This window comes from Eubalaena glacialis, chromosome 4 (genome assembly GCF_028564815.1).
Source record: "Eubalaena glacialis isolate mEubGla1 chromosome 4, mEubGla1.1.hap2.+ XY, whole genome shotgun sequence".
Taxonomy (NCBI): Eukaryota; Metazoa; Chordata; class Mammalia; order Artiodactyla; family Balaenidae; genus Eubalaena; species Eubalaena glacialis.
The window spans coordinates 8,602,798-8,891,155 of NC_083719.1; the positions used below are offsets into that span (position 1 = coordinate 8,602,798).

A 288,358-nucleotide genomic window follows, 5' to 3' on the forward strand; every position below is an offset into this window, starting at 1 on the left:
TAAATCCTTTAGAAAATTAATTTTGCCCTAAGTACAGAAAAAAAAAGAGATAAATCTCAAGTGTGAATAAAGTTACAGGAAATGGCAAACATTTACAAACGCATTCCCTCTTTTTAAATTGCTTCTTCTCATCTGTGGCATTAAAGCATGCTCTTTATAATGTGAAGAGTTGTTGACATCTCTCCCACCCATCAACATGACCACAGCTCATCCATATCTTCACACACCTGAGTGCATGAAAAGCAGTAAGCACATTTGTTTTGAACCCACCATGAAAGGGGCTTGAAATCTACCTGCTGTTCTCAACTTGTTTATTTTCTCCAAAAGTTAAGGAAAGCAATCATAATTTCTCATTCCATAACAAGGAAAAATATACTCTTTGCTGAAGACACAGTCTTAAGTCTCTATAAAATCAAAGACCCCCAACACTTCAGAAAACTCTCTGGATAAAGTTTATATTTGAATGACCAACTGGAAATGCACGGATCTTCAGGGCCTTTTCTTACTCCTCCTGAAAGAACTGGCATCGTAGGCCCACACGGTGTCTATCCCCTCCCCCGTGACCTGGGCCGGGGTCCAGTGTGGGAAGGGGAACCGGCAAGCAATGACTCTAGCCTCGTCCTCAAGTTCAAGCTCAAGCTTCTTCTCCAACTGCGGCATCTGTGGAGAACGACAGCCACCATTTCAGTGAGCGGGTAGTCGGAGGAAATGATTTCTCAATGTCCTTTTGTATCTGCATCCCTGAAAAAAACCTGTGCAAAATTACTGACTGTAAAAAGATCACTCCTGGGCATAAATACATCATCAAATAATCCATTAAAATACAGAAGTCACATGAACAACAGTTACAAGAATATTCTGGTATCAATTATAAAATTTGCCATTTATAGCAGATGTGTATCACAGAGTTCCACTTTCCTGACTAAAATCATGATGTGGCAGTAATTAATGTGAGAAGCAGCCTTAAATTATTTACCTACCTAAACATTTCAATCTACCCTGTCTCAATTACTTATCTTTTTCCACATTTTTAACATGTCTGAAATCAGGATACATCTTACAATTGACATTGTCTTAGAATTATAATTGGCAACATTTTTTTTTCTTTCCCAACAGCAATGGTACATCTTAAAATCAACAGCACCTAAAATCAACAAAAAATGGTATAATTAGACCATGAAAAAATATACACGTTCTACCAACTTGAAATATGATGAAATATTTCATAGTTTTTAAAAATGCATCCATAATACACTGATAATTAATTTCTTGATAGTCAACATAACTTATAAAAAATAAAATCCTCTTCTTTATCACTTCTGTGTAATTTTCTTACTAATCTACCTGTGAAGGAGGAGTTTTACTGCTTGCTAAGGGTACTGACACTGCAATTACGTCAGCAAATCAACAGCTGCTTACAATTTTATCTTCCGGTCCGAAAATTATATTACCACCTTCACCTCCTAAAAACATCTTTTCTACTTTATTCCTTTAATTTGTTATTTCGGAATAATTTCAAATTTATAGAAAAGTTGCAAGAATAGGGCAAAGAACTCCTGTATTCCTTTACCCAGGTTCACCAATTTTTAACAGTTTGTCTTATTGCTCTCTTCCCCTCTCTCTGAACATTTTTTCTAAACCACTTGAGAACAGGTCGCATACAACATGGCCCTTTACTCCTTGGTACTTTGGTGTTTTCTAAGAAAGAGCCCCAGCACAGTTATCAAATTCAGGAAATTTAACATAGTATTCCAGTAATAATAATTCCAATAGCATCCCAATTTTGTCAAATGTCCCAGTAATGTCCTTCACATTGTCCCACAGCCGGGCTCCCACACTGCATGGAGCTGTAATGGTTCCTCAGCCTCCTTTAGTCTCTCACGACAATAACCTCCTTTAAGAACACAGGCCAGTTATTTACCGGGGGTCCCTCTGACACGCGCTCATGATGACTTGGCGCGTGCGTCCTTGGCAACGCCCCACGAGCGGGGCTGTGAACTTCGCAGGGCTCCACGGTCCCAAGCCCACGGGGTCCTCCTGCTTTGAGGGTGACTTACCACTCGGTCAAGGAGCTTTCTGGTGTCTGCACAGTGTGGTTACTACTGCTCCTTTACAATGGGTAAGCAAGTGCAGGGAGACGCCTTGAGAAGATGCAAATGTCCTGTTACTCATCCAGCTGCCCCCACTCGACGCAGCATTCCTGATGATTCTGCCTGAGTCAAGCTTTACTGTAAGGATTGAAAGTGGCAATTTGCTAATTCCATCCTTCCTCCCAGAACGTCGAGGAATAGCTTTCCCCTTTGTCTCTCCATCACTGTAAGTGTGAACTCCTGGATTCTCACTTCATTCAATGGATTACAACCCACCATCGTCCTTGTTTATTCTAGCACACAAATTGTCCCAGCTTGGCCACTGGGAGCTCCCTCAAGCTGGCTTCTCTCTCCTGTGGATGTGCCCCATCAAACATTCTGAGCACCTCCTGCTATTCGGGCTCAACAAAATGTTCCAGGCTTTTCTATCTTCCCTTCCTCAGCCCTGGGATCAGCCATTTCTCAAACATTCCTGGTTCCTCTGAGTGAGAAATGATATTTAGAAACCAAAATCTGAGCAAAACCTACTCCCTTTAAAAGTAATCAATTAAATCAAGATGAACAAATCAATAGGGCTTCTAGGAAGATTTTATTCCTCACCTATATATCTTTAAAGAAAGGTTTGGAAAAACTCCTCTACATGACCTATGGCTGCAGTGAGCCAGAATTCTGATTCTTCATTAGAATCAATACCAAGATAACAAAGAATAAATTCCATTAAGGATGGAATATTTCCATTCTTTTAACAGCTAGTAAAAGACTGCTTTTGCTTTTTTAAAAAATAAAAAAAAAAGGAAAAGTTTTGTTCCTTGAAGGAAAAAATTAAATAAGCAAAGAATAAGACAATATGTGTTTTTCCAAAATATCAGACGTTTCTTATGGTAATTTTGTTCACAGAAAGGACAATTATAAATTTATTCACATTACCATTCTTCTTTTCTCTTTTACAGATCTTTTATTTCAAAATGACTGTCATATGCTAAGTCAAGATAAACCTACAAATGAAAGGCACTATTTCAATCTTAAGAAATTAACTGACTAAATTACACAAAAATATGCAACAAACCTGGGTCTTGATATCATACACAAAGAGAAGCCGTGATGTGCCCTGTCCGCCTAATGAAATTCAAAATTATTCATACAATTACACGTTTCAAAGTGACACGAACTCATCGTATTCTTATTACATATTCAAAACTTTAAACGTAAGTTGAAACCAGCTCAAAGGCGTTAAGACACGTTAGCCAAGTGCACCCGCAGCTCCGAGCCGCTTGGTCACGCCTCCCTGGAACGGGCTTCTCTCGGCTTCTGGAGTAACCCACGCGCATACCCGCTTTCCTCCTCCTCCCCCCCCTCCTCCTCCTCCCCCTCCTCCTCCTCCTCCTCCTCTCAAGTCCTTTGCTGGGGGCCAGGGCTCAGGCCTTACACGGCTCCGGCCCCTCCCCAGGTGACCTCAGCCACTCGTCGGCTTCGACTCCTGGCACTAATGCCCCACGAGGCCTCCCTCCCGCGCCCCAGACTCCTGGCGTCCACCGCCGCCCACCTGACGTACCCACACGCGTCCCAGACTGCACGTGCCACGTGGAATTCCTGACCTCCCCTCCCACCCCTGCGCACTCTGCCTGCACCTTTCCGGCTCAGCAAACTCCAGCAGCTCAGGCCAAACACCTCGGGGCGTCCTGGGCTTCTCCTTCCCTCACGCCCCCGACTGGATCTGCCTGCTCACCCTGTTGGTTCTCTCCTCACGACGCATGCAGAATTGGACCACCTCTCCCCAGCTGCTCCATCGACGGCCCGGAGGCCTGCCAGAGCTCAGACCCCGTGCCCTGGCTCCTCCCCATCTGCTCTCCATGGCAGCCTGTGTCCTTCCCGCCCAACCCCCATCTCCTCTCGGACCTCACCTCCCCCCACCCCCCGCTCCCCTCGCTCCCCTCCTCCCTTCCTCGCGCCCACCTCCCTGCCGCTCCTGGGACCTGCAGGCACACACCCCTCAGCGCCTTTGCCTTCGCAGTGGCTGTTCCTCTGCCTGGGCCGCTCTTCCCGACCAGCCGGCCACACGGCTCCCCCCTCGCCTCCACGGGTCCCCTTTTCAGGACAGTCTCTGCCCCGTCCCTCTCTCGCTTCAGTTAGCCCCACGGCACTGACCCCCTTTTATCGTACGACATATTCCGTCAGTGCACAGACATCTCACTGAATATCTGCTCTCCCCACTAGCATATAAACACCTTGGGGTGGGGATGTTTTTCTTTTTCATCCACTAAAGTGTTCCAAGTGAGCAGAACAGGGTCTGGTGCTTAGTGGGCCCTGAATAAACACTTCTTGAATGAATGAATGAATGATAAATGATTCGGTCGTGAATCATGTTTCTTGATCAGAACATGATGATAGTATTTTCATTCATCAAGTCATAACAAGATTCGTAACTAAAATTAAAGGAGTCATCCTTTGAAGTTACGAAACTTAACAGGCCACTGGAAAAGTGTACTTAATGGGTATGTTTACACGATATTCATCCATTCGTTTGACACACGTTTCCGGGGCCATCACGGGGCCGGGTGCTGCTGAGCTGGAGGTCTGGCAGCGAGGACGACAGGCCCGCCCTGCTCCTGAGCTCAGTGCGCGGCGCCTATGGCCGACAGCACCAAAGCCATCGCACACGGAAACGTGCGGCCATGTGTCCTCAGAGAGAGCAAAGGGCTCTGGAAGTCGGGGGCATTGGGGCTTGTCTCACAGGGCGATCAGCGACGGCTCCTCGAAGGAAAAGACATCCGACCTGCGAGTGCTGAGCAGACGCTCCCTAGCCAGGCCCAGAGCTGGGGGCACTGAAGTCAGAGGGAAGGACACAGCCCCACACAGTGCGGTTTAAGGGCCAAGAGAAGGATGGAGCTGGTGTGCGGAGGGCTGGCGGAAGCAGGGCCACTCGGGCCACGTGGCGGGCTGGGCCGAATCCTCACTGCTTTCAAGCAGCAAGAAGTCACAGAAGGGTTTTCAACAAGGACACAACCGATTTGCCCCACGTTCCGAAAAGACACTCTCGGGGCATGAGCTTGTGTTAAGTGCGGCTGTTTACCATCCTAGCAGTGGCCTGCCAGGTCCACCGGCACCCTCACTCCTGCTACGCCAGACACACACCCAGGACGAAAGGTCAGGGCCGCTCTCACTGCACAGCGCTGCTAGGAAGCACCAGCCCGGTACCAGGAGCACAGCGAGGAGGAGTAACACCAGGGCCCCTCCCTCTGAAGCTCCCGAAGCGTCCCCCGGCTTCTCACGGCCTACGTGTGCTTCAGTTGCCAGTGGAAACCTTTCCTGCCATGCTGGCTTTGTCCAGCCACCGAGCCACTGCCAGGAAACTGGCCAGGGAAATGCATTCTATTGACAGAAGATGGCATGATGGGGCCCAGACAGGTTCAAGAACTTTCCAGCGCTCACACGACCCGCCGAGGGCCGACCGGCCCCCTGAGTCCCCCGGGAGCACTCCCCTCCCCTCACTGCCTCCACGTAGGCAAAGCTTGACAAGGGGGAAAGCAGGGCCCTCCACTCGGAAACCGGGGCCCCCAGACCCACAGAAGCCATCTGGGCCCTGCACCCCGATCGATCCCCCTGCATGGAAGACTCCAAGTTGGCTGAATCCCTCTTATCCCAGGGAACGTGGGTGCTTCGTGTATTTCACCTGCTCCCTTTTTCTGGGAACAGTGAAATGCTGCAAGTTCCTTATTTAAGATTTCTCCGTGTACAGAAGAATGGACGATAATCGTAACAGTATTCATCAAAATAACAGACTCTTATTTCCCTTGAGTGAACAGTTCCCGAAACTGACTGCAAACGTGGTGAGAAGTACAAGGAGCTGGAGGCCAGCAAAGGCCACTGCTGCCCCCTAGTGGGACACAGCTGCTGCAGCCGCCACGGGGCCTCTCGAGACAGCGAGGAATAAATACCAACTTTCTGTTTTTAGAAAGTACAGATTTCAAATTAAAGTTATTTGCCCCAAAATGCTAATTATTCCAAAAGAATGCCCAAACTTCACAATAAGTAGGAAATAACCATCAAATTCCATAGCAGTTCTATGATCCTAAATAGTTTTTTTTCTTTTTTTTAATAACCAGGGATCATGCCTTTCTACCTCTTTTCATTTCTATAACAGAAGTGTAGATGCGGAGGTTTCATCTTAATTTTAGGCTTGCTAAGAATTACGAACATATAAACCCCTGCCACTTTCAAGAATATCTAACAAAAGCACTTCTAAATAGACTTTTTAAAGAAAATGGCATTGCACTGAAAGTCCTAATAGTAAGACAAAACTTCTCCAGTGTTGAGACATCTTAAACAAAAATTAAGGTACGAATAAGAAGGCATAACAACAAAAAAAGTAAATTTCTTTTTTTTTTAAATTAAAAACCGTATCAGTCATACAGTGGCATTTCAGCAAACATCCAATTTTACCAAGATTATTATGGCTACAATTATATATTTTGAAAAGTGAAGGGGGATTTCTTTCTATGGTCTGTAAACCAACAATTGCAATGAAAGCACCCCATTCTGGTCACCTTTCCAAAGGCTAAATTTAGGATCATTTTCAGTCTGATGCTGCAGCATTTTCACTTGTGAAAGTACAGAGTCAGAGTTCAATACAAATCAGTCAACTGAGGTCAACTGAAACTAGTCAACGCTCATCCACCCTGAAAATCATCTCACTGCAAAATCCATGGAATGATCAACTCAAAGGGAACATCCCCTCAACTTTCCCAAGTGATTTCAGCAGAATACAAGTCAGCGAACGTGAAAATCTTCACCCATATTAGACAGGAGCTCATAAAGCAGTTTTCAGGAGCTCATAAAGCAGTTTTCAGACTGGAATTTTTAGGGCTTAGGTAGATCATTGAGACCTTTATCTGAAGCAAAAGTTTTAAACTACAAGACTGGATCTTTTATGATTCATCTTCTAGGGCCCTGAAGTACTTTGTTAAACCAATGATCTAAAATCCAATGTTCCCTCAGAATCTCGGGAGGCTGTCATTTTGCACATGGGGGAGCAGGTCAGAGAGAGGTGGTCTGTTCCGGCTGGAAGCCCCCTCATAACCTAGAACCAAACACGCAGGGGGCAGGAGAGTGCGTACTCACCATCTGGGGCACACCAAAGATAACAACATTTGAGTACTGCGAAAAAGTGACCTAAAGGGGAGGGAGAAAACAATTCACAGATTAATTTTTGAAAGCCAAACGTTAGCTTAAGTTTTATTTCAAAATGAGTAGCAATTTCCCATTTCACCCAACAGTGGGTTTTTCGCAAAGAGTGGCCCTTTTTAAGATTTCCCACGTTCACACTTTCACCCGTGTTAGTTCATCTGTTACAGTTTTCCAAAAGTTTCCCGTAAGTTATCTCATCTCACCTTCACAGCCACTCCATGCAGGGCCGCCTGGGGTCAACTGTCAGGAAGGCAGTGACTCATCCAGTGACCACTGGTGCTCATCCAGGTAGCCCGGGCCGTCCGCACCCCTGGCCCACTTTCTACTCCACCCTCTACCAAACGAGCTTAGCAAGAGCTCAAGGGGTTTCAGAACCACCTGTGTTTCCTGTTGCGCCATCCTTAGAATTCTAGCCCCCCTCCTCTTCTCTAAATACTAAGTAAAAAATGCAATAAAATGGTCTTTAGTTGGAAAACTGGGAGGAAAAGTGCTTCGCCAGTCAAAATTCTTAGTGCCCAATAAAAGTTTTATTTACTCTATGGAGAGATCATTTACGTATATACAGAATAAAAACAATGCAAGCAAAACTCGAGTGAATTTTTATAAGCAACTGATGACAATATTACAATGGGAAATTCTTATTTAAGAAAAAGCATTTTATGGAGCATTCCTAAAGCAAAATTATAGGGCACTTTTTAGAGAATAAGTAAACTTGGAAATATCTTGTGCTTTATGAAGACATGAAGGAACCATGACAGCATGGTTGGTGGGTCCCTTCTTTTCTCCTGCACCATCTCTGTCTCTCTCTAGGTATGTATACACATACACACACACACTCACACACATACACACACATAAACACACATACACACATTCACACACACATACATACGCATATACACACACATAAACACACTCACACACATACACACACAAACACACACACACCCCTATTTACCAAGAATGACATTAACAAGTTAATGCCTATATTACGATGTATAAGACTTCCAAAAGAGATCAAAATCTTATCACTGCATAATAAATAGAAATGAGAACTTTCTTAATTGAGTAAATAAAATGTTAGTATTCACATGACCTATAAGTTATAAACCTGAAGTTTCTACTCCAAAGTAGGGTTGATCTGTAAAATGTATCAATTTAAAAGCTGTTCACATTTCATTATGCTGAAATATACACTTATATTTCTTCTTCTTTTAATACATCTTCAGTTTTCAGTCATACTAATCATGAATTATAAAGTTTGGGGGTGGAGTTTCCTAGCACCATCCTCTGCCTTACTTACCTTCCACAAGTCTGAGACGTAAAACTTGGCCGATGCCTGCACCCCTTCCCGCCGAGCGCAGTATCTGGAGTACCAGACGAGCCAGGGGTTTAATTCATAACCCACAGCTGTGAATCCTTCCTTTGCAGCTGCTATTACCTGTGGAGAGAGGCCATATTCAAAATAAGAAAAACATCAACTCACATGGTCAAATGATACGAAAACTTCCTATTTATGGTCTATAATCATAAAACATCCAATCAAAAGGTGTTTGTTCAAGACACCATTTAAAGGTGGAGCTCTGAAGTTACAATAGCTTTGTGGACAACGTAATGCCCGTCCATTTAAACTCAGTTTTCTTATTTTTCTGTCCAAGATTTCGCCTTGAGCATCAGAACAGGCAGGCTTGCTCTGGACAGCTGCCTAATTCATTCTGGACTGGCCCCGCCCAGGAAGGGCTGACAAAAAGTTTGTGAAAACCTGCCTCTCCTTCCATCACTGACGGACAGCAGCAGGCGAACTGAGCGAGCCTGGAGCCCGCCCTGTGAACTGGCTGTAACGCGCAACGAGAGCAACCGGTCAGTGAGGAACCTGCCATTAATTACACATTTCCTTGGTATTTAAAGATGGTTCGCTCAAAATCGACAACAGGTAAAAGCAAAATGGAACGAGTCAGAATAAAGTCAAGTGCCGAATGCCACCGGCCTCCAAAGGTGAGAGGGACGGTGGGCTGGGCTGGGGTCTCTGCTCACCCTGTTTTGCCACCACTGTTCAAGGGAGCAGCCCTGAAGGAACTGTCCCATCTACGGCAATTTCCCAAGTAACTACAGTGTCACCCCTTTGCCATTTTCTTAGAAACCAGAAAGAGACCATCCAGAGATGTAAAGCGTTCATATCTGGATTTTAAAATGTCCTCCTAGTTAATATATACATCTCCTGATTTCTTCAAAACAAGTCACTCTTGCTGATTATTCCAGGTCACTACCATGGAACTGCAGGGTCCACGTCTGCAGGGGCAGTGAAAGGTGCTGTACCCTGCTGGTTTCCACACTAAATGTTTCCAGAACACGAGCCTATACTTCTGCTATCCTCACTTTCTGCTCATCTTCTGGGTGGGGGCCTAAAGATGGTGCCACCTTGCCCAGCGAGGGACACCGTTGGCCAGTCAGTGGCTTTGAGTCTTTACTTATAGGTTCCCAGCTGGGGTCACAGTGAGCTGAAGTCACTGAAAGTCTGATTTTTGGAGAAGTGGGGCTCAACACATTGGCTCTTCCCTATTTAACTCAATATTACCACACAGGAATTATGATACTTGTATAAATACAGGTAAATGTAGAAGCATTTGTGATGCAAAAAATGTAAAACAAACTACATGACTTAACATGTTTCTTCTGGTTATGCTACCTCTACTGCCTAAGTTTTTTAATGGACAATTTCATAATTACAAATTAATTGTTCCTTTTTACCTGGCAGATCTACAGTGCACTTTCGCCTTTAAGAAAAATTAAATCTGAGAAAAATAAATTCCAAAATCCCGCTGGAGGGCTTAGAAGTTCAGCCAAACAAACACAAAATTAAATGACTTCTTTATTAAGCTGTCAATTTAGCAAGTCTTTGCATAAGCCTCACAAGAACTGTGAAACAGAAATTTTAAACCTTAAAACCTAAAAAAACATAAACCTTAAAACATCTTCGCATAACTCACGATACGCCCGTCGCCGCTACCGATGTCTACCAGGGGTCCTCTCCTGCATCGCAACATTTTCACAACATTTTCAATCTGCTTTGCAGTTGCAGGTACAAAAGGCAAACAGATTCTTCGGAGGGCTGGTGTTATAAACGGTGTGGCCACGGCGTACACGGCCACCAGCGTCCCCCCAACAATGCCAGTAAATAAGAACCCCCAATTGCTTTTCTTCAAACTGTTGCCCTCAAGACTTGTAGGTGGAACACATCCTGACTGCCTTTCTTCTTTAAGTGTTTCTGGGGGTGTCCCTGGATTGAGAGCAAGCAGAAAAGATAAATGTAGCACCAAATCGGAAATCCAAGGTAGTGGTTTTTTTTTTACAATTCTTATTGACAAATAAACTCATGCTTTTTAAAGGATAATTTTGCTCAATGCAATTTAAATTACAAATGTAGAATTCCACAATGAGTTCTAGAGTCCAGCAACTAAAGTGTTTTACAGAAAATTATTCAATACTCATGGAAGACTAAAACCTTTTCTTTCCAACATATTGATTTTTTTTCTAGGCATCAACCTTAGAAAACAATGTGTTCCAATCTATTTGGTATTTTATGAATCAGTATCCATTAATTCAAATATTAACTATGTACTCTATATTTTTATGGTTGAGAACAAAGCCCCATAAAGAAATAAGCATGAAAATGTCTGATTATTACCCTATTTCAAATAGGAAGAAAGTATTCTACATCAAAATTGGTCAGGCGTCAATAATCCAGCTGTACAAATTCTGAAGTAACAGAGGAGACAAAATTCAGGTTTTACTAAATATGGTAATAAGGAGATTTTTAAAGCAGATCCACAGAGAACAAAAAATAAAATAAGCATTTCAATGCTATCACAAGTACAGAATAAAGCAAACTCTAGTCACTGATTACAGAGGAAACAAATGGTAACTTACATAACCTCCTGTTGAGTTTTATCCTTTAGAACCTATTCCTAATAGGATCTCAAGTTTTTTAAGTTGAAATTGACTTGAAATTAATTTCTAAATGGATTAATGATGAGCACAGCACAGAGCAAAGGGCAGGGCTGCAGAGGCTGCCAAGGTCAGGACCCTGGCTCCGCCCCTCACTGAGAGCTGCGACCCTTCACCTCTCCGAACCCCAGTCTCCTCCTCTGTAAGGTGAGGATCATGGGATCCTTGTGAGGATGAAACAAGGGGATACAGGAAGACCACTCAGAACAGCGCCCAGCACTTGAACCCCACAGGGAACAAGACCATTGTTGCCCTGAACCAGCTCTCGATCTCGCTGGGGCGCTAAGACCAAAACCACAGGAATCTGTAGGAAAAAGGAGAGTGAGAGGAGGGGCGACAACAGAGTCTTATCATTCGAAGACATTAGTGTCCATAGTTTTGGCGTCAGTAAGCCGTACAAAAGGCCCACTGGGTTAGTCTCCTGCTGCTGCTGTAAGAAATTACCACAAAGTTGGTGGGTTAAAACAACACACATTTATTAACGTACAGTTCTGGAGGTCAGATGTCTGAAATAGGCTGGCTGTGCTGTGTTCCTTCTGGAAGCTCTAGGGTAGGATGGGCCACCCGCATTCCTCGGCCACTGGTCCCACATCGCTCAACCTCTGCACCATCGCGACACCTCCTCTGACAGCCCTGCCCCCCTTTCCTTTATAGGAAAGGAATCCTCTCCTTGTGAGCACACTGGCCCACCCAGACAAGCCAGAATAATTCCCCCACGTCAAGGTCCTTAACTTAACCACATCTGCCAACTCGCTCCCCAGGTAGCGTCCTCACAGGGTCCGGGGATTCAAACATGGACCTATTTCCTACCATACCCATGAGATGTGGTAATCTGTCACAACTGTGGTGAGGTCCAAATGTGAACACAGGACACACCAGAAGCTGGCCCACGGCTGTGAGTCACTGCTTGGGGGGGGGGGGGAGGCGCTGACCCACCTCAGCATCTCCCACTGGGTGCAGCTTTGTTGTTGATGCCCGAGGTCCCCTAAAGTGAGTTTTACAACTAGTGTCGGGGAGGAAAGCCAGTTCAGACACAACAACAAAAGTCTATTGCTGATGCAGGCGATGGAGGTAAAGTAAAAGTAAAGTTTAGGAAAGTGATTGTGTTTGATAGAAAGCAAGAGTTTTAAATACATTCTCATTTATACTTTTCAGCATTGTATGGAGGAACTTACATGCTAACAGAAGTGCATTTGATTTTTTTTTTTTTAAAGTCAAGGCACATCTGTCATGCCTTGTGTAAAATCCTCCTGCAGGCATTGCAATTGTAGAGGACAGTGGTTAGGAAGATTCCAGCCACACAACTCTGGAGCCTCAGAACTGAACAGGTTGTGTGGCACTAGTTAAGTTGTTGCTAAGGCTGTTTCCTTGCCTGTAAGATTCTAAAATAATACTATCCTTACAGAGTTATTGGGTCAGTTAAATAAACAATGCATATAAAGCCCTTAGCACAGCCCGAGAGAGAAAGTGATGACTACTAGCCACTATTATTATTACTCTCAATACTATCACGGGGGGGCTCAATAATTGTTAACAGCTTTATTGAGATGTAATTCATATATCATACAATTTTCCCATTTGATGTGTACAATTCAAAGGTTCTTAGTAGATTCAGATATGTGCAACCATCACCATAGTTAAATTCAGAACTTTTTCATTACTTCCAGAAGGAACCCCTTATGCTTTAGCCATCACCCCCCATCCTCCCCCTCACCCTCTGGCCCTAAGCAGCCACAAATCTGCCTTCTGTCTCTAAAGAAAGCAGACTTTCATGAATGAAATCATACAGTATGTGGTTTTTGTGATTGACTTTTCACCTAGCATAATGTTCTCAAGATTCATCCATGCTGTACCATGTATCAGCAGCACTTTATTCCTTCTTATGGCCAAATACGTAATATTCCACTGTATGGATAGCCCACATTTTGTTTATCCATTTGTCTGTTGATGGACTGTTTCTCTAGTCAGCATAAGCCAATAGGGAGTTGATTAGACCAACACGAGTCAGATGACCCAAACTCTGTTTCACCTGTGTACACACGGGCCCTTCAACTTAATCAGCAAAAGATGCGATGAAGACCTCCTGGTCTTCAGGGCCCCCATTAGCCTGAGTGAGTGGTGGGGGCCCAGCGGACACAGTTACAAGGCAGGTTGTGAGAGATGCTCTAACGTGTACCAAACGCCATGGGAATACGAGAGGAGGTGGAGGAAAGACTGATCCCAATGACGGAACCAGGAAGGTGTTGGCAGAAACAGAATCTGAGCGGGGCGTGAGGGTACAGGTTTCCCCGCTGTCCAAAAGCAGAGCGTTTCCACGAAATCTTTCGTAAGCCAAACGGCTTAAAGCAAAAGAAATCGAGGTGAAGCACGGATGCTCCCAGACACAGTTCAGGGCTGCGGCGGCTGGATGCTGAGTGCGCTTCCTGGGGAAGGAGCCCGGCGGGGCTGCTCCCGCTGCAGGGGTGCACACTGCCTCCGGGACAGCTCCCTGCAAAACTAACTCAGCACGCTGCGTTCCCTTTCCCCCTTTTGTCATGAAAGCAAAAACCTTCTTTGGACTCCTTTCAGTTTGGGAAAACAGGGGCTAATGTAGGTTTTTCACAAAAGCAAAGTGGTGTAAAGTTCATTTTCAAAAAGCAGAGGATGCCTGCATTAGAAAAGGGACATTCTCAAAAGAAGGACGGACGCCTTGGAACCAAGGCATGGAAGGCGGGAGAGCAGTTTGATGAGCACAGGGCGGGAGATAAAACAGGAAGGAGGGGGGAGCCCTTGAACGCCAGGTTAAACATGTACTTTATTCTTATGCACTGGGATGAAACTTTTTGAGCAAAAGCACTACAGTATTTGTGTTTTTAAGAAAGTCAACACTGGCAGCAGTGTATCCCTTGATGAAATCACTCAATCTTCTGTGTCAAGTTTTTAGACCTGCAGAAGTCTTTCAACGTCACAAAAATTTGCATGAGCTTTTGAAGAAGTTGCTATGTAAATCCAATATATATATCCAAAATATTGCTATGTCCGTTCAGTAAAAAATGTATTGATTTTTATCAGTGAAAACCAATGTTTAAAGATTCAAAACTAAAATCAAGACTGCTTCTACAAATGTCTAATCCTCTGGATGGAACATGTTAGATTCAGTCTACTTACTGTCATATAAATGACACAAGATTTCTGTCACATGTGCTCTTTTGAACATGGCAGCATTCCTTTCTATGAGAGCTGTGGGGACCACTGGCTATTTTTGAGCACTTGGAGGGAGCCAGTTGTTGAAAGTAAATGACCCAAAAAAGTGAACTTCTGTTGTCTCCAGGCTTGCCTAGTTACTGACGTCTGGTAATGGTTGAAAATCTCAATTTTCAGTGACAGATTTGGGTCAGCCAAAGCTAGAGGCAGTGACAGAGGCACAAAAAGGTACAGGGTTCTTATCCAAGTTCAAGCCAAAGGAAAAAGGCCAGGAAGAAAGGACAGGCCTTTTGGGGATTGGGACCTGCCGTTTGTTTAAAGTGGGGTTTATATTTGAACGTCACAATATTTTAGGGCTGTTCATTGTGTACTTGCATATACATACAGGCTGGAAAACTACAGCATATATTTTATGTCCCTTTAACGTATATTATTTTGTCCCTTAAGAAGCCTTTCTTGTACTGGTCTAACGTCATTTGTGTCTTTTTGAAATACAGAATGTACTGACATTAGAAAAAAACTTTTTTTCCATGTTTTGACAGGAAATAAACTGCATAGGGGACATCATTAGACATTTCCTATACTTCAGGACAATCTAATGAACCAAATGGATTGCAGGATTCATCACTGTGAATGAGGAAACACTGAATTGGCCAAGCCAAAGTGAATTGAGACCAAAAGCCAAAATGTCCTCGGAGCATCACTGAAGTGGGCCAAGCATCAGGAGAGGTTAAATGATCACCACCAACCATCCGGTGACAAAGCCAGTTCTTAACTTTCAGGCCACGGTTAAATGTTATAACCCACGCATTCATTTCAACATCTGAGCAGCCGATAAAGGCTAGGAATAATACATCAGGGTTAGTCCCAATTCTACAGCAGCTGGAGTGCAGGGAGACCGGAAACCCATGACAAATAAGTCTAAGCCTAGAAAGTATTACGTCGTGATCAGCACTCCGAAGAAAAAGCAGCAGAGGGTATTCAGAGGACCTGGCATTACTTAGATAGGGTTGCCAGGAAAAGATCTTTCAGAGGCAGCACAACGCAGGGCTTCAGAGTGGGACTCTGAGCGCAAGGCCAGGCCATTTTGCTTCTTACTAGCTGGGTAACTCTGGGCAAGTTACTGCAGTAGTCGTGCAAAACGGTGATCTCTTTAACAAACACAAATACAAACAAATCTCTTTAACAAACACATAATACAAACAAACAGAGTTTGCTAGGGACCAGGCACTGTTCTCCCTGAATCCGTAAAGCCGCCGTAAACAGAGATGCTACTGTTATTACTGCCATTTTTGCAGACAAGTCACTTCCCCAAAGACACAGCTAGTAAGTGGCAGAGCTGTGATCCCCACCCGGGCAGTGTGACTCCAGTGCCCACATCTCAGAAGATCGTTCCGGATTAAGTGAGTTATTCGCCCTGAAGCGCTGAGAACAGTTCCTGGTGGCCAGATACCAGGACCCGCACAGGCACGCGCCGCAGGCACAAGCACTGAGCACGGAACCCCAGACCTCGAGCCCGAGCAGCGGCCCCGCAGCTCCCCGTCCCGCCGCGCCGACACGGACCTGCGGCATCGCTGACATCCCGCCTGACTGACCACCGGGCCCAGGAGGCCCACACCGCGCCGGCGCCCGGCCGCACTCACCTCCGCCCTCCATCGCGAGATCTCCGGTAGTTTTGAAAAAAGGAAGTGGACTCTACCATCTTCTCGGAGCCGGGGTGGGAAGGAGGGAGAAAATAATGCTCTAAGTAAGTGAGCTCCTCGTTGGGAACCACTGTCAAGAAATAGTCAATTTTATAGCTTTAATAAATGTTGAACTTCTATCTACTCCTGGCTTGTGGGTTCTCAAGTTCCCGTCCGTGTCTTCCAACTTCCCCCCACAGCTTCCTGGATGATAGAAGTTTCCGAAGGCCGCTGATTCCAGAAGGTACTGTCCGGCGTTAAACTAGTCTCTAGTGAGAAATAAGTCTCAGGCGTCCTGTACTGCGCATGCGCGAGCTTTTGCGCCCGCCCGCGAGAGCAGAGTGTGTTCTTGCTTCCGCGGTAGCTTCCGCCGGTTGCGGGAGAGTAACTGCTGTGGCTGCATCATGGCGTCCGTGGGGACCCTCGCCTTCGATGAATATGGCCGCCCTTTCCTCATCATCAAGGATCAGGACCGCAAGTCTCGTCTTATGGGACTTGAGGCCCTCAAGGTAACGGGACAGGGACGCACTGGCGGTGGGATGAGGGGACGCGGCCGAAGCCAGTGGCTCTGCGCCTGCGCCACTTCACAGTGGTTCTGCCACGTGCTCCTGGGGAAGGTTCGAGGGAGCCCCTCTGGTCTCCAGACCTGCACCTCACGCCTCGGGCCCGGGAAAAGCCAGCGTATAAGCCCTTAGTCCCATTTGGGGGTTAAAGTGGCCCGCAGGCGCCCTTCAGAGTTGGGTGGGGCGGCCTGAATTCACAGGCGTTGAAGGCGCGTCCCCGCTGGTTTCTCCAGCCTGCAGTCCTTCCGAACAGCGTTTTCAGCAGTAAGATGCAGCGGTGGTATTCTCAGGTCACCTGGCCGGTTAGGACTCTGATTCTTAACCCTCAGGCGGTGTCCCTACAACAGCCTCAAAGGAAATGAGGTTCATTTTCTTTGTCGCTTCCTAAAGGCTTAGGCATTTACAGCGTATTTCATTTTTGAGTCCCTTTATGCATGGCGTATTTCTGGACGTGGGGTCGTAAAAATTTAAAAACGTACCCCTTTAAGGAAGAAAATACTACTGCAGGAGTGAAAAGTTGTCACCAGTAACCATAATACAAGATTGTGTGCGACCAGAATCACCAGTTATGGCAGGGGGTGCAGGTAAAAGTTGGAGGGTGTCCTTCAGGCGTTGGAGAGAGGATTGATTGGCTTTTGATCAGGGATGGAGTTATGTTTTGAACGGGAGAGAGCTAGCTCCTAGGAAGAGGAAACAGCGAACGCAAGGACCGGGGCAGGAGAACGCATGGCATGTTGTAGAAGACAGCACTTTGGTTTTAACAGCACAGTCTACTTTAAGTTACAGTGGCTCCCAAAACGTGGAAGTTCTTGCATGTCGCGCAATCGAGATGTTATCCTCAGGGATGGGAGGGGAGCCATGGAAGGGGATTTGAATAGAATCACAATTTAAGTAGAACTAAACTTGGGGAGGTAGCATCTGGGATGGAATCCATGACGTTGCTGTGTATGGACCGTGTCACCAGGTCTGAGGCGTCTCTGTTTGCTTAGTTTCTTGGGGTTTTACTTAAATTAAGAAGCAGTACAGTTCTACTCCAGGCTGTTTGTTTGACTTAGGACAAGTTACACAACCCAGTGGGGGCAATACACCCCCATCGAGCTGAGGACCAGAGTTAAACGGGGTAACGTAAGGAGTGGCCCCCCAGTCTTTGATCCGTGGTAGATGCTCACATCACTTGTGTTACGTATTCGATTCCATTTTTCACTTCAGAGAAAGTAACAGCCAGTACCTGCACCCAAAATACCAGTATAACAGAAGGTCCAGGTTATTTTGCACCTGCCACATCTGATGTAGTCCTCGCACTCTGAGACAGGTACTATTTTATGGAATAGGGAACTTGACCCCAGAGCAGTTAAGGGATTGCTTGAGGTCCCAGAGCTAGTACAGAACAGGACCACGGTTCAAGCCCACCTCTGTCTGACTCCGCAGCCAGTGGTCTAAAGCCCACTTCTCAGCCTCGGCGCTGTTGATATTTGGGGCTGAATCCTTCTCCGTTGTGGGGTCTGTCCCGTTCAGAATGTTTAGCAGCATCTCTGGCCTCTACCCACTGTGGTCCCCTCCCTGACTGTGGCAACCAGAGGTGTCTCCAGGCATTGCCAAATATCTCCTGGGGGGCAGTATCACCCCTGGTTAAGAATATATATACCACCTCCCTGTGGTTTTTATCCTATAAAAATTCCATTGTGCAGACCTATCAGTCAAGGTGTATTTTGAGGATTACCAGTATTTTCACAAACCTGGTGAACTTTGTGTGTTTTGTTACCTGTTAGATGGGGTGACAAGGGTAGGCTTCACAGCACATGTGCGTTTGAACTGCTTGGAGACTTGGTCAGGATTTTGATGGGCGGAGGTGCTTCAGGGATCAGAGGGCCTGCTGGGGCGCAGGCGCAGGCTGTCCTCGCTGGAAGGGAGCAGGTCTCAGACTGTGGAGGGCCTTGAAGAACAGCTGGAGCTTTCGGACGTGAGGGTGGAGGTACTGGGGAGTCATTGAAGGGCTGGGGACTGGAAAGTAACATGTTTGAGAGAAGTGGATGGCTTAGCTGGATGGAGGAGGAACGCGAAGCATCGGTGAGGTAAGAGACCAGGAACTCTGTAAGGTGCGATGGGTCAGGGTTAGGTTGGTGACGGCAGGAATAGGAAGACGGAACCAGACAAATGAGTGTAGTCATGCGTGGAGGGAGGAGAGGATGCATTCAGGCTTCTGTTGTTTTCAGCATTGGCCGCCTTGTGGGCTGTGTACTGGCTGGACCACCTGAGAGAGGAGCGTGCAGTAACCATAGTGTGACAGTTCAGGGTGCTGTGTGTTGACAGCCAGACTCTTCCCATGACGTTAGCATTGCACAGTGGTCTTGCAAGCCCTGTCAGGTCAGACCGTCTATGCTCTGGGCTGTAAAATGGGCCCGTAGAACCTGCCTCATAGATGTGTTGAGGATTAAAGAGAGAACACAGAGCACTTGGTTCTGTTCTTTTACATAAGAATTGTCTTCTAACACTAGCAGTTGGGAAGTGGTCACAGTTAGATATGGACCTGTCTGCTGCTACTTCTAGAGAATGGAAAATATGTCATAAGTGATTTTTATAACCATCAGCTGTATGTTCTTAACTCTTAAAATTATATGTAACTTGAATATTGGCTTTTTCTGTTTCATTTAGTCTCATATAATGGCAGCAAAGGCTGTAGCAAATACAATGAAAACATCACTTGGACCAAATGGTAAGAGACTAACATTCTCTGTTTTTTAACAAAAGTCATAAATCATAAATAGTCAATACGTTATCTTTGCCGAAAGTTAGGAAATGAAGGGAGGCATCCTCCCCCCTAATATGGCCAAACGTTTTTGGTGTATTCCAGACCTTAAACACGGTTGCAGTCATAATGCGCATACAATTTTAGATTAGATGTTTTATCCACTTAACATAATTACCATTAGCATTTTCTAAATCATAGCTGTTGTCTTTTGTGACATTATATTTTGTGATGACTGTTACATTTTGTGATGCTCCATAATTTTTTTACCATTTCTCTAGTTTTAGCCATTTTAACTTGTTTCCAGTGTTTTGCGTTAGATTAGCCAATCTAAAAAGGTCTTCATGGAGATATCCCTTTATGTATGTTGAATTATTTATTTATAATAAATTCTTAGATAGGAACTGGGTCAAGAGGTCAAAGCCATTTTAAACATTGGTGTCTTTTAGGGCTCGATAAGATGATGGTGGATAAGGATGGCGACGTGACCGTAACTAACGACGGTGCCACCATCTTAAGCATGATGGATGTCGATCATCAGATCGCCAAGCTGATGGTCGAACTGTCCAAATCACAGGATGATGAAATTGGAGATGGAACAACAGGAGTGGTTGGTAAGAAAAGGCAAAATATCCTTTCTCATTTAAGAGGTGTTATTTAATATTACAGGCCTAACACGCCTGCTGAGAATGTTTATTCTGAATTAAATCATGAGGAGACAGTCGGACAAATCCAAATGGACATGATACAAGACAAGTGGCCCAGACTCTTCAAAACTGTCTCTGTCATAAAAGAACAAGAAGGGGGTGGGGAGTTGAGTTAGGCAATTATTCTAGATTAAAGGAGCTAAAGAGAAATGACAACCAGCTGTAATGTGTAAAACTTGGTTGGATGCCTGATTTTTTTTTTCCCCTAGCTGTGAAGAATGTTTGGGACGTATGGGGTCATTTGTGAGTCATGTATTAGAGTAGTATCTTATCGATGTTAAGGTTCCTGAGTATGACAGTTGTGTTACAGTGATGCAGGAGAATGACCTTTTCCTTAGGAGCTGTGTTGAAGTATTTAGGGGTGACATGTCTGATTTCTGCAACTAATTTCACATAGTTGAAAAGAAAAGGCATACATCTGTAGAGAAAACAAATGCGACAAAATGTTATTAATGAGTAAACTAGCGTTCGTTTACTGTCTTGAAATTTTTTCTGAAGGTTTGAATTTTTTAAAAGTGTGGGAGGATTGATGAGATGAATATCTTTAATGTTACTTTTTCTGTATTTGAAATTTGAATTAATTTATTCCGCAAGTATTTCAAATATTCATTGGGTACTGAGCACTGTTCTGGATGTGCTTGAAATGCAGCAGCATTAAAACAAACTCCTCATCTTTGTGATGCTGAAATGAGAGGGGAAGGCAAGGTTGGGGGAGGATAATAAACAAATTCTGTAATCCTTTTATCGCCAACATAAATGTCCCTGAACAGAAATCCCTGGTCCAGGACACATAAGAAGTTTTTTTCCCTTTATAAAAGTATTTGCGATTTATGTTCTTTACATTCTTTCTGTATATCACCAAGAATTGAACATTCATCTGTAAGAGATACCTGTTAGGACTTTGTTAGAACCGAAGCAGAATTAGATTAGATGACGTCAGCCTCTAAGACGCTTCCAGCTTAATTCTGGAACCTTCATATTTCCAGCAGCAGCATCTAATTTGTTTTGAGTTTTAGCGATTTCCTGAGCCAGGTGTGTGCTGTCTCGTCCGCAGTCCTGGCTGGTGCCCTGTTGGAAGAGGCCGAGCAGCTGCTGGACCGCGGCATTCACCCCATCAGGATCGCCGATGGCTACGAGCAGGCCGCCCGCATCGCTATCGAGTACCTGGACAAGATCAGCGATAGTGTCCTCGTCGACATGAAGGACACCGAGCCCCTGATCCAGACCGCGAAGACCACGCTGGGCTCCAAAGTGTGCGTGTACAGTACAGCGTCGCCGGGCGCGTTCACAGAGTGGGCACAGTTTGTGTGCTTGTTCAGAAAGGCAACTGAGAATTATCATTGATGGTTTCCTGTTGATTTAATGAGCTGCTTTCTATTTGTGTTGTTATTTTGGTTTACTTTGTCTTTACTGCAAATGTAGACGGGCATTTTGTGTTTTAGTTGGAAGCTGAATTTCCAGGTTTGGTTATTAAGGCCTCTTGACAGTATTTGGAAACTATAGAGTTCTTTAATTTGGCAGGATAAGATGGGTTAGAAAAAGGTCCTACTAGTGGGATGTATTAATTTTTCATTAACACTTCTTTCTACCATTTCTTTGCTAGGAAGCCTTTTAGTGGGGAGGTTCTGCTTTTTATTCATTCAACAAGCAAGTTAATGATCCAGAATTTTGATTTAGTATGAAGGGGCAGTCTTGAAGTTTGACTTAAGCTGGAAGTGACTTACGTTTGTAACATTTACATAGTACTGACTGTTTGCCAGTCCTGCTGCCAAGTCTTGGGGACTCAAGACACAGTCATTGCCCCAGAGACTCAAAGCAGCGTCAGCCCCAGGACACACTTACTTTGAACAACGGTAGAGACTCGTGGGCTCTTGTAAAAATGTAGCATAAAAATCCAGTGTAAGGTGCCTTATTATGCTGTTTTTCTTATCCATATCAATTTGAGAAATTTTTTAATTTGTGCCAAGAAGGAAGACATGGTCTCAACTTAGAGGTCAGGGGAAGTACTACAAAAATGTCTGCTGCCTTCTGCCTTGGGGGAAAGGCATCCACTGCAGCACTGTGTTAAAGCAGAGGAATCTTCGGTGATGCCAGCTGTCCCCTTGTTGCAGGTCTGAGCTGAGACAGCTCCAGGGCAAGGGTGACTACCCAGGGCGGCCTCTGTCACAAGTACAGCATTGTTTTTCTCCTGGAAAGCAGGCATTACCCTTTCTTGAAATGCACAAATCGTGTGTTATTATTGCTTTCTAAGTTGACCCTGCTTTATTTGCAAGTCTTTATAAAACCCCAGTATGTGTAGGTCTTTACTATAGAAAATGTTCAAATGGATTAACGAGGGCCAGATATCCTCAACATAAAGCAAAACGTTGTATATCAGTTACTTAGGTTACACGGTATTTTTAGTTTCATGGTTATCTGTTCTAGGTGACCTAAGATTTCAGGCACTGTATTTCAAGTACTAGAGTTCCCTTGTGGTTTCTCCAGAATCAAATTAAAATTACTGAGCAGTCTTTTCAGATGTTTCAAAACTTTCAGAAAAGATAACGTCCCCCTTCTGTAACTGATGTGGTCAGGCCTTTCTCATTAAGAGCTGCACCTCCTGTGGATGAGATTGGCTTCTCCTTGGTGGTTTCATAGCTTTCCCATTCTGTTTTGGACTTCAGAATGTTAATAGTATTAAAAAGTGGCAGTCTTCGTAAATTTTTGGTTCTTGCCGTACTTCAGTGGTCTCTTATGTATATTCATAATGGAAGGAAATAGTAAATTTCAGTTATTGTTAGTGAAAATAAAGATGGAATGTTTTTCCCATCCCAGTTTATGATTCCCATTGGGATCCCTGCATCCCAGGTTATGAATCCCTGCTCCAGATGGTTGAAAGTGAAGGTCGTGGTGGCATTCTTTTCGTACAGTATCTGTGGGTCGCAGTATGCTGTGTCGTATGAGTTACCACATCACATGTTGTGCTCTGGCTGCAGTCAGTGTTCAGTGAACGTGAAAGGTTTGTTCCATGTGTTTCAGGGTTAACAGCTGTCACCGACAAATGGCCGAGATTGCCGTGAACGCCGTCCTCACTGTGGCCGACATGCAGCGCAGAGACGTTGACTTTGAGCTCATCAAAGTAGAAGGCAAAGTGGGCGGGAGGCTGGAGGACACCAAGCTGATCAAGGGCGTGATCGTGGACAAGGATTTCAGTCACCCGCAGATGCCCAAAGTGAGTCAGCGCCTGCTGCAGCCTCAGCCTTTTCCCTCCTTAGCCCCCTGGTTGGTTCATACGTTTCTGTCTCTCGCTGTAGCAAGTGGAAGATGCTAAGATTGCCATCCTCACGTGTCCATTTGAACCGCCGAAACCAAAGACGAAGCATAAGCTGGATGTGACGTCTGTAGAAGATTTTAAAGCCCTTCAGAAATATGAAAAGGAGAAGTTTGAGGAGATGATTCGGCAGGTAAGTCTTACCGTGGCTCTTGGTGAAATTTAAAACTTTGAAAGGATGCAGTTAGCTCCAGGTAGTAAATACATGTGATGCTAATCTGTATTAATCTTGATACTTTATGTGGCTACAAATAAGGTATTAAAGTATAGGCTTTTTTCCTTTATTTTTTTTTTTTTGAATCTTATTTTTTGTATATATAAACTTATTTATCTTTGGCTGCGTTGGGTCTTCGTTGCTCTGCGCATGGGCTTTCTCTAGTTGCGGCGAGCGGGGGCTACTCTTCGTCGCGGTGCGCGGGCTTCTCATTGCGGTGGCTTCTCTTGTTGCGGAGCGTGGGCTCTAGGTGCGTGGGCTTCAGTAGTTGTAGCACACAGGCTGTAGCGCGCAGGCTCAGCAGTTGTGGTGCACGGGCTTAGTTGCTCCGCAGCATGTGGGATCCTCCCAGACCGGGGCTCGAACCCGTGTCCCCTGCATTGGCAGGCGGATTCTTAACCACTGCGCCACCAGGGAAGCCCCTCCTTTACTTTTAAATTATCAAATGGATAAACATTCACAGTGAGAAAAAAATCAAATGGCACAGAATGGCGTAAGGGGGCAAGTCTTAAAATGGTAACGTGTCTGGGGCGCATGAACGACTCGGCCTGGGTACGTGGAGCTGCACTTGTGATTTTACGTGCTTGTTCTCCTGGACACACCTGAGCTAGTGTGTGCCAGGTTTGAACAATTGTAGTGTGGCTTACCACATGTTTGAGACTTCCGAGTAAAACTTTTAGACAGAAGAGTTACTGAGTAACCGAAATCAAACCAGAGTGCAGTCGTAGTCATCCCAGTTCATTGCTTAAGTGAGTCAAGAGTATTATTTTATAAATACTTTCTCTCTGTCTGTTAACGTTTTACACGTGCCTGCCCTCCGACGAAACGGTTCCTCTCTTGGGGACTCTGTCCTTGGGAGTTTAAAACACCAGCACTCAGGGATGCATGAACATGGGTCTCTATTGAAACGTTATCATAGCAAACAAACTAGAAGCTGTTCCAGTGTTTTTGAGGGGAGGGGGGAATAGTTGAGTTCATTTATGCTTTCATGGTATATTTCTCTGCTTAGTATATACCAGACACTGTTGTGGCACTGGATGTACGGCAGTAAACAAAGCAGAGCGCTTGCTCTTGGGGTGCAGAATAAGGGGAAAGCGGGTCGGGGGACTGTTACAGACACTGGTCAGAGGGCCTCTAAGGGCGTGGCATGTGGGCAGAGACCTCAGAGAAGTGAGAGCAGCATGTCTGGGTGAGGAGCATTCCAGGCTGCGGCGAGGTGGGAGTGGGCAGCATGTACAAAGGCCCTGAGGCTGGGAACAGCAGGCTGAGGGGTTGGGTATGCTGGCAGAGGGTTGTAAATGAGAGCCTGTTATCTGGGCTCTATCTAGGGTAGCCTTGGGAGTGCTGGCCGAGGTGCCCTGCAGGAGAAGAGGACAGGAAGCGAGATGCCGAGGGGGTCAGGTGGACCGTGTTGATAGGTGTGCAGGTTGCCAGGAATGCTAACAGGAGTGGTGATGGGGCTGGGTGCCAACACTGTCAGGAGTGAGAGTGTGACCCAAAGAGGGACACTGTGGGTGGCCGGGAGAGGCAAGGGCCCCTCCTGTTTGGAGCATGTGGGAGGGAAAATAGCCATTTGAGGAGGAGGCATGGGCACGTTGGTTTTTCAGGGGACAACCAGCGTGCGTTCACAGCAAGAATGGAAAGGAAACATTGCCAAGGAGTTTGGCGATGGGCTGAATTCCAGAGGGCCACTGGAAGGTTCCAGAGGGTCGGGGAAGTGGGGGAGGAGGTGGAGAGCCAGGTGGGTGGAGACAGGAGTGAAATGGCAGCTGTGGGACACGGCATAGTCGTCACCGCCCGGGGAGGGATTGACAGTACCGATCACTGCCGCTGTCCCGGGACGAGCCACTCAGCTGTTTGTGGGATTGGGGGCGGGGAAGGTCGTACTAGAATCAGGGTCACCTCTGTCGGCCTGTAAATTAGCCTGTATCTTGTCCCACGGAGGCTAGCCCACTCAAGTGCGAAAAGCAAGCTACAGAAAATTATATCGCAAGATTCAATTTTTGTTAAACACACACACGAATTAACTGCTTCATAGGTGTCTGTGGCAACACAGAGCTGTGGACCTTGGTTTCCCGGGGGCGGGGTTTTGGCCTTGTTGACGTGCCTCGTGTTGCTTCACTTGTTACAGTGGCGTTCACGTGAATTGCTAACGTTTAAAGCTTTGTTTAAAAATAAGGTGATTCCCGTTGATATGTGTTCAGTATTTAGAGTTTAGAGCTGACAGAAGGTAGACATTTGGATATTTCTTTTCTTCTCTTTTCTGTGCATTATTTTAATGCACCCACCTACCCACCTAGCGATGTTTCTCACCTTGTTTCAAACAGAAGAGCTCAAGGAGTACTTAACTTTTTATTAACATGATCGCGGCATTTCTTTCCCCAGATTAAAGAAACTGGCGCTAACCTAGCCATTTGCCAGTGGGGCTTTGACGACGAAGCAAATCATTTACTCCTTCAAAATAACCTGCCTGCGGTTCGTTGGGTCGGAGGCCCTGAAATCGAGGTAGGAGGCTCGCTGTGAAGAGATTGTGAACACGGGTTGAGCTTATGGTGCGTTTCTGTACGTGCGGCTGCAGTGACCTCGCTCCCCTGCGGTCAGCACACTGTGCCGGGGCTCCACAGATAAGAGGAGGGTGAGCTGGGAGAGAGGAGAACGCTAGACTCTTTGTCATCATTTTTATACGTGTTTCTGATGTTTCATGGCATTTGGAAACGCTTTCCCCTCTCTCCCTGGCTGTCTCGTAGGCGCTCTGAGGCAGGAGGACGGGCTGCCCACTTCGGTGTCAGCCACATCGGTACTGAGAGCCATTGCAGGCGTGGTCCGTAGCCTGGCACACGTGGCCTCGTGGCTGCTCGTGATGGGGACGGGTGGAGAGCTGAGGGCTGTGCACGGGGTCATGGCGCCGGGCCGCCCTGCAGCCTGACCAGGTCGCCCAGCTCTTCGGAAGCTTGTTCAGTGAGCTAGGCTTTCGGGGCGGACTTAGAAACCTTGGCCAGGCTGGGGCAGAGGTTCTACTGAACACGGTGCTCATGGGTCAAGTCTGGCTCCTCTGTGGTCCGATTTTGAGAGTCCCCGCTCACCAACCTGGTCTTCCTTCCTCCCGGCCCGCCGGTCAGCTGATCGCCATCGCCACGGGCGGCCGCATCGTCCCGAGGTTCTCAGAGCTCACGGCCGAGAAGCTGGGCTTTGCGGGTCTTGTGAAGGAGATTTCATTCGGGACCACTAAAGACAAGATGCTGGTCATCGAGCAGTGCAAGAACTCCAGAGCCGTCACCATTTTCATCAGAGGAGGAAATAAGATGGTGAGAACGCAGTTGTTGGTCCTCCATTTTTTCAGAATTTGGAACGTGATTTGGCTTTTCTCATAATGTATTTGACTGAGACACAGTTACCTTAAGAAAGATGACGGCATCTTTCTTAGAGAAGCAAGGACATGTCAGGAATTCCCTGGCGGTCCAGTGGTTAGGACTCGGTGCGTTCCCTGCCAGGGCCTGGGTTCAGTCCCTGGTCAGGGAACTAAGATCCTGCAAGCCATGCGGTGCGGCCAGGGAAAAAAAGGATATGTCACAACGTAAGATACTGAAGACCGTGTTCCACCGTTGGGTCTACGAGGCACACTTGCCTTTCCTCCGTCTCATAGGTACAAATGGGGAACCTGAGCGGTAACCATTGGCATGCTCTCCATTCACCAGGAATGGGTTTTTTGTGCATCGAGATGAGTAAGACTCATCGTAAGGGTATTTCTTTGTCGTTTTTGTCTGACCCCCTTCACTTGGGCATAGGTCCTGGAACGAGTCCCTGGCTACTGTGTATTTTGGTTTTTTTAAACTACATTATAGGGAAGGAAAGTAGAATAGATAGAAACCATCTGGCAAAGAACCTTCTGGCACCAGTCTTTTTAACCAAGGATTTTTACTGGGGATGAGGTAGGAATATTTCCAGTACCCGGCAAGCACTTAGATTAAACCCCAGGTGCACGGTATTCGGCTCTAAAGTGATTAGATTGTGATCACGTTAACTTAGGCAAAATTGTTTTCCCCAGATCATCGAGGAAGCCAAACGATCCCTTCACGATGCTCTGTGTGTCATCCGGAACCTCATCCGTGACAACCGCGTGGTGTACGGCGGAGGCGCTGCCGAGGTTGCCTGTGCTCTGGCCGTCAGCCAGGAGGCCGACAAGGTGAGTGAGCCCCGTCACAGACCGTCCAGCCTGTGCAGCAGGGGTGCTAGACCCCGGGCGTCCGACCTGTGTCGCTTCTCGCGCCCATGCACACGAGTGCGAGTTACCACAAACCAGCGTGTCTCAGCCTCTTTCAGACCTTGCAGCCTCAACAGCAAAATTTTGCACTCTTAATGTTACTTGAAATTCAGAATTAATCAGACGTCGTACCTGCAGGCACAGCAGGAAGGGCTGACTTGTTCCGACTTCTCATACATGTAGCTTCTCCCTCCTTATCCTGTAGTGACGTTTTCTAGGACGACCTGTCCTTAGAATTCTTTATGAGTTAGCTTTTCAAAGTACGCGGTTTAGTTATGTTTCCAAATAGCTGCTGGGTGGGCATTGGCCAAGTACGCTGACCGTAACCCTGTGCCCTTCCAGTGCCCGACCTTGGAGCAGTACGCCATGCGAGCCTTCGCCGACGCCCTGGAGGTCATCCCCATGGCCCTCGCCGAAAACAGCGGCATGAATCCCATCCAGACTATGACCGAAGTCCGAGCCAAACAAGTGAAGGAGATGAACCCTGCCCTCGGGATTGACTGCATGCACAGGGGGACAAACGGTGAGGCGCTGTCACCTCTCCGGGGCTGCGGCGCCACTTAACTCGAAGCATCGCGTGCTGCGTGTTGTCCTGTCTTTTTAAATACTTGAACACACTTCAGGGATCAGGTCCTGAATTTTAGAACATTTGACTTAATTACCTTGGGAATTGTTGGACTGCTGGTCTTAGCAACCTACAACTAATTTTAATAACAAAAAGCTGCAGTGCGGTGTTTATTCCAAAGGTGACTTCCGTTTTAGAAAATAATTTCCATCTTACCTTTTTTTACACAAATGTCTGTCGGCGTGGGTTCTGTATGACCTATAGGACAGCTCTGAAATTGACTTTCGGTTTACAGCTGATTCTGTGGTCGTGTCCCATAAATTCCCCGGTGTTTTATAAATGGGATGTACTGTAACTTCTGTAGCACTCGTGTAGTTGATCTGCTGAAAAGGTAGCGCGGCTTTAGCGTGCTGGCACGGTGGTCCTGGTGGTTCCCAGTGACTCCTGTGCTGATGGGGCCGTCTCGGGGGTGCTGAGTCAGTGCCGACCACAGAGTCTCCAGCAGTTGGCGTTCTGTTCTGTGCTATTTTTACTTAGCACTGGAGGTGTCTTCCGGTGTCTTCCCGCTGCTTCCAACAGCGCAGGGACTTGAGTAACAGCAGCAGCCCCTTGTCAGACACACGTTTCAGTTCCTTTCACTTGAATGCCCAGGTCTTCGCTGGAGTCACTTTACATTTCAGGCACGGTCGCGTCGGGCTTACTGTCAGTAAGTGGCGGCACTGGGTGCGTTGTGGGCTGAGGTGTCGCTGAGCGATCCCCCCTTCGGCAGGTCACTGAGAAACTCAGCCTGCGCTTGAGGTGGCTCTGTCCCCACAGCTCTCCGGTAATCAGGCTCGCATTCCAGAATGTCCTGGGAAGCAGTGGAATTACATTCTTCTGAAAGTATAACCGGGACTGGTGGCTTCCAAATTTGTGTTTCTTAAGTTTTACTCTGATTCCATAAATTGGAGCAAGGTATTAGTAATAAATATGTATGCTGTTTTATAGTAATTTATCTGTGTTTTTCAGATATGAAGCAACAACACGTCATAGAAACCTTGATTGGCAAAAAGCAACAGATCTCTCTTGCAACACAAGTGGTTAGAATGATTTTGAAGATTGATGACATCCGTAAGCCTGGAGAATCTGAAGAATAAAAAAAGAATTTAGAATAAAATGTAGAAGTAAGATCCACTACCATGATTAAATAAATGGGTGTCTTGTGATGCATCTACAGTTATTTATTACTATGTCCTTTATTAGACACTGTAGGTGCTATAACAACAGTAGCTGTTTGGTAGCAATAGTTTCACTTGTTCAGAGACATGAAACTGTAGAGATGTGATCTCACAGGGTTTTGTATTTGTTATTAAAGGGAACTCTTTAAACAGCCTTTATGTTCTGCTCTTCACATTAAGAAACGTTCACTGTAACATTCATCAAATGCCTTAATTGAAGGGGTTTGAGTTGATTTTTTTTTTCTTTTTTTTTCTTTTTTTTTTTAATAAGCTGTAGGACCTGTATTTAACAGCTTTAAATGTTCAGTTTGTTCTCAAGGTTTATTTTAACATTGAGGAATCATGGGCTTGGTCCTATTATTTAAATGCTGCATCTGTGTAAATGGGTGGATCTTTGACTGTAGAGACCCATCAGAGGAGAGTATCCACCAAACGATTGTGGGATGTCTTAACGTGCTTTTAGGTTACACCGACGTGTGCTAGGGAGTTATTACCGTGCTACTGAGACCACGTTAACAGCATAACCTTCACGTAGTCCCCTTGGCGTTATCCTGCCCTGGCTCCACCCTAAGCACAGGCCAGCATGTGTACAGAGAAGGCCAGAGTGGGCACAGACTCCTGTACCACCTGGAGGTGCTTAGAAGGGCGATTCAGAACCCTGTTGGGGTTTTCTTATCAGAAGAACAGAACGAGTGGAGGTTAGAGTGAAATGTGGAAAAATGGGTTAAGTGGGAGGAAATACCTTGCAATGACCATGTATGAGTAGATTGGTATTGAATTAATTCTGCTTACTGAAATAATACTGGCTAACAGTGACACAGCCCTTACCATAGGCCAAGCTGTGTTCTGAGAACTTTATCTGTTCTCACCACCTTGTAAAGGAGACAGGTTTCTTGTTGTTCACATCCTACAGGTGAGTTTTGATCATCTGCCAGCCTCTTCTGGCCAGTATGTGGTAGAGCCTAGTCAAACCCTGGCAATCTAACTCGAGAGTTCCCCTCTCCCCTGTGCTATTTTGCCCCCATTGGCTTGTGTTTGGTTCTCTAAAAGGATGTTCTTAGAGAATCATGATGATAAAGTTCACTCTTGTGCCACCAGGGGGAGAGGATTTGGACCAGTCAGGTTCCATAGAATTAGGAAACGATTCAGGGTTCCTTTTTCTGGGGACCTGGGTGCTGACCAGTCCTAACTATTGGGTTGTTGTGTTTTCTCTACGTTAATGCATTGGTGGTTTCGCTAGGAAACGTAGTAGTAAGAGCCAGTATCATTCATCCTAATGAACATACAACCTGGTACATATTTCATCATGAAATGGATTGTGAAGTGGCACTATTATTACTTACACTACTACTTTCTGGGTGCAGCGTCAGAATGCATCAAGTTTGGGATCAAGTCAGACTTAGACCCACTTAGATAAATATCTTGACCTAGTAGTTCAGATGAGTTGATTTACAAGGGTGGATTCTAGCCTATAAAGAACATACAGCAACTTGCTTTGGACCAGTCTTACATGAAGGGGTTTGTGGTTGAATGAAAAGAGCTGCTAAACCACTCCTCCGAAAAGTGGACCTCACAGATATTTCTGCTGGTTTCGGTCGAGAGAAACTATGTGGCTTATGAACAAACTCGTGGACATGTTGTTTCACAAGCTTTTGATTTTTTCCGGTAAAAGCGCCTCTTCAGGGTACCATGTTACCTTTTATCTTCCAGTTCCAAATGGCTTGTCGAGTTTATATCCCTTGTATTGTAGCCGACCCCGTGTGTATCAGGAGCAGTGAAGGCACTTGACCCTGAAGCCGGATTCCCACGCAGGGCCCAACATTGTCCTGTTGGTTCCCAATTCCTGCACTTGCGGCTTTTATTCAGTGTTTTTGTTTGTTTTTTCGTTTGTTTTTTGGCTGCACCGCGCAGCTTACGGGATCTTAGTTCCCTACCGGGGATCGAGCCCGGGCCCGAGCAGTGAAGGCGCCAAGTCCTAGCACTGCGCCACCAGGGAATTCCCTATTCCACGTTTGTTAGGTGGCCTGGTCTTTAATTATAAACAACCACTCAAAAATACAAATGCTTCTGCAGGGGCTGAGAGGCTAGTGGGTTGTATGTGACCAAATGTCTTTAATCCTTTCTTTCTCTGTTCCTGGTGAAACAGCCCCACTAAAGGGGGGGGAATGGGAGTAACGAAGTAACAAATAATTGAACTACTACTAGGCGTGGAGAAGTGTTTCTGCATTTCAGGTGCTTCTTGGGGGTAGCCGGGCAGACGGGGGTCATCTGAAGTGCCAGGAAAGAGGGCACCAAAGACAGGTGGCTCCTTGGGGAGCGTTGAAGGCCAGGGAGAGGGGGAACGCAGTGGCAGCAGCGAGGGCACCTTCAACGTGCTGGGTCCTGAGTGCTGTTGTAACGTCTTACGTAGGTGATAACAGCGGTTTTCAAGGGGCCGTGAGGTCAACAGTAGTTTCTCACTAAGAGCTGATTTGCCTTTTTCACCGTGTTGACAGTTGCACTGATGGTGCAAAAGCAGTGACGGGTAAAACTCATGTGAGCGGGGATCAGGTGGTGGTGCTGGAAGCTGTATTCCTCACCACCACCCGCTTAGGAAGCCGCTCGCACTGACGGGTGACCTCGAAGCAGTGCCGGCCACTGAGTCATTAGACTTCGGCCCCTGAGTACACGGCGTCTCGGTGCTCTCGACACAGCAAGTGTGTGAAGCACCTCACGTACCAGGCATGGCGGCCGCCTCAGCTGGAATGGCCCCTCCCCATGGACACCGTCTTTACTTAAACGTGACTGACAGCCGGTTACTCACACATACGCGTGACAGACAGCTGCTCAGAAATGAATTGTGACCCTGTCACTTCAGTGGAACTCCTACAACAAAAGTACCATAGTCTGGGTGGCTTAGACAACACAGTTCTGGAGGCTGGCAGTCCAAGATCAAGGTGCCGACGGGGCGGTGTCTGGTGAGAGCGCTTGTAGGCGGCAGCCCCCTGCTCTCTGTGTCCTCAGCGGCTCCGGGAGGGTCTCTGGAGTCTCCCTCTTCCCCCCCCTTCCCCCAGCCCCCGCCAGCAACGACTGATGGTATTTGTGTGTGGCTCAGTAAGCTAGTATTTTCCAATCTTCAGTATATTATGGTCTCGTTCTTGGGTAGGTGGACCAACATAACAGAATGAAAAGTTGATTGAAACTACCACTTGTTCTGTTTTGGCAGAGACTAAAACAGAATATGCACTGTTTTCCAACTACTGAACATATTGATGTGGCCAGACTCTACATTGCACTGAATTGAATGTGTTGTTAGAAGCAGATGTGAGAACCCACTGTCCTCTGTTAAGAGAGACATTGAGGAGATTTGCAGTAGTGGAAAACAATGCCACTCTTCTTTTTTTGTTTTGGAAAATACAAAAAGTGTACATTAACGTTGTGTGTTCATTATTATTTTAAAATAAATATTTGCCTTAAGTTTTTAGTTTTATTTTCTAACACACTAAATGCCAACAGGTGTAACTGACAAAAACATAAGCTCTTGGGAGGAGGGGGAGGGTCCTCAATAAGTTTTTTTTTTAATTATTAGCACCTTTAATTATTATTTATTTATTTATTTATTTATTTAGGCTGTGTTGGGTCTTTGTTTCTGTGCGAGGGCTTCCTCTAGTTGCGGCAAGCGGGGACCACTCTTCATCGCGGTGCGCGGGCCTCTCACTATCGCGGCCCCTCTTGCTGCGGAGCACAGGCTACAGATGCGCAGGCTCAGCAGTTGTGGCTCACGGGCCCAGCTGCTCCGCGGCATGTGGGATCTTCCCAGACCAGGGCTCGAACCCGTGTCCCCTGCATTGGCAGGCAGACTCTCAACCACTGCGCCACCAGGGAAGCCCTCAATAAGTTTTTCAGCGTATACAGGGATCTTGAGATGAAAACGTTTGAGAATTACTACATTAGCACCTTAAATCCTCGTGATAATGCCGGTCATTGCCAAGAGACGCTGCATAGTTTGCACCATTCACTCACTGAAATAAACTCAAGTTTATACAGTGCTGAAAATCTGCACTTACCAAGACCTATCGTATGATCTTGACCCGTTTCAAGGACGGTTGAAGCTGATAGTGTGGACTACCAGCTTCTGTGCTCCCACCTATGGTCACCTTGGCAGCCCATCCATCCCCCTCCCTGTGGCAGGCAGGATTCCAAACCAGGGTTCAGTCTGGTTATGCAGTCATCCAATCAGATGCTGATCTAGGTGCTGCTGTGAAGGGACTTTGCAGACGGCATGAAGTACTAGTCAGCTGACCTTAAGAGAGGGAGGTGATGCAGGTGAGCCCCGTGTCATCACAGGAGCCCTTCATGGTCACAGAAGGGAGGTGCAGGTGAGAAGGACTGGATACCCCCCTGCTGGCCCTGAGATGCAGGGACCGTGTGCAGTCCCTGAAGACAGGCCTGAAGGGGCCGAGGAAGGAAACAGGGCCTCGGTCCCGAACTGCAAGGGACAGCTGTGGCAAAAACGGGGGTGCACACTTGGTCCTTGAACAACACGGGTTAGGGGCGCCGCCCACCTGCGCAGGTGAAGACCGCTGAGTGACTTACAGCCGGCCCTTTGGCCCTCCATACACTCAGTTCCACACCCGAGGATTCAACCAGCCGTGAATCGTGTAGCGCTGCAGTGTTTACTGTTGGAAAATATCCACCTGCAAGTGGAGGCACGCCGTCCAGGCCTGTTCAAGGGTCAGCTGTATTTGGAAGTGGATCCTTCCCAGACCTCCTGAAGGGAGCCTAACGAGCCAACAGCTGGACTTTGGCCTTGTGAGACCCAGAGCAGAAAAAACAGCTGAGCCGACCTGGCTTCCAATCTACAGAACTGTGGAATAATACATTTGTCTTTAAGCCACAAAGTTTGTGATCATCTGTCACAGCAGCAGTAGGAAACTCATACACTTCTGTCGTGTGTGTGTGTGTGTGTGTGTGTGTGTGTGTGTGTGTGTGTGTGTGTGTGTGTGTGTGTGTGTGTGTGTGTGTGTGTGTGTGGCGTTACCCTTGATTCCATCTTCTCTCAAGCTTGCTTCCTCAGTTCCCCATCTCGGGTAGTCTTGAGTGAGCCTCGCCAACACGTGGCCCTTTCTGGGCACCCGACAGGATCGCGCTTCCAGGTTCCTGTGAGCAGCGGGGCCGTGTGAGCAGCTCAGGCCCGTGAGGGGAGAGAAGCATCACTTCCAGGCCAGAGCGTTGACTAGCCGTGCAGGGCCCTCCGGGGTGCTCTCCTCTCAGCACAGCCAGGTGCATTATTCCAGGGCGGCCGCTCCAGCCTGGCCCCCTGCAGTGACAGTGATGGGAGCCCCCTCCAGCAGCCGTGGGCTTGGAGCAGGATTGAGTCAGGGCCCTTGGACAGGTTCACCCCGAGAGCTGAGGTCCCCCTGCCTGACAGAACCTCTCCACTGCACCTTCAACCCCCTCGCACCTGCCACCAAGTAGCTCCCCTTAAAAAGCAGAACAAATCAAGCCCCTCTGGGCCCTGAGGCCTGGGCTCTTCCCTCGTGCCTCTCATTTTCTCTGCAGCCAGCCTAGTTCACCGCGCCCTCTCACCTCCTCTCCACTCCTCACCCACCGCTGCCCGGCCTCTGGCCCAGCCCTTCCTTCACAGGGAGCTCTGGCCCCTGCTGACTCCCAGGGACGACTTGTCTTGTTCCACACACACCGTGGACTTCTCCCTTCTTTTATTTTTAATTTTTTTTAATTTTTCCCTCCTTTTTGGAACTCTTCCTGACTTTCCTGAACATTCTTTTTTCTCGTTGTCCTCTCGCCCCCCCAGCTCCTCACCCCTGCCCTCCCTAGCTCCCTGCTAAGGTTGACACGGACATCCAGAAACAACTGCAGTTCGCGCCCCACCCTTACCTGATGACACGCCCGCATGAGACCGGGCTTATTTCGCCCAACTGCAAACTGATGTCATTTCTCCATCTGGTAGATTTCACACTGAGGAAGACCGAGGGTCAGAGCACTGGGGTGAGCTGCCCAAAGCCGCACACCTGTCTCGACTTGCTGGGGCCTGGGCGCTGGGCCCCTTCCCCGCTTCCCGCCTCCCAAGCTCTCTCCTTGTCCCCCTCTTGCTCCACAGCCCCTCTGCCCACGCCGGCAAGGCCACGTGGCAGTTGGCTCCCGAATCTCTAGGTCCACGTGGGGCTCCTCTAGTGCCCACCCGCCAGGCCTCCACGCCCCTCCTTCACTGGGCCGGCACCGGGCTGAGTTGGGGGCCGATCAGTCCCGGCCATGGAGCCCCTCGGCTGAGGCTCACTCAGCCTCCTTCGCGGCACACGCAGGGAAGCCGGTTGGGGGGTTCTGGGAGAGTTCCCTCCCCAACAGAGATCGAGAGGAATGGGAAGAGCGCCCTTCCCTCCCTTCCTGCGTGGCTGGTGCGTTGTGAGGCCAAGACCTAGAGGAGAGGGCCCGGGATGGCAGGCACCTACCACGTCCTCACACAGTGAGGCCCTGAGCCCCTCCTGATCCATTGAAGGGTGTTCGGGAGAGACTTCAACGTTATTCCCTTAGCTCCTGTTCGTCGGGGTTTCAGTTACTTGTGGCCCAAGAAAACCTAACTGATCTTCCAGGCTGGACCCAAACCAAACTCTGTTCCCCACAGCCGCACTTCTCTTGCAGTATTCCCGCTCTGGACCATTCACCGTGTCCTCCCAGCTCTCCTCCAGGTGCTCTGGGGCCCTCCTCTCCCCCCTGTCCCCGCCCGGGTCAGGCCCGCATCCCTGCGCCCTGGGCCCCCTGCTCCCTCCCTCTCCAGGGGGGCATCTTGTCCCTCGTGGGCTCTCACAGGAAAAACGACAATCAGCCCGCACCCCTTCCCGGGGCCTCTGCAGGCCCAGCGACCACGGAAGATGAGGGGCGGCTCCCTGAGGCTGCCGGGATCTCCTTGCTCCCCGGCTTCCAGAAGAGAAATTTCCCCGATTTCCCTCCCGGAGCCCCAGCCCTGACAAGAAACGGCCCCCAGTCAGCCATGCACATTGGGCTGAAAGGCCACCCTCCAGCCAGGACCCAAGCCGGCCCCCTCCCCTCAGCCCCACCTGGTGAGGAGCCTCCTGCAGGGCCGGCCCGGTGGGGAAAAAGGTAGCCCTTCAGCGTCTGCAGAGCCTGCGGGCCAGCGGGAGGGACGGCTACCTGCTCTAGTCGTGAGCACTTGGCCAGGTAGAGAGATCCTCTGGGCCGGGACTGAGAAGGACGACCGCTGGGCCGTCACGTGGGGGATGACGGGGTTAGCTGAGCATCAGCAGGGTGCAGCTACAGCACGTGAAGTGGCTTGACCAGTGCAGACAAGCACGCCCCATGCGGTTCCCACCCGCCACCCATGGTTACTGAGGGCTTGACTTGTGAGGGCTACCGAGGAGCTGGGGCTTTGATTTGATTTGATTTTAATTAATTTAAATGTAAAAACTGAAACTTTACCCTTGACACCACCCTTCTGGTTGAACACAGGAGAGATCTGTGATGCCACCCCAGCCCCAGGGACCCGAAAATGTCAGTGTCTGAAACACCACTGCCTAGGAGACAGCTGGATGGCAACTCTCATCCATCGTTTTTTATTAGCTTTTAGAAAAAGCCACAAATTCAAAAACTCAAAAATTAAGTCTTTAGCTTGATATGATTAGGTCAGTCATTAAAACCCTATTTTAATCTCAAAATTTCTCATAGTGCAATATATGAACATGACAAATTCATCTGTATTAAGACAGAGATAAAAGTCCAATTGGGCTTCCCTGGTGGTACAGTGGTTGGGAATCTGCCTGCCAATGCAGGGGACACGGGTTCGAGCCCTGGTCCGGGAAGATCCCACATGCTGCAGAGCAACTAAGCCCGTGCGCCACAACTATTGAGCCTGCGCTCTAGAGCCCGCGAGCCACAACTTCTAAGCCCGCGTGCTACAACTACTGAAGCCCGTGCGCCTAGAGCCCGTGCTCCACAACAAGAGAAGCCACCGCAACGAGAAGCCTGCGCACCGCAACAAAGTGTAGCTCCCACTCGCCGCAACTAGAGAAAGCCCACGCGCAGCAACAAAGACCCAATGCAGCCAATAATTAATTAATTAATTAATTAATTTTTTTAAAAAAAGTCCAATTAAGGTGGGCTTTACCTGAGTTTACATTTCATGCTCTTCACGGTTTTGCCAAATTATTCGTTTTAGAGGATGTGCTCAATTCAAGGCTGGGAAGGCCATACCCGAGCTGTGAGCTGGTGCCTGGATAGCTCTAGGTTTTCACTCATAGTTAGGACATTACTCTACCATCCAAATTCTTCAGGTCCTGACCTGTTGTTAAAATTTTTATTTATGCACATGATAAAGGTTAAAGTATTTCATACATTAACTTTTCCTACTGAATTTGTGTTTCAGATGAATTTCAGGATTCCTTGATTCATCTTCTGTAAAGTGAACATGAAATCAAATGATCTAAGCATTTCAAAGCAAATTTCTGGATGCGAGCTATTTTAAGAAAGTTTGCCCTTGGCCTTGGCTACACGTACTTGTTCAGCCACTCGAGCAAGCTCCTTCTCGCCTCATCAATATAGGGCTTGTCTTCAGGCGAACAATCTTCTCTCTTGCGATGCACGAACCCGTGCGTTTGCCCAGAAAACGTTTTAATTTGATATTCCACTTTGCAGTTTTCTTTCAACTTCTGAGTCAGCAAAGAGACCTGGTTGGCAAAAGATTTCATGATGATAGGACTTTAACCCTCTAGCAATATTTTCCATTCTCCAAATCTTCCCTGAATGCTCATCAAAGAGCTTTAACATCTGTGCTTTAAATTAAGTTCCATAGCTATCATGAATTTTTCACTCTTAATTTTACAACCGGCACAGTCCTCACCTCTGGCAAAGGAGAGAATTCAGAGCGATATAAAAATGATACATCAGGGGACTTCCCTGGTGGTGCAGTGGTTAAGACTCCGCGTTCCCAATGCAGGGGGCCCAGGTTCAATCCCTGGTCAGGGAACTAGATCCCACATGCGTGCTGCAACTAAGGAGCCCACGTGCCGCAACGAAGACCCGGCGCAACCAAATAAGTAAAAATAAAATAAATATTTTTTTAAAAGATACATCATCAATTATTTGAAATTGTATTAATATATTTATATATTATTCAATATATACTTCAATCTATTTGCATATACCATATTCAATGTATTCAATATGTAATTCAATAGATTCAAATATAAGTTGTTTAAAACTTATATCAATAAAATGTATCAGTTATGAATAACAACAGTAATTTCTAAACAACTGCTTTTGAACCACAGTTTCCGTCTGCTTTTTCCTTATCAACATACTGGATTTAACACAGCTGTGTCTTCACTACTATATATAAAATAGATAACCAACAAGGACCTACTGTATAGCACAGGGAACTATACTCCATATTTTGTAATAACCTATATGGGAAAAGAATCTGAAAAAGAATAGATACGTACATATACATATATATGTATATATATATTTTTTATGTATAACCGAATCACTGTGCCGTACACCTGAAACTAACACGACATGGTAAATCAACTATACTTCAATAAAAAAATTTTTTAATTAAAAAAACAAACAAACAGAGCTGTGTCTTTAAGGACAGAGATCTTATGATAACTCATGGGTTCCACGCGGAGGGGGCACGGGCAGGGAAGTAACCAGCCATCCAGCCATGGCAGGAGCACTTAGGGGGTTACAGTACCCCTCAAAGTCCCCGATAAAACACACCTTTAAAACTTTAATGTTGAAACATATTTGGAGCAACAAATGAATCCTTCGGATGTTTTCCCCAAAATGTCAAGTCGTGCTATTAAACACAGAGACGAGAAGAGTCAAGGTGCCAACTTACCTGCTCAAGAGGAATCACAGCATCGTTTTCAGCAAAAATGAACAATGTGGGGTTCTTTAAACTGTACACGTCTTCAGAGTCTTTGATGATGCCTGGAGAATGGGGGGGGACAGGGACACAGGGTATGACTCCCGTACATGTGCCACAGAAAATGACGTGAGTTAGATTTTTCAAAGAAAAACATGTGCTTTGGGGGTTTTGTGTCTCTTCTTTTTAGCAATTCCACAAAAGTGGGCTGGTCTATAAAACTGGCTCAAAGAGAAAGTTACTGAGCCTGAGCTCCCTTCTCTCCGCCTCACTCACCAGGAATCAGGCCATTAAATGATGGCTGTAGACCTGGCCGGCTGCTTGGCAGGTAAAGATACGGAGCAGCCTGAAAAATGCTCCCTTTGGGACGCGCCTTCATTTACCAAGAGGTGATAACTTTCTAATCTGGACCATCTGGCCACCGCTGTTCTGGAAGTTTCTCACGGTTTACTCAAGCCCCAAGGTTCTGACGTCAGTGTTTGATGCGGTATTTGTGCTCAGAGGAGACCACATGTGTGAAGTCCCTGGGCACGGCAGCGGGTCCCAGCAGGTCATTCATAATAATTAGTTTTCATCCTTCTAAAGTGCCTTCAGAATTTTAGAGATCATTTAGTCAAAAGCATGTTGGACTTTGGGGATTCAGACAACTTTGAGTGTGCCCGCTCCTATAGGAAAATAAGTAAAAGTTTCAAACTCCATTGTCATTCTGAGATGAGAGGAGTTCTAAAGAAAAGATTATTCTGGGCTTCCCTGGTGGGGCAGTGGTTAAGAATCCGCCTGCCAATGCAGGGGACACGGGTTCAAGCCCTGGTCCGGGAAGATCACACATGCTGCGGAGCAGCTAAGCCCGTGCACCACAACTACTGAGCCTGCGCTCTAGAGCGTGTGAGCCACAACTACTGAGCCCGCGTGCCACAACTACTGAGCCCGCATGCCACAACTACTGAGCCCACACGCCACAACTACTGAAGCTGGCGTGCCTAGAGCCTGTGCTGCGCAGCAAGAGCAGCCACCACAATGAGAAGCCCGTGCACCGCAAGGAAGAGTAACCCCCGCTCGCCGCAACTAGAGAAAGCCTGCGCTCAGCAGCAAAGACCCAATGCAGCCAAAAATAAGTAAATAAATTTATAAAAAAAAAAAGAAAAGATTATTCTGACACTTGTCAAAGACGGTAAGGAAGGGAGGGAGATGCAAGAGGGAAGAGATATGGGAACATACGTATATGTATAGCTGATTCACTTTGTTATAAAGCAGAAACTAACACACCATTGTAAAGCAATTATACTTCAATAAAGATGTTTAAAAAAAAAAAAAAAGACGGTAAGCAAGATTTTATTCGAGGAGACCACGGCAATGAGGGTTTGCAGTCAGGGAGGGACACCAGACTCAACCCCAAATGCGAGGACAAGTGGGATTTACCGCCAAGGAGCAGGATGGGGGCCGGTGGATGGAAAATTACTAAGGAATCATCGGGGTATGGGGATTCTGGCCAGACAATATTTGACAAAGCCTTTGCTGAAGGCAGGCCAGGGTGACAAGGCATCGAGGGGAGAGACATGAGGACTTTGATCACATATCAAGGGTGGGGAGTTCTCGCTAAACTGACCCAGTGGGCCAAGGAGAGAGCCCAAGGTCGGGACCTTCTCAGAAGGAGGACTCACAGCGGAGCCTGACTCAAGGGTGGTCATAGAGAATCCCAGTCAGTACGGAGGAGAAAAAATTGTTTTCCACTTCCTGTTGGCAGTATAGCAAAGCCAAGTAACCCGGAGAGCCTCCCCTTAGCTGTAACTCCTCTCTAGAATGCAGGGAGCCACGGGCAAGAGGGCCACGCTTTCCGCCCTATTCTGTGATGGCCACGTTAGGTGGCTGCACAGCGCTTTGAGGCCCCTGGGCTCCAAGTCCCGCCCGGCTCTGCAGTCGCGCACTGCGCAGCGGCGGCCACGAGGGGGCGCCGGCGAGCAGTCCACTCCGGAGCGCCTTGTGCTAGCTAATTCACACAAAGGCGCCGCGAGGGCTTGTGCACAGCGGCAACTGGCAGCTTGCTACTGCCTTTGAGTGAGTAAACAGGTAAAGGTTTTTTTAATGCTAAAAGTAAGCGAAAATACCACAGTGAGGAACCATTAAGCCAAATAAGAATCATTAGTATAACTGTTGGATATACTACCATGAAAGCAAGCCGAGGTCGGATGCTCCCATATCCTCACTTAGTAACCATTTCTATACACAGATATAACGTTCTTATGTCATTGGTGTGATACATTTGGTTTGTTTGGATGAAATGTTTATGTTGCTATTTACATTTTAGAGTGGGTTTTCCCTTTCCCTCTTTTCATATATATACACATATATGCATGTGTATATATATATAGTGTGTGTATGTGTGTGTGTGTGCAGGACTGCACGCATGCATGAGTAGTTGAGAATTAGTCATATCTTGGAAAAATCTTTTCATAGCCGTTGTTCATAAAAATATTGCTTGATATTAACCATTATCACGGAAAGAAAGTTATCCCCTTCATCCTAGGTAAAGAAATTGAGACCTCGGATTAGGGGATTCTCCCAAAGGCACACCGTCAGGACCCGGGTTCCCTCTGGTTAGATATTACATACTTCCGCCTCTACCTTCAGATTTTTAAAACCAATTCTTTAAGATAGGCCGTCTCTGCTCCACTGGAGTTTGTGTTACACCAGGACCCTCAGTTTGGGAAGAGGCTCGTGGCCTTTGTCACTCAACCCCTCCTCCAGTTCTCATTGTGTAAAAATGCACAAGGCAGATTTACCGTAGACGGACACCCCTGCCCTGAATTCTGGGTATTTCATCATCACGTGATGGACAGCAACTCCACCCCAGCAGAATCCCACGACGCCAATTTTCTTGGCATGACAACGTTGTTTCAGATACTTCAAGACCGCGTCGACTTCTCTAGAATGAAAGAAAAGTTATTCAAGGGAATTCCCTGGTGGTCCAGTGGTTAGGACACCGCACTTTCACTGCCGGAGCCCGGGTTCAATCCCTGGTGGGGGAACTAAGATCCAGCAAGCTTCGTGGCACAGCCAAAAAAAAAAAAAAGAGGTATTTTGTGGCCCCTTGAAAGTGCACTGGGCAGCAAGCACCAGTGGTAACAGGACTTTCTCAGCAGCTGTTCCTTGAGGTTCTGAGATTCCTACTTTCAGAGCTCCGTCCTCACCACCTCCTGCCCGGGTGACGAGTAACAAGTGACATCTCTCCCCGGCAAGTCTCCCTGCCAAGCCCAGCCTCTTCCAACCACCTGACAGGGCGGCACAAGTCAGACCATCTTGAGCAACAGCCTTCCACAGCCTCAGGATAGATCAAGGCCCAAGGCCACAGCACGGATCTAGGGCTTCATCCCAAGATCCGGCCCCAGGGAGCTCCTCCATCTCCTCTCTCTCAACAGGGACCAGCCTCAACCAGGAGGTAGCTCCTCAGCTCTGTCTGACTCAGCACATTCCATCCCCCTGCCCGACACCCTAACTCTGCATCGCCTGTTTCCTCCCATGCCCAAAGAGCACAACAGTATTTGGAAAGCCACCAGGAAGAGGCAAGCCCGAGGAGACGGGGAACAGTGGCTCTGGCCTTGCAAATGGTTCATTTGCAAATTGGTTGTCTGGAACGCATACAGCTTCTGCAACTAGAAGCACGATGCCAAAATGGAGGTAGTGCTGCAAGGCCGGCCCGGAAAGTTCTGCTGGATCTGATGAGGAAGAAACGCTGTCTGTTTGCAATTAAGGAAAAAAAAAAAAAAGGAGAAAGCAATTCTATTGCACGTTCTTTTTCTTTTAATCGTTAAGATATCTTTGAACACATTTAAACATATGTATCATACCATTCTGTGTGCAAGTAGTTATTTTCATAGTGTTAGAAGAGCTGTAATTAAGTAATTCTGCAAAATAAAATGGAGTAAGGAATAGTTTTTGTCATTCTGGTTTTTCAGTTTTTCTCGAATGCTTTGATCTTAAGAATAACTAACTGCCTTAATTGGAGGGGACAAGAAGGAAGAGGGCATTTCTATAAACGTTCTTTAACTGACTCGAGTGAACCTATCTTGGCTTTTGTTGCTGAGTATATTCCCCACTTTCCTGGGAACACCAGAACTTGGCTTTGGATGAACCTCCCTTCCCCATGCTCGGTCCATATACTTTGGGGGGCTCAGTTCCAGGAGGGGAGTATGTGGCTCTGGCCTGGCCAATCACAGCATAGCAATCTCTAGCCACAACGATTGGTTCAAGGATGGACTTGTGACCCAGTCATAACCATCAGGACAAAACGAGAATTTTGCTGGGTTGCTGGGAAAGGAGCCAATGGGAGGCTGGAGCTGCCGCAGCCATCTTGCCACCCAGAGGCAAACGCTGCCTGACAATGGAGCCAGCATCAGACAAGGGTGCTGCGGGATGTTGGGAGGTCGAATCCTGGGGATACCTTCTGAGCTATAGACCAACCTCAGCTTGAAGCCAGAAATTACCTCTTTTCAGTACTATAAGCCAATAAATTCCATGACTGCTTAAGCAGTAAGCATTCAAGATGGGTTTTCTTTCAAACAAAAGATACTTGACTAGACACAAGGACTTCAGTCTAATTTCCAAGTTAGTGTCTCCATTTTATGTCTCATTTTGATTTAAAATGTGTGGCTCTCCTTATCCCCTGTGGAGAGGTACCTCTGGGCTGCTCTAATGCCCGCCAGAAAGGATCACCCTGATTTGTGCTCACAAATAGAAAGCAGCCCCACAAGGCTTTTCCTCAAAATGTCCTAACTATTCCCCTCCACGCAAAGCTGAATTTCATATTCACATCACAGGCTCTCTGGTTCTCTTTGTGTTTCTACTTGTATTTTACTCGTAACTTCTTGCTTCATTTTGTTTTTCCAGGGCTTGCAGTTTGGGAGGGAGGCCTGGAAATGGATCAAGGTGTGGGCAGTTGGGTCCCCAGTAATCTCAGAGCCCACCCTGGGGAAGGGAAGGTAGAAAGCAGGGCAGAGAGAGAAGCTGGGCTGTGGTGCAGTCTCCACAAAAGCCTCAACCGGGGAACTTGGAGCTGGGGTGGCCCCCGACTGGGGGTGAAGGAGCCGGGCCTCCACACGCCTGCAGTGAGACTCCCCAGGGTGGGACTTAAGACAAGGCGCTTCGCACCCTAGAGGCCACTCCAAAGAGGGCCGCTGCCCTCGTCTCCCGCCGCCGGCAAGACCCCGAGGTTCCTACTTGCTGACTGCCCGGCAAGCTGGGAGCCCCCAGGGCAGCCTGCAGCGTCTCCCGGGTCTGAGGGACTGTGCAGAGACCCGAGGGAGACCCCGGCCTGCGCCGCGGAGCACTGGTGCTCCGCACAGGTCCGCAGAGAGAGGGTGGCCAGAGCGCAGGAGAGTCTGCCCCGGGGCGCACGCGGACGGAGGTGAGGCCGAGGAGCCGGGAGCCGCGCTCGGCGGCAGAGGCCCCTGCGGGCCGTGGACAGAGGTCTGCCCGGGGTCCGCCAGCTCAGGAGCAGGAGGGGCCAGCAGCCCTGGCGTCAGCTCTGGAGGAGCAGAGAGTTCCGGGGACCAAGGGGCCACAGGCAGAGGGCCGTGTTAGCAGCAGCGGCCCGAACCTGGGCTCGGGGGACAGCTTATCAAACACGAGGCTCACGTGTGTGACGGGAGGACGTCCGACGATGGGAGAGGACAGCGTCCGGGAGGGTGCCTGGTCAAGGTGAGCCGGGGGCTAGGGCTGGGGGACCCCTTTGCCCTGGGCTCAGGTTTTCTTGTTCAGGAGGAGCTTGGCACTGGAGAATATCCCTGCCTCTTTCCCCGCTCCATCCTTATTCCTCCATACAAAGAAGAGGGGATCTGAGTGGCACTGAGCCCTCTGGTCCTTGCTTCTGGCCTGGGTGGAGCCACTTTAATAAAAGGCTGCAATCCTGGGGGATCCGCCCCTTTTCTTCCCATAGTTCCCTGGACCCTGGCAAGACCGCAGTCCTGGTCTGGTGGGTCTGGTCTAAAGACCCGGTTTCCCCGAGGCGGGGGGTGGGAGGGTGGGTTTTGGGGGGAGGGGATGGCACTTGGGGCCTCAGTTTCCAATCAGCAGAGTGGAAGTGGGGCTGACGTGTTCTCTAGTCTCTCTTCTCTGCCTGTTGTTTCAACTGGTTTTGCAACCAGAGGGGAAGGAGGGAGTGTTGATCTATGGACCCCTATAGCCCAACTGTCAAGGAAAATGGGACCCCCAGGTACTTCAAGGAAGCTCTCAGCATCGGTGCCACGAAGCATTTCCCAGAGAGGAAAGCAAGTGAACTTACTGGCCAGCAGGGTACTTGCTGGTTTCTAACCAACCCTCCGCTGCAAAGACTGTGCTAAACGAAATCGGTTTCCTTTACGCCTCAGGAAGGACTCTGCGAGCCGTGGCCTCTGAGGTCATACACGGCGGGAGGGCGGGCAGGTGGGTGACCGAGGAAGCTGGACCCTCCTCTCCCTCCTGCCTCTTGCTCCCGGGGCCCTGGGGCGCCACCAAGACAGCCACGCCGGCTGGTAACATCCTTGGAACTTACTTATCGATCCTTCTGGCATCTCTTGTCTTCAACCACTCCGGGAAGGTGGACCAGTCCCCTGAGGGGTGCCACGGCTCCTGCCCTACAAAGAAGTCTGGAACAATGGTTCTGTAAAATAGGGACATTCATCCTTCTTAGTTTCGGAGCTGTTGGGACTCCATATTTGCTTATGTTCATTAAGAACTTGTCACGTTGGCGGTTCTGGACCACAGGAGAAGAAAGATAGTGGTCACAAGGGCCAGCTGTGATCGCAGCAAAGATGCCAACTGGCTCCAGGCCAGAGCATCTCGGATTTCACAACCGAAGGTGCAGGGCCTCTGGCAGCCGGCCGAGAGCCCAGCCCATCTGAAATGCCGAGGCCTCGGTTGTGCACACTCCCCGCTAGCTGTGACGCCCAGGACAAGGGTTCCCGGGCAGCGAGGGCCTGGGTGGGCGGACACAGGCTCCCCTCCTGCCCCTGAGGAGTCGCACCTCTCAGCTGGCCTTTCGCATTAGCCTCAGGCCAGAGGGCACACCTGGTGAGTGGCCCAGTCACCATGACCAAGCGATTTCCCAACCTCCGCCCAGGATGCCAACAGGGCACAATGTCCTGCCCGGAGGGTTTGGTCTCACGCAGGCTCTAAAAGGGGCCGCGGAGCAGACAAGGCAGCTTGCGGGGTCCATGTCAACCTTCCTTCCGCATCAACCCTGGGGTGGGGCAACGCGGCCCCGGCCAGAGACCCGGTTCCTAAAGTAAAGGTCACGGCCATGGATGGAGGAACACAGCCTCTACTGCAGTGGGGGGAAGAACACTGAAACCTGGGTCAGAAGAATCTAAGTTCAGGGCCCAGTACTGCCCCGTCCTGCCCTGAAACCTTAACAAGTCACTTAATCACTTTTAGCCTCTTTTTCTTGATGATCTAACAGAGCCATGCAACCTCAGAGGATTATTCTGAAGGCAAAATACTTAGATAAGGGTAAGAGGCTTTGTAAGTCACAGGCATCTTTACTCATTTTTATGTTCTGTCTCCAGCTAATGGACCCACCCAAGACAACAGAAGCCACCGTCCCATCCAGTCTCCTCGCTGCAGCGGGTGACCTGGGGCAACTGAGACCTCTGCCTTCATGCCCCGGTTTCCTAACCATCAAAATGGGAACAGTGACAGCTGCGCCTTGTCGGGGTGGTTGGAAGGATGAAGGGCAATAACCCCGGGAACGCCCTAGTGCCGGGTCTGGCGGAGCCACAAAGCAATCAGGGCTGGCTATTGTTTTATTACTGGTATTGCCCCTGGAAAGTTAAGTTGCCGCATCTACAAGAAGAAACGTGAGGGCATGAAAAAGGGAAAAATCAAGTGGACTTCCTCTTTCCAGTCAACAGGAAATTGCATCACACGGCAGTGGGTGTGCTTCCTTTAAATGGGTTTCTCTTTGTAGGAAAACGAGATAGGTGCACCCTTTGGTTTTCAGCTCCTCTTTTCAAGAAGACAAAGGGAATTGGGGTGCACCACACTCGGGGCTCGCTGAGTGTTACGCTTAGTGAAGCTGGAGTGGAAGGAATGGTCCCTCCTCTCTCTCCTCCCTGCTTTACTGAAGCTGCTACCAACACCACAGCGGTGAGGAGCAAACAGGTGACAGCATTCACCAGAGGTGGCCATGGTCACACAATGTGACAAAGAGATAGACTTTGGGAGCTGAGTGAGGTTTCACTCTGCCAGTTCTGGAAGCCAGTCTAATTCAGATCAGGCCACGTAACCGCGTGTGCCCTGTGTGTGAAAGCTGACCCCAGGCAGAGATGCTTCAAGGGCCAAGTAATGGATCCATTTCAGAGCTGGCGAGTTCTGCCCCAGGTGTCCTGTACCAGTGTCTGTGCAGGGCCTCACATCGGGAAATAACTCTCTCAACGTCCAACACGTCTACAGGGCTAGCCATCCTAGGAGGACCTGAAGCCCAGACATTGGGTTGGGAGCAGTTGGCTTCCACTGGCCACTGACCGTCGTATATGACACTCTCCATTCACCTGCACCCCAGTGAGATAAGAAAATAGATAATGTACAGCAGAATATACTCAGGGTCTTTTGGTTTCATTTCCTTTGAAGGGAACAAAATACAGAAATTTACATGAATTTAAGCAAAAAACAAAAAAAAGAAGAATTTTATACGTACGTGTATCCATTTCCTGCAATCATGTCCGCCATATACCTGGTATTGGGCAATTGCCAGCCGAATATATCTTGAATGACGATCACAGCTTTGCCAGCGTCAACGGGGGATTTGGTGAGATAAGCCTTGATGTGCTCAACTTGAACTTCATGCCCCAACCCTCCGTACTCTATTCTATGGCCAATGTCACATGGACAAGGACAAGCTTCGTTAGCCATTGGAGATGTTTAAGTTGGGCTACAGAGAGAAACACGTGCATTATACTCTGAGTGGTGCACGGCCAAAGATTATAAACAGTGAGCAAACTAAAATCAGGAGTACAGGAAAAAATTAATTTTAACTACACTTATAGTGTATTCATGCAAGAAATCAATGATAACTTCTGGTTCTGGGTAATAAGATTAAGCTAATAAGAATCCATTCCCATTACAAACAGTAGAAATACCAGAGTGAATGCAACCAACAAATAAAAATTAAAATGGTGGAGCTCAGAGGGAAAAGGAAGCAACCCCCATCCCCGGGTGAGAGAGGAAACTGGAGGTCAGGGTCAGGGTGGCAGGAGCAGATGTGAGGGAGCCAGGATGCTGGGGACAGGGCCAGACCCAGAGACAGGCCCTCACCTAACCAGTGCTTAGGACTCCAGTGAGGCCCTGGGACCCCTTGAGACAGGGGTTTGTAACTGAGACTTTCCCACACAAGGTCTGAGCCCTCAAAGGTTCATATTTAGTGGAGAAAATTAAAAACAAACAACACAAGAAAAAAGGAAAAAGAAAAACTCTGCCAACCAGGTCTAGGAATATGGTAAGGAAGCCCAGGAAAGGAAAAAAGAAACCATAAAAAATAAAATAATAAAATAAAACTGGAAAATAAATGAATGTAAAGTCTTCAGCGACAACAACAAAAAAACCAATCCCCCAAATTCGCACCATCCTTTTGAAGTAGGAATACCTAGGCTGAGAAATTGACGGAACAGTGGACCCTGGGCAGTGAAATCCCTGGGCACCTGGCAGAAACAAATGCAAGACTTTCACAATCCAGGCCGAAAAATGCTTCCCACTGAAGAGATGCTTACTACAAATAGCTTCACAGGAGGAAGTGCTCCAAATAAACACTCATCAGGAAGACTGATGGTGGGAATGGGGTAGAAATGAGGAAGAGACCCAAACACACTTGACCAAACAAACAGCAGGAAAGGAGAAGAAAAAGAACAGTAAACCTATCAACCATAAAGCAAAAAATAATGTGGGCTGAAATAAATCCAAACAAATGTAAATATATTAAATTCACTGTTTGAGACAGATTCTCTAATTAAATTTTTGTTTTTAATTCAAAGAGGTTTCCTTGGAAAGGAAAAACTAGGAAGGCTGAACCCAAAGATAGAGATCTCTTCATTAGCAATTAGAGAATATACAGTCTTTTCAAGCAGATGTGAACAGCTACCAAACTGCCCACATATTAACCCACAACACAAGTCAGCAAAAATTTTATATAAAACGTGCTATATTAGCACAATGAAGAAATTATAATAAACATTCAAAAGGTTTAGAACCGAATTACAATGAAAACACTCTGTAGCAAAAAGTTGAAACAATACACTGGTACTTAGAGAAATATTGACACCCTAGATTGCAGTCAGAGAGAAAAACACTTTCCCCTACCCTCTTAGGTTCAGCAACTGAGGGCCTGTGAATTTAACCGACAAAAGTCAGATTAACAGGAGAAAAAGCATACACGTTATTAATATTTTTAATGTTTAGCACACAGGGGTTTTGCAGAAAAGAAGTGAAAACCCAAGAAGCAGTTAGACACATGGTTTATACAGCATTTTAACAAAGGGTGATAAATTGTGGCGACATGACTGGGAAATATATGGGGAATCTGGTGATAAGAGTTGCTCCCCTCATGGGGGAGAGGGAATTTATGCCCTAATTTTAGGCAGAAAGGGGGAGGGAGAAAAACTGTTTTTGCATCTGCTTTTTCCTAATTGCCTTCAGCTCAAAATAATCAATATGCCAAAGTGCCACATTTGAGATGGCATCCTTTGATCCTCTTCAACTGCATGTATTAGACAAAAGGGAAGAATGGAAATAAGTTAAGCATTCAATTCAAGAAGTGAGGGGAAAATTTAGAATAAACCCAAAAGGAGAAAATAATGAGATGAAAATAAACAATGGAGAAACAGAAAGTGATTAAAATCTGATTTTCGAAGTTATAAAATAGGTGTATCTCCAGCAAACCCGATCAATAAAAAGGAAAGAATGATAAAGACACATAACAACAACAACAACAGCATAACAATATGTGGAATGAAAAAGGTGACGTAAGTACAGATTTTTCCCTTTAAAAAAATCACAAAAAAATTAGTATAAACAACTTTATGCTAATAAATTTAGAAACAGAAAAAACTGACAAATATGAAGAATGAAAGAGAGGAAAAAATTCCTAACTTCATAAATCAATATAAAAGAAAAAAAAAGGTGATGAGACAGCTCGAGATTAAAAGAGATTAAAGAGAAATAAAAGCAAATGCACCATGTGAATCTTGACTACATCCTGGTTCCAAGTTAAGAACCGCTATAAGAGACACTTGGGGAACAAGTGAGGAAGTGAATATGGATGATAGTTGATATTACGAATTAATATTAATATTCTACGGTGTGGTAATAGAAGTTATGTAGGAGAATGTTCTTATTTTTAAAATATGTGTGGTCAAGTAAGGGATGAAGTATCAACATCTGCAATTTACCCTCAAATCATTATCAAACACACATGCACAGACATACATAAACATAAAGCAATTATGGCAAATTGCAAACAACTGTTGAATCTAGGTGATCACAAGTGTTCACTTTCTTCCGGTTTTTGAGGAACAACAAGGAACAGTGTAGTTGGAACAGAAGTATCAGGGAGAGAGAGTGGTGGGGAACACTGCTTTTCCCAGAATCCTCCAGCGGCTTCCATCTCACACCGAAAAAGCCAAATTCTTGCCACGAGAATGGTAATGGTGAAAAGAGCGAGAAAGGTCAGGGTCTAGATAGATTTTTCAGGTGCAGCCAATTGGTTCTGCTGACAGATGGCGTGCATAGGATATTTAACACAAAGGAGTCAGTGGTGACTAGGTCTTTTGCTTGAGCAACTGGAAAAGGATGGAATGTCTAAATGAAAAGGGGAGAGTGCCGAAAGAGCAGGTTTGAGGAGACCAGGACTTCAGGCTGTGGCATAAGCAGTTTGAAATATCTCTGAGACATTCATATTCATGTCCAGCGGCCAGCTGGATAACAACACACAAGTTCAGGGCAGGGGTCCAAGCTGAGGATATGCATTTGAGAGTGATCAGCATACACTGTCAAACCTCACTATTTGCAGATTCTGTATTCATGAATTTGCCTACTTGCTAAATTTATTCGTAACTCCAAAATCAATTCTTGCCGGGCTTTTGCATCATCCACAAATCTGTGTAGAGCCACAAAAAATCTGAGTCACTGAGATGCACGTTCCCAGTCAAGGTCGAACAAGGCTGTGCTCTGTCTTCCTGTTTCAGCTCTCATGCTGTAAACAAGTGTCCTTCTCATGGTCTATTTAGTGCCACACCTTTGGTAATTTTGTGCTTTTCGTTGGTGATTTCATGGGCAGCGCTAAAGTGCCATCTAGTGATCTAAGTGCAAGAAGGCTGTGATGTGCCTTATGGAGAAAATACGTGTTAGACAAGCTTTGTTCAGGTGTGAGTCACACTGCTGTTGGCCATGAGTCAATGTTAATGAATCAACAATATATAGTAAATATACATTGTGTTTCTTCATACAGAAACACAAACAAAACAAGGTTAAGTATTGATGAGTTGATGGAAACGTGACCAGAAGCTCGCAGGAACTGACTGCATTTCCCTGTGGTCCACTAGCAGTTAGTTCAGCGTTCACAGCAACTTTACCGAACATAACTTCTGTGAATAATGAGAATCAGCTGAACACAGTATTTACAACCTTGAGAGTGAATCACATCATTCAGGGAATAACAATAAAGAAGAATGCAGAAGATGGAGCCCTGGGGTCCTTCAGTACTTAAGACTTCCTTTGGGGAGGTAAAAAGGGACTAGTGACTGTGTCTGAGAAGGATGGGCCAGTGAGAGAGGAGGAAACCCCAGGTGTGGTGTCCAGGAGCCAAGCCAAGGAAGGGCTTCAAGAATGGGAGAGTGTAAGCATAACGGAATCACTTTGCTGTACACCTGAAACTAACACAACATTGTAAATCCACTATACTTTTAAAAAAAAGAAAAAAGAAAAAACGTGTATGCACCAAAAATAATTAATTAATTTTTATAAAAAAGAAAGAAAGGGAGAGTGTAGACCGTGCAACATTCTGCAGGAAGACCCGAGGGTGCAGACAGGGTTGCCCACCAGGCTCTGCACGGTGGAAGTCAGGCTGAGGGAGTCCAGAACAGGTTTGCAGGATCGGGGAGGGCAGGACTGCCGGGGGCTGAGACAGAAGAGAGACGGGGAGACAGGAAATACAGAAAGCTCTCTCTAGACTGTTGCCAGCCCTAAAAAAGAGAGTGAGCAAAAGATGGAGGGAAGATGTGGAAACAAGTCTTTTTTTCTTTTTCTTCATGGAAGAAATGTCAGCATATTGGCTTGTGGATGAGAATGTACCATGGAGAGGGAACCAATGGTCTCTGGAGAGAGGGGTGAGGCCAGCACAGCAGAGGAGGCACTGGGCAGGTCCTCCCACAGCCCTGGGAGGGAAGGCAGAGGGTGAGGACACAGACACAGGTGGGTGGGTGATGCCAGAAGGGAGGTTGTGGATGCTCCCACTTGCATCTGTTTGCTCAGAGAACTAAGAAGCAGAGTCAACAGATCAGGGTAGAAGAAGGAGGAGGTTGGAGGGGAGAAGAGAAGTGGAAAATGGGGGCCCGGGACATAGGCAGGGTCAGTGAGGCCGTGTCCCCCAGCCAGGTCCAGCTGCAGGGCGCAGGCAGGGAGAGGCCGGCAGAACAGACGGGGCTCTGCCGGGTCATGACAGGGGCAGGAGGGCTCTGTGGCTCCTCGGGAGGTGGGATGGACACCAAGCAATCCAGGTGAGAAAACAAATCCCTGTGAGTCACTGCCTATCACACACAGCGATCCTGTCAGCCTCCTTTAAAGGCATGAATCCCATTATGGGGGCCCCACCCTCAGGACCTCATCTAAACCTAATTGCCTCCCAAAGGCCCCACCTCCCAATACCATCTTCAACATGTAAATTTAGGGGACACAATTCAGTCCATAGCAGTAGCCAACTGTAAAAAACACTTATAAGAAAATTGGGGAAAATTGAACTGACTGGATATTTGATGATATTGAGAATCATTTTAATGGGGGGGACAGGGAAGGAGGAATAATGTTATAACAGTGATGGTTTTTTTTAACAAGTCCTTATCTTTTATAGCTACATGCTGATGTATGTACTGGGACTTTCCCAGTAGGCTGTGGAGATTGTGGGAGAGTGTCTAAGTACTGACAGTGCTGGAATTGGGTGGTTCAGGAGTGTCCATTGTACTAGTCTCTCGACTTTCTTTTTCTTTTTTTTTTAATTTATTTATTTATTTTTGGCTGTGTTGGGTCTTCATTGCTGCACGTGGGCTTTCTCCAGTTGCGGCGAGCGGGGGCTACTCTTCGTTGCAGTGCATGGTTTCTTACTGTGGTGGCTTCTCTTGCTGTGGAGTATGGGCTCTAGGCGCACGGGCTTCAGTAGTTGCAGCATGCAGGCTCAGTAGTTGTGGCACACGGGCTTAGCTGCTCCGCGGCATGTGGGATCTTCCCGGACCAGGGATTGAACCCGTGTCCCCTGCGTTGGCAGGTGGATTCTCAACTACTGTGCCACCAGGGAAGCCCCTCTTGACTTTCATACATGCTTGAGATTTCCCACAACAAAAAGCTTTCAAACTTTTATTAAATTTTAAACACTGTAAGATAAAAGTCTCCGTAAAGAAATTGAGAAAACAAGATACAGACTAAAAGAAGAAATTATTTTCAAAGCAGAGGCCGTAGTATCCAGACAAAATATATGAAGAATTCTTAGAAATTAACAAAAAAAAGACAGCCCCAATAGAAAATGCTCCAAAGATATGAGGCAATTCACAAAAGGATACACCTGAATGGCCCGTAAACATATGAAAAGATACTCAACCTCACTGGTATTTAAGGAAATTATAACAAGAACAACAACAAGATACCATTTTACCTCTTGCAGATTGGCAATAAGTCTATTAACGACAAGAGATGGTGCCCAAGTAGGGAAACGGAAGGGAGTGTAAACTGATACACACTCTGGGAAGCAGTTCAGCAAAGGCAATGATGAACACACCCTGCAACCCAGAAATCCCCCCACTGGTGTATTCCCTAGAGAATTTCACACTCATGTGTGTGTGTGTGTGTGTGTGTGTGTGTGTACACACAGACACATGCAGTGGGTATGCAAGGCTGTTCTTGCCACCAAAATGTGGCAACAATTGCAAGCAATATTACGACCATCAGGAGAATGAGATACGTTGCCATTTATTCATTGTCATGGGTTGAACTGTGTCCCCAAAAAAAGATGCTGTTCAAGTCCTAACCCACAGAACCTGTGAATGTGGCCTTATTTGGAAATAGGGACTTTGCAGAGGAATCAGGTTAAGACAAGGCCATCCTGATGAAGGTAGGTGCTAATCTAATTAATGGCTGGTGTCCTTAGAAGAAGAGAGAGAAATTTGGATACAGACACAGACACACATGGAGAGATAGCCATGGAAGACACAGGCAGAGTTTGGAGGGGATGCATCTACAAACCAAGGAATGCCAAGGATTGCCAGCAACCACCAGAAGCCAGGAGAGAGACAAGGAAAAACTCTCCTCTACAGGTTTCAGGAAGAGCATGGCCCTGCCAACACCTTCATTTCGGATTTCTGGCCTCCAGACAGTGAGAGAATAAATTTCTATTGTCTTAAGTCACTCAGTTTGCGGTAATTTGTTACAGCTAATACATTCCTAAAAAGAACATTACATAGCAGTTCAATGAGCAAATTCCATATATATTTATCAATATGGTAAATCTCAAAAACATAATGCTATATAAAGAGACAATGAAAGAAATGAGATTGAGTTATTTGTAGTGAGGTGAATGGACCTAGAGTCTGTCATACAGAGTGAAGTAAGTCAGAAAGAGAAAAACAAATACCGTATGCTAACACATATATATATATGGAATCTTAAATAGTGGTTCTGATGAACCTAGGGGCAGGACAGGAATAAAGACGCAGATGTAAAGAACGGACTTGAGGACATGGGGCGGGGGAAGGGTAAGCTGGGACAAAGTGAGAGAGTGGCATGGACATATATACACTACCAAATGTAAAATAGATAGCTAGTGGGAAGCAGCCACATAGCACAGGGAGATCGGCTCGGTGCTTTGTGTCCACCTAGAGGGGTGGGATAGGGAGGGTGGGAGGGAGACGCAAGAGGGAGGAGATATGGGGATATATGTATATGTATAGCTGATTCACTTTGTTATACAGCAGAAACTAACACAACAATGTAAAGCAATTATACTCCAATAAAGATGTTAAAAAAAAAAGAGAGACAATGGTTTTTTGATGCTAAGTAAATACTAAAACCCCCGAATAATACATATTTTTTAATTTATTTATTTATTTATTTTATTTATTTTTGGCTGTGTTGGGTCTTTGTTGCTGCGTGCCAGCTTTCTCTAGTTGCGGCGAGCAGGGGCTGCTCTTCGTTGTGGTGCATGGGCTTCTCATTGTGGTGGCTTCTCTTGTTGCGGAGCAGGGGCTCTAGGAGCATGGGCTTCATTAGTTGTGGCACGCGGGCTCAGCAGTTGTGGCTCACGGACTCTAGAGCACAGGCTCAGTAGTTGTGGCGCACAGGCTTAGTTGCTCCGCGGCATGTGGGATCTTCCCGGATCAGGGCTCGAACCCATGTCCCCTGCATTGGCAGGCGGATTCTTAACCACTGCGCCACCAGGGAAGCCCAGGACAAAATGTTAATATCTTTTTTTAAAAATAAATCTGCATCATGTGACTATAGGTGGCTATTACATTATATCCTGTACTTTCCAGAATGTTCTAAATGTTCATAACTAGAAATAACTAAATTTTAAGGAAAGAGAAATTAAGAGCTAGTCATTTGATCAAAGAAAAATTTGACAGTATTTTTCATAGTTTTGTTTCCATAAACTACATTATAGAACTATTATAAAAGAAGTCAGAACAATCCAGTATCAACAGCAGTAAACTTTAGGTCCCACTGCATATTACTTGTTGAGAACCTATTCCTCAGGCTGATTTCTTACCTGGGCTGTCCTATGAGGATGCGAGACCACAGAAAATAAGCAGCCTTGAATCCGAATCTTTTTACTTACCTTCGATTGCTATCCACTTTCCAAAAGGAATGTTTACAGCCAAGACAGCCACTCTCTGAACTGATCCTGAAAGGCTTTTCTCCCTCAGAAAGGAGGTGCTGGCTGGGGAGGCCTGGATGTGCCACACAGGAAGGCTGGACTCCTGCCAGACACTTCACGGGGCACAGCAGCCAAGCCCAGCCAGTGTGTCCCGGGCCAAGGCCGCAGTGGGCAGGGCAGACAGTCTCTCTGTGGGCAAGAGCCTTGGGAAACATACCCTTGACACTCTACTGATTGTACTATACGTAAACTTTCTGTGTATATATTTCAAGATTTGGGCTCTTTTCCCTCCCAAATGACACATTTGTTAAAACACAATTTTCAGAAAAAAAAGTAAAACTATGACTCCTATACAGTTACCAAAATGAATTCACATTAAGGATTGTATTTTACTCATATGACAGGAGGAAATAAGGCAGATGTTACAACTGGTTCTAAGGAAAAAAGAAAAGAGCACTAATTTATATGGAGTAGAGGGATGTTGAGATGAATTGTAAATGGAGACAAAACCAATTTTTCCACAGTAGGGGAGGAAGCCAATTAATTCTCCACCAGACAGGACAGAATTTACAAACCTATCAGTTACCCCCAACTTTCACAGAGCTGCAAAACAGCTCAAATACAATGAACACGGCTAGAATCAGACAGCCCGGAAGGGTGGGCTATAGTGTATGGGTACTTTTCCATTGAAACACAGAGTTTCTTCTATGACATTATAAGGTCACAGTGAGGGATAAGATTTCCTCCTGTAAGGGGATGGGACTGTGGGTCTGACATGTATGGTGGGGTCCTCATAAAATGTACCAAGAAGGGCTTTTCTGTATCACGTCAGGTGGACTTGGCAACACGCTCCAGCCACCCTGAGATCAGATCTGTGGTTTCCACCAGTAACGCCACCAGAAGTCAGGGTTCTCTTTATGACACGAGGGATGGCCAGGACATGCTCCAGCAGAGGAGACCCTGATGGGCACATTCTTTGTCAATGCCACCCAGGATGCAGCACTAAAGTACATGATTCCCCCATAACACCCATGCAAGATCCCACATAATTGTGAATGATTGCGAGACCCATCCCCTACAGACTGACTTTTCTGGTCCCTTGACAAAGATTCTCTCCTTGACCGAACTCTAGTCAGGATCCTCTGAACTCTCTTCTCAACTAGGCCCTGACTTTTGGGCTTTGTCCAGTTTTAGTAAGAATCCTGCTAAGTCGGTTTAGCAGAACCCCCCAGCCTCCTACCTGATTCGCTTCCTCATCCTCCATCATCCCCCAGGTGATGTCCGATCACCCTGGCTTGTCTTCTGCAAGAATCCTGTTAAGTCAGCTTAGCTGGAATCCCTTTATTTCCATCCACGGACCCCCTACTCTGCCCCTTGGCTGGAAACTCCCACTTTTCCTTATATTCAGAGTTGAGCCCAGTGTCTCTCTCCTACTGCAAGATCCCCCTGGAGTGGTCCCTACCCCTATCACGATGGTCCTGAATAAGGTCTGCCTTACCGTTTTTTAACAAGTGTCGCGAATGAATAATTTTTTCTTTGACACCCTCCAGTTCTCCTTCACACAGCAAATGCCTCCACAAAATTGTAAGTCAAGACCTATGGGGATCACTGGTGCATGTTTGATCTGCAAATTCCAAGGGGCTGCTGTGCCCTCCCCCCTTTCCTAAGATGTACCATCCAGAGGCATTCTTTTACTCCAAACAAATTTGTGCTTCTTGACTTCTTTTTCTGAACCAGTTATAAGATCTGCCTGGTCCCCTCTTTAATGAATAAAATAGAATCTTTAACACATGCTTGTTTTTCTATCTGTATTAGTCATGATTTTGCCTTTCGCTGAAAATTATCTTTTAACTGTGTAATTGAACATTCCCCTTTTCTCACTGGAGGGCAGAAGGCGAGAAATGGGTGGTAAAGTATGGTTGAGCTAGTGTGGTTTCCTGCTTTCATACCCCCAAGGATTTAAATAACTAAGAAGTCACACTTCCCAAAGCAATGAAGATCTCCAAAAGAAATAGGGAAGCAGATTTTGATAAGTGAAGGGGATTGGTGTTGATGGGAATGCAACAAGCAAAGAAGTCTAGGAATAAAATGCTGGCAGCCTCAGAGATTTAGAAATGGAAACACCTGAAAGGGCATCGAAAACAACACTAAGAAATAATAATACAGGACCTCGAAGGTGGCTGCAGGGGAAGGCTGGGGGTTTCCTTTACTGAGTAAACACGGTAACTTGCATGGCAATTGATCTTCAATCTTGCAGCAGGGAAGGCAGGGCCCCTCCTTATCCTTAGATGGTTCTGTGAACATCAACTCCTGCAATTATTTTTATTTTTCAGTAATCATGGTTGTGTTTTCCAAAGGGTACACGGTCTTGACAGCATTAATTAGAAAACTACGTGGGATGAAGCTAGATTGGCCTGTGAACTGCCAATCATGCGGCTGCCTCTGGCCTTTTCTTGGACTGTTGTCAGGCCTGGATGGCATTCCCCCAGATACCCACAGGGCTCACTTCTGACCACCTTACTTTAAATGGGCTTTGAAAACAACAGGTGGCATTTCCATCAGCAAGTAGCCCTAAATCACAGTGCCCAGTGTCAGCAAGGCCTGGGAGAGGCCACCGCTTCACCTCCTGACCCACATGGCTGAGTGGGAACGGTACAGTCTCTCCTGGCAACACGGACCCAGCATCCAGGACGCTACACGCCTAGACCGGACCCTCCTCTCTTAACACCCATCCTTAATAAATGCTGCAAAATGTGGAGAATGAGCTGGACGCAGATACGCTCATTTTTCCCCCATACTTTTATATCAGTAGTAAGAACTATACGGCCAAAATGTTCAACTGTAGGAAAACGGTTACAAAGAGTATTTAATGGCACGGAGGAAAGGATCATGACATAGTGTTAAATGGAAAAAAAGGAATACAAGTTTATATACAGTATGATTTCAACTATCTATTCAAAATGTATGGCTAAACAATACAGGAAAATATGCCAAGTAGGATGGAGGGGTTGCTTTTCTGCAGTGACAATGTACTGCTTTGATAAAAGCAGGTGTTGAAAATGGACTTTAATAGGTTCATTACCTGTGCACACGGCAAAGACCTCCTTTGCCTCAAGCAAACGCACGCGCAAGTTAGAGCAGAGCGGACCTGCAGCGCGTTCCCGGGCTCGCGAAGCGCACGTACCTCGTCCAACTGCCTGAAGGACGCTGTCCTTACGCGCGGAGGAGGCCGGACCGGAGCGGGCAACGCCGCAGCCCCGCGGGACACAGGGGAGACGGTCAGGGGCAAGCCGAGGGGGAGGCGCCTCCTTCGGGGACGGAAGTGGACGCGGTGACGGAGGGCGGTGGGATCCCGGCGGACCAGTGGCTGTCCTGGATTCCCAGCCTCCGGGGAAGGCTGGAGCCGGAGGGAGGGGCAGGGAGGGGAGGTCGGGAGGAAGAGGGAAGGAGGGTAGGAGGGAGAGAGGGAGGGGGGAGGAGAGGGGAGGGAGACGAGGACGGGGGGAGGGAGACCGGGAGGAGGAAGACAGGCCGCCTATGAAATTTACATGTGCGCCTGGCTCCTGAGACCTGTGACTTCTTTACTGTAAATCAAAATTAGGCTATTTTAAACGGTAGATGACTACATACTCATACTTGACCTCCCTCCCTCCTCCGCCACTCCATATTTTGTCTGGTCACCTAAGATTGTGATAACCAATTCAATTGGCTACAGAGGAGGGTTAAGAAAGAAAACCGGAAGAAATGTTGATTAGGAAAATAAGTGACAGAGGGAAAAGTAGCAGCAGCTTCTTGACGCCACAAGAATTTCACCAAAGATCTCCTGACCCGTGAGATAGAGCCTTACTAATTAAGACGCTTCCAGTTGGAAAAGGTGTGAATTCTGATGGAGGGTGACTTTTTCTGAAGAGATCTTTTCTGCAGAGGGATGGCAAATCAATAATATAAAAAGCCTCGAGGGGTAAGGTTTGTGAGACTTAATCTGATTGTTAAAGGGCAATTTTCAGAAACAGGTAAAATCATGATGCTCACGCAGATATAAAAATGACCTGTGTTGAAAACTTTACAGTACTCATTAATTAATGAGAAAACCAGGCAGATGTTAAAACTAGTTCAAAAGAAAGTTTTAAAAAAGTGCACACATATGGAGTAAAGGAATGGTGAAAGGAAAATGCAGACAGAGGCAAACTGGCTTTTTTTCCACAGGATGGGGAAGGAGGTCAATTTGCTTGTCTATCATCTACCTACAACTTACAGAATTGTAAAGCAGCTACCAGACATTGGAAGACAAGAATCAGATAGCCTGGAGGGTGACCTCTAGACAAGCATAGGTTTCCATCGAAACACAAAATTGTTTCTATTAGACTGTTTCTAAGCATCTTCCAGCATCTTGGAAGTACCAGTTACATGGAAAGACTAGATGTGACTGATTACACATCATTTTTCTCTATTTGCTAAATTTAGCTCTCCAAGCATCATTCCTGACATAATTAACACTTATTAACATGAGGAATTTCATATTCGCAACTCTATGCCTTGCCAAAATTTGCCAACTCAGTGTTAAATTTATGCACGTACTTAAAAGTAATTTTTTTAAAAGTTGCCTCCAAATCAGTCTCAATTGGCAAAGCTGTGCAGTGGATTCCAATATTACGAGACAGCGCTATATTATAAAGTACACCTCTGCTACAACATTCAAAAACAATTTCTATCTACTGTTTTCCTAAAACTATCTCCCAGATCTCTCCCACAGTCTTCTCTTTGTCTTAACTTGCACCTTCCCCCTGAACCTGGCTGGAATATTCGTTGTCCTGCCTCTTCCTCCCTGTGGTTTTCCCACTTTGGGGAGATGGCCGCCCTCTCTCTTTCCATTTATGCAAATCCTTTCCAGCTTTCAGAATTCTTCTTCATGAAGCTTGCTTAAGTGCTACAACTCTTGATTTTCCCTAATCTGCACTCCTAAAAAAAAAAATGATTCCTTTGGCATTTTGTACTACAAACTGGGTCACTGGATCATGTAACGTCTTCTAGTTGATGTAAACCTTGCTTTCACAAGTGTAGTAACCTGAGGTTTCTCAAGACAGGCTGTGAGTGTTCTCCGCTCAAAACCCCTGAGTGCAAGGAGAGGATGCCTCCTATGTCCATCTCCTTGCATTAAACCAAAGACGTGTCCCTTCTCCTTAGACTCGTTTTCCTTAACTATGAAATGAGGGATTAGACTAGATTTGGTTCTCAAACTTTAGCACGCATCAGAATCCCCTGGAGGGTTTATTAAATCACAGAGTGCTGGGCCGCAAACAGAGCCTCTGATTCAGGAGGTCCAGGGGGGACCTCAGGAATTTGTGGGTCCAACAAGATTCTGGGTGATGATGCTGGTGCTCCTGGCCCAAGGACCACACTTTGAGAATCACGGTGACTAGCAAACCCACTTGGCTGACCATCAAAACCATCTAGGGAACTTGTAAAATTCAAATGTCCTGGGCTCAGACCTACTGAACCAGAATCTTACAGGGTGGCACTGGGGAGACCATATTTCAAAAAAACTCCCCAGATGACTCTTATGATGGACCAACTTGAGGACCCAATTGAACTACATAATCTGTATAGGCCATGTCAGTGTCAACCTTCCATGATTTTATGTTATAGGTTCAGCAAGGAAAGCCTGGCTGGAGGAAGGCAGGTGCAACTCTCAGGATAAAATAAATCTTATGGCTCCATCAAACTAGAAACATACAAGAAAAGGGGATGCTGGGAAACACAGATCAGCTTAGCCCAGTGGGCACATCGACAAACCATCGCACCATGGCTGGGCACCCTTCCAATCCTCCGCAAGGCAAAGGTGTTATCCTGCTAGAGACACACTGGCTTACCATTAAACAGAACCTTTCACGTGCCGGTTTGAAACATCTGCAACTGAATTGCTTCACTGCCTTGGGATTTCTCCAAAATAATGTGTAGGTAATTTTTAAATATCTGAATAAGTCAAAGAGGTCACCAAAGTGTTATCACCAATTGAGGGTGGGCCCTACACATAAATTCTTGCTTCTATCTTAAAACGGACAAACTGCTTGCAACACCCCAAATGGCATTTTTTTCACCTTCACCAGTTTTAGTTCCAAACTCCTCTGGAAAATTCATCACAAGTTAATAGTTAACTCTAAAAAAAATTTTTTTAAAGCTCTATTCTTATAGAAACTCAGCATAAGTGAACACTGGGATTTCACAGAGTTCCTTAATAAAGAGCTGTGACTCAGCAGTCACAGCTGGTTATCCCTCCAAAGTTATTTTATTTATTATTATGAAATAAGGAACTAAATTCCAGGAACTGAGTGAACCCAAGCTGAATTAACAAACGGGGCAAAGTTAAACAAGACTGCAGACTCTGCTAAAGCCCCGTGATGAACACTGACCTTGAAGGCAAGGTCAGGAAAAGTATTCCATGGAACTGCTCCTCTCAAGAAATTTTGGAACAAAATCAGAAGAAGTGCTGGCGTGTTTGAGAACATCTCCCAGCAATACCTGGGGGAGAGTGTATTGTAGTTCATCTGTTTCCATTTCTGGGGCGGTGTTGCTGACTCAGCCCCACCCCTTGAATGCAGCTGCAGGTAGCCAGCTGGGAAAGCACTGAGTCCTGTGTGCAGGGCAGGCATTGCTGCTGAAGGCAGGTCGGAAGGCTGGGTAGAAAAGAAAGCTCGTTTCTAGACGACTCTTGAGCCATTAAGCCATCTTGTCACCCCCAGACAGAAAGCCTAAATTAGCTTTTTTTTCACTTTTTACTATGAAACTGTACAAATATGCAGAAAAGTAGAAAGAAAAGCTCAGTAAAGTCCCACATACCCCTGATTTAGATATAATTATTGTGACTATTTTTGCGGTTTACTTCATTTCTTTTTTTTTTTTTTTTTTGCTGAAGTATATAGGTTATAGACAACATGACATTTCGCCCCTAAATAACTGTGTGGTTGTCAGCCTCCAATATGACCCAAAATGCTCCCAGCCTCTGGGATTTCACACCCTCCTACAGTCTCTTTCCACATTGTACAGGGTTGGTCCAGTAGAATACAGAAGTAGTGATGGCCTGTCTCTTCTGGAATTAAGTTACAAAAGACACGTGGCTGCTCCCATCTTGCCTTCTCTCTCTCCCTCTCCCTCTTATCACTTGCTCTGGGGGAAGTCAGCTGCCATGTCGCTAGTAGCCCCATGGAGAGGCCCATGTGGCAAAGAAAGCCTCGTGGACACAGATCCTCAAGCCCCAGTCGAGTGTCAGATGACCGCAAGTGTCAGACGACCGCAAACCCCACCACATCTAGATGCGAGCCTCCTGAGAGACCCTGCGTCAGAACCGCCAGCTAAGCCAGTCCCAGACTCCTGACCCTCAGAAACTGTGCAAGATAATAATTTCTATTGCTTTAAGTTGCTGAATTTGGGGCTAAATTGGTAGTACAGATAGAACACATTTGGATACATTTGCAAGCGGGGTACTGTGACAGAAACCCAAAATGTGGGAGTGGCTTTGGCACCAGGCGGTGGGCTTTGTTGAGAGCATTGGTGAATGCCTGGAGCACCTTGAAGAAGCTGTGAATAAAAGAGTTAAGGTCGTTAAAGATTCAGGTCAGAGCTTGCAGGAAAGTGAGGGAAATGCTGTCCGAAACTGGAGGAAGGGATCCTGGTGATGCTGTTGCCTGCAGTCATGTGGACAGAGGAAAAAGCACCCAATGAACTCGTGATCTAGTCGAGGAGATTTGGAGCCAAAGCGTTGCCAGTGCTGTCTGCTTTCTGCTAGTTGCTTATAGTAAGATGTCAGAGGAGAGAGAGAAATGAACGGAAGGGTCGTTAAGCAGAAAGGAGCCAGGACTGGATGGTTTTCAGCCGGGCCAGATGACAAATTATGCTAGAATCAAGGAATGGCTTCCAAGCAAATTCCACATCCAGGGCCCTGCCAGAAAACCTGTGGTCCAGAGATAGACCCTAAGCTGTGCCTGTAAATCATTTTTAAAAGATTTCAGAAAGATATAAAGCCATACCCCATAGTACTTTTGTCAGACAAAAGGCCCTCTAAGGAGATTAAAGGTGTGCCTCACTGCTGTGGCCCGAATGCTTGTGAGATTAAAGGTGTGCCTCACATGTGAGGTCACAAGAAGTCAGCAACCTGGAAGAGGGCCCTCACCAGAACCCAACCATGCTGGCACCCTGGTCTCAGAATTCCAGCTTCCAGAACTGTGAGAAATAGATTTCTGTTGTTTATAAATTGCCCAGTCTGTGGTGTTTTGTTACAGCAGCTCCAATGGACTAAGACACTCACAGACCCTCTCAATCAAAGGATAGTGCTCCTAGGACTTCCCTGGCGGTCTAGTGGTTAGGACTCCACGCTTCCACTGCAGGGGGCATGGGTTCGATCCCTGGTCAGGAAACTAAGATCCTGCATGCCAGCGGCGCAGCCAAAAAAAAAAATAGTGCTCCTAGAAGCTTCGGATCATTGCCCCTCAGCTGTCTGCAGAAGCCCCATCTATGTGGAGAAGGTCTCATCTCAAAGAGATTTGGGGGTGTTGCCTTTGCCTAATGGAGTAGATCCCATGGAGATTCGCAGGAAATCCATAAAGTTTTTATGAGCATTATATGTACAGAATCATTACCAACTTGGACTGAAAGGGACAGAGCCAGTACAAAATAAAAAGAGGTCTTTGGACCCTCTAAGTTCTACTGGCAGGAAGCAGGCTGAGAATATTACTCAGCTGCTAACACATGATACCTTTCCTGTTACAGCATGATACCTTTCCTCTCATGAAAAAGGAAGGATGACTCACAGGGAAAAACCAAGAGCCCAGAGGGCGGTCCAAAGACTTGGAGTATGGTTCCCAAGACTTGAGACATAATTAAGGAACTTAGGACGTTTGCTTGGCTTGGAATCTATATGGACCAGCAACTTCTTCATGCTCTCATCTTCTCCCTTTTTGAGCAAGAGTGTCTAGAGTGGTTATTCTGTCTGTCCCCTTGTATGTTCAGTAGGAGAGGGTTTACGAACTGAATATTCATGTCCCCTAAAGTTCATGTTGAAGCCCTAACCCCCAATGTGATGGTATTTGGAGGTGGAGATTTTGAAGGTAATTAGGTTTAGATGAGGCCATGGGGGTGGGGTCCTCATGATGGGATTAGTACCCTTGTAAAGAGACCAGAGAGCGAGTTCTGTCTCTCTCTCTTCCATGTGAGGATACAGTAAGAAGTCAGCCAAAAAAAAAAAAAAAAAAAAAAGTCAGCCAGCTCCAAGCCAGGACGAGAGTCCTCACCAGAACTCAACCATGCGGGTACGCTGATCTTGGACTTCCAGCCTCCAGAAATGGGAGAAATAAATGTCTGTTGTTTAAGCCCCCCAGTCTGTGGTATTTTGTTATAGCAGCCTGAGCTGACTAATACAGAGGGGGTGGGGTGGAGCAGATAACTTGTCAAGAAGAACTGTACTGGAGAAACTGGATTTAAGGAACTATAACACCCGGACCTGATTTACATTGAGGTTCTGGACATTGAGCAGATGCTATAATAGGATGAGACTTCTGGGGACTCTGGAAGGCATTGACTGTATTCTGCATGTGGGAAGGATATGAACTTTCGGTGGACCGTGGTGGTCTGCAAATTGGCCCACAGTGAACCCCGCCTCCTGGTATTCATACTCTGTGCAGCCCTTTCCCCCACAATGGACCATCGTTAGTCTGTCTGACCAATAGCATACGGCAGAAGTGATGGTATGTCACTTCTGATACTTATTTATTTTTATAAGTGTGGCTTAACTCTCTCACTCACTGTCAGATCACTTGCTCTGGGAGAAGCCAGCCGCCCTCTGAAGAGGCCCACTTGGTGAGGAGCTGAGGCTGCTGGCCAAAGTCAGCAAGGAACTCTCTTCCAACAGAGAGAAAACAAGATGCCTGGGCCATCTTGGACGCAGAGCCTCTGTCCCCAGTCAAGTTTCAGATGACCGCGGTCTGGCCAGCAACTGGATGGTAACCTCCTGAGAGACCCTGAGCCAGAGCCACCTGGCAAAGCCACTCCCAGATTCCTGACTCTCGGAAACTGTATGAAATACTAAATTTTTTGAAGTCGCTATGTGTATTAACCATGTGTTTCTGATGTTTTGATCTCTGGGGCCTGGAAAGACTGTCCCTCCCAGGGCTAGCCAATTCCCAGGGATAGAACATGACTTTCACAGGCACACATGAAAAGATGCTCAACATTGCTAATCATCAGGAAATGCAAATCAAAACCACAATGAGATATCACCTGACACCTGTCAGAACAGCTATCATCAAAAAGACCACAAATAGGGGGCTTCCCTGGTGGCGCAGTGGTTGAGAATCTGCCTGCCAATGCAGGGGACACGGGTTCGAGCCCTGGTCTGGGAAGATCCCACATGCCGCGGAGCAACTAGGCCCGTGAGCCACAATTACTGAGCCTGCGCGTCTGGAGCCTGTGCTCCACAACAAGAGAGGCCGCAACAGTGAGAGGCCCACACACCGTGATGAAGAGTGGCCCCCACCTGCCACAACTGGAGAAAGCCCTCGCACAGAAACGAAGACCCAACACAGCCATAAATATAAAAATAAATAAATAAATAAAAAATTAAAAAAAAAAAAGACCACAAATAACAAATATCAGCAAGGATGGGGAGAAAAAGGAACCCTTGTACACTGTTGATAGGAATGTAAATTGGTGCAGCCACTGTGAAAAACAGCATGGAATTTCTGAAAAAACTAAAAATAGAGTTACCGTATGACCCATATGACCCAGCAATTCCACTCCTGGATATACATCCAAAAAAAGCAAAAACACTAATTCAAAAAGATACATGCACTCCAGTGTTCATAGCAGCATTATTTACAATTGCCAAGATATGGAAGCAACCTAAGTATCCATCAACGGATAAATGGATAAAGAAGATGTGGTATACATACAATGGAATACTACTCAGCCATAAAATTTTGCCATTTGCAGCAACATGGATGGATTTGGAGGGCATTGTGCTAAATCAAATAAGTCAGACAGAGAAAGACAAATACTATATGATATTATTTGTACGTAGGATCTAAAAAATACAACGAACTAGTGAATATAATAAAAGGAAGCAGACTCACAGATATAGAGAACAAACTAGTGGTTACCAGTAGGGAGGGGAGGAGGGGCAATATAGGAATGGAGGAGTGGGAGATGCAAACTATTGGGTGTAAAACAGGCTACAAGGATGTATTGTGCAACATAGGGAATATAGTCAGTATTTTGTAATAACTGTAAATGGAGTTTAACCTTTAAAAATTGTATAGAACATTAAAAATTTAAAAAGAGAACACACCTTTCATAAGCAAACCAGCTAATCCAGAGCCCACACCCCAACCACCTCCTCCATCGGGCTCTCACACTCTGGGCCACTATCTACCTGCACCAGTGACTGCATAGCCAGGGACCAGACAACTAGAGATAGCCCCCGTGCCCCAGAGCCCACTGAAATTATTCAGACTAGACAATCCTAAGCCTGCTTTCCCTGCCTTGCCTGTTCCTTCCCATAGAAACCACAACAAAGTCTCATGCCCACATGTTCCCCTCAGTCCCTCTGCCTCCAGACTGACCCAGATGCTTCCCCATGTAGCTCACCTGTGGTGTGGTGTGGTGTGCTCCCTTCTCTTGGGATGTAGGAGTATAGAAAACTATATTTTCAATGGCACTCATATTCTGATCTATTGGCCTTGCCATACGTAAATAATAATAAAACCTACATTTTAAAATAGCATAATTTGGGGTAATGTGTTACACAGCACTAGATAACTCATACACTTAAATATATATATAGATAGATATAATCTTTTCCTTCATACCACAATGCCATCTTTACACCTAACAAAATTACCACTTATTCCTTAATATCATCTAATACTTAGACCATCTTGTAAATGTCCTCCGTCTCCCTAAAAATGTCTTTACAACTGGTTTGTTAGAGAACAGGATCTAAACAAGGTCCCCCTATTGCATTTGGTGTTATGTTTTTCAAGTCTCTTTTCAACGTAGAATTTTTAAAAAGGCAAAACCTGAGTCTCCTATAAACATAAAGGAACTAGGTATTAAATATTTAATTAACTCAGTAATAAGGGAAGCAGCAAGATGATTAAGTTGGTTAAAAGAAACTTTGAGAAACTGAGGCATCAGAAAATGACTGCTCAGTTAGATTTTCTTTGTAAAACTGGTTAACAACCTCCAAGAAAATAAAAATTAAAATCAAAATCTTTTTGATGATCTTTGCTACCAAATAGAAATCATTTGCATCTTTACCAGACAAAATTAATCCCAGTTGCTATCAGATAAGAATCATCTGCATCACTCTCTCTGTTTTATACATGTTATCATCTTTACTCACAGAACTGTGAAATACCTTCATTAATCTTAAATAGCCTGAAATGAAGGTGCACGCCCCTAGCATGTTAGGCAATGCCCCAGCGTGACATTGAAAAAACAGGACACTAAACAATCACTTTTTTATTTCCAAGTTTTGAGATTTTCTTTTTTCTTAACATTCTTTTATCTAGAAGAGTCTCCCCATTGGGTTGTTATCCTGTAGAACAGGGGTCCCCAACCCCTGGGCCGCAGACTGGCACTGGTCCATGGCCTGTTAGGAACCAGGCCACACAGCAGGAGGTGAGCGGCGGGTGAGCAAGCGAAGCTTCATCTGCCGTTCCCCATCGCTCCCCATTGCTCACATTACAGCCTGAACCATCCCCCCATCGCTTGTATTACTGCCTGAATCCCCCTCCCCCCCATCCATGGAAAAATTGTCTTCCACGAAACCAGTCCCTGGTGCCAAAAAAGTTGGGAACCGCTGCTGTAGAAGGTCCCACATTCTGACTTTATCTACTTGCTTCTAACGTACTTCAATAAAATGTGATTTTTAGATCAGTATCTAGTTGCTAAAAATAATACCACATGTTATTAAATGGATGAAATGTTTTGGTGTCAATAAGAGTTATTAAATCATTATGGGATGTTGAAATAATGTTTTATTAACTTATTTTACTATTAACCTCAAATCCTATATGTAGGATTCCCTTTGAGTATTCTAAAGTAGGGCATGTAGGCTTCTTTTGAAGCTGTTACCCAAAAACTTGGTTCGCCTCTTGGAGAATGCCAAGCCACAAAACACAACCAAGCCAAAGAACAGAGAAACGTAGGATTTATTACTTGCATCAAGTAAGGAAAACACCGGGGATATTTCCCAATGCAGTGTCTCCCCAAGAGCAAAACTGGGGAAGTTTTAAGCTAAGGTTATATGCATATTCACAAGGGAGCTTGGGTAGAGGAGAATTCAGCCTAGAATTGGGGAAAAGGTTGACAGAGTCCAGGTTCTAGTTGATTGAAGTCTCCAGGGTCAGCAGAGGTCAGCATCATCATTCCCTAGGTTCCAGTTAGTCTGGTGGTTGAGTGCTCAAGGGGGTTTGGATCCTGCAAGATGGCTCAAGAGTGAGCTTCAGGCTAATTCCTACCTTCAAACAGAACTGGGAGTCTTTATAACTGATTTATTGTCTCTGATATGATTAAGTTATTTCCCTGGCCTGGTCAAAGGCAGGCATTGTAGACAGGCTTAGATCACAAAATGGCTTAGGCCTAAACTGGCCTCCTCAACCTTTTTGGCACCAGGGACTGATTTCGTGGAAGACAATTTTTCCACGGACTGGGGAGGGGGGGATTGTTTCGGGATGATTCAAGCGCATTACATTTATTGTGCACTTTATTTCTATTATTATTACATTTTAATATATAATGAAATAATTATACAACTCACCATAATGCAGAATCAGTAGGAGCCCTGAGCTTGTTTTCACGTGCCGCTCACTGAGAGGGTTTTGATATGAGTCTGCAAGCAATTTATATATTATGGTCTCTGTGCAGTCAAACCTCTCTGCTAATGAGAATCTGTATTTGCAGCCGCTCCCCAGCGCTAGCATCACCGCCTCAGCTCCACCTCATATCATCAGGCATTAGATTCTCATAAGGAGTGCGCAGCCTAGATCCCTCACATGCACAGTTCACAGTAGCGTTCACGCTACTTTGAGAATCTAATGCCACCACTGATCTGACAGGAGGCGGAGCTCAGGCGGTAATGCGAGCAATGGGGAGCGGCTGTAAACACAGATGAAGCTTTGCTCGCTCGCCCGCCACTCACCTCCTGCTGTGCAGACTGGTACCCATCCGTAGCCCAGGGGTTGGGGACCGCTGTGTTAGAAAGTATGTCTGGTTCTCTTCTTCCGGGGACGCCCATCCTATCTGCCTACAGAGGCATGAACCTGAGATCTTCGTTTGTTGACCTCAAACACAATTCTCCCCTCCTTTTCTTCCAGAGTCTCTCAGTGTCTAACAGAGGCTTCTTGGTGGTTTTCTTTGAAATCCTGGCCTGGAAGTTTGAGGGGGGGCTCTCCTTCCCCACCTCCTTACCTCCTCCACTCTTCCTTCTCAGACTTTCACAGAAGGCCCTGGAACTTCTGCTTTTTGTAAAGTACACCGGCTTTTCTCCTTGACATCAATTTCTGCTTGGCTCTGCTTCTCCTGTGTGTCTTTAATGTCTTCAAAGTGGTTTTGTTGCCTGGTTTTGCAGACAGAGCCCCACATATACACCAGGGATTTCTTCCTGTGTCTCTTACAGGAAGAGAGTTCCTTGAAGCTAATGTGGTACCCACTTGCCAGGAATATTAGACAAAAGAAGAGCATTTACTAAAAGCAGAGGGTCTCCTTTTCCTTCTGGCAAACCAAGGATGACAACCTAATTCCTCAGTCTTGAATTTGAGAAACTCACTCCTAATTTGACACCAAACTATCCTAATATATTTACCTATTTTTATTTTGACAGTATGAAAAAGCCAAAAATCAGTACAATGAATAATTTGTACTCTCTACTGAGATTCAAATGTTAATACTTTGTCTCATTTGCTTTATCTCTCCTTTTTTTCTGATCTGTTTAAAAACAGGTTGCAGACTTCATGACATTTCATTGCTAAATACTTCTGTGTGCTTCTCTAAGAATAAAAATCTTCTTCCACATCACCACAATGCCACTGTCATATCTATGAAAATTATTAATAATTCCTTAATTCATCTAATATTTGTTTCATATTCAAGTTTTCCAGTTGTTCTCAAAATGACTTTTATGGTTTTCTTTTTCTTTTTGCAATCTATAAATGTTTGTTAGATCAAACTGGTCAATAATGCTATTCAAATCTTCTATACATTTACTAATTTTTGTTTACTTTTTTTTTAGCAGATAAACATACTGAGAGAGGGATGTTTGTCTCAATCTCACTGTGGATTTGTTTATTTCTCCTTTCAATACTGTCAATGTTTACTTCGTGTATTTGAAGCTCTTTTTATTAGATGCACACACACTTAGGATTTTTATGTTCTTCTATTAACAATCTTTTGATCATAATAAAATAGTTCTCTTTATCTCAGACAAAACTTTTTGTCTTGAAGTCTACTTGAGTAATATTAATATAGTAACACCAGTTTTTTAAGCTTATAGGAGCAAGGTGCATATATTCCTTCCCATTACTTTCAACCATCTTCGTGTTTTTATATATAAAGTGAGTCTTTTGTAGACAACATATCATTGTGTCTTACTTTTTTTTAATTGAGGTAAAGTTGATTTACAATATTACTTAAGTTTCAGGTGTACAACATAGTGACTGACAATTTTTAAAGATTATACTCCATTTATACTTATTATAAAATACTGGTTATATTCCCTGTGCTGTACAGTGTATCCTTGTAGCTTATTTATTTTATACATAGTAGTTTTTACCTCTAAATCCCCTTCCTCTATCTTGCCCCTTCCCCTTCTCTCTCCCCACTGGTAACCACTAGTTTGTTCTCTATATCTGCGAGTCTGTTTCTTTTTTGTTATATTCACTAGTTTGTTTTATTTTTTTAGATTCCACGTATAAGTGATAGCATGCAGTATTTATCTTTTTCTGTCTGACTTGTTTCACTAAGCATGATTGTCCTCAAAATGACTTTTATGACTTTTTTAAAAATCCAGGATCCAATCAGGATTCACACATTTCTTCTGGTTTCTTTATCTTTTTTAAACTAAAATAACCCCTGTGGTGATTTTAAAATATGTTCACAAATTCTTTGATTCTCCCGATTCAAAAGATGGAACTTCCCCTTGAGTGTGGGCTGTCCTTATTGACTCACTTTTAATAAATGGAATATGGCAGAAGTGACAGCTTGTGCCTTCTGAGACTAGTTCATATGAGGCACTGGGGCTTTCTCCTTGCCTTCTCTTGGACCACTGTGTGAGATACTGTTCATTGTTGTTTAAGTAGCTTAGGTCTGGGGTAATTAGTTACTCAGCAATAGCTAACTAATACAGTGTCCATTTAACTACCCTCCCCTGTATTTCCTGTGAACTGGAAGGTAAGTTTAAAGGGTTGATGTGGTTCAGGTTAAACATTTTTGGCAAGAGTCTTCATAGGTTGTTTGAAGAACTTCATGTTCTAGGACATTAGGAGGAACATAACGTTAGGTGTCCCACTGTGAGTCATGTTAAGTTTGATTACTTGGCTCCTTTACTAAAAATCTTGTTCCACGTGGTACAATGAAGTATGGGGAAGTTTGTGTTTGATTAGAGATCACAGTATGTATCAAAAGAACTAGGGCTTGAGTCCTGATCCTACCCAAACTGTTTCAGCTTCCTGCCCTTGGTTGAGTCATTTATCAATTTGCAGACTTTTGACAGTGGGGTGGGGTGGGAGTAGGGCTGGCACCCCCAACCCCCATGTTGTTCAAGGGTCAATTGTATTGAATTATCACAAAACAGTTGTAGAAAGGGCTGTGCATGACTGTCAGGCAGAGATTTCTATTCCATTCTAAATGTCTGCAGCATCAGGACTCACGTTTGTCTGAAGTCCCCGGCCTGAGTAGCCTCAGTTAACTGGAATGGTAACCATCCTTTCCTCTGGGTAAATACCTTTTAGTAGGGGAAGATTTAGAATTAAATATCAAAACTTTATGAAAGTCAAAGCCATAGTATTAACATGAAATTTGTTAGGTAGGATTTGTGCATATTTGGTATTTTATGTTCTTGGAATATTTAATGGAATTTGACCAATTAGAAGGTCAGCCATTTATCACCAATTTAAAATGTGTAACTAAATAGTTAATTTAGATTTGTGACTCAAGGATGGAGTCTTACTAGGTTGATTCACCATATTGAAGGGATTAAGAGAACTTAAGCTTTGCTTCTTTTGTAAATTAATTTATTAGATTTCCTATAATTATTTAGTATTCAGGAATCTTTTTTGTTGTTAATTCGGGCAACAAAAGTACTTTAAAGGGAAATCAGTTACATTACATGTATAAATGTAGTTTAAAAGAGTTGAAGATGGTTCATTAACTTAGTAAATCCAAAAACCTCTTTCAACTGATGCCTCAGGTTTACTAGATGTATAATAAGAAAAATGAGATCTGTAATCTAAACTTTAATAACTAATAAGAGAATAAGGATTTAGGATTTGTAACTTTCATATATGGGAAATTAAAATGTAAAGCTAAAATAAACATCCACACAGTTCTTTCTGTACCCAAAACTACCCTCAAGGATGCCAAAAACTTATCCACAAATCCATGCCTTCCCTTATCCATTTCTGGCTGCCAATATATTGAATACTTGTTAAGGTCCAACCGAAGTGCATCAAATTTTTAAAAATTTTAACTTCTATCTCTCCATCTTCAGACCATGTGTAAAACTGCCCTGCTCCAAACCACCATTTTACTTTATTTGTATCCATTATATGGACTTGATCTTTGCCTTGAGTTGTCATAATTTGTGGGGACATAGTAAGTCATGGTAGTTATTTAATAATCTATATTTATGTAATAAAAGTGAATACAAGAGAAATGTTAACTTACCCCCCAAATTAGTAGAATAAACACTTTAAATAAAATTAAAGTGTCATAAACTACAGTTTAATATTTCTGCTGATAAAGTAGTTTTGAAATAAATAGCATTACAGTTAATGAATTTAAATAAAGAGTCATTTATAGCAGCTCTACTCATAATTGCCCCAAACTGGTAACAACCCAAATATCTTTTTATTTTATTTTATTTATTTTAATTTTAATTTTTATTTTTTGTCTGCACTGGGTCTTAGTTGCGGCACGTGGGATCTTTCGTTGCGGTGCACGGGCTTCTCTCTAGTTGTGGCGTGCAGGCTCAGTAGATGCAGCACGCGGGCTTAGTTGCCCCGCGGCATGTGGGATCTTAGCTCCCTGACCAGGGATCGAACCCGCATCCCCTATGTTGGAAGGTGAATTCTTAACCACTGGACCACCAGGGAAGTCCCCCAAATATCTTTCAGTGAGTGAACAGATAAACAAACAATGGTACGTTTATACAATGGAATACTACTCACATAGAAAAAGGAACAAATTATTTATACACCTTGCAAAGGGTTCCTGGACCCAATTCCAATGTGTGTGTGGTGCGCGTCTGTGTATGGATGCTTCCCCATATCAACAAGCAATTCTTGGGTGCCAGTAGGGTGTCCAAGAATTCAACTAAATCTACCTGGAGATGGAACCAGATTCCACAGGTAAAGGGCTCAATCTCACAAGACCACTCTCCACTTCAGACGCCAGTGGAAGCCTGTGCTTCTGACCAACTGGCTACAAATTGGAGGTTCCAACGACCCCCTCCAATTCAGGATGCCAACCCCAAGTCCAGGTTGCATCCTGTACTTCTGAACAACTGGCTATAAATCAGGGGTTCCCATGACCCCCTCCTTGGGTTCCATTAATTTGCTAGAGCAGCTCACAAAACTCAGGAAAACCCATTTACTCACAAGATTACTGGCTTCTTAGGAATCTACAGTCAGATGGAGAGATACATAGGGCAAGGCACGGGGAAAGGCACGGAACTTCCATGCTCCAGGCCCTCTCCCCAACCTCCACGTGTTCACCAACCCAAAAGCTCTCTGAATCCTGTCCTTTTGGGTGTTTATGGAGGCTTCATTACATAGGCATGATTGATTAAACCATTAGCTGTTGGCTAATGGTTGACCCTCCAGCCCCTTCTCCCCTCCCTGGAGGTTGGGGGGTGGTGGTGATGAAAGTTCCAACCTTCTAATCCCTTAATTGATTCTCCTGGTATCAAGGCCCCAATCTTGGGTGGGACTCAAAAGTCACCTTCCCTGAAGAATTTCAGGAACTGAGGATAAGAGACCAATTATTATTCCCTTGCTCTTTTTTTTCCCCCTTGCTCTTACGACTCAGGAAATTCTAAGGATTTTGGGAGCTGTAAGCCAGGAACTATGGAAGAAGCCCAAATATATACATGAGAAATTTATATTTGGTCATCTGAGTGACCAAATATATATAAATTACAATATTGCACACTCAAAAACATGAATGGGTGAGTGAAAGAAGCCAGTTTCAAAAAGTTACATAGTACATGATTCCATTATACAACATTCTGGAAAGGCAAAACTGTAGGAAGGGAGAACAGGCCAGTGGTTGCCAGGGGCTGGGGATTGGGAGAGGGGTTGACAACAAAAGAGCATGCAAAAGAATTTTCTGGGGTGTTGGAATTGTTCTTTATCCTGATTGTAGTGGATACGCATATCTACACGTATGTTAAAATGCACAGAGCTGTGTACCAAAATCAAATGTGTATTTTACAGCATGTACATTTAAAATAATTTAAAATATGTAAAGAGACAAATATAAAAAAGGATAAACAGTAATTCCGTACCTGGATCTTTTTCTCTAGGTATTTGTTGCCCAGTATTCTGGTGAAAAAGGGAATAAATCCTGTTATCAAATTTCTTAATTTCAAGAGAACCCCATGAAAGGAGTATTGTCATCATGTGTTTCTTTTTCAGTGAAAGAGCAAAGAGGTCCTTCCTGAAATCCTGAAACTGAGAGCAGGAGTCTTCACTTATATCCCTTATACTATAACTTGCTTAATGAGTAATATTCTGTAACCTGTCTTCACCGACTTAGATCACTTTAATTGTTCTTGCAAACCGCATTCCCCCCAAGCTTCATGTAGCTTAGACAACATATCACAAGTAGATGACACCTCTGACCTATGGGGTCGCTACAGTAATGGTTGCTTAAGTTGTTTTTCAGAAATTGGACTGTTCTCCAAATTCGATCAGGATAACACTGCCGTTTTCTGAACATGCATCCCATAGAAGCATGTAACTCAGATACACCTTCATAGAACACCTATTACTTCACTTTTTCTTGGCCTTGATCCTCTTTCCCCACACCGCAGGCCACTCTGATCATTTATCCCATAAAAATCTCAAGCCCTTCGCCTTTGGGGAGGCAGATTTGAGACTTGTTCTCCCATTTCCTCGCGTGGCTGTCTCGTGAATAAACACTTTCTGTGCTGCAAGCCTCCACATCTCAGCATTTGTGCATCTGGCACATGAACCTGGTATTGGAAGATGCATTTTAATTCAAATGCCTGCAAGTGAGAAAGGTCATGATGTCAGGGGGAGAGATACAGTGTATCTATTGCGGTGAGAGTTGCTATGAAGGAGGTATCAGCAAGGAAAGAGGGCAGAAAGGGAGAGCACAATTTTGCTAGTTCAGCGTCAGGTGCTAGGAGGGCAGGTTCCAACTCCTTCGAGTTGGAAGCCAACAAAGCACTGACCAGGACAAATGAGAGGCAATCATGGAACCCATTTATCAATTTATTTTTCTTTCTCCCTAACGAGCTCTTAGTCTGGATAATAAAACTTAATTTTTAAAAAAATGGATAAACATTATTATATTTTGGCTTTCAAACCTAAACGCACAGACTTTCCTGAACAACCCTGCTTTCTTGCTTGCTTGCTTGCTTTCTTCCTTCCTTTCTTTCTTTCTTTCTTTCAAGGTGAAAACTCTACCGTACCCTTCCAGAAAGTGAGGAAATGTCTCATTTGTTTTTAGGAATGAGGTCTATTTTTACAGGAAAGGACTCCATTCTGCCACCATTTAGGATACGAGTTATATTTGTTATCTCTTGTGCGTAGCAAATGTCCCTAAACTTTAGTGGCTTAAAACAACAAGGTATTGTTTCTCAAGTTTCTGCTGGTCTCTCCAGGTCAGACCGCTGGTGGAGATACTGAGGCTGGAGTCAAAGGTGGACTCATTCACATCCTGGGACCTTGTTTGGGCTGCTGGTGGGGCTTCTCTCTCCACATGGTCTCTGGAGGCTCCAAGACGTTGAAAATGAAATCTTCAATACCTCTGAAGACCTAGTCTCCGAGGTTGCACAGTGTCACTTCTGCTGCATTCTATCGGCCAAAGCAAGTCAGGAGGCCAGCCCAGAGGCAAAGGGTGGAGAGACAGGTCTCACCTCTTGATTTAGGGAAGAGCAGCAAAGTCACACTGCAAGGGAATGAGGACACAGGACGCCATTTGTGGGGGCCATGACTGTCACAATGCACCACACTATTGTTAATACCGTTTAAAGCTCATATAAACATTAATTAAATTAGCTCTTGGCTCTGAGACTGTAACCTGGATGAAATTAGACTAGAGATCTATTTTGGATCAGAAGCTTGTATTCATTCCAGCTTTGATGCAGTTAATCCTTACTTAAAACTATCAGAAACCACTTATAGATGAGTCAGAGAAATCTGACCCTGCAGTTTTTATGGGGATTTTAACCATCAACTAAGAGAAAAGTAATGCGAATCCATCAGCTATTTTCAAATGTACTATTATTATCTAATTGTATGTCAACTCCCTTAGGTTCCTGATGTCTAAAGATTTCACAATGTTGTAGAATTATGAAAAGATCCAATTGCCAAGAGGATGCGGGCAAAGCTGAACATACATGTGAACCGGGGCTGTAATGCTGGTAGGTCCCTGCAGCAGGAGGCACAGAGAAGGCCAGGATAACCCTTGTGCCTGCAGCTCAGACTTGGCCCTCTTGTCACTGCAGGCTGCCAAGCCTGTCACACTCTGGCAATAAGGAGCAACAGCTGGATGAGGATCAGGGCTACACCGACCTCTGACCACCTCTGCGGTCTGGGCTGATTCCAGAAATTCCCTGGGAAGAAAGTGGCATGCAAGAATATCAAAGTTGGGAACTGCTTCCACACCTGCCCCCGTTATTCATCCTCACCAAGTTCATCATGCTTTCTTCCACTTCAAAGCCTTTGCACTAGCAGTCCTCCCTGACCTCAGACTTGACCCCCAAGGGTAAGTAATGAAGCGTGCTGTGAATCTTACCAGGAACTTCAGCACCCTGGAAGTGCTTTGGCTTGCTCTTCTGTTGCCCCCAGCCCAGATTTTCTGCCCGCACGCATCCTTAGGGAATGTTTTTTTCCTCTGATCCCTTGAGTCAGGGGCTCTTTCTGCAACCCTCGGCCTGTACCTGAGCCTTAGTGCTGGCGGAGAAGCCACACCACCCTGGGAACGGGCCCTGCAGAGACACTGGGCAGCTGCAGTTCTGAGTTCTTACAGAAGAACAGGGGAGTAGAGAGAAGAGGCACAGAAACAGAGAAAAAAGGAAAGAAGGGAAAAAAAGAATGGCTTCTGGAGACAAGTATTTCCTTTTCACTTCTGATGACCCTAAGGTGGCCCTTAAATAGCCATCTAGGAGGAGCCCGGAGGGGTTTGCAGAAGCAGGGCTGGGCGGGGGGTTGGGGCGTTGTGTGTGCCAGGGCAGGGGGCATGTAATGGGCAGCTCCACCCCACTCCATGGGGACGGATAGTGAAGGCTTTCTCCCGAACCCAAAGAAGCTGCGTTTTCATCTGAAGCTGTTTCCTTATTGGAGCTCAGTGGGAAGAAACACACAGTAAAAGCGTTTAGCAACTGTATATGCCCTGGGCGCGGTCCAGGTCGTAGCCATTCTTTCTCCCTGGAAGAAAGGACTAAACCTTTATGACTGCGGCGGCTCTCCCTCTCCCTCACCACCTCCCACCTTCCCGCAGTCCTGTGAGGGTTCCCATATGCCTCCTCCTCCCTTTCCCCACCCTCACGTCCGGTCTTGGCCCCGACATTTTCCTGATCTCTCTCCTATGGCAGCCTCCACCCAGACCCCCAGCTTCAGGCCTCCTTCCCTCCCCTCCTCCAAAAGCTTGGCTCCAGGTCATGGGCTGACCACCCTTCCCAGCCCCAAGTCCTGGATGGCTCCCAGGGCCTAAAGGTTCAAGTCCAAACTCCCTAGCATGAAATCGAAGTCAGGCTTCAGTTTGCCCTCCTGGGCCTGTCTGCCCCATTCCCGTCCTCCTTTTATCATGGCCAAGTGCATCAAGCTTGCTCACATGGCTGGGCTTTAACCCACGCTGCTCCCCGTCTCTGCTGCAAAGCCTCTTGGAGATGGACGCAGATGTTAGCTCAGCTGTAAAGCCGCCCTCTCCCCACACCCTCACCACCCCAAACAGCCACCGCTGGGCGTTCCCCTGGATTTCTGCCCTCTCCGCATGAAAGGGTGACCGCTGGGAGTTGGGATGTCTGTCTCCGTCTCCATCACCAGGAGGAGGAAGTCCTCACTGGACCGAGCCCTCTCTGAGCTGGTCTTATTCCTCTCAGCATAGTGAGAAGTTCCTCTCGTAGGTCTCCACAGGGTAGGCTTTCTGTACAGAAGGCTCTCTGTCATCAGCTGGGAGGTAGTTATCCTGTGCTGCTGCAGGCCTCTTTGGTTGCTTTTTGACCTAGCCCCACCTCCCTCTTTCCCAAATAGCTAAAATTAGGTCTTTGACGGTTCCTTGAAATGTCAGAGTCACCATATAGGCCCGCCATTCCACTTCCAGGAATATAGCCAAGAGAACTGAAAACATATGTCCACACAGCAGCATTATTCATAATAGCCAAAAAGTGGAAACGATCCAGATGTCTATCAACTAATGAATGGAGAAATAAAATGCTCTGTATCCACACAGTGGAATATTACTTGGTGATAAAAAGGAAGGAAGTACTGTTCCATGCTACAACATCGATGGACCTTGATAACATTATGCTACATGACAGAAGGCAGCCACAAAAGATTACATAGTATAATGATTTCCTTTACATGAAAGGTCCAGAATAGTCAAATCTATAGGCACAGAAATTGGATTAGAGGTTGCCAGGGGCTGGGGGGAGAGGAGGAATGGGGAGCCACTGCTCATGGGAATAGTTTTCTCAGCAAGGAAAATGCTGTAAAACTGATTGTGGCGGTGATGGCACAACCCTGTGAATGTATAAACCGTGGAAGCGTACACTTTGGATGAATGGCATGGTAATGTGAGTTATATCTCAATAAAGAGGTTAAAAATAATTGTCCTTTGAGCACTGAGTATGGGTATGCTAGTCCTTAGAGGGATGGATATGGTATGCCATTTCTGTCCTAAGTGCAAGAAGATCGCCTGGGAAACAGCCTCCTGCTCTTGGCCCCTGCCACCTTTTCTGCAAGGCTCCCTTTCCCCTTTCCCCTCTTCCCGCTCGGATGCTGTGGGATGGGGGTAGGGGCGGCAGAGGGTGGGTGAGGAGTCTCTAGCTGCACCCCCAAGGGGCGCGCTGCCCGCGAGACCGGCCTGCAGGCGCGCACGTGCTGCCAGGCGGGGCCCCGGGGGGGCCCTCCACCCCTGCCCCGCCCCAGGGGCTGCGGTCCGAGGCAAAGGGTGGCACGCGACACTAACAAAGGTGTTCGACCCCAGGCGCAATCCCAGCCGTCCCAGGAGACACCGAAACCAACCAAAACCGCACTCCCAGCCCAGAAAGGGCTTCTCAAGGGGCGCGGGTTGCGGCGGCACCCCTGGATCCTGTCCTTCCGGGGTCGCCGCCGGGCCCGAGAGGGGCGGTGTCCTTGGGTGGGCGCGAGGTCCCGCAAGGGCCGCCGGGGACTCGAGGAGGGAGCGGAGGGCCCGCAGGGAAAGGGGCGCCGAGTCGGCGGAATCCATCCTGACTCTCCCAGGGAGACCTGGCTCAGAATCGAAGGGACTGCAGGGGGCGGGAGGTTCGTAAAACGGCAATATTTGTATTACGGAGAAAAGCAAACAGGAGTGTCCAGAGAAGTAGGGATTGGGGGTCGCGGAAAAAGCAGAAGAGAGGCGGCCAGGAGCTAGAGCGGAGGCGGGGCGGGGCGCGGGGGTCCGGGATCACGTGGGACCCCTGCCGGGCCGGGTGGGCACAGTTCGCAGGGCAGGCTGGGCCCGGGCTAGCAAGCCGAGGGGTTGCGAAGGAAGACGGCCGTGCGGACGCTTCCTGCAGGAAATGCACGGAGACAAGCTAAACTCCACCATCGCGTGATTGCAATCCAGCCACTCAAATGGAAACCGAGTCCCAGGCGCCCCACAGTGTCCTGAGTTTGCCTCTAAAATGCACGCCAGCCTGAGGAATCTCAGAGACCCGAAAAGAGGGGACGTCTCGTCCGGGGAGCTGGGGGTTGGAAGGAGAGCCCCTACCGAGTCCGGAGCCATTCACCTGGGCGGTGACCCTGGAGCTTTGCCTTTGGGGCCGGCTTAGGCCACCCTGTCACCAGTTCCTGTCTCTGCTGCCCTCTGGCCAAAGTGGAGGGATGCTTCAGGAGCTGGAGGCAGATGCCATCAAGAGTGGCAGGGGTGAGCAAGAGGGCAGCTGTCCCTTTGGCCCTTCTTTCTTACAACGTTTTTATTACCACAGTAATTTGTGTTCATTATTTAACAATAGAGAAAATACACTGAATAGAATAATGGGCCTCCAAAGATGTCCGCCCACAACCTGTACATATGTTAAAGCCCACCCCCCCCCCAAAAAAAAGAAAAAAAAAACTAAGAGACTTTGCAGGTGTGATTAAGTTAAGGATCTTGAGAAGGTGATTATCCTGCATCATCCAGTGGGGAACAGTGCAACCACAGAGGTCCTCAGAATAGGGAAGCAGGAGAGTCAGGGTCACAGGAAATGTGAGGACAGAAGCACAGGTCAGAGCGATGCAATTGCTGGCTTTCAGGATGGAGGAAGGGGACGCTAGCCTGGAATGCAAACGGCTTCTAGAAGGTGGAAAAGGCAAGGAAACAAGAGTTTCCCCTAGAGCTTCCAGAAGGAACCTAGGCCTGCAGACACCTTGATTGCAGGCCAGTGAAACCCATTCAGACTTCTGACCTCCACGACTATAAGATCATAAATGTGTGTCGTTTTAAGCCACTAAGTTTGTGGTAGTTTGTTACAGTAGCAAGGGGACATGAATACATACATCTTTAAAATGAAGGGACCTCCCTGGCGGCCCAGTGGTTAAGACTCTGTGCTCCCAATGCAGGGGGCGTGGGTTCGATCCCTGGTCTGTGAACTAAGATCCTGCAAGCCACGTGACATGCCAAAAAAAAAAAACAAAGAAGAAGAAAATCAGTCACTTGTAATCCACCTCCCAGAACAAACACATGATTTTTCATATCTGTAGCTTAGCAGTCAACTGAGAACCAGAACTGGTGTGAGAACGCACTGGTGTAAAGGCTGAAGTGCCACACAGCTAATGCTGGTGTGCCCCATTCTATCCGCTAATATGGTCTTGACGCTCACCCAGCGCCCAGATCTGGGCGTTCCAAATGTCATTCTCCACTAAAAGGAACCAGAGCTCCACAGAGAAATGGCCAGTTTCACGGTTCAGGTAGGAAAGATACAAGATGTGCCCCAAACATATTATTCTGCCAGACAGTGAGGAAGTGCTCAAAGAATCATAGGAACATATCAAAAGGACAAAAGATACTTAGCTTGAGCAGGCTCCCACTGGACAAATCTAAGATAATGATATTATTGAATTATAACTATTCTTACTTTATTCTATTATAATCATAGCCTAAAGTAAGAATCCACAAGTGCTTATGGATATAATTATGTAAATAAAAAAAATAAATACATAGAAGGGAAAGCTCTTCCTTATGACAGAATATCGACTAATGAATGTAGAAGGGATAATGGAATTAGAAAGTACCATTTGGAGCCACCATAGTAATAATCGTGTCAGGGAGAATCATCAATGGATGCTAAAACAGTGGGTGAAAGTTTAATGAGATGCAGGATTTGTATATGGTCTCAAGCTCTTTCCCCACAGGATACTACAGAAGGGAAAACAGTAACTTCACAGTGGAGAAACCTGGCCACCCTCTTAACCGAGTGATCAAAGTTAATGTGACAGCTAATGGACAAATTGACAACAGGTGGCTCTGATATGATGCAACACAAGGGCACAACACGCCCAAAATGCATAACCTGAATTTCATTGTGAGGAAATATCAAACAAATCAAATCGAGAGACGTTTTACAAAACAACTGGCCTGCATCCTGCAAAAATGTCCACATCATGAACAACAAAGAAAGACTAAGGCCTTGTTCCTTATTAAAGGGGACTAAAGAGGCATGACAACTGAATGCAATATGGACTCTGGATTGGATCCTGCCCAGGAAGAAACATTTTTTCCTTATAAAGGACATTAGTCATGCTACGGCATGGATTAACCTTGAGGACATTATGCTTAGTGAAATAATCCAGTCAAAAAAAGACAAATATTGTGTGATTCCACTTTTATGAAGTACTTAGAATGGTCAAATTCATAGAGACAGAACAGATAGTGGTTACCAGGGGCTGGGTGGCAGGGCGGATGGGGAGTTATTGTTCAATAAGTACAGAGTGTCAGTTTGGGATGATGAGCAAGTACTAGAAATGGATAGTGGTTGCTATAGACTGTTGTGTCCCTCCAAATTCACATATTAACGCCGAATCCCCAATTTGATGGTATTGGGAGATGGGGCCTTTGAGAAGTGATTAGGTTATGAGAGGGATTAGTGTTCTTATAAAAGGGACCCCAGAGAGCTCCCTTGCTTCTTCTGTCCTGTGAGGACACAGTGAGAAGATGGCGGTCTGTGAAACAGGAAGCAGGTTCTCACCAGACACCCAATCTGCCAGCTCCCTGATCATGGACTTCCAGCCTCTAGATCTGTGAGAAGTAATTTCTGTTTCTAGCCACCCAACCAGCCTATGGTATTTTTATTGTAGCATCCCAAACAGACTAAGACAGTGGTGACGGTTGCATAACATTGTGAATGTACTTAATGCCGCAAATTTAATGTTATATATATTTTACCACAATAAAAATAATTTAAAAAAACGGCAACTTAAAAAAAAGAACATTTGTAAATGATTGGCAAAATGTGCGTAAGGTCTGTACATTATATAACAATGGTGTGCCAATGTTAATTTTCTCATTTTGATAAATGTTCTGTGGTTATGTAAGAAAGTGTCCCTTTTTCCAAAAAAAAGAAATATATGGTGAAGTATTTAGGGGCAAAGAGGCAACATGTTTACAATCTACTCTCAAACAGTTTAGAAACATTAATATATACAAATTACCCATGTCTGGATAGAGAGAATGGCAAAGCAAATGTTAACATTTGGGGAATGTGGGTGTAATGTGTATGAGAATTTGTACTATTATTGCAACTTTTCTGTAAGTCTAAAATTATTTCAGAATAAGCAGTTTTTAAAATTAGAAGAGGAAATTAATTGGAAAGAAGTGAAATACTGTCTGGGGAAAACAGAATTCTAATGCCTGAGACTGAGATGCAGTGACTGTCTGAGCCTCCCCGCTCTGGGATGCCCTAACTCTCAGGCTTAGGATCAAGGGATGCAGGGTTTCGGTGGCACTGACTGGTAGGGAAGAAATAAGGCAGATGGAGAAAGACAAATACTGTATGATTTCATTCATATGTGGAATCTTAAAAAAAACACAACCAAACAAACGAAACAAAAACAAGCCCATAGATACAGAATCAGATTAGTGGTAGCCAGAGCGGAAGTGGGTTGGGGGTGGGAGAAATGGGTGACGGGGGTCAACTGTATGGTGATGGATGGTAACTAGACTCGTAGTGGTGACCACCTCGTAGTGTATACAAGTTATAAAATGTCGAATTGAAATGCCGTGCACCTGAAACATAGAAGAAGAAGAAGAAGAGAAGGAGGAGAAGGGGAAGAAGAAGACAACAGGCAGAACAAATCGATGGTGATGGCAATCACACCCAGGTACGGGGGAGTGGGTCTTGATTACCGGGAGCGTAGGAGGGAATTCTGTGCGGTCCTGAAAATATTCTGTGTCTTGATCTGAGTGCTAGTTACAAGTTTCCAAGACGTGCACTTAAGCTCTGTGCCCTTTTTGCTGTATGTGTTAATCCTCCACTTGAAAAGGGTTAGACCGTCTCCACCCCCAGGTTGACGCTGCGCACTGAGATTGCGTCCATGCAAACGAGGCGTTCACTGAGACTTGAGGGAGACTCGATTTACGTTGTTTGTTCTTTCGTTGCTAAGCAACACAGGCTAAGCGGCACAACCAAGGGACGCCAACCTTTAACAGCCAACCCAGGGGATGTGCTAAGCCAAGGCTCCAAGAAGGATCCACACGGACAGTCCCCACTCCCAGCCCTTTTGTGTTCGGGGGTGGGGGCGGGGAGGAGGTGAGAATGGGAGTTGAGCAGCTCAGACGCCGCGGAAGGCCTGGCCCCTCCCGGCGTGGGCTGGCTGCAGTGAGCCACTCTCCCGCCCGCCCGCTGCATCTATCGCTATGGCAACTGCTTCCTCAGGTCTGGGGCTAAAATGAGGCTCTGTGGGTGTCAATCCGTGCTTGAGGTCTCACCTGCCATGGAAATCGTGTGGCCCGATGAGGAAATTGATGAGTCACTGCAGGAAAAGCCTGACGCTTGTTAGACTGGTTCATTCTTGCAGAAATGGGGCAGGTTCGAGGCTGGGGGACAGGCCTCAGAGAGAGAGGGGGGTGAAGGTTATCTGAAGGGCAGAGGTGGTCAGGGCATCAAGAGAAAGAGGTAAGGGCCAGTTAAAACTAAAGAGAGGTGGAAATAAGCAAAGATCACCCACATGAGAAAAACAAAGGCTGTTTACGCAGAGCTTGCTGTTCAAAGAGTCAGCAGCCCTCCTGCGTTTGGCAGAGACTCAAAGACCGGGGAGGCGTGGGGAAGCTGCTAACAGAAAAAGGGAAGGCTGCAGGTGTGCACTGATCCGAGGCTGTTGTCCTGGGGAAGCTGGAGGCGGGCGGGGGACGGGGTCGTCCTGTGTGATTGGCGAGGGTGGCTTATTTGGCTTTCTCTGATTGGTCCTGAATTGGAAGCAGGGCCAAAAATTAGGGAAGCTGACAGTTATTAAGTGCTGACCGTTCCGGGTTGCTTGCTGCAGTGGTTATGGTTTGGCTTCCTGAGCTGGTTGCAGCAGGTTGTGGGTCAGAGTTCTATTGTCATATATGGCCTGGCTGTTGTCCGTTCGTATATTCAGTCTCTCAATGAATACCCAGAAGTTAGACAGTCAAGAGAGTAGTCCTCATGGTCCTATTAGCAACGAAGTGAGGCACTGAGCGGTGTAGAGAGGCAGCTGTGAGGACCACCCCAGGGGAGGTGGGCCGTGGAGCATCACAGGGAGGAAAGTGAGGGAGGTGGGTGAGGTTAAACACCCATCTGATCTCAGAAATACAGGGTGCAGGGGCACCTCTGATGGAGACTCTCAGAGTCCCTTGTGAGTCGGGGATGTGTTCCTGGCACAGGCCCTAGACGCGGAGTGAGGCCCCTTCGGAGGTGTGGGACGTGGGCAACTCACCGAACCTGAGTGCTCCCTTCAGCTCCGGCCTCATCAAACTGCTGAGAATTATTGAGTTAATGTGCGTCAAGTTCACTGGACTGTGCCCGGCACTTGGCAAGTGCTCAATGTTAGATATGATTTTGCTTCGGAATAATTGGTCAAAAACTGAAATTAAATATATTGTTAGGATTGATGTCAAATTGTGTTAATGTAACTGTCAGCTGAAGTGTCGGAAACCTGGCCTCAGACTAGGGTAGAGAAGGGTGGTGAGTGGATTGAAGGGGCCAGTAGTAGAAACACATCATTCGTGGGCACCAAGAGGGTATATGTTTGGTCCAGCCTAGACTGCATGCCCTTCCCAGGGACGGAGGAGCAAGAGAGGCAGAGGCCAGTGGAAAGCCTGGCAGGTCCCCTAAAATTCTGTGTTTGGAGTGAGGGAGGATCCGTTCTCTGAAAGAGAGGCAGATCTTGTTGCCAGGAGAAGGGGGGATGGAGAGATTTACAAACAGAAATAACATGTATGTGTAGTCATATGCTTAAAGTTTGTGCAAAAAGAAGACTTCAACCTAAGAAATCTAGAAATTCTAGTTAGGCTCCAGAGTTACATCTAAACAGTCAGAATGCTGACAATCATTACATGGGTTCTCCAAGTGAGGTTGTAAAAACGATTCTTTCCCAATAAAACTAGATAGTCATCCCTAATTCAGTGGTAACCTTTGAAGACAGGAATCAGGTCTTAGACATACCTGACCTGCTTATCTTTGGGGTCTAACAGCATATTCCACAAAATAAGTGCTCAGTAACTGTTTAAAGATAATGAAGGCATACAAGAAGGTAACAAAAGAAATTCAGCTTTAGAGCTTAATGGTTTCCATAGGTACAGGAGTGAGGGGTGCCAGATAATCCCTAAAGGTTCCTCTGGGTTCCACAAGATAAAATTTCTAGGAAGAACTTTGCTTTAGGGCAACTACACAATTTCAGGTTAGAATCCGAAATATCGGATGAAAATGTTTATTTCAACAGACTCATTGGTTAAAGAGATCCTCCCTTGGGGCCCCGGGAGCTGCCTCTGGACATTGCATGTAACCATGTGTGGCAGAGGGGGTTGACACTTGCTGGCTCTACAGCCTCTGGAGCCAGCAAGTCAATATTGAGGTTCAGATTGGTGGGGAAGCATGAGTATTAGTTTGACTGCTGTAACAAATTGCCACAGACTGGGTGGCTTAAACAACAGAAATTTCTCTCTCACAGTTCTGGAGTCAAGAAGTCTGAAATCAAGGTGTTAGCAGGGCAACATTTCCTACAGAGGCTCTGAGGAGAATACATTCCTTGCTTCCTTCAACTTCTGGTGGTTGCTGGCGTTCCTTGACCTGTGACTGCATCACTCCAATCTTTGCTTTCACCTTCACGTGGTCTTCTCCTCTGTGTGTCTCAAATCTCCCTCTGCCTCACTCTTATAAGGACACCTGTCATTGGATTTATGGTCCACCTGGATAATCCAAGATGACCTCATCACAAAATCCTTAATTACATCTGTAAGGACCATTTTTCTAAATAAGGTAACATTCACAGGTTCCAGGGATTAGGGTGTGGATGTGTTTTGGAGGGCCACCATCTGGCCCATGACACTGATCTCCCAAGGCAAGAACATTAAAAAGTTCATAGTTCACTCCTGAAAGTGCTTGTTGACGGCCACGGAGCTCCCAAGACGTTCTGGAGCTGAGCCAATGAGCTCACGTGGGACAGCCCATCATCCATCCACCCTTGGAGACGGCAATTATTGCCAGCCTGCAGCAATCTGACATAGCTGGGAGAGCCAACAGAGCTTCAAGAAATTCCTGGGCTAAAGGATCCTCTGCATGTGGAAGTTTTCATGGCCAACGTAGATACTTTTCTACTCGCAAGGGTGGACCTCTTGGTCCATTTATCCTTGGGGTCCTTGGGGCTTGTATAGTTTAGCATTATTCAGAGTGCATGCCCAGGCACTCCAGCTGTGTGAGATGGCCTCTGAGAAGAGTTCAGTGACCACGGACATGTGAACAACACTGGGGACCATATTCCCTCTTGTGGATGCTCAACACATTTTTAATAGATTAAAGGCACCCAGAAATCCTATGGTAGAGAAGCCCAGTATTTCCCAACTTGCCTGCAACTCTTTACAACTCATAAATCATACTTGGCTTTGGAAGGGAAATCTATTGGAAAGGAAATGTATGAGCGTGTGTTTGCACTGTGTCTTCTGTGTTGGCAGAATGAGGGAATGTCAGATTATGCCTCCTTTCTGACCTTATTTGCAATCTCAGAGCTTGTGCCAACCACTGACTCTAATGGGCTCTGGTCTCTGCTCAGCACCAGCTCCCCTGCTGACACGTTGCTTCATCCCAGGATTCAGCTGTGTTTGCCCAGGACTTACTGACTTGCTTGATGTTACAGCAGAGAGCACAGAACTCTCTGTTATGCCAAGTCCTCTGAGGCCCTCCTCACATTCTGCTCCCTTACCATAGTTGAGGGACATGTGGGTGAGCTTTGTGTACATGGCACCGAATAAAGCATCTTCTTTATCTGCTTCATTGAGTAATAAGTTCAGACGTGGCAACTCAATCTAAATTTGTGTGGCTTAAGCCCAACTTCTCTTTTTCTTCCTTTGGTCTCTTCAGAAGGAACTCTCAAGGCCCAGTTACATCACATGGACAGACAGTCAGGACGCTGTCACTTGGGAAGAAACAGCAGGCGTCAACCGTGATTTGCCTTTCTCTTTCTCCTTTCTTTCCTTCCTTCCTTCCTCCCTCTCTCCCTCCTTCTTCTTTCCTTCCCTCCCTCCTTTCTTCCTTCCTTCCTTTCTTCCTTCCTTCCTCCCTCCCTCTTCCTTCCTTCCTTCCCTCCCTTTCTCTTTCTTCCTTCCTTTTTTCTTTCTTTCTTTTTACCTTCCTTCTTCTCTTTTCGTTCTTTTCTCTTTCTCTTTCTTACCTTCCTTCCTCCCTCTCTCCTTCCCTCCTTCCCTCTTCCTTCTTTCATTCCTTCCCTCCCTCCTTTCTTCCTTCCTCTTCTTTCCTTCTTTCTCTTTTCTTTCCTCTCTTTTCTTTCTTTCCTTCCTTCCTCCCTCTCTCCCTCCCTCTTCTTTCCTTCCCTCCCTTTCTTCCTTCCTTCCTTTCCCCTTCCTTCCTTCCTTTCCCCTTCCTTCCTTCCTTCCTTTCTTTCTTTCTTTTTCTTTCTTTCTTTCCTCTCTTTCTTTCTTTCCAAGAATTAGGAGATTGACACAAACAGAACAAGGTTTTATTTCATTGGAAAAATTACAGGAGACTTTTCTTTTTCTTAATGGCCATACCACATGGCATGTGGGATCTCAGTTCCCCGACCAGGGATCAGACCTGCACCCCCTGCATTGGAAGTGTGGAGTCTTAGCCACTGGACAGCCAGGAAAGTCCAAAAATTACAGGAGAAGTTTTTAATAAAGAGCTTAGAAGGTTTTGTAAAATACACTTGTCATTACGAATATCAACAAGAATGTTTTTAATGATAGCATGCACTTTCAAATTTAAGAATAATTTAAAATTTTGGCTGTCCTACTTTGTGAAAAAGATATAAATGAAAGAATATGAAGGACTGTGGCTTTCATGTTTTACTCCACAGATTTTTTTTTTTTTTACTTAAAAAAATGTTTTTTTGGAGTAGAGGCAAGATGGCGGAAGAGTAAGATGTGGAGATCACCTTCCTTCCCACAGATACAGTAGAAATACATCTACACGTGGAACTGCTCCTACAGAACACCCATTGAACGCTGGCAGAAGACATCAGACCTCCCAAAAGCCGTGTGGATGAAAGGCAGGCATCAGGGCTGTGCCTCTGAGGTGGGAGAGCCAACTTCAGGACACTGGTCCACAAGAGACCTCCCAGCTCCACGTAATACCAAACGGCGAAAATCTCTCAGAGATCTCCATCTCAACATCAAGACCCAGCTTCACTCAACGACCAGCAAGCTACAGTGCTGGACACCCTATGCCAAACAACTAGCAAGACAGGAACACAGCCCCATCCATTAACAGAGAGGCTGCCTAAAATCATAATAAGACCACAGACACCTCAAAACACACCACCAGACGTGGACGTGCCCACCAGAAAGACAAGATCCAACCTCATCCACCAGAACACAGGCACTAGTCCCCTCCACCAGGAAGCCTACACAACCCACTGAACCAACCTTAGCCACTGGGGACAGATACCAAAAACAACGGGAACTACGAACCTGCAGCCTGTGAAAAGGAGACCCCAAACACAGTAAGATAAGCAAAATGAGAAGACAAAAAAACACACAGCAGGTGAAGGAGCAGGGTCAAAACACACCAGACCTAATAAATGAAGAGGAAATAGGCAGTCTACCTGAAAAAGAATTCGGAATAATGATAGTAAAGCTGATCCAAAATCTTGGAAATAGAATAGACAAAAATGCAAGAAACATTTAACAAGGACCTAGAAGAACTAAAGAGGAACCAAGCAACGATGAAAAACACAATAAATGAAATTAAAAATACTCTAGATGAGATCAATAGCAGAATAACTGAGGCAGAAGAACGGATAAGTGACCTGGAAGATAAAATAGTGGAAATAACTACTGCAGACCAGAATAAAGAAAAAAGAATGAAAAGAACTGAGGACAGTCTCAGAGACCTCTGGGACAACATTAAACGCACCAACATTCGAATCATAGGGGTCCCAGAAGAAGAAGAGAAAAAGAAAGGGACTGAGAAAATATTTGAAGAGATTATAGTTGAAAACTTCCCTAATATGGGAAAGGAAATAGTTAATCAAGTCCTGGAAGCACAGAGAGTCCCATACAGGATAAATCCAAGGAGAAACACACCAAGACACATATTAATCAAACTATCAAAAATTAAATATAAAGAAAACATATTAAAAGCAGCAAGGGAAAAACAACAAATAACACACAAGGGAATCCCCATAAGGTTAACAGCTGATCTTTCAGCAGAAACTCTGCAAGCCAGAAGGGAGTGGCAGGATATACTTAAAGTGATGAAGGAGAAAAACCTACAACCAAGGTTACTCTACCCAGCAAGGATCTCATTCAGATTTGATGGAGAAATTAAAACCTTTACAGACAAGCAAAAGCTGAGAGAGTTCAGCACCACCAAACCAGCTTTACAACAAATGCTAAAGGAACTTCTCTAGGCAAGAAACACAAGAGAAGGAAAACACCTACAATAACAAACCCAAAACATTTAAGAAAATGGGAATAGGAAAATACATATCGATAATTACCTTAAATGTAAATGGATTAAATGCTCCCACCAAAAGACACAGACTGGCTGAATGGATACAAAAACAAGACCCATATATATGCTGTCTACAAGAGACCCACTTCAGACCTAGAGACACATACAGACTGAAAGTGAGGGGATGGAAAAAGATATTCCATGCAAATGGAAATCAAAAGAAAGCTGGAGTAGCAATTCTCATATCAGATAAAATAGACTTTAAAATAAAGACGATTACAAGAGACAAAGAAGGACACTATATAATGATCAAGGGATCGATCCAAGAGGAAGGTATAACAATTGTAAATATTTATGCACCCAACATAGGAGCACCTCAATACATAAGGCAAATACTAACAGCCATAAAAGGGGAAGTCGACAGTAACACAATCATAGTAGGGGACTTTAACACCCCACTTTCACCAATGGACAGATCATCCAAAATAAAAATAAATAAGGAAACACAAGCTTTAAATGATACATTAAACAAGATGGACTTAATTGATATTTATAGGACATTCCACCCAAAAACAACAGAATACACATTTTTCTCAAGTGCTCATGGAACATTCTCCAGGATAGATCATATCTTGGGTCACAAATCAAGCCTTGGTAAATTTAAAAAAATTGAAATCGTATCAAGTATCTTTTCCGACCACAACGCTATGAGACTAGATATCAATTACAGGAAAAGATCTGTAAAAAATACAAACACATGGAGGCTACGCAATACACTACTTAATAACGAAGTGATCACTGAAGAAATCAAAGGGGAAATCAAAAAATACCTAGAAACAAATGACAATGGAGACACGATGACCCAAAACCTATGGGATGCAGCAAAAGCAGTTCTAAGAGGGAAGTTTATAGCAATACAAGCCTACATCAAGAAACAGGAAACATCTCGAATAAACAACTTAACCTTGCACCTAAAGCAATTAGAGAAAGAAGAACAAAAAAACCCCAAAGCTAGCAGAAGGAAAGAAATCATAAAGATCAGATCAGAAATAAATGAAAAAGAAATGAAGGAAACAATAGCAAAAATCAATGAAACTAAAAGCTGGTTCTTTGAGAAGATAAACAAAATTGATAAACCATTAGCCAGACTCATCAAGAGAAAAAGGGAGAAGACTCAAATCAATAGAATTAGAAATGAAAAAGGAGAAGTAACCACTGACACTGCAGAAATACAAACGATCATGAGAGATTACTACAAGCAACTCTATGCCAATAAAATGGACAACCTGGAAGAAATGGACAGATTCTTAGAAATGCACAACCTGCCGAGACTGAACCAGGAAGAAATAGAAAATATGAACAGACCAATCACAAGCACTGAAATTGAAACTGTGATTAAAAATCTTCCAACACACAAAAGCCCAGGACCAGATGGCTTCACAGGCGAATTCTATCAAACATTTAGAGAAGAGCTAACACCTATCCTTCTCAAACTCTTCCAAAATGTTGCAGAGAGAGGAACACTCCCCAACTCATTCTACGAGGCCACCATCACCCTGATACCAAAACCAGACAAAGATTTCACAAAGAAAGAAAACTACAGGCCAATATCACTGATGAACATAGATGCAAAAATCCTCAACAAAATACTAGCACACAGAGTCCAACAGCACATTAAAAGGATTATACACCATGATCAAGTGGGGTTTATTCCAGGAATGCAAGGATTCTTCAATATACGCAAATCAATCAACGTGATACATCATATTAACAAATTGAAGGAGAAAAACCATATGATCATCTCAATAGATGCAGAGAAAGCTTTCGACAAAATTCAACACTCATTTATGATAAAAGTCCTGCAGAAAGTAGGCATAGAGGGAACTTTCCTTAACATAATAAAGGCCATATATGACAAACCCACAGCCAACATCATTCTCAATGGTGAAAAACTGAAACCATTTCCACTAAGATCAGGAACAAGACAAGGTTGCCCACTCTCACCACTACTATTCAACATAGTTTTGGAAGTGTTAGCCACAGCAATCAGAGAAGAAAAAGAAATAAAAGGAATCCAAATCGGAAAAGAAGAAGTAAAGCTGTCACTGTTTGCAGATGACATGATACTATACATAGAGAATCCTAAAGATGCTACCAGAAAACTACTAGAGCTAATCAATGAATTTGGTAAAGTAGCAGGATACAAAATTAATGCACAGAAATCTCTTGCATTCCTATATACTAATGATGAAAAATCTGAAAGTGAAATTAAGAAAACACTCCCGTTTACCATTGCAACAAAAAGAATAAAATATCTAGGAATAAACCTACCTAAGGAGACAAAAGACCTGTATGCAGAAAATTATAGGACACTGATGAAAGAAATTAAAGATGATACAAACAGATGGAGAGATATACCATGTTCTTGGATTGGAAGAATCAACATTGTGAAAATGACTCTGCTACCCAAAGCAATCTACAGATTCAATGCAATCCCTATCAAACTACCACTGGCATTTTTCACAGAACTAGAACAAAAAATTTCACAATTTGTATGGAAACACAAAAGACCCTGAATAGCCAAAGCAATCTTGAGAACGAAAAATGGAGCTGGAGGAATCAGGCTCCCTGACTTCAGACTATATTACAAAGCTACAGTAATCAAGACAGTTTGGTACTGGCACAAAAACAGAAATATAGATCAATGGAACAGAATAGAAAGCCCAGAGATAAGCCCACGCACATATGGTCACCTTATCTTTGATAAAGGAAGCAAGCATATACAGTGGAGAAAAGACAGCCTCTTCAATAAGTGGTGCTGGGAAAATTGGACAGGTACATGTAAAAGTATGAAATTAGAACACTCCCTGACACCATACACAAAAATAAACTCAAAATGGATTAAAGACCTAAGTGTAAGGCCAGACACTATCAAACTCTTAGAGGAAAACATAGGCAAAACACTCTATGACATAAATCACAGCAAGATCCTTTTTGACCCAGCTCCTAGAGAAATGGAAATAAAAACACAAATAAACAAATGGGACCTAATGAAACTTAAAAGCTTTTGCACAGCAAAGGAAACCATAAACAAGACCAAAAGACAACCCTCAGAATGGGAGAAAATATTTGCAAATGAAGCAACTGACAAAGGATTAATCTCCAAGATTTACAAGCAGCTCATACAGTTCAATAACAAAAAAACAAACAACCCAATCCAAAAATGGGCAGAAGACCTAAATAGACATTTCTCCAAAGAAGAGATACAGATTGCCAACAGACACATGAAAGAATGCTCAACATCATTAATCATTAGAGAAATGCAAATCAAAACTACAATGAGGTATCATCTCACACCGGTCAGAATGGCCATCATCAAAAAATCTAGAAACAATAAATGCTGGAGAGGGTGTGGAGAAAAGGGAACCCGCTTGTACTGTTGGTGGGAATGTAAATTGATACAGCCACTATGGAGAACAGTATGGAGGTTCCTTAAAAAACTAAAAATAGAACTACCATACGACCCAGCAATCCCACTACTGGGCATATACCCTGAGAAAACCATAATTCAGAAAGAGTCATGTACCAAAATATTCATTGCAGCTCTGTTTACAATAGCCAAGACGTGGAAGCAACCTAGGTGTCCATCATCGGATGAATGGATAAAGAAGATGTGGCACATATATACAATGGAATATTACTCAGCCATAAAAAGAAATGAAATGGAGGTATTTGTAATGAGGTGGATGGAGTTAGAGTCTGTCATACAGAGTGAAGTAAGTCAGAAAGATAAAAACAAATACAGTACGCTAACACATATATATGGAATCTAAGGGGAAAAAAAAAAAAAAAAAGGTCATGAAGAACCTAGTGGCAAGACAGGAATGAAGACACAGACCTACTAGAGAATGGACTTGAGGATATGGGGAGGGGGAGGGGTGAGATGTGACAGGGTGAGAGAATGTCATGGACATATATACACTACCAAATGTAAAATAGAGAGCTAGTGGGAAGCAGCCGCATAGCACAGGGAGATCAGCTCGGTGCTTTGTGACCACCTAGAGGGGTGGGATAGGGAGGGTGGGAGGGAGGGAGATGCAAGAGGGAAGACATATGGGAACATATGTATATGTATAACTGATTCACTTTGTTATAAAGCAGAAACTAACACACCATTGTAAAGCAATTATACTTCAATAAAGATGTTTAAAAAAAAAAAAATGTTTTTTTGGGCCATGCCACAGGAATCTTAGTTCCCTGACCAGGGATCGAACCCAGGCCCCCTGCAACGGAAGCATGCAGTCTTAACCACTGGACCACCAGGAAAGTCTCTACTCCATGTGTGATTAATGAATGGTGAGACTCAGTAGCCAACACTTTAACCAAGTGATCAAACTCGGCATCAGTAATCATGGTCCAACCTGACATTTTGGCCTCCTGATTTGCTACCATATGAAAAACACATCATCTATGAAATATTCTTGCTAAAAAATGTTTAACTTGAGTCATATCAAGCCTCTAAGCTAACTTCCAGTTTATAGGAAATACAGGGGCTAAAGGAACAGTTAAATGACACCAGGACAAATCAATCAGACAAATCTAGAATGAAGGACATTGTATAAAACAACTGTCCTGTGATTTTCCAACAGGGATTGTCATTGAAAAATGAAACGTACAAGGACTGTTTTAGATTAAGGGAGACTATGTAGGCTTAAACCAGTGGCAATGCATGAAGGTCAATTGAACGCTTGTTCAAAAAAAATTCAAAACAAAACTATAAAAGACATTCTTGGGACAATTATAGAAACTTTAGATTCTAGATATTGTTATGGTGTGGCAATGGGTTTGAAGGGTATTATTCTAACTGTAGGAGATACATGCTAAAATGCTTAGAGGGAAAGTTGTTCAGACACATACTTTCAAATGACACAGAAAAAAAACTATAGTTAAAATACATATGGCTAAATCTTAATATGTTGAATCTAGGTTGAGGGCATATAGGTGTTCATTGTACTATTCCTTCAACTTTTCTGTATATTTGAAAATGTTCATAATAAAATGTGCAGAAAAAAACTGGTCTTGAAGGCCTTCATCTCAGTAACATTTTGGCTTAAATTGCAAGTAATTTTTATTTGAATATTATATCTGAATATGTTAGGGATAAGAAACACTTGGTACTTTGTTTTGATGATTTGATTTGATTCAATGTAGCTCCTTGTTGAGACTATCTGCCTGAAGCATTGAAATTGAATTCATTATAACTGAGAAGCGCAGATGTAGAAGTACAGACACACCAAACCTTATATATCACTGTTGCTCAATTGATATTTCAGCTACCTTATGAATGTGTCTCTTGCTAAGAAAGGCATTCATACACATGTTGCTATTTCAGCAACAAAAAGTATCTCCTGGAAAATTTTGCTTTGTTTATTCAGCCAATATTTATTGACTTACTACTACATGTCCAGGCCTGTGTTGGCCTAAGGGAAACATCAGTAAATGAAAGGGGGCCACGGCCGTTGAAGATCCACAGTCACTGACTTCCAAGTGCACAAGGACAGATGTAGCCTCATTCATGCTAATGCAGAATTCTCTAAAGATTTTGCTTGTGTACACCCTAAAAAATTATTACCTTCATTTCTTTTTTTTTTTATATTTCACTGCCTGCAGTGTTGGTTTATTTATTTTTTTTAATTTTTTTAAATTTATTTATTTAAATTTTATTCATTTATTTATTTATGGCTGTGTTGGGTCTTCGTTTCTGTGCGAGGGCTTTCTCCAGCCGCGGCAAGCGGGGGCCACTCTTCATCGCGGTGCGCAGGCCTCTCACTATCGCGGCCTCTCTTGTTGCGGAGCACAGGCTCCAGACGCGCAGGCTCAGCAACTGTGGCTCACGGGCCCAGTCGCTCACGCGGCATGTGGGATCTTCCCAGACCGGGGCTCGAACCCGTGTCCCCTGCATTGGCAGGCAGACTCTCAACCACTGCGCCACCAGGGAAGCCCTACCTTCATTTCTTGATAAAAATTTTTCATTGTATGTTTAAATGGCAGCAAAGATGTAATTCTGGCATAAAATTGATATTTTAAAATTGTTTCAGCACTTTTTTTAAAAAAAGGTCCTAGTAAGTATAATTTCTTTATAATCTTTGCCTGGTAATCCCATATATGAAGTCTTTGTAGGATGGTTTCTGTTATCTGTTGTCTGTAAGTTCTTGTTTATATATATATATATATATATATATATATCTCCCCCAGATATGGGATTACCATATTGTATCTGCCAGGTACTTAGGGGTCCCAGTAGTTCAGGATCATTTTGAACTAAATTTATTGCTTGAGATTATTTGGTTACTGGCATGTCATGAGTTTGAGGTGCAATCCATGCCAGGGTTGGTTCCTGGGTATAATTTAATAAGGCTCAGCAAAACCAAATTTTCCTAAAAGTTTCAGAGAGGGGTCTACTTTTGGTTCACATTTGGTTCACTATTCCTCCTGAGATCGCAGTTCTGGAGGCCCTGGGGGAGAATCCTGGTAGAAGGTCTCTTAATAGATGTTTCACCGTGGGCAGGCTCTGGGCTTTGATAGTTGTTATTCTTGCCCCTGGAAGCTGTCAAAATTCAGGTTCAAAGTTTGCCTGTAATCAGCAGAGCAAAAGCAACTGCCATGTTCCATTTATATCCCATCCTTAGAGTCTGGCCTGCTAGTTGCTTTACTATTTTTGTCAACTCTTCAGTGGTTTTACAAATATGTTTTTAATATTTTATCAAGTATTTTCAACTGTTGGTCTAAATAACCTAGCCTGCTATATTCTTGGAAAGGGAAGTAAACATCATCATTTTTCTCAATACTTTAAATGAGAAGCTCTTTTAACCTGAGGTTTCTGCCTGGACTTGAAGGCAACCATGAACTCCTGGAAATTGTATGCAACATTCTGTGTTTATGCAGTTTTTCTGGGAAGAAAGCCCACAGATTTTATCAGATAGTCAAAGGTGCTAATGACTGAGACTCCCCAGATCTGAGAACCACTGCTTTATAGTTTCATTAGCACGTAGCAATTTTACTTTTAAAAAATGATTTCAGAATAATTTCAGACTCACAGAAGAGTTGCAAGTACAGTCCAAAAAAACTCCGATATTGCCTTCACCCAGATTCACCAACTTTTAACTTCTCTCTCTCACTCTCACACACACACACACACACACACACACTTAGTCTTTTTCTGAACCATTTCACTACAAGCTTCAGACCTGATTCTACATCACCTCTAAATACTCTAATGTGCATTTCCCTAAACAAGGACCTCCCAAGAAGTCAGGAAATTAACACTGATACAACACTACCATTCAAAGAACCTATTCAAATTTTAATTTTGCCAACTGCCCCACAAATGTCTTTCTTAGTTTTCAGGTCTAGGATTCCTTCATACATTGCATTTAGTTGTCACGTCTCTTTGGCCTCCTCCAATCTGGAACAGTTCCTCAGTCATTCTGTCTATCATGTCCTTGAGAGTTTAAGAGAATACAGCCCTTATATTCCGTAGGCTGACACTCAACTTGATTCCACTGGATGTTTCCTCATGCCCAGACTCAGGCATGCATTCCTGACAAACTTTAATGTTCTCGTTATGTCAATCTGTCCCATCACTGGTGATGTTGACCTTGATCATCTACTCATGTTGATGTCTGCACTGTAAAACTACTATTTTTCTTTTTAACTGTTGGAAAATGTTCCAATAATATGCTAAAATCCTGTTCCTCATTGAAACTTCACCCATTCTTAGCCTCCATTGACAACTCCAGTCTGAACCACTATCAGGTTGGTAAGTGATTTTCTGTTTATATCATTCCTTTTACATTTATTGGTTGGAATTATACTGCAAATTGATTTTCTGTTTATATCATTCCTTTTACATTTATCGGTTGGCATTATACTGCAAAGGAAGAGCTTTTTTCTCTCCCTACTGATTTACATCATGATGAGATCATGGATTCCTATTTTACTTAATAGGTTATAATCTGTTACTGTAATATTTATTTTCATGCTCAAATTGTCCTCAGCATGGCCAACGGGAGCCTCTTTGAGCCAGTTTCTTTATCCTCTTAGCATGGCCCTATCAGTTTTTGAGCCTTTCCTTAATTTCTGCACAAGATGTTCTAGGCTTATCTTGTAGTTTTCCTGCTCCAGCCCTAAAATCTGACATTTCTTCAGAGAGTCTTGGTTCCTCTTTTTTTCCCCATATAAATATTTTTTGAAAATTTTGAACTTTATTTTTTTTTAGAGCAGTTTAAGGTTCACAGCAAAAGTGAGAGGGAGGTACAGAGATTTCCATATACCCCTACATAGGCTCCCCCATTATTAACATCCCCCATGGTATATTTGCTACAATTGATAGAATTGACACATCATGATCACCCAAAGTCCATAGTTTGCATTACAGCTCACTCTTGGTCTTGTACATTCTATGGGTTTGGAGAAATGTCTGATGACATGTGTCTATCATTATGGATCATACAGTCTTGGTTCCTTTTAGTGGAGCATGGTATTAGAAACCAAAATCTGTATACTCAGTGTGCTCATAGCTACTGAGATATCACTGCATGTCTATCCTCTCAGAGGACAGAACTAGGAAATGTATATAACGTACACATAATATTAAATAATATCTATTTCCTAGCGTATATATTTAATATCTGATATATTATTATATATGATATTTACAGACATACATATATAGTTGAGCCTTGAACAACACTGGTTTGAACTGCATGGGTCCACTTATACTCAGATATTTTTTCAATAAATACGTACTACAGTACTACACCTTCTGAGGTTGGTTAAATCCAAGGATGTGGAACCACAGATATTACGGCTGACTATAAAGTTATACTCAGCTTTTCAACTGAGCAGTGGGTCAGTGCCTCTAATCCCCACATTTTTCAAGGGTCAACTATATATATTTCTATATTTGTTTACATTTTTAAAAATGAGTTCCTAATGATACCTATATTTCCAATCCAACACCTCAGGGTTTTTTCTAGCCTTCCCCTTTTCCATGTTAGTATTTTCTCCAACAGTGGGAAATCTGGTCATCATTATTCAACATAATCAATTGTCCAACCACACCAGTCTTCTCTCTCTGCCACCTGCATGTCTCTCCCTTCAGCATCCATGTTCTTGCCCACATTACTGTTGTGTCTCATAGCAGGAAGGGAGGAGAAATGGAATAGAAAAATGGAAGGGAAGGGAAGATGAGATGAGAGGGAAAGGAAGATAGGAAGGAAGGAAAGAGTTTAATGTTAAGATAATGCCATAAACTGCCTTCAATAATTTATAGACGTTAATGTTAAGCTTATAGTAAGGCACTTTACTTAATTATCATACGTATACTTGGTCAGCAGCAGTTCTGTGCAACTTCTGTGCAACTGTTGCAAAGTCTTGGGCTTCTATCTAAACATGGGCTCATGGTAAAAAGTTGAGAGTTTAGTGGCAGCGTTAAGAGTGTGGCTGCTGGGGCTTCCCTGGTGGCGCAGTGGTTGAGAATCTGCCTGCCAATGCAGGGGACACGGGTTTGAGCCCTGGTCTGGGAAGATTCCACATGCCGCGGAGCAACTAGGCCTGTGAGCCACAACTACTGAGCCTGCGCGTCTGGAGCCTGTGCTCCGCAACAAGAGAGGCCGCGATAGTGAAAGGCCCGCGCACCGCGATGTAGAGTGGTCCCCGCTTGCCGCAACTGGAGAAAGCCCTCGCACAGGAACGAAAACCCAACACAGCCAAAAATAAATAAATAAATAAATTTAAAAAAAAAAAAAAAAAAGAGAGAATAAGGGTAGGAATTAAAAAAAAAAAAAAAAAAGAGGGTGGCTGCAAATAGTAAACAGGTGAGGTTTAAAAATTAGAGGTCTGGAGTCAGACAGACCTGTGCTTTAATTTTGGTTCCTCTTCTACATATGGCCAAAAGCAAGTTACTTATCAGCTGTCTCAGATTCCTCATCTGTGAAATGGCTACAATATTTGCTTTGCAAGATTGCTATTAATGTTCATTGGACATAATAGGGAGTTAGGTTAATCATTGTTATTGTTAGTTTGTTAGAGTTGGTGCTCAAAAAACTATACTGTTGTCTTCCCACACATCCCCTGTTGCTCCTTTGATTGCTATATGGAAACCCAGAATTACTAAGCTATAGTATCCTCGTGGCACAGTGCGCGCGCACACACACACACACACACACACACAGAGGCTGGAACCACGTGTATGCTATACCTTTAAGTGTCTCTTTTGATCAAAATAACTTTTTCTCAGGTTGAAATTCTTTATGAATTCTAACTGGTTTCCTTGGACAAAAGTGTGGCAAATAAAAATATTTCTATATAATCTTGGTGTCCTTGTTTGAAAACAACGAGAATTCTAATTATAATGCATATCTATTGTTTTGTCCTCCCTTTTCTTGTGGGAAATGTTCTTTCTGCACTTCAGTAATGTAGTTCAATGGCGGTGTACACGTTATGTTCTTACAGACCTTCATCATTTGGTTCAGGGATGGGCACCTAGCTGGACCAATGAACTGTCCTTCCCTAGGAATTGTTGATTTGAGACCAGAGATCGTCACCCTCGGCCTGTCTGACGGTGAGGCTGAAGATATGACCTTGAGAGCTATCAGGGGCCTTGTCCCCAGCCAACTGGTGTGACAACAAGAAGCTGATGTGCAGAGAGAAGCAGAGCAGAGGGATGGGGCAGAGAGGGGGCTCTGGTTCCAGCAATTCCTGAGGCCCACTGGACCACTACCCTTGTCACAGTTTGTTCATGTCGACAGTCCATTCCTCCCTTTTGTCTACTAGCTTAGTTGGTAACCAAGAGAGGTCTGACTGCCTTATGTATCTCAAAGGGTTTGTTGTGAGGACCAATGCCTGGCACATAGTAGGGACTCAACAAATATTGGTTGATTACTCTTGGGTTTAACCTCCAAAGGCTGAATGAAAAAAGGTTGGGGCAATTCTCAACTCTAGAAGTAACCTTCCTTTGAGCATCACAAAGGAAGACACAGAAAGACAAAAGGAGGGAGCCCTCCACCCGCACCGCATACACCCACATCCCTCCAATCCTAACCCAGGTCTACCGCCTGGAGGTTCACATACCTGCCCGGAAAGACCACTGGCACTTCCTTCAGTAAATCTCGAAGTCTACCTCTCAGAATCCTTCCCGCTTTTGCTGTACAACCCGAGGCTGGGTCTGGTGGTCCTGAACTGTGACCCTGGTCTGAGTTGAATGCTCTGCCACAGGCCTCACAGGGGATGTGAGTGCTCGTCCTGTTGGGCGGGAGGGGTGGGGACTGGGGTATGAGCCTCCTTCAGATTCCATTTCTTGGGAGATAATATAGTCTAAACATATTTAAGAAAAAGCTTAAATATACTCAGTTCTCAAGGTCAGCCCTTGAAATCAGTGGGCCTCCATTATCGTGTCAAGACTTTGAATTCTCTCCTACCTTGGGTAACATGAGTGACACTGGTCAAATCGGTGACATCAGTCTTCAAGGGCTGCTCTCTCTACAGAGGATTCCACTTCGTTATTTTTTTTTCTTTTTTTTTCATTTTAACAGTTTTTAATGAAAGTTGTATACAAGATTACTTCATTCCTGCATCTTCTCAATTGTTTCTTCCTTATATTTGCCCTTTTCCTTTCCTACTTGGCGAGACTTGGCTTTACGTTCGAGGATCTTTTTGTGGTCTTTGTCCAGTTTTAGTCTGGTGATAACCACCTTGCTGGGGTGAATGCCCACATGGACAGTCGTGCCATTAGCCTTCTCCCGCTGCACTCGTTCAATGTAGATTACATGCTTCTTCCTGTAAACCTGGACTACTTTGCCAATTTGCTGCCCTTTGTAGTGCCCTCGTACAAACTGAACTTCATCATCCTTCCGGATGGGCATGGATCGGACATTGTACTTCTGTCTCAGCTCTTTAGAAAGAGGGGAAGACATAATCTTCCTGCGAATGTGGGAAGGCGCATTGAAATGCCTTTTCCGGTTCTTGCTTCGGTCAGAAGTCACAAAGGGATTGAACTTCATTTCGGCCGCTGGCGCTTCAGCGACGGCCACAAAAGGGAAAAGGGCCCACTTCGTTATTTTTATTCTAAGTCTCATTCTGATTGATGAGGCTTGGGGGAGGGCGTCTTCCCAACTCCTTCACTCACACAGATGGAAAAGAGATTGCTAGCATTCCTGAATGTATCATATATCTAATCTATATGCAAGTCATCTGCATATTCTTTAAAATAGATTTCCTTGGGATTAGAGACACCTTTAGTTCTACTAAGGCGATTCTAAAAGTGGTGACCTTTCTAACTTGTTATTTTCTACATAGTTCTTCAGTTAGAACAACAAGCCAGGGATTACGGTGAGGAAAGGTGCTGTACTGATGGAAGCAGAGCTCAGTCCGAAGCAATTTAGCTCCGGCCAGGTAAGCGTCCGACACGCAGTGTTATCAAGCCCTGTCCGTATCTGAACCGATTTCCCTTACAAGAGGGTGTTGCAGCCTCCAGCCTAAGCAGGTTATTGAAGCAGTCCTTCCAGGCAAATGAAGTTTCCCTGGGAGGGATTGTGGTAGAGTTAGAGCTTGCCTTTTTAATTTAAGTGACATTTCAGTACTTCCTCAAAACGTGCATCAGAAGTGCCCGCGTGCGGAACAAAAATGCATGTATCCCTGGGCCGACTCCAAACACGCGGCACCAGAATCTCGGGGCGGGAGGGAGGGGGGCGCCTAACTTGTATTTTCACAGGCGCCCAGGTAACTCTTCAGCTCTGAGACCCGCCTTAGTCTGCACCGCGCCCGGGCCGGCGCTGGGCTCGCCACCTCGCCGTCAGGCGCTCTCTCCTGCTGCTCTCCTCCCTCAGCTCTGCGCCTTCTTTGTCGCCTCCCTCGGGGTCATTAGAACTCAGCTCCTTCTAAGGTTTCAGCCCCATTGCCCCGCGCAGTCCTCGGGACAAAGCCCGTGTGGTCCGCCGCCCACGAGAGTAGCCACCCGCTGTCCGCGAAGGGCGCCGCAACGCCCCCGCGGCCGCCACCCACCGAGCCTGGGCGCCGCGGCCGCCCGCCGCCGGAAGTAACGGCACTTGTCGTTGACGCGCCCCGCCCCTTCCGCCTCCGCGCCCCGCCCAGGCCTCTCCCCTCCGCTCTCCCCGCCCCTCCCCCTCCCTACTCTCGCTCGCTTTCTGTCAGCCTTTCTCCCTCTCGCTGTCCCCGTCTCTCCTTCCTCTAGCTTCCTCTTTCGCACCTGAGCAACGCACCTGCCCGGGCCCGGCTCCGCTCCCGCCTCCCTCCTCCCTCCTCCCCTTCCCTTCCCCCCGCCCCGGCCGGAAGGCTCCGGCCTCCGCCGCGGGAGCTTGGCGGCTGCGTCACCGCCGCCCCCCCGCCGCAGACAAGATGGACACCGCCGAGGAAGGTAAGTCGGCGGCGCCCGCGCCCTTGCTCTGGCGCCCGGGTTCGGGCCGGGCCCGCGCCCGGTCCGCGGCGCTTGAGGCGGGCGGCGAGGCCCGGGCGGAGCGGCGGGGGCGCCTCGGCTCGGGGCGGGGGCGCGCGGTGACGGCGGCGGGACCCGGCGGGCGGGATCGCGGCTGAGCCGGCGCCGGGGTCGTTTGCCCGCCGAGCGGCGGGCTCGAGGGGCGGCAGGGAGCAGGAGGTGACCCCTCGGCGCCCCCCGCCGTTTCCCGCGCGCGCGCGCGGAGGGCAGGACCCCTGCCCGGGCCGGGGGCGTCGGGCTGCGGTGGCCACGGCCGGCGTGGCTCCCCGCCCCCTCTGTCCCACCAGTCCTGGGTTGGGGGTGACGGCGCCGTGGTCGCTGCACGAAGTTTGGGGGCGTTTTCCACGCCCTTCCCCCACTCGGTTTTGTCTTTCTTTATGTCGCTTTGCCCCTCGCTCTCCGGGCCCGACCTTTTCACGATAAAACTTCTTTGTTGACTGAAACTTCGCGAAAAATATCCCGCCAGGTGACGGCCTGGTGGAGTGAACTGACCTCGTATTTAAAAACCTTGTCCTCTGCTTGCGTGGCCCCTAGTAGTTTGTTTACTAAGCGAGGCAGAGGCAGGGCCACCGAGGTTATTCGAAGCAGGAAGGCTCTTTGTTTCGGTGTAGTTTATTTTGTGCTTAGTCTCTGGCACCAATAAGCAGAGTTTTGTGTCTGTGTTTTGCTTTGTGAGTGCGTGTGTTTTGGATGTGGCTGTTCTGGAACAAGCTGACTCTTGTGAACTGAATACAGAAGTGAAGACATGACTGAACATCTGTGACTAGTGAAACGCATTTGCTAATCCGGCGAAGGTAGTTAGGTGGTTTTTAAGCAGTTTTATCTTTTTAGAGTTTATCGAATAATTTCGTGAGTCTATAGAGGAAATTCCTAATCGCTTTCCTGTTGTTGCGGTTATCGGTGACGATACATTTATGCTTTGGGTTTATTATGTGGGGATATAAGCGTCTTGCAACCTTACGGGTTGCGATTTTGATGATTTTAAATGAAGATCGTTAGGGACTGTCGTGGTGTGCAGTAATGCGTGATGAAAAGTTTGATGTTGTCTGTATATGTGATGCGTGGAGGGGATCAATTTATCATTTTTTTTAAAGAAGTCTTTCGATAGGAAAAACCTCAACTGTAATGATATTTGCACGTTATACTTGACAGTTTACAAAGCATAGTTACATGCCTTCACATTTGATCTAAGATCCCTATGGAGTAGGTAGGTATTACTATCTTTTATAGGTGTGGAAGTTAGTTTAGTTATTTTAATAGTTTGTCCAAGTTTCACACCCTAGTAAGAGAAAGATTTGAACCTAGGTATCCTGATTACACAGTTTTCCTTTCATTATGCCTGAGTTGTTTTTATTATATGCTGTGAGTGAAAGGTAATCACCACAGGAGACTCCTTTGGAAAAAACAGTAAAGTGAAACTGCTGAGGAGGTTAGGAATTACTTTCTTTTGACAGGTGGTCCTAGTGTGTAAATTTCCATCTGCATTCCATACATCCTTTTGGATTCAAATTTTAATGATTCAGTCTAGTAATGAATGTGTTTATTGATTTATCAATTGATATATACTGGCATGTTTTATTAAATTCCCATTCTTTGAGCTTAAGCACTTAGTACTTGCATACACTTACCGTATGATAGCGGTGATTCAGGAATTGCAGAATCGCAAAGGTGGAATCATGAAAAATATTTTCCGAGTGCTTCTAATGCACTGCCCACCCCCCTCAGTCAGGGTGAGGTACAAATGATATTTATCTACTGACTTGAACACTGTTCTCTATTGAAATAACTGACATTTACTGAGGACTTGATGGATGGCATGTACTTCACTAAACATTTTATACACATCTCATTTAACTCTCCTAAGACTTTTAGGTAGGCACCATTCCCTTTTTACAGATGAGGAAACTGAGGGTTAGTATGATTAAGTAACTTGCCCAAGGTCATACAGGTAACAGATGTCAGAGGCAAGATTCCAACTCAGGTCTGACAGACTCCGTGGTTAAATTTATAAGTGGATACCCAGTGTCCAGTGTTGAGATGACTGTATTTTTGTCACTCCCTTTATAAGATGAATTATCTACATAATTTGACAAAGCTTTACTTTGCGTTTGTTTTATGACACTGTTAGTCATGAAATGAAAGTGAACTTTAATACTGCTCATGCCTAATTTTGCATAATTCCAAATTGGAAGTCTTCTGAAATTTTCAAAGTTAGTGTAAATTTAACTTGAAAAAATGCTGGAAGGAAAGGGAGGATTACAGAAGATTTCAGGATAAAAATGACAAAGTGAAGACACCAGAAAGCTTGGAAACAACTTCTGTTTGCTAAATGAGTTATTACAGGTTATTTCTTAAATTAAAAAAATGCAATTGGGTTTTTACTTGATTATAAAAGAAACTTTTTTTTTTTTGGTAGGAGACTTGGAAAATATGGCTAAACATAAAGAAAATAAAAAATTTTTAAATCTTTAAATTTTATCACTCGTTAAAAACACTGTTGATGTTCTTCACTTATCTATTTTTTAATATGTTAATCTGAGCAAACAGAAATCTGAAATACCAACCTGCAAAGAGATTGTTAAGCTCTTCCATCTCTTTTAAAAGTTGCATGTTGCTTTCCTCTCATGGTACCATATATGATGTTATAATGCTCAGAATGTTTCATATTTGTAGTAAACAAGACTGAATTCTACTAGAAAATGGGTTGTTTGCCAGATGGATTTTGACCCTTCATATTATGTGTTTGCTAGGTATTAAAGATCTCTAAAGTGTTCAGTGTATTAAGTTTTATTTTTGTAAAATCAACAGTTTTATAATCCATTCTAATAATACAGCCATGCCTTGTTTTATTGTGTTCACTTTATTGAGCTTTGCAGATATTAATTTTTTTTTTACAAATTGAGAGTTTGTGGCAACCCTGCATTAAGTCTATAGGTGCCATTTTTCCTGAAGCATTTGCCCACTTCATGTCTCTGTGTCACATCTTAGTAATTCTTTCAAATATTTCAAATTTTTTCATTATTATTATATTTGTTGTGGTGATCTATGATTTACTGTTGTAATTGTTTTGGGACACCATGAACTGTGCCTACAAAGACAGTGAACTTAATAGATAAACGTGTGTATTCTCACTGCTCCACCAACTGCTGTTCCCATTTCGTTTTTTCTCCTTGGGGCCTCCCTATTCCCTGAGGCCCAACAATATTGAAATTAGGCCATTTAATAACTCTGTAATGATCTCTAAGTATTCAAGTGAAAGGAAGAGTCGCATGTCTCTCACTTTAAATCAAAAGTTAGAGATAGGTAAGATTAGTGAGGAAAGCATGTTGAAATCCGAGATAGGCTGAAAGCTAGGCCTCTTGTACCAGTTAGCCAAGTTGTGAATGTAAAGGAAAAGTTCTTGAAGAAAGTTAAAAGTGTTCCTGCAGTGAACACATGGATGATAAGAAACATCCATATTGCTTATGTAGAGAAAGTTTTAGCTGTCTGGAGAGAAGATCAAACCAGCCACAACAGTCCCTAAAGCCAAAGCCTAATCTAGAGCAAGGCTCTAACTCTCTTCAATTCTGTGAAGGCTGAGAAAGTTGAGGAAGCTGCAGAAGAAAAGTTTTAAGCTAGCAGAGCTTGGTTCATGAGGTTTAAGGAAAGAAGTTGTCTCCATAACAGCAAAGTGCAAAGTGAAGCAGCAAGTACTGACGTAGAAGCTGCAGCAAGTTATCTAGAAGATCCACCTGAGATAATTCTTGAAGGTGGTCACACTGAAAAACAGATTTTCAGTGTAGATGAAACAACCTTATATTGGAAGCAGATGCCACCTAGGACTTTCATAGCTAGAGGGGAGACGTCAGTGCCTGGCTTCAGAGCTTCAAAGGACAGGCTGATTCTTGCTGGGGCTAATGTAGCTGGTGACTTGAAGCTGAAGCCATTGCTCATTTACCATTCCAAAAATCCTAGGGCGCTTAAGAATTATGCTTAATCTCCTCTGCCTGTGTTCTGTAGATGGAACAACAAAGGCTAGATGACAGCACATCTGTTTACAACATGGTTTACTGAATATCTTAAACCCACTGTTGAGACCTGCTGCTCAGAAAAAAAGAAGGTTCCTTTCAAAATGTTATCACTTATTGACAATGTACCTGGTCACCCAAGAGCTCTGATGGAGATGTACAACAATATGAGTGTTGTTTTCATGCCTGCAAACACAACACCCATTCTGTAGCCCATGGATCAAGAAGTAATTTCAACTTTCAAGTCTTATTATTTAGGATATACATTTCATAAGGCTATAGCTGCCATAGATAATGATTCCTCTGATGGATCTGGACAAAGTAAATTGAAAACATTCTGGAAAGGATTCACCATGCTAGATGCCATTAAGAACATTTGTGGGGGCTTCCCTGGTGGTGCAGTGGTTGAGAATCTGCCTGCCAATGCAGGGGACACGGGTTCGAGCCCTGGTCTGGGAAGATCCCGCATGCCGCGGATCAACTAGGCCCGTGAGCCACAATTACTGAGCCTGTGCTCTGCAACAAGAGAGGCCGCGATGGTGAGAGGCCCGCGCACCTCGATGAAGAGTGGCCCCCGCTCGCCACAACTAGAGAAAGCCCTCACACAGAAATGAAGACCCAACACAACAAAAAATAAATAAGTAAATAAATAAAAATTAAAGTTAAAAAAGAATATCAGTTTCTTAAAAAAAAAAAAAATTTGTGATTCTAACACAACATTGTAAATCAACTATACTTCAATAAAAAGAAATAAATAAAATTTAAAAAAAGAACATTTGTGATTCATGGGAAGAGGCAAAAATATCAACACTAATAGGGGTTTGGAAGAAGTTGATTCCAACCCTCATGGATGATTTTGAGGGGTTCAGGACTTCAGTGGAGGAAGTAACTGCAGATGTGGTGCAAATAGCAAGAAAAATAGAATTAGAAGTGGAGCCTGAAGATGTGACTGAATTCTGTAATCTCATGATAAAATTTTAACAGATGAGGAGTTGCTTTTTATGGTTGAGCAAAGAAAGTGGTTTCTTGAGACAGAATCTACTCCTAGTGAAGATGAAATGAAACGTTGTTGAAATGACAACAAAGCATTTAGAATATTATGTAAACTTAGTTGGTAAGGTAGGGGCAGGGTGTAAGAGGATTGACTCCGATTTTGAAAGAAGTTCTGTTAGGTAAACTGCTCTCTGTCATCAAATATTTGAACTTCAGAGCTTGAGGAGATCTTAGGTCTTCCTCATTTTATCGATTAGGAGTCTGATCCTGCAAAGCACTGATGTTTTTCAGTTTCAAAAAAAAATCTGTTCTTTGCTCAAGGATATACATTTTTTAAAAGTAAAAGCACTGCAACATTGGAATAAATGTTGCAAGTATTGATGTATGAAACTCTCATTAAGATATTAAACGTTTTGTCATAGTAGTGTGTTCTCAATTCAGCCCAGTGATACATAGAGCTGACGTTTTTCTTTTTCATTTTTCTAAATTACTGCTCACACTAGCAGAATGTAATATAAAATCTCATCAGCCTATTTTTATGGACTGCTAAAACAATTGTTTTTTATGCTTTATGAATCATATTCATTGGGAAGGGATGAAGCTGAACTTTATCATAATTGATCGTGTTCTGTATCTATTATGGTAAAACCTTGAGGTGACTTAGATTTGGAAGTAATGGGTTAAAAGGATAGGAAGTTGTCAGAACCAGACAGCTAGTTACTGTCTTTCTAGAACCACATGGTCTTTCATCTCTGCTTCCAGTAATGTCTGCTTCATTCTTCTTGCCACAGATCAACTTTCACTGCTTTGGCATGCTTATGGGCAAGCATACATGCACTTATTTGACAAGTGTTTATTGAGCACCTGTTACGAGCCAGGCACTATTTTATGCACTTGGGCTAGGCTGGTAACAAAATAGACAAAATCCCTTCTTTCATAGAGCCTACGTTCTTGTTTTTGGCTTGGTAGAGGAGCAGGGGAGGACAGAAAATAAACATGTAATAAATTATATGGCATGACTAGATGGTTATACGTGCTGCGGAGAACAGTTAGTTGGGAGGGAACAAGATGGGTGAGAGAAGGATGAGTTGAAGCTGGATTACAAAGGGGCATGAGTTAATTTTGGTGGTGATGGATATGTTCATTATCTTGATTGTGGTGACAGTTTTACCAGTGTCAAGCGTTATCAAGTGATATCCTCTAAGTAAGCGTATTTTATTGGCTGTCCGTTATTCCTCAGTAAAACTTTTAAAAAATCCATTGTTTTTTACTCATGCATGGCTTTGTAACCTCATGTACTGATCATTTGGTAGCTGTTGGATCAAGTTATGCAAATCTTCCAAAGCTTGACACATTTTCCTGTGTAACATAAAAGTCACATTCATTAATGTCACCACTTATCTCAAAAGGGCTTTAGGTATTGGAGGAGCTGTCGTTCTTATTGTGGTGGATATAGGTTTTCTAAAATCCTAATATTTGCTTGAAAGTTTTATTTTTGTCATTGGCAGCAAATATTGTTAGTGTTTTCCTTGGTTCTTAGGCTCACTTCATTCTTTTGTGACACAGTGCCTGCCGAATACCCAAATCTGTCTGAATAATTGTCATTTTGTTGTTGTTGTTTTGTTTTGTTTTTTTTTCATAGTAAAAATGGTGTTTCGTGGGAGGTGGAGGTGGGGAAGCAGTTCAGCTGGTAACTCCAAAGAATAATACAAGTGCTTTTTCTTGAGACAACCACTGCTGTTGAGCCTGAGTCCAGGAGTGAGTCCACACGCTCTGTATTTTTCACTTCTAAAATTTCCACTTGGTTCTTCTTTAAATCTTCTTTTTCCTTTGCACTTTGGATCCAGTGAGGAGGCAGAAAACACAGTAACTTAACTAGAGAAAGTTGAAAGAATTATTAACCTATGATAAGAGAATAATTATAAAGATGTAAGGACTACAGTAAAGGGTACCCTGGGCCTGAGGGAAAATGTCCAAGTAGGGACAGACTGGGGAGGGGTGAGGGCCCCTCCTCACAGCTGTGGTTCAGACCTCATTGGAGGAGTATGGAGTTGTCCAAGCCAGAGCTAGTCCACAGTTTCTGGGTGAGCAGGAAACAACCCTCCAGGGTGCATGCAGGAGACTCAAGGTTGATGGGTAGGCATGCAGACAGAGTTAGGGTACCACTGTGGGCGCAAGGCCTGGAGTGTGTTGAGCTGGTATCAGTAGGGCTGTGAGAAGTTGGTTACTAAAGCAAACCTGACACTGCAGCGGGAGAAAGGAGTGCTCCAGCCCTCCTGTGTTGTCCCTCCAGCACCCTCTACCAACAAATTTATTTTTAAAAACTGTTTAAAAGAGTCCAGTCTCTTATCACTGAACAGGTGGTACTGAAGGATAAATTTGGAGCTGAGAGGAAATATTCAATACATTGATACTTGGCACACTCCTGCTAAAACTTGGGAGTTATTGCCTGTGCTGCTGAATTTGCATTTGCCCACTGCTGGCAAAATCCTCACCACGAACTCTGTAACTACTGCAGGAGTCCACAGTACCTGCAGTTAGCTGCCACTGCTGTTTTTAGAGCCAGAAGTAGGAAATGGCTTTACTCCTTTCCTCCATCTTATGATCCCACAGGAGAGCTTCTCATTGACAGCATGTAACTCAAGCCTAGTCAGCAAGGCAGATGCAGTTTTCAGGCTTCCAGGAGCAATAGTATAGGTGAATGTTAGTTTTGTAATGATCAGTAATCTGGAGAGATAAGAAATAACTAAGCTTTGGGATATATGGAGAATTGGAATTTAAATGTATGCTTTCAAGGCCTAATTACCAAATCCACATTTTAAAAAAGTAGGTATACTTTCACAGTCAAAAAGGAAGTGTTTTTCACAGAATTTTAGCAGTTAAAAATTTCTTTTTCTTGTAATTGTAAAAGTAGCAATGAAACAGTAGAAACTTCGGGAAAATGGGAAGAAAATCACCCATGTTCTCATCTAACCAATATAATGGCTATCATTTTTTGTATTTTCCCTTTTAGGCTGTTCTGGGTTTTTTCCCTAGTTGTAAGAATTGTGTGTATTCATTTTTTTATTCCTGCTTTGTTTACTTAACATTATGCATACTTCCATATTGTCATATAACTGCTATTTTTACGGGGCTATAGACATTCGTGTAGTGAATGTACCACAATTTATGTAGTCACACTTCTGGTTTTAGCTATATAGGTTATCCACAGATATTTTGAATACTGTTTTTTAATAATGTATTTTTAATATTTGTTTACTGTAATCGTAGCTACTAATTATAAAATTTTTGTTGATAATTAGCTATTAAAAATCCTTTGTTACTGCAACCAGGTGAATCAAGGTCAACATTAACAGTCATAAAAATCATGTTGATAATGTACCGTTCATATTCTGTGATGAAATGGCACTTTGCCTATGTGATTTTCCTCCCCAGAACCCATAGCCCCACTCTAATCATGACCAAAAACATCAAACCAATTCTGGGGACTTCCCTGGTGGTGCAGTTGTTAAGAATCTGCCTGCCAATGCAGGGGACAGGGGTTTGAGCCCTGATCTGGAAGGATCCCACATGCCGTGGAGCAACTAAGCCCGTGAGCCACAACTACTGAGCCCGCGTGCCACAACTACTGAAGCCTGCGCGCCTAGAGCCCGTGCTCCGCAACAAAGATAAGCCACCGCAGTGAGAAGCCTGCACACCGCAACAAAGAGTAACCCCTGCTCACCGCAACTAGAGAAAGCCCGCGTGCAGCAACGAAGATGCAATGCACACAAAAAATTAATTAATTAAAAAAAAATCGAAGTCATCAAAAACAAGGGAAGTGTGAGAAACTGCCAGAGCCAAGAGACGCCTAAGGAGACATGACAACTAAATGTAATGTGGATTCTGGGATAGGAAATGACGTTAGGTAAAGATCAAGGAAATCTGAATAAACTGTTGACTTTAGTTAATGATAGTGTGTCAATATGGGTTCATTAAGTGTAATAGAACTACCATCCTAATGTAGGATGTTAATAAGAGGGGATACTGGGTACTGTGTACGGGGGAGCATTGTCCTGTCTCCTTATATTTTCTGTAAATGTAATCTGTTCTAAAAAAGTGTATTAAACCCTTTGTTTATTAAATTATCACTAGTTTATCACCAGAAGGAAAGTGGAAACGTTTTGAAATCTTATGTGAAAGAACTTTCAGGGTAGAGAATGGCTTAAGAGGTAAGATGTACCCAAAGCTTTAAGAGTTGTTTTGCATTTTTTCTCATAGTAGATACTTAGAATATATTTGGATTGTTGGCTAAAAAAACTAATGGGATGGGCTAGCCTTGAATGGGTGTTGACTTCCACAGCTGGCACCAACTTGATAACCTTGCACACTATTGGGTGTTACCCCTCCCTTTCATCTCATGGGCTGTCTCCATATTCAGTCACTAAGGACTTGAAGGTTTTGTTCAAAAAAAACTTTACTGAGCTAGGTACTGTGCTAGGAACTTCTAAAAGGTATGCTTTGTGAAGATACTAAGTATTCAAATAAAGCAACAAAAGTTGCCATAGGATTTAACAGAAGAAATTTGCCCTTGAAAACCAGGAAGAGCTTTGCTTTATTGTTCTAGGTAAGTTTTCATTCATAACCAGCAGAGTGCATTGATTTTACTTTGTTTGGCCTGAGCAAGATTTGTAATTTTACTGCATGTTAACTTGGTGGAGCCTTACTCCACCACAGAACATTATTTCATTTTTAGTGAAGGGCCTCAGGCTGCACCTTTTGTAGACTGCACTCTCCTTTTGTACCCTTGGCCTTGTTATTCTCTTGAGGTTTTGGGTGGTGGGATTAATCCTAGTAAACAAAATAGATAATTTTTTCTTTGACTCCCCCCCCCCCCCCCCCCGCCTTTTCCCCATTGAGGCATTTTATTTGCATATTGTTACATACTCCTAGGGAAAAAATTCCAGGATTTCTCTCCTATGTGTTTTTGTCTTGTTTCTTCATGGTCCTCATGCCAGCTGAGGTTGTCAGTACAGTGAAACCAAGCTAGCAGAATGGAAGTAGGTTATTTTGACATTTTTCTAGATTTCTGAGTTGCACTTCAAATCTGGGCCTGATCACTCCATGCTTGTTTAACTTGCCTGTGAGGTTCACAATAATTTTCCCAGCTCTGTGATCATCAGTGATTTGAAATTTGCCAATGTAAGCATGCTTCATCATTACAGTTAGAAACCAGATGATTTTGGAGCATGGCCTGACAAGAACCTGGCATTTGTCTCTCTTTTCAGCATTGTTAATGCTCTTGAGAGCATCAGCCAGGTCATTCGTGCACACCATTGTGGTAGCACGGAAAGATGGTGAAAAGAGTTTTCTTTGACTTTCTGTGTTGGTGGTGGTTGTGCTTGTTTTAGTTTTAGTTTTGTGAAGCAGCTAAGATTCTTTATAAAACAGGATAGACTGATTTATGTCTTAGTCACAAACTTCCCCCAAACCTGAGCAACAGAGGGTTGCTTTAAGTTTCTCACTGACATCACGTCCAGTGTGGCTGGGGAGAGAGTCTCCTGCTAATAATGCTGGTCACTTGGAGATCTAGATTGGAGACCATGGCTTAGCACATGATTCCACAGTCGTTGAGGCAAGAAAATGCAGTGTGATGGATTGTGTTCATTGGTGCCCAAAGACTTTTATCTAGAAGTGATGCACATCACTATAACTCATATTTCATTGACTAAAGCAAGTCACATGTTCAGGTATAATTTCAGAGGTGACAGGGAAGTGCAGTACTGCCACATACCCAGAAAGTAGAATGCCAAAAATATTTGATGACCAATGCTGATGATTTCCACAGTCCCTAGCAACATTAATTCCTACCTGGTCGGATGAAATAAATGTGCTCATTGGGATACATTTCAATCTACAACTTCATTAGAACACATTTTAGAGAGGGAACTAATTTTTTTTTCATGTCATTACCTTTTCTCATTTGTTCTTTTTTCCTACATCTGTTTAGACACTAGTACTGTAGAAAACTTTCTGATTTTATTAAAATTAAAGTGTATTTAAAGTTTTCCTTATTTAATGTCTGTGAGTTTTTGACAAATGCAGATACTCATGTAGCCACCACAATCAAGATATAGTTCTTTCACTCCCCAAAATAACTTCGTGTCTTTTTATGGTCAGCTCCACCCCCAGACCCTGGCAACCACTGATCTGTTTCTGTCTGTATAGTTTTGCCTTTCCCGAATGTCGTAAGTGGAATTAAACAGTATGTAGCTGTTTGAGTCTGGCTTCTTTCAACTTAACATAATGCATTTAAGATGTAGTCACATTGTTGCCTGTATCAGCAGTTTGTTCCTTTTTATTGCTGAGTAGTATTCTGTTGTAGGGATGTGCCGCAGTTATCCATTCCCCAGTTGTGGAATGCTTGGGTTGGTTGTTTCCAGTCTGGGAGAATTATGAATGAAATTCACATAGGTTTTTGTGCAAACATAAGTTTTCATTTTACTAGGTTAAATACCTAGGAATAGGGTTGCTGGATGTATGGTAAGAGTATATATGTTTTTATTTTTATTTTAATAGGTATGTAGTGGTAATCTTACTGTGGTTTAAACTTTGTTGTTAATGTAAAAAATACATAACAAAATTTACCATTCTAACCATCTTTAAGTATTTAATTCAGTGGCATTAAATATAAGCACATTGTTGTACAGTCATCAGCATCTTAACTGTGTTTTTAATTTGTATTTCCTTAACGAGTCAGCATTGTTTTCATTTGTAGACCTTCTTTGCTGAAGTATCTGTTCAAATCCTTTGCTGAATTTTTTTGGACTCTTTTCTTATTGTTAAGACCCTAATTAGTAAGCTGGACGAAGAATTTGAATAGATAGTTCACAAAGAAAGAGAACGTGGCAAAATGTGGAAATATCCAGCTTCACTAGTAATAAAACTACTTCTTAATTAGCTGTTGTAGTAGTTATTTTTACCCTTATATTTCAGTAATGTGTTTCATTAGAGGGAGCAAATCTACTGTTCAAAAGGAAGAAAATTATAAATTTGAAGCGGTAGATAGTAGATATATATAGGATATTGACATTAAATTATGAAAAAATAAAACATTCAAGAAAACTTGATCACATAACCAGGGTGTGTATGATAAAGTCAAAAAGTTGTCTTTTGGGCCTTTCTCACCTTCCGAGATGACCCACACTGTGTCTGTGGAGTGTGTTTCTCTCTAAATAAACCCACTTCTTACCAAAAAAAAAAAAAAAAAAAAAAAGTTATCTTTTGGAATTGGGGGTTAGGTTTTAAATCCTCATTTCCTCATTAACTTGCTTGATAATATAGTTGGGCTAGGATTAGAAATAGAGTTTGCTTATCTTAAGTCTACTCCCCACTTGTTCTTGACTGTCAGAGGTGGTCATAGGGTCGAATTTTTTTCTTGTACTGTTTGGCTGGAGTACAGCAGCAGTTACTGTCTAAAGTTTTCTGTCTTGCTGAGTTGCCCTTTCCTGGTCCTTTGGCTAGAGAGAGCAAGCTTTGGGGGGAATTTTTTTGTCTGTTCTCATTGGTGTTTCTAGCTTGCCAGCTTCTCCACCTCAGGCTCCAGTCCAGGATACTTGAGGCAGAACACAAATCCAGAGAACTCACTGCCTTGTGGTTCCTTGGCGTCCCAGCTTCTTTTGCTGATCTGCCTTCTTTTCACCTTTTCGAGTCTTCTTATGTTTGTTTTGTGTATAATATCCTGGGTTTTTAGCTGTCCTTGGCAGGAGGAGTAGGCAGAAAACTACTATTTCATCTTGATCTAGAATCTTCATTCGTCTTCTAGTCTTTATTGCTGCCTTTCTCTAGAGCAAACCTTTATCCTTATTTTCTAGATGATATGTGTTTTACATGTTTTTGAATTTTTTTACATGTGGAATTGTATAGGAGTAGGTACTCTTTGTGTCTGGGGTTCTTTATCACTCAACATCATTTTGTGAGATAAATCCAAATTGTGGTTTGTGGTTTTGGTTGGTTTATTCTTTTTGCCATGAAGTATTATATTAAATTATATGAATATACCAAAATTTATCCAAATTTATTTGCCAAATTTAGGCAATTTGGGTAGTTTCCATTTTGGAGGCATTATTATGAATAGAGCTGCTATGAACATTCTTGTACATGTTTTTGGACATAAGTATATAGGAAACTATTAATTTTAAGTAAGATACTAGCAAAATACTACACAAATATATACAGTTGATCCTTGAACAACACTGGTTTGAACTACTTGGGTCCACTTATATGCGGATTTTTTCCAGTACTTATATGGTGTTGGCCCCCGCCCCATTCGTGGGTGTCACATCGGTAAATTCAACCAACTGCAGATCAGAATTTTCATCTGAATTTGCTTGAATCTGTGGATGTGGACAGAACCTGCAGATGTGGAGGGCCAACTATGGGACTTGAGTGCCCTGGAGTTTTGGGATACATGGGGGCTCTTGGAAGCAATCCATTCTTGGATGCCGAGGTACACCTGCACTATAGGCAACATACACTTATAATAAGGAAAGAACTTATTTCCCCCAACCCTGATCCCCCCAAAGTAGCAACTGTTAATAGTTTCTTACGTATTCTTCCAGAATAACTGTTTAACTATGACCTTTATATATCTGTGCCTTGTGTCAGATTTTTCTCCTGGAATATAGATTGGCAGGGAAGAACCTTTCATTGCTTCTACTCCATGCACACGGACTAGCTAAGGAAATTGAGTTGAGGATATAGAGCAATGGCAGCTGCAGCCTATCTCTTAGGTAGCTTTTCCTGGCCTCCATTTCCCTGATAAGGGGTGGATAAGCCACTGCGAATCAGGTGTGGCTCGGGGCCTGCTAAACAGCTGAGTGTTTGCCTTTTATAGGAGTTTTATAGCTGAGGCTTATCGTCATTCTGGTTGATTTATAGCAACAATTTTTGCTTTTCCATTTAGGGAAATATTTATACATAAAGTACTCTTGAGCAAAACTCAGTCACAACTTCATCATGTGGGGAAAAACAAGAGTCAGTACTGCAAAAGAGATTTGTGATGTTGATTCTTGGACCAAATTCTGTATTAGAGTCATTTAGATGAAATGGTTTTAAGTTAGAAATGGGTTGTTGGTTGCATAGTAGTAGGCTTTTAGAAATGTTGAGACAGATTATTTAGATTTTATTTTGCCTTCTTTCCCTGATGAAGATATAGCCAGTGAAAGTTTTAACACATTTTAAAAAACATGGTCAGTGAAATAGGAAAATTGCTAACATGAGTTTTCACATTTGTGTGTGTGTGTTAAATAAACCACATGCAAAGACCTCCTGCTAAAGAACTTCACTGATAAAATTGGACTTGGTGGGCTTCCCTGGTGGTGCAGTGGTTAAGAATCCGCCTGCCAGTGCAGGGGACACGGGTTCGAGCCCTGGTCTGGGAAGATCCCACATGCCGCCAAGCAACTAAGCCCGTGCGCCACAACTACTGAGGCTGCGCTCTGGAGCCCGTGCTCCACAGTAAGAGAAGCCACCGCAGTGAGAAGCCCGCGCACCGCAACGAAGAGTAGCCCCCGCTCGCCGCAGCTAGAGAAAGACGGCGTGCAGCAACGAAGACCCAACGCAGCCATAAATAAATAAATAGATAGATAGATAGGACTTGGTAGTGTTAGTAAAGTTGAGTTATTATATTTACAAATTGCATGTTAACCTTTGATTGTTTTTTTTAAAGTTTCATTATACAAAATTTCAAACTCACAAATAGATTAATGTAATAAACTTCCGTATAACTAGCATCTAGATTCAACAGATACAAGCATATGGTTGATAATTCTTTTATCTCAACCCTTTCCCTCTTGCCACACTTCTGCTGGATTGTTTTAAAGGAAATCCCAGATACGGTATCTTTTCATCCATGAATACTTACGTATTCTAAGAGATAATTTTTTTAAAACAAATAACCGCAATACCAGTATCATACTTATTGTCTTTATCCTCCAAGTTTAAAAGTAACTATCAATATTATTACTGTTAACATGATGATTATTGAATTCTCTTTAGGATTTCTTTATAGTTCCTTCTGTCTTTGGATATAGCCCACTTGGGGATATATGATCATGTTTTAAAGTCTAAAGTAATTATTTTCTGTGATTAAGCTTGATATACACAGGTTCATTTGTTTGATTTGTTTTTGGTTTATTTTGCATTTGGATTATTATATGATTTCCACTTTTATTATTATGTAAAAGATTTCTATGGTTCTAAAACAAAGTGATTCAGAAGTCTAATGTTCCCTTCCCTTTCCTTGTTCTTGTATGATCAGTGGAGCTTGTGAAGTCCCTGATACAATAATGATAATTTTATGCATATGTGTATTTTGAGAGAGCCATAGTTATTCTCTGATTTTTTTCAGATGTTCCATGAGCAAAATCTATGTCTATCTAGCTATCAGCATACCTAAACATACCACTACGATAGAGCAGTGGTTCTCAAACTTTTTTGGTCTCAGGATCCCTGTAAATTCTTCTAAAAGATTCAGAAGAGCTTTTATTTGCCGTATAAGAGAACAAAAAAATTTAGAAATATTTATTCGCTTAACACACCCATTATGTGTTAATATAAAATTTTTTTCATGAAAATAACTATATATTCCAAACCCAAAATACTGGTGAGAAGAGTGGATTTGTTTTATATTTACGTACCTTTTAAATGTCTGGTTTAATGGGAGGCAGCTGCATTCAAACAGGTGTCTCATGTAGCCTCTGGAAAACTCCACTGTACAATGGCAAGACAATGAGAGTAAAACACTCTTAGTGTTACGGCAAAAATAGTTTTGAGCTTGCAGGGCAAGGTGAGTCCAGTCCTGTACTTTAGACTGTTGAGCAGAGCTCTGGGTCTTGATTTAGATTTGTTGTGTTTGCTTAGTTCTCTGTTTCTTGGTTCATCCTTCAGAAGGATGGAGTCTACTGAAGATCGGTGTCTGGTCGTATTCACGTGTTTCTCTGTCCTGCTAGTGGAGGTGCTGTCTCTCCAGTCCCACCCCACTCAACCCCACCCGCCCCTTGCGGTTGTGCTGTGGGAGTGTGGGGAGATGTGGTGCCTCCTGCGGGTGGGCACATCCCTCAGCCTCCTGCTGTGACGTCCTTGCCGCGGCTCCCTGCGCCACACAGGTCACCCTGTGGGGCTGGTCCCTGTCTAGGAGGTGCCCGGCTGGCGATCAGCCGTTCACACCCGTGTTGATACTGTTTCCGGTGTTTGTCCCTGCGTCCCGCTAGCCGAGGTGTGCCCACAAAGGCTGTCCCTGCCCCACCCCAGTCCATCCCCGTATAACTGGTGGCTGACCAGCCACCATGTTGGTGGAGGGTGACGTGGCGACCCTCGTGGTGACCCTCGTTCGTGTAAGCCCAGCGGTGTCTCTTGCTGCTTCCCTCTGCACTGTGTCTTGCTTACGGGACACCCCTTGCTGCGCTGTGGCTACTGCGCCCTACTTTCTACTCCCGCAGCTGCCTGAGAGCTGGCCGGGGTGACAGGATGAGGTGGAACCACTTTGCCCTATGACTGCACCTGTCTCCTCACACTCGCACTCAAACCCACTCTGAGTGGTTGATCCTGCAGTAGCACATGCCTGTCACTAAAGTTAATTCAGGGGCGTCTAAGCGCTTCTGGCTTAGATACCCTGATGTTGAGGATGACTTTGAGCGCTTGTTTGGCTCCTACCTACAGAACTGTGGTAATTCTAGAACTAATCCATGCTCATGGGCATCAGCAGCTCTGCTCTGATGATTCTAGATGACCAGGATTGCACGTTCTGTGGCCCTATTAAGGAGTCGTTTTGAGTACCATGGCAACCACCGTGACTGGGAATTCGGGTGATGGGAAATCCGGATTCGATTCCATAGAGGAAGCCTGGTAATCTACTACTCCAGCCTAGGAAGGTAGCAGATTTGCCACTCACGACCCGAGGGTGGGGAGGCAGTGATGAAAAACAACACTGGACACTTTCGAGGTCCAGTAATTGGAATGAGTCCACTTAAAATCCTGTAAGGCAGATTCACTGTGTGGCAAATCTGGTACCGGCAGCTGAGGTAATCCCCAGCTTCAGTGGCAGGGTATTGAATTCGGTGCAGTTAAAATGCTGTATGATCTGCCGCGCGGGTCTGTGGATGGGGAGCTTCCGTTCCTATCCCTACCCTCTGCTGCTCGGCGCCCTCCTGGCTCCTAGTCGAGTTTCTGTGGGCTGAAGTGTGCACTTGAAGAAATTGAAGTACTCAAAGCAGGCGCGAGCTGCCTGCACACTGCTGCTGGAAATCCTGGAATGGGAGCGTGGTTCTGTTTTGTTTGTGTTGGAAGTTGATTGTGGAGGCCGATTAGACGGCATGGCTGGGATGCTCGTGCTGCACCGCTAGAGCTCAGTCTTAGATTGATGCGAGACCGACCAAAGTGAAAGCTTTTGCCGTGGATGTTTTCATTACTTAAGGATGAAGGTGAAAATGGGAGGTTTGAAGAGATTCTGATCCCATGTTGTTCTGACCATAAACAATGCCGACTGCCCTCGTTATTTCCGGTAATGTGCCGGTAGCTTATTGCTGGCAGCTTATGGGAAACCGAAGTCCTTCGGATGGTGGTAGCTGGAGCGTCTGGTTCCAGAGCTGAAATTTGAAGGCACAGTGGTGTGATCTGCGCTTAATTTGACTCAACCTGGACAACCCTACGCGACTCCATCACAGACAGGATTGGCACTTTGATAGCTCTTACGTGGGTGGTGGTGCGTGGCCTTTCTGTGTTGCTGGAGCGATTTGTCTGGCTTATTGATAACCGGGGAGACTAGTGTGATCACCACTTAGGTTACCCCCAGTGCTTGATATCCCTAACTTCGACAAATATTGCTTAGCCACCCAGGATTGAGCAATCACAAGTCTGTGATGCTCTTAAGGGGCCGTAACTGCGCCACACTTTTTAGCATGTGCGTATCCCAGTCTGACGGGTGCTGGGGATTCATTATTAAATCCATTAGTGCTGGGCTCTCGGTTGCAATTATTCCTCATTAATGAGGAATTCCCTGTAAGAGAGTAGATCAGAAGCTTGCATTAAGTCCCTGCCCGTTGTTCATACTGCCCATCGCCCCTCAGATTGCCCACTTGGGGTTGGCATTTGGTCTTGGTGGATCACCGAGAAGATGGTCTAAATGAAAATCACAACCAGGTTTCGGTAGGTGGTCCTGCGGAAAGACCGCGTTAAGGACCGAGCAAGCGAGCTTGAGGGATAGCTTTCGGCCATCTGTACGTCACCCGCCACCCCAGGCAAGACTGACAGTAGTGCCATGAGAATCACTTGGGGCGGGGGTGGAGGGAGTGAAGGAAGAGCTGCTGCCCTTTGGTGGCCGACCCGTAGCCCTGAGCTTCCGTAGTTTCTGCTTAAGGTGGCCTCTGGCTCGCCTTTCTCTGGCCTTCGTGGTCTTGGGGTGCCCCCTGCACACTCTGTTGTGTGTGTGTCTGTTCCTGTCTGTCTCTCCCTCTAGGGCCGCTCTGCTGTTTCGATGTGTTTTTGTGAAGTGTAAACTTAGGACCGGACTTAGGACTTTAGACTTTAAACTGTTAGGACAGGAATGGTGAAGTGATTTTGCATATTTCTATCTATAATCTGTTAGTTATGAGGAAGTACAGTTTCAAATAAAACCACTGTTTCCGTTATTTTCAATTTTGATTTATTTACAGAGCTCTCATACAAAGGAACAAGTGACCTTTTTATATAATAGAAAATTTTTAAGTTTCAGATATACTAGATTATCATCCTGATCACACTTTTTAGTTCTCCATGATGTTGATTAATGTTTTACCTAGTGATAGTCTTGCTTTAACATGCAATATTTTAGTTTTTGGTGGCCTATTATTTTTTTAAAAGTTATAACCAAAGATAATTCAATTTTTTTTTTCATTAATAGATATATGTAGAGTGTGTCGGTCAGAAGGAACACCTGAGAAACCTCTTTATCATCCTTGTGTGTGTACTGGCAGCATTAAGTTTATCCATCAAGAATGGTGAGTCATCCTTTTAGAAAATTTTTATGTCTGAGCTTTACTGTCATCTATATAATAGGGGAGACTGTTTCAATGAACTTTTTCTGTAACTAGTTATTTCTTTAAAATTTTTATTGTGAAAATTTGGAAATTACCCATATTTCTTATTACCATGCCGTGTGATTTTGGTATATTGTCTTTCAGATGCACGTGAGTACCCATTTGTTTATTTCTACCATGGAGAGCTTATGTTCATGGGAAGTGTTATGGTGTTCTAGTTTTGCTTGGCATGATTATAGTTTACATTTAGGAAATGCTTTGTGTAAGGTAGTAACTCATTGCTTGTATACATTTTAACTCATTTAATCCTTAAAACTGCAAGGTGGAGTATAATTATGATTTTATGATTATTTAGATGAGGGAACTGAAGCATTGAAAGGTTAAGTAACTTGTTCTAGGTCACACAGCCAACCAATTAGTGATAGATCTAGCCACCAGGTAGCAGTATCATTAGACCAATATTAGAACTGATGTTGATGCTTGGAGATTCTTCTATATTCAGTTATCTTTGAGGAGGTTACAATTTACTTTGATTAATTAATTGTTTAGTTAATTGAAACTGCTTTTTAATAGAGGAAATACATGTCGTTTTTATGTTTATCTGTTATAATTCTGTACTCAGAGGGCATCAATGATAAAAAGTTAATTGTAAAAGTTCTGTGATACGTAAAATTTTAGTAAAGCAATATTAGTTTTGAATGAAACCTTAAAAGTTTTTTTGTTATAAACACTATACTTATGAATGTATTTGTAATTGCAGCTTAGTTCAGTGGCTGAAACACAGTCGAAAAGAATACTGTGAATTATGCAAGCACAGATTTGCTTTCACACCAAGTAAGTTCTTTCGAAGTTTTCACTGCATTTCTAGGTTATAACTGGCCACATAGAGGTGTTTAAACAGTTTTAAAGCAACTGTGTTCAGCTTAATTTGTTTTTTATGGTAATAGAAAGTATTGCTATAACATTTTGGAAAATATTTTTAAAAACTACACGTCAGCTTTTAACACACCACACGTCAGCTTTTAACACACCACGCACACGTGATTTAATTTGTGGGATATTTTTTCTTTTAGACAAGTTCAAACGTGTACAAAGTTATAATGAGCCTGTATGTATCCATCACTCAGTTTCATCCATTTTCAACTCATAGCCTTTACATGTCATTCCCTTTGCTCTTGTTCGCACCTCTCCATCCTTATTAAAGCAAATCCCATCATTTATGATTTCATCTGTACATATTTTAGCATGTATCTCTAAAGAGTAATGGTTTTTTAAAAAAAATATAGCTATAATACCATTATTTACCCAGAAAAATTATTGATGCCTTGAATTTGTCGAATATCCCATCCCTGTTCAAATTTGGGATATCTTTTGAGTTTAAATTATGTTGGTTGGAATAATAATAAAGACAAATACTTAATTCACTTTTTTAAAATAAGACTTTTTAAGCTCAGTATTTTGTAGGCTTATGGTAAATATTTTGCAGATCTTTAAAATTCTAATTATAACTCCTTTACCTATTGATTGATATTTAATATTGTTCATCTTAAATAAGTAGAGGTTTATACTGGCAAGTTATCAAGAATTTGAAGCACATTTTCATTCTGGGATCCTAGTATATTGCTCTCCCCTTCCCCCAAAGATTTTTTTATGCTTTAGTTTTTGTTTGTTTTAAGCATCTTGAGCTGCTGAGTGTAAATTCTATAAATTAGTGTTAGTTTTACTTTGTCTTTATGTGGTGAGTGTATATAATTAAAATCATTACAGTTTCACTTTTGAAGCTTTGTATTCATTGTGCTCAAAAAATGTCAATTCTGTTATTTTGTAGTCTTTATTTTCTGTAGGGCATAAAAACTGTACAGCTTAAGGTTTATTGCAAACTGCAAGACTAAATAATTGAATATTTTCATGAAGTTTGATTGATAAGAAATACTCACGTGAGCTTCTTTATTCTGAGGCCAATAAAAGCTTGTGTTTGTACCTTTTAGTTTTCATTTGACAGTCATGTGCTCTGTTTATCTTTTTCAAAAACTCTATTTACTGGTTTAATGACTTGCTCCTGTGTATCAAATATCCTCTTAAAGTACCGATCTTTGTAGGTGTGTTGTAAAAAGTAGCTGTTTGTTACTTGTTGACTCCTTTGTGTCTATAGCTGTGAACAGTTTTGTAATAGTGCTCTCATAAATTTCAGATCACTGATTTTAAAACTTTATTTATCATAGCTCTTTGTTTTGGCCTTACTGGAGAAAGAGGCCTTTGTTCCTTCTGTATGTTCTTTCTGAGAAACCTGTGGTAGAGCAGTGGTTTTCACTGGAACCATTTACAAAGGAAATCTTTCTAAAATGTGTGTACATAGGTTCTGGTACCAATTCCAACATGTGTGTGGAGTGGTTTTCCCTACACCAGTAAGCAGTTCTGCAGGACACCAGCTGGGTGTCCTACAATTTAACTCAATTCTGATACTGTCTACTCCAAGATAGCATTCGATTCCACAGGTTGAGGGCTCAGTCCTTAAAGGACTGGGGTCCCTCAAACCCCTGCAGATGCTAGTCGCAAACCCAGGCTGTTAGTTTTGATTTTGACTTTCTGACCAACTGACTTAAAATCAGGGGTTCCCAATGACCCCTTCCTTGATTTGATTAATTTGCTAGAGTGGCTCATAGAACTCAGAGAAACATTTTACTTATTAGATCATCAGTTTATTATAAAAGGATGTAATTCAGGAACAGCCAGATTGAAGAGATGCATAAAGTAGGGTATGTGGGAAGGGAAACTGCACCATTTTCCCCAGATCTACTTGTTTTCACCAGCTGGGAAGCTCTCCGAACCTGAGGCCTTTCGGGTTTTTATGAAGGCCTCATTACATAGGCGTGATTGATTAAATCATTGACTGTTGGCGATTGGTTCTACCTTCAGTCCCTCGCTCCTCCCCAGAGGTCTGAAGGGTGGAGCTGAAAGTTCCAACTCTCCAATTACTTGGTTGGCTCCCTTGGAAAACCTGTGCCATACTCTTTCTCCCCACCCCCGCCCCAGACAGGTTCAAAAGTCATCTCATTAACATAACAAAAGATACTTTTATGGCTTACGTTGCTTAGAAAATTCCTAGGGTTTCAGGAGCTGTGAGCCAGGAACTGTGGACGAAGACCAAATGTATTTGAGAAATATATTTTGGTCATCTGAACGACCAGATATGTATTTTTTATAGATCACAATATTACCTGTGGCAGAACCTCTTTTTCTGAGTATTGAACCACACTTTGCAGAGAAGTGGGAAGACCTTAATTTACCATTTGGAATGTTGATTATTGTGCTGAAATGGGGTGGGGAGTGGCTAACAGACGTCAGTGGGCTGTTTGCTCTTGCAGCACGTGGCTCTGCTGCGGATTGTTGTGCATTTTGAGTGCTATTTCAGAGGCTGGCATGGGGGGAGGGTTTTTTTAAAAAATTTATTTATTTTATTTTATTTTTGGCTGCGTTGGGACTTCGTTGCTACGCGCGGGCTTTCTCTAGTTGCGGCGAGCGGGGGCTACTCTTCCTTGCGGTGCGTGGGCTTCTCATTGCGGTGGCTTCTCGTTGCAGAGCACAGGCTCTAGGCACGTGGGCTTCAGTAGTTGTGGCACACGGGCTCAGTAGTTGTGGCTCGTGGGCTCAGTAGTTGTGGATCGCGGGCTCTAGAGTGCAGGCTCAGTAGTTGTGGCGCACAGGCTTAGTTGCTCTGCGGCACGTGGGATCTTCCCGGACCAGGGCTCGAACTCGTATCCCCTGCGTTGGCAGGCGGATTCTTAACCACTGCGCCACCAGGGAAGCCCGGGAGGGTTCTTTCTTGATGACATCTGTCAGCTTCACCTTTTGCTCCTGTTTGCTTTATGTGATCTTTTATAATTTGAGAAACCAGATAATTATAGTGTTTGAATGCTGAAATATGTGTAAATTAGCCTTACATAAAGTTCCTGGCTATGAGTGAGGGATGTGTACTTCTCTTGAATCTTTTTTCCTGCTCAGGGGCCTGTTTCATTGGCTTCTACATTTCTTATGTGATTTGCTCTCATAAATGACTTTTGGGTAAATGTAGTATTTTATTGTGATTATTTAATTCATTTTTCTTATAGGAAAAAATATTTAAGTACAATTGCAAATGTTGAAAGTTAAGATAGTGCTACCTGCCTAGAAAATAACCTATTTGAATCTTCATGAAATTATGTGAACTTTTTCCCCTTATAGTTTATTCCCCAGATATGCCTTCGCGGCTTCCAATCCAAGACATATTTGCTGGACTGGTTACAAGTATTGGCACTGCAATACGATATTGGTTTCATTATACACTTGTGGCCTTTGCATGGTTGGGAGTTGTTCCTCTTACAGCATGTGAGTATTCATTCTTCTGTGGCTGGAGTTATTTAAACATTGTACAACTATTTAATATTATAAAGTAATTTGGCATCATAGTTTTATTCGAATGATATTTAATTATTTGATATTATAATGTCATGTATTAGGAAAACTTCATTTAGGAAACATTATTCACCTGAATTAAAAACCATTTTTTAACAGGTCAGTTTCTTGAATGAATATGGGAAAGAAAAACACAGCATACAGAGGCTAATAATGAAAGTTCATGAAAGAATTGAAAAAGCAAAATCAAACCATAATTAGAAGGAAATTAAATTTTATTCCTTGAAGTTTATTAGAGCTCTCAAGGATGACAAAAGATGGGTTCTTTTGAGATTTTTTTTTAATCCCCTTTTAAAAAACACATATCTAATGGTGCCGAATAATTGGGAAGCATATCTTTCAAATATAGGAGGCTCTTTGGGAGATTGGTATACTAACTCTTAGTTGATTCTTTTTAGGTTCTTTGTGTTCTTAAAGACATGGAGAGGGGTCGATAGTATATGGTGCCAGAGTATATAGATAAGATTCTTTAGAGTTAAACGCAAACAAGATTTTTAAATAAGTATAATAATATTCTCATGTCTCCTTAAAATAAAGTAAAATAAACTCGATCAGTTATAAAAATGAAAATCTTATGAAAGCAGAATAGGTACTATTCACTTGAAGAGTGAATTAGCGAGCTAGAAGATTGAGCAAGGGGTTCTCCAGGATGTAACTCAGAGACAAGAAGTTGCAAGTATGAGGGAAAACATTTGAGAGATGGAGGCTACATCCGATTGTTTCAGTATCTGTCTAGTAAGTAGTTCCAGAGGGTAAGAGATTGAAAGAGAGAGAGCTGACTGTGATAAAGGAAAAAGACAATCCTAGACACATTCTGAAGTTTTCCAGTGCTGAATAGGGTGGTGTATAGATGTTATGCTTTCAGATTATCCTACAAAATCATGAAAATCAGACTGGCATCAGACTTAAAATCAGCAACATTGAATGTTAGAAGACAGCAGAATAGTCAACATGTGGCAAAATTTTTGAACCCAAAATCTTATTATTCTCAGATAGAAGGACAAAATACAGACATTTCAATAGATGCAAGGACTTGGAAAGCTTACTACCTCAAATTATTTATGAAAAAAGTGTTTGAGAATATATTTTACTAAAACGAGCAAGGAAACAAAGACAGGGAAAGGTGTGAGCTCCAGAGAAAAAGAAACAAGTGCTTCTTATAGCTAAATCATAATTGTTGTTAGTCTACAATAATTAATAATTTTTTAGGTATCAACTGGAAACTAAAATTCTAGATGATCTTAACGAGAGAAATTGTGAGGGGAGTATAGAATTGAGAGCTTTTTAGGTTGTCTTATTTGTGGTGAAATTTTAGATGCTTTAGATAAAACAGGAAAATACAGTGTAATTATGCATTAAAAATACAGGAGTAACCAAGTAGAGTCCAGAACTAGCAAAGGTGCCACTGCTGTTCAGGGGAGGAAAGATGGTCTTTTCAATAAATGGTACAGCATAAACTGGACGGGCATGTGGAGCTAATGACCCATACCATTACCTCCCACCTGACACAAGTTAATTTTAGATGGTCATAAACCTGAATGTGAACATTAAAACCAAAAAACTTCTAAAATAAAGTATAGGAGAACAACCATAAAAGAAAATACTGAGAAATTTGACTTAATTAAAATTAAGAACTTTAATTCATGCTCAGATACCTTTGAGAGAGAAAGGCAAGCTACAGAGTGAGAGACAGTATTTGCAATACACATATCCAGCAAAGGACTTGTATCCAGGATATATAAAGAACTATATAAATCAGTAAGAAAAAGGAAGACAAGCCAATTAAAAAGTGAACAGCAGATTTGAATAGGTGTTTCTGGAAAGAAGATTAAATAGCCAATAAACATGTGAAAAGGTGCTCAGTATCATTAGTCATCAGGGAAATGCACAAGAAGATGCTGCTACGTACTCAGAAGAATGGCTGAAATTAAAAGAAAAGACAGTGCCAAATCCTTAGGATGTGGAGCATCTGCAACATGCATACATTGATAGTAAGAGTATATAAAGTATAGCCACTTTGGAAAGCTGTTTGATGTTATCTGTCAGTGGTAAATATTATAAATACCTTATGATCCAGTAGTTCTGTCTCTGGGAATGTTGCTAACAGGTATAAGAGCCTTGTGTCCACTAAAAGACATGTGTGTAAGAGTGTCGTCACTGCAGCTTTGATAATAGTAGTCTAAAACTGGAACCAACCAAACAACTATCAACAGTAGAATGGTTACAGTGTGGCTTATCCCTATAGTGGAATACTACATAGTGGTGAAAAAGGAGCTGGCTGACGCAACATAGAATAACATGGATAAACTTCACTTCTTTGAGAAAAAGAAGCCAGGCACAAAAGAGTATGGACTGTAGGATTGCATTTATGTGAAATTTTAAAATAGGCCAAATTGATCTATGGTGATAGAGATCAGAATAGTGGTTACCTTTTGCTGGAGATATTGACTGAAAAGGGGCTTGAAGGAGCCTTTTGGGGAGCTAGAAATGTTGAGAATCTTACCTGGGTGGCAGTTACTTGGATATATACTAATATAAAAATTCACCCAGACACACTTAATATTTATATAAATTTTATCTTAATAAAAAAGTAACAAAACTTAAATTTAAGTAACTGTTAGGAGAATAGAAATAAGATGATGAGTTTTCATCCTAGGGAGCGGGAATAGGAAACAGTGAGTAAAATTTGTAAAGTCTGACAAAAAGACAGGAAAGACAAGAAGGGAGGGCTGAGGAAGGGGAGTAAAAGAGAAGAAAAGATAAGATTGCAATATCTGTGATCATAGGTTTTAGATAGAGCCTCATAATTGTGTATGTATGAAAGTGTTCTGCTACAAGAGATAAGTACGAAACAGCCCAGGAAAATGCTAGAGGGATTTGTTAACAAAGGCTGACAAAACGCAGGAACAGTATTCACCAGCCAGATATTATTCAAGATGAAACACTTTAAATGAGGAACAGCATTTTATTTCATATTAATAAAAGGCATAGTCCACTAAGAAAACTTAAGAATTTCTATGCACCAGCAAACAGGACTTAGAAATATGTAAAACATTCATAGTTGTAGTGGAAGACTAACACTTCTCTGAAATCAGTAGATCAAGTAGTCAAAAATTAAGTAAGGACTTTGAGGATTTAAGTAACAGGTAACAAGCTTGATTTCTGTTCTGACTTGTTTACACACACTCACACACAATTAAAATCTAAATTATGTCACACATTACACATTCTGTAACTTCTTCCTTTAAGTTAGCAATGTACCCATGGCTGTCTTTTCCTGTAGGAATGTGTTGAGCTACCTTATTTTTAAGCACGCTAGTAAGGAGGCCTTTAATTTATGAGTCTGTTTTCTTATCTACAGACAATTGGCTGTTTGTCACTTTTACTTGTTACAAGCATACTTGCTTTGAATGTTTTATACATATATGTAAGTAATTTCTGTTACAGAAAATCTTTTCCTGTCTTTCCATTTTGACTTGGCATTTGAAAACAGCCATTGAAGTCACTGTAAATTTTTGGTACAAGGCTATAGGAAATGCTTAAACTAATACACAAGTACTGGTTTGAAAGGAAACCTCAGCTTTTGGACCTCATTTCCAAATCTGTTTCTGCCTTTTCTGACTAAGAGGATAAGGGGATGGCTGTGTATTTGCCCTTACTTCATCTTTTCCCTTCATGGCCAGATTTAAGATTTGGTCCTTTTGAGGACCCTTGAATCTGTTTGTCAAAAATTGGTTGTTAGTTTGCTATTCATAGCATTGAAGCATGTACTCTACTGAAAAGTCCTCTTAATGTCAAAAATGTGTACCCCCAAAACTTTATTTTCATGAGCAGACTCAATGAATTTTAGAATTCTAGGTTAAAGAAGATACTCTGTATTATAATTTTGGAGATCTTTTCTTGAGATTGGTTCCCTCCCCCCTCTTCAAACATCTAAGCTCATTTAATAAAAACAAGTAAGTAAATCTAGAGAGAATAAAACTTTAAACATTATTGTGTAACATTTATTCTTTACTGTCACTATTTTTAATGCTTGACTTTTTTTTTTAACTGTAGTATTATGAGGCTCAACCTTGCAAAGACTAAATGTTTATTTCAGTGGCATTCGCAGTGTTCCACTTTACCTCTGTTTAGTTGAGCGACTGTATGAGTTATGATGAGAGTTGTGACTATATGCCATCATGCCCTTTCTTGGTAGGCCGCATCTACAAGTGCTTGTTTACTGGCTCTGTGAGCTCCCTACTGACACTGCCACTAGACATGCTGTCCACGTAAGTATTGAACCTCGTGGTGGTGGAAGGCTGCACATTGTGAATGGTGCTCATTTTTTCTTCTGCATACTTGTGTTTGTTGTAATTTGAAAAGTCCTTCTATTCCAAGGACAAATAATACCTTATGTTACCTATTCTAAAGTTACAGCTACAGTGGAAGTAGCTGACATATATAAATGTTTTAAAACATACCCATCTTAAAGGACTGTTTGGTAACGGTGGCACAGCTAGTTAAATAAGCTGTCGTGTAGTGCAAGAAATGTACTGTTCCATATAGTGATATGCTGGGGGTTCATTTAAACATGTGTTTTTAACAACACAGACATTTGAAGTCAAATTTCTTTTTTAAATGTTTTTTGTGATTGTTAGGAGATGGACTGTAAAAACTTGTTCACTGTGGTGGTTTTACTGTATTTTAATTTGACATAAAGCTTTGTAATTGCAGTTTCTTGGGAAAGACATATATGCGTTTTCAAAATTATTGATGTTAGAAATGCTGTAAATCATTAACTGTATCAAGATCATTAGAATATTAAGCTTGCAAAAGATTGCACCTCTGTTTGCTAAAATCTTCTTTTGTACCCAGTTGACCTTAGGTTTCTGATCCCTATGTCAGTAAAGGCAAAGAACAATATAAGACTGTCTTTTAGAACAGAGGCATGCGGAATATATTATAAAAATAAACCAAATGGCAATAGAAGAGAGCAGGAGAGCATGTCACATTTCTGATAGAAAAGAAATCAATGAGGAGGTCTTTTAAGTCGCTTGTGTCTGCATCATTGTTTTGAATCGTGGCTGAAAATACTTAGAAATGTTAGATGTGTTTGCAACTTGGTTTTCCTACTTGCTAGTTTTACCTTTTTTGGATAGAACAGGCAAGTTATTTAATTTATGTGTTTCTTTGGCAGTGTAGGGAATAGATAAGATAAAAGGTTTTGAACTTGAACTTTATTTACATTACAACAGCTTTCGAAGTAATGTTTATAAGTAGACAGGGATCTTGAAAATAGGGCACTAATGGCTGTGGCCCTCATAAAAAGGAGAAGCAGTAATTTGACGCACTTGAGAATTTAGAAATAGTATAATAAGGTAACCCTTTGTATGAAAATATTGACCTTCTGTGAAGTGATTCAGTGAAACAGATAGGACAGCGTTACTATTTCTGGACATCAGATTTTTATATCAGCCATCCAGAACACAGTCTTAGTATAGAGACAAGAAAAATCAGTCTTGGCTGAAGTGTCATTCATATGTCTCCACGTATATGATGTAGCTCACCTCCGGCTTTCATTTAGGAATCGCGTACAAAATAAAGGCGCATATTAGAAGTAGTGAGGGAGGTCAGCAAAAAGCAAGGGGTGACTGCTAAGAGTGATGGAAGTTATATTTTAATATCTGTGAACTAATAAAAGAACCGTCTCAAACAGGGCAGTCTTGTTCCATTTAGCGTGAGGCTAGAGTTGTATTTATCATTGTAATTTTTGAGAAAACAGTGTAGCGGCCAGTCATATCTCAGTTGTTTAGAAGAGGTGACTTGAGGTCCCATCTGCGCTGTTCAGTAAAGTGGGGGTGTGTTACTTCTTTAATGGTTTCTGTTTTAAGTGGCTAAATACGTTAATGTTTACCAAAGCTTAAATTGGTAGGCTTTGGCTTTGTGAAAAACAGGTGTTTATGGAAGCCATGTCAGTGAAAATTTAGTATTTTAGTCTCAAATAAGGCAGTATTTTACTTGCCTACCACCTTTACTTCTTGTTGGCGGAACCGTTAAACATCTGGTTGTTTGGCAAGTGTGATCACTTAGGTGATGCAAAGAGGTAGCTGGTTGTAACAGAAGGAACCCTGACATTGGAATTAAAAAGTTGCTGCATCTGCAACTGTTTGGTGACCTTGGGCAAATCACTGGACAGTTCTGAGCCCCTGGTTCCTCATCTGTAAAATGAGGAAGATCATGCCTCAGGGATTTGGGTGGGCTGTTCAAAGATTAAATTCACAAACACGTGTAAAAACTGTATGTGAATTTTGAGCACTGTGTTAATACATAGCAAAATTATCACCCAAACTCAGAGCTGTTGCTTGCCTTCTGTTGGCAGGCTCTCCTTTTCTCTGTGACCTGATTGGTTAGTGGGCCACACCTGAGTTGCCTTCATGAGCTTCCTCATTGACATGGGAAGAATGCTGAAAGCTTGGTGGGGATAGTGGAAAGAAATTGTAAGCGTGGTTTGCTTTTATAATCTCATGCTGCCTTTTAGAATTTGAAGAATTGAGCCAGTTTTTCTGAAAGCACTTACAAGTAAATCACTTATTTTTTCTGAGTAATGTTTCATTTTTCTCTATAGAATCAATTTTCTGAAATTTTACTTAAAATTTCTTAATATCTTAGCAGCTGCTACATATTCTGTAGCTCAGTTCCTCAGCGTCTCTAGGCACAGCCTATCACTTAACTATTGCTGCAAAACATGCTGTCCCTAAAACTTAGTGGCTTAAAACAACAAACATTTTATTTGCTCATAATTCTGGGGGTTAGCAGTTTGGGCTGGGCTCAGCTGATCCGTTTATCTGTTGGGCTTGCCTCCGTTATGCATGTGTGTCACTGGGGTGGGGTGGTCTCAGATGGGGTACCTTGGTTCTTCCATATGGCCTCTCGTCTTCAGAAGGCTAGTGGGGCTTCTTTACACGGTGGTCTCAGGCCAGCATTCTAAGGGGGTGAGAGTGGAAGCCCAAAAGCTCTCTTCTAGGCTTTAGAACTCAGGACATTTCGCTTCCGGTCCAGACAGTTCGCAAATCAGCCCAGGTTCAAGGTGCGAGGGAAAAGTAAAGGGTTCTACAAAGAGTTTGTCACCGTTTAAAAATCTACAATAAAATCTACAATGAACAGTTGCTGTTCTTATTGCTGATGACAAGGAAGGAGTAGAAAAGGGGGTATTTTAGTCCCAACCTATCAAAATTTTAATGGTCTGGAGGGGTCCTTAGCAAGGGGGTGATTAGTATTCCTCTTTTGATTAAGGTATATTCCAGATAACATCTGAGGGCCACATTAGTTCAGTTTGGAGCTACCAGGCCGAGGTCTCCCAAATTGACCCTTCCTTAAGTTCTCCATGGAGGGAAAAACGTCCATTATGGTAGTGAATTTTCCAAAGGCTACCAAGATTCTTGAGTTACCTTTGAATTACTCTGAAATCAGACATAGACCAGGGAAGGATATGCTCCTTCTTCAGAGAGGAAAAGAACAAAGAGGTGTTCAGTATTATTATACTCTGTGTATTTTCATGCGAACCATACTTGATCTGTTTGGATTTGTTGAGAAACTAATATACTTTTGGTATATTTGCAGTTGGCGTCAAAATTTAATCTGCGTTCTAAATGAGGCATTTGTAAAGTGTACCACAGGCTTCTTTGCCTCACGCATTGTGTACTGTGTATCTCTCAGCCTTCCTTTATGTGGTCTTTAGGCCTTTCTAGAGGCCCTTCTCCGCCTTGCTGATTTGCTGATTCTGTTCATCTTCATGGGTTTAAGTATCAGCTAACTAAGTTGGTTAAACTTGTGTATAAAATAAGGATAAGACTATTCTTAGTAAGGGTTGGACAGAGTCATGTATCGTTAGGAAATTACATATATTTCATACTTGACCTTTGTCAAGTATTTGGCTGCTTTCGGTTTTTTGCTTGCTGCCTTCCTTTTTCTCAGCTATGTTCAAAGAGAGGCTGGATAGCCGATTTATGTAGTTCTGATGTTACTCTTTGCTTTCTAAAATATGAACACATATTAATACAAATACATAAATAAACATATTTGGCCAGCTTATAAGATAGATAAATTGCCACCATCCTCAGAAATAATTTTTTTGAGAGACTGATTTTTCACCAGAAAGTTATGACTGACTTTTCTTGTTCTTTCTGAGATTTTTATGTAAAGTGAATGTCGTTACCTTTGGTTTCTTAATTTTAAGTGTTCTTTGGAGTAATTCTATGTACTTTTTTTTTTTTTAATAGGGACAATTTGTTGGCGGATTGTTTGCAGGGTTGTTTTGTGGTGACGTGCACCTTGTGTGCGTTCATCAGCCTGGTGTGGCTGCGAGAGCAGATAGTCCACGGGGGCGCCCCGATCTGGCTGGAGCACGCTGCTCCGCCCTTCAACGCTGCTGGGCATCACCAAAATGAGGTAACGCCCTCTGTCCCCAGATTCATTGTATTTGGGTAGGACGTAAGAATTACTGTCAGCCTCTAAGACCCAAACCCTTGACTCCCGTGTCCCTCATTGCAAAGCAGGACAGTGACAACGTTTGGCAGAAGATGGAAGGAGATGTGAGAAACCAGAAGAGTGCTGTTGTTACTGTGCCTCTTAGTTTCCTAGCGAGACCGGGAACAACACTGGGGGTATACTTCCTGCGCTTTCATTCCCTTGGCCTGGGTTAACAGGTTCCCGCCGGCCTGGCAGTTAATATACAGACCTCCTGCATGGGCTTCTGACGTGCTGCATAACATTAAGGAGGCCCCCTTACCCTCTTTGTTCATTAGTTTCTTCATGTGTAAAATGCCTCACCTTTGTTGCTTTTAGTAGAAACATTACCAAAAGTAGAAAAATTGGAGTACTCTTGATAACAGTCTTGTACACTTTTTATTTATGAGATGACATGCTTAGATACAAGAGCGTCTGCTAGAGGCATTAAGAAGAGGAAGATATGATAAATGATTTTTAGTATCTTGTTTACTGAGAAATTATAGGGCTGAAAATGTAAAAAAAAAAACAAAACTGGCTACTTACAATACAAAAACAATTTGCCCTTTGTAAAATTTTATTATGAAAAAATTGACTATAAAATTAACTCAAAATAATACTTAACGATACTTAATGACTTAATTTTTCATTTAAGGACCTTTGGCTTTTCTTAGTGTGAAGATTGATTTCATCAAATTCTGCCATACCCTTTTTTCTACAGAATTAAGAGTACAACTTCTCCTTTGAAAACCACACGTATGAAAAATGGGACTATTAAGCAAGGGTGCTGTTTTTACCTAGTGTTAATACTTTCATCATCGTACCTCATATTTTGAAGCATTTTAATACAGTTCTTTTAGAATCTTCATTAACTCCATAGGAGTTCAGTGTTTTAATTAACTACAACTAGGTCTTTGCATTTGGTAGGTAGCAGAATTCAGGAAGAGCCAGAGAAGCGTGCTTGTGGAAACTGATAAAGTTCATATGGACAGGCTTACCCTCCTCAGCAGAAATGAGAAACCTTTCCTCAAGTGTGAACTGATAACTGAGAATTAAGTTATATATCAGTATGTGTGTAAACAGATACATAAATATATTTTCATCCCTGAAGTGGGCAGTAAAGATAAGAGATGCCTTATAAAGAAGGATTATGGAATGATGTATTCAAGATAGCCAGATTTGTTAACCTGTTTTCTGTAATGCTTTGTGAAATGTTAATCTCTAAATTATATTGAATGAATATATACACTGTTAAATGAGTTTATGTTCTTATATACCAAGTTGATCCAAATTCAGATACATTTAGAAGAAATGCCCTTGAGAGGTGGGTTTTTTTTTGGAATTTTAATAGAGTTTGTGTCTGTTTGCTAGTTTTGTTTTTTTTAGAAGGGAGGGTGCTATTTGAAAATAGAGCAAAACTGAGACAAGTTAGCCAAATTTCTGGTCTCCTCTGTCATTTTAGGCTCCAGCAGGAGGAAATGGTGCTGAAAATGTTGCCCCCGACCAGCCTGCTAACCCACCAGCTGAGAACGCAGTGGTGGGGGAAAACCCTGCAGCCCAGGATGACCAGGCAGAAGAGGAGGAGGAGGAGAATGAGGAGGAAGATGACGCAGGCGGGGAAGATGCAGCTGATGCCAACAATGGGGCGCAGGGTAATGGCCGCCGGCCTGTACTCACCCTTCCTTCGTGACCATGAGTCCACTCCCAGCTCACCTTGGGGAGAATTGGAGTTTTCAAAATTTAATGGGTTTGAAGTTCTGTTTCTAACCTGTTTTTACTTTATTTTGGCAGACTTGCATTTATGGATATACATATGCATACTTTTTTTTTCTATGAAGCAGGGCACATTTTGTGTTTTACAGTTGTACTTTAGGGACTTCCCTGGCTGTCCAGTGGTTAAGACTCCGAGCTTCCACTGCAGGGGGCACGGGTTCAATCCCTGTTTGGGGAACTGAGATCCCACAGTGCCACGCGGTGCGGCCATAAAATAAAATAAGATTAGATGACATAAAAGTAAAATAAAATTCTACTTTACACAGGACTTTTTATAGGATGGATAGGAAGAAATTATTTGTAAGTTGGAATAGATCCTGTTTTTTTAAAATGGAACTTGATACAGTTTTATCTTATTCCTTTGCCATTTTTATTGAGTCAGTGCAACTTTTATTATCAAAGAAGAATTGTTGAAGTGTACTCTGCAGGCCAGATAGCACCCAGAGAAACCAGTTTCTCATTTTCTGGCAGTATAACTCCAGAGGAGTAAAGAACTTCTGAGACCAGCCTGCCAGTCAGCTGTCAGTAGGTCACCACTTTCTTTTCTTTCCTCTGGCCCCAGAGTTTTCCTGACAAGCGCTGCGCAGTCTCTGGGTCCACTTATCACTGCTGATACCTGAGTGTTTCTTGTGTGCCAGGCACTCAAACACCAGGTCCCTGCCTTCATGGAGTTTCTGGTCTAGTGACGAAGCAGAAATATCCAAGTGAACAAGTTTGTTATTACACATTGTGGTAAATGTGCACGTTGCTCTGAGGATGCTACTGAGGAGAGACCTATTTTAAATAAGGTTCCCCAGGTAGCTCAGATTAAGTGATATTTGAGCTGAGACATGAAGGATGAGGAGAAGCCAGTTGTATAATGGGAGCAAGGGGCCTTTGCAGGGAGAGGTGGGTATACCTTCAAAGGCTCTGAGAACGCGGCTCCTGTACCCTAGTGCTGGCCCTTGTTTCCTTCTGTTTGTCTAATGCAGTAGGTCCTGCCTGGTCTTCCTTCTTCCATTCTTGCTCCACTGTATTAGTGTTTGTACTGCTCTCTGCCCTTCAGATCTGTCAGTGATTTCCCCATTGTGTTAAAGAACAAAATAAAATTCGGCTTCACATTCCTCTTGTATGATCTGAGCCCTGTCTGTCTGTCATACTGCATCTTCTGCCACTCTCCTCCTCACCCAGAGAATTCTAGTCCCCTGGCTTCTTCACTTTTCTCAAATCCACCGTATTCATTCTTGATTCAGAGCTGTTGAATTCCTCTGTTTCACATAACCCTGCTTATTTCCTTTCTAGCACTTACCACAATCTAGAATCATCTTATTTTGTATGTTGTATTTATTTATGTTTTTAAAAAATTGCCTGACAAGCAAATACTCAGTTTGGAAAAATTTTAAGTGTGGTTTACCTTCTCAACAACAGTTACAAAACACCAAATTAGAAGAGTATATTTATTATTTATAATTCAAGCTCTATCAGTAATCTTTAAACTACAATTATATTGCCAGACGACATGAACTGGAATGCTTTGGAGTGGGACCGAGCTGCAGAGGAGCTCACGTGGGAAAGAGTGAGTAAGACTTCTTTCTGCCAAGTATCCTAGTGTTTTAATCCTGACATCTCTTAAAGTTGGCCATATTTAGATGTATACACTAATTTTCCAGTTACAGTTAGTGAAAACAATTACCAGAACTTTAATTTCTAGGGAAAATTAAGTAATGTATTATTTGTGATGAAAATATTTAAAATATTATGATAAACGTCTGTTGATACCTTTTTCTATCTTCTGGCCTTTAATACAAACCTTGCTCCACTGACAAAATCTTTAACTTAAAATTGTGGACTTTTGAAAATGAAGTAACAATTTAAATTTAAGTATTCTGATGCTTCAGTTGACAAAGTAATACTGTTGTATCATGAAATCTTGACTGACTCCATATCTAATGAGTTGAAACCCAAGATGGAAAATTTTAACTTTATAATCATATGATTTGGATTAAAAGAAGATCCAAAATATAAAACTCCCATGAACAGAGGTTTTTCTTCTCTGAAAATGATAGGCTGTATTGGAAAGTAGTGGGTAAATATTATGTTTAAAAATATTGAAAGGAAAATGATCTTTTTTCATAAATAGAATAAAAAATCCTGTTGCGTCTTGAATTAATGCATATTATTTATTTTAGATGCTAGGACTTGATGGATCACTCGTTTTTCTAGTAAGTAAAGCTAATTTTTTTTTTTTTTTTTTTTTTTGGCTGCGTTGGATCTTCATTGCTGTGCGTGGGCTTTCTCTAGTTGCGACGAGCAAGGGCTGCTCTTCGTTGCGGTGTGTGGGCTTCTCACTGCGGTGGCTTCTCTGGTTGCGGAGCATGGGGTCTAGGCATGAGGGCTTCAGTAGTTGTGGCACGCGGGCTCTAGAGCGCAGGCTCAGTAGTTGTGGTGCGCGGGCTTAGTCGCTCTGCGGCATGTGGGATCTTCCCGGACCAGGACTCGAACCTGTGTCCCCTGCATTGGCAGGCGGATTCTTAACCACTGCGCCACCAGGGAAGTCCAAGCTAATCTTTTTTAATAACAGAATTGCGACTTAATTATTTGTCTTAGTGATTCAGTGATTTCAGATTTACAATATGTTCTGGCTTTTTATATTAAAGGTCAAAATGCCCTGTGATTTTTGATTACTTGATACGTTGAAGAAAGTCTGTTTTGTGCATTGAAAAATAACTGGCAAAGCGTAAAAGTTATATTATTTACAAAGGAAATTATTAAACATATTTGATTTTTAGAAAATGAAATTCAAAGTTGATGGTAGTTAAGAATACTTGGTCTTCTTTTAAAGTCCCACCTTGTGGGACTTCCCTGGTGGCGCCGTGGTTAAGAATCCACCTGCCATTGCAGGGGACACACGTTCAATCCCTGGTCCGGGAAGATCCCACATGCCGTGGAGCAACTAAACCCGTGTGCCACAACTACTGAGCCTGCGCTCTAGAGCCCATGAGCCACAACTACTGAGCCCGTGTGCCACAACTACTGAAGCCTGCACGCCTAGAGCCCCATGCTCTGCAACAAGAGAAGCCCGCGCACCGCAAGGAAGAGTAGCCCCCGCTCGCCACAACTAGAGAAAGCCCTCACACAGCAACGAAGACCCAATGCAGCCAAAAATAAATAAATAATAAAAATTTTAAAAAAATGATTAAAAAAAAAAAGTCCCACCTTGCAATGTTTAATGCCTGAACTGGTGAAAACAGTGCAGTTTTGCGCTGTTCACAGAGAGAGCCCCCTGTTCGTTGCGCCTCTCCTATCTTTACCTTAATAATAGAGAGTACAACTCTAAGGTGAAGAACAGTTCTTTAATGAACCTGTTCTTTAAGGAGAAATGATGCTCTTTTCAGGTTCTGTAATACAAAGTCACTTGCCATTTGGGATTTTTAAATAGCTTTAGGTATCAAGATGACTTTGGCTGCAGGTAGCCAAACCCCAGCCGACCAAACCAATAACACAGGAGGAAGTCCAGAGGAAGGATGGGCTTCAGGTGTGCTTGATCCAGGGGCTCAGCAATGTCATTGAAGGGTCAGATAATTTCCATCTGTCTCCTCTGCTCTCCACAGTGTTGGCTTCCTCTTCAAGGCCAGAATAGGAAGTTGAGGTTAGTAGTGTGAGGATTTTGAGGAATGTATCTGATGATAATTCACAGATTAGTAAGAAGGTGATATTAGTGAGCTCCTATTCAAGGCTTGAGTATGGTCAGTATAGAAGGTATTATGTGGCTATATACTCATTTCTGACCTTTACTTTATCAGTCCCTCATAGATGAGTGATAGAAGTCGTTGAGGCAGTGGTGTTAACTCAAGTCCATTCTAATTTTTAGAAAAAAACCACAGGACGACTTCATGCATTTGTTGAAAATTATTTAATATGTACCATGTGCCAGCTGTGATAGTTATTGGATGATTCAGAAATGAATGAAATAGGGTACCTGTTCTCAAAGACTGTTTATAGTTTAGTAGAGAGAAATGAACATGTAAACAAGGAACTTTAGGTAAAGACTCTGACAAACAGTGTGTATAGGACACGAGAGGCATAGAACAGGGCTTAGTCAGTCCTTTCTTAGCAGAGGGGAGTTGTCAGCAGGGAGTTTTTATAGAAGATAATTAGAGGTTGAGGCACAAAAGATGTTGAGGATAAGGACAGTTTGGGAGCCCTGAAGGCAGAGAAGCTGAAAAATTCAAGTGACATGAGCCCACATGCTAAGTAGGAATGTACAGTAGTAGTCCTCTCTTAAACAAACTTATCATCCTCTTGCCACTTGGATTTGTGGCAAATTAGGAACTGATTAGAATAATCTTTCTAAAAAGAAAATCTTACCATGTTAAGATTCGTGAAAATCTTTCCATGGCCCCCTTGGAAGGATCATTTAACTTGATGGTGGGGGGAGGTAGTGGGCCTGGGCAAACGGACTTGGGTGTCCCGATTGTCAGCATGGTGCGTGACTGAGCACACGCGGAGGAATAGATGGGTGGGCCTCATCTTGGAGGCGGTAGTACATAAGCGTGGAGTGTGTCAGTGGCCAGGTAAGAGCGCATATTCTGAGACTTGAACAAAGAAAGCCATGGGGACAGAAGGGACCAGAGAAGATCAAGTGACCTTAAAGAAGGCATGAGAACACACTGGACACTGAAAGAAGTGCTGTGCAGTTTACATTGATATGTTGTTCAGAAATAATGTGGTTTTCAAATTTTTCTTTATTTAGAATTTTTTAGTGTCATATGACTTAAATGAAACCTGGCGATTATTTATGAGAATCTGTGTAGTTTGTGGTAGATTATTAATTTCTGAAGAGGAAATGTTTATGGATTGATTTCTTTGATTTTTTTTTCATGTGGACATTATGAACTTTAAGTTTCATTAGGTTTAGTTTTATGAGCTATCTAATGAAAAATGAAAAGTTATACATAAATTCTGAACAAAATCTCAAAATTATAGTAAAAATTTCAGTCTTCTAACTAAATAAATGGATTAAACGTAAATCAAAAAGGAGATGAATATGTTTTATTAATGCTCTTTTCCTTTAGGAACATGTCTTCTGGGTGGTGTCTTTAAACACACTGTTCATTCTTGTTTTTGGTAAGTGGCGTTTATGCTTTTATTTATGGTATTATGGTAGGAGTTTAATTTTCTAGGAGTCTTGTTACAAGTTTTGTTTTGTTTTTAAACTTAGGAATATATGAAACAGTTTTAGACAGTCATCTGGTATAGGAAGACCCCAGGTATACAGTTACTTTCTTTCCTAAGCAACATTGACTACAGTTATTTACCAACTTTGCTTCTGTTGGGCACTTCTGTCTCTCTTTGTAGAAGCCAGTTTTAGACTGACTTGAGGATATATAATATTCCACATCTGGAATTAATTTTGTGCTGATTATCTGTGTGTTCTTCCCTATGGCAGAAGATCTTGTTTTCATCTGTTAAAATCCTGACCAAGGCCTTACCAGAGACCTTGGCTCGGGATCTGTCGCAGAGGTGGATATAGGCTTGAGGAAAGTGTAATTCCCCTCAGAACCAGATTCCAGCAAAGTTTACTTCCAAACACTTTTAACAACTGTAGCTATGCGGATTCTGTGACAACACTAAGAGTCCCTCCCATTGGGAGTCATGAGAGTAAGGAAGGCAGGGTTGAGATATAGCTGACAGGTTTTTCTGCTTTGGGGAAAGGTAAGGGAAACAGTTGAGTAAACCAAGGTTTTAGAATTCAGTTTCTCAAGGTGGAGTCTGATAGAATTGGGTTATTGTTAGACTCTACTATTGGTGTCTTATAGAGAGACCTCAGGCTGCAGATCTCTGTATAGGGAATATCTTTGAGAAAGTCCTTCCTTAGTGCATATGAGTTACTCCTAAGAAGGAGGAATATTTTCCAAGTTTCTTCCACTCAATTCCAAGTTATTTGCTGTGTGTTAGGGACTAGAAAGCAGTGTTTTCATCAGGAAACAGTTGTCTTCAATAGGAAGCCGTATGGTCAAAAAAGACACTGAATAAGTAGATCAAGGATGAGACAAAAAAATTGTTTTCTGAATATTATCTGTAAAAGAGCAAAAGAAATTTATCTGTATCTTGTTGAAACATATCTTTTAAAAGTTCCATTCATTCTTAATTTTTAGTAGATATTTAAGATGGTGCAAATTAACAGGAAGCCCATTCTTTGTTGTTTTCCCTTGCATATGGGGGTGAAAATGTGTCTGCAGATTATTCTGCATTTATTTCTCATTATGTAAAATAATTGATATATAGAGAGTGTGAAACTCTTTTGATCTTGACCAAATTTTCTTTGAGAGGAAAAAATCTATATAGACTTTAGTCTTTGTTCTTGCAAGAAAAGCTTAGTGCTAAATTAATGTTTAAAGGAACAAGTCACCTTTAAAGCATGAATTATAGAAATAAGAACTCTTGTTTATATAAAGCAAATCTCAACTAAGTAAAGTTTTTTCTAATCCAACTTCCTAAGCTTATACTATGAAAAAAAATTTTTTTGTCTTAGTATACACATTATACTTAAGATCTTTTGAAATGAAACAAGTTTTCCTCTATTTAGGAATATGCTTTTCCTTTTAGATGAGCATAGTCATTGGGATTAAGCAACACTCTTGTTTCTTTCCAACTTGGGTTGCTTTACTGCAGTTTCCACTGGCATTTTTGGACCTTTGTGGTCATGTATTATACTTTGCAGAAATAAAACCTTGCAGTGCCGCTGTCTCAGTAGAAGGGAACAGTCCTGAGAAACTGATCTTAATTTCAGGGTACCTATCTAGTAGTTTCTGCGTAATGGGGTAGAAATTGATTGTTAAAATTGGTGCTTTAGGTTAATATTTATATATATAAATAGAGTTGAAATTTGAAAGTTTGCCTTTCCCAGGGGCCCGCTTGAGTCGTCCTCAGAGTTGGGTGTGAGAATAAAATAGGAAAAATTCTGCATATAGTTATTTCGCATGCTTTAAAATTTTCTTGTGCTTTATAATACACATATTATATTAATAAAATAGTATATGTGTGTAATTTATAAAGAAATTTAAGTGTATTGGGAATACCTGTTAAAATTTCTACTTACGAATACTTGGTCAAAAAGGTTTGGCAGCCAGATCCCTATAGATTCCCTCTGACTTTTGTCTTTATGATTGAGTCTCCCTCTCCCCTTTCCTAATAATCTATACTGTTCAATTATTTTTGCCATTAAAAAAAAGATAATTAAATTTTATTACTGAGAATGAATTACAGTTATATTAACATGGCAAGAAAGACTTGAGGAAAAGAGACTATCAAAATTCTTAATATGAAAATTTTAAGGCTATTTTCTTTTTTTTTAAAAACATCTTTATTGGAGTATAATTGGTTTACATTGCTGTGTTAGTTTCTGCTGTATAACAGAGTGAATCAGCTCTACATATACATATATCCCCATATCCCCTCCCTCTTGCGTCTCCCTCCCACCCTCCCTATCCCACCCCTCTAGGTGGACACAAAGCACCGAGCTGATCTCCCTGTGCTATGTGGCTGCTTCCCACTAGCTATCTATTTTACATTTGGTAGTGTATTTATGTCCATGCCACTCTCTCACTTTGTTCCAGCTTACCCTTCCCCCTCCCCGTGTCCTCAAGTCTATTCTCTACATCTGCGTCTTTATTCCTGTCTTAAGGCTATTTTCTTATTTAACCAGAATATCATCACACTTTACAAAATTACCAGAATTTAATATTACCTAATAATAGATCATATTAAAAATTCTAGATTGTCTCCTTAAATATCATTTTATAGTTGCTTTATTTGAATGAGAATTCAAATAAGGTCTACCTGTTACCTTTTTTTTTCAGTTTTGGACAAAAAAAATTCATTAAATTGCACTAAAGTTCATCTATTTTTAAAACATAGCTGAGAATAGTCAAGGAGATTTTGAAAGAAGTATAGTGAGGGAGGTTTACCTTACCCAGATATTGAAATTTTTTTAAACCTACAGTAATTAAAAAATTTTTTTTTATTGTTTTACTTTTTTTTGTTTTGTTTTGTTTTACAATTTTTAAAGGTTACTTTCCATTTACAGTTATTACAAAATATTGGCTGTATTCCCCTTGTTGTACAGTACATCCATGAGCCTGTCTTACACCCGGTAGTTTACTGTTCCTTTTGGTTGTTAAATCTTAAGTTTTTCTGCTCTAGAATATTTTTTATTTGCTCCCCTCATCTACCCCCACCCTATTTTGCCATTGATTTGTTGATGACACTAGGTCAGCTGTCTTCTACATGTCTCACTTTCTACTATCTTCCGATGACTTCCTGTTGATTCTGCTACCTTGTTCCTTTGTCTCCGTATTTCCTTTAAACTGGAAGTTAAATCTGAGGCCTGATTAGATTCAGGTTCAGTACTTCTGGGACAAAATTTTCACTGGTCATGCTATGCCTATTACTATGACATATCAGGAGGTACATGATGTCTGGTTATCCACCTTTGTCTGTGGTTCAGGTGATAATATCTTGAAGCCTCTATTGTTAGGTTTCATTTTTCCTTTAAACATCAGAAAGTAATCTGTGGGAGGTGGTATTTTAGTATTATGCAAATATCTAGTGTTCCATCAACATTTTACCGAATATGTTTATTATCCATTGATAGTTGCCTGAATTAATTTATTTTTATTAGGCATTACAGAATGGTGATTTTCAAATTCTGTCATTTTTATGCATTTATTGGCTGGCTTTTCTGTAAAGAAGAGCTTGATCTTATCAGCTGGAACTATTTTGTTAACCTGAATTTGTTTGTTTGGAAGAAGCAGGACAGATGTGCAGTTCTTTTCCTTTAATTATTAGTTTTCAGGATAAGGAATTGATGTTCTAACTACTTCCCTTAGTGATAAAAGTGTTTTCTATTATGTTGCTTTTTTCCTTTTGTGGTTTTCGTTTCTGGCTTTCCCTTTTTTGAGTATTATGAAGTCATGAATTTGTATGTATTCAGTGTGTTTTCATCAGTTTTGGGTTTTTTTGTTTTTTGGATGCTCATATCATCTTCACTGTATGTATTCAGTGTGTTTTCATCAGTTTTGGTTTTTTTTTTTTTTTTGGATGCTCATATCGTCTTCTCTTCTCACAGGCCTGTGAGTCTGTTTTCACAATAGTTCTTGTGTCCTTTCACCATGAGTTTATGAGGAGCTTGGTAACTTTTTTGTTCTCTGGTTGTAGAGAATGTCACAGACAGTACATTTTTGGTTCTGGGATCTTCCATTTCTCCAAGAAGCCTTTGTTCCTTTTAGTGGGGTTGGTACTAGGACTGTTCGTTGTTTTGATTTTGAAGTTTTCATTGAGTTTTCCCCCCCTTTTAGCATTTTGCCCTTACCACATTGGCCACTTCTCCCTTGTTGGTTTGGGATTTGAAGAACACGTGAGTATGATACTTCTGCAAACTTAATTTTATTAATTACCCCAAATTTGATATATGTTGACTAAGTAATAATATTGTAAAGAGTTACTTCATTTCTCAGTCTGCCTTATACGAAGGAATAGTTTTCCAACACCATCTCGTTCACCTCTTATAAGCCAGAAGTGGCCTAAGACGTAGTAGGACATGTTGCCAGCTGTGGAAGATGTTCTCTGAACCCCTTGATGCACTGTCTTCCTTCCCGTTGGGCAGGCCAGAGACATACTGTGGGAAAGTTTTCTTACAGGCTGCTTTTTGACCTGCTCCGTTAGCCTGTGTGCTCCTTTCTCTCCCTTTTCCCTAGTTGCCCCATAGTGAATTCAGAAAGGTAATGATATATTAATCAATTTTTTAAAATGTTGATCTGTGTTGGAATGATGGACTGTGGTATTTTCTAAAGAAATTTGCTTTAATTTTGACATTTTATTGCTGTTTTTCAGAATTAGATAAATATTTGGATGGACAACTACTACTATTTTGGGGGGTCCCCAGAAAGATTTAGTCTTTTAAGAAAAGCTGACATAGCTGGAATATTCTGGTCAATTTGTATATGTGAATCCTGAGAGATCACATTCTGAAGTTTCTGAAATGGCAAAGAGACATGTTCTGATATTTAATACAGCTCTCCAAATTCTCACTAGTTGAATGCAAGAACTTGGAAAGTTCAGATAAATGCTTTGATAAATTTTGACTTTATAAACTATCACCACTTGCTACCTGAAATTCAGGAACCAAAAGGTGATGGTATCTTGGGCAGTATATGTCACTATCCAAACTCTTAACTCTTTGTAAGTTGATAATGAAACAGATTTGGCGAGCAAGGGAAACTGAAACATGGTGGTTAGGAGATAGGGTGTCTAAGGTGTACCTGGCCAGAGGACGGCTTGGACACTGTGCTGCTGTTCTCAGGGCTCAGCCCTTAGCAGGTCCGCTTCAGAATGGACTGGAGTGCAGACGATTACAACTTTTTTCTTATTTTTGTAAAACTTAATTCACTCTACTCTTACTATTTTGTCTGCTTGAGTAAAGTGTTATTCTTTAATTTTTCCTCATCTTTTCGTAATAAATAGCAGTCCATGGGAGAATCTGGTTTGCAGAGGTGTCATCCAGAGGGGATTTTATAGTTGTTTTTTAGTTACAAATTCCTGAGATAGTTCACATTTAGTCTACTTGGATTGTTTAATAAACATTGTTAAACTGGGGTGTAGGCCATGTGGTGAAATTACATTTTGTTTATCTATTTTCTTATTTCTAGGTCCAAGCATCCCATTTTGAAGGCCTAATCACGACCATAGTTGGGTATATACTTCTAGCAATAACACTGATAATTTGTCATGTATCCTTTAATGAACCAACTTAGTGTTCAGTAATGTTATTATGCTTACCCAAAGGTTGTTCTTATTAATGACAAAACTATTTCTCTCCACTTGTCCTTTTAGTAGAAGTTGTAGGTATTTGTAGTGAGGATGAGAGCTGAAAAAATATGGAATAAATAAATTCTGTCTGTCAAATAATATTAACTGTTACCTAAATAGTTACCTGTTTCACTGTATCTTTCTTTTTTTAATTAAAAAAATTTTTTTATTGAAGTATAGTTGATTTACAATGTTGTGTTCATTTCTGCTGTACAGCAGAGTGATTCAGTTATACGTATATATACATTCTTTTTTTTAATATTCTTTTCCATTATGGTTTATCATAGGATATTGAGTATGTTTCTCTGTGCTATATACAGTAGGACCTTGTTGTTTTTCTGTATCTTTCTTTAAATGTTCAGGTTTTCCTTGACTACATGCTGTAGGGCTTGGCAACTCTTGTTAAATTTCATAGGTCTCGTCGCTTGCTGGGAGTCTGCTACATTGTTGTGAAGGTAATTCCTGTTATAACTTAAGACTGGAAATGATTTATCCCCATTTGGGTGATATTGATGACCTTTGTTTTTACTTAAGGTCTCTTTGTTAGTGGTGGTAGAAATTGGAGTGTTCCCTCTCATTTGTGGCTGGTGGCTGGATATCTGTTCCCTGGTGAGTTTATTATTCATTGTCATACAATCTGATAATTTAAAGGCTTTTTAAAAAGTGGTCTTTAGGGTGGGTTCCTTTAATGTAAAGTCAATATTTGATAATAGTTTGTTTTTTCTGAGAATGTATCATTGAAGAGTCTTAATGTTGCAAATTTTTCCTGAGTACCTGATTTTTGTGAGGCTCTGTGCACATGTCTGATGTTAGAGTATTTTGAGTGGAACCTTCCTGATAACCAGTGGAGAGTTCTCTTCCTTGTTTAACTCTTTTGAGTTTTATGAAGATGCCAAGACGTTGCGTATAAAAAGAGTAATTCGAGGGAGGTCCTGGTGGTCTACTGGTTAGGACTGGGTGCCTTCACTGTTGTGGCCTGAGTTCAGTCCTTGGTCGGGGAACTCCCGCAAGCAGCACCATGCGGTGCAGAAAAAACAACCGAAAAGGAGTAAAAGACTGCCTCGTAGTAATTAACTCAGCCTAACCGTTTAACTGTGGTGTTCAGTCTTGATTAAAATCTTTAATGACTGTCAGTGATCATCAGTTTCTTCTTTTCTTTTTTAATTTATTTATTTAATTTATTTATTTTTGGCTGCACTGGGTCTTCATTGCTGCGTGTGGGCTTTTCTCTCGTTGCAGAGAGCGATGCTACTCTTGGTTGTGGTGCACGGGCTTCTCATTGTGGTGGCTTCTCTTCTTGCGCAGCACGGGCTCTAGGCCCGTGGGCTTCAGTAGTTGTGGCACGCGGACTCAGTAGTTGTGGCACGTGGGCTCAGTAGTTGCAGAGCGCAGGCTCCGTCCGTAGTTGTGGCGTATGGGTTTAGTTGCTCCGTGGCATGTGGGATCTTCCCGGACCAGGGATCGAACCTGTGTCCCCTGCATTGGCAGGCGGATTCTTAACCACTGTGCCACCAGGGAAGTCCAGTTTTTTACTTTTCAAAAAAATTTAAATGTAGAAAAGCTGCCTTTGGTTCTGAGATAACATTTTCTCCCATACCTTTCTATTAAAACTTGTCATGAATTCAGACCTGTAACCAAGAAAGGAAAGTATTATGTTAGCCAGAAATGGTTCTTTCACAATAGCAATATTGGTAAAGTTCTTATTCATCAACTGGTTTATCAGTATTGCCTCTGTAAAATTTCTGAAGTGTCATATATATCTTTGAAATGGTATCCAACCTATATCATTTGTATTTCTGTGATACCATGAAATGGCTTTAAGAGAACTGTAATTCTAGAAATATCAGAACCTACATGCATAGTGATTCATTCACTTCCTAGAATATGAAGATATTAATTCAGCAGATGTAAGCAGTACAAATCTCTCTCACGTGTACTGTTTTGTTTTAGGAAATGTTTGATGCTACTCTGAAAGATCGAGAACTGAGCTTTCAGTCGGCTCCAGGTACTACCATGTTTCTGCATTGGCTGGTGGGAATGGTATATGTGTTCTACTTTGCCTCCTTCATTCTGTTACTGAGAGAGGTAAGTTCTACAGGGAAGTTGCAACACTGTACATTTATGAAAAGGACTTTTGCCTTAACCACAAGTCATGCCTTAAAGGCTATGATGATTTCCTAGCTAAATCATTTTCTCTGTTATTTTATTCTAAGAGGGAACAGCTAATAGCCTAGTTTGGCTCAATTGCTTTAAAATGTTTTTTAGTAATTTGTCTCAAAAATTGACAAGTTTTATTATTTCTGTCTAATTAGTTTTGAGTTTGAAAGATGAATAGACAGAGGGATAAAAATTAAATAAAAACACTTGTTTTACTTGGTATATATTTTAACCATCCTCAAATACATATTCTTGGAACTTTATGTGATGTGAGCCTGTCTTGGACTTCATTCAGGGACATTTAATGCTGGAAATACCCAAAGGGTATGGTTTTGCAGGATCAAATATGTAAAATGGTCTTGAAGCAGACACCTAAAGTATAGAATTATAGTGAGGGTCCTTTATGATTCTGGTTCACTCACCAGATGGGTACTTTCACTAATCCTGTTTTCAGAATACAGTCCTTACTGATTTGGGGGCAGTGAAAACAGGGTCAGTATTTGACTAGTATACATCTCATGCTTAGTCATCTGGTGCAAAATGAAGTATAAAACTTGAGTAATTCTGATAAGTGTACTTTCCTCTGTGCATTCTTTCCCCAAATAGTACTGCATGCTCACTCTATGCCAAACAGTGTGCTGTATGCTGGGGTGATAGTGAGAAACAGAGACAAAATCTCCACTCTCTTTGATTTTTGCATCCTGGGAAGGGATACAGCCATGGAACAAGGCAGCTTACTCCATTGAGAGTGGTGATGGAGATGTGCAGGGCCTAAAGGAGCAGGCTGACGACTAATCCAGTGTGAATGGAATACAGAAGCACAAAGGCTTAATGCAGTTCTTGGTTATTACTTTGCTCTTTGAGAGATTTGAGGAGTTGGGGATGAGCCTGGGGGCCAAAATATTCTCCTGAATCATATAGTATAAGTTCAGTAAATTCTGTTTGCAAACAAAGCTTATATCCTTGTTTTGAAATTAGTGATTGAGACTACATTAATAATGTGTTTTTTAAATTGTAATTATACCTGACCTCTAAATTGCATTGTTCAGTGATTAAGTATTTTATACTGAATTTTTTCGTTTTATCAATGTGGTTTTTTGTTGATACAGAATCCTAGTATTTTAGAGTTAGACTGAACCTTAAAGGTCACATAATAACCGCTTTGTTTGGAAGGTGAAGAAATAGAATTTGGGCAGATGAGATGCTTTATACAGGGTAGCTCAGTGAGTGTGAGCCACCCAGAACTAATCCCCAGACCCATTCATTGCCCATTACCCATAGCCTCTAGGATTGATGATTCCTACTGAGCAAGGGGAAAAGATGTAGATGGTAAAATGAAGATACTGAGAAACTGAAGGTTTTTTAATTAATATAACTCTTTTCGGGAAGTGTGAGACTGAAATCACATCTTCTGTTTAGTACACTTGTAAATTGTAACCTAATCCTTTCCAGATTATACAATATAGTGATAATTTTTATGAAAATACTTATTTTTCGAGACTTCCCTGGCAGTCCAGTGGTTAAGACTCTGTGCTGCCACTGCAGGAGGCATAGGTTCGATCCCTGATGAGGAAACTAAGATCCCTCTTGCCACGTGGCGAGGCCAAAAAACCAACCAAACAAACAAAACTTATTTTTCATCTTGGAGATCTAGATTTCTTGACAAATTGTACTTAAATTTTTCCACTGAATGATTAAAAGCATCAAAGGACATCAAACACAGGATAGTTTTAATAAAGATTGATTTAGGAACTTCTTTTCCCAGGAAAACTATATGAATTTTCTAGGGCCCATTTTATAAGATGCCAAAATAATTTTAAGAGCTTATTTCTCTATTAATGTTTTAGCTCATATACAGAGCTTGAAGACATTGGTAAGTATTTATAGCATTTAAAATATATTTGCAGGTACTTCGACCTGGTGTCTTATGGTTTTTAAGGAATTTGAATGATCCAGATTTTAATCCAGTACAAGAAATGATTCACTTGCCTATTTATAGGCATCTCCGAAGATTTATTTTGTCAGTGGTAAGCATACTTTTTTTTTATTGTTTTTGAAGTAAAATGGGCTACCCTTTAGATTTTTTTTTTTTTTGGTCGGGAGGACTGGTAGAGTGGATTGAATTAAGTTTATCTAAGCCTGTGGAAGTTGGTTATCAAATAGCTGTTTTATTGGTTACTTTGATAAAAATAAAATGTTAGTAAACAAAAATGCCTTTTGGTTCTTTAGTAGTATAATTGATTGCCAAATTATGGGTCTCTGAATTACATTTAATTTGCATTGAAGCAATGGAGACTTGTTAATAGCTTCTAAATTAAACTCTTAACAGAAGCCTGGAAGAAGAAATTACCTAGTCTAAGTTTTTCCAAGATAAAATTCTAAAAGCAATGATGTGTGTCCTTTGGAAACTTTTGTAGCCATTAGTATGGGTCATGTCTTATTGTTCCAGGTGGTTTATTAAGATGCAGGCAATTTTGATCCTTCATTATGAGTTTCTAGCTCTCTTTTCACATACCATGCAGTGATTATCCTTTGTGGCTCCTGTCTGAGCCTTCATGTCCTAGAGAGAGAGAGGAGCAGCTGTCCCAGGAATGCAGTCTCCGCATAGAGTGAGCCAAGTATATATAGTGTGCTGAACGAGAGCACTCAGCAGCCTGGGCGCATGTAGCCTTGGATTGTGTGTTGGATGAGCGCGTTCAGAAGTCTGCCTGTCTCTCAGGCTGACAGTGATTGCAGTGGCGCCTGCCCTTTTTCTTGCTGCAGATTGTCTTCGGCTCCATTGTACTCCTGATGCTTTGGCTGCCTATACGGATAATTAAGAGTCTGCTGCCTAATTTTCTTCCGTACAATGTCATGCTCTATAGGTAAGTTGTTGCAATTCAGAAGCTTTACTAATTTAGCTCTGGTAGGGATTTGATATTCAGAGTACATTTATTTAAAACATTCATTTCTTATAGACATTAGAAATCATCTGATAACTAAATTTTGCCATGTTCTAAATCACATAAATGTTAGTTTAGCAGTTACATGTTCCAAAGAAGGACTGACTTTTCTGCAAATGAAGTGTGCCTTTGTTTAGCATTGAAATGTTTAACATTCCTAATGAGAGATACCTAGTAGCATCATCTTTGTATGAAAAGCACATCATAAGTAATGTAGCCATAGATATACATTTAATTATAGATTAAGATAGGCTATATGGCTTATAAATGGAAAATCTTTTTTTGATTTAAAGACTTAAGTAACCTGGAAACCTAGTCTCCACCATTCCTCCCATAATCCCTTTTTCAGTAATTTGCCTCATCCCTTCCGTCACCTAAATATGCCAGGCAAATTGGATTTCTTCCTCAAATTTACTTGTAATTAGTCTTTAAATCTTGTCAGTTCTGATTCTTTACAGTCTCTTACCTAATTCAACGTGCTTTACCACTTAATACCTTAGTTTAGGCCTTCCTGTTTTTTTCCCATTTAGAATCCATCCTTAACACACCTGTCTCTTCCTCCATAATGTACACGATAATATCTGGGTCATTTACAATGACATCCAAGGCTCGGCATCTCACACTGCCTTTCGAGCATCTTGTCCAGCATTATCTGACTTGAATTCTCCTCTCCAGCCACGCTCAGCCTCCATTGAGTCTCCCCATAAATGCCTAGCTGCTCCTGGTCTTTCCCTCTCTGTTTGGAATGACCTTCTTCCCCATGTTTGCCTGGCATGCTTCTGCTGTCTTTCGTCAAAATCCAAATCGAGGTTTTATTCTCTGAGTTGTTCCCTACCTAGGGAAAGTCGGTTCTCCCTCCTTATGTATTTGGGTTGTCACAGTGAGAACCAGGAAGCACAGTTTCTGGCTTTATATATTGTTGGAGTAGACCGATTTTTTGGTAGTTCTTTATACCTAGAATTTTAGCTAAGTTTTTGTAGCAGTGTTTAGTCTGTTCTTCCATTCAGCAAAATTGAGGGCCCATTACATAACAGGTTCTTTTCTGTGTACAAGGGATTAACAGTGAACAAAACAGAATCAAGAAAAATCTGTGCCCTTGTGGAGCTTATATTTCAGTTGGGGAGACAGCCAATAAAATAGATAAAATACATAATATGTCAAAGAGTCATAAGTGCTATGGGAAAAAAACGAAGCAAGGAAGTGACTAGTGAGGACCTGAGGAGGTGACAGGTGAGGAAGGCCCTGAAGGAGGAGGGGATGAGGGAGTGAGCCGTGTAAATCCCTGAAGGCAGAGTGTCCTTGCAGGGGAGGCGGGCACATGCAGTGGCCTGAGGTCCGTTTGAGGAGCAGCAGGGAGACCAGTTTGGCTGCAGTAAATGAAGAAGAAAAGTAGTTGGCTGTGAGGTCAGAGAGGTCATGGAAAGCCAGGTCCTAGAGAGCCTTGTAAGCCATTGTAAGTAAGCACTTTGGCTTTAACTTGAGTGATTTGGGGGTTCTTGGAAAGGTTGACCAGAGGAGTGGTCTGACAGAGGTTTCACAGGGATCACTCTGGAGGCTGTGACAAGAGCCAGGGTTGGGATGGCCAGGGCTGGAGCAGGAGGGCAGCTAGGGGTAATGCCGTGATCCCCGTGGGAGGCGAGGGTGGCTGAGATGGAGGAAGTGGCAGTGGAGGTCATGAGAAGTGGTTAGATTCAGGGTATTAGGGTACAGTCAGTAGGATTCTCTGGCTTGTTTGAATGTGGGGTGAAGAAAGGCAGTCAAGGATCTAAGTATCTGTCCTGAGCACCTGGAAGGATGGTGTTGCCATTTACTAGGATGAGGAAGATTGTGGAAGAGCAGGATTTGAGGGGAAGAGTGGGAATTTGATATCGAACATGATCGATTTAAGATATCTCGTGTGTACTGTGAAACGTTGAGTTGGCACTTTGGATGTATAAGTTAGGAATTAGGGAATATGTCTGAGCAGTATATAGAAATTTACAGAAAGGTGCTATTTGAAGCTACAGGAGGTCGCATTCAGCGACCTTGGAAAGGTGTTGGAAAGGTGTTCATGGAGAAAGTGTTTTGAGGAGCAATGAGCGACCAGTTGTGTAATACGCTACTAATACAGCACATGAGGTGAGGACCAAGACCTGACCGTCACTTTAACAACACGAAGGTCATTGGCAACCCTTGTCGGGAACAGTTTTGGTGATGTTTGAGGGATGTTCCTTGTTCTTCAAGGAAGAATGGATATGAGGTGATAAAGACAGTGAGTTCATTTGACTCTTCAAGGAGTTTTGCTGTCATTCCATTAAATGTCTAATATGATACAGTTATACGGGAAAATGGAATTCACATTGTAAATTATGGCTTTTCGTAACTCTCAGTGATGCTCCAGTGAGTGAACTGTCCCTTGAGCTGCTTCTGCTTCAAGTTGTCTTACCAGCGTTACTTGAACAGGGACACACGCGGCAGTGGCTGAAGGGACTGGTGCGAGCGTGGACCGTTACTGCTGGATACTTGCTGTAAGTACAGGCAGGTGAATCGCACGTGTGTCACTTGTGTCAGTTTAATAACCTTTCTGAGAAAGTATGCCCCGCTCAGGAAAAGTTAGTTTTAATAAGAGACAATTTAGTGTTATCTGCAGGTGTATTGTTTAAAGCTTATTAAAGTTTTAAATTTTTCTTATTTTTCTAATCATTGTGTATCCTTTTATGGAGAAATGTGTACATGTTTTTACCCTCTCACAGAGGGTTGCTGCTGGCCCAGCTTCTTTCATTTCATTACACAGGTAAAAATAAAATACTTTTCAGTGCATTAAAAACAAACCAAGTTACCCTTATTTTAGAAGTCCTAACCTGATAACTGAGCTCTTCTCAGATTTGGTTTCTCAGTCATTTAGTCAGCATGATGCATTTATGTTTTTTCAAGCTTCATATATTATATACTTATTTAGAAGTTTAATCTTGGTAGTTTAAACATTTTTTCAGAAAATATGTGGCATCCTGTAGATACCTTAATGTGAAATATAAGCATACTTTCTTTTATTGTGCTTCACAGATACTGTATTTTTTACAAATTGAAGGTTTGTGGCAACCCTGCATTGTCAGATAATTGTTAGCATTTTTTAGCAATAAAGTATTTTTAAATTAAGGCATATACATTGTTTTTAAAGACATAATGCTACTGCACACTTAATAGATGACAGTATAGTATAAACATGACTTTTGTATGCACTCGGAAACCACAAAACTTGATTGCTTTACTGCAATACTCGCTTTATTGCAGTGGTTTGGAACTAGACCCACAGTATCTCCAAGGGATGACTATATGCATTTGGTTGTATTTGAACGTTTATCCTTCTCTAACCGCTCAATGCCCTACCGTGAGCCCCCTCCTTCCCCCATCTCATTTGTGCCTTAACTGATTTGTGGCTTGATGTTTTAGTTGAGCTGCATGTCACAGCAGACACAGTAGTCATCTACAGAGAAACAAAGAAGTTGATAGTTTTTTCCCTAAAGTTCTTCACATAGAGTATCTTGGACATTGCACACTTTTTTTTTTTTCAGTTACTGATTTCTTCTCAGATACTGGCTGAAGAAAACGTAAAATAGATTGAATGGGTATTCTGTATGTTAATTAAGTTTAGGAAGGTCTAATTTAAAGCACGCAGCAACATTTAGAGCTGATTGAGATAATAGTAGTGCTGTGCATAGATTCTACTCGTACATTTTCTCCCCTAAGTAATAATTATCAAGAAAGTAAGTCTCGCGTCTGCTGTTTTATTCTGATCTGAGGTGAGCATTTTCACTGATGCAATTTTTACACAGGGATCTTCATTCCTATTTGTTGGGAGACCAGGAAGAAAATGAGAACAGTGCAAACCAACAAGCTAACAATAACCAGCACGCTCGAAATAACAATGCCCTCCCCGTGGTGGGGGAAGGCCTGCATGCAGCCCACCAAGCCATCCTCCAGCAGGGCGGGCCTGTTGGCTTCCAGCCTTACCGCCGGCCCCCGCATTTCCCGCTCAGGGTAGGTGCTGCCCCGACTTAGCAGGGGTCGAGCTTTCCAACTTCTGTTGAGTTTTGCTGCTGTTATCGGCGCTGTTAGTATCTGGTCCTCTGTGTAGATGCATCTTGCAGTCTCCTGACAAGAACCCGCATTTCAGGCCTCTCATTCTGCAGCACATGATCTATGTAAATGTCGGTCGGGTGAGCTGGTGGAATTTTAGACGTAAGCCGTGGAGTCGGGAGTCCGTGTGTTCTTGGTCCCTGCTGCTGGAAGGGAGCAAGATAGAAGGCCCTAGACCAAATAAGAGGCTGCCACTCCTGATTCACTTCACCTGTGTGTCAGGAAGTGGAGTGGGCATTTTAGTGTTTTCCTCTCTCTAATCCTTGTAGTAGTAATCCCAGTGCTGCAAGGTATGAGTAGTAATCTCTTGTTTACATCTGATAAAACTGAAGACCAGACTGGTTAAGGAAGTACCTGGCTCAGCAAGACTTACCCCAAACTCCACAAAACTGTTCCTGTCAGGGGTCACTAGTGACCTTCATGGGGTTAAATTCAATGGTCAGGTGTTAGTCCTCACCTCACTTGCTATATTAGTAGCATGTCATATGATTGCTCACTTCTTGCTCCGCAAAACACTTTTTTGAAAGTTGTTCAGGAAGCTTCGTGGAGGAGTTGATAGCTTTAAGTCTTTAAAGTTTGGGGTCAGGCAGATTAAAAAATGGGAAGTGGGAAGGGCATTCCAGGCCTGTGTCAGGACAAGAGGCAGGTTAGCCATGGTAGGTATGGAACTGCAGGGAGGTGAATGTGTGGAGTGGGGGGTGGGAGGTGCAGGCGAGCTGCAAGGGCTGGGGAGGGAGCTCTCAGAGATGGGGGTGGAGCTGTGAGACTTGAGGCTTTCGGACTGACAAAAGGTATTTTCTAAGCAGAAGGTACTTCTGGCCTACGTTAGAGAGAGAATCACTAAGGGGTTTCTCAGGCGGCGAAAGCTGACCAAGGCTCCAGCCCCCTCTTGGAGTGTTGTCGTCAGTGCTTTCCAGTCTTCCTGCTGGAGCTCTGCCCTTTGGGCTTAGTCAGGTCGAGGCAAGCAGCACTCTGTCTTTCTGTCCAGGGTAGCCACTTCCCTCTTGTCTCAGTGTATTTCCTTTTTATCTGCACTTCTCAGTATAGGAGCCACCAGCTATAGCTACAACGGCTGTTTACTTTTAAACTTAATTAAAAATAAATACAGTTTGTAAATATGTGGGGTGATGGATGTGTTAATTACCTTAATGGTGGGAATCCCTTCACGGTGTATACATATATCAAATCACATTGAACACTTTAAATATGTTACAATTTTATTTGTCATTTATACCTCAATGAAACTGAAAAAAGAAAAGAAGGTACATTTCTTGTAGACGACACACACACTCAAAGTAAATAGAATTTAAAATTCCTTTACTCATTCACAGTGACCCCATGTCAAGTGCTTAGTGGCCACTTGTGCCAGTTGGGCAGTGCGGGAGTAGACATGTCCATTATCACAGAAAGTTCTAATTGGATAGCACTGTTAGGAAATAAGCTTTCCTTTCATGAGAAGTTGTTTTTGAGAATTTGATAAAAATAAGCAAATATTGTTAGTTTTAATTAATAGTGAGGGAAAATTTAAGCTGATCATGTTTTATTTTTGTGCTCTCTGATTCAGAATATATTGGTACTTGCTGATGTATCTGATTATATGAAAGTGGGCACAGTTTCCTTTCAGCCAAAATTATAGTTAATATTACCTAAAATGAAAATTTCCTTTTTATGTGAAATGGAAGGAATCCTGGAAGTACAAATATAGGCAGATTGTTTTTACTGGGAGAATTGTGTTGATTCTTTGAAGGATGTCATAAAATGCATTGAGCACAGATGAATCCTGTTTATGCACTGCTGTGTTTTGCCTTGCAGATATTTTTGTTGATTGTCTTCATGTGTATAACCTTACTGATCGCCAGCCTCATCTGCCTTACTCTACCAGGTATGAGGTTATCCTAGCTCTCCACTAATGACATCATGAAAAGATGCTTTGTTTTAAAAGGGTATGTCTTGCTGACATGTGATCTTTCATCACATATAAACTTGAAGAAGTTATCCCCTCGTTTTTATTGAATATGGGATACTGTTCTATATAGGGCTCTACATTTCATTGGACTCATTTGTATTGGAGCAGAGGGGGACAGAGTCAATATATAATTTATGATTCATTTTTGGAAGTAAAGTACTTGTGGTCACTCATTTTATATGGACATTTTCTTACTGCAGTATGGGTTCTCAAAAAGTCATCTGTGTGGCTTAAGTCATTTATTTCAAGCCAGTGTTTTGATGTTAATTATGTTTGCCTTCATTAAGTAATTATCTTTCCAATCCACTGCATGCTGTTGCTAGAGACCTTTATGAAGCCAGGCTGTTTCCCTTTATCACCTGGTGATCATAAATACTAATCACTGAATTTCAGCTAAACAGGGTTTCTTCATCTAACAAGTAAGAAGCTGTCGATGAATATAGTAGTTTGTCATCTTCTGCAGAGGTCAGGGGTAATTGGGGGTGGAGTCCAAAGCCAGTGACAAAGTGTCAGAAACAGCTTGCTGCCCCCTGGCCTCCTAGTTAGTGTTTCTAGCAAGCCAGAAAATTCTGAATCATACTGATATGTGTTAGCCACTTAAATAATCATTAAGTGGAAGATAATTTTCAGTTCTTATCAAGCCTGTACATGTTATTGAGTTAGTGTCTTGATTATAGCACTAACTCAGTATAACTTTATAAATCAAATTTGTATTAAATACTTGAGTTTTCCCATGAGGGCTAAGGCTGGGGAAGAGCAACTAGTTAATTTAATTTCAAGTGAGGTTTCTTAAAAAAAAAGAATATTTTCTAATTTGTAAGAGTTGTGATTCACCTTAAACTGGTAAAAATAAAGTTGTTTTGTTTTGTTTTTCACTGTTTCTGCACAATGATTTTTGACCGTTAGAACTTTGCTCTTAAGTTCACCTCTCAGACCTCAGCTGTTAAAATGACAAAGTCTAGTTAACCATTGGGTGCAGTGTAGTAAACATATTGTTGAGAAACTTAGTTTTTGAACTTTGGACAGCTTTACATTTGTGGTTTTTATGTTCCATTTTCATGTTTTTATCAGAAATATTAAAAAGTTAACAAAAGAAGGAAACTTAGTTTTAGTGCTTGAATTTGGCAATATAAGTACTTTAATTTCATTAAAGATTGTTAAGTAAATATTTCCCTGTTAATCCAGTCCCAGCATCTAGTGGAAGGAAGGAATGCAGTTATGTTTAATCATAGAAATGCTTTTGTCATAGTACACATTTAAGGTGGTGAGGATGCTGTTTTCCCCATAGGTTACTTTCTTGTAGCTGCATTTTAGCTAACATTAGGTTACTGCAAACTAGAAACTAACCCTGACCTCTCAAAAACACTTTAGAAGTATGTGAAGTATGGAATGAAAAGCAGCCTTTAAATTTTCTTTTTTTCTATTTTATTTTTGGCTGCGTTGCGTCTTCATTGCTGCGCACAGGCTTTTCTCTGGTTGTGGCGAGGGGGGGCTAGTCTTCGTTGCGATGCTCAGGCTTCTAATTGCAGTGGCCTCTCTTGTTGCAGAGCACGGGCTCCAGTAGTTGTGGTGCACGGGCCCAGCCACTCTGCGGCATGTGGGATCTTCCCGGACCAGGGCTCGAACCCGTGTCCCCTGCATTGGCAGGCGGATTCCCAACCACTGCGCCACCAGGGAAGCCCTAAATTTTTTTTTTTTTTTTCTTTCCTGAATTTTTTAAAACCAACCAAAAAAGAACAACAAAAAACCTTGGAGTAGAAATATGTATATATAGAATGCTAGACATTTTTACCGAATTATCAGTGATATTTTTATATCTTTAACATGCACATGTGTTTATTTCATGTAGATAAATACTTACATGTATTTGTCTTCAGAAAATGAGTTATCTTCATATCCAAGCTGTTTGTGAGATTGCAAAGAAGTCTGTAACGTTATCAGCATTGTGGCTTGTAAACGTGACTGTTGAGGTGGTTTAGTTTGACCGGAGGCAGTGTGGGTCAGTGGTCAAGAGCATGAGCTCTGTCATGTAGACATGAGTTCACATTCAGCCTCCACCCTTGTGTGACCTTGGTTGGGCAAGGTTCTGTTGCTGAGCCTCGGTTTCTTAGTCTTCAGAGTGGAGGCCATTGCTGCTTGCAGGGTTGTTGGGAGGATTAATGAGAAAATGTATGGAACATGTTCAGCACAGCCACTAGCTCCTTTTAGACATTCAAAGATAACAGATAAGTACTGTATTAAGGAGAAAAAGACACCGGAAATGGGGTCTTCCTCTTTTCTCCAGCCTTATTAAGATAAGTAACCATGTAAAGAAAGTTACTACATAAATGATCTTGCCTAATAGTTAGATTTTTGTGGGTACATTGGGGAGTTTATTTGTAATAACTCTTTGTGTGAGGCAGTCCCTTAGACAACTTTCACATGTTTCCTAAGTATTATTATATTTAGATCTTAATTTTTTTCCTAAGAAAATTAGTGTGGTATTCTTTGTTAATGTGCCCACTTCTGATTAAAAAAAACTTAGTTTTCTATCTTAATGAATGACCCAATTGAAAGCAAGTTACTCTAAATTATTTGTAATGTTCCTAAATGTTAAAAGTATTGACAACACAAATAATAGAAAGTAAATTTTCCATTTTTGCCCTATTATGTGCATAATGATTTCATTTGATGATACAGACAATAAAAATAACACCCCCCTCAAGTCATTTCAGTCCCCAAAGAACAAGTAATTGGCCTGGCAAGTCAGAATGCATGTCACAGGAGAGCTCATCCCCAGTGACTTACTGTGGTCTGGTTGTATCTTAGTCAAATAATTACATTCTTTTGAATTTGGGGGGTTTTGTTTTTATTTTGTTTGTTTGCTTTTTACAAAGACACTGATATATCAAAATGTGATGTCTTTTTAATAATCACTTAAAATGACTGAAATTTTTGAAAGTACTAGTAGTATGACATTGACATCAAGATTAGAGTTCTCTTTACATGACTACATGTCTCATATATCAGCTTTTCTATTTTCAGTATTTGCTGGCCGTTGGTTAATGTCATTTTGGACGGGGACTGCCAAAATCCATGAGCTCTACACAGCTGCTTGTGGTCTCTATGTTTGCTGGCTAACCATCAGGGCGGTGACAGTGCTGGTGGCATGGATGCCACAGGGACGCAGAGTGATCTTCCAGAAGGTTAAGGAGTGGTCCCTTATGGTAGGTTTTTCTAATAAAGATTGATCTTGTCTGACAGGAGTAGTGAATATTTTTCCAGTAATTTCTTTTAATCTTTTCACTTTTGTTTCTTCACTGTGTTGATAGGGTCAAGAGAGTTGATTTTTTTGAATTAGAAAAGAGTATTCCTTTAAGACAGTAGTTTTCTGGTTCATTCTGAGAAACATAGTCAGATGTATTTGAGGGTTAAAAGAAAATCATGCTATTAAATGATCGAGTAAGGCCCTTGAGTAATAAGATATTCTGTAGAATTTAGAATCAATTTGTTTAAGTAGAAATTTCCTATAATGCTATTTTTTCTAAAATCTGATTGAAAAAAATTTTTTTAATACATAAACTCTTGACTTCAGGATTAAGTCAGTGTTTTTCATATAAATGGGATTCCTTTAATTATAGTCTATTGTTATTCAAGAATGTCCTGGCTAGTGTGAAAGTATAGTAAGTAATGGGAATTATTACTCTCAATAAAGAACTTAATTGTCACAAAGGTGGGGAAAAAATGTCACTGTAAGATGATTGTCCAGGTGTGGTAATTTACTGATTGATCATAATGTTGGCTATGACTGGTAAATATGTTTAGGTCACTGCTTTATGCCTTTTCATTTGTATAGTCAACTCTGGTTTTGTATCTGAATTTATATCTTGATTTCACTGAAAGTTTAATAGCTGTTTAATATTAGTGTTGAAAGAAAAACATAGGAGATTCATTGTATATTAAGAATGGAGGGATTTGATTGCTGTGTGATCCATAAGATGAGACACTTACCTATATTTAAAATACAGAAACTAACTAGTACCACTTTTCATTTGATATTCTTCCATATCATATTGCCGTGTAAAGAAGTAGGTACTGCGTCTTAATGCACACCATTTTAATCTCTTGCTGTTGAAATGGATGTACTCACTGAGGCTACCTTAAGAGAAAGGGACATCAAGGCCACTTTAAAAACTGATTTCTTTGTCAGGATTTCATAGTGGCTCTTGCATGTTATCTCTTCTCTTTGTGTCTACTTTATTTTCATTTTGCCACTTTGTCCAAATTCTAGAGCTGTGTTAATAGAGTAGCCCTGTGGCTAATGGCTACCATATTGCACAACACAGATACAGGACATTTCTGTCATCATAGTAAGTTCTGTTGGACTGAACTGTTCTCAGGGGAGCTAATTTGATCAACTTGGTTAATTACCTTAACTGGGGTTATGCAGAGCCCTTCAACTATACCAGTCCACCTCAGGGGTCACAGGTCAGCCCGTGGGTGGACCACCACCGGGTCAGGGGCCTGGGACAACCAGTAGCTTTTCATGGACAAACAAAAGCCTACTCCTGAGACTGAGACTGAGAAAAACAGCAAAGCCACCTGATTAATATATGTAATAAAACGAATTTCTATAATTTTGTAGCAACAATGCATAGTAATTTCATGTTTTTGTTATAGCTTGAGTTTTTATAGTTACACATTCAAATTTCATTTAAACATGTAACATAAAATATAAGTTGTTTAAGGTATATATTCGTTCTGTCAGGTCAAAGAAGAAGAGTAAATTTCCACATGAGATAAAGAGCTTGGCTTAAAAGTCATAGAGTCTCTAATGACAAGGCTTTTCATTCCCTGATAGATAATGAAGACCGTGATAGTTGCGGTGCTGCTGGCTGGAGTCGTCCCGCTTCTTCTGGGGCTTCTGTTTGAGCTGGTTATTGTTGCCCCCCTGAGGGTTCCTTTGGATCAGACTCCTCTTTTTTACCCATGGCAGGTGAGTGTGTGTCTTTTGCTCATGATATTTCTTTATGTATTTGGAATCAGAACAATTCTTAATTGTTTAAAGTGATTTTAAGCAGTTTGTTTAGGAAGACTCCTTAATATTTTCTATTGTAGGAACTCTTATAAAATCGATCAGATAATGCATTTTAGCTTCTGAAATATGCAGGTCATGCAACACCTTTAAAATACCTTGCTTTATAGGTTTAAAATGTCACTGTAGGCTTCACCAGTATTTAAAGATACAAACTAACGTGTTGAACTTTTCACTTTTAGTTAGGGTGAGATATCTTGCTCCTTTTGGCTTTGAGACTTGAAGCAATAACTTACCCTTTTGAAAAATTACAGCATTTTTTCCCACAAAGTCACAGGCTTATTAAAAAGAGCATTCTGAGGGAACCTATGCAGGTCACACCAAAGGCCTTGAAATGCTCACGGAAAAAGAAATTTAACTTTTCTGTCATACTTAGATCCTGACGTTAACGTCATAGACCTCAAGTTTTTAAGAGGTATTAGGGGAAAGAGCTAGGTATTGACTTCAGTCATTCAAAGGCTTTTCAGCCTTGTTTTAAAAATCTCCTTTTAGTAGATTATGATGAATTTTTCAGAAGTGAAAATTATCCTCTACTTTCCAGATGAAGAACCCCCATAAACTTCATCTAACAGCAAATATTTACTTGAATGCTTTAATGTACATCCAAACCCTGTACTGTATAACTGAGATGGAAATGAGGCTAATGCAGGAACTTCTCGGGGACCTTAAAGGCTGGTGGGAAAGATGGTAGACTGTGCTGTGATTGGGGCAAGCACGAGGAGTGCAGCATCATGTGGGAGAGGTATTAACCCAGCTTAGGGGGCTTCAGGTACGGTCTTCTGTAGGAGATAATGTCTAGGACAGCATAATAGAGTGCAGAGGAGTGGGTGAGAAAGGAAGAAGTGTACTCCAGGAGGGAGCGAGTGGGCAGACCTTGAAGTGAGACAGAGCATACGATATAGGGGACCTCCTTTCATCCGGTGTGCTCATAGATTAGAATCAGAGTGAAAGGGAGCAAGAAAGGGAAATCGTTAAGCATATATGATGCCTTTCTGTAGGAGCTGCATTGCAGTGTAGTCTAATAGCATCAGTGATTGAAGTAAGGCTAATTTTCACAGAATGATGCCAGCAATAAAGGTAGAAGAATTAACAGAATTAATTAGGAAAGTTACTGTTTTGCAATAATTAACAAAATAATTGATTCTAAGGATTGTCAGTGGATTCTGAACCCATCAGGTGAAAGTTGATGGGTCTTCAGCTACTGTGCTGCGATAGCAAGTTACCTTGCAGCTCCAGCTTACTGGCATAAAACAACCATTTATTTTGTCCACAGAGTCTGTGGATCAGATATTAAGACAGGGTTTATTGGCTTGTGTCTGTTTCATGTTATCTGGGGTCTCATCTGGGAAGGCTCAGTGGCTGAGTGTGATTTGACAGCCTTATTAGCTGGCATCGTTTGGAGACGTCATCAGTCATGTGTGAGGGTTGGTGCTGCTTATTGGTTGCACCTTATCTGGGCTATTGGCTGGAGCCCCTGGATGTACTTGAGCTTTTTTACAGCTTGGTAGCCTCAAGGCACTTGGGCTTCTTACAAACAAGGCAGACGCTGCATCACTTTTTATGACCTCTTCTCGGAAGTCCTGCAGCGTTGCTCTTCACTACATTCTGCTGGGTATGAGCAAGTCACAGGTTGGCCTGGATTTAAGGGAAGGGGATGTAGACCCCTACCACTCCATGGGAGAGGGATTTGCAGTCATGTTTTGATGCCACTACAATGCAGAAGTGGTTGTTTGCATGGTGACAAAGTGTCACCTTACAGATTACTTGCTACCTCAAAGGGAAACACAACTTGATAGGGGAGGGGTCAGGCAGATGCTACCGTAACCCAAGTGATCACTGCAGATGTGGCAAACAGATGGTATATGCCTCCTGAGGTTGTGCAGTACGCGGCACTGAAAAAGAGCAAAACAGCCCCTGAGGTCCAGGAGCTAGGCCTCCTGCTGAATGTGAACAGTTGACGGAACATCAGCATCACACAAGGCCACTCTGTGACCATGATGGATCAAGACAAACTCAAGACCCCTCCATAATCATGTCTGAACGCAGGCAAAACATGAGTATTGACCAAACCACAAAAATGCCCAAACATGCCAGTACCCTGGCTGACATGATTGGCTGCTCCTTTGTTTCCAACTACAGTTTGATTAGCCTCAGCCTGTCCCTTCTTCTGGATAAGATTTATTAAGATACCCAAATATAGATTACCTGTACTTTCTAAATAGCATCTGGAATAGAGCAAAGCCCTGCTTCCTTAAATCCTCCCCAAGTCACCTCACACAAGCCAGGAAACTGTAATAAGCCTTTCCTAACACTTGTACTGAGGGCTCCAACTTCCCCATGCTGTTTGTTCTCCCTCACTGCATTGAGTGTTGATGCAGCTTGTTCACTTACACTTGTGTTCCTGGTGGTCTTGTCAGTGCCCAACATTGTGACCTTGGAGAATTATTTGAAATTATTCAGTTTTAAGAATGCTTATATGTTATGACCCATCAGTTTTCACTTTTCAGAATATCCTGCAAAGAAACATTTACATGTGTGCAGGAGACATGAACAGGGTTGTTCTGCTATTATATAATTTTTTACCATGTCAGAAAAGTTAGAAGCAACCCAGATGTCCATCAATAGAGAATGACTAAATAAAATGTGATATATCTTTGCTTTTGAATCCAGTGCAGCAATTAAAAAGAAGGAAGTAGAGCTGTGTGTTTCTTTGCTTGTTTGTATTTTTGTTTTGCTATATGTTTTGATATAGATAGCTCTCAGACGTGTTTTTGAATAGGGGAAAAACACAAGTTGCAAACAGAATGTGCAACATGGTATCCTTAATATTCTGGATAAAATCCCAAAGTTTGAGAGAACAGCTTGCTTTTTGTCCATCCCTGACTCTAAGCTGCTTGCCTTTCCTGCGTCAAGTGACTACAGACCTCTGGGAGGCTGGGCTCTTCTTTAATTCTAGCAGAGGAGCTAGTGTGGTATGTCTTTTTTTGTGGGAAAGGACTGGAAAGCAGTGGATCTTGAACGAGCTGGAACCTCAGTGATCTGTGGACCTCCTCAGGCGAACATTAACCTCACTTGGTGCCTTCTGGACTCCCAAAGGCCAAGAGAAAGCTGAGTTGGTGGGTTGAATCTTCCCTGCTTGTGAGCCTGGAAGGATAGAGAAAAAGCAAGGAGGCTTTCTCCATGTTCTTATTTGGGAATTGTTGGCTTGCTATCCCAGAGGTCTAACAGGCTAAAAGATCCTTTTGCAGCCCTTTAGGATATTCTCAGTCTGAGCCTCTGAACCACATTGAGCCAACAGAGAAAAATAACACATGTTTTATGTAAGGGGGGCCCAGCAGCCACAGAAAGGAAGGCCAGGCAGAACCATCAGAACACATGCCCGGTGACGGAGAACTGCTTGCAGAGCCGTGAGCATCCAAATAGAAGAATAAAAACACAGGGGTATGTGGGCATGCACGCACAACAGCAGCCATAAAACAGAGTGAAATCGTCGCGATGTTACATAGCGTGGATTTCAAACAGATTCAGTAAATGAATTAAAGATGTGGCTAGTCAGATTGGAGGCCTGGAAGACTGATGCACAGAGCAAAACTGAAGAATAGGAAATTGAGGGGAAAGGAAGAGTCTTGGAAAATATGAGGCAACATTGAAACAAAAGTAGGAGACAACATTGAAACAAAAATAGGAGACATTTTTAACTGAATTGAAGAAAGAACTGATCTGTAGGTTGAAGGACCTCATCAGGTTTGGTGAAAAGAAAACTGATGAGAAAAACACATATTTGGGCACATCTTGGTAAAATTTCTGAATTAAATCACAAGCTTCAAAAAAAAGCATACTGGCAGTGGACTTTGTAGCACTGAAACCATAAGGTAGAAGGACATTTAGAGACCATTGAGATAAAAGGGACAAAACCCAACCTTCTTATACCTAGAAAAAATGTCATTCAGCCATTCGTCTGTCAGGATGAAGAGTGATGTTTGAGGTTATGCAAGAATTCAGTGCATGCATCGACCTCCCACCCTATTTGAAGATGTTTTGGAAGACCAACCAACCAAACCAGAAAATCGGAACAGAACAGTATGAGCAAAATCCATATAAAACTGATACTACATATTTCCTATGGGACATACAGGTATAGACATAGATCGGTGCATAAGGAAACAAACGTGGAAGGTACATACCAAATGTTAGCAGTGGTTATTGGTGGGGAGGGATCAGGATTTGGGCTGGTGGTCACAGAGGACTCCGGCCTTCTCTGGAAAGGTTTCAGTTTAATGTAAGAATAGATTTAAATGTCATTTGATACTTTTAAAACATACATGTATATATATTTTTTAAGATAAACAGAACAGGTTATGAAGGACGTTGTGTGCCGTGTTCAGGGTTGTAAGCAGGGAGGTCTCCTTAAATGATCTGACTTGCACTTTAAGAGATCACTTGGGCAGTGGGAGTGGTGATCCCTTTGGCCGCCTGGTGGGTAGTGGGGTGGGCAGGCCAGAGGCACAGTGAGGAGCTTGGTGTGACTGGGGAGGTCCTAGTAACAGCTCAGCAGAACTGCGAATGCACCCGGCTAGAAGTGCTCTGAGCCTTCAGGAGCCCAAACCAGTAACAGCCCAAGGACGGTTTGATGAAATAAAATCAGGGCACTATTTTATTTATTTGCTTGTTGAGATCTCCACTAAACACTTTTTTTAGTTCTCTTGGGAAAATAATGTAGATTTTGTTTTTTTTTTTGGAAAGACACAAGAATGAGTTTTGATAGAAATATTGAACTTGAGCTGTTGGGGGAAAAATTCCCTGGATTTTCCAGCGTATTTACTCTGCTGTAAAATTGTTACTAATCCAACAGAACTTTTGTTTTGAAGTTAATAATGCAAGAAAATTGTATAGCCTCTGTGCTGGGTTTATTGCTAAAAACAAACAAAAATCTGATAAATGATTTTTATTATCCTAGGACTGGGCACTTGGAGTCCTGCATGCCAAAATCATTGCAGCTATAACATTGATGGGTCCTCAGTGGTGGCTGAAAACTGTAATTGAGCAGGTAAGCAAGTTCGGCTTATGGGACTCTCTTTTTATTTTCCACGTTCCCACTTTTCTAAGTTTTATACATTTTCTTTAATGAGCATATGTAACTTCTTTTTTTTTTTTTAAGGAGAAAGGCAGTTTACTCTTATCACCATGAATTTTCATCAGCTACTCTTAAAACTTCCCTTATCTGAAAGTTAACCAGTAGCTTAAAGTACCTAGAACCCTGACTAAAGTAAAGGCAAAATTTAGCGTATGTGCTTTTTTTTAGAGGAGTTCTGATGAAGGCTTGGTAATTGGTTTTGTAAGCCTGTAGTAAGGAAAAGAGTTTATTGTTCAAGGCAATAAATAACGAAAATGGCAGGAAAAAATAGATTTAAAAAAGCAGAGCTCTTTGGGAATATTTTTAGCTACGTACACCTAAGACAGTTTTGTGTTATGGAGCCATCACAAAATTTGGTCATTGAGGTGATAACCTTGAAAAAGATAGATGGTGCTTCTGTACTTTGATAATAAGGCTAGGAAGTAGGATAATTCATTTTAGGAAGATTTCTTCCAAAGTAACCAACATAGTAGATTTTGGTACTTTTAAGTTTTGGTTACCTAGAGAATGGACTTACGGACAGCCCTCTTGTCCTTAGGGCAGCATCAAATTAATAAGGTGTTACAGTTTTGTAGCACTGAAGGTATACCTCCTTTTGATGCACAGGAAATAAAGACAGTAGTTCTCAGCCCAGTATGCACAAGGAACTCATCCAAAAATTTCTGTACCTGGAGATTTGTGAGGGTGGGGAGAGCCAGGGAATTGGTGTGTGTTTGCATGCATCTCTCAAGTGCGGGCTGCGTGGCAGCATGTCCATTCACGATAGGAGTACAGACCAGTCCACCCTAGAGTTTCCAGGTGAGACTCTGACCCTTGTGGAGAATTAGCATGTAGTTACAGCTGGGGGCTGTGAAACACTGTTGATCTCTATAATATTTTGCTCTCTGATGCATTCTTTCTCATACACTTGTCTAAGTTTAAGTAAAATGATTGAGAAACACCGGGATGCCTTGCTGCATTAATTTAAATGCATTTGGGTTAAAAGGATTTTGGGGGGTCAGAAGGGGACCTGTGGAGCAGTAAGCCTGTTTGTCATTCACATTGGAATGCTCTGGCCCACTTCCGAGGCACCCGGGGATTGGAGTTGCACCACACTGTGTGACTGGGGGCCAGGAGAGGTTGAAGTGCTGGGGGAAAAACACAAACAACGCTCTGCTGTTTTGTCTCCTTCTGTATACCATCTTTATTTTCCATTATTCCCAAGATTTCCCCACTTCCATCCATTCTTTCCTCTGCAGTACTATCCCGTAGAACTTTCTAGATGAGATGAAATATTTTAGAAATTCTTGAATTAAAAAAAAAATTCACTGTAGAATTCTTTCATACTAAATTGTTCCATAAAATACCTTTCGATTTGTTGAAATTTGATTTATACAGGCTTTTTAGAAACATGCTTCCTGTTTATAATGTTTTCTTATATTCAGATAAAATGAATGCAATCTTGAGTAGTAACACAGGTCACTCTTACACAATTTATGTATGAAGTTACTTCAAGTTATGTAGTCTTCAACTAATATTATTGGATGCCATCTGGTATCGTATAGCACAAGGCCAGTGTAATTATTATTCTAGATTAGCATCTTATTATTTTATCTCTTAGCAGAGTTAACTGCAAAGTGTAAGGAACACCATACTTACGTTTGTGTTCCAGAATTTGCCTTGACTTCTGAAAAAATAACAAGTTTGAATCTTTTGGGCTGGTAGATCCAGCTCCCTGTGCTTGAATTCAGCAGAGATTGCTCTATTAACCTGGAGAAATTTGTCTTGTATCCTTATTCTCATTTTTTACCCCTATGTTTCAGGTTTACGCAAATGGCATCCGGAACATTGACCTTCAGTATATCATTCGGAAACTGGCAGCGCCAGTGATCTCTGTGCTCTTGCTTTCCCTGTGTGTACCTTATGTCATCGCGTCCGGCGTCGTTCCTTTACTTGGTGGGTAATGCTGGCTGAGAGCTTGAGAGAGCACCTTTATTCACATCATTACATTCTTGTCACTTATGGTATCAGAGGTTGCCTGGCTCCAAATGCTTTATTGTAAATATAAATGCAGCTAAAACAATGATTTTAAAAGACTGTTTTTCTTAGATATCACTAGTTAGGGCAAGATGAGGATCATAAAACACTTTGGTACGGTATTTTTCCCTAGGCAGGTGAGAAAGTATTGACATTTAAAAAATGTCCTTTAGCGTAAAAGAAAAACCAAAGAGGAGATGCTACTTTGTGACACTTTAACATCTAGACATTATTAGCTATGTACTGAAGAATTCTCACACGACCTTAAAGCCAGCAATATGTTCAAAATTACAAGCACAGAGTTTTCCCCTCCAAATCTTTTGCTTCTGTTGAATTCCTTCTATCAGTTACTAGCATTATCATCCAACAAGTTGTATAAGTCAGAAACCTTGAAGGTCATCCGTGTCACCTGAGGCTCTCTGCTTTTCGTACTCAGCTGGGTTCCAGGTCCCTCTTACCTGACCTCTGGAACGCATTCTCTCATCTTTGGAGCCCTTGCCCGCAGCTCACGTTGAGATGAACCTCAGCTCTCACCTTAACCTCAACCTCAGCAGCCTCTTGTCTGGTTTCCTTGTTTTGAACTCTCCACCGCTAATTCATTCTCCACACTGCGGCCACAATGACCTTTCGGAAGAATAAATCTCGTTGTTCTCACCTTTGTGATGAACATCCTTTTGTTGGTTCCTCTGTGCCTTGAGAACACAGTCCAGCTCCTGGGGTAGCTCGCAAGGCTCCTCCTCTAGCTGGGACTGGCTCCAGCTTGACGGCACTCCTTGCCTCACTCCATTCGTACAGGATGAGTTTCCGTTAAGCGCCCCTCCCCTCTTCTTAGGAAAAGGACGTACTTTCACTTCACTGTCATCCTTTATACACTTAGAGTTTTTCTTTTTTGGTTTTCCAGGTGTTACTGCGGAAATGCAAAATTTGGTCCACCGGCGGATTTATCCATTTTTACTGATGGTCGTGGTGTTGATGGGAATCTTGTCCTTCCAGGTCCGCCAGTTTAAGCGCCTTTATGAACATATTAAAAATGACAAGTAAGTCTAGCTTCATTTGTCTGGCTGCTTTTTGTTAAGATGTTTCATTTCTTAATTATTGTGTCTAATGTGATAAATCACAGGAGGGAAAAGTGCTCAGATTCTGGACGTATTTTGAGGTAGAATTGACAGGATTTGCTAACAGATTGGATGTAGAATGTGAAAAAGGGGGTTATCAGGACTTGGTTGGGTCAAGCAACTGGAAATATGGAGTTGTCATTTATGGAGATGAAAAAGACTGGGAGAAACTGGTTTGGGGAGGAAGAGTTTTTAATGTCCATTTGACATAATTTTCAGTCTGTTTTCAAGTGTTTTGGTCTGACAATATATTAAATAGTTTTAGATAAAAATAAGAAGCCTGCTTTAGGAATTAGCAGTGCCTGCCTAAGCCCTTCTTGCAGCCAAGGGCCATTGGGTTACTGTGACCATTGCTGAGAGAAGCTGTGAGGTTACTGCAGAAGCGTTTGGCACCCTCTGTTTTGAGGAAACTCTGCGACCTGACCTCTGAGAAATTGAGAACAGCCAAGGAAAACACCTTCTGGGGTAGCAGCCATTTGACCCTCCATGTCCTAATGGAAGGCTGAGTCCTCTTCTGCTTTAATGGCGCCTCACAGAGGAAGTAAGTTTGTAACTACCCATCCTGGTTTGCCCGGGAGAGTCCCAGTTTACACAGGCTGCCTGCGTGTCATTACTAACAGTGCCCCCTTTTACTCGTGAGTGCCGGCTTTGGGCGACAGATTATACAGTCACCTCGTTTACTCTGAGGGCTCTTTAAGAGTAATATTTTTAAGAATGAAGTTTAGAGAGTGTTCAGTCAGGGCTTCTCCAAAGCACTTACTGATGGTAATAAACACTAGAATGCTTAGGCAGGCAGAGTATTAAGTTCTGTCAACCACGAAAGAATGGGGAGGGGCTTGCAGCGATGAAAGTCAGTTTTCCTCACTTCGCTTGTTTTGGCGGCGCAGTCAGTCCGGCAACAGCGCAAAAGAGACACACCCTCGGGAGCTGCCTGCAGCCCAGTGCACGCTATTATCTTTCCCCACCGTTGCTTCGTGCAGAAAACCCTTGAACCCGGGCTCGACAGAGGGCATGTCTTGTTCGCCGTTACACATCCACAGCGTATCTGCCATAGGGCTTGATCCTGAGGAGGTGCCGAGTGTGCGTGTGTGCGTGTGCGCCGGGGGCACGGGAGGCTGCTGGGGTAATAGAACTGGCTATGGGTTCAGAGTCTCGTTTTTCTGCCCCTGAGTTACTTTTCGGTCTGGGGCAAGTTTACCTTGCTTTTCTCTCTGTGCTTGATATCTTGATGTGGTTTGTGATTACGTGTGTGTCAGGTAGTGCCATGTGTATTATCATGTCAGATATTGCTCAGCTGTCATTGTTCAAAGCGTTTACAGAATCCTCACAAGTTGAAAAAACACCGGTTGGTTGGGGGACAGTGGGATAAGGAATGATTAACTTCAGGAAGAGAATCAGGAAGACAGAAAGACAAGGGATGAAACTGAGAGCTCGTGATGAAGAAGCAGTAGGGTTAGTGGAATGTTTTAAGAAGTGAAGTTTAAGCTACTTGGCGTAAACTGCCAGAGTACCTCATGAGACCTGTATGTCGACAGAAAAGTGATAGATGGAAGTCAGGGTGGAGGAAGTCACTGTGAAAAATAAAAGTTGCCACACAGAGCCCTCCACACATGCCAGGCCTTTGTTACCGAGGCTTTTGCCTGCTTTCTGTTTCTTACAGCAATCATAGGACTGTTGTTCTCATTTTATTGAAGAGCAAACTGGGCCTCAGAGACCCCAGCTCCCTGGCAGCCCTGTCACGTGCTGGCCTCACTCTCCTCCTCTTACACAGATGTGTAAAGTCCTGCTGGGCACGTCTTGGTCTGCACTGCTGCCCCAAGTGGGTCCCCGTGCCCGCTTGAAACCGTCGCCCACACCGCCCCCACCCCCCGCAGCTTGTTGCCGGCAGCGTTGTCGCCCACTGTTCCCCCGGGTCCGCCTCCGGGCCCTTCCCCCACGGTCGGCGCGGCCCAGCACTGCTGCTCCCCCAGCTCCTGCTGGCGTCACGGGGACGCCGTGTCCTGGTGGAGGACTCCTGCCCTGTCGTCCCATCCACAGGCACTTCTGTCTCCGTTTCTGCAGTCCTGCTCCCTTTGCCATCACCTCTCATAGGTTAGGAACACTTAATACTCTTTCTTGGACCATAAGCTCCTTACCTTGTGTCAGTCACTTGCATACAGTCATTTCTGTGCCATCTCCCTTTGACCTCCTTGAAATCTTTGTCCTTTGATTTCTCCTTTTCTTTAGAACTAGAGCTTTTCAGGTTTTACTCTCCTCCCTACCCAGCTTTCTGATTATCATATTTCCAGTCCATTTCTTCAGATCTGTCCACTTACCTGATCTGTAAAATATGATCCATAACAGATAAATCCCCTGAATAAGTTTACTCTACCTTACCTACCTCTGGCCTCCAAGAGTCAGTTTATGAGGGCCCCTCACCTGTGGACCAGAGCCTGTACTCCACTGCACAGCATCTGAGGCCTTCTGACCTGTGCTGCTCTCATGTCTTCCCATAAACCCATACCTTTGCTATGAGATGCCTGCTTTTGTGCTGTTTGCCGGTATTCATTCTAGACCTCCCGTTCTACCTACCTATTGAAGGGTTTTAAGTGGGAGTGAAGTGATCTGATTTACATTTTAAAAAATGTATCACTGGCTGCTCTAAGGAAGAATGTTTTAGTAAGTAAGATCACATAAGAGAGTAACCACCCTGTTTTTAACAACCTAGGTACCTTGTGGGCCAACGCCTCGTGAACTATGAACGGAAATCTGGCAAACAAGGCACATCGCCGCCGCCTCCACAGTCGTCCCAAGAATAAAGTGGTTGTCTCAACTACCTTGACCTTCCCCTGCCTTTACGTGTCCTTTTTTGTGGACTTCTCTCTTTGGAGATTTTCCCCAGTGATCTCTCAGCGTTGTTTTTAAGTTAAGGGTGTTTGACTTGGGTTTTCAGCATTCAGCAAGCAGCAGTGCGAGGCTCTGCTGCCCTTCCTGCATCTTCTGACACCATTGCTGTCTGAGGTCTGTGTATGTGTAAATAGAAGCTCCTGGATACCCTGAAACCTTGGATTAAACAGAATGTGCATTGTACATCTTCAAACAAAATGTATATTAATTTATTAAATCTAGTTGTCACTTTATTTTGGACCTGCTGTGATCCTGACAAGAAATGTGCCACAGAGCCATAGTGCAGAGGCAAGACTTTTTAATGACGTCTTTTGGAATGCAATGTCCTGGTGTTCCTAGCAGTTCTTATTTAAGTGAACTGTACATTCTGTCTTGGCTGTTCAGACCTTACCAAGAACGTAAAAGGAAACAAGTAGAAATCAACAGTGGAGTGTCTGTTGTAAGAAAACATGAACTTGTGCTTCACTGTCAATCGTTTTTGGAAGTTATTTTGTATAACACCAAAGCTGTTGTACATTTTCTACTGCCTGATTTTTTTTCATGTGTCTGTGTTTGTAATATTGTATAGTATCTTGTGCTAGGTGAGGAAATTATTTTTAATTTTGATAATTTAATATTCCTAGTGATCAGCATTGGGAGTTGGGTTTTTGTGCTTGTTAGGGGCATGTCTATACTTAGAGAAAAGAAAAAGTCCAAAAGAAGATTTTTCCTCCAGCCCCCTTTTCCCACACACAGCTGTCTTTTCGTCAGCAGTGGCCAAAAGTCATGCAAGATCATAAATCTTAGAGAATAACATCACCAGTGATACTGCATCTTCCTGAATAAGGACATACTGAAATGTTTGTCAAATGTAGATGGGGTTTGTGGTCTTAGATTGACAGCATTAGAGAAGACGGGTTAGAACCCCTGGTCCTGCTGGTTAGTGCATCATTGGGTGAGGATTAGGGGCAGTGCATTTCTCCAGAGTTTCCAAAGCTTTTTGTTTACAGAATAAAACTAGAAATAAAACCAACTTGATTTTATTTGACCAGAAGGAAGCTGGCTGAGCTGGCCTTTTAACATAGGAGTACAGAATGTATTTCATTGGAAACATGCTGTAAAATCTCAGAAAGCAGAACACTTAGAAACTTGGTTTTCCTTTATAACCAAAGCTTCAAGTTAGAAGTTTAGAGAAACAGAATGGTTGGGCACGTGATCCAAGTGTTTAATGGTGATGGTATATTGTAAGGGTAGTGTTTGTTTTTGAATGATAACTTAGTTCTCAGAGAAAATGGACAGCATAGATCTTAAGAAACCATAAAAGAATTTCCATATAGTAGTAAAACCCATAGGCTTAAATCTGAGGATTTTTAAAACATGAGAGTCAGCCAAACATAAGTTACCAAAATCAAAAGCAACATGTTCTGGTTGTTTTATATTTCAACAATTTTTCCTGAAGTGGTAAGTAATTACTTTAAAACATCAGTATCAAAAAAAGAAAAAAAAAAAAGCTCGACATAGGATTCAGTGTTACAGTTTTTGGCACTTTGTAGTAGCCCTTTCTCATATTTGAAATAAGGTTTTTGCTAGCCCTACCTTTACTTAGAAATTTAGTCCTACTGTAAAAATTAGGAGCATTTTAAACATAATGCCACTTGTCATGGTGTATGTCTATATCAATTGTTCTCTTTGGGAGAAAAATATGAAATTGGGCATATAACTTGATCGTGTTAATTTAAGTTTCTTTTTTAATTTTTCAGAGAATTTGTAGATCTTGATATAAAGTTATTGGAACACATTTATCTGTTTTACCAGAAAGAGAACTAGGCAGATATCACAAAAGATTAAAAATTGTTACTGTACAAAATTTTAAGTGAACCTTATCAGATATTTTGTAAAAAAAACAAAAAACAAAAAACAACATAATATACATATATGTGTGTGTGTGTGTGTGTGTGTATATATATGAATGGCCAAAAAGTTGCCCTCCATTTCACTGGCAGATCACTTTATCTTGTCTTACTTAAGGATTTCCCCTGGTTTTTCAGTTGTGCTTTGTCCTGTTTTTTTCAATAAGGTGAATACTTTCATAAGGAAAGCATTTGCTGGCATACTATTTACTTGGGTAGCATCAAGATTTTATTATTAACCAATAGTCTTATAAATATTTAAAACTTCTAGTTCAGAAAGTGCTAGTATTGCTGCCCTTCTTCATGTAGAATTAAAAAAAAAATAGTGTAGTTTTGCTTCATTTTACATTGGGCTAAGACTGTCTTCAAGGAAGTTAATTAGGAAAGAAGACCTTTTTGCTTTATTTTTACTATTTATAAATTGAAGACAAATCAACATTTGGGGTTAGTTTTACATGACCAGTTATCAAATGGTCATAGTATGAAGTATGCAGTCGTTCATTATTAGCAAATTCTGTTTGATTTTTAAACTATTAAGTACTAATAGTTGAGATGAAAACTGAAGAAAAATGCCAATGTGAAGTTTGTGTATAGCTAGCCTTAAAGAAGCTCCATGTTTTTAGGTGATTTTTTTTCCTGTTCTCTGGAGAAACAGTGGAGATTGGACATCTCAATTCCAGATGTAAATGAAAAGTAATTTTTATTTCAACATTTAATATAACTGTTATTACTGTGGATTCTTGTCTTGTGTTTTTTCTTTCCCTTATTCAAGTAATAGAGAAGAACTTTTTCTCAAATGATTTGATCTTAGATGATATGTCCTTTCTGTATTGGCAAAATGCAACTATTAAAGTGTAATTCTTGAATTTAGGTTGAATTGATGACTTTTAAGACAAAACAGTGAAGCACTGGACATTTCTACATTGTATTGCGTTTGGAAACACACACACACACACACTCAACTCACCCACTCACTCACTCTGAAGAATGTTGCACCAATGTAAGAACACTGGCACTTTTTTAAACGTTGCAAGTGAGCTACTTACTCTCATTTTCAGGATTGAGTATTTTAAGCTCTCTACTTACTATGATAAGTTTTTTATATTGTAAAATTAAATGATTATGTTTAAAATACTCCTTTAGAATGTTACCTATCAGTTGCCATCAAGAAGAAAACAAATGTCTTACCACAAAGGTGTTACTGGAAGCCTCACTTGTGGAGATGCTCTAACTTCCTTGTATCTACTTAATTAACGTGCCCCTCAATCAGATGTTTTCCTTTCAGTCCATTACTGCCCTGTGTCATTTTTTTAATCAATAAAACAGCCATCACGAGTAAGGGCTTCTTTCAGGTAATCCCCAACAATATCTTTGGCATTTAATACAACATAAAGATAAGACAGGACACGTCTGTTTTCATTCCCATCTATTTTGTATGAGTGCCTCATTTTGTAGTCATGAAATTAATATAGTACCTTAAATGAAAATGTAATGACCATAAGGCCTAGAAATGACTGTTGTAGAAGCTCAATAAATAGAACATTTACTTAGTTGGGATGTTAGTTTTCTATTAAACACCTTAGATCCCCAGACCAACTTTATGTGTATATATTCTAAAGTGCTCCCTTTTTTATGTGGTTGGTTGTTGCCTTCTGAGTTGAGAGAAAAATTGAATAAAAACGTTAGTTGTAGCCTAGTTTTTTTGGTTTGTTTATTTTTGCTTTGTTGCAAGATTGCTTCAGAATTATGAAATGTGCATTATTAGTTGGCATAGGCAGATAATCCAGATTGTTAAAAGTATAATTATGGAAGAAAAAACTCAAGTTACATATGATTATAGCCCCTCCATTCTAAGTAGGAACTTGAAAGTATAGTTGCAGAAGACGCACCTTCCCCCTCTCTCCCTCCACTGTGGTTACAGCCCATCCTCACTGGGAAGAGCAAAGCCCTTCTTCTTGTGCTACAGGCAGGATGCCACCCAGCTCTGCGCCTCCACTGCAAGATCTGAGCATAAAGTTTCACCAGGTTGTCTTTTAGATGGAGATTTGGATAGAGTAAAAGTCCACTTCACATACTGATCATATGTATCAGAGAAGAAGGAAAGGATTGCTTGAGGTTTTTAAAGTGCCCTTTGTGAAGAGATCCTTTTGTTTCTAATTTTTGTTTATAGGTTCAAAGCTTTTTCTGTGATTTTTTAAAAATCAAGTGCATTTTTATTTATTTCAAATGCAGTGGTGGTAGGTGAAATGCTATTTGATCCATAGGGCATGTGTAACCTGTGAAGTTAAACTTTATAGCAAAGGAAATTGTATGGTGAATCTCAGAAAGTGGCCATGAATTCCCTCCTCCCACCGTGCAGTTTGCAGCCACTCTTGTTGGGAACAGAGCCAACATCACGAGTGAAATGAGGGTCTGAGGAGGTGATTTCCCCCCAGCCCCACCCTCATTTTTTTTGGTGTCTCTTTTGTTTCCAGCACTGTACTTGGTACTGTAGTAGAATGAGGTATGGGGTCTGCCTTCAAGGAGCCCAGGTAGAATGGAAAAGAACAGAAAAATGAGCAAAAGCTTCCACTGTAGGTATGAGTAAAATGCCACAAGGAACACAGAGAAAGGACCCACCTTGGGCGAGTCTGTGATGACCTGGTGGTGCTCAAGTCCTGTTCTGTGTATACAGGCACCCCTCCCACACACCCACACCACAGTTCCTCTTTCACCCTCTTGCAGTCTACTGCTCAGTCCCACGTGGCACTACAGCTGTCCGTATGTCAACAGCAGTAACCCACTTTACGTTGTCAAATCATCTTTTTGAAATTTCTTCCTTTACATATGTAACAGTGCCACGTCTTTCTGCTTCTCCATGTTTGTTCAGTAACTTTTCTTTAGGACGAGAAGCTTCATACCCGAGAACCCCACTCATTCACTCCTTTCTTTGCTTAAATGGAGCAGTCCCTTCTGCTAGCTGCACAAATCCAAAGGTGTGATGGAGCAGAATAGAGAGTCCAGAAATAGACCTACACATATACAGATGGCTGCTTTTTGACAAAGGTGCAAAAGTCAAATAGTGCTGGAGTAATCGGACCTTCAGATACAAGATTAAAAACTGATCCATATCTCAACAGTTGTAAAAATTAACTCATGGATTACAGTCCTAAATGTTAAAACAGCAAACTATATAACTTTTAGAAGAAGAAAAAGGGGAAAATATTCAACCTTGGGTTATAACCCCAAAAGCACAATCCATAGAAGAAAAATTTGATGAATTGGGCTTTATCAAAATTGAGACTGTCTGCTCTTTGAAATACAATGTTTAGAGAACAAAAAAGACAAGCCATGGAGTGGCAGAAAATATTTACAAAACATTTCTGATAAAGAAAATGCATTCGGAATAAAGAAGTCTCTAAACTCAGTAGTGAGAAAACCTATTTGCCCATTTTAAAAATGGGCAAAATATTTAACATACTTCACTGAAGAGGAGATATATATATATATATATATATATATATACGGCAAATTACATGAGAAGATGTTCAACAGAATTAGCCATAAGTAAAATGCAAATTAAAACCACAATGAGATACCCGTTCATACCCATTAGAATGGCTAAAACTAAAAATACCATAGCACGTGGTGGTGAGGATGTGGAGGAACTGGAACTCGCATACCCCGCTGGAGGGAATGTAAAATGGTACAACTACTTTGGGAAACAGCTGGGCAGTTCTTAAAAGGTTAAAATCTGTTTACTTACCACTCCTAGTTCTTTACCGAAAGAAAACATGTAAGTCCGTATGAAGACTTAAACACGTGCATGTTCATAGTAGCTTTATTTGTACTAACCCAAAGCTGGAAACAATCCTCGTGCCCATCAACTGATGAATGGATAAATGATTATCCATATAATGAGATACTGCTCAGCAACAGAAAGCAATTCACTATCCGTATATACAGCTTGGACAAATCTCAAAATGATGATGCTGAGTGGAAGTAAACAAAGTGTACTGTGTGCTTTTCATTTATATAGAATTCTAGAAAATACAAAGTAACCTACAGCAATCTAGAAAGCATATCAGTGCGGGTAGGGGTTGGCAAGGAGGGACGTGGGGGGATTTCACAGGCATGTGAAGAGACGGGGCGGGGAGGACGCATGTGTATGAAGGATGTGTTCACTATCTTGATGGAGCTCTGGTTTGACGTGTCAGGGTTTACCAAACTGTACAGTTTAAATTTGTGCAATTTACTGAATGTTAACTTACACCTCAATTTTAAAAAGTAATATGTTCATACATTGTCTTTGACCGTTTCACACCTTCTCTTCCTCAAGGTGCCACCTTCTCCACCTTCCTGACTTTTGGCTGATGATTTTTATTCCTATTTCACTTAGAAGATAGAAGCAATCAGAACAGAACTTTTCACAAGTTCACACCCTTTGCCCCATCACCCCCTGTGTTTATTGTGCTCCAGGCAGCCTCCCCTTTTCCACAACAGGTCAAACCTCAGGGCCTTTGCATTTGCTGTTTGCCATGCCTTAATATTCTTCCTCCAAGCTCTCCCCAACGTCCTCGTTTCTATACTAAAATGTCTTTCTTAGGGAGGCTTATCTGAAATTGTAGCTACTTGGGCATTCCTGTCTCCTGCTATATTTTTCTCTTTCATATTAACGTACTGTACAGTTTACCTATCTTGTTTATACTTGCATGTTTTTCCCTCACCTGAATGTAAGCTCCAGAGATTGAAAAAAAAAAAAAAAAAACGATTTGGGGATTACTACTGTATTCCAAGACAGTCCTGGGACATATTGGGCGTTCTATAAATATTGTTGGGTAAGTAAATGAATGAATCAGAATCAAAATAATGTATATATGGTTAAAATAAAACCTGAAAGCCATCCTCCAGAGGTGAGCACTGTCAGCTTGGTGTTTGCGTCCAGACTGTGCTCTGCATAAGCATTCATTCACTGATGCTCTTATCAACACGGGTGGTATGTGCCCTGGGCTGCTCTGCAGGGGGCTTCTTTCACTTTATATTTCTGAGCATCTTTTTATGTCAGTACATAAGTAGCTATCCCATTTAAAACTTTTAGCTGTATTGTATTCCATTGTGTGGATAAGATTATGATTTAAGTTTTCTGAAAGGCAATTGGTTAACCCATTTTATTACATGCTATAGTAAACATTTTTGTCCATATTACTTTACTAGTATTTCTGTAGGATAAATTCCTAGAAGTAAGACTGCTAAATCATCAAACATATTTAAAGTGCCAAATTGCCCCCAAATGTAATAATTAACACTCCTCTCATCAGTGTATGAGATTCCTTGTTTTCCCATATCGTCAACCACATTAAATAGTGCCCATTTTCACTTTTGCTAATGCTGTTAATTTGTAAACGTGTGTGTCTTCATTTGGTAGGCAAGTTGCCCACTAGAGAAGTTGTGTTTGGGGCTTGATACCTCTAGGGAAGGAAGGAGGGCTTGTCACTGGCCCCTCCTGGAGACAGCTCGTTCTAGTACTTCACCTTCGTGTCTAGAGGTGAGCAAGGGGAGGTGGGTCTCAGGGCCTGTTTCATTCAGTGTGGGTGTGAAGGGCAGCTGCAGCAGCCAGCCAGGAGACCCCTAAACTAGGTAGGATTCACACGTACGCTGCCCTGGTCAGCATCCACCAGAATGGAACAGTTTCTCCTACCCTTGGACCCAAAACTATTGTATCGGAAAAGGTAGCTTATTTTCTCCTAGACCCAATTAGATTGGCTCAACCGTCCTATCTTACTTTGGAAAACAAGTTAAATAGAATCTTCTTTTAGCTGGAAACTGCCCACTGTCTAAACTCTTAAGTGGCTTTTGAACTGCCATCTGAAGAATGAGTTCACTGAGTGGTGCCGATTGGGCCACGGGAACAGCGCGTGCGAAGGCGTCGAGGTCAGACACGCCTAGGACAGACGGACAGGGGCGCGTGCAGGATGAAGAAAGCAGTCTGGGAAGGCAGGGCCCAGATTCCTTCAGGGAGGCCCGTGCTGCGCGCACAGACCAGCCTCCAGGACTTCAACGGCTTCCTACCTTGGAGGACACGAGGCATCTCGTTCCAGAGCTTCACGGAGGCCGTGCAAAGGAAAGGAGGGGGGGGGTCCTTTGTGAATTCGCCGCTCACATTTGGCAGTCGATCAAAAGGCCCTTTCCTAACGGAAATGTTCCGCTCGTGCAGCTGTGAGCTATCTGTTAATGCAAAGGGGGCGCCGTAGCCACACTGCTCAGGCGCGTTCCGCCCGACCCTCCAGCACCGGCCAGAGGCCGGCTTCGGCTCGGGGCCTGTGCGCGTGCGCGACGCCAGAGGGGCGGGGCCCGCGCGTGTCTCGGTTGCCTGGATACCGCTGCGAAGCAGTAGCGGCGGCTTGCGCTCCAGTTGCCGGGTCGCGGCCGTTGCTAGAACTGGCGGTCGGTCCTCATTTTCCGAGGAGCCCGAGGAGGAGCGGGTAAGAGCCCTCGTCGGCCGTCCGTGCCTCACGAAGCCGTCCTCTCGGGCCAACCCCAAACCTAAGATTCCGGCCGGGCCCTAGCCCCGGCCCCACCCCAACCCCAGGGAAAGGCGGGCGGCCCGGCCTGGCCCCGTTTAAACCCGGAACCCCGACCTGGTTCGGGATCCCGGACCTCGGTCCCGCCCCAGACCCCTGTCCCCGGCCAGGCTCCAAACTCGGGACCCGGGACCCCGGCCCCTGAGCCCCGTGGCCGCCGCGTCTCCCCCGCGCCCCAGGCTGACCAACCCGCCCTTTCTCGCTCCGCAGCACACCTTGATTCTTCCCAGCTTGGTCCTGGTCTGCGGAGAGCGATGCCGCTTCCCGACACCATGTTCTGCGCGCAGCAGATCCACATTCCCCCGGAACTGCCGGACATCCTGAAGCAGTTCACCAAGGCTGCGATCCGCACCCAGCCCGCCGACGTGCTGCAGTGGTCCGCGGGGTAAGCGCCCCAGGGCCAGCGCCTGGGAGAGCCGGCCCGTCCCCGTGCCCAGTCGTGCCTAGTGAACCCTCCTTCCTGGACCAGTGGTCCAACGCTCGGGACACTCAGGGTATCGGCAAAACTTTCACTTTAGCATTGGTGGTATCTACACCGAAGTATCTATCTAGGAAACATCATGGTTTATTGACCACGAGACCAGAAATTACTGCAAAATGCTCATTTATCTACAAAGCAATGACAGCTCCATTGTTGGAGAGTGGTATTTATGCAGGTAGACTAAAATTTATAAAGCAGTTACACTGGGTAAAAAGTTTCTGCATTGTGTTATAAAGTCAAACTATCACAGTTTCTTTATTTGTGAAATGATTTTTACAAGGAGGACTCTTATGATTATGTTCCTTGTCTTCAGAGAATCCTCCAGGATTAGGTACCTGTGGAGTTTATTGGAACCAGAAGGACTGGTTCATGTTGGGGTAACCATCCCAAGGCTGCTATAAGGTTAAACTCTGCCCAGCTTAGTTCACAACACATGAACCTTCGCAGTTTCTTGCAGCAAACATTCTAACCATTTCCAGGAACAGACATTAATACTTTAAAAGTCACAACTCAACCGACCTTAGAACCATTAAAATAAACCCTGTTGATTTCATAGGAAAGCTCTTTGTCCTTTTTCAGTAAACAGATTCAGACTCGGAAACTCAATTTTGTGGTCCCAAGAATCAGTATAAATTTAACTTAATTTTTTTTACTAACTAGCGTGTCAAATTTTGCTGACCTTCCCTAAACCGTATGATCAAAGTGAATTAGTTTCCTATGACTGCTGTTAACAGATAACCACCAAACATATTGGCTTAAAACAAGAAACGTTTACTCTCTTACAGTTCTGGAAGCCAGAAGTCCAAAATCAGTTTCCCCAGGCTACAGTCAAGATATTGGTGGGACTTTGCTCTCTCTGGAGGCTCTAGGGAGAGTCTGATCCCTCCCCTTGCCTTTTCCAGCTTCTAGAGCTGCATTCCTTGCATTGTTTGGCTCGTGGCATACCTCCATCGCCAGTACTGTGGCATCCTCACATCTACCTCTGCCTCCCTCTACTAGGGACACTTGTGATTGCATTTAGGAACCATCCAGATAATCCAGGATGATTTTCCCATCTCAAAATCCTCACTCACATCTGCAAACTCCCTGTTACCGTGTAAAAGAAGATCCACAGCTTCCAGGATTAGGACCAGGATATCTTTGGGGCCCTTATTGCACCTACCACAAGAGGCTACTGGTTAATCCAGCACTTTGCCTTCTGACAAATGCTTCTGTCTATTGCTTCTGAAAGACTCTCTCAAGGTTCTTGCCCAAAATTGTGGCCTCTAGTATTAACCATTATTCAAGCCTAAATAAGAGATATAAATGATTCATAAGAGTTTATTTGTTCTCTATCAAACGTTCCAAGATTTAATCTTTTTTTTTTTCTTGGAACATTATATTTGGTAACACTTTAGAGACAACTATTTTAAGCTTCACTTTAATTTAAAAGGCTTAATCAAGAAATTTCTGAATGTTCCATGCAGCTAATTTCTCTTAAGAGCAGTTTCGGAGTTTAGGAGAAAAAGCAAGCATTAGCCATGTGTCCCAACTCTCTCAGAACAGAATCTGTTAGGGAGAGATGTCGTTCAGAAGAGGGTGAATTGGTCTTTGAAAGATTTCGTAGCGATTGGTGTTAAGACAAGGTGGAAGAGGAAACAGCATATAACACGAGGGCCACGACAGGAAGGGAAAAGCAGCGGAAAGCAAAGCAGAAAGCCAGGGAAGTGACTGCTGTGGAAGGTTCCAGCAGGCATTCAGGGGAGGGTTCTTCTCAGACAAGCCTCACCCCCAGCCTCTGCCATGACGCGGTGGCTAATTGGCTGTACATGATTATGTCATTGAGTCCTGAAGGCTTGGGCTCACGTGCGCCTTATACTCGAGGGCATGTGACACAAGTTGGCCTGGCCACTCAGGCAGGCTTCCTCCGCCTCGGCTCTATTGCTGCTTTGGAGCGACAGCTCTTTGGGGGGTGTGGGGCTGTCCTGTGGATTAGAGGCTCCTTAGCGGCCTGCTGGCCTGCACCCACCAGGTGCCACAAGCACCATCCGCCCCAGCTTGTGGCAACCAGAAGTGCCTCCAGACGCTGCCAGTGCCTTCCTGGGGATGGGGCGCTGCTCTAGAGGCTGGGCCGAGCCTGGTGATTGGTTTGACGGGTGATGAGTAAAGTCCGCAAAATCGTTGAAAACCCTGATTAGGAACAACATGGCAAAGCGAAGCACCCCCCGCAGCCTGGCCCTTTAGGTCTTCAGGTCCACGTTTGTCTAACTGCCTGCCTTGTAGCTTTCTCTCAGACTATTAAATTCACGAAATATGACTGGACTTGTCCTAAAAGCATGAAAACAAAGTCGAATTTGAGGGGTGGAGAGAGAAGGGGATGAGGTATAAAATTTCTGTTAGCCTAACAAATACCTATTTATCTACATTTCGTTACATCAGAGATGTTTCTATTTACTCATATCTTTTTTTAAAATTTTATTGGAGTAGAACTGATTTACAGTGTTGTGTTAGTTTCTGCTGTACAGCAAAGTGATTCAGTTCTACATATACATCTATCCATTCTTTTTCAGATTCTTTACCCATATAGGTTATTACAGAATATTGAGCAGAGTTCCCTGTGCTCTACAGTAGGTCCTTGTTGGTTATCTGTTTTACATAGAGTAGTGTGTATGTTCATCCCAAGCTCCTAGTTTATCTCCCCCCCTGCCATTTCCCCTTTGGTAACCATCATTACTCATATCTTTTAAATTATTACCTGTGGCCCTGGATGATTTAGTGTTTTGTTTTCCTGGATATGTCATTTCTTTGATGGAGGTAAAGTCATGGGGGCAGCAAATGATGTGGCTTCAGCCGCCGGCTCCGGCTGACACGTGCCCAAGGGGAGTGAGTTTCACAGAAGGACCCTGCCTGGCACCTTGCCCCTCTCCAGCCAGAGCCCAGGTGTACACCCCCTCCTGACTTGTTGCCCCAAACTGTCTCTGTGCCCCAGCTTATTCCCAATTTAAGCAGTAATATCCGTGTCCCAGAAAGGAACAATTAAGGGAGAAAATACTAAAAAACAAAACAAACAAAAAAAACCAGGCAGGAAAAGTGAAGGGTAGGGGGAGGTCGGCACCTGACTTAGCCAAACAGTGATTTCCCTGCTCCGGGCGCCTTAGAGCTGAATAGGCGCAGAGATGCTTGAAATCAAGCCCCTCAAAAAGCAGGGCCAAGCCCCCCAACTGTCAAAGTGGCATGACGGACCATGACCTTGCACTCGGGTCATGCGGGGCCCTGACCTCCACCTCCTCTGGCAGTCTCAGGACTCTGATGGCGTTCGCTGAATAAGTGTAGCACCTGTTACGGGAGCCCCAGGAGCGCCGGGGTGTGGGGGGGCCTGAGACCGGAGCTGCCATTGTCCACGCTGTGCAGACAGAGAAACTGAGGCACGGGTGGAGGTGAAGTCGGAGAGCTGAGTGGAGGGGCCGGGACAGGAGCTGGGCCAGGGGACCCAGCTCTGTCCTCCCTCATCACTGTCGCCCTCTGGGTTCATTGACAGAAGTGCATGAATTCAGGGGCTGGTTGTGTGCTGATGAGCCTTCAGAGATGTCTGTCGTTGTTAGGTATTTTTCAGCTTTGTCAAGAGGAGATCCACTTCCTGTAAAAGACAGAATCGAAATGCCCATGGCCACTCAGAAAACAGACACAGGCCTGACTCAAGGACTCCTTAAAGTTTTGCACAAGCAGGTATAAGAGTTTGCTATCAGTCAGCTGAACTTGAGATAAAGCGCCGCAGAAAGCTCCATCGTCCATGCAAGCCCTGCCTTCCCTGCAGTAAACCTTCAAGGTTTATTCAAAGAAGGAATCTTGGATTCAGGGCCTTTCTCTGGTTTAAAGAACCCAAGATAGCTATTCATGATTATATAGAAATATAATTTCTTTTAAATACCGAATTAAGATGCAAGAGGCTGCTAGACTAAAAAAAAGATCTGAAAATACGAAATTTTAGACATGGGAGTTGCAAGATCCTTCTTGAAATACGTGTTTATAAAAACTATGCTAACGTGATAATCCGCCACCTTCTTCATCTGAAAGACAGATTGCCCTCGGGCGTCTGGCTTCCAGCCCTCCTGAGAGCCCTCGAGACCCACCATCTCACTTGGAAAGTTCATAGAAAGTGTATTTTATCTGAATGATTGGGCTGTGTTGCTAAAAACAACATAAGTGGTATAACCCTGAGTTTTAAAGCAACTCGTCCCCATTATACATCTCGAAGTCCTGTGTTCCTGTTCGGGGTGCGGTGACTTCTGGAGACGAGATTTTCCCATTTTAGTTTTTCTAGATTTTCCCATGTCTAGTTTAAGGGAAAACGAATAACCACGGCAAGGGGTAGTTTGGGAAAAGACACGCTAAAGTTGCTCAAACCTCTTTCACGCAGAATATTGCTAGCAGATCACAGGAGTTACCAATTTTCATAAAGTTGTCTAAAAGAGTAGAAGGAATAAATTTATTTTCAGTGTTGAGATTTACCCCATTTAACTGTTAGCATGTTTCAGGGTTGGATTTTATTTGATTTATTGAAGTTTTATTTGTATTTCAGGCAGACAATAGAGAATCATGTACCCCATGTCTGTGTGCCCATTTTATTAAGTCATAACATTATGCCATGTTTGTTTCCCAGTCCTTTTTTCTCTTGAGAAGTAACTTGTTGCCAGTCTCTAGTTCCCAGCCCCCTTCTCTGCCTGTGCACCCCCTGTCCCCAGACACACACATCCCCCCCTCCCCTCCCCAGGGCTAATGGTGCAGTGAATTCAGAGTTCATCTTTGAAAGGGGATGGGTGCTCTGTTTAAGTTTTCAACAGCGTTATATTACTTCTTGGGGCTTTTAAACTTACGTAGATTGTGTCATGCTGTGTTTTCTAAACAGTGTCGCCACAAGGAATATGTGGAATTAGCAGATCTTGAGCAGAAATGGAAAAATCTGTGCCTGCCAGTAGAAAAATTCAGAGCTCTCTTGCAGTTGGATCCTTGCGAAAACAAAATCGAGGGGATAAAATTTTTAGCGCTTGGATGCAGCATGCTTGGTGGGGTATGTACCTATAAATAGCATATTAATAATTCTGTGTGATCATAGGCCTGGCTTAAAAATAATTTAGGTGTTTCAGTAACTGAAGGAACACTTTCATTACTTTAGTAATCTTGTCTTAGAAAGGCAATTTTTTTCAGATGTTTATTGTATTTTAGGCTTATAGTTACTTTAGTTTACAGAAGTTAAGTACTTATGAATGCCTCAATTTAAAAGATGTTAACAGTAGACAAACCATATAGATACTGTTAAGATGTGTTTAGTTTTTAGAAGAGAATGCATCAGTGACTTTTATTAAACTACATGTCACTTGGTAAATGATAATATCTGTTTCCCTCATCGGTGCAAAGAGGCATAAAATTACTTTCTATTTTAGTTAAAATCTGTTATTAGTAACTAATACTGTAGATACCTTGCTGATGTTAAAAAGTATAACTCATACAACTTAGGATTGAAGACACAGGGAATTCCCTGGTGGTCCAGTGGTTAAGACTCCACACTTCCACTGCAGGGTGCATGGGTTTGATCCCTGGTTGGGGAACCATGATCATCCCACAAGCCAGGTGGCTTGGCCAAAAAAAAAGAAGACGAAGAAGAAAAAGGAATGAAGACACAGATGTTCCTCAAGTTTGTGAACTAAGGGAGGTGTGGTAGGGAGGGGGTGGAAGTCTAGAATCTCTCTTTAGCCCTAGTATTTGAGTCACCCTGTGAGACACAGGGGTCAAGTGCAGGGAAAGTCACCACTCTAAGTTTGTGAAGAAAGGGGTTGAGAAAAGAGAGCTAACTCCCTTTACTGCAGAGACGAGCAAAGTTTGCTACCCTCTCCCTTCAGTCTTTGGACCCTAGAGCACATAACTGGCTAACTCTTAGTCCTCACTTCATGGGGTGCCCTCATCTCGGGTCCACGCATCAGCCTCCTCAATTCTGTTTTAACTGTTAAGAATTACTTTATGTAACACTACCTCGCATGACCACTAACACAACTAACCACCTGCAACTAACCTCCAACCCGTCCCCCTGCCGCCCACACCTGAAGCATCAGCTCCCCTGATCTCACGCTTCCCATTGATCCCATATGGACCCCAAGAAATACATCATTTAATTTTAGTTGGTTTTAACTTTATGTTGTTACTAATCTTCTGGAACGTTTTTTCATTCCCAAGTAGATTTCTCTTTATTCATCTGTATCATTACAGACGCTGTGGTTCATTCATCTCCTCTGCTTGTGTGAATATAGTGCAATTTACTGGTTCTGTTAATGGTCCCAGCGAGAACCTCTGAAACCCCAGTAAAGTCGGGTGTTAGGCTGGTTGCTCCCTTTTGCTGTGTACCTGCCCACAGGCGGTGTTTCTGGTCAGCCATAGACAGCGGTCAGCCCTGGGCTGGACACCTCAGACCAAGTTCCCTTCTCTAGGCTCAGAGGCCACCTGGGAGAATCCCAGCTGGGTTTTAATGGAGGAAATTTTTTTTTAATAAATTTATTTATTTTTAATTTTTTTGGCTGAGTTTGGTCTTCGTTGCTGTGCGCAGGCTTTCTCTAGTTGCAGCGATCGGGGGCTACTCTTCGTTGTGGTGCGCGGGCTTCTCATGGCGGTGGCTTCTCTTGTTGCGAAGCACGGGCTCTAGGTGTGCGGGCTTCAGTAGTTGTGGCAAGCAGACTCAGTAGTTATGGCTCACGGGCTCAGTAGTTGTGATGCACGGGCTTAGTTGCTCTGCAGCATGTGGGATGTTCCCGGACCAGGGCTCGAACCCGTGTCCCCTGCACTGGCAGGCAGATTCTCAACCACTGTGCCACCAGGGAAGCCCTATTGGAGGAAATTTTATGTTGCTTTGTTCATCTGGAACTCTGGAAGCAAGATTTTAATAATATAAAATTAATAACTAATATTTGATTTTATGGTTTGCTCCTTTAAACTTAGTTGTGAAATTTAGATTTTTATAATGATGAGAAATTAGACTATTTCATATTTGGGGATCCATCTTTGTAATTTCTACCTCCCTAATCAGGAGGATCAGCCACTAGATTTCAAACCAAACCAAGCCTGTTTTGCAAGATAAGACCTTTTACCGTGTGTGGGGTGTGACACTAGATGGAGACATTTGTTAAGGATGGAGCTTCCTTTCTGAAGTGACTACTGGGGAAGGGACAGGGAAACAGCACACATGCGTCTCTGTTTTTCCTGTAACGTGTCACTTATCCCCGTCAGCCAGCGTGGGACCCTGCCCTGTCCCCTGAGTAAGCCACCTCTGCCAGGAGTCTTTGCTGTTGGCCTTTGACTCTCTCCTGGTGCCAGTGGCCCCCTTCTCACTGTGGAAAGCGGGGAACCTTTCATACTTTCATATCCAGGCGAAGTTCACAGCCTGAGGTGCCAGCTCTGCCCTGGCCTGCCCACCACCCCCCACCCCAAGTGCAGGGCTAACAGCCGTGCTCTGGGTCCACGGGGGCCAGGAGGAGCCAGGCCCAAGGCGACACTTGCTTTGTTGATGCACCGAGTGCCCGCATTGGCGGGGTAGCTTGGAGATGCCCCCGGAGCACAGTGCCGTGACTTCTGGGAGACGCTTCTTCATGTAGTTTGGCATCTTAGCATTTGTCTTTATGCTTAAAAAAGAAAACCTTCAAAAAGGAGCAGATGAAGAAGTGAAGCGAGATGAGGAGGAGGAATTTCTCGTGGATCACGGCTGTCCACCTCGTCGCACATAGGATTGCTGTGAAATTGGTCGCTGTGCCTGGACGTGTCGTCGCGACTCCTGCTGCCCCGTCCACTCCACGGCGTCTCACGGCTTGTGGCTCTTCAGTTGGTCTTCAGAGCCACTCTAGTCAGATGAACCGAGTTCTCTGCAAAGATTGGAACCCCAGATGTCTGAGCCACACGCGTCGTTCACCCTTCGTTCCTTCCACGGACGTTTGTCGGTGTGGCTTTGTGTGGACCTCGCCCTGAGTGCTGAGCATCCCAACACCCCCTGCCCGTGGAGGGACGTCTGGTACATCCTCGAAGCCCCGAGCGCTGCTCTGGGTCTCACATCGAAGCTTCAAACGGGGTGGGGGAGCGTCGGGGGCTGGCCGTGTCTGTGGGCGCCTCTCCCAGGGTGCTAGTGCTTGCCGGGCGAAGCGAAAACAAGTCTGTGTTGTGACCTTCACCTTAGGTTTCTGCAGCCCCATCAGTGATCCTAAGCGGTAAAGAGGTGGATCAACATTTTTCGTCTGTTTTTTTAAGTATGGAGATCTGTTTTGTAATGTAAAAACGTTGTGGCCCGAGTCCCCCTTGCGCCCACACACGACTGACAAAGCCCGTAACGACAGACTACCCACCTGCCTCTGGTTCGGGTTTGAAAAGCCTTTGCACTTCATCATTCACGAGAGCGTCCCTCTGTGTGTACAGCTGCAGACATACGCGCGTGTCATGTAATTTCCCATCAGAACGTACTGCTTACGAACGGCCAGCGTTGCCAGGGTTCTCACCACGTGCGGGAATGTTCGGAGCCCTTTGTCTGTTTTCTCTTTAGTCCTCCCAGCGGCCCTTGGAGGAGAGTCCTGTTCTCCGAATCGCAGGGTGGCGAGCTGTGGGGAGAGGCTCTGGCGCTGCAGGTGGAGGTGGTCGGGCAGGATTCGGACTCAGACCACGGGCTCCGGAGATGCCGCTACCGGTAGACGCGGGGGACGGAGGGGCCCCTGAGGACGCCCCTGTCGCCCGGGGAGTGCGCCGCCCTCAGGCTGGGACACCACGTCAGAGTAACAACTCCTAGGCCTTCCCACTGATACCATTTTATATCCTCACGTGATCCACACCCCAAAAATCTTTGTGTCAGCCTCCCAACAGCTCCGGCTCTGGAGAGCTCAGACCCGCACCCGCGCCCAGCTGGAGTCCGGTCCTCTGCCTGCATGTGCCAGAGCGACTCCTGCTGCCCTGTCCACTCCACGGCGTCCACTCCGCCCATTGGGTCTGGTGTCTGTGACCCGTCGAGATGCCCTGTGCGCTGCAGGCAGCACCTGGCTCGCTCCCGGCCGCTCTCCCCGGGGCCCCCCGTTCAGTTTCCCGCTGGGCCTCTCGAGCCCATTCTGAGATGCCCACCCCTGCGGCCAGTGCAGAGATGTGGCCCTGACGAGAGTGCAGGCGTCCAGCCGCAGGCATGTTTAGTAATTGCCTCTGCTGACGAGGCAGCTGATAGTGGGCCCCCGGGCTCACTGCCCCCCAGGCTGAGCGTCTCCTCTGTGGGGAAGGGGGGTTGGGGTCAGCGGATGCTGGGCCTGGTAGCGCCTCCGTCCCTTCATCCTGATGGACTGGCTTCACTCCAGCACCATGTCCGGCCAACCGGAGAATGTGTGTCTCCCTCCCGCACCGGCCATAAGCCCCAGGACCACGTTGTGAATTAGGAAAGCTGCGAGGATAAGGAAACGAAAAGGGTCGCAGGCGTTTTATTCTTTGGTTTTTTTTACATCTTCATTGGAGTATAATTGCTTTACAATGGTGTGTTAGTTTCTGCTGTATAACAAAGTGAATCAGCTATACGTATACATATATCCCCATGTCCCCTCCCTCTTGCGTCTCCCTCCCACCCTCCCTATCCCACCCTCCCTATCCCACCCCTCAAGGTGGTCTCAAAGCACCGAGCTGATCTCCCTGTGCTATGCAGCTGCTTCCCACTATCTATCTATTTTACATTTGGTAGTATATATATGTCCATGCCACTCTCTCATTTCGTCCCAGCTTACCCTTCGCACTCCCCGTGTCCTCAAGTCCATTCTCTACGTCTGCGTCTTTATTCCTGTCCTGCCCCTAGGTTCTTCAAAACCTTTTTTTTTTCAGATTCCATATATATGTGTTAGCATATGGTATTTGTTTTTCTCTTTCTGACTTACTTCACTCTGTATGACAGACTCTTGATCCATCCACCTCACTACAAATAACTCAATTTCGTTTCTTTTTGTGGCCGAGTAATATTCCATTGTATATATGTGCCACATCTTCTTTATCCATTCATCTGTCGATGGACACTCATGTTGCTTCCATGTCCTGGCTATTGTAAATAGGGCTGCAGTGAATATTGTGGTACATGACTCTTTTTGAATTATGGTTTTCTCAGGATATATGCCCAGTAGTGGGATTGCTGGGTCATATGGCAGTTCTATTTTTAGTTTTTTAAGGAACCTTCATACTGTTTTCCATAGTGGCTGTATCAATTTACATTCCCACCAACAGTGCAAGAGGTTTCCCTTTTCTCCACACTCTCTCCAGCATTTATTGTTTGTAGATTTTTTGATGATGTGGCCATTCCGACCGGTGTGAGGTGATACCTCATTGTAGTTTTGATTTGCATTTCTCTAATGATTAGTGATGTTGAGCGTCCTTTCATGTGTTTGTTGGCAATCTGTATATCTTCTTTAGAGAAATGTCTATTTAGGTCTTCTGCCCATTTTTGGATTGGGTTGTTTGTTTTTTTGATATTGAGCTCATGAGCTGCTTGTAAATTTTGGAGATTAATCCTTTGTCAGTTGCTTCATTTGCAAATATTTTCTCCCATTCTGAGGGTTGTCTTTTCCTCTTGTTTATGGTTTCCTTTGCTGTGCAAAAGCTTTTAAGTTTCCTTAGGTCCCATTTGTTTATTTTTCTTTTTATTTCCATTTCTCTAGGAGGTGGGTCAAAAAGGATCTTGCTGTGATTTATGTCATAGTGTTCTGCCTATGTTTTCCTCTAAGAGCTTTATAGTGTCTGGCCTTACATTTAGGTCTTTAATCCATTTTGAGTTTATTTTTGTGTATGGTGTTAGGGAGTGTTCTAATTTCATTCTTTTACATGTAGCTGTCCAGTTTTCCCAGCACCACTTATTGAAGAGGCTGTCTTTTCTCCACTGTATATTCTTGCCTCCTTTATCAAAGATAAGGTGACCATATGTGTGTGGGTTTATCTCTGGGCTTTCTATCCTGCTCCATCGATCTATATTTCTGTTTTTGTGCCAGTACCATACTGTCTTGATTACTGTAGCTTTGTACCATAGTCTGAAGTCAGGGAGCCTGATTCCTCCAGCTCTGTTTTTCTTTCTCAAGATTGCTTTGGCTATTTGGGGTCTTTTGTGTTTCCATAAAAATTGTGAAATTTTTTGTTCTAGTTCTGTGAAAAATGCCATTGGTAGTTTGATAGGGATTGCATTGAATCTGTAGATTGCTTTGGGTAGTATAGTCATTTTCACAATGTTGATTCTTCCAATCCAAGAATATGGTATATCTCTCCATCTGTTTGTATTGTCTTTAATTTCTTTCACCAGTGTCTTATAGTTTTCTGCATACAGTTCTTTTGTCTCCCTAGGTAGGTTTATTCCTAGGTATTTTATTCTTTTTGTTGCAGTGGTAAATGGGAGTGTTTCCTTAATTTCTCTTTCAGATTTTTCATCATTAGTGTATAGGAATGCAGGAGATTTCTGTGCATTAATTTTGTATCCTGCTACTTTACCAAATTCATTGATTAGCTCTAGTAGTTTTCTGGTGGCATCTTTAGGGTTCTCTACGTATAGCATCATGTCATCTGCAAACAGTGACAGCTTTACTTCTTCTTTTCTGATTTGGATTCCTTTTATTTCTTTTTCATCTCTGATTGCTGTGGCTAAAACTTCCAAAACTATGTTGAATAATAGTGGTGAGAGTGGGCAACCTTGTCTTGTTCCCGATCTTAGTGGAAATGGTTTCAGTTTTTCACCATTGAGAACGATGTTGGCTGTGGGTTTGTTATAAAAGGCCTTTATTATGTTGAGGTAAGTTCCCTCTATGCCTCCTTTCTGGAGAGTTTTTATCATAAATGGGTGTTGAATTTTGTTGAAAGCTTTCTCTGCATCTATTGAGATGATCATATGGTTTTTATCCTTCAATTTGTTAATATGGTGTATCACATTGATTGATTTGTGTATATTCAAGAATCCTTGCATTCCTGGGGTAAACGCCACTTGATCATGGTGTATGATCCTTTTAATGTGCTGCTGGATTCTGTTTGCTAGTATTTTGTTGAGGATTTTTGCATCTATGTTCATCAGTGATATTGGCCTGTGGTTTTCTTTTTTTTGTAACACCTTTGTCTGGTTTTGGTATCAGGGTGATGGTGGCCTCGTAGAATGAGTTTGGGAGTGTCTCTCCCTCTGCTATATTTTGGAAGATTTTGAGAAGGATAGGTGTTAGCTCTTCTCTAAATGTTTGATAGAATTCACCTGTGAGGCCATCTGGCCCTGGGCTTTTGTTTGTTGGAAGATTTTTAATCACAGTTTCAATTTCAGTGTTGTGATTTGTCTGTTTATATTTTCTATTTCTTCCTGGTTCAGTCTCAGAAGGTTGTGCTTTTCTAAGAATGTGTCCATTTCTTCCAGGTTGTCCATTTTATTGGCATAGAGTTGCTTGTGGTAATCTCTCATGATCCTCTGTATTTCTGCAGTGTCAGTTGTTACTTCTCCTTTTTCACTTTAATTCTGTGTCGCAGGCTTTTTAAAACTGAGATTTGGAGTCAGTGCCGCTGTGCGACCCTGAACTCAGGCCACAGGGCGGGAGAGAGACCCCCACGGTCCTGACTCTATTCAAAGGGTCAGTCAGGATATTGTCCACATTGCTATTTTCCTGCAGCTAAAAGGGACGTGGTGGGAGCTGTGAGGTGGCTCATGGTGTCGTCACAAGAGCAGCTGCAATTCTGAAACTGGAAAAACCCACGGAACTGGTGCTGGAGATGCTCAGGAGGCTGCAGCGCCCGTGTTTCTCACGCGTCTCCACTTGGATTTGAGATCCGGCTCAGGCGTGCACGCTGGGCTGCGGACACTGTACACCTCCTCCTGGACGAATTTCCAACCAGAGAATAATGGGCAGGCGGTTGGAGAAGGGGGCGCTGGCCAGGGAGGGGTCTGTCCTTGTGGCTGGTGAGCAAGTAGCCTGACAACCCACCACCCTTGGAAGTGAGAAATCTGTTGTAGGAAACAGAGTCTCCAAACCAGGCAAGGTGCCTCATGAATCCTTTTGGGTGTAAAAATTGCTGCAAATCTTTTTGTCAGAAACGTCAACACTGGTAATGTCATCTCGCCTTTGCAGAGGGAAGTGATGGCAGAACACTTTGATGTGTTTTTTCCTTAAATAGCTCTTCCTCGGAAGCGCTGGAACGTCAGTCACCCAGCGCTCCTGTGCAGGCTCCTCGCCAGCTGCCTCCCCCCACCGCCCCAGGCCCTGCGGTCCCACCCTCGGCGACGACTGCCCCCCGCTGTGTGGGCTAAAACGGCAGTATCTAATGTAGCAACGCGTCCCTGAGACGTTTCAAGCAAGGAGCCAGTAAAATACACAATTTTGTTTTCACCAAGTCCTCCCTCGGGACAGCCTTTCGGGGGCCCGGTGTGGGCAGTGGTCCTTGGAGAAATGAATGCCATCATTTTTCTTACTAGAGCATCGTTCTGCCCGCAGAGTTGGGCTAATATCAGGACTGCGCCATTGCCCCACCCCCGCCCCGGTGCATTCTGTCTCAGCAGGGCCCTCTGTCGGGGTGGGGCATGGCTGGTAGCTTTGCAGACGCCCCGAGTCCCATCTGATGGCGATGGGGGAGATGTGCTCCTATGGTCCAGCCGAACGCCTGGAATCCAGGCACCTGTAAGCCCTGTCACTCGCTCCCCGAGCCAGCCCAGTGACTGTTGGCGGTGGTGGAATGTGGTGGTCACGGCCGAGCTCAGGAGGTCTGCTGCCTGTGTCCCGTCCCAGCTGGCTTACCTGGGACAAGTTACTCAGCCTCTCTGGGCCCCCTTGGCCTCATCTCACGAGGCTACCGTGACGAGTAAATGAGATGCCAAGTCAGGCTCTCAGAGGGTCCCTGGGACGTGGAGGGTGCCAGCCATTTGCAACTTCTGTGCGAGAACCTCATTTCAGTCCCCCTGCCTTTCCCCTCCCGCTGCCGGAAGCACACGTGATTTTTCTCTGATATTGACCACGAGAACCTGGTCCAGCTCCTGGCGCTCGAAGAAGCAAGCTGCTGTGTTGTAAGAGGACCTCAGGGAGACCCCCACGTGTCGGGAACTGCGGGCAGCCTTTCAGAGCTCAGGGGGGTCTCCGGCCAACAGCCGGCAAGAGGCCAGCCCCCTTCCAGTCCTACAGCCCCAGGGAGTGAGTTCTGCCCTTCCCTAAGGGCGGCCCCAAGTGGATCCCTCACCAGTAGAGCCTCTGGATGAGAACCAAACCCTGGCTGCCACCTGATTGGAGCCTCACAGAGGGCCCTGCGAAGCAGTGCCAAGGCTCCTGACCCGCAGCAACTGAGAGAGAATGAATGTGTTGTTTAAAATTTACACAGAGCTGGCTCCAGCCCTTTGCGTGTCCCTGAGGCCATGGGATGTACTTCCACCACAGTCACTGTTCTGGTCAAGCAGGTCTGCGTGCGACTTTCCCTAAACCTGCACCTTTCCCCTGGGGACTGTCCTCTGTAGCCATCCCACTGTTTTTTTCTTGCTCTTTCTCCTTGTGAGTGCAGCCCAGATTCATTCCCATGGGAGCTTCTCTGGAGGGTTCTAGTCTGTCTCCTAGGCTTGCTGTCTGAGCTCTGTCCTCCCGACAGGGGCAGCCGCTCGATGTTAGCGCCACCAGGGATGTCCCAAGTCATTCCCATTTTTTAAAAAAAATATTTAATTCTTTTATTTTTTTTCCCATTAGATTTTTTTCTATTAAGGTATAGTTGATTTACAGTGTTGTGTTAATTTCTGCTGTAAGTCATTCCCATTTAACATAAAATAAAATCTGGGGGCTTCCCTGGTGGCGCAGTGGTTGAGAATCCGCCTGCCAATGCAGGAGACACGGGTTCAATGCTTGGTCCGGGAAGATCCCACATGCCGCAGAGCAGCTAAGCCCGTGCACCACAAGTACTGAGCCTGCGCTCTAGAGCCCGTGAGCCACAACTACTGAGCCCACATGCCGCAACTACTGAAGCCCGCGTGCCAAGAGCCCATGCTCCGCAATGAGAGAAGCCACAGCAATGAGAAGCCCGCGCACTGCAATGAAGAGTAGCCCCCGCTCGCCGCAACTAGAGAAGGCCTGCGTGCAGCAACGAAGACCCAATGCAGCCAAAAATAAATAAATAAGATAAATAACTCTATTTAAAAAATAAATAAATAAATAAAACAAAATCTGGGAATCAAATTTTTTTCAGGCCAATTACAATTTCAGGCCATCCCGATCAACCCTTTTCTTTTTCTTTCTTAAGGCAATTATAAATTCCCCTAGTTCTTAATTCAGACCGAGGGCGTCTGTAAAATGTACTCAGGTGTTTATTCTGCTGCGGTCTTTCCTTTCAGTTTAGTGAATCCAGGTAGTAACCGTTTCTCCACCTGGTTTGTGGTGTTTCTAGTCATTGAACACTGCGATGAAGCACCTGTGTGAGATCCTGACCGCTGACCCCGAGGGGGGGCCTGCGCGCATCCCCTTTGAGACTTTCTCCTACGTCTACCGTTACCTGTCGGGACTCGACTCGGATATACCTGCATCGGACACGGAGGGCTACCTCTCCTCTCTGAAGGACAGTGTGTAAGTGCTCGTGGGCCCAGGAACGCAGGTGTCTCGGTGGCGGGACGACTTCCTTCTTCCCATTCTTCTCTCAGATAACGTGGTACCCGCGAATCCGGCCTTTTGTAGAAGGGAAGGCGGCACACGCTGTGCCCCGAGGTGTCACTTAGTGATGCCGAGGATACCCAGGCCTCTGGAGGCTGTGCAGATCTCTGCAGACTTCAGAGGGAGACAACTTATCCCGTCCTTAAGAAACATGTATCCAAAACGCATCTTGATTCTTAAACACGGGATGTCACATGGTTTAAAACCGGCGCATGTTCAAAAGTAAGAATTCATTTCTCAACAATGAAACACCGAATGGGTCCCTGCAGGTGGAGGGCGTGAGTGAGGAGCGACCCCGTGCCCCCGGCCCTCTTCCGCCCCGTGCTGTGCTGCCTGTGTGTGTGTGGTGGGGGGACGCGGGGGGAGGGCCGCCCCTCTAAGGGGGGACGCGGGGGGATCGCCGCCCCTCTGAGGGTGGTGAGGGTGCTGCTCCGGGCAAGCCGAGCGGGAGGAGGAGGCGCCGTGATGAGAGCAGCTCCCCAGGCTGCCAGGCCTCCCGGTGCTGCCTCTGTGCCGGGCTGTAGTCACGGAGGTCAGATCACGAGAGAGCCAGGGCTGGGAGCTGGTGACGGTGACGGTGACAGCCCCGCCGCCTGGCCCCTGAGAGCCCACGCCCGGCAGGCCCGTCACCACCTCCCAGGCTCGGTCCCCTCCTCCGTCCCCAACCGCCCACGTCTGGGGTGCCCCGGAGCCGACCTCTGGGCCCTCCCTGTCCCTCCCTCCAAACCCCTTCCTCCCCTCCCCCCTTCAGAAGCGCACCCCCTTGAGGACCCCGCCCCCGGACTGGGCCTCCAGACCCCGTCCGTCCTCCCATTTTTCTTCCCTCTTGTCCGTCATCCACCGACTTGGCACCGACTCTCCCCTCCTCCTTGAAGCTGCGGCGCCTCTCCACGCACCCTCGGGCGGCCCCGCACTCTGGCCTCTCGGACCTCCATCTGGCGGCTGCGTTCCTTCATCCTCCTGGGCCTCCCCGTCTCCCCAGACACCACGACTCCCTGGCCCTCTCCTCGGCCGTCCCAGGGGAATCTGCCCGCCGCCAGCGGTCGCCCCTCCCTGAGCCTCCTCTTTCCTGAGCACCCCCCACCGTGCCGCCCGCTCACCGATGACAAGCCCGAGGAGTGGGCCTGGCGTCCTGCTAAAGCCGCCTGACCTGGGGACCGTCGCCTGCTCCTGCTTCCTTCCCCATCAGGCCCCAGAGCGGCTCCCAATCACACACTGACCAGAGCGCTCCTGTCCCCCTCCCTCTGGCCAGCCTCCGAGCCCGGCCCTCCGTTCCCCTCTCCTGTCCCCTTCCCGCGGGGACCCCAGCCCCTCCTGGCACGCGGCCTCTGTCTGGCCTCTGACCTCCACACTCGGATGTCACAGTGCCCCCTCGCCCTCTCCTCGGCCGTGTAGGCGGGTCCGCTGCACACGTCAGGCTTATTAACACGTCCCAACAGAACTCCACGTCCCCCCGGACCTTCCCCTCCGCAGTTCCGCTCCCCCGCTCGTGGACCGCGTCACCGCCCCCCCACTAGGTCAGGACAAGACGTGGGTGACCCTCGACGGAAGCCCCTTCCCCCGACCCCTCCCCCCGGGACCCGCTGCTGCCCCTGGTTCTGGCCCCACCGGCTCTCCCGCCTGCACCTCCCCAGCTCGGCCGTTCCCCAGACGGCGGCCACCGTCCTCGGGAATGATGACTCGAGTCACGTCCCCGCCACGCCTTCCCGGCCTCTCGCCCGCCCGCAGGGGCTGATCCCTGCCCGCCCCGCCCCGCGTTTGCCTGGTGAGCGCTGCCTGTGCGTCTCTCCCGCCCGCGGCACTTCAGCCACGCGCCGCCCTGGGTTTGGAGAAAACAAAGCTCGCCCCGACTCCAGGCCTTTGCCCTGGTCTCAGACACCCCGCCCATCTGCACGGCTGCCGAGGGTCCTCAGCTCGGCGAGGCCTCCCCTAAGGGGCTCTGCCCATAAGGCAGCACCTTCCGCCCCCGGTCCCTCCGTGAAGCCGTCTTCCGCGCTGTGTGTGGAGCACAGCCGTGCGGCGGGTTCAGCAGCCTGGGGTGGCGTCTGCACGCGGAGCGGTGCTGGGGGGACATGGGTGGATGCACCCCACGGGTGGTGGAGATGGAGGGACACGGGAGCCTCTAAGGAATTCGGGTTATGTCTGGTGGCACTAGGGAGCCATAGAAGGTCTTAGGGAGAGTGGTGGTGAATTTTGGTTAGAAGACCCCTTGAGTAGCAGATGTAAGGAGACTAGCTAGGAGGCTTCTGCGAAGGTCCGGAAAAGAGCTGACAAAGAAGGGAGAGGCTTTTTAGTGCTGCTTGGATTTGGGTGGCTGACTGGAGGTGAGAAGTGAGGGGAGAGAGCCTTCCAGGACTGCCCAAGTGGCTCCCGCCCGAGTGGATGCTTGTGTCTCTCCCAGGAAGGACCTGGGGGCGGCAGGACTTGTGAATTGATGGGCCTGTGGCGGGGTCGGGGCGGGGGGGGCTGCAGGGCGTGTCAGGGAGCTCAGACGCGGGCTGGCGTCCTCCCAGGGGGACGCCGGGCGTCCCAGTGTGAGGAGAGCACCAAGGGTGGGGCAGCGGGAGTCCAGCCTTTTTGAGGCGGGGGCAGTGAGTAAGGGGGACCTGAAGCAGGAAGAGTGAAGCGGGGGAAGTGACGCCAGGAAAGGCTTGGGGGGGGGGGCGGGCAGTGAGGGGCCTTGTCCAGAGCGGCAGACCCCAAAGCTGTCCCTTACGCTGGCCACAGAGGTCACTGTGCCCCTGGGACCGGTGATTTCCGAGGAGTGATGGGGACAGAGGAGCTGAAGTGTGGCCTCTAGCTACCCGCCGGGGTACAGCTCACACTCCCAGGAACGGGGAGGTAGGCTCGACCTCCACAGGGAGGGGCTGAAGGTAAAAAGAAGGGCATTTAACTGCCGGCTGGGAGGTCGGGCTTTATAACCTGGTGTTTGAAAATACAAAGACAGTAACCGGATTCCCCTGCTGCGGAGCAGAGGATGGTCTACTCCCCATCCTCCCCGTTGCCAAGTGGCCACAGTGGGAGGCTCTCCCACAGGTGTGGTTCCCCTGGGCCCGTAAGAGGTGGTTCCTTTTTACAGTAAAATATGTTTTAGAACCACTAACTTGTGTTCCTTTTACTTTTAAATATGAGCCCTCAAGACAGCTCTCATTTTCCCACTGATGTGGGAAATCAACACCGTTACAGTTCAATGTTTTTACATCTACTAAGTTGCTAGTAGGAATTTACTAATGTTCACCACCTTTTATCTATAGATAAAAAGTCAAAAGATATACTGTTGTCAGTGCCAAAGTTTCATAGACTTAAGACAGTCCTTTGAGTTTTACTGGACCAACGCTTAAAATAGAAAGATACTTTTGTTATACTAGTGACTAAAATTTGAGTTGTCAATAAAGAAAAAACTGCAAACATAGTACTGAGTTTTTCACCTAGAAAGATATGTGCGTTTTTTGTAAAAGAGAATAGAGTGCTTTATTTTTAGAGGTAAGAATTACTGATTTGAGACCATAAATGATCAATTTTTTAAGGTAAAACTTATAAATTATACTGTATTCCATAAAAATTGTATTGTGTGCAGTAAGAAATTACTAATAAGTGTCTTCATCTGTTTCCAATTTAGAGTCTCTAGAAAGAATGGCATGATAGGACTTTCAGATTTTCTTCGTTCTAAAGAGGAAAATTTAGAAAACCTCGAAAAGAAAACTCAGAAGACATAGGCCATTAATACAGAGAAGAACACATTTTAATGTCAAAATAGTGCTTTTTAAAACCTTGGCATCAAATACAATTTGTCATTAACCACGTGCATATGTAGTGTGAGTTTTTCTTGTAATGGAATGTGACCAGTGCATCATGGGGCCCTATTTAATGATTATTCTTCACCGTGTTCTCCTAAGAACCTTAAATGCAAAACATTCATAGCAGTGAAATGATCTGAGTAAAACAGTGTTTGGATGCTGCAGAGTAGGGAGGGGAGTGGGCAGTTTAAAATCAGCTGTATCTCTTCTTCTTTCAAAACTCCTGAGCATCAGGAAGGCAGATGCCCTCTGCTCCCTGGCAGCCACACCGAAGGCTCCCTGGGAGGAGAGTCTTCCGCTGAAGCTGGGTCTTCTCTGTGACAGGAGGGCCTGGAGGACTCACCGGCCGGAAGAGCATCCATGGCTGGGAAGCAAACTGGACCATCAACTTGGACCAGCACTTGGTCCACTGGACAGAGATAAGCATTGAGATCCTTTATTTGCTTTCTTGATATAAAGTCTTCAAAATGACAGTGTCAATGAATACATCTCAGATTATTTTTCTGAGAACTTGGGAATGGTTTGGCTTGTTGGCTCTCTGCAGATTTGTTACCATGCTTGTAAATTTTATCGGTGTTCAAAGACTTGTGAAAAGCCAAAGTTAGGAGATGCAGTTGTTATCTAAAGAAGTGTGTCATTTTTTGCACTGAAAGGTGTGAAGTATATTTTTCATCTGGACACTAAGCTACTGTATGTGAGATGATCTTTTTCCTGGACTTACAGTCACCCTTGCAGTGAACAGACGATATAGAGAGACTATTCGTAAAATTACAAGAAACTTTTCAGAGTTGGAGTTTTAAGAGCTTTTGCAATTTTTGAGTTGCTTTAAACCTTCTCAGAGTTTGATTTCCCCAAAGAATTTAAGTATTTTTCTCCTTCTAATCATAAAGCCTTCATGCACGGGGATAAGTGGAAAGACACCTTAGGTTTTGTAGGAGTGCAGTGGTAAGTCGTGTGGAGTGACCAGATGTGTGCAGGGGAAGCACTGCAGCAGGAAGGGGCATGCAAAGGAAGTGGTGTGCAAAGGAAGACACACAAACGGTGCTTGGACATCCTGTGCACCTGACACAGACCCGACAAAGGCGCAGAGGGTTTTGTGTTTTTTTAAGCCAGACAATCAGCCACCTCAGGAGGCACACGTGAGGCAGAGAGCACAGGACATTTGCATGTGACAGAAGAGATGTTGGCCTGCTATCAGGGGACAGAAAAGGGACAACTTAATACAATGGATTCATAGCCGCTCCTCAGAGGGCACCACGAACGGATGGAGGACTTGGGAGAGGCTCCCCGCCCGAACTGGGGTGGGGGCAGCTCTGGAGAGTGACCTGCCTGCGGGGTTTGCAGGGACTGAGCTGCCTAGAGTGTCATTGGACCCATTGGAGGTCGGCAGGGTACCCGGGTGAACAAACTGCTAGACTGCCGTCCAAGTTGGGCATGGAACTGACAAGGAACGTTGAGGTATAAAGGCCACAAAGTAGCATCCGCAGGGAATATTGTTCCAATGAACCCTTCCTGAGGAAGCTGCTAGAGAGTTTCAGACAAAGAGATTGGAGAGGTCAACGTAAGGACCAGTGTATACGGAATGTATATTTCTCCATAGAACTGAGACTAAATGATGGTGATAAAGGATGTGCTATCGTGTATAATGGCTGTGCGTGCTGACAACATAGGGACATAACACCTATCGAATATCGGAGACTGGGGGGTCTATATGAAAAGAATCAGCTGATTGTCTGATTGTCATATAATTATTAACCAGAAGTAAACCAACATTCATATCAGATATCTGGGGAATGGAGAGGGAAGAAGAGTTTTCTAGCCAATTTCAGTACTGATCATTGTAGAGAACCAACACACATAGCCTGAAAAGAAAAGACTAAGGATATTATCTAGAGATACGTACGGTAATCATTACAGCAGAAATACAAACCTTCCTAAATACCAATATAAATAGACAGGTAGGTAGGTAAAAAGAGAGAACCTCTGAAAGCTGAACCAAAAAATAAAAAATGTTTACGTATAGGAGGGAGGCCAGGAGGGAACACATGGAGGAGGCTTGAAGCTGGTCTTCTCTGAAAGTCCCTTTTTGTTGATTTTGGAATCCTGTAAGTACTTTACATAATTATAAAACAAAATTACATTTTAAAAAATCCCTGAAAATTGAAAGTAAATGAAACCAATGAACTTGACTATGTATCAAGTCGGTGGTGTAACCACAGGAACTATTCCAAGTGACTTTACAACAAGTCACTTGAACATTCCTAGTGGAATATACAGTAACAAACGAAAGTTACAAAACAGTTAAAAATCCCAAATTGTTTTCAGTGATCAGTGTTGGTAGTAATGGGATAAGTGAGTATTTCGGTGTCAGTAAGAACCTGGATTTTTGTCCAGGAATGGAGGAATGAAGAAAGAAAGATAAGGTTAAGTCAAAATCCTGTGGTCCTGAGTTAGAACTGGAGCATCTGTATGAAATCATCATCCCTGTGCACTGGAAAGGCCTAGAAGCAGCGATGCATCCAGTCATCGGGGAGTACACCTAACAGCCAGCTGTGGTCCTTAAACCCCTCTATCCACGGAAAGGAGCTGGGGCTCCTTGAAGCAGAACTGATCTGGGTCTTGGGTAGGGAATGTTCAAGGTGAAGCCCAGGACAAAGTGTCGTACTAGCGACAAGCTGTAATGGACTTTCGGGTTCGTGTCCAAAGTCAAGTTGAATGAACTTCCGCTTGCCCTGCTCTTCAGGGATCCATCCCTATGACCGTCCTCCAGCAATACAGAAGATTCCTTGCCACTTGCCAATGGTTACACCATTTTCTCCATTTCCCTCTAAAAATGTGCTCTCTGGAGTGGACCATGAGTCTCTAAACAGACCCCACGTCAGAGAGCAGAGGGCCCCTCCCGTGCGGTCGCTCCCCAGGAGCCAGGCCTGCTGCTTCCCGGAGGACCGTACCGCCTGGCCCAGCGGGAAGGCAGGTGCTCAGCCATCCGAATGTCACCAAGTTGGCCTCGGAGCTGCTTAAACAAGGTGCCCTTCTAGGGGCCTGAGGACCAAGAGTGGGCCCCTCCCAAGCCTACAGGGGCAGCGCCCATGACTACTTTGGGGCCTGTTTGCTAACAAGTGTCTGTCCATTGGGCAGAATTTGGGGTGAGACTTGCTTTCACTGTAACTGTCTAGTGGGAGGGGGCTACGGGGGGACATAGAGCCCGCACCTCCTCTTGTCACTGGAGGCCACCCCCCTTCACCAAGAGAGCCTCGTCAGATTGCTGACCAGCCAAACTGGCTTAGGTCAAGAAGATACATTTGGGTGGAATTTTATAAGACTGAGAATAGATGAATATTGCCATAAATAAACTTGCTAATGGGGACATCTGAACTCAAAAAACATAAATTGGGGATACTGTTTCACTTTACCAAAAAATCATGTGTTAACACAACACTGTAAAGGAATTATACTCCAATAAAGATGTTAAAAAAACAAATCATGTGTTTCAGTAATGAAAGAGAATGAAGTGGGTAAATGGATAAATAAACTATGGTCCATCCAGACAGTGGAATATTATTCAGCTCGAAAAAGAAATGAGCTATTAAGCCATGAAAAGACATGAAGGAACATTAAGTGCATATCACTAAGTGAAGGAAGCCTATCTGCAAAGGCTACATGCTGTATGTGGGACATTCTGGAAAAGGCAAACTATGGAGACACTAAAAGCATCAGTGGCTGCCGGCGGGGCGGGGAGGAGGGGGGCGGCGATGAATCGGTGGTGCACAGAGGATTTTTAGGGCAGTGAGAATCCTCTGTATGATACTATAATGATGGCTACATGTCCAAACCCATAGACTGTACACCACCAAGACTGACTCTAAGGTAAGCTATAGCCTCTGGGTGATAAGGATGTGTCAGTGGAACAAACGGACCTTGGTGGGGATATGGATGGTGCAGGAGGCTCTGCGTGCGTCTGTGCAGGGGGCACATGAAATGAAGTACTGACTCCTGCTGCAGCGTGGGTGCCCGTAAACCATCCTGCTGGCGAACAGGCTCTGGGGTTTGTCCCTGGTCTTAAAAAGCAGATCTTTCTTAAGAATGACTTTGTCATGGAACTGGAAATGGCATTCCCTCAAAAAATTTTCAGGGGCTTCCCTGGTGGCGCAGTGGTTGAGAACCTGCCTGCCAATGCAGGGGACACGGGTTCGAGCCCTGGTCTGGGAGGATCCCACATGCCGCGGAGCAACTGGGCCCGTGGGCCACAATTGCTGAGCCTGCGCGTCTGGAGCCTGTACTCCGCAACAAGAGAGGCCGTGACAGTGAGAGGCCCGCGCACCGCGATGAAGAGTGGCCCCCACTTGCCGCAACTAGAGAGAGCCCTCACACAGAAACGAAGACCCAACACAGCCATAAATAAATAAATAAATAAATAAATTTTAAAATGGTCCACATCAAAAAAATCTTAAAAAAAAAAAAAAAATTTCAGTCCCCGAAATCGTTTTGGTCAGAGTTAAGGCTCTGTCAGGGCCCTAAAGTTCAAACAAAAAGAACTTGACCCAGAAATATGAACTTGCCTTTGTCTAGTTGATGCCACCTGAACACATAGGTCATCTGCTGGGGGCGGGGGGGGCGGGAAAGGGGGTGCCGGGAGGGGAGTTTTGCGACCAAAATGCAAGTTCTGTTTCTGAGGGTAAAGGCACATCTCAATAGCCAGACCCAAGCTGGGTTTCCAGAATGTTCTTTAGAGTTGACTCTGGATCAGCAGAGTTGAAGGTGGATATCCCTCTAATGATGGTCCATAGGATGTCCCAGCAAAGGATACTGAAGCCGATCCCACACCCGGACGATGGTGCTGTGTCCCTGTCCCTCCGCCATCAGGCTGTAGGGTCTTCCTCTGGGTCACTCTCAGCTCGGCTCCAGCCCCTCAGAGGCTGGGCCCCTCGGTTGCCTGCCGCCGCTGGGGTCCCAAGTGCCCAGAAAGGCTGGGCCCCATCAAGGTGGAGGGTGAACTAACTTTGAAATTAACAAAGCATAAGGGGAAGCCACTTTTCTGTCCCATTTTTGCCGAGAGCCTCAAGTATCATGTTCCAGCACCTAATCCAGCCACGTGCTGCTGGTCGTCCACTCCGGATGGTCTGCTCCTCGGCGCCCAGCTTCCTGGCGTCCAGACAGCAGGCCTCAGCTCATTTCCTGTCCTCGGGCTGACGTGGACTCTTAACTATGACACAGCTGAATCATCGTCATTCTCCTTCATGCCCTGCAGTTATTTCTTTTTTAAAACAGCCGTAGGAAGGTTAGCTTTCAATCAGATTGTTAACGGTCTTTGGAGGGCTCACTCAGATGGTTTAATTAATAACTACAAGCTTTGTTGCAAGTCCCGTTACGTGTTCGATAAAAGAAACTCTTCAAGCGACTGGAATTTTTGAACTAAGGAGCTCTAGACAGAGAAGGAGCCTGGGCTGCGGTCCAGGAGGGCCCAGACTGTGAGGGGCTGAGGGATAAGGAGGCAGATGGCCCCGTCTGGATTCAGCCCCTCGAGAGACAGAGAAGATGTTTCCAATTAAAGTCACTTAGAAAAGAGACTTTGACAATGATGGAGACGCAGCATTCAGAAAAAAACAACAATCCCTGGCATTTGTGAGCTGTGGGTATGCAAAAAACCTGCTCTCCCTTGATTTCAAGGGAGTGGCTTGGGGGAAAACAGGATTGGAAAAGCCTCAGATTCAAATCAGCCAAAGGTGACTCTGGCCTTAGGACTTCCAAACTGTCTGTCCCATTGAAACGCATGTCCCTGTAGTGCAACCTGCGAACTACTTGGTTTTCAACCTATTTGTCGGCTTCTGTATTTTTCACCTTTAAAGAAACTGGGTTTGGTTTGGTTTGGTTTTCTTTCGGGTGGTATTCATGATGTATAAGAAAGAGAAAAGGTGGAAGTAGAGATGATTCTGGAAATAGGCCGTCACCTGGCAGGATGGAGTTCCCAGGCCGTTGGGCAGGACCAGTGATTTTGTTCTTAAAATGATTTAGCTTCAGGAGTTCCCTGGTGGCCTAGTGGTTAGGACTCTGGGCTTTCACTGCCATGGCCTGGGTTCAATCCCTGGTCTCAGAACTGAGATTCTGCAAGCTGTGCAGCGTGGCCAAAAAAAAAAAAAAGATTTAACTACAAATCACTCATTTAACTTACGATTAGCTGTTTATTTCCTGGCAGTCACTGACATACTTGTGAATTCTTGTAACGTGAGAAAATCTAGCTTTACAAATGGTTTTCAAATGTAGCGAGACTTTGATGTATACTCAATTTAACAATTAATGAAGAGTGAATATATAAATTAATCATTTGTTGAGTTTGATTTTTCTATTTCCATAATTTGCAGCCTCTAACTTTTTTCAAGACTTAAACGTTTTCAAAGGTCCTTGAAACCCTGGTTACCTGAGGCTCTGTGCCTCAGCGTCTGGAATGAAAGCGGTTCAGACACTCCCTAAGGAAAATCCCAACTCCATTATGTCACTCTGCAGAATTCATTCTCCTTGGTTATCAAAGTGGATTCTCTCCAGAAGCCCATGAGGTGGGCTGCAAAAATATAATTAACCCCTTTTCTAGGGGACTGAACCCTAGAACTAAGAGGCCAGGGTCATCCCAGGTCCTCCCCCTGCCCCCCTCTCTCAGGCCCACCCACCTAACCTCACACTTCTGTCTCTCTCGACTTTTCCCACATCAACCAGCATTTCTAATATCTGCCCCATTTCCCTGGTGCTGGCTTTCCATGAGGTCAGAAGACCCAACAGGAAAAGTAAACTGAAAAGTTTTCCCCAGCATGGCTGGGTCCTTCCAGAAGCCTCGTGGACGGCTGGTATGTAAGCCCATTGAGATGGGGCAGGGGTCCCTTACTTTCCTGCGCGGAGATGGAGGCACTGACCCGGGATGGAGAATGTCTCCCCTCTGGGCACACGTTCCACTCAGTTACTATCCCAAACCCAGCCTGAGTTTGAATCAACGTGACCAGGATGGCCAGACAGGACATGAAGAACCCTGGCAAAGGCTGTCCAGTGGGGCCTCAGGGACATTTGGGTTGGGGTAAAACCTGGCTTAGATGAGAAAGCATTTAACCAGCACCTACTAAGTGCTGGACCCTGTGCTAACAGGTTTTTTCACAGCTCAGTGAATTCTCACACCAACTGCAGGAAGTGGGTACTTACCATTGCCCGTGTTTCACAGGTGAGGACAGTACCTTGCCCAGGGTGACTCAGGTAGAAAGTGTCAGAGCTGTGACTAAACGCTGGCAGTCTGACTTCAGAGTCTGGGGAGCCCCTACTCTAAATAAAAGGTGAAGGGGAATGTGGCTCTTGGGCAGCGGACAGTAATGGGGGGAGAATTCGTTTCTTGATTTTCTATTGGAAAAGTGTGTAGAGCACGCCATCTGATAGGGGTACGCAAAGAGGGTTGGAGAGGAAGGCTTCACAGAAGACTGTTTACCAGTGTGGGGAGGGTTTAGGGGAACCCACAGGGGAGGGTGCAGGGCCCTGGGCCAGCCATGGTGGTGGCTTTATGTGGTAGAGGGGCAGCTTGCCTCTGGGGAGCAGAGAGATGGCTGGAGCTGGGGAGAGGGCTCCTGGCAGGAGCTGTGGATTTGGTAGAGGGGTAGCCATGCCTTGGGACCCCACAGGGTGGCAGCTGGGGGAATAAATATCCCCTTCTCTATTTGCCTCCCACCCTCTGATCTTCTGCCAGGGCCTTAAGTTGGCCAAGCACAACCAGAAACAGGGGCAAGGAAGGCCCCAGGCCACAGAAATCAGTGTCTCTGGCTCCAGAAAAGGGCAAAGCGAGGAGAGGAATGCTCAGGGTCAAAGAAGTGGAAAACATCCGGCACACAATCATTCGTGTGAAAAACAGATGCGAGGGATTTGTATCTATATCTCTATGCATTCATATGCTTGCTTATAGATGCATGAATTATTTTTGGAATTTTAACACACACAAAAGGCATTGGTAGAAACTTCTGAGAAGGAGTGGCCTATTTTCCATGGTGTAACTTTATCTACTGTTTGGTTTTTATTCTGTGTATTTATTATATATTCAATCCATCCATCCACCAATCATTAACAAGAATTGATGTTTTGGGGCTTGGGATGCAGCCAATAGGGGCATGCCTGTGACCTATGCTAGACCAATCATAACACCCCACCAGGCCATGGTGATTCGTGGAAGGAGTTGGCACATGACCCAAGCTCAGCCAATCAGAGCCTCCCATGAGCTTTTCATCCTGGAGCTGGGCGGGAGAGGTCCTTTTCCTTTTCTGTGGTTGCAGAGTCATCAGCAGGTGGGTCTAGAGCTGTAGGTGGTAATAGTAGCTAACAGTTACTTGATACTTACATTCCATTGAAACCCGCCAGTTACAGATGATAGACTCCATTTTTCATCCCCGAATGGCAGTTTCAGCTAGTTAAACCTAGTACACGCCAGGCCCTCCAGGAGAGGGGGCTCTGCAGGGCAGGTTCACCAGCATAGTGGGAATTTTGGAGCCGATTAGAATTCTGCCTACTTTACCTACACTGACTCATTTAATCTTCATAACAACATGCCCATAAAGTGGGTGTTACCGTTATTAACCTCATCCTATGGGTGTGACGGCTGAGGAGGAGAGAGCCTGGACATTTCATATGAGGCTGCAGAGGACTCTGGTGCTTCCCTGCCTTCCCTCTGCTGGGGCCCCAGTGTGGAGGAGCCTCTCTGCACTGGGGGCTGGGGTGCAGAGGACAGGCAGAGCGGCAGCGTCCCAAGGGGTTAGGATCCTGGCCCTATGCCTCTCCAGGGGCACACCACCTCGGCTACGCCCTCAATTCCATTAAACTCACCAATCAAGGCACCTGCCATGCTCCAGCAAGACCAAGGGGACTATCTGGTCCTTGCAATTGACATAACCGGACTTCTAAATCAGTTTCCCCATGCAATTGGTTGAATTGTGGCCCTCCAAAAAGATATGTCCATGTCTTAACCCTGGAAGGTGTGAATGTGGCCTTGTTTGGCAAAAGGGCCTTTGCACATGTAGCTAAGAATCTTGAGATGAGATCATCCCTGGTTTAGGGTGGGCCCTAAATCCAATGACTGGGGTTTTTATAAGAGAAAGACAGAGGGAGATTTGAGACACAGGAGGGAAAGACCTGTGAAGGTGGAGGGAGAGATTGGAGTGATGCAGCCACAGCCAAGAATGCCTGGGGCCACCAGGAGCTGGGAGAGGTGAGGAAGGAACCCCCCCAAGAGGCTTTAGAGGGAGCACGGTCCTGCCAGCACTTTGATTTTAGACCTCCAGCTTCCAGAACCGTGAGAGAATAAATTATTGTTGTTTTGAGCCCCCCAGGGTATGGTTATTTGATACAACAGCCTTGGGAAGCTAATATGCCCCATGACCTCTTTCCTTGCCAACTGTGTCCAGAGGGGGTGTCAGAAATGGAGCAGAGCTCTGGGATGGTCCAAAGCGAGATCTGGATTTGGTTTTCTACTGACCCCTGAAGAAAGCGGTCAGTAGATCCCTTTTTTTTTGCTGAAGAGAGCCCTTTAAGGATTCCAGAGGTGGGGAGGGGTTGAGGATAGGGGAAGTTGAAGAGTAGTGAGGGAATCTTGGCTCATTTAGAAGATCAGAGAGATTTCTAGAATGCGGAGAAGCTAGATTTGCTCTAGATAATTTTCTGATTTTCTCAGACTTTCTATGAGTCTCCATGGCAGGCAGAATTCTGAGACGGCTTCCAAGATTCCCACACCCACCCCCGTATGTACTCGCCGTATAATCTATAATCTCTGTGTAGTCTCATGTCCTTGAGTGTGGGTAGACCTGTGAATACAATCGGATAGTTATACCCTTGGTTCTGTTACATTATATAAGACTCAGAAGTAGCTGACTAGAGAGAGATTCCCCTGCTGGCTTTCAGATGTTAGCTGTCATTATGAGAGGGCCAGGTGTTCAGGACCTGAGGGTGGCCTCTGAGAGTTGAGAGCAACCTCCTGCTGACAGCCAGTAAAGAACTGGGGACCTCAGCCCTATGACCGCAAGGAACTGAATTCTGTCAATGACCCTGATGGTTTGGAAGTGAGCCCCGAAGTGAGCCCCGCGCGTCAGACGAGACAGCGGCCTCAGCCCACACCTCGACGAGGTGTCTCTGCCAGGTGAGCAGAGACTCAGCCAGCCTGTGCTGGGACTCCCAACCCTTGAAACCAGCACGATAATGAACGTGGACCATTTGAAGCCACTAACTTTGCGACCATGGGTGATGCGCAATAGAAAACGAACGCGGTTTCTGACCAAAGTTCCTCCCAAATTGTAAATGAATGAACGCTGCTGAGCCTTGATTTTGTGGGTTTTTAAAATGATCCCATATTAAAAATTGATGTATATTTTTAAGCTGTATTTTTAGATGAATCACACATTCGTTAAAAAAAAAAATTGAGGGCTTCCCTGGTGGCGCAGTGGTTGGGAGTCCGCCTGCCAATGCAGGGGACACGGGTTCGGGCCCTGGTCCGGGAAGATCCCACGTGCCGTGGAGCAACTGGGCCCGTGCACCACAACTAATGAGACTACGCTCTAGAGCCCGCGAGCCATAACTGCTGAGCCCGTGTGCCGCAACTACTGAGGCCTGTGCGCCTAGAGCGTGTGCTCCACGGAGGGAGGCCACCGCAATGAGGGGCCCGCGCACCGCAATGAGGGGCCCGCGCACCGCAGTGGGGAGTGCCCCCGCTCGACGCAACTAGAGGGAGCCCGCGTGCGGCAACGGGGACCCAGCGCAGCAAAAGATAGATAGGTAAATTTAAAAAAAAAAAAAAAAAAATTGAAAGTCTCTAAAGAAAATAGAAAAAAGATGAGCAACAGATGATCATTGCTTATTCATAAATGTGCTCTAAATGTCCATGGCAGTTGTCTCTCATCAGCCTCTGTGTGGCCAGCAGCTTCCCCCAAAGCCCCTCGGGTGGTTTCAGAGCAGGGAGATGTCTCCCATGAACAGCTTTCCCCGATTCCCCAGAGGGCTCGTTTCTGGCAGGTTCTTCCAGCACAGAACCACAGCCACTTTTCTGCCATTCCATCAGCCACAGCCGACGAGACCTGGACCTCAGCCCTGGCGGTGGGAAGGGGAACGCTTTTCCTTGAGGGCCCCATCCCAGTCCTGGGGCTCATGAACGCTCCTTACACTTGCTATTCATATATTCTTTAGAGTTCTCTTTACTTCTTTCCAGCCAGTTCCTCATACCCACCCCTGTCATAGTGCCTGATTCTTATATTGCACTTTACCTGTAGTTTGTAGATTCTTACACTGACTGACCCTGTCGTTTCTCTCTCTTGATTGGACCCAGACTGACGCACCGTTCCCCAGCAGCACGTGGGCACCATGTGCCAACAACTGGGTGGATTAATTCAGAGGCCTGAGGTGACATGGTCCTGTCTCCAAAGAGCAAACATAATGCCCGTGTTAAGTGGACAGAGCACAGGGCTACAGATTAAGAGATTGGTGCCAGACCTGGTTCTGCAGCTAACTGTGGGGTTGGAGAAGGTGGGGGGATCATCCAGTCACTCAGTTTCCTCCTCTGTCTCTGTAGCCTGAAGGTAGTGGGCTGCGGGGCCTTTGTGTTAGGGTAAAAGCTAAGCTGCTGTGACAAAGTAGCTTAAAGAACACAGGCATTTATTCTCTCTCAAATAAGTCCTTCCATGAGGCGTCCAAGGTGATAGGGCTGCTCTGCCCCATGTGATCACTCAGGGACCTGGGTTCTGTCCATCTTGTTGCTTCATCATCACTTAGGGAACCATCCTCATCTGCGTGCGTGCAGTTCTCGGGATGGTGGAGAACGTGGAGGAGCAGACTCAGAAGTGTGCTGTCACCTCCATTTGCATCCCCGTGGGGTGCACTTGGTCACATGACCATGCGGACCTGCACAGGAGGTTGGGAAATGGAGCTTCCAATGGAGCGGGCGTGGGCCCAGCCACAACCCGATTACATGGAAGATGGGGGATGACCATCAATGCCCACCTCTTCTGTTCCAGCTGTTCCAGACTCCTCCACGTGTCACCCAGCCACTGACAGTGAAAGAGGGAAAACATCCTGTCCACACGGGAAATCCATGCCTCATCATTCTGTGTTGCTAATAAAGTCAAGATCTGTAGAGCTTGCAAGAATGTCCTTTATTACTGAAGAGTAAGGAAGTGGCAGGTGTGCCTAACAAAACACTCCTGCGCATCTGCTGGGGAATACTGATTTTCTTCCTCCAATGTAACAAATTAGAACCCAGCTGGTATTTGAGAAGTCTGAGCTAAGGTTTCCTGGATCTGTTTGCATATGGAGCAATAATGAAAAGTTAAGGAAATGAAGAAAAGGGAAGAAAACGATGAGTTTAAAGAACACCCGTGTGTCAAGTAAAACGAAGGCTTGGGAATTTTTATTCATTTTACTCTGGTGTAGGATGGTATGGGATTTAGGGAGATGGAGGATTAAAATGGAGACCTGAAAGTAACTTAACCCTTCTATAGCACTTCTCTGTGCCAGGCACTGTTCTAAGACCTTAGAGTGATAATTCATCTAATCCTCACAATAATATTTTGAAATAAGAACTTGTTGCCCATTTTAGAGATGTGGAAATGAGAGCAGAGAGAGGAGAAATAACTTGCCCCAAATCACACAGCTAGGAAACAGTGGAGCTAGGATTTAAAGTTAAATAATTTGGCTCCAGAGTCCACGCCAGGGACCAGCAAACTTCTTCTGTAAAGCATCAGCTAGTAAATATTTTAAGCCCTGCCAGTCACGCGGTCTCTGTCACAACTACTCAAGTCTGCTGCTGACGAGTGAAGGCTGCCACAGACACGTAGAGACAAATAAGCGTGGCCGTGTTCCTATAAGACTTCACCTATGGACACTGTTGAATTTCATGTAATTTTCACATGTCACGAAATATTCTTCTTTAATTTGCTTTCAGCTGTTTATAAATGTAACAACGATTTTTAGCTCAGGCCCTGTTTTGCCCCCCACTGGCCTGTGCAGTTGACCTTGACCTACTGAATCTTAAAGATGTGAAGCATTTCCCAAGTGCCGGCAGCACCAGGCACTGTGCAAAGGGCTTTCCGTGCCCTGTTCCCTGTTCCAGGAACTTGCTGCCTTCAAGGCAGCAGTGAGGAAGGACCCATTACCGTCTTTCATACTTTATAGCTGAAGAAAGCGAAGAGTCCCTAGATAAGGCGGAGGAGGATGTGCAGCTGCTGACGACCGGTGTGGAGACCTGATCACGGAGCGGCAGGAAGGGCTCAGACTGGCAATCAAGGCGCCCACAGGATCTGAAAACAATGGTGAAAAGTTCTCTTGATCAGTCTTGTTGGAACGAGAGGAAAGGGAGAGCATACATGCAGAAGAATGGGCGGAAGGGACACGTGCCTAATCGTCTCGATCATCTCCTGTGGGAAGAAGGCACAGCTGAAGGAGGCGGTGGTCTGAAGTGAGCGCTGGAGAACACACGGGCCTTTCACCGATTGGTCAGATGAAGCTCCTCCTCCCACACGTACAAGCAGAGATGTGTGTGCGAGAGGTGGGGCTGGCTGGTCGGGATGGTCCGGCAGAGAGGATTGGCATCAAGCTGGCTTCGTGGCTGCATTTTCTTGGTCCCCATAGCATTTGTTTCCTAGATGGATCAGTGGGGACCAGAGGGGCCCTGAGCCTCCTCCAGGTGCCTGAGTGGCAGCCTCAGGGCATTCTCGAAGCCTCCATGAGCTCCCTTCTGGGCTTTCTGGCTCCCAGGTCCTGGTCCCCCTTCCTTGTTAGTTTCCTAGGGCTGACATAATGCAGTACCACAGTCTGGAGGGCTTAAAACAAATACAAGCAAATGTACAAATACAAACAAAATGTGTTTTCTCACAGTTCTGGAGGCAGGAAGTTCTAATCAAGGTATTTGCAGGGCTGTGCTCCCAAGACTCTAGGGAAGAATCTTTCTTTGTCTCTTCCAGGGTCTGGTGGCTGCTGGCAGTCCTTAGGGTTCACTGGCTTTGCAGCTGCATCACTCCAGCCTCTGCATCCCTCTGCACATGGCCTTCTCCTCTGTGTGTGTTAGTGTGTCTCCTTCTGTTCTCATTAGGACAGCAGTCATTGGTCACTCTACTCAAGGATGACCTCATCTTAACTAATCATCTCTGCACAGACCCTATTTCCAAATAAGGTCACATTCAGAGGTTCTGGCTGGACATGCATTTTGGGAGGGGACATTATTCACTACATTTCCTTACCCCAATATTGCTGGATTCTCATGTCTAAAAAAAGTATTAGTTGGAGAAAATAAGAATAGTTTTTCCCCTTCTCACAGGAGTGAGGAAAGATGGTAAAATGACTGTCAATTTTGGAAAGAATACGCAGTGGATTGGAAAGATGTGTGATGATACAATGACGATGTTTTCATACATTAGCCGCCTGCCGTCCTCACAGAGGCATTAAGAAGATTAATGCCTTGGAAATCTCCTATGTTCCAGCGCTGTATTATTACTGTTATTATTATGATTATCCCACTGGTCCCATTTTTGAGGCGGCTGCTGTAATTATGGTAACCGGTTTGGGTATTTTAGAAAGATATCACGAATGATTAAGCTATGCATTAGTCACTTGGACTGTGCAGTAGCTCTTCCAAGTTCCAGGAGTATAACTGGGTGGTGGTGAGGGAGCTATAATTGTTATTCCCACGTCATCACAGAGAAACGGAGACCCACAGAGTTCAAAGACTTGCCCAAGTCCTTGGCGTGGTCAGCGTTAGACAACTCTGGAGCCCAGCACCCCCGTTGCAATGACTATCCTCTTTCAAATATTTTTACAGGCTTAGAATGGGGGTTCAGGGACTTCCCTGGTGGTCCAGTGGTTAAGACTCCACACTCCCAATGTAGGGGGCATTGGTTGGGGAACTAAGATCCCGCATGCTGCACGGCATGGCCAAAAAAAATAAATAAATAGAAGAAAATAAACAGGAGAAAAGTTTAAAAAAAAAAAGGAATTAAAGTATTAGAAAAAGAATGGGGGTTCATCGCGGCTCACACGCTCCAAAGTTTTCAGTGAGTGGCTTATAAACAGCCATTTGGTCCTGTGCGCTTGGCCGAGATGCAAAGACAGGGAGGAGGCTCCAGAATTAACACCTTCTCTCTGGAAATGGAAAGAGAACAGGCGGGGCGGAGGAGGGCCCTTCATACCTGACTCCCTGGAAGCTTCAGAGAGCAGAGAGTTCACAAAGGCCGGAGGAGCTGGCACTTTTGCTGGAAGGCTGCTTTGGGGACAGCCCTGTGACACTTCCCGACCACTTCTGTCTGCCTTTCTTGCCTTGTGAATGTTTAAAAATTTTTTTTTTATTGAATGAAAGCTTCTTTAAATTCTACAGTGCTTTACAATTTTCAGATGCCTTGTGAATATTTCCTGGGGGTTGGGTGGACCTCATCCTGAGCTGCTGCCCCACTGTTTCCCCCTGTTGAATGCAGGACATGACTCTGCAGTTTACAGGCTGAGAGCTGTCAACTTTTTAAGAGAGCTCTAGGGAAAAAGAAAAGTCCACGCTTGTGCCTGGGAGGTGCTAAAAATAGGAAATTTCTAGCTTCCTGAAGGGCAGATCAATGAATAAATAGGCCATAAACAAATGTGGTTATTTCTGCCGGAAGTTTTCTTTTCTTTCAATTGTTCCCAGGAGCTACACAAACACAGATTGATAAGTTTGTTTTCATTAATTCAAAAAACATTTCTTGGACCCCATCTATGTGCAGGGTGACGCAGCAGCCGGATTTCTGAGAGGTTGGAGGTTGCCTGAGGCGAATCCTCCTGGGGATGTTAGGAGAGGATGGAGGTCAGGGCCATGCTGAGAACCCCCTCTTCTGTTCCAGACAATTCCTAAGATCCTCTGGGAGTCCCAGCCTCCAGCGCCCCACTGTGGTTGCTGAATTAATCCACACTTTGGAATTGAGGCTGTGTGTGCCGGGGTGGGCTGGGGGACAGCAGGACTCAACGTGGGACGGTGGCGCAGGCGGTGGGCCTGAGAAAGTCCTCCGCGCTGCATCCTCCAGGCGCACCTGTAAACGTGGTCTTCATGTTGGGTGTGTCCGTACGGCCCTGCCTCCAAGTGTGGTCCCAGCATTGGCATCCCTGGGAGCTTGCAGAATCTCACGCCCTTGCCCAGACCTCTGGGACCAGAGCTGCATTGTCACAAGCCCCCTGGGGGATTAGAGCCTGAGAGGACTTGCTCTGGAACTCCATAGCTGGGACTGGCAAATCCCCTCTGGCCTCAAACCTCCCTCCACCTTCTGGAGGAGCTGGAGAAGCCGTCTCCTTTGCCTCCAGATCTTCTAGTTCTTCCTTCCAACACCACAGCTCTTAGGAAACCCATCGCACGCAGTGCAGGCCTGGGTCTTGTCAGGACTGTGAAGGGTCTGAGATTTTGCCTACTTCCAGGCTCACAAGGCAGCCTATCAGTTTCATGGAGGCTGCCAGATGACAGATGCCAGATGACACAAGATTCCTGGGTCGGGGACAGAGGGCTTTATTACTCGTAGCATAGCAAGGAGCACGAGATTGTAAAATATAGTGTATTAATAGAATATCTGAGACAGAGCAAGGCCCACAGATTGGGAAACCACGGCCACTGAAAAGACAGTTTGTTATTCACAGTTCCCAAGAGGAGGTGGCACACACCACACCTTGGGGGCCACACGGGGAGGCACCAGGGTTGATCGGGGCAGAGGGAATGAGGGGAACATGGGCAGAAGCCTTTGCTCCACAGGAAGGAACGCGTGAGGCAGGGTAGCAGCTTAGGATCCGCTGGTTTGAATAACTTCCATGGGCTCTGGGTATAGGGGTGACCCTAGTGGTCTGGTACCTGGCCCTGGGTGATTAGGGCAGGGGACAGTGGCCTGGTGCGTGAGGGCCCCATAAAAGAGGCGGTCAGGGTGTGGATTCTGGATTGGTTGGTTTGTATTTGAAAACCACACTCACAGGACAGTCACTTACCACATGTAGGAACTGGCTCTGCCTGGGAGGGCACAGTCCCTCCGGGGTCAGCAAGGCCCCAGATGTCAAAGCATCAGAATCCTGAAAATATAAGACGCGGTTAGTACAAGCTTAGTGTTGGCACTGGTTCTTTGTGGGTCCCACAGGGGCGACACGGAGGGCTCAGGGGGGTGCTGCCATGCAGTGGGTCTGCACCACAGCTGGGGGCCCTGTGCTCAGGGAACGTGCATGTTTTATAATCGGCAGCAAAGAAAGACACCCAGCCTGCGCCCCAGGGGTGACGTTATTTTACTGGACAATAACCAAGCCACCCTTCCCTCTGCAGGGAGACGCCCCTCCCCTCCCCCTCCCCCCTCCCCTCCCCTCCCCCCTCCCCTCCCCCTCCCCTCTCCCTCCTCCCCCTCCCCCTCCCCCTCCTCCAAGGCTGCTAGCTGTACAAACATCCTTGACAGATGGCCTGCAACAAAAAAGCAGTCCGTGCCTCTGCTCACAGGATGCAGGTACGTGAGAAATACCCTCTATCAGCTTATACTCTCACCCTCCTTCAGTTCATTTCTTGTCAAGAAATACCCACTGAGCACTTACGGTATGCGGTGCACTTTCTTACTGTTGGAAACACTGCTGTTAACAAGACAGATGAGGTCTCAGGTCTCAGGGGTTTACGTGAAGGAAGTGAAGGAAGGTGAGGAGGGAAACAAGTGAACCGGAGACACAGAGCATTCGGAGAGTGATGTGTGCTGTGAAGGAAATGTGACAGGTGATGTGATGGAGTGGTAGGGGGTACAATCTAGATTGGGTGGTGGGGAAGGCCTCGCTGGTGACCGCGAGCTTTCCTGAAGTCCAGTGATCCTCAGAGAGTGGTCCCTGCACCCGCAGCGTCGGCATCACCTGGAAATACTCTCAAAAGGTAGATTCCTGGGCTGCCCCAGACCTACTGAATCAGAGGCCAGCACTCTGTGTTTACATGCCCTCCAGGGATTCTGGTTCACACTCAAGTTGAGAACCACTGGTATAAGCCTTTCTCCACACAGTGGCCTGGTGATGGTTTAAAGGCCTCCTTAAGCCCACAGCCAGGCCTGACCCGCTCTGGCTCCTGCCCACCCTTCAGGCCTCTTTCCTGCTGGGCTGGCCCTTCCTGTGCTCCAGGAAGCATGCCTCAGTCTCTGCCATCACTCTCCCCCCAGGGATGCTCCCTGTCTGCAGCCAGACCTCTCCGACCCTTTGGGCTTCAGCTCAAATGTCTCTCCCAGAGAGGCCCACCCCGACCCCATCTACCTTGGACCCCACCGCCCCCCAGGCACTGTCCACATCACTGTGCCTGTTCCCGGTGCATCAGCTGCCAGGCTTCAGGCTTGCCTTGTTTACTTCCCAAGTACTGTCTTATTGGCCATCTCCGACAGGGTGTGTCAAATGTCTCCAGCACGGAAGTCAGCCCCCGAGATTTGATACAGGAACAAATGAATGATGTTTCATCCTCCCTGTGTCGCCCCCATCCTTCACCCGTGAGCAATTCAGACGCTCTGAGTCTCCAGGTGAACACAATGAACGTGGGTGAGTTGAGGGCCGAGTACCAACCCCTGCTCTCTGGGGCAGCAGGACCAAATCCTGCCCACCATCTGCTGTTATGAATAAAGTTTTATTGACACACAGTCACAGCCATTCATTCACATCGTCCTCTGGTGGCTTTCCTGCAGTGGCTGTGACAGAAATGGTATGGTTCCGGCAGCCAAAAATATTTGCTATCTTTACAGAAAAAGTTTGCTGTCCCCTGTCCTGGGCCTTGGAGTCCTCTAGGGAAGCGAGGGTACTGGATGGAAGCATAGGGATACCCACTTCCTCCCTGAGGGGGACCCACGTCACTTCCGCCCGCATTCCACAGGACCCACCCCTCCGCAAGGGTTGCTGGGAAATGCAGCCCCTGGTCGGAAAGTGCCGTCTGGCAGCGTCCCTGCTCCGCGGAAGAGGACGTGTATTGGGAGCCACTCCTCTTCATCACGCTTCTGGTCCCTCCTTCCGAGACGAAAGGAACCGTCCCTCCGTTCTGAGCCCTCAGAGTAGACCTCACCCCCGCAGAGCCAGCTGGGTGGGTTTCAAGCGCATCCAGCGCCTCCTCGGTCTTTAGAGATGCAGAAGCAGAGAGTCAGAGCACGGAGGGGGGTCCCCGAGGCCCTCCGGGAGCGTGGGTCGGAGGGCGCTGGGGGAGGCGAACAGAAACGCCAGTGATGGAAGTTGTGTTATTCATCCTTGTGGTAAACTGACACAAAACTGAGCTTTTGATCAACGTTTGCACAGTTCCGGAAAGACTTGGTGGCCAAAAATGTTTTGTCTGCTCATTCAGCAGTTCTTGGGCTCTGCTTGGGGGAGATGGGGCCTCCCTTTCCTCCAGAAATCTGGGCTTCACCGGAAGCGCAGGGGCATGGGTGGCTGGACTGTCCAGCCTGCTGTGGTTCTGGCCGGGGACCCGCCAGGGCCACGCGGCATCCGGACTCCTCCTGTGCTCGACAGCCTCCCGTGGAAACAAGCACTGCTTACAATTGTCGACTCTTCTGCACCAAAGAAGGCTTAAGAGCTCTTCCAGTGAGCTTCCCGTTACCCCCTGAAGTCAGTCGAAGTTTTGTCTTTCAACGTCTCCTTGATTGCTTTTGCCAGTAATTCTGTAAATTGCACATTTGCTATGTGTAGGGTTTTTTTTTTCCTTTTGTAAGATTTGAAACTGATGCTTCACCTTTCCTTTAGTAAGATATTTTTTAAAAAGTTCTAGAATTCCCTGCCCACGGAGGTCAGCCTGGCATGGTAGTCAAGGGCACAGGTTTTAGAAGGTTAGAGCTGGATGTGAATCCAGGCTCTTGGCGAGAATTCACGGTTTAATTCTCTGAATGCTGTTCCTATGTCTACAAAACAGAGAAATAGGAATACCTGCTACAGGGTAGTTGTGAGGACTGACTAGATAATGGGGGCTCCGCAGAACCTGCCACCCAGCAGCGGCCAGTGAAGAGTGGCTGTGGTTCCCCGCCCCCATCATCATGTCCTCCTCCCAGGCGCTGGTCTCCTGGCTCCACGACTGGGCAGCCCTGACTTCCTGGGGTTGTCTGTTACTTAAACCCCTGCCCAGGGGGACCATCCTCTCATGTCTCCGCATGTCCAAATGCTCAGTTCCCTGTGGGTTCTGTGAAATGCCACCTTCCCTGGATCCTGGTGAGAGGTCACTGCCAGCTCCTCAGGGCACCCAGAGACCAGTTTGTTCTCAGTGCAGGCTGCCCCATGTGGACCTGGAGCTTGGGGTGCAGGACTCACCATGCGGGCATCCCCGGAGCTTGAGGCACACAGAAGAAGTGGGTGCCCCTCATACCTGTGAAGATGGCCACTGTGCAAAAAGCAGAAAATAAGGGATGACAAGGGTGTAGAGAAATTGGAACCCTTGGGCACTATTGGTGGGAATGTAAAATGGCGCAACCACTGTGGAAAATAGTTTTGTTGTTTCTCAAAAAAACAAACATAGAATTACTATATGATCCAGCAGTCCCACATCTGGGTATATACCCAGAAGTACAGAAAGCAGGATCTCAAAGAGATCTTTATACACCCACGTTCTTTGCAGCGTTATTCACAACAGCCAGCAGGTGGAAGCAACCCAAGTGTCCATCAATGGATGAATGGTTAAACAAAATGTGGTAACTCCATACAATGGAATGTCAGCCTTAAAAAAAAAAAAAGGACATTTTGACACAGGGTACAACATGGATGAACCTTGAGGACATTATACTAAGTGAAATAAGCCAGTCACAAAAGGGCAAATGAGATATGGTTCCACTTACATAAGGCCCCCTAGAGGAGTTCATAGAAACAGAAAGTAGAATGTGGTTGTCAGGGGTTGGGCGGGGTTGGGGGGATGGGAAGTTATTGTTTAACGGGTATAGAATTTCGGTTTGGGATGATGAAAAAAAATTTCGGTTTTGGATAGTGGTGATGGCTGTAAAGCAGTGTGAATAGACTTAATGCTACTGCATAAACTGGACACTTAAAAATGGTTAAAATGGTAAATTTTATGTGTATTTTATCACAATTAAAAATCAAAACAAAACAAAACCCCTAAAAGGCAGACCTTTTCAAATGCTTCTTTTCTTTACTCTAAACAGTTACTCTTTCTGCTGTATTAAAGACCCGCTTCAAAGGGGAAAAAAAAAAGAAGCAGGTGTCACTTCCTGGACCTTTGGATAACATCAGTATTATGTACACTTCTTTCCCATAAATTCTGGGAATTTTTAAGTAGTTTATAGGAGCCCTTGGAATAGGAGATCAGGTTTTTGAGGCACAGTGACCCTGGACCTTACCGACTTGACTGCCGGGGCCCTCGGGGCATGAAGACAAAGGCTGGGGATGGTGGGACCAGGTTCCTGGGGGCACAGGAAGGAATGGGGCATTGTAGTGGTTTGAATTGTTTCCCCTCAGAATTCAGGTTCACCTGGAAGCTGTGAATGTGACATTATTTGGAAATAGGGTCTTTGCAGATATAATTAGTGAAGGATCTGGATTTGAAATCATGTTCCTATAAGAAGAGGAGAGAACACAGAGAGACACACAGGGGAGAAGGTGATGTGAAGACAGACACAGAGATTGGAGTGTTGCGGCCACAAGCCAAGGAACGCCTGGAGCCACCAGGAAGAGGCAGGAAGGATTCTCCCTGGAGCCTTCAGAGGGAGTGTGGCCCTGCCGACACTTGGATTTTGCACTTCTGGCCTCCAGAACTGTGAGAGAATAGATTCCTGCTGTTTTAAGCCGCCGGTCTGTGGTAATTTGCTACGGCAGCCCTAGGAGGCTAACACAGACATGCAGGCAGGCTGGGATCCTGGGGGAATAGGAAGGAATGAAGAGGGGAAGGGATGTAGTTAGGGTCTCCTTGTTAGGAAATTCCAGCCTAACCCGTTGTGCAAAAAAAAGAATTTATTGGTTCCTGTACTTGAAACAACCAGCAGGTGTCAGCTTCAGAAGCGGCTGGATCGGGTCATTCAGAAAAAGTCACCTAGAACCTTCTTTTCTCCATCTCTTGACTTGGCTGGAGATTTTGGCAAGCTCAGGGGACCTGCCCATCCAGGCTGATCACAGCAGTGGGAAGGTGGGCCTTCTGAGTGCCCAGGCCTGGGTCCCACTCAACCCTTGGACCCACACAGGGACAGGGGGCCTCCCCAAGGAAATTGGGGTGCAGACAGGGATACAGACAGGCAAAAATAACAGAAACATGCGACCCAGAGGTCCTCTGCATCTCTGCCGCTATGTCCCTCCTGATGGCAGCTCTTTCATCCACGAGTGACAGCACAGAGTGTGGTTTTGAGCGCTCAGTGTGGCAGGATTCAGCTGAATGGTCCAGCTGTGAAGAAGCAACATTCTAGATGTGCTGTCTGTTGCTGACTTCGGGGGTCCACCAGGGAAGGCCCCCTCCCTGCCTGATGCCCTGATTCTGGGGTCCAGGGCTGTCCATTCAGATGACAATTTAATGATCTGCCTGGCCTCTCAGAGAGTAAATCCAGATGGTCGGCACTGACTACTCAAATGTTAAATTTGCTAAGTGACTCTGGCTTGGGGGATACAATCATCGGAGAGAAAAGTTATTGTGCAGAAGAAAATGCATCTTTTCACTTTTCAAGGGATCTTCCTCTGGGGCCGGGAGAGCATCCTGGAGCCAGTGCCGATGGCTTCGGACATCGCGGCTGCCGCAGGTCTTAGGCCTGCTGAGCCCAGGAGATAAACCGAGGATTATGTCTGGAGGATGAGGACTTCGGCGCCCTGGGTCACCTGGCCAGAAGTAGGCTCTAAATTGGGGATGGTGAGGGGGGATGGAATAAAGCAAACAGAATGGAGTCAGAGGGGTACTTTTTTCTATTTAGGGGACATCTCAGCAGATCTCAGCTGCTGGACAGCCAGTGCCAAGCATTTCCCATGTCAGGGACGGGTGCCAGTGGTACCCAGTAACCCCTCTGCTGAGAGACAGGGAACAGGGGGTGAAGAAATGACAGGAGAAGGCAAGGAGAAGGTGAGAGAAAGGAAGAGGAAGTGGGTGGGGAGAAGATGTAAATAATACAATTTAATCCTCTGAGATGCTTCCTGGGGACCAGACAACATCCTAAATGCTTCATGGGCACCAGGATATAGGAGCTCCTGACAGGCCCATGATGTAGGAGCCATGATTTCCCCCTTTTTACAGATGCGGAGTCTGCAGCACAGAGGGAGTTTGTGGCCTTTCTCACTGTACGGTTGTCCCCCCTTATCCACCGGGGTAAGTTCCAAGACCCCCAGTGGATGCCTGAAACTGTGGACAATCCCAAATCCTATAGGTACTAAGTTTTTTCCTTTACATATGTATCTATGATAGAGTTTAATTTGTAAATTAGGCACAGTAAGAGATTAACAACAAGTAATAATAAAATAGAACAATTAAAATAATTAATATGCTATAGTGAAAGTTATGTGAATGTTTTTTCCTTCTCTCCCTCTCTCTCAAAATATCTTATCATACAGATTTAATACTTTTTCCGTATTAACTAAGCATTTATGATGCACTGTGGCTGTAACTTTTGTAGCTTGAGATTCCACAGCAAAACTAGGAGGAATTTTTTTTTTTCCTTCACAGTTTCACAGATGGAAGAGAGGGTCTTATCATAGATCTCAGCAACCTCAGCATATGATATTTTTTCTTTTCTAATTAAGTCAAGAACTTTCACCTTTTCACTTAAAGGAAGCACCTTATGGCGTCTCTTTGGCATATCCAAATGGCAGCATCACTACCCTTGTACTCCGGGGCCATTATGAGGTAAAATAAGGGCTACTTTGAACACAAGCACTGCGATACCACGACAGTTGATCTGATAACTGAGACGGCTACTAAGTGACTAACAGGCGGGACACAATGGACAAAGGGGCACTTCATGTTCCGGGCAGGACAGAGTGGGATGGCTCGAGATTTCAACATGCTACTCAGATTGGCTCACAGTTTAAAACTTATGAATTGATTATTTCTGGAATTTTCCATTTAATGTTTCTGGGCTGTGGTTGACCACAGGTAACTGAAACTATGAAAAGTGAAACCTCGGATAAGGGGGAACTAACTCAGTTTATGAACATTCACTGACACAGGGTTCAAAAGCCACATGGAGTGGAGTGGAGTTGGGATGTCTGTCCACAGTATTTGCTAAGCATGTTCTATGATTCTGGAATCCACTTATCCCAGGGCTGCAAGGCTGAGTGTACCTCTAGGATGCTCACAGCCTAATGAGGGGAAACACAGATGCAAATTACTGCAGTGCAATGTGATGCTGCTGTTGTCCAGGTGCAGACACGGAAATATTGGGAGGAAGCAAAGGGCCTGGAATTTCCCTGCAGGTGCCCACACCTTTGAAGAGGTCCGAGTGCAGGGGCTGAGTATCTATGGGAGTGAGTGACGGACCCGGATTAGACTGGGAGGGTCTCTCCATGCCAACGTGAGGTGTGCGACCCTGTCCCCTGGCATGGCAGCCATGGAAAGCTTTCAGGATGGGAAGGCGCTAGTTAGGACTTTTCAGTTGCAAAGGACAGAAACCAAATTCAAACTAGTTTAGGTGGGAAAAGGAACGTGGTAGAAAGACTCGGGGGAAGTGGCTCTAATGTCCTCAGGACTAGAAGGGGGCTTCGGCGTGGAGCCAGGAATCCCTCTTCGGTTCGACTCTGATCTAGGCTTCTCTGTGCCTGGCGCAATTCCTTCCACTGCAGATGGGCATTCTCCATGTGGCAGGGAACCTCTGTAGGACAGGGCACCAGGAGGCAGGTGTATCCATGTGGTTGGGTGCCATGCGACAGGTACAGTCAGCCCTCAGTATACATGGGTTCTGCATCCACGATTCAACCAACCTTGGATCAAAAACATTTTTTTATTATTTTTTAATTAATTAATTAATTTGGTTTTGGCCATGCTGTGCAGCTTGCGGGATCTCAGTTCTCCGACCAGGGATTGAACCCGGGCCCCCAGCAGTGAAAGCACCAAGTCCTAACCACTGGACCGCCAGGGAATTCCCCAAAAATATTTTTTAAAAATTCCAGAAAGTTCCAAAAAGCAAAACTTGAATTTGCTGTGCACTGGCAACTATTTATCAATTCATAGCATGTACATTGTATTAAGTGTTATAAGTAATCTAGAGGGAATTTAAAGTATAAAGGAGGATGTGTGTAGGTTACATGCAAATACTACATCATTTTATACGAAGGACTTGAGCATCCCCTGATATCGATATCTGCCGTGAGTCCTGGAACCAGTCCCCTGCGGTTACTGAGGGATGACTGTACCTCCACGTGGCAGGCAGCTGTAAGGGAGTATCCTGGTGCAGTCGTACTCACTGACATCATTCCAGTTTAGAAATCCCTCAAGAACAGAGAAAGACTGTTTCCCAGATTCAGTATGAAAAGCCCCTGGGAAGAACTCTGGTCTCGTTTCAATCACATGACCAACATTGGACCAATCCTTGTGGCCAGAGGCACAGAGTACTTTATGGAGAGAGATATGAGTCATGTGATTACCATGTAACTTGGGTCATGTGACACGTGAAGGGAGGGAAGTGAGCCTGCCATGATTGGCCGCCCTCTCCCACAGGAGGAAACCTTTGCTGAAGGAAAGGGAGAAGGTGCTGGCGGACAGACAACAGATGTTCTCGGCAGGGGGGGCCTGAATCGGATTGGTTTTAGGGATTACCGGGCAGGTGGCCATGAGGAGGCGGAGGCTGCTGCTCTGAGCCTGGATGTGGGCTGTCAGGAGAAATGTCTTTCAGCTTGGTTAAACACAAGAGCACCTGCCCCACTTCTCTATAAGAATAACAACCCAAGCCAAGCTGTAGGATGTTATTTGAAATTCAAAATAGATTAAGTGTCAGGAAGATAAATAAACCAAGTGCCCACTGCTTTGCTTCCAAACCACTCCCCTTCCCTAGGGAGCCAGGCGACCACACTGTCCTGCTAGGAAGGAAAAGGCAGGAACTTGAATGGGGCGAGCTTTTGTGTTGGTGAGAAGGGCCCATCCCAGAGGTGTTTAGACCCGTGCTTCTCTCACTGTAACGGGCCCAGGAATCCCCTGGGGATCACGTTAAAATGCAGATTCTGACCCAGGAGGTCTGGGGCAGGGCCCGAGATCCTGCTTCTCCAACGAGCTCCCAGGAGACGGTGATGCTCTGGCTCCCACACCCTGCTTAGAGCCGTGAGGACCCAGAGCGTAGACTCTTCGGGACAGGATGAGAATTGGATGAAGCTGTGAGCGGGCTGCCATGGAAACCACCAAGTCGGCCAGCTGGTGGTTCATCTCAGACAGGCAGAGTTGAGGTGCTGCAGCCATGCAGATGGACTGACCTTCTCTGCCTGCACCTGTCTGAGCTCCCTGGGCCACTCAGACCCGCTCCTGGACGGACGGAGAACTTGGGAGAGCCAGCGGGGAAGGAGGATTAGAGCCTCGGGGGGAACCCCTGTCCAGCCACAAGTCAGGACACCCCAGAGCCTCTTCCCAACAGCATGAAGGTGAGCCTTGGCTCGGAAGAGACGGTGGCGGAGAGGAGGGAGGGCTTTACCAGCCCCAGGGAGGCTGTGTTCGTTTCCCACGGCTGCTGCACCAAGTACCACAAACTGGGTGGCTCATGACGACAGATACATGTTCTCTCACTGTTCTGGAGGCCAGAAATCTGAAATAAAGTGTCCGAGGGCTGACCTCTCTCCAGAGGCTCTGGGGGAGAGCCTGTCCTTGCCTGCTCCAGCTTCAGGTGGCCCCCTGCTTCCTGTTGGCCTGGCCCTCTGCCACCTGCCATCTGCCATGGCCAGGCCCCCAGGTGGTGACCCTCTTTCGTCCTTGACACTCACAACACCCTTCCTGTCCTGTGTCTGAAAATGGGTGACCACTGTTGGAAATGGGGTGAAGGCAGGCATTAGACAAAGGGAACGTGATGACTAGGAACCCGCTTTTTGACAGAACCACTATTTTTTTGTGTGAAGCTTTTGATTTTATTATTTGATTTTATTATTTGATTTTATGGAGGTATAGTTGATTTACAATATTATATGTTTCAGGTGTACAACATAGTGATTCACAATTTTTAAAAGTTATACTCAATTTATAGTTATTATAAAATATTGGCTGTATTCCCAGTGCTGTGTAATATATACAGCATACAATATAATACAATATATCCTTATAGCTTATTTATTTGATACATAATAGTTTGTACCTCTTAATCCCCTACCCCATCTTGCCCTCTCCCAGTGGTAACCACTAGTTTGTTCTCTATATATGTGAGTCTGCTTCTTTTTGTTATATTCATTAGTTTGTTGTATTTTGTAGATTCCACATGTAAGTGATATCATACAGTGTTTGTCTTTCTCTGTATGTTTTATGTCACTAAGCATAATACCCCCCCAAGTCCATCCATGTTGTTGCAAATGGTGAAATTTCCTTTTATTTCATGGCTGAGTAATATTCCATTGCATATCTATATACCACGTCTTCTTTATCCATTCATCTATTGATGAACACATAGGTTGCTTCCATATCTTGGAAATTGTAAATAATGCTGCTATGACTATTGGGGTGCATATATCTTTTCAAATTAGTGTTTTTATTTTCTTCAGATAAATACCTGGGAGTGAAATTGCTGGATCATATGGTAGTTCTGTTTTTAGTTTTTTGAGCACACTCCATACTGTTTTCCACAGTGACTGCACCAGTTACTTTCCCACCAACAGTGTAGGAGTGTTTCCTTTCTCTACATCCTCACCAGCATTTGTTACCTATGGTCTTTTTTTTTTTTTTTTTTTTTAAACATCTTTATTGAAGTATAATTGCTTTACAATGGTGTGCTAGCTTCTGCTTTACAACAAAGTGAATCAGTTACACATATACATATGTTGCCATATCTCTTCCCTCTTGCATCTCCCTCCCTCCCACCCTCCCTATCCCACCCCTCTGGGTGGTCACAAAGCACCGAGCTGATCTCCCTGTGCTATGCGGCTGCTTCCCACTAGTTATCTATTTTACATTTGGTAGTGTATATATGTCCATGACACTCTCTCACCCTGTCACATCTCACCCCTCCCCCTCCCCATATCCTCAAGTCCATTCTCTAGTAGGTCTGTGTCTTTATTCCCATCTTGCCACTAGGTTCTTCATGACCTCTTTTTTTTTTTTTTCCCCTTAGATTCCATATATATGTGTTAGCATACTGTATTTGTTTTTCTCTTTCTGACTTACTTCACTCTGTATGACAGACTCTAACTCCATCCACCTCATTACAAACACCTCCATTTCATTTCTTTTTATGGCTGAGTAATATTCCATTGTATATATGTGCCACATCTTCTTTATCCATTCATCCGATGATGGACACCTAGGTTGCTTCCATGTCCTGGCTATTGTAAACAGAGCTGCAATGAATATTTTGGTACATGACTCTTTCTGAATTATGGTTTTCTCAGGGTATATGCCCAGTAGTGGGATTGCTGGGTCATATGGTAGTTCTATTTTTAGTTTTTTAAGGAACCTCCATACTGTTCTCCATAGTGGCTGTATCAATTTACATTCCCACCAACAGTGCAAGAGTGTTCCCTTTTCTCCACACCCTCTCCAGCATTTATTGTTTCTAGATTTTTTGATGATGGCCATTCTGACCGGTGTGAGATGATACCTCATTGTAGTTTTGATTTGCATTTCTCTAATGATTAATGATGTTGAGCATTCTTTCATGTGTCTGTTGGCAATCTGTATCTCTTCTTTGGAGAAATGTCTATTTAGGTCTTCTGCCCATTTTTGGATTGGGTTGTTTGTTTTTTTGTTATTGAGCTGCATGAGCTGCTTGTAAATCTTGGAGATTAATCCTTTGTCCGTTGCTTCATTTGCAAATATTTTCTCCCATTCTGAGGGTTGTCTTTTGGTCTTGTTTATGGTTTCCTTTGCTGTGCAAAAGCTTTTAAGTTTCATTAGGTCCCATTTGTTTATTTGTGTTTTTATTTCCATTTCTCTAGGACCTGGGTCAAAAAGGATCTTGCTGTGACTTATGTCATACAGTGTTCTGCCTATGTTTTCCTCTAAGAGTTTGATAGTGTCTGGCCTTACACTTAGGTCTTTAATCCATTTTGAGTTTATTTTTGTGTATGGTGTCAGGGAGTGTTCTAATTTCATACTTTTACATGTACCTGTCCAATTTTCCCAGCACCACTTATTGAAGAGGCTGTCTTTTCTCCACTGTATATGCTTGCCTCCTTTATCAAAGATAAGGTGACCATATGTGCATGGGCTTATCTCTGGGCTTTCTATCCTGTTCCATTGATCTATATTTCTGTTTTTGTGCCAGTACCAAACTGTCTTGATTACTGTAGCTTTGTAATATAGTCTGAAATCAGGGAGCCTGATTCCTCCAGCTCCATTTTTCGTTCTCAAGATTGCTTTGGCTATTCGGGGTCTTTTGTGTTTCCATACAAATTGTGAAATTTTTTGTTCTAGTTCTGTGAAAAATGCCAGTGGTAGTTTGATAGGGATTGCATTGAATCTGTAGATTGCTTTGGGTAGCAGAGTCATTTTCACAATGTTGATTCTTCCAATCCAAGAACATGGTATATCTCTCCATCTATTTGTATCATCTTTAATTTCTTTCATCAGTGTCCTATAATTTTCTGCATACAGGTCTTTTGTCTCCTTAGGTAGGTTTATTCCTAGGTATTTTATTCTTTTTGTTGCAATGGTAAACGGGAGTGTTTTCTTAATTTCACTTTCAGATTTTTCATCATTAGCATACAGGAATGCAAGAGATTTCTGTGCATTAATTTTGTATCCTGCTACTTTACCAAATTCATTGATTAGCTCTAGTAGTTTTCTGGTAGCATCTTTTGGATTCTCTATGTATAGTATCATGTCATCTGCAAACAGTGACAGCTTTACTTCTTCTTTTCCGATTTGGATTCCTTTTATTTCTTTTTCATCTCTGATTGCTGTGGCTAACACTTCCAAAACTATGTTGAATAATAGTGGTGAGAGTGGGCAACCTTGTCTTGTTCCTGATCTTAGTGGAAATGGTTTCAGTTTTTCACCATTGAGGACAATGTTGGCTGTGGGTTTGTCATATACGGCCTTTATTATGTTGAGGAAAGTTCCCTCTATGCCTACTTTCTGCAGGACTTTTATCATAAATGGGTGTTGAATTTTGTCGAAAGCTTTCTCTGCATCTATTGAGATGATCATATGGTTTTTCTCCTTCAATTTGTTAATATGATGTATCACGTTGATTGATTTGCGTATATTGAAGAATCCTTGCATTCCTGGAATAAACCCCACTTGATCATGGTGTATGATCCTTTTAATGTGCTGTTGGATTCTGTTTGCTAGTATTTTGTTGAGGATTTTTGCATCTATGTTCATCAGTGATATTGGCCTGTAGTTTTCTTTCTTTGTGACATCTTTGCCTGGTTTTGGTATCAGGGTGATGGTGGCCTCGTAGAATGAGTTGGGGAGTGTTCCTCCCTCTGCAATATTTTGGAAGAGTTTGAGAAGGATAGGTGTTAGCTCTTCTCTAAATGTTTGATAGAATTCGCCTGTGAAGCCATCTGGTCCTGGGCTTTTGTGTGTTGGAAGATTTTTAATCACAGTTTCAATTTCAGTGCTTGTGATTGGTCTGTTCATATTTTCTAGTTCTTCCTGGTTCAGTCTCGGCAGGTTGTGCATTTCTAAGAATCTGTCCATTTCTTCCAGGTTGTCCATTTTATTAGCATAGAGTTGCTTGTAGTAATCTCTTATGATCGTTTGTATTTCTGCAGTGTCAGTGGTTACTTCTCCTTTTTCATTTCTAATTCTATTAATTTGAGTCTTCTCCTTTTTTCTCTTGATGAGTCTGGCTAATGGTTTATCAATTTTGTTTATCTTCTCAAAGAACCAGCTTTTAGTTTCATTGATTTTTGCTATTGTTTCCTTCATTTCTTTTTCATTTATTTCTGATCTGATCTTTATGATTTCTTTCCTTCTGCTAGCTTTGGGGTTTTTTTGTTCTTCTTTCTCTAATTGCTTTAGGTGCAAGGTTAGGTTGTTTATTCGAGATGTTTCCTGTTCCTTGATGTAGGCTTGTATTGCTATAAACTTCCCTCTTAGAACTGCTTTTGCTGCATCCCATAGGTTTTGGATCGTCGTGTCTCCATTGTCATTTGTTTCTAGGTATTTTTTGATTTCCCCTTTGATTTCTTCAGTGATCACTTCGTTATTAAGTAGTGTATTGTGTAGCCTCCATGTGTTTGTATTTTTTACAGATCTTTTCCTGTAATTGATATCTAGTCTCATAGCGTTGTGGTCGGAAAAGATACTTGATACGATTTCAATTTTTTTAAATTTACCAAGGCTTGATTTGTGACCCAAGATATGATCTATCCTGGAGAATGTTCCATGAGCACTTGAGAAAAATGTGTATTCTGTTGTTTTTGGGTGGAATGTCCTATAAATATCAATTAAGTCCATCTTGTTTAATGTATCATTTAAAGCTTGTGTTTCCTTATTTATTTTCATTTTGGATGATCTGTCCATTGGTGAAAGTGGGGTGTTAAAGTCCCCTACTATGATTGTGTTACTGTCGATTTCCCCTTTTATGGCTGTTAGTATTTGCCTTATGTATTGAGGTGCTCCTATGTTGGGTGCATAAATATTTACAATTGTTATACCTTCCTCTTGGATCGATCCCTTGATCATTATATAGTGTCCATCTTTGTCTCTTGTAATTGTCTTTATTTTAAAGTCTATTTTGTCTGATATGAGAATTGCTACTCCAGCTTTCTTTTGATTTCCATTTGCATGGAATATCTTTTTCCATCCCCTCACTTTCAGTCTGTATGTGTCTCTAGGTCTGAAGTGGGTCTCTTGTAGACAGCATATATATGGGTCTTGTTTTTGTATCCATTCAGCCAGTCTGTGTCTTTTGGTGGGAGCATTTAATCCATTTACATTTAAGGTAATTATCGATATGTATGTTCCTATTCCCATTTTCTTAAATGTTTTGGGTTTGTTATTGTAGGTGTTTTCCTTCTCTTGTGTTTCTTGCCTAGAGAAGTTCCTTTAGCATTTGTTGTAAAGCTGGTTTGGTGGTGCTGAACTCTCTCAGCTTTTGCTTGTCTGTAAAGGTTTTAATTTCTCCATCAAATCTGAATGAGATCCTTGCTGGGTAGAGTAATCTTGGTTGTAGGTTTTTCTCCTTCATCACTTTAAGTATATCCTGCCACTCCCTTCTGGCTTGCAGCGTTTCTGCTGAAAGATCAGCTGTTAACCTTATGGGGATGCCCTTGTGTGTTATCTGTTGTTTTTCCCTTGCTGCTTTTAATATGTTTTCTTTATATTTAATTTTTGATAGTTTGATTAATATGTGTCTTGGTGTGTTTCTCCTTGGATTTATCCTGTATGGGACTCTCTGTGCTTCCAGGACTTGATTAACTATTTCCTTTCCCATATTAGGGAAGTTTTCAACTATAATCTCTTCAAATATTTTCTCAGTCCCTTTCTTTTTCTCTTCTTCTTCTGGGACCCCTATAATTCGAATGTTGGTGCGTTTAATGTTGTCCCAGAGGTCTCTGAGACTGTCCTCAGTTCTTTTCATTCTTTTTTCTTTATTCTGGTCTGCAGTAGTTATTTCCACCATTTTATCTTCCAGGTCACTTATCCGTTCTTCTGCCTCAGTTATTCTGCTATTGATCCCATCTAGAGTATTTTTAATTTCATTTCTTGTGCTTGTCATCGTTTCTTGGTTCCTCTTTAGTTCTTCTACGTCCTTGTTAAATGTTTCTTGCATTTTGTCTATTCTATTTCCAAGACTTTGGATCATCCTTACTATCATTATTCTGAATTCTTTTTCAGGTAGACTACCTATTTCCTCTTCATTTGTTAGGTCTGGTGTGTTTTGACCCTGCTCCTTCATCTGCTGTGTGTTTTTCTGTCTTCTCATTTTGCTTATCTTACTGTGTTTGGGGTCTCCTTTTCACAGGCTGCAGGTTCGTAGTTCCCGTTGTTTTTGGTATCTGTCCCCAGTGGCTAAGGTTGGTTCAGTGGGTTGTGTAGGTTTCCTGGTGGAGGGAACTAGTGCCTGTGTTCTGGTGGATGAGGCTGGATGTTGTCTTTCTGGTGGGTTCGTCCACGTCTGGTGGTGTGTTTTGGGGTGTCTGTGGCCTTATTATGATTTTAGGCAGCCTCTCTGTTAATGGATGGGGCTGTGTTCCTCTCTTGCTAGTTGTTTGGCATAGGGTGTCCAGCACTGTAGCTTGCTGGTCGTTGAGTGAAGCTGGGTCTTGATGTTGAGATGGAGATCTGTGAGAGATTTTCGCCGTTTGGTATTACGTGGAGCTGGGAGGTCTCTTGTGGACCAGTGTCCTGAAGTTGGCTCTCCCACCTCAGAGGCACAGCCCTGATGCCTGGCTGGAGCACCAAGAGCCTTTCATCCACACGGCTCAGAATAAAAGGGAGAAAAAATGGAAAGAAAGAAAAAAAGAGGATAAAATAAAATAAAATAAAGCAATTATAATAAAAAATAAGAAAAAAATTATTAAGAGTAAATTTATTAAGAAAAAAAAATTTTTTTTTAATTTTTAAAAATAGATTTATTAATTTTTTATACTAAAAATAAGAAAAAAATTATTTAGAAAAAATTTATTAAGAAAAAAAATTTTTTAATTTTTTAAAATAGAAAATATGAAAAAACTTATTAAAAATTTTTTTAAAAATAGAAAATAAGGAAAAAATTATTAAGAAAACATTTATTAGGGAAAAAAAAAATTTTTTTAAGCCAAAAAAAAAAAAAAAAAAAAAAAAAACGGACGGACCTAACCCTAGGACTAACGGTGAGAGCAAAGCTATACAGACAAAATCTCACCCAGAAGCATACACATCTACACTCACAAAAAAAAGGAAAAGGGGAAAAGTTAATATATCCTGCTCCCAAAGTCCATCTCCTAAATTTGGGATGATTCGTTGTCTATTCAGGTATTCAACAGATGCAGGCACATCAAGTTGTTTGTGGAGCTTTAATCCGCTGCTTCTGAGGCTGCTGGGAGAGATTTCCCTTTCTCTTCTTTGTTCGTACAGCTCCCGGGGTTCAGCTTTGGATTTGGACCCGCCTCTGCATGTAGGTCGCCTGAGGGCGTCTGTTCCCCGCCCAGACAGAACGGGGTTAAAGGAGCAGCTGATTCGGGGGCTCTGGCTCAGTCAGGCCGGGGGGAGGGAGCGGTACGGAGGAGGCGGGGCGAGCCTGCGGCGGCAGAAGCCGGCGTGACGTTGCAGCAGCCTGAGGCGCGCCGTGCGCTCTCCCGGGGAAGTTGTCCCCGGATCACGGGACCCTGGCCGTGGCGGGCTGCACAGGCTCCCGGGAGGGGCGGTGTGGAGAATGACCTGTGCTCGCCCACAGGCTGTTTGGTGGCGGCAGCAGCAGCCTTAGCGTCTCATGCCCGTCTCTGGGGTCCGCGCTGATAGCCGCGGCTCGCGCCCGTCTCTGGAGTTCGTTTACGTGGCGCTCTGAATCCCCTCTCCTTGCACGCCGCGAAACAAAGAGGCAAGAAAAAGTCTCCTGCCTCTTCGGCAGCTGCAGACTTTTTCTCGTGCACCCTCCCGGCTAGTTGTGGTGAGCTAGACCCTTCAGGCTGTGTTCACGCAGCCAACCCCAGTCCTCTCCCTGGGATCCGACCGAAGCCCGAGCCCCAGCTCCCAGCCCCCGCCCGCCCCGGCGGCTGAGCAGACAAGCCTCTCGGGCTGGTGAGTGCTGCTCGGCGCCGAGCCTCTGTGCGGGAATCTCTCCGTTTTTCCCTCTGCGTCCCTGTTGCTGTGGGATCCGCGCTGATAGCCGCGGCTCGCGCCCGTCTCTGGAGCTCGTTTAGGCGGCGCTCTGAATCCCCTCTCCTTGCGCGCCGCGAAACAAAGAGGCAAGAAAAATTCTCTTGCCTCTTTGGCAGCCGCAGTCTTTTTCCCGGACTCCCTCCCGGCTAGCACCGAAGCCCGAGCCCCAGCTCCCAGGCCCCGCCCGCCCCGGCGGCTGAGCAGACAAGCCTCTCGGGCTGGTGAGTGCTGGTCGGCACCACTCCTCTGTGCAGGAATCTCCGCTTTGCCCTCCGCACCAATGTGGCTGCGCTCTCCTCCGTGGCTCCGAAGCTTCCCCCCTCTGCCACCGGCAGTCTCTGCCCACGAAGGGGCTTCCTAGTGTGTGGAAACCTTTCCTCCTTCACAGCTCCCTCCCACTGGTGCAGGTCCCGTCCCTATTCTTTTGTCTCTGTTATTTCTTTTTTCTTTTGCCCTACCCAAGTACGTGGGGATTTTCTTGCCTTTTGGGAGGTCTGACGTCTTCTGCCAGCGTTCAGTGGGTGTTCTGTAGGAGCAGTTCCACGTGTAGATGTATTTCTCATGTATCTGTGGGGAGGAAGGTGATCTCCGCGTCTTACTCTTCCGCCATCTTGCCCCTCCCTCCCCTATGGTCTTTTTGATGATGGCCATTCTGACAGGTGTGAGATGATGTCCCATTGTGGTTTTGATTTGCATTCCCCTGATGATTAGCAATGCTGAACATCTTTTCATGTGCCTGTTGGCCATCTGTATGTATTCTTTGGAAGAATATCTATTTAGTTCTTCTGCCCATCCTTTAATGAGGTTGGGTTTTTTTTTTATGTTGAATTGTAAGAGCTATTTATATATTTTGGATTTTAACCACTTATGGGTCGTTTCATTTGCAAGTATTTTCTCCCATTCAGTAGGTCTGACAGAGCACTTTTGAGCAGCTCCAAGCTTTCCCCCGTGCTGCTGTCCTTGCTTAAACCCGTGTTGGGACTGTCGTAAGGAGCTGTCTTAGAACCATGTGACAATGCGCACGAAGAAGCCAGGAATGTCACGTTGTGGCCACAGTGTGGATTTACCTCCTAAAATGGAACTGAGTTGGATCACCACCTCAATCACCTGACTTGGTTCTGATTGACTTTTGGCTGTTTCCAAAAATCAACTCCAGACTGGGAAGGTGAAGGCTTTCCTTTAAGAAGACATGTAGACAGCGGTCACATTCCTCTGACCACTCACCTCAGGGCTACCTCTTCTGACTTATCAGCTTTGTCCTGCAGCAGTCTGTGGCTTAGAAATAGAGGAAATTGCATTTCCTTTTGGTTAATGCCTTTCTCTTATTTTATGGTCTCACCACGAGGCTGAAAGTAGCCCATCCTGAGAGAGGCAAAGGAAGTTTTATCCCCGGGCATGGGCTAAATTCCTGGTTATTCTTCCAGCAGGAATGATCCAAAATTTCCCACCAAGCTTCCCCTCCGCTGTGTTTCTTGAGTCGCCACACCTGCAGGTGCCCAGTTAGTAGATCTTTTTCATCAAAGAGCTGGTGAAAAATGCACCTTGTTTCTGTCCTATTTTTGTATTTTACTAATCCCTACTTCTGCTCTCTTCTTTCTCCATTGTTGGGTTTTGTTTGGTTATGTACCTGAATTAAATGTAAGAGGAGAGGGACATTTTATACATTGCCTGAAATCATAATAAATGAAAAAAAATAAATGGTCTTTACTGAGGTCATCAAATGATGGAAAGAAGACATTTGGACGGCAGCCCAGCACGAGTTCCTAGGACTTTCTGTATTAAGTAGCTGTGGCGTCCTGTGTCCTGCCCCTGTCCTCTCTGGACCTCATTTCCCATCAGCAAATGAAGGCTTTAGGTTGGAGCAAACAGTCTCAAACCTGAACATGTACTTGACTCACCTGGGCCTGGTTAAAATGCAGATTCTGATTCATAGGTCCTGGGCGGGGCCTGAGATTCTGAAGGTCTAACCGGCTCCCAGGGGATAACCATCCAAGGACCACACTTTGCTCCAAGCCCTGGAACTTGCCCAATATGCAGAATCTCAGGCACACCCCAACCTTCTGACTCAGAACTTGCGTTTTCCCCAGATCCCTGGACCATCTGAAGGCACCTGAGAATGTGGGGCACTGTGCTTCATCACAGAGGGGGGAGCTGGCTGCACACAGGCATCGCTGAAAATCCTGGGGTCCTGATTTAATTGGTGGGAGTGGCCTGGTCATCAGGAACTGTCCCAGCTCCCAGATGACTCTGATGCACAGTACTGCTTGAGAACCACTGGATTGGAAAGTCCTTAGGTTCCAACCATGATGCCATCGATTTTATTCAGGTGATTCTGCTGAGCCACATGAGGCCAGGAAAGGCCCCTGAGCAGCGCAGAAGTGTCTATGGGATGCTGCCCCTGAATTGTCCTGGCTCCCTCAAAACGGGACCTGGCTAATAGCCGATAAAGGGCCAACCCTTGGCAGCATAATGAGATACACATGCACTCAAACTCCCTCGTTTCCTCTGTCTGTGCTTCCCTCCAACCTTCAGGGGTCCAGGGACCCCTACCCTGTGCTCTAGCCTGACCTCATGAAACCCCCCAGAAGGAGAGGCTCTCACATCATCTATTTATTTACACCAGAGTGAAAGTAAGTCAATAGTTTTCTCTCTTCTGGGGCATCCGCATTTTATTGTCTCTAATTGCAGAATGAAGGAGGGCAGACGGGGGCGATTGGGCTCTGGACTCCAGGTGGGATTCACAGCTCGGATGATGATGAGTTAAGTGGTCCTGAGTATGTCACATCGACCCAGTGAGAGTCAGTGTCCTTATGAATAATGCCAGCCGAGTGGCTTTGGGGAGGAGGGACTGAGCGGATAGCAGGTGCTTAGGAGTATCTGCTTCCTTCAGTCCCCATCACTGCTTTAGACTCGTTCTGGCTTCAAAGCACCGGAAGCAGGTGTCCTGGCAGGAAACAAGGTTTGCTGAAACCATTTTTCTGAGAGAGAAACAAGGGCTTGATTGATTCCCAGCAGCAAACACTTTAATCATGGGAATGAACTTTGAGGATGGGAGTGTCAATTCAGAAGACTGCTTCAACCTATAGCATCTTATTTTTTTTTTTTAAGAGTTTAATTTCTGGTGTTATAACCGCTGTTTCCAAGCAAAACCTTTGCGGGTCCACAGTGAATGCTTTCCTTACTATGTTATAGAGCTACTGAGTGAAATGAGTCTGGAAACTTTGAGGGCAGTGGTACTCAACCCGGGTGATTTGGGTTTGTCTGGAGACATTTTTGGTTGTCTCACTGGAAGGATAAGCGGTACTGGCATCTGGTGGGTGGAGGCAGGGATGCTATAAGGCACAGGACAGCCCCACCATGAAGAATTATCCAGTCCAAAAGGTCCATAGTGCTGAGAACCCTACTTTAGACCCAGGGCAAGGTGCTTATATTTGTTTGTTTACATCTGCTCTTGTAGCCATTCAATCAGGAATTATTCAATCACGACAGATCTCTGAGACTCCACAGGCCCGTGAAAGCCTAACAGAGATGCACGGGGATGTCGACTGACCACGTGGGAGGGCCCCAGCCATGCCCTGGGTGACCAACAGCTCGTGCTCTCAGGCAGTGGTCTTCAGAAAGGGTGCACACACCCTAGGGGCTGGGCAACAGTCACGGTATAGAAGGAAAATATTAGAACTTTCCTTGATTAGGGTTCGAACAAGCTCTAGGCTCTTCCACCCCCTCCTGCCCAACGCTTTCCCCCTAAGCGTTCAAGAGAAGGAGGCTGCTCCAAATGGACCGGCTCAGAGGAACTCCAGGACGTCTTGTTGGCGGGGGAAGTGAGGTGCAGGACAGGGCCTGTGGGGCTCCCGCTGAGTAAGCAGTGGTGGGGGGGCAGCAGAGTGTGTCCTTCCCAGGATGCCCAGGAAACTGGGATGGCAGGTGACTCCGGAGATGGAGGCGGGGCTTGGAAACAAGTCACAGGTGGACAGGAAATGGAGGTGAATCTGCACTCAGAGTATGTGTGCAACAGAGAGAGAGAGAGAGCGGGAGAGCGGGAGAGAGAACGAGAACGATGCAACCGTGATGACGGCCTCTGCCGGTCAGTCCAGCCCCGCAGGTCAGGAGACGGTCCCGCATCCTTCTCCAGGCCGGCATTCTCCCCTCTTTGTCTAAGCAGATCGGTGAAGGTTGATTTTTTTAACTGATGCCCCCGTCTTGAAGACACACCCACTGGAAGTTTGCTAGATAGAGTACAGGACATCCAGTCAAATTTGAATTCTAGATAAACGGTATTATGCTTAATATATCTCAAATACTGTATGGGGCACACACAAAAGTTATTCATTGTTGATCTGAAATTCCCATTTAACAGGGCGTCCTGTATTTCTAGCTGCTAAATCTCCTCCACCCGCCTTACCCACAAGGCCTCCCCACCAGGCTGCCCAAGCCCCAGACACGCAAACAAGGGAAGAGGGAAGAATGGTGCCTGGATGAGTGGCTGGTGGCTGGGCAGTCTCCAGGGGCCCTGGCATAGCAGCTGTGTCAGGTCTGCCCACTGAAGTCACAGGCGCGGGGGTGGCCTGTGGTCTGGTGGGAACCACAGCATCTGTTTAGTTGAGTGCTGGGAGGTGCTTCCTATTTCCCTTCCAGTTTTCCAGTCTCTGTCGAGTGGGAAACATGGCTTAATCCTGAAAAGGACAAGCCTGGAACACAAAAGATCTGATTTCCAGCTGCAGAAAAAAACACATGATGGTGATGACACAGGTGTCTAATCACTTATCCACAATTCTGAAATCCAAAAAGCCCTAAAAAGACGTTTTTGGTGAGTTTGGAGACACAACCCATATTTGGAGGCAAAACTGATCTGAACCAGTGTGGGGTTACGTTTAGCTTTTCTTTATCCCCCGTGGTGTGAATAGTGCCACCTGTTTATCGTCAGGCATGATCCCATCCCGCTGAGGGTGATAAATGAGATTCAGGATATGCCCCATCTAGCTGAGGCCCCCCAAAGTAAATGCCAAAAACCCCAAAGTACATTGTTGGATAAGGGATTGTACAACTGTAACAGCAGATATATTCTGAGCGCTCAGATTGTGGGAGCAGCGTGCTAAATGCTTTATACATCCTCTCTCATCTAATCCCTACCATCCACGAAATGGATACATTTATTTCCATTTTTGGCAAACTTTAAAAAAAAATTAAAGTATAATATCTGCACAAAAACACACATCAAGTGCACAGCTGGAAGAATTATTACAAAGTGAGGGCATGCCTGTAAAACCACCGCTCAGCTACATCCGTCACCTGCCCCCAGAGTCCCCTCATGCCCCACCCCAGTTATAACCCAACAAAGGTGACAGCTATCCATGCATCATCAAAGATTCATTTGCCAAGTTAAAAAAATGCTGTTATTTACTGAGCAATTACTATGAGCCAGGAACTATACTTACACTGGTTCTCACATGGATTCTATCAGAGTGAGAGTAACTCTGATAATTTCATTTTACAAGTGAAAAGAAACCAGAGCTCAGAGAAGTTTGTCCCTAAATAATTGTGCTAGTAGTTAATAGAGATGGGGTACATTTTTCTTAATTAAACTTTCCGTGGAGCATAATATTTTTACAAAAAATGTATGTCTTTAAAAAAGTGCATATCTTGTGAATTCAGCTCAATGAGTTTCACAAGCTGATCACATCCTTGCAACCAGCACCGAGATGGAGAAACAGAACATCGTCAGAAACAGAAATAGCTCCCCCAATCCCACGGGCCCCTGGTCCTCCCACCAAGGGTAACCACTCTCCTGACCCTGACACCTTTGCCTGGCTTTGAACTGTATGTAAATGGAATGAAACTGTATGTTCTCTTTGGTGTCTGAGTTTTCCTGCTGACATTAAGTTCATCAGGTCTCTCTGTATTGCTGTGTGAGGCTGGTGTGTACTGCTTTTTATTGCTGAGGATTCCATGTATTGAGGCCACCACCATTTAGTCACCCACCCCCCCTGGTGGGCACTGGGGACGTTGTCAAGTCTTGGCAATCAGCAATAGCGCTGCTGTCTAAACCCCGGCACCTGTGTTTGGTGAACACACGCACGCATTTCTGTTCAGCATGATCTTGGAGTGGGTTTGGGAATCACAGAGTGAGTCTGTATTTAGCATTTTAAAAACTTTCAAAACAGTTTTCCAAAATGGTACCAAGTATACTTTTATACCCCCCATTTTACCATTACCTATATTACACCCCCTTAGTGCAAACCCAGTATGTTAAGGTACAGGTTTTTTTTTTTATAAATTTATTAATTTATTTTTGGCTGCGTTGGGTCTCCGTTGCTATGCGTGGGCTTCTCCTTGCAGTGGCTTCTCTTGTAGAACACAGGCTCCAGGGGCACGGGCCTCAGGAGTTGCGGCACATGGGCTCAGCAGTTGCGGCGCACTGGCCCAGCCGCCCCGTGGCATGTGGGATCTTCCAGGACCAGGGATCGAACCCGTGTCCCCTGCACTGGCAGGCAGACTCCCAACCACTGTGCCACCAGGGAAGTCCTAAGGTACAGGTTTTAACAAAAATAATTCATATGGAGTGTTTGGGGTTGCATTGTGTTCCCTCCACTCTGCTGCCGAATTCCTATGTTGAAATCCTAACCCCCAGTACCTCAGAGTGTCACGTAATCAATAGGGTTGCTGCAGATGTAATTAGTGAATCTGAGTTCACACTGGATAGAGTGGGCCTTAATGCAATACGGCTGGTGTCCTTATACAAAGTGGAAAGTTGGACACAGGTACACAGGCCATGAGAAATTTGGGGTGATGCATCCACAAGCCAAGGAATGCCAAAGATCGCCAGTAAACCCCCTGAAGCCAGAAGAGAGGCCTCGAACAGATTCTCAGGAGGAATCAACACCGCTGACACCTTGATCTTGGCCTTCTAGCCTCAAGAACTGTGAGACACTAAATTTCTGTTGTTTCAGCCACTCAGTCTATAGTACTTTATTACTGCAGCCCTAGCAAACTAGTACATGGAGTGATCAGTCCCTTTTAGAAAGATGCCTGTTTGGTAAAGAATGCTCATCACAGCATCCTCGAGGTAGCCTGATTAGCTATTGTGCTTACAATATGTTTTGCCTTTTAATTTGATTCAGGAAGCCATGTAATGCGTAACTTGTTATATTTCTGAATGCTTGAAGTGAACGTAAGACATGACTAGGATGATAATGGAAAGCGAGCTGATTCTGGTCAGCAAGCCTCGATACACGTGGCCTGGGCTGATAAATGGGCACCCACCCAGTGGGTCAGGCTCTAGGAATAGCAGACGAGTGTGTCTGGCCTTTCAGGGTGCTCATCTACCAGGCCTCCTTCTCCCTCTCACCCCTCGGCACAGACCTCTCGGAGGATAGCCATCTTCAAGGGCGATTAGGCCTCAGCTGGTAACCGTGTTTTCCCTTAGCAGAGAGCTTGTCTGCCCTGAAGTCCCCCAGCAGCCCGACCCCAGGGGGGTTTCTCTGGAAGGTTGAGAGGAGGAGGGGTCTCTTCCCTGGGGTCCGAGCTCACATCCTCCAGCTGGAAGCACAGACTTGGGATGCTCTCTTCCTCAGAGCGCATGGCCTAGAACTGGGCTAAAAATAGCGCAATTTCTTAAAATCACGCAACGCTGTGATTACAGAGTATGTTAGTTTCCTGTGGCTGCCGTAACAAAGTGCCACAATCTGGGGGTCTTAAAACAGCAGGCATTTTTTTCTGACACAGTCCTGGAGGTGAGAAGTCCCAAACTGACAGACACATATTCCCTCTGCCGTCTCTTGGGAAGGATCCTCCCTTCCCTCTGCGAATCCTGGTGGCTGCTAGCCATCCTCGGTGCTCCTTGATTTAAGCCACATCATTCCAATCTCTGCTTTTGTTTTCACAAGGCCTTCTCCTCTGTGTGTGTGTCTCTGTGTCCAAATTTTTCCTCTTTGCATAAGGACACCACCCTCACCCAGGATGACATCAACTAACTGGATCCCATCTGCAAAGACCCTGTTTCCATATAAGGTCCCATTCAAGGTTCCGAGTAGGCCTGAATTTGGGGAGACACCATTCAACCCTGAAAAAAGAATATTCCCTGCTTTGAAGTAAATTTTTTGCTCAATTAAATGTGCATTTTTTTTTTTTTTTTTTTTTTTTTGCCAAGCCACATGGCTTGCAGAATCTTTCAGTTCCCTAACCAGGGGTTGAACCCGGGCCACAGTGAAAGCACCAAGGGAATTCCCTATATCTGCTGCATTTAAGAATCTCTTGGGCTTCCCTGGTGGCGCAGTGGTTGAGAATCTGCCTGCCAATGCAGGGGACATGGGTTCGAGCCCTGGTCTGGGAAGATCCCACGTGCCGCGGAGCAACTGGGCCCGTGAGCCACAGCTACTGAGCCTGCGCGTCTGGAGCCTGTGCTCCGCAACAAGAGAGGCCGCGATAGTGAGAGGCCCGCGCACCGCGATGAAGAGTGGCCCCCGCTCGCCGCAACTAGAGAAAGCCCTCGCACAGAAACGAAGACCCAACACAGCCAGAAATAAATAAATAAATAAAATTGAAAAAAAAAAAAAAGAATCTCTTGCTCCAGTGCCTTGAACTTGGATAGTTTAGAAATTCAGAGAACGTTTGCGTATCAGAGTGACCGCTGTCTGCTAGTGGCTTTACGTCATGTAAGTCTATTTCTCACTCACGTGAAGTTGAGAATGAATGACCCTGATGAACAGGTGGTGTCCACCTGAGCAGGATTTGGGGACCCCAGGTCCTTCCGTTTCCACTTCGGTTCCAAGGTTCCCCACGCTTGTCTGCTTCCAGCCGCGGAGGGAAGGGCCTGGGCACATGGGGGCTGTTACACTGGGCCAGGCCTGGGCGTGTTGCCCACCACGTCCCTGCCCATCCTGCGGGCACAGGCCACACCGAGGAGCAAAGGAAGCCGGGAAGTGTCACGTGGCCATGGGCTGTGAGGAAGAGGGGAGGGCAGGGGAGGACCACAGCCGCACTGGCAGCTCAGGGTGGCTCCTGAGGGCAGGTGCTCCCAGATGGAATTTTCCTTCCGCTTCTTCCCCTCGTTCTTCTCTCCATTTTTTGAAGCACCGGCTGCTCTCTAGTCAGCGTTCAAGTCTCCCTACTGCGTAGTATTAGCCCCTTGGACACCAAGATGCAAAGAGCAAAGGAGCATCTCCCCTGTAAAGGGGGCTCTGAATGGATCAAACCCTAAAGGAGCATGTGCTGGACACGGCCTGAGTGACTCTGGGCAGCCCAGACCGGCAGGCACCTGTGGGCCCGGAGGTGATCTCCATGTGCTTCATGGTAACTGCCACCAGTGCCCACTGGGAGCTCCAGGACCTTGCGCCTCCGGTGTTCCAGGGAGAAGCTGGTGCGAGGGAGCCGGGGCCCAGGTAACCCGGAGTGCTCAGGACCACACCTGGGCAGGGCTGCTCCGAGTAAATTCACTCTCTCGCTTGCCTTGCTGGTGGACTTCAAACTGCCACGCAAGGCCAAGTTGAAACCAGCCCTTAAAAATGGAACAAAATAGAACCGAATAGAAAAATACTAGGGTGCATAGAACATAGTACAAGAAAGCATCGTTTCAGGAAACTTCTATACATATCTGTTCCAGGTCGTGATGTAAAACATTTCTTACCAGGTGTTGCAATCAAAACCATTTGAAAGCCCGGGGTCTGTGTAGAAGAATTTGAAAGTAGATGATGAAAACACACACCAGGGATGTAATAATGATTTTCTAGACTTTAGAAATGCTTTGTGCGGCCCGGCAGGAGGGGTGGCGTGATGTGGAGGAGGAGCCTGGCCTAGTTTGAATTGTGGCAGGACCACTCCCCCCGCAGGAGCTGCTTGTGAGGGTTACTTCATTTCCCTGGGCCTCCATCTTCTCATCTGTAAAATGGGCTAAATAACTACCTCGATGAGGAGGAGGAGGTGAATGAAATAACTACTCATGTTTATTGAGTGCTTCCTGTCCCAGGCCTTGTTCAGAGCATCTTATGTGTGTAACCTCAGCCCTTCTTTACAACAGTCCTCTGATTAAGTACTAGTACGGTGAGGTCTATTGGTACAGACAAGGAAACTGCGGCACACACAGGCCAAGTACCTTGCCCGAATGAGTTGCTGTACATAAAAATGCCTGATACAGTGGTTGGCACATGGTAATGAACAAATTTTAATTTCCTTACTGTTAACTTTGTTCTAAATGCTTTAAGGGACCCTTAAATATAGTCAGATGGACAAGCTGGTGGAAGGTAGTGTGAGATGCTGGCTAGAAACTGCCAGAAAGCCGCTCTAAGAGGGCCCTGGAGGTGTGAGGTTAGACCTCCCTCTCCGTAAGGCATTTGAAACTACGGCTGCTGGGGCAGGAGGGCAGAGGGTCCCTGCCGCCCTGTTGGGAAACCTGACTTTTCATCATCAGAGGAACCGGATGGAGAATTGGGAGGAGGGGGCCTCCCTTCTGCCCCTTAGGGAAAGACTCAGCAGTGACTCCTAGAAGGAAAGATAATGATGAGCATGGTTGCCAATAAACAGTTATTACAGGCCTTAAAAGATTAGAGACCCAGGAACCCCCAGCCCTACTCCGTACCCATCACCTGAAATCCACACTGCCTCTAAGAAAAAGCTTGTGATACAAACGCAGCTGCAGAAGGCCTCGCCTCCCGCCCACATGGCCACCCCCTGCCCTTCCAGGGGACAGGAGAGTTGAGTCCCTCCACAGGAGTCAGACAAGTCATTAGACTAAACTGCAAGAGGCAATTACATCTTTGTTTCTCAGAATCTGTAAACAGAGAGCAGCAGAGGGTTGCATCACACCGCCCTGGGGGCACTGGGACATTTGCTCTGAACACAAAAGCAGGGTGTATTAAGTTGGAGTGGAAATGCTTCATCCACGGTTAGTTGTGGGAGTCAGGAAGAAGCCTTGCCCAGCGAGATGCTTCCACTCAGACTGGCCCCTCCTGGCCCTGGTCCAACACAGGCTTGTACCAAACAATCTTTCTACATCATCTTAATGACATAAGGTACTTCATGCCGTATTTTAGCATAGTTGTGTTTATAGACCCCATGACTTGTTTTGATTTCATCAACAAAATGCAATCATTTACCCCTTGCACAGTGCCCGACACATACTGGGCATGAAATGAACGTGGGATAAAAAGATAACTTTAATAACATACACAATTATATAATAATAAAAATAATAAGGTCGGAGCTAACTTGTTAGAGAACTTTCTTCTGCTCCCTGCTGTGCCCGTGGAAACACCCCAGCGGGTACTCCTGTCTTGAGAGGGCTGCCTCCCCAGTTGACCTGGAAAGAGTATCACCGCAAAGATTACACTCTGGTCCTCAGGGCAGGTGGGAGCAGAGGCTGGGTCAGAGGAGGAGAAATCAAGGACCCTCCTGCATGCGCCCTGAGCCTGCATCCCAGCGAAGGGATGCTCCAAGGTGCTGGACCCCGGGCCCCCATCTTCTCCCCACCCCAGCCGGAGCAGGTTTTCTCCTAGCCCAAGTGCCCAGCTGGACTCAGCTGCAGCAGAAACGCAGCTCCAGAGCTCGTGGGTGGGTTTGGGGTCCAGAGTCCCCAGAATGTGGGGCGTCAGTGGACACACTTGTCTCTGAGGGGAGTGGGCAGGTCAGAGGGGCCCAGGTTGGGCTGAGGTTGCAGGGGAATCAGCTCTCCCTGACTGCTCACTGGGGGTGACACCCCCATTCTGGCTGTGACTGTCCCCCAGCCTCAGCCTCATCTACCCTCAGGTGGGAGCAGAGGCTGCGTGCAAAGAGCTCTTCCCACAACCTCACTCCCTGTTGAGAAGCCTGTGCAATAGGCCCCGTGTCTGGATGCAGATGGCTTCTCACATCCCGTGGGCAGCGTTGCTGCAAAGCCAGTTCCCTAGATCCTCAGGGAGCAGGAGAAGAACAAAGAAGGAGGCTATGGGGCCAAGTGATAGTTGGGAACTGTCTTTCTATCCATTTCAGGAGGCATTTTAGTTTGCTCGGGCTGCCAAAACAGAATACCATGGACTGGGGAGTTTAAACAACATGAATTTATTTCGCACAGTCTGGAGGCTGTAAGTCCAAGGTCAAGGTGTCGGCAGGGTTGGTTTCTCCAAAGAACTCTCTCCTTCACTTGCAGATGGCCACCTTCTCTCTGTGGCCTCAAGTGGCCTTTCCTCTGGGCATGTGTATCCCTGGTGTCTCTTCCTCTTCTTAAAAAGATTCCAGGGCTTCCCTGGTGGCACAGTGGTTGAGAATCTACCTGCCAGTGCAGGGGACACGGGTTCGAGCCCTGGTCTGGGAAGATCCCACATGCCGCGGAGCAACTAGGCCCGTGAGCCACAACTACTGAGCCTGCGCGTCTGGAGCCTGTGCTCCGCAACAAGAGAGGCCGTGATAGTGAAAGGCCCGCGCACCGCGATGAAGAGTGGCCCCCGCTTGCCACAACTGGAGAAAGCCCTCCCACAGAAACGAAGACCCAACACAGCCAAAAATAAATAAATAAATAAATAAAGCCAGAAAACATCTTTAAAAAAAAAAAAAAGATTCCAGTCATGTTGGATTAGGGCCCCTTCTTTATGACCTCATTTAATCTTAATTACTTCCTTAAAGGCCCCATCTTCAAATGCAGTCCCATTGGTTTTAGAGCTTCAACACATGAATTTTGGGGGCACAGAATTCAGTCCATAATGAGAGGAAAATAACTTCCAAGTGGTTCCCAAAGGCTTTTGGGCTGTGTTTTGGGTAAAATGTCCAAACTCCATCGCATGCTACATGGCACATGCATTTGAATCAGGATGTATGGCAGGAGCACATCTTTCACCAGTTCAGGCCTTTAGTAACCAAGAAAACTTCACTCCTGGCACTGCTGCTTTCTTTACCAAATCAGCCCCTGCCTCACTCTGGGCTGGGGCTAGAGCTCACGGCGGTGGGTGACGTGCCTGATGCCCAGGGGCTCGCTGCCATGCCAGGCATGGTCCATGCTTGTCTTCCACCCGGGAGGGCTCCAGACAGGAGTGCAATGGAATGCTGTGACCCCTGCATGCTGCTAACAAGCCCCGCTCAGCCCTTCCCCCTCCATTCTTTCATGTGGATAATTCCTATGTAAAGTGCTATGCAGACTCAGTTTCCCACTTCTTCCAAAGGGACCACTGTGTTGGGGGTAGTCCCCAAGTCCACCCTTAGGTTCAATATTCATTAGAAGGACTCACAGGACTAAGAAAAGCTATTATATTTATGCTTGTGGTTTATTACAGTGAAAACACAGATTAAAATCAGCAAAGGGAAAAGGCACGTAGGACAGAATCCAGGAGAGAGCAGGGACATGCTTCCAGCCATCCTCTCCCTTGGATTTACATGCACAGTGCTTAATTCCCCCAGCAATGAAGTGTGACAACACTCACCAAGCGTTGTCAACCAGAGAAGCTCACCTGAGCCTTGGGGTCTTGGGTTTTTATTGGGGTTAGTCACATAGGCATGCTGTGCTCCATGACTGACCCAGATCCTCAAACCCCAGCCCACCAGAGGTTAAACTGATACAGCATAGCCCGCAGCCTCAGGCATAAAATAACAGGTGTTCACCGTAAGTCACGCTGTTAGCATAAATCATTTGGCAGGGCCCAGGGCCTCAGACATACAAAGGCACTGTTACTGGGAAGGATATTCTAAGGGCTCAGAGGTCATCTCCCAGGAGCCGATCAAGAACCACGTGCGGGGTTTGGGCAAGCCGGGTCTGCTGAGTCACTCCTTTACTGCAGGGGTCCCCAACCCTGGGGCCGTGGTCCGTTACCGGTCCGCGGCCTGTTAGGAACAGGGCTGCACAGCAGGAGGTGAGCGGCGGGCGAGCAAGTGAAGCTTCATCAGCCGCTCCGCATCGCTCTCATGGCTCGCATTACCACCTGAACACCCTCGCCTCCCCGCGTCCGTGGAAAAATCGTCTTCCACGAAACCGGAACCTGGTACCAAAAATGTTGGGGACCTCTGCTTTACTGCACAGCCAGCATCCCTAAATCCCTCTGGCTGGGAGATTTAGGAGCTGCTACTGTCAGTGTCAGAGGTTATCAATCTGATTCATTTCTGCCAGTATGATTTGGGAAAAATTATATGTTTTTATCCTAATTTTAATTTGTTTGATTATCAGTGAAGCAGGTCAACTCTCTACGCATTTCATTGCCATTTGGATTTCTTCTGTACTTTGCTTAGTTATTTAATTATTTATGTATATGTTGGGTCATTTATATTTTTTCTTTATAGGAACCCTGATGCATTGTGCATATTAGCTTTTTGTCACATGTTGAAAAGAAACAGTTTTCTTTTAACTTTTCTTTGGCGAACTACACGGAAATATATAATTTTTAGGTAGTCAATTGGTCAATCTTTTCTTTCATAATTTTAGACCTTAGTGGTGGGATGAGAAAGGCTTTCTTCTCCCTACACTATTCACCCTCCATCATTTCTTCTCATGCTTTATTTTTAAACACAAATATTTGACCTTTTGGAATATTTTATTGTATATGATGTTAATTTCCTAGGGCTGCTGTAATAAATTACCACAAACTGGTTGGCTCAAAACAATAACAAATTTATTCTTTCACAGTTCTGGATGCTAGGAGGGTGACTCAAGGGGTCGGTCGGCAGGACTGTGCTTTTTCTGAAGGCTCTGGGGGAAAATCTATTCCACACCGCTCTCCCAGCTTCCGGTGTTGTGGGCAATCCTTGGCCTCTCTTGGCTTGTAGACTCATCACTCCAATCTTTGCCTCCATCTTCCTGTGTGTTTCTGTCTGTGTCTCTTCTCTTCTTACAAGGACATTGGTCCTATTGGATTAGAGCTCACCCTAGTGATCTCATCTTAACTTGATTCCATCTGCAAAGACCCTATGCCCAAATAAGATCGCACTCACAAGTTCCAGGGGTTAGGACTTCAACGTATGTTTTTAGGAAACACAATTCAAACCATAATATGGTGTCATATCAGGATCTAACTTCATTGCTTTCCCCAACACTTACCTAATTGTCCCAATGCCATTCATTGAACAATACATCCTTTCTCCATGGATCTATTTCAAGCCCCTTTATTCTGCTCTAGCAATGTATTGGTCAATTTCTACTGAGGTCTTATACTGCTTAACAAGGCATTCATGTATAACTACCCAGGATAAAGGATTTTAATTGTAAATTGGTTAAAAAAAAAAGCAGTTAACCTCCCATTGTTAGTATATTGGGCTATCTTAGTCATTCAATCTGTAATGGGATATCTGTCTGAAGATACTTTCCCTTCTTCCAATTTTCACACACTTGTTTGGCCTTGGACAGCTATAGCTCCTGCTTTATAGCTGGTTGTGTTTGACACACAAAAAAAGCAACTTTTTTTTTTAACCTCTTAGCCACTGCACTACTAATAGGATTTGAGTATTAAAAATATATTAATAAAAAAAAATCTCCACAATGCATTCCTCCAGCGCAGGAGTTTATAAATTCTGACACAACACTCCAGAGCTATAAGGAATCAGACCAATACAAGGGCTTAATGGCCGAGAGATACTCATTCAGTCAGTCAACATGTATTTACTGAGTGCCAGGCACTGTTCTAGGCACAGGTGCTACAGCAACAAACAAGACAGACAGACTCTCTGTTTCCATTAAGCTTGTATTTCAGTGGGGAGTGGGAGGGGGGAGGCAACAATTAGACAAGCAAACCTAAAGAGGTACAGAATGCCCCCTCTAAAAACAAAGGAAAGGCTCACCGACTTGAATTTCAGGGCAGAATCAAACACTCTGCTAAGCTTTATCTTTCTTGGTGAAAAATAGATTATTGGTGACATCCTCATTTTTCAGATAAGAAAACAGAGTCACAGAAGTGAAAAACATGGGCAAAATGACACACATCAATAGTAGCAGAGCTGACACTTGAGTCAATAGACCTACTTAACAACAACCTCCCATTGGCAGCTTAGTTCATTAGTTTAAAAAATAGCTTCAGGGACTTCCCTGGTGGCACAGTGGTTAAGAATCCGCCTGCCAATGCAGGGGACATGGGTTCGAGCCCTGGTCCGGGAAGATCCCACATGTCATGGAGCAACTAAGCCCGTGCGCCACAACTACTGAGCCTGCACTCTGGAGCCCACGTGCCACAACTACTGAAGCCCGCGCACCTAGAGCCCGTGCTCTGCAACAAGAGAAGCCACCGAAATGAGAAGCCCGCGCACCACAACGAAGAGTAGCCCCTGCTTGCCGCAACTAGAGAAAGCCCATGCACAGCAATGAAGACCCAATGCAGCCAAAAATAAAAAAATAAAATAATAAATAAATTTATTTAAAAAAAAAAGGCTTCATTCCCATTTGTAAGAAGGGGAAACTGAGGCTCAGAAAGAGTACCTGATTATTTGGTTGTCTGCAAGGATAATGCTTATTTAGCAGTTCCTCAAGAAAGCCATCAGAGTCCTCAATATACAACAGATGCACAACAAATGCTGAATTATGCTGTAAACTCCTGAGTTGGTATCAATAATTGGTTGGGTCCCTCTGCATGGGACTATGAGGTGAAGGAGCTGGATGCACACAGGTAACATATTTTCTGATTTCTTTCATTATTTGTGCCAAGAAATCTACATTCCCATGGATATTTTTAACATTTTATTTCAAAATAATTTTAGACAGCGAAATTTGCAAAAAATAATACCCTTCACTACTTCATGTAATGTTAGTTTACATACTATGGTGCAGTGCTCAACCCCAAGGAAATCAACCTTGGTACAAGACTATTAACTAAGCTACAGACTTATTTGAATTTCACCTGTTTTTTCCCCTGCATAGTAGAGGGTGAGCTCCGCAGGCTTGGAGGTGTTCATGTCCTGGATATTCTGGAGAAAGGATGGGTGCTTGACCAGGATAAAACGGTCTTCAGTAGCCTCCATCCTGCCCCTCTCACACACACCAAATCTTCCTACAAGCTAGTACCCCCAAATCCCCAGGCTCTTCTTGGAGGACCAGCTCTTCATCCCTCTTTACTACTCAGTTGGGCAGTCAAATCTTGGATGAAACCTTCTGGGTAGCCACTTGGGAGAGAGAAGCACTCATGCTTCCCATTAACAGAGGGCCTTGTGCACGTGGCTGTCATGGCACTCCTCACGTTGCATCCAACTCTCTCCCCAGGTAGGCTGAGAGGTTCCTGGAGCAGGGCTGTGGTGGGCATTGCTCTTGGTCTGCTGAGGGTAGGATCCAACCTTCTCCTGGGATGTGTCCTTTCTCTCCACTATAACCACAAGGTGCCATGATCTTACAGACCCCACCCACATGACCACCACTGATTGGTTGGAGTTGGGCACCTGACTCCAGCTGGGCCAATCAGAGCCCTTCCCTGAGATTCCTGAACTTGGGAGGGAGCAGCAGATGTAGTCACCCTCTGGTGGTGAGCACCCAGCATCCTTGCTGGAAGAAGAGCCTGCCTTGGGGTAGGAGAAAGTGAAGTCAGAGGCTGAGATTAAACCCTGGAGAGAGTCAGCTTAGTCCCAGACACCTCGGAGGCCCTATGCCTTCCCTGGATGACATAAGACTTCCCTCAGATTTCTTTTACATTCAGCCAAAAGCGTTCACTAATATAAAGACCATATTTCATCCTTTCTGCATCGCCAACCAGTGGCAAAAGGCCAGGCACACACTACATCTCACGTGATTATTGCGTGAATGAAATAGAGGAGTTCCAAGGGCTATGTTGGCTACATCACAGTGTTCCTCAAGGCCATTCCTGTCTTTCTGTTCCCATATATGGAACTTGATGGACCAGACCCAATCCCAGGCTCTTCCTTGTGGGTCCTTACAAACATGGTGAACAGCATTCATCTTACAGACACCTTCAAGAGACTGTCTAGGTGATTTGCAAAAACAGAGGTGGCATGATGTGAAATCAGGCTGTCTGGTTTTACAGCCTAATGAAATCAGAAGAGCCAGTGTTTTCCATCCTAAACTTGGGGATTAAGAGGAAAAGCCGGTGTAAGCAGGGCGCAGGGGTTAGCACAGCTGTGAAGGCGCGGAAAGCAGGTTGCCCAGCTCAGCACGACCTGCGTCAGGGAAAGTCAGCCAGGATGAACCCCAGGTGACAGAAAGAGAAGAAGAAAAGGAAGTCCAGATTTTATTTCCCAAACTCATCTTAATTTTCTTCCCTAGCTCATCTTAAAATCGATGAATAATTCAAGACAGAATGAACTGGTTAGACAACAATGGTATTTCTACTCGGTGGCTACGTCCACAGTAGGGGTAGAAAGAGGAAACTGGTGCATATTTTGGGTAAATAAGAATCTCTTTTCTGTTCATTTAAAATAAAACTTTTTTCTTCCGCTTATAAAGCAGACAAGTCCATTTGCAGAAGAGTATAAAGTGCCCAGGGCTGGGGCAGGGGAGGAGAGTCAGGCTCGCCTGGCACCCACCTGTGTGAGGGCCTGTCCAGGGGGCCTGGAAGGGTGGTCGGGGGGGCTCCCGGGAAGGAACACGCCCCAGGGAAGAGAGCCTCATACAAGAGGCTGGTCCTTAATTTCTCTGCCACTGGAGCAGGAGACTGGCCGAGCCTGCAGAGCACAGGGCAACAAGACACCCCTCCTGGGAGGCAGTTCTGCTCTTGGTGGTGGAGGGCGCCCTGCTGGGACCTCGCTCTGCTTTGGTGGGAGCCTGGGCTGCCCTCATGGTGGCAGTGGCCTCAGCGGGCAGAGCTGGGGCAGGGGTTGTTCTAGATGATCACCCAGCTTTGATACCTTGAGGCTCTGGCCTTGGCTTCCACAGCGTCAGCCTTGGGGTCCCAGACTCTGGTGGCCCCGAAAGGCAGGGTCTGTCCCAGGGGATGGTTCTGTGGGGACACTGGAGGTGGTGGCTTTGGTGGGACAGTTCCGTGCTGTGTGAAGCCCTCTGTTGGCTGCCAAGGCTTGATATTGTCACTGTCATTCTTGTCAAACTTACGAAAAACAGTTCCTTTTAGTTTGCGTTTTTCTTATAACTAGTCAGGTTGAACATCTTTTTATATACATTTATGTAGACGTTTGTAACTCTCCTTTGTGACTTGCCTCCTTATATCCTGCCCATTATTTTTACTTTTTTTTTTTAACTTGACTTTAGGAACTCTGTATATATTCTGGATAGTAATCTTTGTCAGTAATATAAGGTGCAAAATTTTTCCCAGCACTATGTTGAAATTTTAACTTTATTTATGATTTATTTCATTTTAGGGAGGCTTTAGTTTGTATGAAATAAAACCTGTCAGTCTTTTCCTTTGGAAAAAAAAAAAAAGCCCTCTGTTGGATGCCTCACAGATCTGACAATTCAAAAGAGTAATTAACTGTGAAGTTCATTGTTTAGTATCTGTCTCAGCAATAGGGTGACCAATTGTCTGCTAAATAGGGTGATCAACCTGTCTAGTTTGTCCAGGATTTCCTCAATGTTAGCACTGAAAACGCTGCATCCCAGGAACCCCCCAGTCCTTTGCAAACCAGGACAGTTGGCCACCCTACTTAGCAGACAGATGGAAATCTCCACAAGCAGGGCCCCCGAGTCTGCAATCCACTGTATCTCCTGTATCCCTACTCGGACACAGTGCCTTGCCCAGAGTGTGCCTCCTGTAAATAGTCACCGAACAAAAAGGATTATTATTACTGGAAATGCTCTGCAAATATTTGTTGAATGAATGCCCCCCGCTAGTAAACGAATTCTTTTCAATATTATAATATATTACCAAAATGGGACACACTGGGTTTACACACTTGTTTAAAAAGGAATAGAGATTTTTGTACAAGTAGAGAGTGCCAAGGGGGGTAAGTTTAGAGAAGCTAAATCCTCTAAAAACAGATCAGCAAATGACCTCTAGAGGCTTGATTTCTTGAATCAGTCTTAAGTGGAGATTATGGATTTCCAGATCCTCTCAGATATGAGGGCCCAAAGCAGGAAAGATAGATGTTGGACAAATGTGACAATTAGGAAGAATAAGAAATTATTACGCGGAAGGTCACCTAACATAGCAATTTCACAAACATTGCCTTGGATGGGACGCATAGGACTGCGGGCCTAGAGAGGTGACATGATGTGAAATCAGGCTGTCTGGTTTTACAGCACATTCTCCCACTTCACCTTGACCGGGGACACAGTGATGGAGCCAATGGCCCCGTGGTTTCCTGAGGCTGTCCACCCCAAGCCTCTAGACGCATCTGTAACTGTAGGCTGGTGACCATGTAACAATGTTAAAATGTTGGAAAGACCCAGCACAACCAGCGCTGGTTGCTTGTTCCTTGCGTGTCTCCAAGGAAACCTGGAGCCATGACCAATCCTTGGCCCATCCTTGAGAACAAGGCTCTTGGGAGGTCTGTGAGGTCAGTGATTGATGATGTTGTGTACACCTGGAGCAGTGGACCATGTCCTGCCAGCGTGTCAGGATGGCTTTGCACAAACGCCAAGACTGATGATGCACGCCTGGTTTCACGGTTGGAGTCCTGAGTTCTGGTTGCTGTGGCTGATTGATAGCAGGATGTGTCTATGGGACCGACCCCCCCATTAACACCTGGACCCTGAGACGTGCATGGGTTTCCCTGGGCAGAGGGCTTCCACGCATGACCCCGTAGTTCTCTGCTGGAGAAAAAGCACGTCCCAAGTGGGCTCAGAGGAGGAGGCATGGCCGGGGAGCCTGTGCTGGACTTCTGGGGATTCCACCAACACCTAGCTTTTCCTGCTACTTCTGCTCTGCGTCCTCTGCTGTACTAAATCTCAGCCCTGAGTACAAGTCACACTGTGGAGTCCTGTCAGTCTTTCTAGCAAGTCATCAGCCATAAGGAGATGGAGGCCCCCCAGCACAGAACAGGAAACAGTGGAGCCCCGTTCCTCTTTATTCTGCTGGATGCTGCCCAACCCTGAGATCCAGGCCATGCACACTCTCACCCAGCCCTACCCCTTCCAGCTTTGAATGCAGGTGGTGAGAAACAAGGGGCAGAATGGTTACAGGCAGAGCAGGAGCTCCAACCATAATCCCCCTGGAGGGGTCCTCTTTGGCTCAGAGCCCCAGCGTGCACCCACCTGGGAAGTGCAGGAGGAAACGTAAGGCCCAGGCAGAAAGGAGTATGGAGGGTGGAAGTCCCTGGGAGGCAGATTTCAAGGTTCATTACCTTTCGGAATCTCCGGGATTTCTGGACTCCAGTTAATTTACATAACTGGAGTCAAAGCCACAAGGGCTGCCCTGGACCTCTGTTACTTATTACGGTTCAGCCAGGCAAGCACTTTGGGTCAAAGTATCCTCCAGCCCTGCAAATCCCCCTCCATGTGTGCATATCTCTGTTTCACAGTCCAGAAGCACATAGCAAATCCATTCTCTCTCTCTTTTTATCTATCTATATCTATCTATCTATCTATCTTTAGTATTTTTATATGTATAAACTGAAGAAGCACATTTCAAATCCATTCTCTCTCTTTTTATCTATTTATCTACCTATATCTATTTGTCTGCTTGTTTACCTATAATATGTTTATATATATAAACTAATGAGCACAATCACAGATGCAAATAACAATTAAACATTTAAAGAGTAAGGTAACTGAACAATTACAAAATACACTTGCTAGTCAAAAAATCCCAGCATTTATTTTGCATCCAAAATGAATGCTAATCCAGAATAGCCAAAATAACCTTGTAAAAGAAGAACAGAGTAGGAGGACTTATACTTCCTGATTACAAAACATACTTCAAAGCAACAGTAATCAAGACAGTGGTACTTGCATAGGAAAAACGTAGAGACCAATAAAATAGAATTATAGAGTTCAGAAATAGACCCATGTGTCAAATGATTTTCAACAAGGGTCCCAAGAGCATTCAATGGGAGAAAGAATGTCTTTTCAGCGACTGGAACAGCCACATGCAAAAGAATGAATTTTGACCTTAACCTCAGACCTATACCAAAATTAACTTAAAATGGACCAAAGATTTATATGTAAGAGCTAAAACTATAAAACTTAGAAGAAAACGTATAAGAAAACCTTTATGATACTGGATTTGACAATAGTTTCTTAGCTATGACACCAAAAGTACAAGCAACAAAGGAAAAACATATATAAGCTGCACTTGATCATGATGAAAACAACATCATCAAAAAAAAAGTGAAAAGACAACCCACAGAATCGGAGAAAATATTTACAAACCATATGTCAGAGAAGAGTCCAGTATCCAGAATATATGAAGAACTCTTACAACTCAACAACAAGACAAACAACCCAATTTAAAAATGAGCAAAGGACTTGCATACACATTTTCTCAAAGACATATATATAAATAGCCAACAAGCACATTAAAAAATGAGGCTTAAACTTAAGTCAACGTAATCAGTAAAGGGACAAAATTTACATCATGTGCCTCCAGTTGGGAGGCACTTAGAAGGTTCCTTAAGTATATATTCTAACTAAAAATATATCCGAAACCTCAGATAAACCCAAATTTCAGGGCATCTCGGTGAAGGGTACATGAGAGTTTTTTATACTAATCTCTTACAACTCTCCAGGAACAATTTTTATGTCCTTTTACGTCCTTCAAATATATCATTGTCATTCAAGACAAAAAGAAGGCTAACAAAAGATGTCAGATTAAAAGAGAACAAAGGGAATTGGCAACTAAATATAATGTGTGATCCTGGTTTGGATCCTGGACTGGGAGAAAAATGCTGTAGAGACATCATTGGGGCACTGGGTAATTAGGAATAATATTCTATCAGTGATAAATTTCCTCACTCTGATAACTGCACTGTGGGTAGATGAGAGAATGTCATTGTTCCTAGGAGATATATGTGGGAATATTTAGGGGTGAAGGGGCATGATGTCTGCAACCTACTCTTAAATAGATCAGGGAAAAATTATATATATATTTATCTACAAAAAGAGGGATGATGTGGGAAAATTGGGCAAAATGTTAATAATGGTTGTGCATCTGGGTGAAGGGTATGTGGGATTTTTTGTACTGTTCTTGCAACTCCTCTGTAAGCTGGCAATTACTTAAAGACAAAAAGTTAAAATAAGTTAATATATTAGAATAAAAATAAGTAAAAATCTTATCCTAAAAATATTTATAGGGACTTCCCTGGTGGCACAGTGGTTAAGAATCCACCTGCCAATGCAGGGGACACGGGTTCGAGCCCTGGTCCGAGAAGATCCCACATGCCACGGAGCAACGAAGCCCGTGCGCCACAACTACTGAGCCTGCGCTCTAGAGCCCGCGAGCCACAACTACTGAAGCCCGCGCGCCTAGAGCCTGTGCTCCGCAACAAGAGAAGCCCCCGCAATGAGAAGCCCGTGCACCGCAACGAAGAGTAGCCCCCGCTCGCTGCAACTAGAGAAAGCCCACGCGCAGCAACGAAGACCCAATGCAGCCAAAAATAAATAAATAAATTTATTTTAAAATATATATATTTATAATACAAAGTTAGAAAAACAAGCGTCTCTGCCGTAAAAACTCTGGGGATGAAATCACCTCCAGCCCCTAGGAGGCAGTGCAGCCCCCGTTGTCGCTCAGCCCAGGCGGGCGGGCTGCGAACGGAGCAAACTTCCAGCTTGGCACGGACACCAGCGGAGAGTCCTGGAGGCCTGGAGTTTGCCTTCGAGAGAAGAGCATCATTTCCTGGCAGAAGGTGAGGAGGAGGAGAAAATCACTTCTGAGACTACAGAAGCTTCTAGAAGAATCCAAGAGTCCAGAGGCTTCACATCGTCCTTAGTGTTAGAGGCCAGGTGTGACTTTCCAAGGCTGCTCCTTCCTGCCCCAGGTGATCAGAGTCACATTACCTCAAGCCAAGGTGCACGGGTTGAGCAGCTACTGTGTGTGGAAGCCTGTGGGAGTGAGGAGGCCACCAGGGGCGGCGTGTGTGTGTGTGTGTGTGTGTGTGTGTGTGTGTGGAAACCCCGCAGAGCTTTGCAGCAGTGCTGTGTATGGGTTATGACTAGTCTGGGGTGATGTGCTCGCTAACTCATTCCGCTGAGGAAACCATGTCCCGGCCACGACCATTTCACCACAGCGGGATGATGATGAACACTTCACAGCGCTTACTTTCTGCCAGGGAATGTTTGAATATTTCACCTGCGTTAACTCCTAACCCTCGCAGCAACCCCAGGGGGCAAGGGTCACCATTGTCTCTTATTTTACAGATGAGAGGTCAAGTAACTTGCCCAAGGCCACTCCACCAGGGACAGCTGCTACCAAGACCTGAGGTTCTTAATCAAAACTGAGGTGGCCTTGGGACTTCCCAGGTGGTCCAGTGGCTAAGACTCCAAGCTCCCAATGCAGGGGCCCTGGGTTCCATCCCTGGTCGGAGAACTAGATCTCGCATGCGGCAACTAAGGATCCCCCGTGCCACAACGAAGATCCTACATGCCACAACTAAGATCTGGCGCAGCTACACAAATAAATAAAATTTAAAAAATAACACAAAAAACTGAGGTGGCCTCCCTAGCACGGGAACACGCATCTCACTCTTTTTTGATCCCGTCCTGGGACATAAGTTGAAGTGCCTGTAGGAAGCAGCTCTAAGGGAACATGAGGACATTCTCGCTCCGGGAGACAAGTCCACAGTGTTGCAATATGGTGCATTTGTACACAGGAGGAGTTATTGCCCCAGCCCCACTTGGGCAATGGGCTTCTCTTGTCATGGTTTTGTTGCTCAGTTATGAATAAATTGCTTAAATTGACCTTTGTGAGTTTCACACCAAATTGGAAAAAAAAAAGATTGGTTCAGCCAGTTGGCATTTTAGGAGTATGCAAAATATTTCAATGTACTAGCTCAGGCTTTTGTGCATTCCCATTAAAAAAAAAAAAAGTTTCCTGCCAAACATATTTTGATCATCATTTGTGAAGTTACCCTGCCCGCACTGCCCCAGGCCAGGGAAAGGCAAGTTTATAGGGAGCCTCCTTCTGTCTCCCGCTGGAGGGTCATTTTTAAAGGCAAGTAGTCCTTTGGGAAATGCTCTTGGCCCCTGTTCTTGAGTTATGATAAAGAATTATAGCTACACGGTGAGCCTGCATCTCAGTTCTTTGTCACCACAAAGGAACACAGTAGCTAAACAAGTTGAATCTGCACCATTTTTTTTTCAGCACAGATAGTAACGTGTCCTTGGTCAATGGGCAGGTGACAACCTGGGCACCCAAATTCTTTAAAAAGAGTACGTTGTGTCTAGCAGCCAGTGAAGGTATCACGTACCCACTTGGCTTCTTGAGGTGGAAGGTGGTCTAGCCCAAAGGTCACAAAGATCTTCATCTAATGCAGGTGTTTTCAGACTCGGGTGCACAATGGCATTACCCGGGGACCCTGTAAAAAAACCACCAATGCTACCTGATCCCAGACTATTTCAACCAGATCCTGTGGGTGGGCTCCTGGGTGGGAACTGTTCTCAGCAGGCTCCTCAAGCAACAGAAATTGGAGGATGGATTTGGGTCAGAAATGCCCGGAGTTGATGAACCAGCAGTACTGTTGTCTTCCATCACCCAACTCTCAGTAAACACTCCAGGACACCACGAACGAGAGGCCATTGTCAGGAGCAGTTGGGTCTCCCTGATCGGGCCTCACTTTTGTTCCCAGTATTTCCCCTAGATAACCTAGTTCACCAAGAGATGCTCGTATGTTGCCCATCACTGCTGGTTTCCCATTCACAGGGTCAACAAGAACACAGAAGTGGGAAGTTAGTAGCTTGGGACCAGAGGGTGAACTATAATTGGGACAAAAAAGTTTTTGGAGGAGGGAGGCCTGGGCTAGGCGGGTGTGTGGCAGGCTGTGTTTTCCAAAGATGGTCCCAACGTTCTCTCCCATCTCTCACGTTCTTCTGCGATGTGACCTTGGCACTCTCCCATCAAGAAGCAGAGTCTCCTTCTCCATCCCCTGGGACCTGGGCCACCTGTGGCAGAATTGATGCTGTGTGACTCCAAGGCTAGGTCAGAACAGGTCCGAAGCGTCTGTCCAGGTCTCTTGGAAAGTTCCTCCTGGGGAGGCTCCTGCTCAGATCCCAGCCGCCACGCTACAAGAAGCCCAAGCCTCAGACAGAAGCCACGTGCAGAAGCTGCTTGCAGGCGCCCATCCGCTGTCTCAGCTGAACCCGCTCTCAAGTCATCCCACCTCAGGTACTAAGTGTAAAGAAGCCTCCAGGGGACCCCAGCCCCAAACCATTCATGTCTCCCCTGCTGAGGCTTCAAACCATCCCGCCTCCACCTGTCGGAATTCCTGACCCACAGAATCCCTGAGCATGATAAAAATGGTTCTTGTCTGATGCCATTCTATTTGGGATGCTTGTTACACAGCATGGGTCACTGGAACAGCAGGGCATATCCGGTGTCAGGGGGTGATGGCGTGATGGAGGCCTGAGGACGGGGGCCCTCGGTGAGGCAAGGCCCTCCAGGCTCTGGTTAAGACAGTGGGCTCTAGGGCTGTCTGGGTTTGAATCCAGTTTCTGCCACTTACCAGCTCTGTGACCTCGGGAAATTTACTTAACCTCTCTGGGGAGTGGAGATAGTAATAGTCCCCAAGTGAGCAGGTTGCTATGTGGATGAGATGTGTTACTGTATGAACAGCGCCTGGCTCACGGGAACGCCCTGTTAAGTGTTGGCAATCATTTCCAATTTGCACAGGCCTCAGCCCAAAAGCCATCACGGGAGGATTTAGTTCTGGTCTAGAAGGCACTTATGCTTGGAAAGCAATTCTATCTCTGTCTCAGAGCCTGATGAGGGAAGAAAGATAGGCTATCTGCTCTCATTGTCTGTGTTCTGGGAACTCGAGGCATAAAGAGAGATGCTGTGTTCTGAGGGGGAGGGCCTGGCGGGATCCTAGGGAAAAGCACGCTAGAATTGAGAATAAAGTCAGGCAGGAGAGAGGCAGGTGAAGAAACTGGAGAGAAAGAGAGCTGGGCCTGGGCCAGTGGGTGGTGGTGTTTTAGTGGTGTGTGTGTGTGCGTGTGTGTGTGTGTGTGTGTGTGGAGGGGGGTCACCCCAGGGAACAGTGGGAGAAGGCCCCGGGGATGTGATCCAAGGTGAGACAGTGAAGGGCCATGTAGGGCATGCTGCAGGTTAGGGGTGCACTCTGGAGTTGAGGAATAAAGGGATTTTAAGTGAGGCTGTGGCTGGAATCCTGATGCGAAGTCCCGCTAGGAAGGGTCTCTGGCAGCAGGGTCGGGGAGACCCGGGAAGGGCCTAGAACCCAGCAGAGGCAGGACATCCCAGCTGGTTCCACATCTTCTGCCCTCACGAGGAGAACCCTCTCCCATGTCCTGTAAGATGGAGCGACAGAATCCGATTCTGTGCACTTGAATATACACAGACGCGGGTCCCAGTTCCTGGGTTAATTTTTCTCTTGGCCTCTCTCCTCCTTGGTGAGTGAGCCAGCTTCACTTTTCCTGGTCGCCAAATGATAACAGTTCCCTTGTAGCCAGGTCCCCGTTTAACACCTGCTGAGGGCTGACTGCATTGGACAGAAAGCAAACATTATTCAGGTGTGTGAAACGCTGTCCCCAGGGGACCTGTTACAACAGTTTCAAATTACTTTGATGAAAGTGATACTTAAACTCCTATCACGCCCGCAAATCTGTGTGTGCCATCTGCCTTTATTGAAGACGATGATTTGACGGTTTTCCCATAAAGGATCCCAGCCGCTGCTCTTGGGCTCAGCCAAAGAAGGAGATTTATGTTATAATCACTTTGGTTCCCAAACGGTTGAGTGTCATTGCACCAGTAGTTGGCACATAGTGGGTACCTAATAAATGTGTGTGGGATGAGAGTGAATGCGTAACTGAATAAAAGACACTGGCAGTGAGGATGACCTAATTAAAATCTTGCTAATTTAAAAATCCCAGCCCGGAGCAGCTGTGGTTTCTAGTACCACCCATGCGAGGGGCATGCTTGCTCAGTGCCTGGATTTTACAAACAGGTTGGAAAAAACCAGAACAAGGGGCAGAGGAATGCCTCCTGCCCCCTCAGCAATGGGACCAGCCTGTCCTGGCAGCATTTGCCACCCGGGCCCCGCTCAACGTCCTTACTGCCAGGTCCCCCACGGGTGGGCCAGGGGCTCCCACATCTCAGAATGTGATAGTGGAACAACTCGTTCCCCTGGAAACAGCACAAAAGTGGCTGAGTTGGCCTGTTGGGGACAATTCTGAGGTTGACCTTACCCTGGCAGCTCCCGGCACCAGATGTGCCCCGGCGCCCAGCCAGGGATGGCTTGTCCAGTTTAGCGGGTTAGTGCATCATTCTCCATCTCAACCCGTTCCAGGATCCAGCCTGCCCCTCACTTCTTTCGATTTGCATTTGGGAATTCTTTTGAGCCTCAAGACACCGGTTCGTCCTCTGCGTGCTTCTCCTGTGGGAGTGTCGACTCCACAGGACGGCCAGCCCCGGGCAGGTGCGTAAAGCCTCGTCCGCAGCCCGGGAGGATGCATCACGGTCACGCAGCAGGTTCCTCGCCCCCTGCAGAAGCAGGGACCTCTACAGGAGTCACCTTGGGAAGCGACAGGCATATTTCAGTGTCTCTAACACTTGAACTGCTTTCAAATCTTGTGGCAAATTGTCTAAAATATATTCTTATTAAAAACAACCACACAACTTCAAATGCTGAGGGTTGATCTGAATTCTAGAAAAAGGCGAGTCATTCAGAGCAGAGCCTGGGGAGCAAGAGGAGTGATCAAATTTGGATAAATAAGGCATTTTTAGGTGAAAAATGAGGACTGCTTTTAAAGCAATCAAACTGGTTTTTCATATGTGACTCTTAACCTGGATTTTGTAAGCATCAGGTAGATGTCTTGTCAAAGGCAGCTGTATTATTTAAAAGTATCATGGAGCCCACGACAACCGCCATTTAGATGGGCAAATCTAGGCATGTTTTTCAGAAGCTAGTCTTATTCATTTATTGGGACAAGCACTGTTTACAAAACAGATATGAATATACCAGAATGATCAAGGCAATGCCTCCCCACAAAACATTAGAGCATATTGTAAAAATGTCCTTGCTTTAAAAAGTAATAGATTTTAGTGTGTGTGTATATGCTGATCATTTCCCACTTTCTTTTCTTTCCATCTTCACAAAAATAACAGAGGCCCCTGAGTAACAAGGCTTCTAGTACGGGACTAGCCTTAGTTCCTGTCATCCCAGAAAGGCACCCAGTTAGGCTGTTTACCAGCCTCTCTCCTAAATGGCTACACTCAGAATGTTCTGAGTTTCTATGGCAGACCCATTAGCAATCCATCCAAAATCCAACCCTCCCTCTGCCTTGTTAGCAGAGAACCACTGCTTGACCCAGCTAAATACATGCCCTTGCAGGGGGAGGGCCACTGAACAAAAGCAGAAGTCACCTGGCTTTTGCAAAATCTTTGGCTTTCCTGATAAAAGACACAGACATGGCCAGAGCCTCCTCTTCTCCTGCTTCTTGCTGTCTTGAAGGAAGACATGATGTCTAGAGCTGCAGCAGCCCTTTTGAAACTAAGAGGCAACAAGACAGGATGAAAAGCCAACCAGACAAGACAAGGATAAGCCTGGGTCCCTGATGGTCTCGGCCAATAGCAGGAGCAAGGCCAGCAGTCTTAGACATCTGGGCTTCTCAGCACATGGGAACAACAAGGCCGTCTGCTCCGGTGGTCAGGCTCTCTGCTCCCAGCAGCAGACGCAGCCCAACCTCCACACCGGCCTCTCCTTTACTTAAGGAACACATGGCAAGCACAGCTGTGCGGCCAGCAGGGAGGTAGGAAGGCATGGGCATCAGAAGCATTGCCAAACCTGAGCTGAGTCTGTTTGTTTATAGGAAGGGTGAGAAGAACCACAGATCTTCAAGGCTGATAATTCTTGTCTTGACAGAATTCTGGAATCAATAGTTCTAACATAATTATGAGGTTCTCATTTAAAATGCATTATAGCAGTTGTACATTAACATTTTATATTTGCAAGTGACTCATGTGCTTGGGAGGCCGTACTTTTCTTGTGGGTAACAGGGAGGGGCAAACAAAAGGGAACTGGTGTTTAGGGTGTACCTGTTTTCTGCCCACATTGCCGTACAAGAGACTCCACCTACACCACTTCATTTAATTCCCACACCCACCATGACAAGGAGGTCTTATTCCCTCTTTTTTATACATGTTGAACACAAGTCTCAGAGAGGTTGAGTAATTTGCCCAAAGTCACACAGCTGGTGGAACAGATCTCTCCCACAGCCCCAGCCTCATGCATCATGCCCAACTAGATTTGAGTCACAAGTTTTTGATGGAAATCTATCAGAGAAGAGCCCAGTCCCAGCCTTAGAAGCATACGGTTTCTCTGGGGGGGAGGGGGTGGGGAGCAGGGGGCAAAATTGATAACTTTAGAGGCTCCTGAATTTCTCCTTTGGTGTATTAGCTTAAGAAAATTACTGTGTTGCTCTCTGGAATATTTATGGAGAATGTGAATTAGGAACTGTTGAAAGAGACATTAATAGATGTGAGATTTTTATCGTGATTAAACTAATGCTATGTTCATAAGGAACAGACATAAGGAACAGCAGGGGCCATCTGTCTAATCCTCCTCTCTTCTTGAGAGGATTTAGCAGAATTAGGATTAAGTAACACCAAAGACAGTTACACCATAGTCTTTCTTATGTCAGATGTGTGGAAAGATAGCTCAAGGTTGGAGTCTCAAGTATGGTATAGAAATATCCATTACCTTAAAGTTTTTTAAATTAGCTTCATTTCTACCAAAAGAATCATGAAAGGGCTTCCCTGGTGGCACAGTGGTTGGGAATCTGCCTGCCAATGCAGGGGACATGGGTTCGAGCCCTGGTCTGGGCGGATCCCACATGCTGTGGAGTGTCTGGGCCCACGCGCCACAGCTGCTGAGCCTGTGCTCTGGAGCCCGAGAGCCACAACTGCTGAGCCTGTGTACTACAACTACTGAGGCCCGTGAGCCTAGAGCCTGTGCTCCGCAACGGAGAGAAGCCACCGCAATGAGAGGCCCGCGCACCGCAGTGAGGAGCGGCCCCCGCTCGCTGCAACTAGAGAAAGCCGACATGCAGCAACGAAGACCCAACGCAGCCAAAAGGGAAAAAAAAAAAAAAGAATCATGAAAGCTGTATTGTGGCCCAGTGAATGGATTTAGGGTATTTGTAAGAAAGTTGGTGAACAGATAAGAGGTGACCAAGTCTACACAGGCGTCTTCTGTGTCATTGTCTCGAATGGCCCAGCCAGGAGGGAACAGCAGAGGAGAAAGAAGGTGAGATGCTCCATGCTATGGGCTGAATTGTGTCCCCCGTCCCAAATTCATACGTTGAAGTCCTAACCTCCAGTACCCGAGAATGTGACTTTATTCAGAGATAGGGCTGTTGCAGATGTGATTAGTTAAGATGAGGTGATACTGGAGTAGGGTGGGTCCCTAATCCAATAAGACCGGTGCCCTTACGAAAAGGGGAAATCTGGACACAGACACACACATGGGGAGAATGTCATGTGAACGTGAAGACAGATATTGGGGCAAAGTGTCTACAAGCCAAGGAACACCAAAATGGCCAGCAAACCTCCAGAAGCCAGGAGAGAGACATGGACCAGATTGTCCCTCACAGCCTCAGAAGGAACCAGCCCTGCCCACTGCTGGATCTTGGACTTCTGCCTCCAGACCTGGAAGATGATACATTGCTGTTGTTCAAGTCATCCAGTCTCTGGTGTTTTGTTACAGCAGCACGAGTCAACTAACACACCCCACGAGGAAACAGGTCTTGATAACTAAGATGTCACAAGTTTTCTAAGTCTGAGATATGTTTGCTCATTTCTTCACCTTCATTGAAGAACAGTCATTTGTGCAAGTCGGGCACCTTGATGAGACCTTTAGGAAACTGATCACGGCTTCCCTGCCCCCAGAAGTCCTTATTCTTGGGGAGAGAAAGAGCCCCCAAACCCGATGTGCCACTAAGGCTGCCTCCATGCTGAGTGTTGGGTGATTGGAGAAGCGTGTGTGTGTGTGTGTGTGTGTGTATGCGTATACATGTGCAAGTGTGTATGGGGGAGCAGATGAGTATATGCAGGTGTATAAGTGTGTGTCCATTTGTATGTTTGTGTGTGCACATATGTGTGACTGTGTGTGTGAGCAGTGAGAATGGTGTGTGAGTGTGCCTGTGTGAGTGTGTGTGAATATGTGTGTTAGCATGTGTGTGTGTGAGAGCATGAGAGTGTCATGTGTGCGAATATGTATGCCCGTGTGAATGTGTATGTGTGTGTGTGGGAATGTGTGCCAGTGAGTCGAGTGGCGGCTCTCACAGTGAATCTGTCGCAGGTTTTGTCCCTGTCACTCTAGAAATAGAGGCTGAATTCACCATTGAAGAAAAAGAAACTCACAGAAGGGTCTCTGGGCTATGCTCAGCCGGGGCTGGGGTCTTGTTCTCTCTGCAGAAGGTCTGGGTCTGCAGAGGGGTGGAGTGTTTCTGAGGCCTCTGCAGCCTAACCCCTGGGGCCTGCTGACCAGGGTGGTCCTTGGGGACGGACCCCCCAGGACATGCACTGTGAAGGAAGGAGAAAGGCTGGTTAATGCATTTCTGTAAGAAAAACATCGAAAATGACCTCATTGTTCCACAGTTGGGGATAATTTAATTAACTGCTGTATGTCCATATAACGGAATATTATGCAGCCACTGGAAGTTCCATTCTGAGGAATTTTTAACGCCTGGGGAAGCTGCCTGTGATGGGTGGGAGACACCAGGGTGCAAACAGTGGCTGTGGTGTCGTGAGGCTTGGCTGCCTTCTTGTGGTTAAATTCAGGCTCGCCATTTGCTGGCTGTGTGACCTTGGCAGGCACCTCGGTTTCTTCATCTGTAACACGGCACAGCAGATCACCAACCCCACCGGCGGTGGCGTGAGGTTCAGGGGCTTTTGATACAAGGAGCCCTGATTTGTGGCATTTGCTGATTCCCATGGAGGTAAATACTTCTGTGTTGACCAATTTCAAGCTCCCGATGGTTTAATAACTGACACAAAATTCCTGAGAACTTAACGATCACCCTCACAAGCCAGTCAGTGTGACGGGGTGCTGGTCGAACATACCACGGCTGGGGTTACCATGGGGATTACATGAATGTGTGCACGAAACACTTGGAGCAATGCCCAACACAAAAGACAAACATTAGCAATCATTGCCATGCTGTTATATTTTGAGACACATGGCAAAAATAAAGTAGCAAAAGCAACACATGATGATGATGTGTGATGAACCGAGGGTGATGATTAACTCAACTCTGTCCATTCGAGGCCAAAAAAATATTTTTTTATTTTTAATTTTAATTTTTATATTTTATTGAAGTATAGTTGATTTATAATGTCCTGTTAATTTCTGCTGTACAGCAAAGTGGTTCAGTTATACATGTATTTTTTTTTTAATTTATTTATTTTATTTATTTATTTTTGGCTGCGTTGGGTCTTTGTTGCTGCTCGCGGGCTTTCTCTAGTTGTGGCGAGTGGGGGTTACTCTTTCTTGCGGTGCGTGGGCTTCTCATTGCAGTGGCTTCTCTTGTTGTGGAGCGTGGGCTCTAGGTGCACAGGCTTCAGTAGTTGTGGTGCACGGGCTCAGTAGTTGCGGTGCACGGGCTCAGTAGCTGTGGAGCGCGGGCTCTAGAGCGCAGGCTCTGTCCGTAGTTGTGGTGCACGGGCTTAGTTGCTCCGCGGCATGTGGGATCTTCCCAGACCAGGGCTCGAACCTGTGTGCCCTGCATTGGCAGGCAGATTCCCAACCACTGCACCACCAGGGAAGCCCCCATATATATATATTTTTTCATATTCTTTTCCATTATGGCTTATCCCAGGATACTGAATATAGTTTCTGGTGCTATACAGTAGGACCTTGTCGTTTATCCATTCTATGTATATGAGTTTGCATCTGCTAATCCCAAACTCCCACTCCTTCCCTGCCCTCCCCACCTTGGCAGCCACAAGTCTGTCTTCTATGTCTGTGAGTCTGTTTCTGTTTTGTAGATAGGTTCATTTGCATCGTATCAAAAAATAATTTTACAATATGTATGTGGCTAAAATGGAGCTCACCAAAATGCTGAGTGGTGGGGTTGCAGGCAATGTGTGGAGGTTTGAGAATTTCTCCAAGCTTTGCCCAATGAGCACATAGAATGATGCAATCATTTCACTTACTTTAAAGGTGGGAGGAGTTCTGAAGATGGGGATGCCATCTCTTGGGAGGGGGGACAGGGAATAGAGTCCCGAGGGTGTTGGGGAGGCCCGGTCAGAGGAGGGAGGGCTGCCCAGGGTGAGGGACCTTGGCGGCTGGAGCGCCCAGCCCCTGACACTGGCCTTTAGGCGGCTCAGCTTTCATGACGTCTCCATCTCCTCGGATCTCAAGGAGAGACTTTCTCTGGGCCCATCCTGCAAAAGGAAACCAGCCACCTTTCTGTCTGGGGCTGTGGGCGTTCTGCTGGGTATATGGAGTTGAATAATGTCCTCCCTACCTGAATTCATGTCCACTTGGAACCTCAGAATGTTACCTTATTTGGAAATAGAGTCTTTGCAGATGTAATTAAGTTGAGATCGTAGGAGGTCATGCTGAATTAGGGAGGGCCCCCCACCCAATATGACCAGTGTCTTTGTAAGAAGATGGCCATGTGAAGACAGAGCCACACAGAAGAGAAGGCCATGTGATGATGGAGGCCGAGGTTGGGGTGATGCAGCTACAAGCCCGGGAACCCCAAGGATTGCTGGCAGCCACCAGAGGCCAGGAAAGAGTCAGGGAACATGATCTCCCTCAGAGCCTCTGAAGGGAATCAACCCTGCCGACATCTTCATCTTGGGCTTCTGGGCTCCAGAACTATGAGAATTCACTTCTCTTCTTTTAAGCCACCCAGTTTGTGGCACTTTGTTCCAGCGCTCGGGAAACGAATACACTGGGCCAAGGCCGAGGAAGCTCCCATGTGGGCGCTGGTCCTGGCCTGGACCCCAGGGCGGCGCTGGAGAGCAGCGGCCCCAGCTCAAGGCTGCCCTGAAGCAGCCCTATGGGTGCACCCGAGGCCCGGGCAGGGGTGGACCACAGCTTTCTGAGAACATTATCACTTTCTTCAGAAACCTTCTGATTTGCATGGAAAATGAATCCTTCCTGACCAATGTGATGCCCTGCCTACTTGATCCTAGGTGATCCCCCAACGATGCACAAAAGAGAAAGAGAGGAAGGAAAGATGCCTCTCAGCGTGTGGACCACGATGCTGACTCAGCAGGTCTTTCCCTGGGACAGTGAGGGGATGGGACGCAGGGTGCGCTGGAGCCCAGGCTGGTGGCTGGCAGTGCCTGGCCCAGGCCACCCGCTTCGGCTGCGCCTTTCCGGCTCCCACGGGCTCCTCAGAGGCTGGGTGGCACCTCCCTAAGCTCCGGCCCATACCCCACCCCTTCCCTTCCTCCTCCTGCTCATCAGGGATGATCGTCCTGACACAGCAGCTTAATAGTCACTTCAGAACTAGACCGGTGGAAGATTAAGGGTTGCTAAGTTGGAACCAGGGACTGATGTTCTATAAAAAGCAGAGGCTTTGGGATCTGTTTAGTTTTTTAAAAGTAAGCCATTTTAGAAACTCTTCCTACACAAAAATGATTAAGTCAGTGGAATTTGTCCCTTTCCACACCCGCTTCTTCTTCTGTGCACCCGCCTCTTTTCCAGCTTCTCCAACCCCTTTACATTCCCCCCACCCATGCCCCTGCCCCAAGCCCTGCCCTCCACACACACCCAGGCCCCTCCAAACAGGGTCAGCGCCTTTAAAGAGATGCGCCACATCCTTCCAGGAGTCTAGGGTCAGAGAGGAAGAGATGGGAGGAGGGGACCCACGACCGTGCTGGGGTAGGGGGACAGTTGACAGAGGGGGTGACGGTCCCAAGGGCAGTGTGACTCACGAAGGCCCTGCCAGGAGTGGCTGCATTTCAGAAAAGCGCCGCAGGGAGAGGAACACTCGGGAATGAGTTGATCCTGTTGAGCCCAGATGAACCGTGCGGGGAAGGGGAGGCCTTCCCTGACCCCTTGGATTAGCTGTAGGTCCTGGGAAATCGCCCTGAGTACCTGCTCAGGGCTGGCACGAGTCATATCTTTCTCCATGCTGATGCTGGGGTGAGCGGGGACAGGGAGCCATCACAGCCTCTTGTCTCTCTGCCTGCCACCCGCATCTAAAGACGAGGCAGCTCTGTGTTGCAAAAATGAGGAATGTTGAAGCTGGCTAGGAAAAGGAACTTGACTTACTTTTTTATCTCTATGCATTAGAGAGCAACTGGGCAAGCAAAGTAACTGCAAAACAGCTGTGTGAACACACACACACACACACACACACACACACACCCTGAAGAGAAAATTTCTGGTTTTCTCAGCTCCACAGTGAGCAAATTCTGTAGAATCTGGGAGCCTTGAGTGAACCAATTTCAGCTCCACTCTGGGGGCAGAAAATATGTAGTCCTTTTTTTTTTTTTGGCTGCGCTGTGTGACATACAGGATCTTAGTTCCCCAGAGAAGGATTGACCCCGCGCCCCCTGCAGTGGAAGCTCGGAGTCTTAACCACTGGACCACCAGGGAAGACCGGCTTTTTATTTTTGAAATTCACCCTCAACTTGTTTTTCTGCCCCATCATAAGCCTTTTAATGCATCAGCCAAGCCGGTCCTCCCTGGAAAGCTCACTCACTGCCAGGAAGCCTCCACTTTCTCCGTGGTAAATTCCAGGACATTCGTTTGGGGGCATAACATCTGCTGTGTAGCTACTGAGTTAAAATTATGATGTTATGAAAAGCCCTTAGGGCAGGAGGAAACAGTGACAGAGCGAGGGAAGCAGAGGTACAGAATTGCCCACAGGTCTGGCCATGATTAGCCGTCCACATCATAATTAGGAGCTGGGACTCCTGGGCTGGGGGAGCCTCTTTGCCTGAAGACCTCCTTGTGGAGGAAACACAGCCTCGGGACAGCCCTGCCCCTGGTCAGCGGAGACTTGAGGCCGCTCTGTCCTCTCAGACACAGGCCTGGGAGGGTCCCCAGCCAGGGGGGAACAGGAGGGGACAGAACCGGATGGACACCTTGGCCGGGGAGACACTTGAGGGTATGCTTTTATTCCAACTGGGGGGGGGGGGGTCAAGTTGTCCAGAGGCAAGTGCAGTGCTAACGCGGATCGTGTGGGTGGGTAGACGGGCGGCAGCTCCACCATGAGTGACCCTCCCTCCGCTTCTGATGTTTTCTTTTTCTAAGTCAGTTCGTTGAAGTGTAAAACCATTTCTACTTTACAGAATATAATTTATAGAATTATATAATAATTGTTTTGTCTATGCTGTCATAATTATCTAGTATAATTTATAAATACATAATACATATTTATATATAGTATTTTACAGAGTAAAATGTAATTTATAATACTAGGTCATTTATACCACATACTGGTCAACGATTTTTGACAAATGTGTAAAATTATGTAATGACCATCACAGTCAAGATACAACACAGACCCATCACTCCCTGCATAATGATGCCCCCTGGGAGGGTGGCCTTCCCTGACCCTCAGGACCTCACAACCCCCATCTGTCTTCTGCCCCATCCCGATGTCCTCCCAAGCCTGGCTTCCCTTGGAGCCGTTGTTGCAGGCACTGAGTCACTGGAACTCCGTGCGCAGGTTTCTCAGGGATCCTATCACCCCCTCCCCCCACTGCTGGTTTTTGAAGCTTAAATATATTATTTATACCCAAACCAGACTTTATTTTAATTTTGCTTTCCAGACTTTAAGGGAAGCAAATGCAGCCATAATATTTGAAAATATACTTCTTAGCTTATCTCGTTTTCAGCTGGGAGAATTGCCATGTTTGAAAACCAGTCAAGACCTAGTGATGATCTTGAATCGTTTTTAATTCACTTCAGCTTTCTGAAACGTGATTTGCAGGACCTTGCTGCGGCTGGCATGATTAAAAACAAAACAAACACAAAATAAATAAATAAATACAACATAAAAAAAACAAAACAAAACAAAAATATCGACGTCCACTTCCAGATTTAGATCCGATCACCCTAAGCAAAATTCCTGCAGTGTCTGTTGTCTTTTCAACCTACACCTGACCCGGAACCAGCACTATTACTGAACGGCTCCCCTCCCCGGAGAAGGGCCCCTCAACCACGTGGCCGATGCTCGGCGTCTGAAAGGAATGAGGCTCTCATTACTGCTAATTAAAGATTTCACATGTTCCACCGAACTGTAGCCGGAAAGCCTGGCACATCCATCCCTGCTGGTGCCTCTCTCCTTGACTTTTTTAAGCAAACGCTTACATAACGCAGCGCTGGCTCTGCTCACACACAGCCCCCATCAGAGGAGCCGGGTGACGGCTCCCTGGGGCTCCACGAGTGACAGAGGAAGGCAAACATCTCTGGAAGGACGCCTGGCCACCAGCTACTGCGGTCCCCTACAACGGTCCCAGCAGGAAGTTCTCCTTTTAGTCCAGTGGAAGTCTCCTCCTAGGCACCCCCCCTTCCCGCTGCCCCCAGGCCTGGGGGAGTTAACAGTTTTAGGGTGAAGCCAAGTCCCTCCCCTTAAGGAGGCCACAGCCCGGGCTATATTTCCAGGGGTCCTGGAGCCAGCAGGGTGCAGAGGGGGTCCTGGGGGACCCTGGTCTCCGGCTCTGTGCTGCTGCTCTAGGTGAGGACGCCCGCATCCTGGGAACTGTCCCTGAGCGCCTCCCACAGCGCCACCCCCCATCCCTCCTAGTGGTCCTACTGTCCTTTGCAATGAAACACGTGCAAAGCTGGGCTCAGCCTCCTCTGCCCCCTCCTCGCCCGCCCTGGGCGGTGTGGTCTGGGCTCAGAGGAGGGTGGGATTTGGGGCAGCCGAGCCTAGAAGGAGAAAATTCAAGGTGAGAGGAAGGGCACACACCGGGGCGGGAAGAGGAGAGACACGAGGTGTTCACATGCTTGTGACTCAGGAAGCTTGGCTGCGGCAGCATCGCGTCGTGAGGAGAAGGAAGGGGGAGCAGCGGGGGGGGGGGGGGGGGGGCGCGAGGGAGCGGTGGGGAGAGGGAGGGAGGGGGAGGGGAGGGGGGTGAATGGGGAGGGGGAGGGGAGAGAGGGGAGTGGTGGGAGGGAGGGGAGGGAAAGGCTGAAGTGGGGAGAGGAGGGGTGGCCGGCCTGGTAGCTGGGCCAGGTTGGAGGAGGTCTGAGGCCCAGCTGAGGCGCTGGGGGGGTGACCACGTGTGTCCCTGCCTCCCGTCCCTTCCTTGCATCCTGGCCGCCTGAGGACTAGATGAAGATTTCAGGATGGGGGAGGGGAGGGGGGAGGGGGGAGGGAGTACGGACTCCCAGCCCCGCCCGCGAGGAAGCGCTGGTTCTAAGACGGGCATAAAGTACTTTCTCGAAGAACGCGCTGTGCGAGTGGAAAGGAGCAAACCGGCGCTCCCACGCGGCCGCCCGCGCCCCGGGGCTGCAGGCAGCGAAAGGGGCTGAGGCCGCGCCGAGGCCGAGCCGGGCTGGGGAAGCCGGTCCCGCAGGGCCCTGCATGCTCTTCATCAATGTGGCTGCGTATTACTGTTTACGTCGTGCTGGTTCCAAGGAGTCTCTGTAAACATTAGTTTCAGGATTGCTTTGTGTGCCCCGCTCCCCCCGCCTTAACACACACAAACATGCCAAGCGGCTCCTTTAAAAACGGACTGAGAAAATCCGGTCTGGAGGAGCACGCGGCTGACAGCTTAGGTGGATTGTATAAAAGCAGATTCTGGTGAAATAGGTTGAACCCAGGCTAATTCTGCATGGGGAGAGTTGAGGGGGGATGGTGCCCAGAGTGGAGGCGTTTGTGGGCAGGGCCTCCTCCTGGACCGCCGTGCTGGTTGCCCCCGACCCTTCCAACTTCTCTAGATGATTCTGAAACCGTCCTGGTTTCAGCTGCAAATTAGGCCAGGCTGTTTCCAGGTCTCTGGATGACGTGTAAGCCCGGCTGCTGGGCAGCCCCCAGCCCTGTCTTGGGCAACTTGCCCACCTCCCAAGCCCTGCTGGCCGCCTTCTGGGCCTCAGCTGAGTTGGCCAAGGGTGAGTGGGCTTCTGACCCAAGAGGAATCCCTACGGCAGCCTGCAAAAGGCCCGGCACGGAGAGCCTTGACAGTGAGGAGAGCCCTGGGCCCATCAGCTTCCTGGTTTCTGGAATCCACCGGGCAGGAGCTAGAGGTCAAGCTAAAGGCATCATGGGCTGGTGGAGCAGGGGCCACGGTGGTCCCAGGCCCATCAGAGTGCTGTGAGTGGGGTGATGGGATGACCAGAGAAGGATGGGGGGTACAGGGTAAGGAAGCCAGCACTGCAGACAGCGATGGGGAGACGGGACAGAGGTGGCCTGACCTGTGGCAGACACCCCCCAAGTCCAGTTCTGGTGAAGCCAAGGCCCAGCCCAGCACAGGTCCTGGCCTTGGACTTTCAGAAGATCCTATTGACATAGAACCTCTATGACAATAAACTCCACCCCCTGACTTGAGGGCCCTGAGAGAGCCTCCACCCCTTGGGGAAAGAAAATAAGTAAAACCCACGTACCTAAATCAGCCTCTTCCAAGTAGGTTGTTTAAATGCAGAATGGAACGGGGTCAGTCAAGATCAGAGCCCCGGCACCTGGCCACTCCTGTGCGCGCGTATTCACCGGCCAAGCCGATCTCAGCTCCTGCAGCTCTTACCCTCACACGCCTACCAGCACCCCCTGCATGGTTTTCATTAACTCGCAGGTGAAACCCAAATCTATTCCAAGCCTTGAAAGATTCATCAAGCGCCTACTGTGTGCAGGGCACTGGGCGGGGCCTGTGAAGGCTGCACGGGCGATGGAGCTATGGTGCTAACCTTCCATCGGGAGAAGCGCAGGAAGGAGGCTGCAGGGGACACAGGCAGCTGGGGGTTCCTGAAGGCTGTGTTCGCGATCACGGCACATTATCACTGACAGTTCTCTGATCTCTGGAAACAGACTGTATAAGAACCCTGTGGTGCAGAGTGGAAAGGGGAACAGGGGAAGAGTAACATTACAGGAGAAAAACTTGACAGATGCTTCCTTGGCCAAACAACCAAGGTCCACATCAACAGGGATAAATCATGTTGAGAGTGTGGACCTTTGGATGTAATGAAAATGGATTTTACCTCTACAGCCTTCTTCCCCAAACCCATCCTCCCTGTCTAATCATGAGGAAAACATCAGGCAAATTCTGATAGGAGAGCATCCTACAGTATGCCTGATGAATTCCTCAAAACTGTCAAGGTCATCAACAGCAAGGAAAGTCTGAGAAACTGTCAGAGCCAAGAGGAGCCTGAGGAGACGTGACAACTCAATGCAATGTGGAATCCTGGATGGGATTTTTCTTTTTTTTTTTTTTAAGGTAGTTTTTATTTTTAAATTTTATTTATTTTTTGGCTGCATTGGGGCTTCCTTGCTGTGCGCAGGCTTCCTCTAGTTGCAGCAAGCCGGAGCTACTCTTTGTTGCGGTGGGCGGGCTTCTCATCGTGGTGGCTTCTCTTGTTGCAGAGCACGGGCTCTAGGCGCATGGGCTTCAGCAGTTGCAGCACGTGGGCTCAGTAGTTGTGACACGCAGGCTCAGTAGTTGTGGCTCGCGGGCTCTAGAGCGCAGGCTCAGTAGTTGTGGTGCACGGGCTTAGTTGCTCCACGGCATGTGGGATCTTCCTGGGCCAGGGATCGAACCCGTGTCCCCTATATTGGCAGGTGGATTCTTAATCACTGTGCCAACAGAAAGTGAATATTAGGTAAAAACTTCAGAAATCTGAATAATCTACAGTCATCAGTTAATAATAAGGTATCAATATCGGTTCATTATTTGTAAGAAATGTACCACATTAATGTTAGATTTTATTAATAGGGAAATGGTGCAGGGCTTATAGGAACTCTATACTTTCTGCTCAGCATTTCTATAGATCTAAAACTGTTCTTAAAAATAAAGTCTAATAAAAAGAACCCTGCAGGAATGAGGTTTGGGATGGCCAGTCTGTGAACCAGGATCTCTGCTGTCCAGGCATTTTGGTGAGCTATTCAGTATCTTTTAATAAAGCCCTTTTCTGCTTAAACTAGCTGCAGTGGGAGTTTGGTTGTTTGCAACCAACAACCTAGAATAATACACACGTTTACCTACTTACGGCATTTAAGAAAAGAGCTGCAGGAGATTTGGTGTCATTTTCCATTTTGAGTTTGACAGTCATTTTACAAAGGCAGGTTAATGTGCATAAGGTGTCTGGGGATAGAATCGGGACTAATGAGCTCATATCTGCAAGATGCTTTGAGCTCCCTGGAGCTACTGAAAGGCAAGGTACAGGTATTATCACCATGAGAAAAAAACAAGCTTTGAGAACTTTGGCAGGGAGGTGGCTATAAGTGGAAATCAGTTCAATTACTCTCTCCTTTTAAAATAGACAAGTTCTATAAAAGTTAAAGATAAGTGATTTTTTTTTTTGGTAAATCAAATTCCTCCTGACTTCTTCAGTCAAACATTGCCGCCTGTTCTATGATCTTTCAATTATTTTTGGTTTTGGGCTCCCTCTGACAATATATGCAAGCAGCTTGAGTTTCTCTGCTTCTAGATTCTCCAGCAGAATATTCTCAAACTTCAAAACCTAGCTCCGTTTTGAGGGGAAAAAAATCATATGCTTTCCTTTAATGTTATTGGAAATTTCAAGACAAATAACATGATAAAAAAAAAAAACCAACCAATACCAATGGTAATAGTAGAAGAAAATGATATATTTTTTTAAAATTTATTTTTATTTATTTATTTTTGGCTGCGTTGGGTCTTTGTTGCTGCGCATAGGCTTTCTCTAGTTGTGGCGAGCGGTGGCTTCTCTTGTTGCAGAGCACGGGCTGTAGGCGCGTGGGCTTCAGTAATTGTGGCATGCAGGCTCATTAGTTGTGGCTTATGGGCTCTAGAGCGCAGGCTCAGTAATTGTGGCTCGTGGGCTTAGTTGCTCCGCGGCATGTGGGATCTTCCCAGACCAGGGCTCGAACCCGTGTCCCCTGCATTGGCAGGCGGATTCTTAACCACTGCGTCCCTAGGGAAGCCGAAAATGATATTTTTGTCTCTAAAGATACATTTTAAAAATTGTTGGCTCTTATAAACATTGCAGTTTTTGTGCCTCCTACAGAAGAGGAGCCCGGAGCTCAGCATGGCCCTTTCGACATCAGGTCTGTTGTGTTGTTTTGTTTTTAAAGTCCATAGTAAGGAAAAAAATCAGATACATGTGGGTAAAAAATGAGATCTCAACAGGAATGTTTTCTCCCTTTTTTTTAAGGAGAGGTATTTTACCTCCAAATGTTCAAAGTCGTCATGTCAGTGAAGACTGTCATGATTAACAGGGATTATTGGCTCTCATTCCTCCTCGGCCACCTTCAACCCAAGTTGTGTTTCTTGTTTTTGTTTTTCCTTTTAAAACCTTACAAGAGGCTATGAAAATTGGCCAACACATTCCAGAACATTCCCTACCAAGTTCCCTGATACTATCTTGGTGGACACATGGCCTGTTTCCCAAGATGTAAATGAAGACAGTTTAACCATTTTGCAAACATGTAGCAAGAGCTGCTAGTTTCAAAACTGGGCAAAAGACCGCTGCACCCTTCTCCAGGCAGTTTTGGTGTCTTAGGGTTTCTTGATTTGCCACATCTGCCTCCTGGCACGAGATTCAGATTTAGCAAAGATTCCTTATGTGACAAGTAATTAGAGATCCAACTCAAGCGACAAAGGGGATGCTGTGGCTCCCATAATGGAAGTCCGGAGGTGGGCAGATTTCCCTGAAGGTCGATGTGGTGACTCGGGTACGTGATGTGGGAACCCCAGCTGTCTTCCTCTCCTAGAGACAGTTTTATCCTGAGGCCTGTCCCCCTTGTGGACCTGTAGAAGTCCAAGCCAGCTACTTTCTCCTTCATGTCCAGTAGGAGACAGAGTGGGTCTGTCTGCAAACCCCCAAGAAGTCAGAGGGTCACGTGATTGGACAGTTTCCATTATATGATCATTGATGGACCCATGATGTGACCAGGATACTGTGCTGTGCTGATGGGCAGAAGTCCACCATAGCCCAACCCCTGGAACTAGAAATGGTACCCACACCCCACCCCCCAACACTGGGCTTCCCCAGGGCAGAGGGCGTGCACCCAAATGAAATCTGTTGCCCTTAGAAAGGAGGAAAGGTCAACGGCTGCTCTCAGCAGGCCCCCTGAAAGGACCTCTGTTGTGATTTTCTGGAAATTACCTTTGGCAAAAGCCGGAACTTCAAAATTTCTTCTTGGAGATGTTTTCCAGCACAGATGGTGTATTAGGGGAAAAGGGAGTTTCTTGATAAGCTCTGAAATGAGATTTTTCAGCCATGACATCTAGAAAGTAGATCCTGAATTCAGCATATATACGTACTAGATACACATTTATTTTTTTCATGGAATACTTTTCAATAACCTTGTCCTTGAAAGTTTTAGGTTGAAAAAGTATAAAAAGACAGTTTTAGCAATGATTCTCAACATCCATGACTTGGTTTGGGCGCTAAGTGTTTTCATAAGGGGAAGTTTATATTCAAACTTTCAAGTATAATTGTCAAATAGGACAAGATTTGCTGAAAGATAATCATTTTAAGAAGTTTACAGCTGTATGTTTTTACCCTAATATTCCACAAATACGACACCTCCCCCTCCAGCATGTAAAAGTGTTTATTTCCCTTTGCCAATCATCAAACCCCAGTGGAGAACTTTCTGACTGACATTCAGATCTTCATACAGAGCAAAGCGAATCATCTGAGGCAACCCGCAGATGCGTAGCTTTTCATGTAGTTGATTACTGTTGGTTGAGGTTTTCTTATCAATTCCTGGGCAGAATTTTGAAAGGTAACACTGATGATACATGATACAGCACATTCCAGAAATGAGTGTTTTCTTTTGATTTTTGCTCGGTATCTGCAAATCCCAGCATTTCAGGAGCATCACCAGGGCAGAACACCATTAATGTTTTTTTCTATTTGACTAATTTACTTTCAAGAATTTTCACATGGCTTCAAAACTGTCATCAGCTTTCACGACGATCTGCAAGACCTGAGAAAACCACATTTCTTTTCCAGCAGTATCTTGAGGCATTGTGCCTAATGAAATTATTAAGCTCAATTTCCTCTATTGGTTTATTCAGCACACATAGGGAAAAGAGGGGCATTAAATCAGTCTTTTGCAAAACTTGAAGTTTGATGTCCTAAGCTAATTCAGTTAATGATTATTTGATTGAAAAATTGGACTGGCTTGAACAGCAATCTGAATTTTTTTCTTAGATTCTTCTCCAAAGGAAACTTGAGCAGCTGTCAGAATGCAAATTTTCACATGAGTTTCTCCACTATGAAAGGTTGGCTTTTGTTGTTATTGTTGTTTTAATCTTAGTAATGGAAAAAGCTGAATCATACAAAACCTTCCGCACTTTGTTGATTCCTGATATTATGTTCTAGTTCTGTCCTATCTTATGTGCAGCCGAAAATTCTCCTTTGCAGGAAAACCAAATGCATAAACATAAATGTCCTCTTAAAATATTTTGGCTGAAATATCATTTAAATCAAGAATTTCTGTCAGGGACTTCCCTGGTAGCACAGTGGTTAAAAATCCGCCTGCCAATGCAGGGGACATGGGTTCGAGCCCTGGTCTGGGAAGATCCCACATGCCGCGGACCAACTAAGCCCATGAGCCACAGCTACTGAGCCCGCGTGCCACAACTACTGAAGCCCACGCGCCTAGAGCCGTGCTCTGCAACAAGAGAAGCCACAGCAATGAGAAGCCCGCGCACTGCAACGAAGAGTAGCCCCCGCTCGCCACAACTAGAGAAAGCCCGCGCGCAGCAATGAAGACCCAATGCAACCAAAAATAAATAAATTAAATAAATAAATTTTAAAAATATTAAATGTGTTGGCATCTCTTAAAAAAAAAAGAATTTCTGTCATAGTTACACAACAATTCTGGAACTCCAACATACTGGAAAAAAAGTACTCCATCCTTCTGCGTGAATCCATATATGACAATAAACATTGCCACCAATTGTTGATGCCATCTTCAGCCACCCAAAGAAAAAAGAAGAGTAAGCAAAAATGAAAGGTTTTGATGGAAATACCTGGTCCCATACTTGTAGAGTGATGAGGGGTGTCCAGTGGTGGCGGGTCCAGACACCCAGGCATGTCTGAAGTTTGGAATGCCGAGACCACTTTCAGGTTCCAAGACTGTGTCCTTGGTCTAAGCCCACCACATTTAATGGCTCCATGGCAAGATTTAAATAATCTTTCTGGACAGTAGTCTAATGTTGCCCACTCAAGTTCAAGGATAAGCGCTAACTTATACAAACAAAAGACGGTCCCAGAATCTACTTTTATACTTTATTACTTTTATACTTTATTATACTTTATACTTTATATTTATTATACTTTATTATACTTTATACTTTATTACTCCATGGCAAGATTTAAATAATCTTTCTGGACAGTAGTCTAATGTTGCCCACTCAAGTTCAAGGATAAGCGCTAACTTATACAAACAAAAGACGGTCCCAGAATCTACTTTTATACTTTATTACAGTATCTATAAAATCCAATGTTATTTTAAAAATATATGCATACTTATATTTAAACAGCAAGCTCACATACTGTGCAGTAGGAAGCAGCAGAAAAAATTGGATTTTATAATCCAGGTGAATAGGACACATTGTGTTAACACGTGAGCTTCCTCTAAAGCCTTTCTTGCTTTATTTTCTGCCTGTATGCACCATTCAGGGGACTTATTTGTTCTCTATAGTTTGTATTATAAAATAAATATATGTTTTTAATTTTCCAAGTATAACATTAAAATCCTTAATATGTTTCCCCAAATTTCCCATACCTGCCGGCCATATTCTGCCAGACCCCACTCCTACTAAATACTTCCAAAGAAAGAGTGCTTGGGAATTCCCTGGCTATCCAGTGGTTAGGACTCTGTGCCTCCATTGCCGGGGGCCGGGTTCGATCCCTGGTCGGGGAGCTAAGATCCCACGAGCCCTGTGGCGAAGCCAAAAAAAAGAGTGCTTAACATGGAACGACCCAGCAATGAACCCCAGAGGAGCAAAAGTTATTTTGTGAATCTCAACTACTCTGATTTGTTTATATGGACATAAAACCAAATTTTAAAGTAGGCAGCCCTCAGGTTAGGAACAGAGATGTGTATTAAAATGCTATTTGTCAGGCTTTTTTTTGGCATGGAGAATTATGTCTCCATTAAACAAAATGTTA

At 44.7% G+C, this 288,358-nt stretch overlaps 6 protein-coding genes and 1 pseudogene across 9 annotated transcripts; 3 read left to right on the plus strand and 4 right to left on the minus strand.

The window, feature by feature from the left end:
* Positions 1-358: 358 nt before the first annotated feature.
* On the minus strand, positions 359-15,871 carry ATPSCKMT (ATP synthase c subunit lysine N-methyltransferase). The gene is made up of 5 exons (XM_061187650.1): positions 15,815-15,871; positions 10,262-10,551; positions 8,578-8,715; positions 7,209-7,259; positions 359-660 (listed from the first exon to the last, which is right to left on the minus strand). The coding sequence occupies exons 1-5, from the start codon at positions 15,840-15,842 to the stop codon at positions 490-492; spliced, it is 678 nt and encodes a 225-aa protein (XP_061043633.1). The 5' UTR covers positions 15,843-15,871; the 3' UTR covers positions 359-489.
* A 608-nt stretch (positions 15,872-16,479) lies between these two features.
* Positions 16,480-29,729, plus strand: CCT5 (chaperonin containing TCP1 subunit 5). The gene is made up of 11 exons (XM_061189122.1): positions 16,480-16,653; positions 19,360-19,420; positions 19,903-20,067; positions 21,215-21,413; positions 23,179-23,371; positions 23,454-23,603; positions 26,070-26,189; positions 26,804-26,989; positions 27,730-27,867; positions 28,288-28,468; positions 29,519-29,729. Exons 1-11 carry the CDS (start codon positions 16,549-16,551, stop codon positions 29,644-29,646), a joined length of 1,626 nt encoding a protein of 541 aa, XP_061045105.1. The 5' UTR covers positions 16,480-16,548; the 3' UTR covers positions 29,647-29,729.
* Positions 29,730-37,790: 8,061 nt separating this feature from the next.
* CMBL (carboxymethylenebutenolidase homolog) lies at positions 37,791-60,099 on the minus strand. Of its 4 annotated transcripts, none has more exons than XM_061189124.1 (7): positions 59,887-60,099; positions 48,276-48,509; positions 46,134-46,241; positions 42,388-42,530; positions 39,581-39,672; positions 38,236-38,405; positions 37,791-38,020 (listed from the first exon to the last, which is right to left on the minus strand). In XM_061189124.1, the coding sequence occupies exons 2-7, from the start codon at positions 48,488-48,490 to the stop codon at positions 37,993-37,995; spliced, it is 756 nt and encodes a 251-aa protein (XP_061045107.1). In that variant the 5' UTR covers positions 48,491-48,509; positions 59,887-60,099; the 3' UTR covers positions 37,791-37,992. The 4 variants fall into 4 exon arrangements, with proteins under 4 accessions (XP_061045107.1, XP_061045108.1, XP_061045109.1 ...); XM_061189125.1 differs by lacking the exon at positions 59,887-60,099 and adding an exon at positions 59,785-59,878; XM_061189126.1 differs by lacking the exon at positions 59,887-60,099 and adding an exon at positions 56,664-56,806.
* A 29,715-nt stretch (positions 60,100-89,814) lies between these two features.
* Positions 89,815-104,583, minus strand: LOC133090747 (large ribosomal subunit protein uL24-like). The gene is made up of 2 exons (XM_061189128.1): positions 103,618-104,583; positions 89,815-89,968 (listed from the first exon to the last, which is right to left on the minus strand). Exon 1 carries the CDS (start codon positions 104,544-104,546, stop codon positions 104,109-104,111), a length of 438 nt encoding a protein of 145 aa, XP_061045111.1. The 5' UTR covers positions 104,547-104,583; the 3' UTR covers positions 89,815-89,968; positions 103,618-104,108.
* Positions 104,584-105,671: 1,088 nt separating this feature from the next.
* On the plus strand, positions 105,672-180,814 carry MARCHF6 (membrane associated ring-CH-type finger 6). The gene is made up of 26 exons (XM_061189129.1): positions 105,672-105,919; positions 124,916-125,012; positions 125,812-125,885; positions 129,273-129,416; positions 133,702-133,774; positions 137,765-137,933; positions 139,453-139,642; positions 141,257-141,318; positions 141,932-141,964; positions 144,818-144,869; positions 149,102-149,160; positions 150,452-150,532; positions 150,998-151,066; positions 151,146-151,220; positions 152,562-152,696; positions 154,676-154,795; positions 155,532-155,632; positions 158,080-158,217; positions 159,523-159,727; positions 161,639-161,708; positions 164,817-164,998; positions 166,633-166,767; positions 171,824-171,913; positions 173,803-173,935; positions 174,918-175,053; positions 177,839-180,814. The coding sequence occupies exons 1-26, from the start codon at positions 105,901-105,903 to the stop codon at positions 177,927-177,929; spliced, it is 2,733 nt and encodes a 910-aa protein (XP_061045112.1). The 5' UTR covers positions 105,672-105,900; the 3' UTR covers positions 177,930-180,814.
* LOC133090727 (small ribosomal subunit protein uS8-like) lies at positions 115,916-116,313 on the minus strand (annotated as a pseudogene).
* Positions 180,815-186,286: 5,472 nt separating the features above from the next.
* ROPN1L (rhophilin associated tail protein 1 like) lies at positions 186,287-206,342 on the plus strand. The gene is made up of 6 exons (XM_061187651.1): positions 186,287-186,367; positions 186,677-186,851; positions 190,529-190,652; positions 191,833-191,994; positions 202,329-202,504; positions 206,208-206,342. Exons 2-6 carry the CDS (start codon positions 186,721-186,723, stop codon positions 206,302-206,304), a joined length of 690 nt encoding a protein of 229 aa, XP_061043634.1. The 5' UTR covers positions 186,287-186,367; positions 186,677-186,720; the 3' UTR covers positions 206,305-206,342.
* Positions 206,343-288,358: the final 82,016 nt, after the last annotated feature.

Bases quoted from the DNA above. Each gene is read 5' to 3' on its own strand.
- ATPSCKMT (XM_061187650.1), bottom strand. From the start codon at position 15,842: ATGTGGGCACTGGAGTCACACTGCCCGG. The intron at 8,716-10,261 runs GTGAGTTATGCG...CTCTCTCCACAG, and splicing joins GTAGCGGCGACGGGCGTATC to GTAATAGCAGCTGCAAAGGA. The intron at 661-7,208 runs GTGAGTACGCAC...CGTTCTCCACAG, and splicing joins TCTTTGGTGTGCCCCAGATG to ATGCCGCAGTTGGAGAAGAA.
- CCT5 (XM_061189122.1), top strand. From the start codon at position 16,549: ATGGCGTCCGTGGGGACCCTCGCCTTCGATGAATATGGCCGCCCTTTC. The intron at 16,654-19,359 runs GTAACGGGACAG...TGTTTCATTTAG, and splicing joins TGGGACTTGAGGCCCTCAAG to TCTCATATAATGGCAGCAAA. The intron at 28,469-29,518 runs GTGAGGCGCTGT...TGTGTTTTTCAG, and splicing joins CATGCACAGGGGGACAAACG to ATATGAAGCAACAACACGTC.
- CMBL (XM_061189124.1), bottom strand. From the start codon at position 48,490: ATGGCTAACGAAGCTTGTCCTTGTCCATGTGACATTGGCCATAGAATA. The intron at 39,673-42,387 runs GTAAATCTGCCT...CCCATTCTCCAG, and splicing joins GGCAGGGGTGTCCGTCTACG to GCATCATCAAAGACTCTGAA. The intron at 38,021-38,235 runs GTACGTGTAGCC...TTTTAACAACAG, and splicing joins TTGCTCGAGTGGCTGAACAA to GTCAGGACCTGAAGAATTTG.
- LOC133090747 (XM_061189128.1), bottom strand. From the start codon at position 104,546: ATGAAGTTCAATCCCTTTGTGACTTCTGACCGAAGCAAGAACCGGAAA.
- MARCHF6 (XM_061189129.1), top strand. The intron at 139,643-141,256 runs GTAATGGCCGCC...TTATATTGCCAG, and splicing joins TGCCAACAATGGGGCGCAGG to ACGACATGAACTGGAATGCT. The intron at 141,319-141,931 runs GTGAGTAAGACT...TATTTATTTTAG, and splicing joins AGGAGCTCACGTGGGAAAGA to ATGCTAGGACTTGATGGATC.
- ROPN1L (XM_061187651.1), top strand. From the start codon at position 186,721: ATGCCGCTTCCCGACACCATGTTCTGCGCGCAGCAGATCCACATTCCC. The intron at 190,653-191,832 runs GTATAAGAGTTT...TTTTCTAAACAG, and splicing joins TTAAAGTTTTGCACAAGCAG to TGTCGCCACAAGGAATATGT. The intron at 202,505-206,207 runs GTAAGTGCTCGT...TTTCCAATTTAG, and splicing joins TCCTCTCTGAAGGACAGTGT to AGTCTCTAGAAAGAATGGCA.